The sequence below is a fragment of the Strigops habroptila genome, chromosome 10 (assembly GCF_004027225.2).
Source record: "Strigops habroptila isolate Jane chromosome 10, bStrHab1.2.pri, whole genome shotgun sequence".
Taxonomy (NCBI): domain Eukaryota; kingdom Metazoa; phylum Chordata; class Aves; order Psittaciformes; family Psittacidae; genus Strigops; species Strigops habroptila.
The window spans coordinates 34,139,705-34,418,772 of NC_046359.1; the positions used below are offsets into that span (position 1 = coordinate 34,139,705).

At 43.1% G+C, this 279,068-nt stretch overlaps 2 protein-coding genes and 1 long non-coding RNA gene across 10 annotated transcripts; 2 read left to right on the forward strand and 1 right to left on the reverse strand.

Moving 5' to 3' along the window:
* Positions 1–14,593: 14,593 nt before the first annotated feature.
* Positions 14,594–15,455, forward strand: LOC115613759. The gene is made up of 2 exons (XR_003993505.1): positions 14,594–14,961; positions 15,317–15,455. It is a non-coding gene; the product is annotated as an uncharacterized LOC115613759 (long non-coding RNA).
* A 45,895-nt stretch (positions 15,456–61,350) lies between these two features.
* Positions 61,351–182,554, forward strand: LCLAT1 (lysocardiolipin acyltransferase 1). Of its 8 annotated transcripts, XM_030499059.1 has the most exons (8): positions 61,389–61,570; positions 61,702–61,813; positions 92,452–92,841; positions 102,387–102,558; positions 105,928–106,126; positions 118,330–118,476; positions 127,274–127,390; positions 178,424–182,554. In XM_030499059.1, exons 4-8 carry the CDS (start codon positions 102,394–102,396, stop codon positions 178,933–178,935), a joined length of 1,140 nt encoding a protein of 379 aa, XP_030354919.1. In that variant the 5' UTR covers positions 61,389–61,570; positions 61,702–61,813; positions 92,452–92,841; positions 102,387–102,393; the 3' UTR covers positions 178,936–182,554. The 8 variants fall into 8 exon arrangements, with proteins under 8 accessions (XP_030354918.1, XP_030354919.1, XP_030354923.1 ...); XM_030499058.1 differs by lacking the exon at positions 92,452–92,841 and having other exon boundaries at positions 61,351–61,570; positions 102,390–102,558; XM_030499063.1 differs by lacking the exon at positions 105,928–106,126.
* A 33,317-nt stretch (positions 182,555–215,871) lies between these two features.
* LOC115613717 (calpain-13-like) lies at positions 215,872–261,691 on the reverse strand. Its single transcript, XM_030499571.1, has 22 exons — positions 261,635–261,691; positions 259,230–259,478; positions 251,136–251,205; positions 250,287–250,405; positions 246,550–246,683; positions 244,563–244,737; positions 243,604–243,672; positions 241,793–241,878; positions 240,305–240,379; positions 239,413–239,579; positions 237,952–238,097; positions 234,535–234,695; positions 232,856–232,892; positions 231,392–231,454; positions 230,188–230,245; positions 229,104–229,171; positions 226,782–226,850; positions 225,947–226,025; positions 222,440–222,556; positions 219,417–219,472; positions 218,343–218,395; positions 215,872–216,369 (listed from the first exon to the last, which is right to left on the reverse strand). The coding sequence occupies exons 2-21, from the start codon at positions 259,464–259,466 to the stop codon at positions 218,369–218,371; spliced, it is 2,013 nt and encodes a 670-aa protein (XP_030355431.1). The 5' UTR covers positions 259,467–259,478; positions 261,635–261,691; the 3' UTR covers positions 215,872–216,369; positions 218,343–218,368.
* Positions 261,692–279,068: the final 17,377 nt, after the last annotated feature.

A 279,068-nucleotide genomic window follows, 5' to 3' on the forward strand; every position in this document is an offset into this window, starting at 1 on the left:
ATCTTCCTCCTGCTTGGAGGTACTCTGTCTCTCTTGAATTTCCTCTCCATGTTGTAGTAATTCTGCTTGGGTGAGACAGAACCTGTTTTACTTTTAACAGCAGAGGAAATACACCAAACACTGTTAATATTGGGATGCTGTAGGCTTGTTCTGTAACAGTGAGCTGGGTGGCTACAAGATGCTTGGGGACTGCCTGGAGATGCTTGTGAAGGGTAAACAGGGATAGGAAATACCAACCCAAACAGAACTAAGAGTAGAGACCTAAACTGTGATTGTCAGATGAGTGAGGGTGGAAAAGCCTTTGTGATATTGCAGAAAGTTAAAGCTTTGGCTTACATTGCTGTGGAAGCCCCCAGTGGGGTTTGTAGGAAGAGAGAGCTGTAGGAAAGGGGATTGAATGTCTTGAATGAAAATGACCAACGGGATGGAGAACGCTCATGAAACACAGGCCAGCTCCTAAACCTGGTGGAAGTGATCTCCAGGGCCCTGGGAGAGGTTTTTATTTTGCTTATTTCTCCTTTTTAAATCAGCAAAGTTGTTCCCCCCCTCCTCAAACCGCAAGACTGAAGTTCCAATCTACCTTGCACCCACAAAACCACACTGATTTCAGTGTATGAGCTGAATTTAGCCTTTGGCCCTGAACCCCATGGTAGTGCAGACACCTCAGTTCTGGGTTTGGCCAGCCTGTAAGAATGTACACTCACAATGCAGCTGTGGAAAGTGGGGAGGAGAAGCTGCTGCAACCTTGTGTTTTGGCCTTTCAAGTTCTGCTGATTTACACAGAGTTCAGTTTGGCTTAACTATTCTAGCAAAGGCATCTGTACACCAGCATGGGTAAATGGTGGTGTGAGTTTTGGCTAAGCCCCATTATGCAATGGAAAACAAGACACTGTAGCTGAAAGCAAGACTTCAGGGCTTCAGAGAACCTACTATAGACTCTTGCTCTGGCTGGAAGCAGCTCTGGGTTTCCTGCATGGCGTGGTGAAGGAGCCCAGCCAAAAGCAGTGTACTGGAAGCTGTGGGGTAGAGACAGTGCTGGCATAAGACCTTCAACTGTTGTTGATCTTTGGATAACTTGTTGAAGGCAATAGACTTCTTGCACTGCAAGAAGGATGAGCTTACAGGTTTTGATGGAGAGCTAGGTTTGACTGGGAGACTGGGTTGGACTTTCAGTATGACCACAGCCAAATCACTTAATTCCTGGCCCTGCTGAATTCAGTGACAAAACTGTGACTTCAACAGAATGGGAGTTCAGCTAAATAGTGAAGAAGAAAACCCCAAACAAGCAAAAAATAAAAAAAACACCCCCCCAAAAAAAAAAAAAAAAAAACAAACCCAAAACAAATAAAAAAAAAAAAAACAAAACCACAACACAAAAAGTATTTATTTAATTCCTCATAGGAAATGACATCTGTTGTTGGACCCAATGTCTGTACAAGCCTGTGCCTCTGACGCCAGACAGCAGTGAGAGGTTGGTGATAAGGACATAAACAACAAGGCACATGTAGGACAATTGCTTCTAAATTTCTTTTTCATAATGTGCTTGCTATTGTCTTAGCAAATCCAGCTTTTGAGTCATTCTGTTCTCTCTGTCCCTTCTTGGTTATCTTTTTGCTCCTGCTGAAAACCATTTGACAAACAGCAAGGCCAATGTGGTGCTTCAAGCCTCCTCATGACCTCTGCCTGCCTTCCAGTGTGGTAAGCAGCGTTATCAAAAGCTCCCTGGGCTTTGAATAGGATGCTTTCAGAACAAGCCCTGGGAATATTTAAAGCAGCACACAGGAGGGTTTTTTCCCTCTGCATTGACATTCCTGTGTTATCAACCTCCAGAGCTTGTTGCTTGCGTAAGGAGAGCCGTGAACAGTCCAGGCATGTGATGTTCCTCTCCCTTAACTCTGTCTCTTATCAGCATACATGAGTCTGCTGTGTCTTGTGGAGAGCTTTTCCATTACCGTTAGCAGCTTGTTTCTGCTCCTAGAGCTGCTTTTTGGTTTACATAAATCCTGCATGTTCTCTTCCCCAAGGTACTCATCCATCTGTAACTGCAGCTACCTCATTTTCTTTTAAATCCCTTTTGCCCTGCCTGCTTCTGCAAGCCCAGGGCAGGCTATTCCAGCTTGTTCCAGGGACACTTGGGCAGTGTCCTTCCCCACCTAATAGTTTTGGAAAGAGTCTTCTCTGAGGCAGTGACAGCAGTAGGTGCACACTTCAGAGGATGGTGGTGCAGGGAGCAGTTCCCTGCAGCCAAAACCCAACCCCGTGAGTACAGCAACAGCATGGTGGTGAGTGAAATTACAGTATATGCAATAAGCAGGTATAAAACTACAGGTAAATACCTCTAGGGAATTATGTCTTTACAGGACACAGGATCAAGCAATGACTCCAAGGGTCAGACTTTGTCTCGCACATCAGTTGCAGCTTGCTTACCACCATGGGGACCACTGGGACATGTGGTAGTGCTTGGAGAACCTGACCCCCTGAAGGAGTCCTTTGGAGAGACTGATGAAGACAACCAGGCCATAAAACCTCCACAAAACCCTCTGGTATTTGTTTGAGAGATTAGATAAGCTGTCAGAAATGCAGAAGATAATTGTTTACACACACACAGAGACACATTCCACCAGGAAAAAAATTGTTTTCCAAAAATAGCTGCTTACTTTTTATTTATAGCTTTTTTTCCCCTTTCGTTTCTTCTGAGATGAAGCCGGAACATTTACATAAAGGGCAAGGAGATCCTGATGATGAATAACCACTTCTTGTGCAGACCAAAGCCATCATTAGACCTGCCAGCAGGATAGATGTCTGGGTCTTAGTGGAGCACCAGAATTAGCAAGTATCATTTAACTGTCTGAAATCTTTAACTAACAGAGGACAATCTCCTAGAAGTTCACTGTTTTCGTTTTTTCTCCAAAGCATGCCAATGATAATGGGCCTGACTTATTCAGTCTAAAAAGTTTCACAGGACAGAATCAAAGGCTTTGCTTATGTCTGAGCTACAACCTACTCATTTAGGCTCCTGCTCCCATCCCCTTCATCACCTCCCAGCCAACAAGAAATGTCTAATGCTGACACTGGGGGAGGTAGGGCTATGAGGCCACCTGAATTTGACAGAGGGAGGAACCAAGATATGCTGACTTTTGCTGTTTGGCCATCTCACAAAGGCTTTTCTGCAGACCTCTGTGGACCTATGCCTAAGGTGCTGACTCAAGATCACTTAAAATTTTGGGCTGAGAAGTGACCATGCCGCATTGCGAGGTCATCTCTATGTGCTGCTCTGAGACCTGTGGAAGACTTGCTTCCTGGCAGGACATCTTTCTTCCTCCTCATCTGGGGTCACAAGGCCAATTACTTTGCATAAAGGACTGCCAGCTGGCAGGTAAGGGCTGCCCCAGATGTTGAACATGGTCTGGTTTCAGAGCTGCCAGCACTTGTCTGGTTGCCTTAAGGTAATCCTATTTTCTGCTCCAGTGTTGTTACCCACATTTCTTGTGGTGGAAGTGCTTGTGTGTGTTGAGTGCTGGACTGTGGTATCAGAGGATGATGGAAGGCAGAGGAGGAGGAGGCTGAGTGCAAAGGAGAAGCCTTGCTCTCTGCAGGGCAGTGTAAAACCTTTGGCAGATCCACCACTAGAAGAGGATCATGGGAGGAAGGGCACGGCTGTTTTAATGAGCCTTAGAAACGTGTTCTTTAGCTTTGTGTGCATGTATTTTTAGTCTAGTAGAGTGCAGAACTAAACTTTGAACAAAAATAGCTATCTACTTACATAACATCCTTGCTTGCAAAACTCCACTGCTGAAGCTATCCGGAGGCTCCTGGAGCAGAGGGCTGTCAATCACATCAAAGCCATGACTCAGGCGTGTACGCACATCTCAGCAATGCAGAGTCAAGATTTGCAGTGTTTACATAGGATACTCCGCACAAGGCATGCAATGGTGAATGCAAAGCAGCATCTGAGCTCCACTGCCTCGAAGATGAGGCAGGGTGTTGACAACAGTGGAGAGATGCACATGGGACAGTGCTCCCCATGGCTGGGCAGGGGGAAGAAAGGATGAGGGAAGGCTTTTCATGGGTTGCTGGTTTTCATTTTGTTTAGGTCTTCCTGAACAGTATGCAGTCCAGATGCAGAGCCCTTGCTCTCTGTTGCCTTGTGGTGGGAGTTGCTGGTCATATGACACAGCCCAGTTTTAGTGTTCCTGCATCCCTGCCACTGCTGTGATTAACTGTCGTAGCCAAGCACCTTCAGAGTTGAAGAGGTTTGGAGTCACAGCTCTCTCCTTGACCCTCTGCTTAGGACAGAGGCATACTCATGCTATGGGGAAAGTTACCCGGTCACAGCCAGGGCTTCAATTATTCCAGTGATAAAACAGGGCAGTCTTAGTGTCAAGGGTGTTCATTCTTTCCATTTGCACTTTAAACATGCGTGGTTAGAGATTACTAATGTGTCATCCTTTCTTCATCCTGTTTTCCCTTGGCAGCCATGCTGTATGTGGATGAGCCTGGGCAAGTAGATGATACCAGTTTGTTTGCCAAAAGCAAACATTGTGTTGTGATAGCACATGTTGACTCCAAAGGACCGATTCTGCTGAACAATGCTTGTTTTCCTCAGACACCAAGGTGGAATGGGTTTCGGTTTAAAAATAACTGACCTCCCCATGCTGAGCACAAGAGGTTTCTTCCTGGGAAGCCATTTTTTAACCCACAGATGGTCACCAGATGCAGTGGTTATCAAGGAGATGAAAGCTGGAAACCTACCATAGGGATGAGCCAAATACTTTCCTTTTGCTATCAGACCTTCTGGAGTGGAAACACTTTCTTGGTCATCCTCTGGTGTGAGGGGAAATGTCTGTTTGGGGGATTATGTGGGAACCGTTGTGGTCAGTGAGAGATGTGTGGTGGTGGGTGCGTGTGTGCGTGCCTAGGAACAAACATTTACTGAGACTCTGATGGATTCTGAGAAAGCCAGGGGCTGTCCGCTGTGTCTGAAATAGCTTCATGAAACAGGCAGTCTTACACTGCTTCCGTGCTCTGCAATGGAGATGTAAGCCCTGAAGCATATGTTGTTATGCAAATTTATCAAAATAGCTATCCTCCAGGGGCTTTAGAGCCTTAGTGAGAAAGAGACGAGATAAACGAGGGACTTGCTTTTCTTTAGTGAAGATAAATAGTAAATGTTTTCTGAATGCCTTGGGGTGATTTTATTGGGAGTCTTATTTGACCTCAGAATACAGTGGTGCATTTATAGAAGCTATTTTTATCTCAGCTATGTGGAGCGGTGGTGCTAAAATATCCATATTGTTAGTGACCGTGAAGAGAGTATCTTCCAGTTCCCTACTTTCCACCAACATTAGTTTTGGATGCTGTTGTAGATCAGGTTCTCTTGTCTTTCTCAGCGGCATGCACACACATCACATGTAAGGATGAATATATATGGTCCATGGCCATATATGTCAGGGAGAAAGCACAGCCTAGCAGATTGGGCAGTAGACAGATTTGCTTTCTACACTAGTTTTTCTTTAGTACCTTGGACGAGGTGTTACTGCTTGCCCACAGACCTCAATGCTCTGACACCAACATGTGGAAGCCCCTTCCCTTTGTCCCAGGTGTGCTGTGATGGCAGGATCCATAGCTGCTTTGGAGGTGCTATCAGGCAGTCCTTATCCCTCATACAGCAAGGCTGAGCTATGTTGCATGAGGGTACCAATAATTTGTTTCGCACTTGCTTTGGACTTGTCCACCAGTCTGTCATATCTCACGCTGGCAGTTTCTACTTCCAGCTACTTGTTTCTTAATTTAGAGAATTTCAGACAATTCTGAAAATGAAGGTAGTGAAAATTCAGTGTTTTCCCCAGTTAAAATTCTGGCCAGCTTCTAGAGTAGCTCTAATAGTCATAGCACTGGGAACTACCAAATGTGCTGGGGCCTGGTCTGTTTACCAGGTTATGCTATGTCAAACCTCTGAGTGGGGGGGAAGTATTTTGCATATGCTCATGTGGGTTTTACAGAGAAATTCCCAGAAGATTTTATATGCTTTAAGCAAGTCCAAGCCAGGATCTGAGTAAGACTTTGGCAGCTGGCAGGTCCGTGTCCAAATACTTTAGTTGGAGGCAAGAAGACTTTCTTCCTGTGCTGTTAAGTGTTCACCCTGTTAATACACAAAGATCAAACAAAAAATTCCTGAGAATATTAATAGATTTGTCTTGAGAGCAGAGTCTGAGTATGGTACAATAAAAAGGCGAGTGGAGGGGAGTAAAATCCTGAGTTCTCGTTCAGTGAGTGATCATGATCCAGAATAGGAACTAAAGGTGGGAGGGGGAAACAGTCTGCAGTCATGTAGTTAATGATTATGTGGTACTACCTACACAGGAAGTTAAGGAGCGCGCTTCTGAGTGCTTCACTTCATAGCCTAGGCAAAAGGAGTTGTCTTTCAGTGTGGGCTGCTATGAATAACAAGGCATGTGCATCCCCCAGACATGTGTATGATACATACAGAAGCCACCCTAAAGAGGATGTTAGTGGATATGGCAATTTGTCTGCATATACAAGCACAGGTACATGTATTTGTAAAAGCTGGCCCTACCTGCGTGTGTGCAAGAGGAGGGTGTCTTAGTAGGTTTATAACCCCACAGAGCTCAATACATGTGTACTGTACCCCCCCCAGTCTGTGTTGGATCTTCATGAAGACCTCTGTTTTGTCCAAGGCCTGCTAAAGTTGCTTAAATCCGTTCTGCAAGCTCCCTTGATACCTCATTGCCAGAGAAAACAAACCCCAAAGGCCTTTGGAAGCACTTACTGAGCACTGACTCCTGTACTCCTTCTCTAATGCTGGTGTGTTCTGCACAATTTGCTGTTTCCAGGATCCAAGGAGGTTTTGCTATTGATTTTTACAGGACCAAGATGTTGCTGCAGGTGTTTAACACCATTGCTGTAACTGTGCAACCTAACATCTCTGCCTAGACAGGCTGTAGGAATAAAGTGAAGCCATTTACCCCCAAGGCTTTCCCCCACCCTTTCACCACCCATTGTGTGTGAGAGGACTCTCTGTCCATGCACAATGGTCTTTTCCTAAGATGTACGAAGTATTAAAAGAGAGCAGATTTTCATCCAAACGCAGGTCACAGCCAGATCTGATCCCTAGCACTTCATTCCAAACACAACTCAACTAGCATGGAAATATAATTCCCTTACCCTCCCTTAAGTGCTTGCAAGAGGGGGGGCTAGCCAAGGGCCAGGTACTATCACAAGTGGCACGTGATGCACAACCAGCAGCATCTTTATTTAAAGCTCCACATAACCAAATGAGCTTTTCTCAGCAGAGGAAAGGCAGATACGTGCTGAGTCTTGTTTATACCCACAATGCCATGCACATGTTCCTAACTTTTTATAGAAACACTCTTGATTCTCTGGGTGTGGGTTCATTTTGTTGTTGGGTTTTTTTTATCTGTGGGGACTTATCCCACCAGTTGGTCTAATCAGCTCCCAAAATTGAGTGATCATGGGAAGCTGTGCAGTGAAAATAACTCGTGAGAACCAGAAAGAAAAATGCTCAGAACATCCAAGCTATTAATAAAAGTGAATGTTGCAGAGCCCTGTACAAGCCTGCTGCAACAAGAAGGCAGAAGTAGCTACCCAAACTGTTTTGTCTTTTCCAGAATCATTGTTGAAGTTGTGATGTTTTGGCATCCATTTCTGGCATAAGAGGAGATGGGTACAAACTGCCCCAGGGGCATGGCTACAGCACAGCCTCCCTGAAACACCATGGAGCATCCCGTGGGCACCTTCCTATGGGAAGCAGCAGGCTTCGTGGGGTGATTGTGGCTGGCTACACCTGGCAGTTGGCTTTGGGACAATCTCAGCCTACCACATGTCTGGGTTTCTTCTCATTCTTACCCATGACACCATCCATGCTTGTTTAATCCAGTGCCAAGCTTCCTCCTTCTTCATAAAGCACTTGCAGCATCTATTTCCAGTCTTTGCACTATGGGAGCAATAGCTAACCCCTCTGTAATGTTTTCCATTGCATATTTAACTTTGTATGCATGGCGTGTCCGATTGCCAGAGCTTTTTATTTTCCATTCTGCAAGCCTGGAGAAATGCGTGCACGGAGGTACATCTTTAGTGAAGGAACCCCTTCACAATGATGCCTTCTCCACCACAGTTTTAAAGATCAGCACATGAACAAACTGCTGTGCTTCCGACAGAGTGCTGCTATAAATATAGGAAGAGCCTGTTTTGCTGTGATCCACGTCTTCCAGTCAGATCCCAGCCCCCTCGGTATTGTGCTGATGCCAAATCAGCAAATGTTCAGGGAAACAGGATAGGCCACAGCTGTAAACCAGCGATGGCATCTTGTGCGTTGGCTTGTTTGGGGTTCTTTTTTAGTGTAAAAGACTGGAGTGGTGCAACACTGAAATTGCATTGTCTAAGATGATAAATGGAGCAGACAAATATAGCTGGGCATATGCTGACTGTGGGTATAGGTTTTTAATTTCCCTTCTTCAAACCAAGATCTATAATAAGATGTTTCCTGACTTGCGTGTGAGTGTTTTTAATAGCTTCTTTTTTTCCTTGCTGGATGCTTCTGAATGTGGCTGTACTAGCCAAGCCCTGCACAGTCGCTGCAATGAATATTGTTTTACAGCTCTGAGTTGGGACTACAGTAGGGTGCCATTACCAACTAGCCTTCCATGTCCGCTCTTCCAACGGGTGAGCACAGTAGCAGCCATCAGAGATGGCAGAGGCAGAGAGTTTTTTGTTTAGCAGGAGAAAGCACCGCTTCTCCTCAGATGGATGGCAGCTAATCCAGAGCAGGTGGAGAGGTTGTGCTTTTATTTTGGCTGTTAATTTTTGTCTGTCCTCTGCAGTTATATACAAGGTAGTGGGGTTGGTCCTTGATCTTCTCCCTCCTGGTCTCCAAACTTCTGGCTTCCTGTAATGGGCACCAGCAGATCCCATGGCCATGCAGCAAAACAGGAGCCGCTACAGGATGAAATGACAGGAGGAGCTGGCTAACAGAAAACTTCACAGTGTCATGCGCACATACACCAGCAGCAGTTTACTCCATGGACTTGCCTGAAACTGCTCTTCACATAAGCTTTGCTGTGTCTGTGTTGCATCCTTCCATTTCTTAAGATGAACTAATTCACATTTACATTCACCAATCTCTCTCCCATGATACAAAGGCAGGATGCCCAGAGTCATGCTGTGCAGCAGCACAGAGCCCTGCTGCTGCTGGCCAGTTTCTCCATTGTTGTAAGAGCCAGTAAGTCACCTATGGATAAGTAGGGCCTCAGGGCTGGAGCCAGTCATATGTGGGTGGCCTGCTCCTTGCACTGGACTTTAAAGTACCTGCCAGTGGAGGCAGATTATTTGAAAGCCCTATGAAATGTGTGTACTCACTTAAAACCCATTTCAGATGTCATTTGAATGATGAATCTCAAGCTTTCACTTTAAAGCTTTAGCAGCTTTGACCTGGGTGGCTCAGAAATCTTGAAGGTGTATCCAAGGTACATCTTGTTTTAACCCACAAGATTTATTTGTAAAGCAATGTCATGCTGGGAGAGGCCTGATTGTAGCTTCTTCAGACTGGGAGCCAGTTCCCATGTCTCAGGTAGGACATTTTGAAGCTTTCCTGCATAATACTTTTACTTGGACATAAGTCAGATTGTACTGATGTGAGAAAGGCAACATCTACTACGAATGTGGTCCACAGAAAAGATCACCTATGGCGATACCTACTTGAGGTCTTGAAAGAAAGAGAGTGGCTGAAGGAAAGACATGTCTCCAGGGCACAACAGGCCATCTGAGAGAGGAAGGCATGTTTCTGTTGTTGTGCTAAGACTTGCTAAGACCTCTGTGGATCAAGTACAGGGACATCCCTGATTGAAAAGGACAATGAAGCAGCAGTGAAGTATTAGCCCCCTGCTCTGACAAAGATTTTAGTGGGGGAAATATATTTACTACTTCTCTATCTCTGCTCCTTATCTCAGGAATGGACATCACCATCATTCTGCCTTGTGCATGTTAACAGACCAAGTATCAGATGTTATAATTCAGGGGCCATGCCAGTCCTTCTGATATGCAAGTTGATAGCTCCAAGTGGATGCAGATCAGAGTCAGCGGTGGCTTTAGAAATCTGAGCATTGAGTCTGGCTCTGCTATGGGTGAAGGACACCACCCTCATCAGCATCTTCTTCAGGCAGTAACGCATGTTCCCCCTGGACCTCTGAAGCTGTTAACAGGGGGCAGGGGAGGAAAACAGGACCCAATACCTAAGCATTTCTATATCGTTACAGTTCACTTTTGTGTCTTAATACCAGCTCCCATTATGCTTTTGCCACTTCATCCCCAGTGTGATACCAGCTCTGATGAGCTGAGCCCTAATGGGCCCTGTTTGCAGGGTGTGTGTGCAGGGCAGTATGTCTGGAACAAAGGGGTTTTGTCTCCCCCTTCCCTCTGTATCCAGCTGCACTGTACTCAGCTGCTGGGACAAGGAGAGCTGGGAACAACTGCAGGGACAGCTGCGCTGATGAGGAGCAAACCCTTCTGCTTGGCTTGGGCTGGGGCTGCCCTGCTGCCAGTCCCATGGCCGTGCTGCATCCCCCGGGCTCTCAGCTTAGCTGCTTGTTCTTTAGGACTGGCTGCAAACAGCCATAGGTGCCTACACTGCTGCTAGAGAGGTGGCTCAGCAGGGGACACTGAACAGGTTGTCCCTTAGAGAAAGGGACTTTCATAGAATCATAGACTGGTTAGAGTTAGAAAAGACCTTAAAGCCCATCCAGTTCCAACCCCCTGCCATGGGCAGGGACACCACACACCACACCAGGTTGCTCCAAGCCCTGTCCAACCTGGCCTTGAACACTGGTAGGGATGGGGCAGCCACAGCTTCTCATTATAGTCATGGTGTTTGTGTTCCCTTCCTCCAACAGCGATTGCTTCCCAGGCGTTTCCACGCATCCATGTGCATGTCTCCCAGGTCACGCAGTGACTCAAGGGTGTCTCTTTGTCCCCACTGCCTGCATTAGGCCCCTCTCTTTTCCTACAGATGTGGTGCAAACCAGGAGTTGAGATTGTGTGACACTTGCTAAGTAATGCAGAGATACCTCTGTTTTGGGAGGATGCTTAGGAAATTCTTCCTGTTCAAACCAGCCCACAGCTGGCTGCTTTTCTCCTGTGCTGGCTTGTGCCGAGCAATTGCTTCCCACTTTTCTTGATTCCAGCTTTGCAGATGTGCATGGACACCTCACACTGGCCTGAGACCAAGCCGATGCAATGAGACCATTGGACTGGTGAAAGTCTGCACACAAGATGTCTTATTTAGACCATAATTACCTTTGTGGTTACTTCCATTGCTGCCACAGCATTGTCCCTTCTCAGTATGTCAATCATCACCTTCCCCCAGGGGACATTTTGGTTTTCCAGGAGGGTTTTTGCTCACAGGCCATGGAAGTGCAACATAGGACATAAGCATCCATAAACCCTTCTGATGCTGACGCCAAGCAAGATCAAAGCTTGCTGGTGACAGTTCAGCGTGGCACAAGGCAGGGTACGCTGCACGGTGCCTCACATGCCTGAAGGGAGATGCGAGATGTTTTCCCTGTCCTTGAGGTGGGATTGGTAGCAACATCCTTCTTCCCAAGCCATGATGAGAGAAGGGGTTAATTCACCACTGACACCAAGTGTTTTATCTGGAATGCCAGGCAGCAATACACTTTCATCAGAGAGATACTATATAAAATGGAGTGGTGACCCAAGTAGATGCAATTAGCTCTGCTGTCATAAAAGAATGAGCATGTTTGTACAGATTATGTCTAATTTCTAGCAACACCTGTTCATTTGCTTTAACCAGATTTCTGAAAGAGGGACTAATTAGCACTTGCTTGGAAGCCCAGCAATGGCCTTACCTCTCAATCGTATTCCTTCTGCTGGAAGGCACATTAATTACTATATCAGGAAAAGCTAATGGAAGCAGGAAAACCATTTTTGTGCTAAAACTAATTAAAGGAGAAGGCAGAGCTCACTAGACCTGGACTTCCTCACTTATGCAAGGGGCGAGGGCTGTGGGCTGAGTTTCCTTCTCTGCATCCTTGAATGAAAATGGTGTTTTGCATCTGTGTGATTTCTGAGGGTGAGGGCCATGTGGTGCGCTCCTCCAGGGTTTGAGCCTGGCAGCTCAGGGCAGCGCTTGTGCCACTCCAGCAGTGGTATATGGTGGCTGGGAACGAAGAGACCCCCCCTTTAGCATCGATGATGGAGTCGTCTTTCAAGTGAGCCTGTGCCAATGGGGTGGACAAGGCTCCCTTTTTCTTCAGCAAAAGTAACTACATTCAAGGCTGTGGCCATATTAGCACTAACTACAATTCAGGAGCTAATGGTGTTAATTGATGCTACTGTTTGTAGAGCACCAGACTAGCCAACCCCTTCCTAAAGCAGAGGAAGGATTGTGATGAAGTTCCTGAAGGCTCCCAGTATCCTGGGAGGCAGGCGAATGGTATTCAGATGCTGCGAGTGAGCGTGCCAAGCCACAGGGCACATGTAACTGACCAGGACAGTTCTCCCAGCCCTTCATCCTGCTACTAACCACCAACTCTGACTGGTGAGACCTATGTTCTCTCCCTGTCGGCATGGGCAGCGGGTGCCTTATCCTCCTGCTGTGCCACAACCGCCAACCTTGCCTACGAGAAGCCTTTTGGGGTCTGGTGAACACGGAGTTATAAGCAGCTCTCAATAGCTTTATGGAAAGAAACCCCTTTTGAAAACCTGCTTTTCCTCTCCTGCATGAAGGAGAGGAACTTGGCTGTCCCACACCCTTGCCTCATTGTGAGAGGTGTGGATGACCCTTCTTGTTCCATGACACATTCCTGGGGGTGTTTCTGTTTCCTTTCAACACCCTTATCCGTGAAATCAGTCTTTTCTTGACAGCTGCTGTTAGGTGGCTTCTGCAGCACTGCAGTCTTTATGAACAGATAGACACATTTCTGGGAAGTGATTCGTACTAAACCAACTCCTTTGTGTCTGCCACACACAGAGCACAAGGTGAGAAGGCACGCCAGTCCCACCTTCCCCTTGTTTGAGGCCATGCAACCACATTTCATCCCTTACACGCTGTGTGTTAGCTTGTTTTTTGGCTAAAAACATATCTTCCAGGCAGCTATCCAACCTGGCTTTGGCCATCTCAAAAGACGGAGACTCTGCTATTTCCTTTGGCGTTTGACTCTCCAGCCTGTGCTGCTGATGTATTTCTTACTTAGTTTGTCCAGCCTCAGCCTACACATTTTACTTTTTGCTCTCCCTTTTTCTGATGACAGAGCCTTTTAGTGCCTGGAGTTATGCGTTCATGCACTGTAATTGAATCCACTGTCTCAACAAGATAGATGGCTCTTGGGATGCCTCCCTATAGGTGTCTTCTCCAGCTCTGAAGCTGCTTTTGTGGCCTAGTTCTGTCCTCTTCTCAATTTTACTGTGCCTTTTTGCAACCATATGCACCAGGACACAGAAGATATTTTCTAGTTCCAGGGTAGAAACTCTTCTGAATGCATATGTAAGGATCTTCCCTATATCTCCCTCCTACCTGTATTACACTGAACTCTTGAATACTAAAAGGAGCAGAAAAGTGCATAATGTCAAAACGTGTTTAAAGAAACTGTTTGGGTGGAGGGGTTGTGCAGTGAAACATCTGGCAGTGCTGATTGCCAGGTCAAGGTAGAGAAGGAAAAGGACCAACAGCCTGAGCCAGCCTGGCAGCTCCTACATATCTGTGCTTGTTGTCATGTCCCTCAGAGGGAGAGGTGTGTGACCTTCCGGAGAACAGAAATCCCTATTCCCCAACTGACCTAGTTTATTTTCAAGCATCATTTAACATGCCTTATAATTTTTTACAGACTCACTTCTGTAACTCAGCATTGAGCTAGTATTTAATGAAATGATCCCCAACAGGGGCCTTAGGAGATCTAATTGTACATAATTGTACATGCTCTGGAGGTGGGGTGGTGGGAAGCATCCACAAATGCTTTAAATGCTGAATTTTGCTTCTCAATATTTATTTCTTTTTAGCTTTGATTCTGGTTGCAATTCTGCAGATACACATCAGTAGTGATACTGATGAAATGTCTTGTGCTGATGCAAGCCAGTGTCAGAATCAGGCCCATAGAAGTATTTTAGTTTTTCTATGACCATTTTGCCAACTGGGACCCTATTTTAATGGCATCGGTAGATATATGAAAAACAGTTGCAGGAGATTTATAAGGGAGGAGTGGGGGAAAATTCAAGAATGTCCATTTATCAGTGGATCTGAGAGTTTGGATGTATTTCCAGGCTTGAGGTTTCTCTATGGATCTCTGTCCACATCCACAGCAGCAGGAGGCTGAGCCTATGGGTCAGGCAGCACTGGAGGGAACCCCCTTTCAAAGGGTTCCTTATTTACTATTTTTTTCCTGCTTTTTTTCTCAGCACAAAGCTTGGAAATTAAATATGACTCATTCGTTTTTGGTGACCACTTGAATGATTTGCAAAAATGTGATGAAGCATCATTATTATATTATTATATTATAATTATTTATATTTATTATTTTATATGTCAAATATCTCAGCAGACCTGTGTTAAAGCAGACCCCAGGAAGACTCACAAAAAATCACATCAAGTTGCCTGTCATGATTTTGTATTGGGGAGCTGAGAATGAAATGGAGCAGGACCTGGAGGACAAAGAAACTTAAGGAACACCTGAATGCCGTTGATGGTATGAAGTGCAAGAGGACATACAAGCTCTGTTTCTTGTCCCACAGAGGCTTTTTAGCATGCCAGTCACCATGAAATGAGGACAACCTCCAGTACAGGCTGATGAGTAGTTACTTTTCCTGCTGCTGCTGAAGCCACTGGAAAAATCTGATTGATCCAGGATGTCACGTCAGAGCCTAATTCCCCTTTCTGCAAGCACCCATATGCTCATGTTCAGTGCTTACTAAAAGGTAAGCTCCAGTCAATGGGAAAATGTGCTTAAGAGCTTTATTCGCTTTCTTAAGTGCTTTGCTGGGTCTGGCCCCATGCAATGTGTCAAGCACCTATTAGTCTCATCTTTTATTGCTGTAATACAGATAGCTCCTCAGAAATAACCCTTTCAACACAAAGGTGGGGTGTTTTTGTTTGAGGGGAAGCCACCCTGTGCATATGCACTTACTAATAATGACAAGTGTTTGGGTATGTTCTGGCTTTCTGTTCTGAGGAAATAAAGGGAGGGAAACATGATGGTTTTGGAGCAGGTACAAAGCCTTCAGTTGCCTGGCTCGGATGAAGTTGCAGAAAGCATTTCTCTTTGTGTTGCAGGGCCTGGCAGCCCAGCAAGATAATAAAAGATAAAGCAAACTGTACGACAATGGAAAATGCTGAGCTCCCCGAGTAATTAAAGTTGTGTAAGACGGTGGCATGTCTTGCAAGGCTTATTAATACAGTCACGTTTGCATTATATAAGGGGTAATTACAACGCAGCCTGCTTACCATTGATTACACCCTTTGCCTGGCATTCATAGCAATGGGTACACGGCCAGGCAGAAAAGGTGGCTCGAGAGGCAGCGAGTGCCAGCGGAAGGAGAGGCAGGATGCCCAAGACTGTGGGACCACCACCATGCTGTGGCTTTGGACAAATCCTGGACAAATCACGCTGCAGACCATGCCTCTCCCTATCAGTATGGGCAGGGGGGTGCCTCATCCTCCTGCTGTGCCACAGCCACCAAACCTTGCCTATGAGAGCCTTCTGGGGTCTGGTGAATGTGGAGTTATAAGCAGCTCTCAATAGAAAGCTATGCCTAACATGGAGGGAGATCACTGCCTATGGACACTTTGCAGCTGGAGCCACTCTTAGCCCTAGGCAGACTGCACTGGTTGTGCCAGTCAACGCAGACAAGCGTCTGAGCCCCATGGGTACCACATGATGCTCTCAGGAGCATGGGGTCAGTGAAGAGCAGCTTCCTCAGGCAGTGCGGAGCAGACCCAGGCTGCTGGCCCCATTACGATTCCCAAAGCCTGGTTTTGTTAACAATGAGGCATAAAAGATGAGAGTGAGCCTGGCTGTGGGTTTCTGGAAGCCCCACCTCGAAAATGAAGGGCAGCTTCACTCGTTTGATGCTGGACATGAAAGTGCCCACAGAAGGGGGTCTGAAGTGATGTGTTACTATGTGGAGGTTGCAGTGAGCATTTTCCATTAGTTCCTACAGCAGGGAGAGGTAAGGTGCCTGGACCAAGGAGAAAGGAGCGTAAACTCCCTGATGTCAGCTTCTGTGAGTCCTTGAACCCCTGCTTTGCATTTTCTATTGCATAAGGTACTTTTGGTGCTGAAGAGGGGCTCAAGTGCCACCGCAGAAGCTTGGTCTCCATAGGATGCTCCACTTTTTGGAGCTCTGTGCTGTCTGCTTCTGGCAGGGCTTGCAAAGGAAACACCTCAAACCCATGTACAAGGCTGTAATGGATGCAGTAAGCACACTGTGTCCCTGTGTTCCTGGTTATTTCTCTGTATTCTTGCTTATTTCCCTGGGACTCCTGTCCTTTTTGTGAGGGTACTTCTTGGGCAGCAGCAAAGGCAGTGCATCCGAGGGAGCTGGAGATAAGAGTACACATGAAAATAAGCTGGACCTACTGTTTTCTCCATGGAAACACAATTGGCACTCAGCTGTTAGGCCCAGCAAATCCAATTACAGCTGTAGACAGAAATGTGTTTAAAAAAAAACCCAAACAAGCCAAGTTGATGTAAATGAAAATATAGCCATGTGCTTTGACATTGTTGGGGCTATTTCTTTGCTTTTTACAGTCCCAGCTACATACCATACCCCTTGAGCGGTGTGCATGTTGAGTGATGCTTCCCTGTGGTGCTGCTGCCCTCCGAAGCCATAGTACACTGTCTCTGCCCTGCGGTGGCAAGCACTGGCTGATCCTGGTATTGATCTTTCCTAGGGCAGACAAATTACAGGGCTGGACAGGCAGCCAATGCTGAACATCCAAAGAGTGAAGTATTTCTAGAAAGTCACTTTCCATGGGCGTGAATAACCAAAACCTGAGCTCCTGGAGATGATACCTGGGAGCTTGTAGCCTTCCTCCCAGCCACTCCTGCCCCAACAGCCATCAAGAGGCTGGAGAAATCCCTTCCAAATACACATTAGTGTTGCAATTCAGGGGACCCTTTGTAAAGACACTTTAAAGACTTAGTCTAGGTCATGCTTTGCCTGGAAAGGTTGGACCAAATGATCCTTGAGGTCCCTCTCAAGCTGGGATTCTATGACTCTCTATGTGGAGAAATGCTATGAGGTGGGGAAGCCGTAACCTGAGTTTTAAAACCCTGGTAAGAGATGGCTGTCTGTTTCAAATAGCCACCATGATTTTCTGCCTGGGTTTTCGTAATTCCCCATCCCACAGGTGGTGTGTTTGCTCTCCATTGCAAGAAAATAATTTCTTGCAGCTAAAAAGCTGCAACTGGCTTCCAAACACAGCACTTCAACATAAAACAAACCAGGCAAATTAAGATCCCCCAACCTCAGCCCTACACTTGACACAGCATTTTAGCCCACCCAGCCTCCTCCATGCAGCCCTGGGTAGCATTGCCAGCACCTCCTGCTCCCCAGAGCACCACATCAGGCAGGGGAAAAGCCCTTCATGCCACCTTTTATCATGTGCAGGTCATGGGAGGAACCTGCCAGCAAAACCACAGCCTTCAAACCAGTTATTTCTGCCATTTAATTGCTTTAACTGCATGTTGCGGTAGGTACAATTTAGCATCTTTTTAATTGGCATCTCATCTGCACTTTCTGCATTCCCTCATGACTGGTTTGAGGTCTATTTTCCTCATTTAGTCCCAGGGTGGCAAACCTGTGGAGAAGTCAGGAGATGCGGATGGCTTTTCCAATGCTGCTACTGATTTTTCTTGACTGGCTTTCACATGCTGATCCAAAATACGATTCGGTTCCCCCATCTGTAAAACGGAGGTTGTTGCTTAATCCCCTTTACACCTGCTCTGAGAACTTGGGGTAGAAACCAGCCAGTGGGCTCTAAGATGAGGGAGTTTCTATCTTTCAAATTTGTGAGTTTTCTCTTAATTGTGCTTTAAAATATAAAGATGTATGGAAACATTAAGCTTTTTTGGGGGGAAGGTGGTTTTTAAAGCTGTATAATTTTGGTATGGTGGAAAATGTAAAATAACTTCTTCCCACAACATTTTAGCCTTGCACTGGACCCAATCTTGAAGGAAGCAATATTGCTGTTGGTTATAATTGTCAGGCTTCAGCATTTCTCTGTTGTGGAAACCAAGTATCAGGGTTAGGCGTAGGGTCTCATCACAGCTGTACCGTGCTTTCTCATTTCGGTTATTCCTGAGGCAACAGCATGCCTCTCATCCAAAAGGGCACATTTCAGGCTCTTGAGGGAGGAAATGCCACTCTGTGGTGAGAGGCAGCTTCCAATGCAGAGGAGCACAATGGCACAGACAGCCAGGCATGCTCCTGCATGTTGAAGCATGGAAAGGAATTACCTGGCTTTTCCAGGTGGACTCCATTCCCAAAAATCAAGCCTAACCAATCGCTCCGGGAAGTCATCCCATCCATCTTCTAGCAGCAAGCAGGTTCAGGTGTCATTCCATGGATATAGGGAGAGGTGCATCACCCCCTGCATCGCCAATGCCACCTGCAGACCCTGGCCAGATGGGCTCCGTTTGGCTTCACCAGCACCTGGAGCAACCCACATCCTGGAGCAGCAGCATGTTCATTCCCATCTCGCTCTGGTGGTGGGTCCAGGCTGGAAGCAGACACACTGGTGTGTGGCCACAGGAGGTTCTCCCCTTACACAGGTGGCCCCATGCAGGTAGTTCTGCTTAATGATATTAAACAGAGGGTGATAATGTTACCTTGGGGATCAAGTGGTGAGCTTTGTATGGCATGACCTGCAGCAGCAGCCTCTTTTGTCGCAGAGAGGCCCAGGATGTCACACGGACCCAAGAGGTAGGGATGGATTTACTGGGGAAGGTGGCTAATGCCCTGGAATGGGTGGGCTGCTTGGATTAAAATCTACCTATCCCCAGCTGCAGCTCCTCTGTTTCAGCCCAAGGGCTCAAGTTCATTTTGCAATATTTTAGCTATTCTTTTGTGTCCATGTCTGAAAGTGCCAAAGCCATTCATACCCCAGCCCCCTCCATCTCCTCTTGCCCAGACTATTATCAGCCCAGAGCCACCTCCAAACATGCCAAAGCCATTCATGCCCCTCCATCCAGCTAGAGAAAGAAGATGCTATAAAGGGGAAGTTATATGTGCAAGTGCATATATATATATAAAAGCTATATATGAAGTGCTGCTCATCTCCATTGTCAGTGCAGCAAGCGTCTCAGCTGCATTAAACCAAACTGCTCCCTTAACTTCTGGGAAGGCAGCACGGATTTCGGGCGGGTTTCTATCGGAAGGGAGGGCTAATGAACTTTTGATGAACTGGGGCTGGAAGCAGACAGTCGCTCCTATTGAATCAGCATCGTGTAAGGATGGGCTGGTTAATGAATGTCAGAAAGCCCGCCTGAATCAGAGGTTTCAGGCCTCTGCTTTTTCTCTTTTAATTGCATTTTCCAGAGTTCACAGGCCAGAGTGAGCGGGGAAATCTGTGATGGGTCAGAAATGGCTGTGGTTTGGAAAGAATTTCAGGCATCCTTCATGTGACCTCCTCCTCCTTGAGCACAATTGTTGCTTTTAAAAGAAGCAGCGATAATGGGAGACCAGGGGATCTGCCTTGCAGAAACCTTGTCCTCAGCCCTGCCGTTTTCAGATCCCTCCGTTGATGCGTGGTCAGTGCTGTGGGGAGATGCTCAAGGCAGACAGGGACCCCTCACCCCCTTTTCTCACCACAGAAGCCAGAGCCTCCAGCAGCATTTTACAGTAGCAGCTTCAGATTAGTCAGCCACAGCTCCTGTGCCATCGTCTGGGTTTGGAGTTAGGCTGGAGCCAAGTCAAAGCTTGCAAGGCCCTGGGAGCGGATGGGACTCACTCCCTTAACAACCTGTTTGAAGAGGATGGGGGAATGCCCCCTATGTTCCCTTGCTGGCTCAGCTGGCCTTGTTAATCTTAAATAACCCAATTAAGCCTGCAGGATAGGAATGCCTCTCAGCTGAAGGTTTGCTTGAATAAAGGCTGCAAGATTTAGCTAAAGTGCCCCAAATGCCAGTGGGCTGCTCCTTACCTAGAGCATCAGTTGTGCCCTCTCAGCTCTCCCTATGCTGTAGGCAGGATGTGATTTAATTGAATCAAACCCAGCAGGGAACAAGCAGCAGCCTCAAGTTGCCCGAAAGCTAGTAGATGGGGAGCAGCTCAGGTCTGTTTGCCACTAGGTAAGTTGTGATGCAGCTCCTGCGCCTCAGTTTTTCCAGCTGCAAAACCAGTGCTTCTCCTGAAGGGTGTGGGACATTCCACAATGTGGAATACAATGACTGTGTGGTAGTTGTAGCACTGAGATAAATCAAGTGTGTGTCTTTGGGGAGGACCACATGTTACCACCATGCATGGGTGGGCAAAGAGTTTGGCTTTTGAGTATCCCCTGACAGCCTGGGGGTGATATCTCCATGTAGCGTGCTTAGGTTTCTTGATGAAAAGGTGAAGCAAGGCATCCTCAGCTCCAGCTGGCTGCCCTGCGCTTCCTGACACGAGCGCCGTAGGAAGCTTGACCCAGCATGAACAAGCAGTCGTTATCCCTGCAAAACTCCAAAACAAATTGCTTTCCTTGGGCCTGAGACCCAACACAGGGCTGGCTGCAGCTCCTCACTACCTGCAGTACTCTAATTAAACCTGAGAGACAAGATGATACGTAGCGACCCAGATCCTTACCTAGATGTTGTGCTGCAAAATAGGAGGGTGGTTGCAAGAGAGGGAGGGGTGGGGATTCTCACCCCTCTCCCCTTTTCTTTTAATTATTTTAATTTTAAGAGGAAAAGCTCCCTTCAAAAAATACCTCCTTGTGAATTTATAGTCCTCCAACCTAGTATTTTATGATCTCAACAAGAAGCTCATAAAAACAAATGTTTGGAGAGGGGGAGAAAGAGGGGGAGGAAAAAGGAGGGGGTATAAAAGAGGCACCAGCAAGTCTCAATTGAAAACATGGAGTGAGGTTTCCTAAGGCAAGAGTTACTGTAGAAGGAGCTGGGCTGGCTTGGAAGGGAGGATGCTTTTATGTGATATCTCGTTCTCAGGCTCTTCTCCACGCTGGTGGGTCAGGAATGGCAGGGCAGTACACACTAAAAGCCATGGAAATGCTTAAAAGCTGGTATCCTGCAGTCTCAACTTCTGTGTGTGTGTGTGTGATCTTTATTTTTATCCTTTTTTAATTATTATTATTCTCATTATTTTTATTTTATATTATTTTTATTTTTTTATTATTCTTTTTGCCCTTGCCCTCCCCAAAGACTACGCTGTATTTAAGGAGAGGTTTTTACATGTTCTGGTTCAGCTGCCTCTGAGCACCTTCCCCTCCCATGCTGATGGAAAGGAGCAGTCTTTGCTTTGCAAAGGACCTCTCTATTGGTCTGGTCTCTTGAGTCCGCCCTGGCCTCAGGGCTCTGCTGTCTGTGCTCCAGGGAACTTGAGTGCCAAAGCTGTGTTCCTACTGTGAAAGCAGGACTCCTTCCAGGGAGGACCATCCATCTGATACTCTGCCCATTAGCCTAACGTGGCCAGTTTTCATGTGTTTACTCTGCCATATTTCTGTACTGGAGTCCTGTTTGTGCCTCCATGAAAGCAAACAAGCTGTGACCAAAACACCTCACAAATTTACTTGTGCCCTTTGGAGTTCTTCCTCCCTTTACAGCTTCTGAGCTGATCCCACCTTTTCAGTGTCCTTTTCGAATCACAAACCTCAGTGCAATTGGTATGGGCTGGGTAAAATCAAGCCCTGCTTTTCTTCCTTACCCCTCATCGCCAACATGTTATGAGCTCTGTTACTCCTTTTGCTACATGGTTTTACTGGGAGCTTGGAGTTGCTTGTCTGATCAGCTAAGGGAGGTCTAGTGCATGCCCAGGACTGCTGGGTGCACAGGCAACTGTCTGCCCCAGAGCCAGCAGCAGGGAGAGGTGGCCTGCAAGCCATGGTAGTGGCACTCATCACTGTCCAGAGCTGCTCTTTTAAGGCCATGCTTGGATATTGCTCCTAAAGGGACATTAAGGGTTCTCTCCTGACATAACAGCATGTCCTGCTTTTGCTTTTTCTTTCTTTCCTTTTTACTTTTCTTAAACTCATAATCGGTTTAAGGATGTGTAAGAATGGCTCTTTCACAATTTGTGCTTTGGAAAGTGTAATACTTCCCCTACGCTTGCTGAAAGTTGCTCAGTGTTTTCCAAAACAAGAAATTTACCTCCTGGCCAAGGTCCAGAATGGAAGATTTAAGAAAAGTAAACACTTCTGAGCATGTGTGTGGGGTTGGTTTTGATTTTGTGTTTTGTTCTGTGTTTTGAAGCTGTGAGGGTGGCTGCCCCTTCCCCCTGACTCCTTGCAGTTGCTGCAATGGGATGTCCTCATTTTCACTATGAGGGTGCTGACGCGCTGGCACAGGGTGCCCCGAGAAGCTGTGGCTGCCCCGAGAAGCTGTGGCTGCCCCATCCCTGGCAGTGTTCAAGGCCAGGTTGGACACAGGGGCTTGGAGCAACCTGGTCTAGTGGAAGGTGTCCCTGCCCGTGGCAGGGGGTTGGAACTGGATGAGCTTTAAGGTCCCTTCCAACCCAAACCAGTCTGGGATTTTGGGAGGCACAAGCTGATGTGATTCTCTTTGGTTTCCCCCCTCCTGTTTCAGAGAGGCTGTGGCAGAAACCCTGGGGAATGATAGTCTGTGCACACTCAGATAGGTGAGCTTGAGAGCAGCAGGGAGGCTAGGCAGGACTATAGCAGATACTATCTGTGCATTTGCATGCATGTATGCAGATGTGCACAGGTACGGAGCCACAAAGGTGAGTGCTCTTCCCAGCACCACTCCTATATGCATGTAGGAAGAAAGAAACACACTTTTATAGTTGCTATCTGCTCTCTCATCCATGCATTCCTCAGAAATATTAATTACTGAGTGTAAGGTGATGGGAAACAGCTGTGTGAATCCATCCCTTTGCTGGTAGGCTCATTTCCCCCACATCCTTCCACCCCTGCATTTTAGAAAGGAAAGGGATTTATTATAAGGCAGCACTATGGAAAAAACTTCCTTAGAGAAAAACACACTAGATGATCTGGGAAAGGCTTGTGTAATGGAGTTTTTTGTGGGCTGATAGAATAAAACTGCTCCACAAAAAAATGTTATCATTGGGAACATGAGCTGAAAAGGGAATGATTCATGTGAAACACGGGATATGCCTGTTTTTCATATGAATCGGTGCTATGCAAAGTGGGAGAGGGCTGGGGCAAGATGAGCACCTGAGACCTGCCCCTGAGCATGGAAAAGATAAAATACCTTTATTAAAGACCTCGGCAGGAGGCAGTAAGGAGGGTGAGAGAGACTTGGGAAAACCGCAGGATGCAGATTCCCCAGGGGTAACGAGAAAGCCATGTTAGAAACCTGGGTGATAGAACTATGATTAAGAACAAGCAGGCAGAATTTCCTGTGATACTCCACGCAAGCCAGAACAAATCTCTTCCTCTCTCTGCACCTACACTACCTCACCTAGGAACATAAGAAAAGAAACTGCTGCTGAAAAAGAGCTTTATGTCCTAAATCTGCAGTTTACTGGGAGTTACTGCTCCAGAGAACACTTAGTGGAAGGGACTGGGGAGGGGGGGAATCTGTGACCTAGGAATCTTCTCTCTTTTTGTAAGAGGAAGACTTATGCTTCTAACTTACTAGAAGGGCTTCTGAAACCCACCCCTAATTTCTTCCCTGATGTTGCCACTGGCTGAAATGATGGAGGAGAAGTAGGAGGTTTGGCTTTTGTGACATCTTTGCTTTCTTCCTCCCTTGCTGAAGACCTCATGGTAGCACTGAGGTTACTCAGTGGTGCATGCAAGCTGCGGGCCCCGGGGACTGACAGGGCCAAAAAGCTGCTCTCATCATGGCTTTGCACACATGCTTGTATATTGTAGCTGGGCTGCTCCTGCTTCTGACAGTCCCCTGAGGTACCAGATTGCTGTGTTTGGAGCGGGACTTTCTGTCGTGTTATATTTAGGCTGTGGATTTGCATTGTTAACTTGCAGGTCTTCATGAGCAAGCAGCTTGCTTGTCACACCAAGCACTCACCTCTCGGGCTGTGGCAGCCTTTGAGTGTGTCTGTTGTGTGGTTAAGGATGCTGCAATAGGGAAGAGAAAATAAACATCTGGGTAAAAACCTATCTGAAACCTTCTGTATCACAGGCAGGGCTTGGGCACCCACATGTCCAAACCCTTTGGCAGGTTACAGGTAACTTCTATGGCTATATACCCGTAGCCATATATAACCCACTTGGAGGTCCCTGTGGCGCCTCTCTTCTTGGAGGTAGCACAAACGCAATGGCATGAGGCAGAACTGGAGTTGTCTGGTTCTCAGGGGGATCCCTGAGTGCCAGGATTACCCCTTCCCTGCACGCTCATGGCTTGGACAGCTTTGCAGGGTCTCTTGCTAAAGTGGAATGGTTTGGGTGACAAAATGGAAAAACCGGTCACCAGTGATTCACAGATAGATCCTAAAAATATATGGCTATTGTTCCTTTCCTGATGGCCCAGCTGGGATGAGTTGTTTTATAGAGGAAGCAAGAAGATAAACAAACAATTCCAGCATGCAATGGTGAAGGCTGCGGTCCAATTTTTTTCAGCTGCCTGAATTCAACTCCTAGATCCTCTTTTGCCACCAGGCTTCCCTCTCCAGCTTCTTCTCCGAGCAGGAAAGCCAGAAAAGGTGGCTGAGGATGTCCTTGTTGAATGCTGTGCCGGGATACTGCATGCAGGCACATGCTGGGGCGCTCAGGCCATGATGCTTCTCCTCATCAGGTCACTGATTCAGCCATTGGTCATCAGGGCTGGGGAAATGATGCATTGCAACAGTGGCACAGCCTCGGGAAGCTGCTGCAGATGGGAAGTTCCATTGGTGGGTGTCATGGATCTGGATGTGGTCCTTCTGCAACACCTGGAAGTCCACCAGTGCCTCTGGTGATGTCTCATGAGACATTGTGTGAAATGATCTTGCTGAACCCTGGCTCTATGGCTCCCACTTTCTGTGCCAATGGGAACACTTCTGCCTTGCTTAAGCTGAGCCTCCCCTTTCCTCCCACCTCTCAGAGTGGCTGTCACCCTGCTTAGCAGTTTAACCCTAGCTTGGCCTTTTTGAGGACAGGGAGGAAGCACAGCACTCATTAAGCTAAAAAGCCAACTCAAAGCAGAGCATATTGCAGGTGGCATGAACTTATGGGCACCAGGATTCAAATAATTGCTGTGAGGAAGCTCCTTTTAGCAGCAGGTTGATCTGTAACAGCTCATTTCAGGTGTGGTGGTAGGGTTTTTTGGTACCATCTTTGACCTACTGGTTCTGTTCAGAGGATGCTGGTCCCTCATTTAATCACACATTCTTGCAGTGGTACATCTTTCCTAAATCACAGTGAGTGATTTAGTGCAGAGCCTCACATGGCCTTGATTTGCCCCCCTGACATTATACAAAACAAGAACAATATGGAGTGAGGCAGCACTGCTGCACTAATGGGCTCTGCAGCTGGTGTGAATCAGCCTGTTTTGTGGGTGTCTGAGTTACACCCTTATGCACCAGAGATGGTGTGACCCCTCACATGCAAGGAGTTCCTCTAAAACCTGCCTTGGTGTCAGACCTTGCACAAGGACCTGGCCAGCAATATGTAGTTTTGCAAGCACTGTGCCTGGCTGCTCTTAGCAGAGCAGGAACAGGACAAGCAGGAACAGCACATCTGTCTCCAGGCTGCCCAAGTGCCACTTTGTGCCCTATTTTGGCTGGGTGATGGCTGGGAGGCACTGGAAGGAATTGGGCTGCCCCAGCAGCTCTGGTCTTCGTGTTTTCTCTCCAATAGTCACTTGCCAGATGAGGAGATGAAACCAGTGTGATAATCTTTTGGAGGGTGGTGGGGAGACAAATCTGTGCAATATCCTCAGATCCAAGCACCCACTTCTGCTCTGGACACACTTGAGCCTGGAGATGGTTTCCTGATGCATTACACCAGGCATCTCAATGAGAGTACTTCAAGCACCGTGCGTTTGCCAGTCCAGAGCGCAGCTTTGCTGCTAAAGAAGCTGCTCTTGAGCTTGGTGTAAAGCAGTGAATTTAGGATGCAGGCTGTCTGGGGGGTGCCCACATACCCCACTGCGTTTGGACAGGAGCACCCAGGATTTGGCAGATTTGCCCTTACCCCAAGCATGTCCTTGTAAACTATGGACGTTTGTGAGTATGTAACGCTGTTTTCTTTTTGTCATGTGAAAAAGAACCTGATATTCTGAATTACTTTTAATAACAAGGTTTCCTTCTTCAGTAGGTTCGCAGTTTGCATAGCAGGTTGGGCTGGGCTGCTGGGCAGGAGGTGTCCGACCCTTCCAGCACAGCCTAGGACTTCACCACATGGCGCTGCTGCTGATTTGGTGTTCTACAGTGCATATCAGCTCTCCCTAAGGACTGATGTGTGACACCTTTCTAATGGCGTTTCGGGCACTATCACCTTCCCCGCAGCTTTGGACATCTATAGGGGTTTCTGCTGTCACCCGATTGCTGGTTGGATCAGTGTGATGTGCCCCGGGCATGCTGCTAGCTTGTGGCTAGCATAGGGATGGAAACGTCCCTCATGGTCCCTGTCCGAGGATCTAAATTACTCCTCAGGACCTCCTGTGTTGGTCCACCCTTGACAAGGTGGCATAAAATGGGCGTGAGGAGCAGGTCATGGAATGAGGGAAGGTAGGGGAGAAACCAACCTCCTGACATGGTGCCTGGGTGTCTTGGGCAGCGCGGGCACCTCAGGGAAGGAGGCTGATGGGTCCATGTCCCTCCAGCTTGCAGGGGACAAAGGTCCCTTTCTATCAAGCCCCATTATGGTGGATTTGAGGTGAAACTGAGATAGTTCTTCACCAAAAGGCACAGGAAGCAGCTGCCCTCACTCAGTGTTTGATCCCAGCCTTTCTCCTGTCTCTGGCTTGTCTGTTCCTTTTGCTGAGCACCTGGAAATGGCTGACTAATGAAGACATGCAGATGGTCATCAACTTCTGCATTATGCAGCATGTGGCTAAAAATAGCCAAGGTTGCAGGTCCAGGCATGGCTCTGCTGGGAGAGATCTGCAGGGCAGAGGCAAGAAGTGATTTGTCCCTTGGTGCCATGGCAACACATCTCAAAATGCGAGCAGCAGGACTGTGGTGGTGTGGTAACGCTCCACTGGTGTACGGGACGACCTTGGAGAAGCGGGCAGCAGCAAGGTGGACCATCGTTCCCATGAGATGCTTGCAGGAGCCCCCTTCCCCAGCCTGCAGCTATCAGCTCCTAGCTGGCAGAAAGGAAGAGGTTTGTGAAGAAGGCTGGGCTGAAATAAAGACAATGATGTGCCTTGCTGCGTTTGCATTTACGTGGCAAAGATAATGTAGGAACTATCAGTGAAAGTGATAGGGGAAAGAATACAGCAGAGGCTGAGCCGCTTCTGCTTTGTGGCTGTGTCTTCAGAAGTGCCTGTACTTCTCTTTTTTGGGAGCATTTTCTGTTCTGCTCATCTTTAGGTTAGTGTTACGCTGCTTGTTAGGCATGGTGCTCCAGGTGCTTGCTGGAGGACAGTTCAAGTGAGCTGAAGTTTCACTAAGAAAAGGAGCTCACTGAAAGTGTTATAAATGCTGTCCAAACCCAAGAGAGCAAAGGTCCATCCTCAGCTCCTCCGTGATAGCTGTCTTAGCACATCATTGTTCTGCTGTTTGTTGTCATGTTGTCCCTGTGGACTGATAGATAAAACTTCTGTTTAATGGGATGGAAAAGGCAGTGGGAACTGAACTGAGATAAACAATTCAGGTAATTCTGTAAATACCTTTTCCTGCACAGGGTCGAGGTGTAGGCACTTAATATTGCTCACTGTTCCAAGTGAACTTAAAATAATCAATTTTTGCTTGCAAAAAGTTATTGGGTACATCTTGTTTTCCACTCTGTTCTCACCTGAAGGGAGAGACTGAGTATCCTGGGCCTCATTTTCATGTGCGACATGACCTATCTCAATTTTTCAGAGGACATGTGTGATTTTTTTTTTTTCCAGAAGCTTGAGGTTTTTCATAATCTCAGCCCCAAATGTATTAGATGGCCTGGTTTGAAATGGGCCCAGCATCAGGGTATCTCGGGCCTCTTTCAGACCTCAATGTGGGTACCCAAAACTATACAACCCAAATAGTTAGCTCTGCAAAAGCGCCTTCACCCTGGCTCCAGGGTGACTTACGCATACGGGCTCTCACTGAGATGGCTGTGGGTATTTGATGTGCTCGTTTGAGTTAGGGAAGTGGTGTAGGAAGTTGAAATGGAAAGGGGTACAGGCCCAAATGTTCGGGTACAGGAGAGGAACTGAAGTGTAGCCACATTTTGCAGAAGTCTCTGTCTCCACATGTGCTGTGCTCAGTGCTGTGACTCCTCCTTGCTCTGCTCCACGGAGTTGGGTCCAAAGAGTAGATAGGAAACTGACTTTTGATGCTGGCGAGCTTGGTTCAGTTGAGTGAAAAGATAGAAACTGTTCAGGAGAAATAGAACCCAGATTTGGGTTTAAATTTTATGTGCAAATTCTCAGATTTTATGAGTTTGGGTAGGTTGAAGTTTCTTTTAGGCAGCGCCGTTTGTCAGTAAGGCTGATGGAAAGTCCCTGCTTTATTCTGTCAACCTCTTTTACGGGAAAGTTAAACAGATGTGCTGCAGAGAGACAGCTCTGTCTCCAAGGGAGGGACATCCCCTTTCTCAGAGTGCATTCTTGGGTAAGTGTCCCACTTCCCTCTTTGGGACTGAGCAGGTAGGATGGAAGGAGAAGTGAAATAAAAGCCATCAAATCAAGTACAGTCATGAAGTACAGTCACCAGCATTGCCCCTGGGATTGGGCACCCCCAAACTCCCATTCTGATGCCAGAGCAGATTTAAGAAGGTGTGTTAAATGATGAGTTGCTCAAAATGAAAAGCCTGTGTCTGGAGTGTAATAAGCACTGCAAGAAAAAACATGCTGCAAGGATCAGACATGCAGGTTTCAGACAGGTCTTCAGTAGATCTGTCTCTTGAGCTGCTGTGTGTGTTTCTGCATACAGTCCTGGACCAAAAATGCTCGCGGAGGTGCAATCTGCCTCAGCTAGAGTAGATCATACTTGCTTTGTCCTGGGAAATCCTGGTATCCTTCAGCCCATGACCAGAGGCAGCAGCTTGGCCCAGCTTTGCATCTTTGCCTGTGTATTTGGGTGACTGAAGCATCAGCGCTGGCGTTACCCTGGGGCAGCAATACAGCACCTCCTTGTGCTTTCTTACTCATGTTTTCCACTGCTGGATGACCTCTTACAAAGCAGAGCTCAATTCCCAAAAAAATCCAGTCTTTTTTCCAGCCTCTTCCCTTTGATAACAAGGGCCTATTGAGATAGGAACTGTGTGTGAAATCATGCTCAGGGCCCCCAGCAGAGGAGTTGAGGAGCTGTGTCACCCTAACAGGCACCTGCAGGAAGAGTGGTGGAGCTGGTGGAGTGCCTGTGGAAGTCTCCAGGCACCAGCAGCTTCACAGGGATCATCCATCACAGCAGCCTCAATGTGCAAGTACTTACCACGCATGGCTTTGGCTGCTCATTGAGCTAGTGGTGGCTGCACAAATGGCCTTGTGGCACTCCCGCTGCAGAGGCTTTGTGACCACCCATGCTTCACCCATGGGTGCTCCTCAACCGTGGCAAAGCATCGGAGGACGACCTGCATGCTCTCCTCCTTGCGCCAAGCTCTTCACTCCCCCTGGCTGAATAGCCATGGGGCTGATTTCCAGCTCTAAGGCGAGCAAAAGGGCTGGGGTGCTCTTCACCCATCCCATGGAGACATGTCCTGCAGGAGGTGCTGCTCCAAAAACTGCTGTTCTGTGCAAAGCATTGCTGTAGCCTTTCCTCCACCACTCTAACAGTACTAGGCCATTGCTGTGGTGAAGTGTCCTCTGTTCAGTTCTCAGTATCAGGTGTTATTTCCAGTTGGGTTTCGAGCCATGGCCACTCTACGGAGGAGCAGGCAGAGCCCCAGCACCAGTGACTTGGTGCTGTGCCCAGCGATGGCAGGAGCAGGGCAGCTGCAGCAGCTATTAGAAGCGATCATCAGTCTTCAGCCAGGGTGGCTCCGAGACAAGGAAGTGATTAGGGACTGGGAACATGAGTGATAAGTCATCTATCAAATGGACTTATTAACCTAAATGTGCCAAAGAAGTTTCCACTGAAAGGAGAAAATACATTTATTTGTTTTAATGTGGGCTGATTTAAACATAGCGAAAGAGACTAAGTTGTAATTTTTTTATGTAAGCAACATTGCTTATCAAAGTTTCAGATATCATGTGCTTATTTGTTCACCTGCCTCCAGCTTGAATACAGCTAGCAGCAAAGAAGGGCAGATTGGGATGCAGGGATCACTAGGTGCTTTCGAAGAGACTAATACTACACCACTCTCCATCTGCCTCTTGCTTTCTTTGCCTACACAGTCTCTTATAGGCAGATGTATTTACACTCCTGCACCCCAAACTGGGAGGATGTGAGCCAGCTCAGACTGGAAGCCACGTAGCCGTGGTTAGCTTGGTTCCCCGCCACCTGCCTTGGTGTACTAAAAGAGCACGCATATGTCTGTCCGCAAGGACTGCAGATAAAGCCTTGTTGCCTTTTGATGGCACAGAGATATGACATGGGACCTATGGTTCTGCTAGGGAAATGCATCCAGCCCTGGGAGTAGCTCTGATTGATAGACAAGCACTGGTTAATCTTGCAGTCTTGCTAAGGTAAGATGTTGCTGCCCACCCTGCTTGAGATGGCCACATCTACAGCAGATGATGCAGCTGAGTGCAGCGTGTGCGGACGATGCTGTTGCAGCAGTGACTCAGTCAGCTGATGTTAGCTTAAAGCAGCAGGAGGTTGCCCCTATGAGGAGGACAAGATGGAGAGCAGTGGCTCAGGGAATGGTTCCAGGTCTGTGTGCACATGTATTCTTTCAGCAGCACCTCTGCTTGATGAAGAAATTACTGCATCTGGTTGCCCATCACTGATCTCCCCCAGATACTTCGATTCCTTTAGATCTGCTCATGGTGTGGCTATCTGCAAACAATCCCAAGGAATTTGAACCACGTTTGCGTAAATAGCCAAATTCTTGGGATTTTTTGAGCAACGATGTCTTTTGAGAAAAGTTGTTTAGGCAGCATTCCATTGCTTAGCTCAGTGAGCAGACCTGAGACAGTGAGAACCTTCAGTCGGGAGGTTGTGCTGAGCAGTCAGAGTTGGACTAGCTGCTGTTTGACTGCACGTACGCAGCCCATAGCTTGGACCAAGCTGACCCCCATCATCTCAGCGCTGCAGTACAGATGGCACCTCTGGCCCCAGGACCTCAAGGAAAGACTTTGGAGAACAGTAGGTTGCTTTCCTCCTGTGCCCACACTGCTGGTGACTGCACCTCACTGTGATCTGATGAGTGTGGTTGCCCTCATGCTACCAGGTACAACTGCCTGTGCGATCTCTTCTGAAAGGGCTGTTGGTCCATTTATCAAGGCAAATCAATTGCTGTCCTAAAGACAATGATAGGACCTTTAAAACAACAATACAGAATGAGCAGAAGAGATGGCAGTGAACTACCTACCTCCAGGAGGCATAACCAGAGGTGTGACGAAGTTAATGGCAGAGGTGTGCTGCTTTTCACACACACAGCGTCTGCTGTATAAAACCAAACAAGATGACAGCCCCATGTTTGATTTTATTTCCTCTCGCTTCTAAATACCCTGGGTGAGAGTCTTTGTATATATTGAGGTGTCTCAGTGCATGTGATCTTGAAGAAAACCAGTGAGTTTTGTGGTCTGGTGTGCCAGATCAGCAATTTCCCACAGCCAAAACCTGCTAAATTAAGATCTGCGTCTGGATCTAATGTTCTCAAATATTCATTTCTGCTTGGAATCTAGGACTTTAGTTTGGCCATTATAGAGAGGTTTTTAAGATGGTCCATCTTAGGAGAGGCGATTCTCTCCTAAGCTTCAGAGATGTTCACAGCTGGGGTCTTCATTTCAGCACAGCCTGTTTGTTTCAGGTCTCTCTGGACAGGACAATGGAATCATTTTTTGTCTTTTAGGAGAACAGAAAGCAGAAGCTTCCAGATTGGTGTGGTTTTTTTCCCCCTCCATCAGACTTTATTCTGTGTAACACTGAAGTCAATCAGCTTTCTGCTTTCAGTGGCAATCAGGACCTGCTCTTGGGAGCAAGTGGCTGGTGGTGCCCATCTATCATGTAGGATGCCTCTGCATAGCCACTGCTCTTCCTCCCATGGCAGTCATGCACCCTACGAGGTGCATGTGGGAGAGCGCTTGTGCTCCTTCTGTGGAGGTCAGGACTCTGCAGAGGCGACCACTGCCAAGGCATGAGGCTACCAGGGCTGAACACTTGCTTCACCAGGCCGTGAGAAATCAAGGAGCAGTGGATCATCACAGTGCAGTTTACAAGTTACTATGCAACAATTTACTATGGAACAAGAAAGAGAATGAACCTCGAAGTTGGAAGGCTGGAGTGCCGGTTCCTGTTGTACCCTTTGCAGATTCCTTCCCCAAGCAGCAAAAAATAACCCAGCTCTTCCACTCCCTCTGACAAACTCCGATCATTTTTATAAGCAAATACCAAAAGCAAATCAAAATATTTTGGATGTTGATTCACTTCATGTTCCAGCCGTAAAGGAAATAAAGGGCTGGAGATCAACATTGTTTTCATGGTCTTGTCTAAAAAGGGAAAAGAAATCATGGCAACTCAAATGTGTTTAGATAAACTTTGCTTCTAGGTTTAGGTTTATGCCTGGCTACCATGTTACTTTCTGGGTGTTCATTTCTGCCAGCATTAGAAGCACAGTTGCTGTTGGTCTTCTGCTGGATAAGGCCTGTTTATCCAACCTTGACAAGACCCAACCTGTTTACCAGACCAAGGAAGCCTCTGAGGCTTTTCAGAGCTGAGGTCTGCAAGGTGCTGCCATGGATTTGGGTGCTCGTTGGAGCTGGGTTTGACATTTGAACTCTCTCAGTGGCTATATCTGTTCTTGAAGGCAGATACCCTTCAGGGTGTCCCCAGACTACAGGGGTATGTTGTAGTGGCTGGTGTCCATACTACTCTCTGGAGCAGTCTTGCTGCACCCACACTGCATAGCTCTTGGCTTAGGTCTTTCCTGGGCCACAAGTTATGGTCTTGACACATCGTTAGTATATTTCAGTGGGTTTCTTTTTTCTTTCTCCTCCCCCACCTCCCAAAAAAAAAGCTTGAAGAAATGTGTGTGGGGTGTTGTAACCAGACAGGATGGTGCTTCCATAACGTGATGCTAATGGTATGTGCTACATGCTCTGGGTTATTGTGTGCAAATATTCAGAAAAGGCTAGTGTGGAGGGTCCCAGAGGAGCACTAATGCACCATGTTAGGACAAGGGACCAAAACTGGTGATGCCCCATCCCTGGAAACACTCAAGGTCAGGTTGGACAGGGCTCTGGGCAACCTGATCTAGTTGAAGATATCCCTGGTCATTGCAGGGGCTTGGACTACATGAGCTTTGAAGTTCCCTTCCAACTCAAACTATTCTACAATCCTATGAATATGTGGTACGGATGATCACAGAGAGAGGTAGGAAACGAGGCTATCTATCAGTGTAGACACACTTATTTACATTTTAGGCCAGAATTGTACTGGTGGGTTTCCAACAGGGGGGAAAATTGGATCAGTCTTCTGGATTCAGTGGTCGCACTGGAAGAATTCAGCAAGAGGAAGGGAGGAGGAAGTGATTTATTCCTCCTGAAGAGGTAGTGTGGTAAAATAGTGTGAAGTTCAGCAGTGGTAAATATAGCTAAATCAACTGAGTTTAGTTCATATCCTGAGAGCCATAAACATACACAGGTGAAATTTTATGAGCTTTTAGAAAGAACTTTATGAGCTTAGAGGGAGAAGCAGTATAATTTGAAACTTGCAATGGAAAAATAATGTAATATGGATTGTGGCATACCTAGAAAAACCTGTCAGCTTAACGTACAGAAGGACCATAAGGCATAAGCAACAAGAAGAGACCTAGAGATGTCTTTTATTCTTCCCCAGGACCTTGATCCAATCCTCTTTCAAAGCCGTAGTACCCACTGAAATTACTTACTGGGTAGTCATGGATTCTAAAGCACTCATGTGCCAATGTCTCAAAGGGAGAAAGTGGGAAAGGTGCAAATATTTGCTAGGGTCTGCTAGTTCTCGATTAGGCACCCTCTGGCTTTCCTCCTGGGGACTAAAGGTTGCCCCTCTGTACACTTGATAAGAAGTAATGTTCTAAGACATTTAAAGATGCCTGGTCTTGTCTACTTGGTATCAGAAGGGTAGCCAGTAGCTTCACCTGAGACATTTGAATACCGAAAGATGCTGTCTCTAGAAGCTCTTCTTGAATGAGTAAATTAAGTGCCCTTAAGAGCAGAGGACCGATAGCAGCAGGGAAGGCTGAGTTGTGCAGCCTCTCTCATGTAACTCTGGCATTTAAGAGACGAGGACAGATGTTCCCTTAATCACCGACCCCTCCTGGGTTCCTACTGAGCTCTGCTAATGCCTGGAGCTGTCAGGGATATCTCCTGTTCTGTGCCCTGTTTTAGCAGAGGTTATCGATTCTTCTGGGTCACAAGTCAGGCTGAGGAAGTTTTTGGGGAGGGCAGCTCACCTGTGGCTTAGCTCAGTGACAGGCTGGTGAGCTGTGCCATCAGCTTCCCTTCAGCCAGAGGCCGTGATGAGATAGCGCTGGGAGCCATTCCTGATAGTTGTCAACCTGCCTGATTGGTTTTAAGTAGCTGCATTTCCACAAGTTTAAATAACCCAGCATCATGGGTGAGTGGGATGCTGTGTGAGTTACTTTGATTTGGTGAGGTTCTGCTTGCTCCTGACAGCACATCCTGAGACCTCTTACCCTTTTGAGTGTGGTAAGGCAGGCTGCGGCCTAGAGACTTGCACATCAAAGGAGAAGTCTTTGTGGCTAACCAGGTAGGTCTGGTTCAAATTCAGACATTTAGGAGTGAATTTTCAGCAGACAACTAAACCTAGAGCAGTAATTAGGGCAAAAGCCTATTGTTGACCTTTTCTCACAGGCAAGAATTTATGCTAGAACAGGAGTAGCCACTCAGCACTGCATTTGAGACATGGTTTTCTGAAGCAAAGGCTTTATTCCAAATAAAACATTTCCCCCATGTCACTAATCAGATCTGGCTTTGACAGAAAACTCATCACCAGAACCCTCGTATGGTGCTAATATCTAAGCTTTGCCTTCCTCAATTGTGTTTCGTTATATATATATTTAAAGCTCCTCTTGTTAATGCACCAAGTATGTGTAAGCAATTAACACAAGATTGTGTTTGATTAAAGCTTACAAGAAAGTGTGCAGAGAAGTTAGTGTTCATTACTCAGTGAGCAGCCCTTTCAGCCCTGAATGGTGACCCTGGCAGAAGGTCTTGGAGACCACAGAATTAATTGAGGAAGTTTTAATAAAGGCTAGTGCATGGAAAAATATCCATATGACTAGTGCATTGTTTGCTGGTGAGGATAGATTTGGCAGATACCTATCCCGTTACAAATTCAGATACTGAGTTCATTGCCGAGCTGTGCTTTCAGGGTAGATTTGATGACACACTAGAGAAAGGCAGCTTTGGAAAATGTTCTTTGATATATTCTGAAGGATGTTTTGCAGTTTGACAGAAGTGTAGGATCGCTTAATGGGAGTTTGTTGTATTTAGCCAGATGCTTTCTTGGAATAGCATTTTTCGATGGCATCATAGTTACAGAAGTGGTTGTGAGCACATTCACTAACTCATGTGGCCTGAACAACTTTTCTTAATGGAAAAATAGCCTTATGTGTTGATTCTCTTTGCTGCTCTTCCTTCAAGTCGTAGTTTGCTGTTTGCGAATGCTCTGATAACTCTCCATATCTTTGAATTCATTGAGCCTGAAAAAGGAGGCAGAGAGGAGATTTTTAGTGTGGTCCTAACTTCCTACACAGGCATGGCTAAGCTTCAGAATGGGCTTAAAGCTCCTTAGGTAACACTATGGAAGTAGAAAGGGCTAGCATACACAAAGAGTGTTCGTGTAGTGTCTTTCTGCAGTGATCACATCATGTACCAGCAGATGAAGTGATGTGTATTATCAGGTGCTAATTTTCCCCAGAGTGACAGTACACTCACTGAAAATAAAGACTGAAAGGAGCCTTCATGCCATAACTCTTCTTTCTCTGTGTCAGAGTATATTGAAGGGACTGCAGTATTGTCTCCCCTTGTGAAGCCTTAATTAGGCTGTTACATCAGTATCTGTCCAGAGATCCTGGCCTCTGTAATTATAGGACTATGTTGTCTTGAAACATGTGGACCATGACTGTGGGGAACCCTGAGCAGCCCTAGAGGACCTGAGGTTTTAATCAAAGCCCGCTGAAGTCTTCAGGATTCTTTTTACTGACTTGGATGGGTTTTAGATTGAGCTCTTGAAACCAGGCAGGTTTAGGTAAATAGGCATGAGTAACAAGTTGTTTCTCAAAAGCTCTTTTTGTCATCAACAAGGAAAATGCACTGCAGATGCTCAAGATGCACAATTCAAGCAATTCAAGAAGTTGGGTTTTTCCTTTTGAGCAGAGAAAAACTTTTTCTCAAAAATACTAAAACTTTGAGGGTTCTATCAACTTCAAGCAAAGCTGTCCCCACTTCCCCATCTCTCTTCTGACTGAAAGCTACTTTTTACTTACTATTTAAGGTAAAATGAGATGTACTGTTAGCACAGTGCAGGAAGATTTGCTCTGAAGGGGGTAAAAACCTGTAAATATGGGCTAGACTGGAGGTCAGCATGTAATTGACAAGTAATCAGCCTGCTCCTTAGTCTGGGTTCAAAGTTATCTTCCGCTTGGGCTCTTACGCTTGTTTTTGTTAATGTTCTCATCCAACAACACCGATGGGCTAAAGAGGAGCCAAAATATCCTGCCTGAACACCTGCAAACCTTGGACCTGGAAGCAAATGGGGCTTTGGCACCGGCTCCGTGTTGGTGTGATGGGTGAAACCGCAGCCAGGTCTGTGTGGTTTTCAGGGGCTCAGGTCTCAGCCTGGCACTGAACTTTGCCTTTTGGGAAAGGCCAGCTCTTCCCTGCTGTCCCACCACATGCCAGGTGGTGGGATGAGCCAGGCGACGGGGACAAAGCGTCACAGAGCACAATGAAGAGTGTTAATATGAGTAATTGTTGCAGTATGTCACTGTGCTATTTTAAGGCTGCTCGCTGCATGCCAAAGAGTGCTCTGGGCAGGGTTTTCATTACAAAATCCTGCCAAAGCACTTCCTGAGGGGATCATGATAAATATAGATAGCAGAGAGCCAGTCTGAATCCATTGCAGCGAATAGCAGTGGTGCACATGCCTTAGGGTCCTCAAGGCTCATAAAGCAGAAGATACTTGAGTTGGCCGATGTCCCTGAATAATTTGGCTGACTCCAGTGAGGGATTTTCAGGTAGCCTTTTGATATGGTATATAAGAAACACTGGGGAATCATCTCCCAGCTCTCCCTACCAGTGCTGTGGGGGTCACTTTTATTTCTGGCCCTTGATTAATCGTGATGGAGCCCTGTCAGATATTTTAGTCCAACCGCTTTTTGCTTTTGTTCCACAGCTTCATTGCTGACCATCTGTATGACATTGCTCTTTGCATCATGTCATGGCAGAAAAATAGAGAACAAAGGGAAAATGTCTGGCTGTTTTTAAACTCTCCCTTTATAGCAGGATGATTCCCAGTTACACATGTACATGAGCAGCACTGCCCCTCATTTTGCAAGCAGCTTTATGTTCTCCTCGCTGTCCCTGGGGCTGCCAGAGGTGCCTAACCCAGCTGTTGCATCTGCAGTGTTGTCTAGGGATTACTGAGAGATTGTTCATCTCCCAGGGCTGTCAGACCTGAATGTTCTATTCAAACAGTGCAGAGTAATGACCATTGAAGCATCTGTATGGGGGGGTCTGAGCAGGGTCACCTCACCTAGACCAGTTGGTCTAGAAGTCCTGATGCTGCTGCAGTGGGGACTGACCCTGTGTGTACAGTGAAGGCTGTGATGGCTTTGGCATCTCTGAGAACACTGGTAGCACTTCTGAAGCACAATGGTATGCCTCATGGGATGGCCATGCATTTCATAAAGGCTGATTTTCACCACCAGTCCTGCTGGGCAACACTCAAATGTGCCAAGGGATGTTTTGTGGGGTAGTGGAGTGGAGGGGCAGAAGTGTCCCCCACGGTGATGTGGGAGTGGAGACAAGACTGTACTACTTCTGCTTGGAAACCTGTAGTCCCTCCTTCGGGGTCTGTCTCTAGGGGCTGGTGTAACTTGTTTCCCCATGTTGTTGTTGGTTGTGTGCTGTTGCCAATGTGTGAGATTGGCATTCTATGTGCTTGTCCTGGGTTTCTGCTCCTGTTTGGCACCAGCGTACCCGCTGCTGAGCTCTCTCTTGCTCCAGACCCAGTGACCAAAGCTGTTGTGGAGTCTAACTTTAGGAGGTCTTACACATTTCTTAAATTAAATGTTGATTTAGTTGAAACTTTCTCGTCTCTGTGTCTGTTGGAGTCTTCTGTGGAATGTTCCTCCAAGAGATGCTTTCGAGTCCTCCTCCCGTCCCAGCCTCATAAGTGACTTCATCTCCTCTCCCAACAGAAACCAAGAAGCTTACTCAACAGATGAAGTCATGAGGAGCAGTGGGGAAAGCTAACAAAGCAGGCCCATTCCTCCTGCAAGCCAAAAGCCATTCCATTCAGGGACAGCAAAATCCCCCTTCTGTAATAATTCTCTGCTGTATTTTCCCTTCTCACCTCATTTCCCTTAATGTCCTGGCTCCTGAAGCCACCTGAGAGAGCTCCAGGACAGGTCCTGTGGGCTCCTTTCTGCCTTCTCCCATTCCCCAATTCTGACCAGGCACATGTTTCATCACCTCTGCACTGTGTAGGGCTCTCCTTGGAGTCTGCACAGGGAACAGAAGCATAGCAGCAAGTTAAAACTTCCCGTAGCTTCCAATGAGCGTGTTGTGTGTGTCATATGCTTCTCCAGAAAATACCTGTGTGCTTTGAAAATAATGCTGTCGTGATGGCTTTGAATGCTTGAGGTCAGCTCACTCAGAGGGGCATTGTACATCAGCAGGATATGAGCTTTGGTGTCTACATCTAACGGACCTCATAGCTTCGTGGGCTGTGGGAGGGAAGAGGTGAACTTCATAGTTATTTTCAGTTCTTTTCCTTTAAAGGGTAAGGTTATCATCAATTCAAAACTGCCCATACTGCATAAGGGAGGGTTTGTATGTGTGTGTATATGGTTATTGATGTTCATTATTTATTTTCTTATTCATGACAAGAAACCTTGATGAAAGTCAAAGCCCATTCTCTTATCTCCTGTATAATTACTTGGGTAAAACAAACCTCAACCGTCCTGTTAAAGTATGAGAGATGCTAATTTGCTCATAAGTTTGTTACAGAGCAATGCAGACAAGGTATCTAGTAATCACTCTGAACAAAAATGCAGGAAAGGGTGTTCTAGTTCTCTTTGCAGCATCTGCGTAGCTTTCCTTGTAAAAGAATAACAAGCGACTTTGTACTAGGGAAAATGTCTACTCCAGCAGTTTTGTTCCTCTGCAGAGAACTCCCTGTACCTGCTGGGAGAGCTGGATCAGTTGCCTGCTACCTACTCTGTTTAATCATCTGTTTTTGTGAGTGCCGGGAGCTGGAAAACAGGAATAACAACATGTTTAGAGGTCTGATCCTTTCTCATGACCCACAAGGACTGTTTCCACCGTTCATTCCAAAGGGAGAGTTGCAGGTAGCGGAAGTGGAAAAAGTTATGAGGTAAGATAGCTGTGAAGGTTTGATTTGGACATGTTCATCCAAGCTAAAAACAACGACTATTTCCACTTCCCACCCTCATTGTCCCAAACAGCAATCTGACCTGCGGTTGCATGTGAAGACATGCTTTTGACATACTTCTCTGTAATGCACAGAAGACAAGTCAGGTGTGAAGGGAAGATTTGGGGTTCCCACCCCCTTTCCACCCTAACCCTCTCCTGTTCCCTCAGCATCCTTCTCTTCTCCAGTGTGTGCCTTGACTCCTCTGCATGGTGCTTCAAAGGAGCAATGAGTTATTCCAAGCCCCAGAGGTTACCACCTCTTAGCCACAACTATAACAAATAAGACCAACTGTGGCAGAGAACATGCACCACATAAAGCGCTGCCAGAATAGCTCCTGGGAACTAGTGTCATTGCTATTTCCCTTTCATTTTATCCCTTGGTTTCACCCAACCAGACTGATGCAGGGGTGGACCAGGTCTCAGGCATAGAGAACTGGTTTTGGTGAGAAACCCTGACTGTCTCCACAAGACGCTGGTGACCTTCAGATTTGCGTAGTTGCTCGGCCTATGGCCGTCTATGACTGAGGAAACAAGGCTTCTTGAACAAAAAATTCCAATCATTGACCTCATCAGGACAAAATTCATATTTTGTGGGGGGAAAAAACCATAGCAGTAAAGAGCTGCAGTTGGGAAGCACAATCTTGAACCGTGACCAAATGGGAATTGGAAAAACCTGGAAATTATGAATGAATGTCACATTTTTCCCTTATACAAAATGTAGTATTGCCCCTAGAGGCTGGTGATCTGTCTTTACTTCACAAAGCTTACAGCAGCAGACCTCAGAGCTGCATTTTGATTTGTAGAGCCTACATATTTCCCAGCAGCACTGCTCTCAGTGAATCCAAGCCTCTTGGGAGCACACACACTTCTATTAGTGTCCTATGCTAGACCCCCTGCAGCTCCCCCAAGACCCTTGGTGACCTGCAAACAATAGGCTGAACACCTCTATCCTCCAGTTCTCAAGCAGCATCCCAGTTAGAGGTTTCTTTTGTAACCTGAATGGACTGCATGGAGCTTTGGGTTGTATTGGAGAAGGTGGTGCTCTGCCTCCATCTTCACCTGTCTAGGAGAGCAATATATTGCTTAAAAGCAGTGAGTAGGGAAGTACCAGCTGCTGTCACAGCTCAGCAACCTGAAAACTCCCTGGAGGCAGAGAGCTCCTCCCCAAGTTGAGTACAAACTATGTTTGAAATGCCCTTTTTTTTTTTTAATTAAAAAATACCGTTCTGATCCGCCTTTGCCGCGGCACAGATTCCCTACAGGCTGAGCAGTTCCCATCCAACTGAAGCACATGTTCAACAACAAGAACATCCCCCACTGCTTATTTAAGCAAAGCACCTAGTAAATCTGTGGGTGTTGAAGCTGACTTGGTGCAGATGAGCCTGGAGCTTGTCTCAGCGATCAGGGTCTATTTGCCAAATCACTGTCACCTCCAGACAGTGACATTGGCTTGTCACAGCCACTCGTTTCTTTCCACCATACTGACACAGAGCCAAGCACAGCACAGGCAGTTTTCTCTAAAGCCATGTAGCTCATGCTGCTGGAGACAACTAGTTTGGAATCCCATGCATGTCCAGTTTAACCAAGATCCTTCTGCTCTGAGAGTGCTGGTGACTGAAAGCAAGGCTCGAGCTCCTATGGAAATCACGCCATTGACTTGCTGTGGATCCTTGGCTGAGTGATGTAACTTCTCAGTGCTTTGGTTTCCCCAGTTGTATAACTAAAGTAAAAACTTTGAGGTGTTGTCTGACAAAAAGCTGTAATAGTCTAGGGAACTTTGACTCCTGCTCCAACAACACAGAATAACTCACTTCAATTAACTGTCCTGCATTTTAAGGGTTAGTCAACATTTGTATACCTACAGGACCATATTAAACACTGTATACATGCTAAGGAGTGTTACCACTGTTTTTTTCTCACTTGCAATTCTTCTCTCTTTTCTCTTTCTCTCCACTTTTGTCTAGTATATAGGGAATATATAGGAAGAGCAGAAAAGTAGCAGCAGAACTACTACAGCTGTAGTTCTGCTGTGTAGCAGAACTACACGCTAAAACGTGACTAATTCTAGGTCTTCATGTACGGGGGTGATCCATGAGAAGTTCGCATCAAGCGCTGGTTCCCTAAACCTTGAAGAAATTTAGAGTTCAGGTTGCTGCTTGGCTCTTAGGACTGCAGAATCGCCTAATAAGGAGACTGATTCAGGAACTGCTGCTCTTAGAAACATCCTCTTTGCAATTAACTTTCAGACCAAAGCCTAAAAGCGGTAGGTAACTTCTATGCCTTCCTCATCTCCCTTCAGAAAATAGTTGTCAAAAGTCATACCAATAACCAAACCCCAGATGAACCTGCAGCTTCTGCCTTGTTCTGTTCGAAGGCTTCTTCACATCTTTTGATCTCTCTGGGGCAACAGCCTGGTGACAGTCTGTGTGTGTTTTTTCTACAGCAACAGAAAGTGGTGAGTGCTTTGTTCAGCACAGTGGTGGTAAAGGTCAAAGCAAATCTGTCTTTGCCTGTTGTGGAAGCTCCAGCCAGGGGTGAGGTTCCTCACAGTGGTGGGAGGGAACGGCTGCACAAATCAGTGTTAGATCCTGGATGGCGCTGGCAGCGTGGCCAGTGCAGTGTTCAGCTCTGTGGATACCAGTGCCGTCTGCAAACTCCAAAAGCCATGTTTCCAGGCAGATGGGTATCTTCCCAGCCATTAGGTAACTAAACTTGCTAGCCCACTTTAGAGACTGGGAGAAGGATATGGCCCCAGACACACCACAATGTATGCAATATTCAACAGAGGAGAGATTCTGCCAGAAAACTGCTCAATTATGCCAACTTGCATGCCTGAAGTGCCTGCACCTGTATTGAAGGACTTTGTAGTCAACCAGCAGCCTGTTTATCAGAAGCCCTGAGCACCCGTTATTATTGTTGTCTTCAGTAAGAGCTAAATGTTCCTAAAATGAATCAAAGAAAGTCAGACTAGGGGAATGATGAGCCATGCATATTCAGTGGCCAGCATGCAGGGGTGCCACACACCCTGTTCATCCTATCAGCCAGTGCACAAGTCTTGAGTGACTCTGCAGCTTGCTGCCTGCAGATGCAAACAGTTGGGATCTCTGTTCAGCATGCTCTCACTGTGCCCTGGCAGCATGCTTCAGCTGCAGACATGCATCAATTGTGGTGAACAAAGGCTTTTGCCTTTCCTTAAGGGGTTTTGGTAGAGAAGTCTGTGATGTTTTTCGCAGTCACAATAGGTTTTCCTGGTATAGTCAACCTGCTTTGTCACCTTCTTGCATAGTCACGTGCATTGGGTGAGCTTGACATTAAGTGCATTTTCAGAGGTATTTTTCTACAGCTGCGCTTTTCACTTCCACTAGTAGGGTATCATAGCCCTTCACCCCTCTGCCATGAGCTCTGCCTTCTGCTGTCTAGTCCTTGCCTAATCAAGGCAGACAGCTTTCCTGTTGTTACTGTTGAAGCTGCAATAAATACCATATCCATTTCTCCATTTATCTGCTTTTTGAAATCCAGCCTGTAATGCCAGCAATAATTACTCTATTTCTATATTTAGAGATCATCAGCACCTCATGAATATCAAATTGTACTGTTATTATCTCTGTACAATATGGGCCAGTCTCCTATCAGTGTAAACATTTATAACAGTGATTATCGGTAGGACTGAAAGAGATCCCAAAATAGACAAGGCTGAACAGGAGTCTGCCATTATTTGTTTAATGGGAAGGCAGGGACAGAGGCAGAAGAGTCGGCTGAAGGTCTGACAGCACAGAGCCCATCTACCACTGGTGTGGGAAGACTAGTGCACAGGGATCTCTACCTAGTGGGACCATTAGGAGCAAGTGTGGAGAGCCCGGTGAGCCCAAGCAGCATCTTAAATCCTTGGCATAGACATCCTGCCCCACAAGCAAATTCCTCTGTATGCTTCCTTAGGGTTTGGTTTTAGTCTCTTCCCTTGTCTGTGAGAAGCTGATGTTTAAAGCTCCTGCCTGACTGGTTTGGCAAATCACAGAAACTTAATTTCCAAATTATGGATTCAACTAATTTTACTGTCAGCATTAGGTGGCCGAGGGGAAATGGTTGATGTCTCTTCTGTGCCAGAGAATGGTGGCATTTGAAGGCGTTTGGCTGCCCCCCTGGCAGTGCCTGCTGTTGGCTTGAAATGAAACTGTGCTCTGCACTCAGGCAAATGGCAGGATGCACAGACAGGAGGGCAGTGAAAGACTGCTGGTAAATACTAAGGGCATGAGTGAATGCCAATGGGTTTCTGCACTCACTTGTTTGAGTGTCTTTTTTGCCTTGATAGATGTGCTGCGTTGCATTGAGAAGGGCTGATCTAAACCTCCATCAAACAGCTGAAGCTCAGTAATCTGGCTGCTTCCTAAGAGACCTTTTCCCCCTTCTGGACCTCCAGCTGAGGAGGCTCCCAGGGGATGATCACTCCCCATCATCATCTTTCAGAGCTGTCAGGATGCTTCAGCAGCTCAGCTCTTGGCATGGCTTTCCAACCTGCCCCGATGTGGCCCCCATCACGTATACTGTTTTCCATCAAGACTGATACCTCCCAACCACAAAGGATTACTGTCATTAATAATGGCAATGCTTAATCAAATTACCTGTTTCTTTTGCTTACTCTTCCCTAAAATTATTGCTCTGGAGTGTTTACTTGGCAGCTCTGTTCCCACCTGGGCATGGCTAGGCAGAGCCACCTCCTGGCAGGATGCTAAGCACCCAGTACTTGCCTTTGTCCACTATCAACAATGTCCGCTCAGTCTGCAGGCTGGGAGGGCAGGGTTACATCTCGGTACCTACCTTTTTGCACCCAAAAGGGTATATCTATGCTTCATTATAACTGATTTGTATATAAAGTGGGGGTGCCAAAGTGTGGGTAAATGGAAATAGTGTCTGGTTCATTACTAGACCATACAACTCAGGGGTGGGGAGGTGAGCTCATTGGAGACAGAGCTCGTGGTTCTGAGGGACACTAGGAAAATGGTAAAGCCTTGTGAGCACAGTTGATGCCGTGACATTGCAGGTCCTGTTATCCCAGTGTTTTACTCCAAGACATTGGCACATACACACCCAAGCACATCCTTTAGTTTCTAGCTCGAAACACTGTAGTATCACCAAAACCAGGTCCCAGCATCATATTTTCTGCTCCAGATAGAAAAAAGCTGGTAAACAAAGCTGGCTTCTTATCAATTCCTCATCCATGAAAGTGCTGTAATACACCCACCCAAGAGTTTCTGTTGTAGCTAATTTCTAGAATCAGCTCTCTTTTCAGAGAAACTTCTGCCAGAAGAGGACATGACTAAGCAAGAGAGGAAGCTCAACTGCAGAAAAATGTGAGTGAAACAGAAAATAATCACTGAGTAAACTAGTGCTTGTCTGTTCAATGGGAAACAGATTCTAGATCATTCCATGCAGCTTTGAGGAGACCTCACTGCCTCTAGCACAGCTGGGGTGGAGAGGCAAACAACATTCAAACCAGGAGTTAAGAGCTCCAGGGCTGTGCATGGCACCTAGATCTCATCTCTTGCAGAAGGGGATGTGTCCTTCCGACAAGAGAACTCTTGTACACGTGTTTATGCAGTGAGAAAGCTGCCTATGTTTGGTTTGGAAAAGCTACGCTTGCTTAACAAAACCTGAATTTATCCCTGTAATCCTTCCCTGCATCTCTGTGGCCAGATTGGAGCAGCCTGTGGAAAAAATTCCTGTCTATTTTGAGAAATAGATAAAAGCATTCAGATTACAGAGTGCAAATCTCAGCTCGAAATGGCTGGAAAAATCCATTCAGCGCCTCTGTCGCTAACCCCCGCGACCTCTCCAAGTAATGAATTTCAGTCGCCTCTGCTTCTCCCCTGCTCTGCCTCCTCCTCCTCCTGCCGCCGCTGCCGGAACTGCCCGCATCTGCAGAATGTCAGCCTGTGTCCGGCTGTTTATCCCATGGGGAGCTGGGAGGGAGGCGTTATGTAAAAGAGTGGAGTTTGTGGAAATCATTATTGATCTCGCTGCTCAAGACCGTTAGTGGGATCTTTTTAGGCTGGTGTTCATCTTGGCAGAACGCTGGTGCACCAAGGACGAAGGGCTCTTTGCCACAAAAATGAAATGCCAGGAATCTGCCTCATTGCCTGCAGCCACCTCGGGGCTCTGCTCACTGTTACACCTGGAGATGGTACAGTGTTGTCCCCTCCACCGCTGGGAGATCCCAAAGCAAATGAGCCTTGAGCATCATTTATTAGTTCATGAGAGTGAAGATTCGACGGAGATTACTGCTCATTTAGAGGGATTGTGTGCTTTAGGTAGCCCCCGAGGCTTGATGAATTCCTGCTCATGGCGGATTAGATGCCCTGTTAGCAAGCAAAATATTAAACACGACTGCAGCGAGCTTACATCTCACTCATATTTCGCTTATGGATTACAGGGTGAGTCTTTGTAATTAATCCCAAGGAAGAAGGCATCCAGATGGATTGCAGCTTTTGAAAGCTTAACCTTAATGGGATTTCTTTTTTTCATTTAAAACTCTGTTTTTCTTTCTATGATGTTCAGAGCAGATCTGAGATGCTGATAACTTTGTGCCCAGCTCATCAAAGTGTCTAACAGCGATCCTGTGGTCCTCCCTTGGGATTCACCCATCTGATGATCACTGCGCTTGTGTCTCCTTTAACAAAACGAGGCTGAATCCTGGGATGTTCTGAGTAACCTGTTTTAGACCAGAAGGTGCTTTAGACATCTTTCAGGATGATGAGCAGGATATGAAAATCTAAAGGAGCAGTGTGTGAGAAAATGAGATGTTGGAGAGATGACGATTACATAGTTCAGGATGATAATACTTCTGGGTGTTGCTCTCAGGCCTGCTAACCAGCAAGAACCTGCAGGAATGAGCTTACTTCACTAGGAAACTTATAAATATATCTACTTTGCAATGGTGATGAGAGGTTTAATTTTCATGTATCTAGTGTGGCTAGAGAGAGGCATAGAACTGAGCACACGGCTAGTGAAATATGTGAACAGGGACAAGGTATACCAGCAGCTCATGACTACACCAGTGGGATATTTGGTTCTTAAACTACTTGAAAATAACTTGAGATTTTTTATTTAAAGACTTCAGCAAGGCATCAAGCATGATATAAACGCAAATTATGCATCTATTGTTTGTAGATATTCAGAGCCGGGTTTATACCTGTGTACATACATGCACGTGTGCTCTTACATGTGAGTGCTTTGACACCCAAACACAGCTCAGCTGAACACAGAAGTGAAGGAAAGGGGGGTGTGTGTGTACACATATGTATATATACGCACACATATATACATCTTGTATGTTGAGTGCAAGTGCCAAAATACACTGGAAAGCACAACACACGTATTATACTCTGCCTACAAGTCTAACGCTAAGATCAGAATTTTTCATCCCACTGCCTCATTTTTAAAGCCTAGAGAAATATTCACAGTAGCCAAAATAATCTGAGTCTTGAGTTTACTTCAGTATTTTCCACATTTTTCAGATGAAAAATGTCAGATGAAACCTTCAGTAAATGGCTGTTGAAACTTTTAAAAATGCTAGAATCTCACCATTTAAAAACATGCAAAATTGCTCTTCTTTTAAGATATTAGAAGCATTTTTCATCATCTCTAACAAAACCTACATTGTTATTGAAAATAGTATACCTGAAGCAAAGGGTATAACTTCATTATTTCAGATAATTGTACACCAACAGGGGTACCACAGGAAAGGCCATTATTGCCTATAAAGGTTAATTAATTTAATTCCCCTTAAAGTAGTCATGAAGGGATACATATTGATTCAAGGTTGCTAGATCTGCATATGTGGCATACAGGCTGAATACGTAAGCCTAAACTATATCTATATATATAAAAATTAAGTCATTCATTAGAAAGTGGAACCAAATTGCAGGTTGTAACAAATTTATTTTAAATATCAAAAGATTTGGAGGTGTTTCCATTGCAGTTGTGAACCTGAGAGCTATAACAATGCATTCCCCAAGTGAAAACCTAACCTGTTAAGAGAAAATGTGGAAATCCAGAAAAAGATTCAACTCTGACCCATTTGGAAGGTAAAATAAGCCTGTGATATCCTGTTTGTTCACCAGGGAGCCATACTTATTGAATTGCTACAGCTAGCCAGAATACAGGTAGTTATATATTCTGTATGATCCAAGTCCTTAAAATTGTTCTCGTCTGTTGACTTCAGCAGAGATGAATGAAAGAAATTAATAGGACTGCTGTGATCCAGGCTTTTCCCGCAATGTGTAATGACCCCAGGAATATCTCCTGTGTACATCATTCCTGTCCATTCCAGGAGTTCCCAGGGCATTGTGCAAACCCTACGGCAGAGACGTCACCATAGCCCCAGCTGCCAAGTTCCCCCACTGTCTGGTGCCAACTGATGGCTGCTTAATAGGAAATAGCTAGATGGCACAGGTAGCTTGTAGGGCCATTTGGTGGGGGACCTTTTGGTAAAAGGGGGGAAAATAGGAACAAAAAGAGAAAAGAACAGAGCTAAGGTTAAATGTTTCAGTATGGGTGGGAAAGATGAGTCCTGTTCCTCGCTGAAACTGTCCAGTCAGACTCTCTTACCTATGTCCACATCACGCAATGTGTTAGGACAGCTAGGCGGATGGCTGGATGTGTTATCCAAATACTGAGTAATGCTTGTCACCGCTCTGCTGTGACACTGACCAGTCAACGCAGCTTACCCTGGGCATCAGCCACATGTGATGGAAGCAGAGAAGAGCAAATCTGCCTGGATAATGCCCATGGACAATTTGTATTGCCTCTTTGCTGCTGTTTGGACTATCTCCGTCTTTTCCATGTAGTCTCCTCCTTCAGTCCTGACTCCTGCCTGTTGCTTCTTGCTCTGGAGTCAAGGCCATGTATTGTTTTAATGGGGCATTTCACAAAAGGAGAAAGCACCTGGGTTTTCTTCTGGAGAAGGTAGGTTTAAAGGGTCTCTCTCAAAAGGATTCTCTTAGTTTTTCTGATTACGTTTCTAGGTTCAGGATGGGCACAAAGTATAAATTAGGCAAAAGGCTGTAATATGTAAAACCTGGAAAACATCCAAACCTCCCACACTTAGTATTTTCTGCATACACCTTCCCAAAACTCCACAGCTTCATCTCTTAAGACTAATGCTTATTTTCGAACTTACTTGCATGTGTCAAAGAATCCAGCCTAAAGCTAACTGAATTAGTACCCAGCCCTTGGGGATTTCAGTAATCTCCAAACAGGCCCATTAAGGCAGAATGGAGGGGGAGAGCAATAGGTCTTGTAATCAAAAGGCTGCCAGTCTCCTAAGGTTGACTAAATGAGTTAAATTATCTAGGCCTTTCAGATTGAAGATCAACATTTACATCTTCAGCCCCAAATGATTTATAAGCAGTTGCAAATGATGGAGCACATGTAGAAATACCTCTCACGGTAAATACTGCCTTGGGCACAACCTATTCAGGATGAAGCAGCAGCCTCCATATAGTTTGGAATTACAGTACTGGGCAGAGCAGGTTACAGCAACCCAACAGACAGGAGAGGTGAGGTTCTCACCTCCAAACCGGGATGATGCAACCTTCCAGTCAAGCACAACTGATCAGATAGAACAGTTTGGATACCACAGTTATTCCTTTCTAGCCACTTGAGACCCAGAAGCCTTAAGGACCCCTGTGCTAAGGACATACTGATGTGGACGCTGACTTGTATGATAGTGTCTTGAAGAAAGCAGCATCACAGTTACACAGCAAAGTGTTCTGTCCTTCACATGCCTGGGCTGCTTTAACAACATGCCATAAAGCGGGCTGGAATAGTGCTTCTTCCTCAACCTCTGTCTGTAAGCTCTGCAAGAAGGTAAGAGTGCGGTAAGAGTAACTGCAATGCAAGAGGGTAGACCACACTCCAACACCACTTTGTTGATAGCTGGACACAGGTTGATGGCACTCTGTTACCTAAAGTCCTGACTTGCAGCTCCATGCTACATGGCCTGATTCATCCCAAGGGTGGCGTGGAGCATCACCAGGTCTTTGGGTGGTTGTGCAGGAAGCTGAGAGCTCTTCTATCCATAGTACCAGTAACAAAGTTGGGGTCCTCCATCACTGGCTTGGTTAGAACTGGTCACTGATCCTGACCCCAGGTGGAGTGCTGGAGCCATGGGGCTCTCCCTGGGGGACCTTTTCACTAGAGAGAGGGGAAGGAGGGAGGTGGACCCCTGCCAGCAGATCTGAAAAAGAGGGGTCTTCCGCTCATTATCTGGATGTATATTGCCATTGCTGGTTTTGCCTGGCTTTATGACTGCGCTCCCTCTTGCCTAATAAAGATCCAGGAATGCAAGTGAGTGGTGGAAATCCATCTCTTTAAGAGCTCTCAGGGAGGGTATTTTAGTTTTCTCAGGTTTCTAAGTGGAGATTGGAATTTAGTCCTTTATCAAGAGGGGCCATGGGTATATTAAATCCAGACGTTCTCCTCTGCTGTTAACCACCTGGCAGAAAGGTTACACTAATTACATCAGATGTATTTTCTCAGATTTTCCTGCTTCTATTATGAGCATGAGGCTTATGTCAGAGGAACCATTCTGACAGTTGAGAAATGCAACCTTTCTTATCCATGTCTCAGTTCCCAGCTTAACCAGGTGACAGAGAGACCCTTGTGGAAGGCAAGGTGTGGAGATAGAAATGGGCTGATCATGAGAGATGAGCATGGCAGAGCCCCAGGTCTGTACACATGGGGCAGTGGGTTGACAAGCACTGTGTCTGCAGGCAGTGTGCAAGACTATGTGGCTTGGGCCTTGGCTTAGTAGTAGGAGCAATGAATGTAATTTTTATGCTGTGCAAATGGCTCTCCACCTTCCTCCTAATGCCCAACAGACATTTTTAGGGGTTGCCATTGTGAGAATGATGGGAGTGGTGAAGCAAATGTTGGCTTGCTCCACAGAGGCAGAAAGAGAAAGGAACAAGAGGTGGGAGAGAGGCCATATTTATGATACTGAAGATGAGCCTTCATATGCTCCAACAAATCTGTGCCCCTCTAGCAAATGCCACACTGTGGCTAGCCATCAACTCAAGCCCTGCAGTATCACTCATGGAAACTGGAGTATTTGGCCTTTTATTGTGTAGTATTTTGTATTTTTTTGCTAAGGGTGCTGCAAATCTTGGACATGTTAAGCTGTGGGCCAGGCTTTGGTGGAAACTTACAGTGCTCGGATTTTCCTGGAAAGCAGCATTAATTTTTATCTCCATCCAAAACCAAATTGCCCAGAAGTGAGAGTAGCAAAACCAGGTTTTGGTAGAAAAGAAAATCACTGTCATGCTTGAAAGAGAAAAGCACAGTAAAAACTCACTATTAAAAAGGGAGAAAAGTAAAATATGATTTGACCTTGTTCTTTCAAGACGACTCAGGCATAAAACTGCATTGTGGGTTAAACTCTTACACTTAAAGAAAGATCTTCTGACATGCTCTCACCAGATGCTTCTGTAGGTTGGAAATGAGCACCAGGGAAGAAATATGGTATTTTCTTTACATGATGCAACAAGATGTTGTATTTCCTGGCCACATGTAAAATGAATTTACAACGGAAACATGCCAGAAATGCCTGAGGGCATTTCATAGCCATAGCAGAACACTGAGTCTTTCTTTTTTTTCTCCAGCTTTTAATAACGGGACTGAATGTCATTTTTTAAAACAACCCCAGGATGGGTGGCTGGAGAGGGAGATCAAGGGTCCATATTTCATAAGGCACATCGGGAAAAGGTTATTGTGTAATCAGATCTCATATGCACATATGTCCTCAGTCACACACACTAAGATAACTCTCGAGGTTATTTGTTGCAACAGACCCCTACAGTGATGACATTATGAAATTAATATTATTGCTATGAATAATTGCATCGTTTTCTCTGATCCTAGTTATTCTTGTTTTCTGCTAATACATGCATGTTGATGCTATTAATTGCTGGAGTGACTGTAAACATTTCACATGGTTTGCAGTGGGTAGGTTTAACATTCTGCAAGCAAAGAGGAAAAATACACTTTGACTCTTTTTGGCCTTGAAACTATGCAACCGATTTGCAAAATATTTAAGCACAGGGCTATCTGATCTCTGTTAAGGTCATCGTAACCTATAAAAACACTCCCACTGATTTCATTAGGCTCAATGTTATACTGAAACGACCAGAACAGTCAGAGCTGCCTGTTAGTACAAAGAATGGAGTAGAGGGATAGCCAATTTTGTAATGCACATTCAACAGTAAATTGACCTGCACGAGACTTGCATGTCTCAGAGGGCTGAATGGCAGTGCTGAGCAATAGGTGATGAAAATCCATGCAGCGAGAAGGGTGGATTCAGGTGCTGGTTACAACAGTGCAAATCTCCCTTTCGGCATAAGCAATGCTTTACACTTTATGCAGGGAACAGAAGAAAACACCACTGGGGAGCAAGTTGAGATACCTGGAAGATCTTAATGCCATAGTTAGGGCTTTTTGCCTTAGCGTCAGCTCCTCCACACTGATGCACATATGCTTTCCTAACCACAATGCTATCCGAAGCCTCCATCTTGGTTAACATTTCATCATTCACACTCCGGGAATTATCATTTCCTCTAGACATGCTGACAAAGCTCATTGTTTATTGCTCACAGCATGTCAGAACTGCTGGTTTTGCTTTGGACAGCAAGATGTTTGGAAAGCCACATGCTTTTTCTGAAGCTGGCTCCATCTCCTCTGTGCCAGCTTCAGCTGCTGCATTTGCTTTCGCTCAGAATGCAGGATCCTGTCCATGATGAGCCAGAGCAGAGGAGAGTGTCAGCTCAGGACTGACCAAACAGCACTGGATTTCATGTAATCGTGGCCAAATTCTTCCTGGCAGCCACTTGTGCAGCCTTTCCAGCAGAGATGGCTGGTGCTTTCCTACTTTGCTCCCCTACGAACCCATGGAAAAGCTTCCCATGTCTGAGTGAGTGAGGGAGGGTGTTCTGGAGATGTGCCATTCCCCTCGACCCAAGGGAGATTACAGCTCTTCCTGGCAGCAGTATTGCCCATGGAGGGATTATAACGGGGAGGAGACCATGCACCACCCCTTCTGGAAAAGGAAGCTATCTTCAGCAGTGCTTCTGTGCTCCAGGTCTCCCTGTCCAGAAATGGGGGCAACACCTGGCTGCTCACTGACCTGTTACAACACTGCAGTCATGAACAGTTGCTAAGTGTTGCAGCTGGAGAAATGCAGATCATTATTTATTAGTTACTGCATGTCATACGGCATGACAAGTATTTTTTCCATAAGTCCCTGAAATCTAAACCAAGACAGAAAACACAGGACTGGTCCTACAGGTCATTACCTCTGGCTGCACAGTTGAGCCCTCATTTCAGGCTGTGAGGAGTGAGAGCTGAGTTTTTGATGAAGGCTCAATTTCTGTCGTACAGGGAAAGTCCTGAACCACATAATCTGACCTCCCCTGCTAAAACTTCTCCTGTATGACCTGTCCTGCTCAAGGGAGTTATGCAGGCAGGAGAGAGGACACATGGCACGGGAGCTGCCCAGTGTTCCTGAACATGAGCTGAAGCAAAGGCAGGCAGGGAGGCCTTCTGCCTGCCCGGGGACAAGTGTGCAGATGTATGTGATGACCAGAGGCAGAGCAGCTGGAATGGACCAAGAGCTATAAGTCCAGCAGAGCATCAGTCAGAGGCTGACCTCAGCACATAACAGTTCATGGCCAGAGATGGCGAGGCGATGGCAGCTCTTCTTGTTATGTGGGGCACACATGCTCAAAGGCACAGGGCACATTCTTCCGCAGGATGTAGGTCCCTCTGCATCCAGTGATTGCTCCCAAGGTTGGATTGCTTCTCCCATGGTAACCCCAAAGGGACTATTCCAGCCCAGGAGGTAGGAAGGAGAGGTGGTGGGTTTGTTATCACTGGCAAATCAACATGTGTTTCAAACAGTTTTTTGGGAGGGCAGAAAACTACTGAGGGTCACTGGCACTGATGACAGCTTTACCACAAGCCCATAGGTAGGTATGTGCTACTGGGAGTGCTGTCTTTCCTTGCTCCCCATCAGCACCTCACTGTCTCACTTTGCTGCCTCAGCCTGACAAGCCCCTGCAGATGTGACTTGTCTCTTGGAGCTTGTTATCCCACATTTTATTTGCATCACACTGGGTCTGTCCAGGTGATTAAACAAAAGACATCTTTTTATTATTGTTGTTGTTTTTACTATGCAATTGCTATGTCCTTTATTAGGGCTTTGCTTCTCCTGTGAGGAATAATCTCTGGAAACTTGGACAGGATCCTTTGGCTCACACTAGAAAAGGTAATAAAATCCTGGGAACCCAAAATGCTTCTCTGTTGTTTTCACCAAGCATCTCTTCCCCTCTTGAAAAATGTGCTTCTCGGTTCTTATTTGTTTCCTCATTTAAGGAAAATTTCTTCATAAGCTGCCAGCTTTCCTCCTGTCCAGCAAACGCGGGCATTTGAGAGGCTGTGACCAAGTGCTCAGAGGGCTTCACAGACCTTCCTTCTGCTCCCCACCACACTTCTGCCTCTCCCTACAATTACAAGGAGCCCACTTATTTTCTCATTATTCTGGGTTCTTCGTCTGCCACCTTATAATATAATATAATATTTACTTACCTTTTCAAAGCATTTTAAATCTCCATAGGAATGCATTATAAAAGTGCATTAGTGTTATTACTATTCTCCATTGTGTAACTTTGAGAAATGGCTTATGTAAGTCTGGCTCTTCTATCCCGTCTCTCCAACCCCCACCCATTGTCCCAGTGCTGCTGCCTCCTCCCATGACAGCAACAATTAAGCTCTGGTTTCCCAGTATCCCCCTAAGGCTCCGACCCAGACCTTGGGGAATAATCATCCAGTCCTCTCTAAATTGGTCCGGAGACTGGCAGCTTTGGATTCAAAGATCCTGCTGTTTCTCTCTCTGCACCTCTGTTGAACATGCCTGCATTAAAGCCCTACTGTATGTTTTCAGAGGCTCCAGAGTTACTTGTATGATCTCAAAGCCCCTTTTTCTGACATCTCTAAAGTACCCCATCAACAACAAACTTAGGTATTTCCTTATAACTATGACATGAGTTGTACTGGGAGGATATTTGTAACCTTTTACCCCCACACTCTCTCAGGCTTTCACAAACCAAGTATAGTAGGATCAGAAGAGCAGTCAGGCAGTAACCTAAAGTAGAATGTATTGCGATAGTACAGTGGGAAGACTGAAGTTTCCAACGAGAATGACATAGCTGAATGCTGATGTGCTACTGACTGTGACCAGCTTTCTCTGCCACAGCATTTTTCTTTTTAGTAGGCAATTTCTTTTGTTCCTTTTATTTTCTGTCATGCCAAAACACCTATTTTCAGTGAGATAAAAGGCTGTCAAAACAGCAGGTACTTGAACTAACAACACCGTGTAGGAGCTTTCACTAAACGGGATGGTGACAAGAATCCAAAGGGTGCAAACTAGTGACACTCCTCCATGCTCTTTCTCCTCTTTCTCTTCCTCCTTTCCTGAAGGATGTTGGTCCACATCCTTACCATTTTATGTGAAACAGCTGCCAGGTTTCATGCCAGAGATGACTGCATTTCAGAGACAAGCAAATGTACTGCTGTATTGCTGCCAGATACTGATCTCATGTACATTAGCTTTGACTTTCCAAATGGCTCCGTTGGACTTCACTGGTGCAGCTCCAGCCTGACCCCAGTGGAAAAGAGATCTGAGCCCATTCCACTATTTTTTGGCATTCAAAAAATGTAAAGTATGTATTTTATAACAATGTACCCATACATTCTGCCATCCTGTTAACTCCTGCCTCATACAGGCGCTCTCTCTCGCGCAGCCAATTATTTAGACAAGAACTGGTGACTAATAGAAGCAATTTGTAGGAAACATGCTGTTCCCAAGTGACCAACAGCAAATTGCTAATGACTGACATTAGAATGACCGTTCTCCAAAGAGGAATAGTTGAAAACCCACTGTGCACAGCACTGATCACATTTAACAGCAAAACACCCCCCCCGACACTGGCACCTGCCATTTTTCCTGGCTACTCTTTTCGCTGGTACATCTGCAAGAGCAATTACACTGAAATGCAACAACCGTGTATTTGTTTACACAAACATGAGATGTGATTTAAAACACTTTGGTAATGTGACCTTCTAAACTTGATGGACAAAATATTAAAACCCCAAATGCACTATAGGGAGCAATTCTGCACTGCTCAGGAGGTGGATCATGAGGCTTAATAGATCGTTTCCATCTCTGAAATTTCTGAGTTGTGATGAATGGAATTTCTTAGTATTTGAAACAGGAGAGGGGCACGTTTAAAAAGACTGGAGAGGACGGCAGTGTAAAATCTTTGCACTATAAAAAAGGCAGCCTTGGCTTTTATTACCCCTGTGGGGAGTCTCCTGTGAACCAAACAGCAACTAAATCAAATAAACATTTCTGAATTAAATCCATCTTCTCTTTAGCTTTGGGAAGTTTAAAAAACCCAGTAATTTATTGAATTGCCTTTCACAGTTATACCTGCAGATGCCTTTTGAATTTGATAGCAAAAACGTTTAAACTCATAGCGTTTCCCAAATCAGCTAAATCCATTATATCACCTGTGCCAGTTACTATATTTGTAGGGCAGTAAACAGTGGCCTTTATTGTTTGCTGTTCATGGGGCTGTGCATAAGAATGAGCTTAGTCTGTCTCCAGAGATATACACCTACCTTAGTGGCACCAGAAATATTATACCAGCTTAAATCAGTGCAAGCTTTCCATGCTGTCACTGCCTCCCCTGTTTTGATTTAATCTCTTCTCACTGCTGTGCTTATACTCTTTGAGTAGAGGCCCCTTCTCTACTTCTGTTGTTTCAGAAAAAAATTTAACAAGTGCAGCTTAGGCGTGTAATGAACAATTAGCAAATTTCCACACCTAGGAAGGTATGTGGGCTCGGCTATCTGCTTTCCTTTGCAAGCAGATGGAGAGGTGAAAATCCTTATGTGGGCTTGTCATATCCTTATCTCAAACCCTCCAGAAAAGTACGAAAGTGAAGGTGAGAAGGTGAATGATCCAGACATCAAGTAACTCAGCTCTTCTCACAGTCAGTGAAATTTGCTTAGAAAACCCAAGAGAGAAGAAACATCTGGGTAGATACAGAGCACTGCAGTTTCGGCAAATGAGATATATGAGGTGTGTTAGGGCAGAGCATGGGATTAGGGCAGAGCCAGCCTAAAGGGTTTTACGAGAAAACACCATAAAGGCTCTGACGAAGGTATCTGCACTGCTCTCTGGGGTGGAGGTCTATGGGGAGAGCACCTCATGACCTCCCATCTCTTGCATTTATTATGATCCCTTCTTATCTTTCCCTTTCTGTCACACAATCCTTTCCTCTTCTTCCCTTCTTTCAGTAACATCTCTGGGGTTAATTCTGCAATTGTTTACATGTCATAGGACCATTAGGAAATCATTTAATATGTTCTGATGTGATTTAGGAGGTGGAAATGTGAACAGCAGGCTCTTGGCAGACCCATAGTAGCTTACGGGTCACAATTTGAAAACCTTTTGATGCAAGCAGAGCCCAGGCCATTTAGCAACAAGAGCTCCTAGAGAGTCTCCTCATTCAAGTGATAGAGGCTTTTGCAAGGAACAGGAGAACATGAGTTTTCTTTCTGCTGGTTTTTGGCAGCTGTAGGGAGGCGTGACTGGCAGCTTAAGGATATTTTCCATATTGCTTATCTTTTCTCTCCTTCTGAGTGTCACATGGTCTATCATTTCCCTCAGCCCAGATATAGGCCCCAGGGGGACTTACTCTATGAGTAAAACACATAACTAAGCAATTGTGATTAAAAACTAAAAAGTTTTAGGCATACTGCTGTAGTTAGTGGCACACTGGTTTCAAGTACTTTCCCCTATGTCTCCCTTCTCTTAGCAGCTTGTTATGAGCTCCATGATGCCACTTGTCATCCAGGTGAGCTATGCCAACACAGGATGGATGGAAGGGTCCCATTGCAAATCATATCACTAAAAACATTTCGTAAAGCCTACCCCAGCTATAGCCAAAAATTTCCCTTTTCCTGTTCCTACAAGATCTGTTAGTAGAGACAGCACACCAGAGCAGTGAGAACTAAATTCATGCCCCTACTGAGCAAACATTATTGTTTCTCTTGGCAGCTGGTACTCACTGGCCAACCCGCACCTACTGCTTCTTGCTTTGTGGGGCTGTCATCTGTGGTATGGGGAGGAGACAAAATTAATGCAGCAGGAATGGAGATGAGGGATACAAGGAGCAAGTTTATTGGAAATCAGGCCATGCTGCTTTCAGGTCTTCCCACAGGAATTGTTTTGTGGCTAAGTTAAATCTATATTATTTTAAACATGTCCAAAGCTTGACTTCAGCTTGAAATGGCATTATTGGTGTGGAGGTAAAGCCAGTACCTTGATATTATTTTAACAAAGCCTTCTGAAATGCGCATACATTTCCAGTCAGCCAGATTCTTCCTTTTTGCTGAATAGTGAACATTCTTTTCTTCCCCTCACTGTTGTCTTTGGCTGTAGAAATTGTACTTTCCACTTTCACAAAAACCATAGGGGCATTATGAATGCCTGTATTTTTCTTGAGCAGACTTTTTGCTTTCTAACAAGATGGTTACACTAACTCACCTCAAGCAAGTTCAGTATTAAGTATTGTAAAGCACAAGGTGCTTATCTACTTTGCCTGCGTAGTTGCAACTGAAAATTAAATCCTCCTTTGTATTTTCTAATAGAGTGCCATGGAGAATGGTTGAAAAGATGTCATGTTCTTCTTCAGTTGGCTGCATGTTGACATGATAGACAAAACGATTCCTCTACAAACAGTACAAAATTGCTTTGGGCTCCTCAAGGAAAACAGGAACACAATTACTCGTTGTTATCTGTCTTAGCAAATTGTTTTCTCCACAGTTACAAGTAAAATATCTTAACTGGAAGTTTGTATAGCCAGATGTTGGCATTGTAAGAAGGAGAGCTGGATAGCGTTCCACATTTTCTAATCAAATTACAAACTTTGATTACTATCTCCTGTCAGCACTCTCAGCAAGAAGAAAGTGTCATTATTCCTACTACACCGATAGGGAGAGGGAAGTGATTTTTCCAGGGTCACCCTGGAAATGGTATAGAGTGTACTGCAGTAAGATTCAGGCCTGTGTTTTGGTGCTCAGTGATACAGAATGCCCAAGCTCCTTACTTAGCTACAAAATCTTCCAGATGATTAATAAATAATGCATTTTAATCAAGGATTTCTTCCATACAGAGAGCTTCAACCTGAGACAATTAGCCATATGCACTTTTTGCCCATTATCAGTTTATCAAACTAATGAAAAGAACTGTGACTTCTCTGCATGACAAATACCAGAAGCCACACGTAGATGACTGCAGCTTCACCTCTCTCACCTTCCTATACAACAGCAGTATAATAATGTGAGGACAGCTTTCCATTTAGCATTCCAGGGTTGTACCAGAAGGCCTATTGCAGATGCCATCACTGCAGATGCCCTGTTTCTGTTCAAACTTTTGAGGCTGCCCAGGAGCTTGGCCACAAGTCAATGGCTGACAGCCCAAGACATGTGTTCCCCTCAGAGGCAGTCTGTTTATGTTATTTCTTCCATCCTAAGATCTTGTGCTTAGCTACTTAAAATTCTGAGGTTTGCCTACCTCTTCTCCTTATTTTCAGGAGATTCGTTTTCAGTGAGGATTCATTTCACCTAGCTTTAACTATCTGACCAGTAAAAGCACTACCAAAGCCAGCCATTTCAGCTCCCCATGTGCTGAGCTGTCTTCTTAGACATCCATTTAGGACAGAGTGGGTCACTTCTTGGAGCTGCCTAGACAGGGGAGCCTTGATGACTGAGTCTGACTAAAGGCATGTTTTATAGCTAGCACAAGTCAGGTGAGCTGAATCACTGAGCAAACAGCCTCCTGACACAAGAGACAGTAGTTGACTTCATTGCTTCAGCTAAGTGATTTTGAAGGACTTAGGATGCTGTTATTACTTTTACTTAAGACCTTGTCCATACCAATCTTGAGGTTGCGCAAGGTCTTTGGGCTTTGCACAAGTCTCTTCCACTGCTTGAATTCATCCTTAACATCTAATTGGGATTTCTCTTGCTGCAGCAGGGAACCAGCGTCTCTCATCTGTTTGCTGTGCACCTCTGAGAAGAAACTGGCTCCACTTCCTCAATAACCTCCCACCACTAGCAGACAACAGCTTAGTCCCCCCTTAGCCCCTACTTCTCCAGTCTGAATGAACAAATTAGATCCCTCAAAAGGGATAGCAATGGAATTTCAAACATTTTATGACTTTTAGGATGAGATTCCCTGGGAGATCATTCCCGATTTTATTTATTTATTTATTTGTTTACAATGTCAAGTATTGACCAAAATGAATGATTCTCAGCTCTGCAAAGGTACTCGTCAAGGCAATGAATTCTCCCTGGATGATGGTAGGCGCTTCAGAAGAGCAGATGTTGTCCTCAAAACTAACTGCAGTAGAAAAGAAGGATCCCACCAAGGCAAATATATCCCTAAACGAGTGTGGGATCAGGCTCTGCCCTGGTGTTTGTATTTCACACGAGTTTTGCAGAGAGGCATGTTCGTCTCTGCATGTTAAACGCTTGTGGGGTCAGAGAGAGCCTGGGTCGCTTTGGTCCCAATCCAGCAGCTCTGTGCAGCAGGGCATGGGCTCCCTTTGCTTTTACACAGGCATAAAACTTTACTTAAAACCTCCTGGAGTTTTCCTTCTTGGATTGGGGGTTTCAGATTTGTTTACCTTATAAAAACATACATGTAAAAAGAGTATAAAAAGGTTAACTGTGGTTAAGAGTAAGCAGCGGTAAAGCACGATGCGATAATAGCTGAAAACATAGCCAGTTTCAGAGAAAGTTAGGAGAAACCATCTCCACACGGCAGTGGAAATCATCCCACGTTTTCCACATTCGAAGGGTTATTTTAGGACAAAATCCACAGCTAACAGTGTGGATCTTCCCCTTCCTACAGAGCTGTTGGGATGATGAGTGTTGGCCCCATGGCCCCAGCTTCTGGTGGAGAGGAGGCGGGGGGCAGCGGGGCTGAACCCCAGGGCGGCGGCATGTCCTTGTGTGGGGCAGGACCTGCCTCTGCCGCCCCCATGGCTCCTCGGAGCACCGAGGGCTGTCACCCATCGCGGGTGCGGGCACGTAAGGAGGAGGTGTAGCGGGTGTGTGGGGTGGCTGCTGGCCCTTTAAGAGAGGCCGGGGCCAGGAGCGGTGCCATGGCAACGGCTTGACAGCCGTGACCGGAAGCGATTGAGGGTTAGAGGTCGCCGGTGGCAGCGGGAACATGGCGGCTGCCTTGGCGGCGCTGGGCGCTGGCGGCGGCGCGGCCGCGCTCCCCCAGGCGGCGGCCTCCTGAGCGGGGCGGGGGCCGGGCCGGGCCGGGCCGGGCCGGGCCGGGCCGGGCCGAGCCGAGCCGAGCCGAGCCGAGCCGAGCCTCCTCCCGCCGCGGTGCTGCCCTGTCTGAGGTGAGGGCGGGCGAGCGCGGGCGCTCCCGTGGCGGGCGGCAGGCCGGAGCCTCGGCGCTGGGTCTCCGCCGCTGTCCCGGCCTTGCCGGGTTCTTCTCGCCCTTCTGACTCGCCTCCCGTCTCTTCCGCAGGCATGGTCGGCGTGCTGTAGCAGAGCTGGGAGCCGCGGCGATGCCAGAGGAGGAGCCGCGGGAGGAGAGTGCTTGAGCCGGCCTGAGGATACGGGCAGTGTGTGTGAAACGTGTACGTTACCGACGGCGGGGGTTCGGTACTGCTGCTTTTATTGCACCTAGAGCAACGAACGGAGGCTTGTTCTGGTCTCATCCTGAGCATCACTCCATGTGGGAAAAGTAGAGCCTTTTATTCTGGCTTGCATATACACCAAAGTCAGTTTTTGCCAGCTGTAGCCATGTAGTTTTCCCTGTTTGCTGTGTGTGTTGTCCCTTCTCCCACCCGTTTTGTCGTGTAGGCTGCTGTCTCGGCTGTCTCGGCTGTCTCGGCTTTGCCCTCTGGCAAAACTGAACTTTGACCCGAATGCTGTCTTGTGCAAGAAGCACAGGGTGAATGTCAGAACAAGGCATGTACCTTGGCACAACCAGGCTGTGCAGAGCATAGCTCTTGCTGCAGAAAGCTGCAGACTGAAAAAAGAGTACTAGAATTAAACGATGTGTGCAAAAGTTTCACGTTTGTGCTTATGTGTATCCATTGTGCTACAGGACTTGCTTGTCACTAGTCTCCTTTTTTAATCTCTACTTGTGCCAGTGGATGGAGTGGACTATGCTTGCATGATGGATATTTTGCTTATTGATCGCTACAACTTGCCATATCTCACTCCATAGTAGCTTGTTTTGAAGACACCACCAACTCTCTGCTTTTGGACCCTTGGACTTTTCAGTAGCAATATTTTAATGTTTCTCAAGCACAAACTTATTCCACTGTAACACAGATTAACAGATGGTCACCACCATCACCCCCCCTCCTCTTGCTTTACAAATGAGGAAACTAGGATTGAAAAAAAAGAAGGAAAGCCCAAAGTATGTCTTAAATTGAACACAGAAATCTGAAACAAGTTGTTGGGCTTTGTAATCAGATTTTATAGTATCATCTAATACTCTGAACGTGAAACTTTTGTGGCAGCTGTAGTATCTGGCTCCTCAGCAAATCAAGGTACAGTTTAACTCTGTGAATACATAGTCTGGTCAGTGTGTGGGCTGCAGCTGAAGAGTGTGGTCTCACTCCTTCACCATCACTGGCCATGGGTTGCTGCTACTCTCTTTGTAGTGGTATTTAGTGGTTGGATGATTTCAGGGACAGTTGATCTAACAGTTTTATGGGGATGGCTTTCTGTCAGATGGAAGTTATTCCAGTGAGTGTTTGCTCTGATATGAATGAGAGCTGTTTCTCCTCCTGCACTAATGTAAACCAGCTGTGGATTAAGTGTAATGCGAAACTGTACCTTGAGAAACCAAATCTCATATTGGCCATTCAGAAAATCAGGGCTACATATAAAACTGAAAAGTTTGGATTTTAAAAGGAAAAAAAAAGTCAGCCATGTGTAGGGAATATGTGGTAAGAGAGAAGGGAGCATAAGCCTGTGAAGGAACTTTCCCATCTTTCCAGAGTCTTTTCTCCATTCATTTCATGCCAAAGAGCTTCCGTGCTGAAAAAGAGAAGTCTCCCAAAGCCTTATTTGGACCTCAGAGGCTGGTCCACCATGTGTACTTAGTGAGACAGGAATCTTGAAAGGAAAGTAATACTGTATCCTACTGTAAAAGCCCAGCTGAAGTTGTGTGGTGAAACCTTGTCTCTGGTATGTTCCTCAGTCTTGATGGGTTTTGCTTTCATGGAGTGTCCTGCCCTCCTCACAAAAACAATCTGAAAAGAAAATTGGAAGTGTAAGGAGATGTCATCTTTACATTCACCTGCGGTTTTAGCAGTGTTAGGGCTACTTGATCCAGCAAATCCTTTCTGCAGTTGCTCAGGTGGCAGCCCGTCATGGTGCATCTGTTCCTGCAGAGTCTCTGCTTCTTCAGCAGCTATTTTTAATAATGCCAGGCTAGATTCTTAATCACCTGAACTGCCTCAGGCACAAATGCTCTTGTCCTTCTGCTGGCTCTCTATTTAATTCTATCCAAGACTTCTCCCTGTAGAGTTTCTATCTCTTATTTTTTGTTTAGACAATCTCATTTATGTCCTTTCTTACCTGTCACTTGTCTTGTCCTTCCATGCCTTCACATGCCTTCGCACCTCTGCTTTGCCAAAACACACCTTTTCCTTTTCCTATCTGCTTCTTCCAGCTTCTTGGGACATTCAGAGTCTTTGTGTCAGTTTGTGCTTTCTTCCTACCTGGTCATTGCTTATGAACTATCTTTGTTTTCCTTTGTCCTCCTTTCCTTATTTCATTCTCCTGTTCTCCACTTACTCTTGTTCAAGGCTGTCCTTTCCTTGTTCCATCAGGTTGTGGTGCTGAGAACACACAAACAAGATTCCTCATGTTCTGTATGTGGTGTTGAGTTCCATAATCTGGTTTAACATTTTATTAGTTATGGACTGAGGAGAGCTGGCTTGTTTGTGTTGCATGTGTATTGTTTGGTCAGATAAGAGCTGGGAGGGGGAACCTAAGAAAGGAGAAAAATGGAACTATTAGAGTTGACTTTTTGTCATTGGTCCCTGCAGAGTATGGGTAAAGGCTTGCAGTCTGGTTTTATGTGACATTTGTTGCTCTGGCTGAAAAGTAAATTGCTCCTGAAAGACAATTTTGCAGCATTATAGAATCACACAGAATGGTTTGGGTTGGAAGGGACCTTAAAGCTCATCCAGTTCCAACCCCCTGCAACGGGCAGGGACACCTTCCACTAGAGCAGGTTGCTCCAAGCCCCTGTGTCCAACTTGGCCTTGAACACTGCCAGGGATGGGGCAGCCACAGCTTCTCTGGGCACCCTGTGCCAGCACCTCAGCACCCTCACAGGGAAGGATTTCTTCCTAATATCTAATCTAAATCTCCCCTCTGTCAGTTTAAAACCATCTCCCCTTGTCCTGTCCGTACAGGCCCTTGTCAAAAGCCCCTCTCCAGATTTCTTGTCGGCCTCTTTAGGCACTGGATGCTGCTCTAAGGTCTCCTCAGAGCTTTCTCTTCTCCAGGCTGAACAACCCAAACTCTCTCAGCCTCTTCACAGGAGAGGTGCTCCAGCCCTTGGAGCATCTTTGTGGCCCCTTCTCTGGGCTTGTTCCAACAAGTCCACGTCCCTCTTGTGTTGGGGGCCCCGTAGCGGGGTGCAGTTATAAAGTCCATTGCTGCTGCAGGGCACAGTGAGATGTGAGAGCGCAATGTTAACAGACTTCTTGAAACGTAGACAAAATGTCTCTTGTTTTTCTTACTCTTTTTCTCTTAGCTGAACTAGTTTGCTTGTGAACTTGTTTTGCTGTAATAATTTACTCGATTTGCTTGTATTAGTGTTTCTTACATGCTTGGGTGCTCAAAACTGAGGGAGTCTTTATTTGTCAATACAAAATGAATTGCACCACTATGTTCACACTCTGTCCTTTCATGAGTTTGAGAAAATTAATTTGCTTTTAATCTGACAGCAGGTTTAGTTTGGGTTTGGTTGTTTCGGTTTTTTTATTTTGCTGAAACAAAACTGATTGTGGGGTTTGTTTTTTTTTTTTTGGTGCTTTTAAACATGCCTTTCCAAGACATTTCATCTGTGATATTAAAACTCCCATGACTCTTGAGGGGTTTTTCTTTGGGCATCCTTTGGTATGATACATGCTATTTATGTAATTTTAGGTATCAAGGGAGCAGGTATTGCTTTCCTTCCAGTGGTTCTGAAACGTATTGCTTAATCTCAAGTGCCTTCTCATTGAGTTTATGGTGTTTTTGTTGTTTTTAAGGCATCCAGCATATCTTATGTTTGAAAGAAATCGATATCTATTTACTCTGTTCTTTTGATGGCAGCTTCAGAAGTGCCATGAATGCTAAATGAAGAGACTGTCTGATAAGTCTATACAAAGCAGTTATGTGGATCACCACACATTGCTTGTAGAAAGAGGTTAAAAATGCTGTAGTCATTTATGAGATTGCTGTTTGAATCACGGAAGTGTTCCTCTAAACTGCTGTGTCCCCAGACATGCTCACAGTTCCTGGGTGCTTTAATATATGAATGATAGGTTGTTTTGTACTCCTTTGGCAAATCAGTGAAAGGACGAACTGGTTGTAGTCAGAAGAGTGAAAAGATAACCAAACACCCAGGCTTTTATAGGAGAACAAGAAATAAAACACAACTAAGCCATTCATTTCTCTTGGTAAATCAAAGACAAGCGATAGCAGGCAATGCAGGTACTGGCAAGTACGCTAGTCCTGATTTTTAAACAGAATTGAGTTACTTTGATTTCCTGGAATCCCGTTAGTTGCATCAAAATGGTATTGGTTGTCACAGTTCAAGATTTAACTTACTGTTCAGAGTAACTGGAATTTATTATGGTTATATATGGAATGAACATACAGATCTAGGGTTATTGCATGATTATATATATAAAAAAGATATATATATAAAATTTTTTTTTTTCTTTTAACTTTTGCATGGTCAGTATGATAATGATTCCACCCAAATGTAAATGTTAATTGTGAAGTAACAGAAAATATGCTGTATGCCCCTTCAAATCTATTGACGAGACCCTCTCTGGTGTTGGAAGGTACAAATGTCACTGTTTTGCTACATGTGAGATGTGTGGAATGCCTCATGTGGCCGCTGCTGCAGTTTTACAAGTGCTGAGAATCCTCTGTTGAGCTTGATCAGCTCTTGGAGAGACAGAGGTAGTAGATTGAAGTTTCAAACTCTTTTTCTTTCCTCAAAGAAAACTCTTTATGTCTAAGTAATTAATTCCACATCACTTGGTAATTTTGCTCTTAGGTTTCATCATGGTTACTCTTATCTAGTGCTGATATTGATTCTTTAACATTGATTTCCCAAATTTTCACGCAAGCAACAATCTCCAGCCTGCATTTGTTCAGATCAAGTATTAGCATTATGTGTTTGAATTCAGAAGATAATTGCATATCTTGCAAATTACCCAATGTCTGTTTCATCGTGAAACATTTAGAAACCCATTTTAGTTTCTCGTAATTACAATGTTTTAGTCAGACAGCCATCTAAACTTAGGACAGCACTTTGGCAGTGATCTGCTTGTTTTTCTAAAATGAGCACAGTTTCTGTGGTTAAATTTTCCTTTCATTTAAATATAGATTTTAATCGGTGTAGGCCAAACTTTTCCAACCATGTTTAAAATTAGCTCAAGCCATATTTTAGAAAATATGTTCTCCTAATGTGATTTAACTTATGTAGAAAAATGTATGCAGAAATGAATGTTTTTAAGCTGATTAATGCTTTTGAATTAATTTTTGTTTGCAAAAAAAGGTTTATAGACTAGCTCAAATATGACTTGGTACTACTAGTCTCTTTATAATAAATACCACTGAGAGCACTTCATGCTGTGCTTCTGAAATCTGGAAGGTAGCTGTTAAGAAAGGAACTGTAAATTCCATTCATCAAGCGGCTAAGTTACAACATCAAAACAAAGTAAAATGTTTGCTGTTCTTCCAGGCTTCATGCAAGTGTTGTTTTGGAGATTACTGAAGATTTCACTGGTTGTCTTATACTTCTTTAGGCAGGGTATAGTTGCCATTTTCAGTTGGTAAGTTGAAGTTGTAAATAGATGCATAGCAAGTGTTGAGCTTTGTGCAGAGGATATTCAACCTTGTATGTATTCCGAAATAGAAGTGGCAACAGGTTTGAATTGAATCTCTCAGGTGGCTATTGCAGCTCCCTGATTTAGTGCTAAACGTCTGGTAGTTTAAGTTTCTAGAAAAGTATTAAAAAACCCAAAACAAATAAAAATCAAACAAAAAGTCCCCCCTGAACTGTTACCAATCTTATCCCTCCATTTTTATCCAAACATAGGAAAAAAAGATCTTTGCTATACCCAGGAAGTTTGGCAGTTGGCAGAGAGTTCAGAGATGGAGAGAGTCAACCTGTCAGCAGATTTCTGTTCAGGTAGACTGTTTCTACTGATCATGGGTCAGGTGAGATGCTTTCACAAAGAATTGGGAGGACACATGTCGTAAGAGGGAGATGAGTTGTGTGGATTTCCACTATGTGGAATGCAGGGTGATGTGCTGGTTAGCTTTGGCACACTGTTTCTGGAGATGTAGAGAATGATCTAGAAAAGAAGTGCTGTCCAGGTTTGGACATGAAACTGTGAGAAATCTGACTTAGTTTTTCAGATGCTTTATTTTATTATTCAGATGCTAGAAAGACTAGGATCCTTCTAGGTTTTAATACTTAATCTTACAGTAATCGTGCCTGTTCAGCTGATCAATTCCATTTGCTACCAAGATCATGTTTGTTACTGTGATTCTATTGATCTGCTAAAATGTAAAGAACGTTGGTTTTGAAAAAGCTGATACTACGGCAATAGTAAGCAATAGCAAATTTATCAGTGACTGGTAAACCTTACCTTTTTCCCAATTGTTGCAGCTTGTGGTATTTCAAGAAACTTAAATAGAACAAACACTTTTTCATTTCACTCGATTTTTCTCAACCACGACTAACTCTTAACCCAGAATTCATGTGGTACAGTGGGAATTTCTCAAGCATTCATCTGACTGATTAGCAGTTACATGTTTTGTGCTCACTGAAAAACAACTTTTAACTCTTCTGGTATGATAAAGCCAGTGGACTGTGATGACTGCATGCTGATCCATGGAAGTTAACTTTGTTCAAAGTGAACCAAACTGCCAACTGGCTTCCAGCTTTCAGGCTATGATCAGAGCTTGGAGCTTGTCCCTGGTTCTGCTGGGTAAAGATTGTGTATCAGCTGGAGTTGGGGGCCACGTGCTCCAGGGAGTCATCACAAGGTCCTTTAACAAAGCCAAGGAAAATGACAAAAAACTTCTCAAAGAGCAAAACAAGTAGAAGGAATACTTACCTGTTAAGTCTCTGTTGGGTTTGGAGCCTGTCTTTTTTTTGTTTTGTTTTAATGCTCCACTCATGGAGAACCTCTTTCTCTTGAGTACATTTCAGAAAGTGTGAGGTAGTATGCTCCTGCCAAGGTTATTGAGCCAGAGTCTGGTAAGGAGAGGCTAATCATATCCTTTCGGCCTCCTGCACAGACAGTAGCTTTCTTCTGGTCTTCCCTCTTTGGTGTGAAAACACCACTAAATCTGTCAGCAGAACTAGTGAATTCCCTTAAAAAGAAAACAGTTTTAGCAATTTCTTTCAGGGCCTCTTGCCCAGGTCAGTAGATTTGTCCTTAGGACAAGTAAAAATGATGCACTGCCAGTGCACTAATTTTGTGTAATTCATCATCAGATAGTGGAAGCAGTGTTGTGGGAATTGGCATGCATTTCACATTTGGAAAGGGGGTATTTGGTTTGGTTTAATCTCTCTTAAATAATTGCAGACTGTTTAGGAAGATGGAATTTAATGTTCGGGGTATGTTTGATCTCTTTAAACTTTGAGGATAAACTGTTTTAGAAAAGGATTGGTCTTACTGTGTTTTGTGCTGTCTCCATGAGATAGATAGATTTTGCACTAGAGTTTCCTTACAAAAATACTTGTGTGTCAATCTGATTTATACAAGTGTTTTGCAAACTCATCTATTTCTAACCACTGAATGTGACGAAGGGTGTGTCTCCCAAAATCATGGCTTTGCTCAGAGAAGCGTGTTCTTCTATGAGGAACATCAGGTTTAAGTTTTCACTTGAATACCAGGCTTTAAATAAAATCCTGACAGTTACCCACTGTTTCCAGCGCTTGCATGGTTCAACTGTTCCTTACAAATTGAATACTTCATTATTTTGTCATTAATGGTTGTATCTTTAGATCCAAATTTCCAAAATTTACTTAAAATAATTGTTTTTATAAAAGCTTTGTTTGCAGAATGTTTTGGGTTTTTTTACTGATGTAGTAAAGGTAGGCATTGTACTTATTCTATTTCAGTCCTACTCTGAAGAAAGAATCTTAATCTCTTTCCTAAATATTGAGAAGCATTTAGTTTTGCATCTCTGTTGGATACAGGGTTAGGTGTTGAACAGTGTCAGGTCCACTAAGCAATAAAAAAAATCCCACTGTAAGACAATGCTTTAGCTGAATAACACATCTTATTTAGGTTTTGACAGTGAGTAAAAGAGCTGTGTGTTTATCTTGTCTGCCACCTGAATAGTTTTTGAATGACAAATGCCTGCAAAGATGTCCCAGGTTAGACAGCTATATTTTTGTGTGTTGCTATTGCAGTAGGTCATTGAAGGACCTTGAGAGATGACTGATCTGCAAAATTGAGACAAAGGCTCTGTAGTTATGGTAGTATGGAAATTAATTCTAGGCAGAAGCAAATAGGGCTTGAGTGGTCACAATAGGGATATTGCTGAAGTGATTGTTGATAACATGGGAGTACGTATTATCTTCTGTCCAGAGGGAAAATAGCTAAAATTATCTTTTTGTTGTTAAAGTAATTGCAGTAGGCTAGTGTATTGAAGAATATGATGTGATATGCAGAACACTTGTGCAGTAGAGTATCTTTGAAAATATACAAATAGCAGTTATTTTTAATTAGAGAAAGAACCTTATGAAAAGTTTAGAGGATTCAGTAAGCTTTGATTGGGTCAGTGACATGTTGGCAAGATTCATTTTACATGTAGGCAGTGGCAAATAGAGGTGGTAAATATGGCTTTTTAGTTCCTTTTTAACTTAATGTAAGGCATCCATAAAAATCTGTTAAGACTGGTATTGCACATATTGTCCATAGCTTTATCATGAGCACTGGGCATGCAGAATTAAGCTTGCTTTCAGAACAAAAGGTATCATCATTGTGAGCAGAATGTTAGAATGAGTTTGCATATTAGAAAGAAAGATTCCATTTCCTGTCTCTGTCACCTCGCATTGTGTCTTGAAATGCAGAATTAGCTGAAAACGGCGTATTTAGGATAGGCTTTTACTGAAGTTTAGAAACTTGTCATTTATTCATAAACCTAAAACAAGCAAACCTTAAAATTTAGGGAAACTGTCTGGTAGCTTTGGATTTCAGTGCAAGATATTCTCTATGTACAGTATTAACACAGATGATAATGTTTACTAGCAGTATCACAAAATGACATATTGGCTAGGAGATACCCCCAAAAATGGAAAATAGTAGTGGCACAATGTTGTTGTACATAGAGTTCCACAGGCTGCTGAATATTTTAGAATGGAAGTTTTCAGCAGTACTTAAAATGATCAGATCTGCAGAAGAGTAATATTTTAATGAATACTTACAGCGTGACAAGAGGAAAGAGAAATTATCAGCAGGTATTTCTTCATCACTTAAAGACTGCTGTTACTGCTGTAGCTCTCCAGCCATTTAGCTAAGTGGTTTACAGGTAGTATATATTACAGACTGTAGAGCAAATGCCTTTGGCTTCAATATGCTATAAAGATGCCATTTCCCTGGGTTTTTGCATGTGGGACCTTAGCTCTTCTGCATGCAAATGGGGCAAGTCTCCCAGCTTTTAGGAACTTGGGATTTGGTGTTCGTATGGAGGAGTGTTCTCCCCTGCCAAGGAGTTGCATCTTCTTCTGAGAGACCTCAATGTCTGTCCTTCTCTTGAGAAAGGCTATGGTGTGCTTTTCTGCCCATATCAATGTCTTGAATGATTTTAATATTTAGAGTGAAGTTATCAAGAACTTTGATTTCTGGTTTGGAAGCTATTTGATATAGAACCATCAGTCTCTTGTTCTTAATTAGATGATTGTTTTGTTCTTAACATCTCTCCCCTAAGCTGGACCTTACTAAGAGCTTTCAGGTTTCCACCAGGCATGAGCTAGAACATAAAAGTGAAGTTCATGTTGGAATGAGGTCTGGAGAGAAGCAAAGTTGTGGGCAAGTATTTTTCTTTTTTCCAAATGTTAAGCTACGGCCACATTAATAATATTTCTACAAAAACATTACTGGGCTAATTTAAAGCAAAACTCTAGAACTGTTATATCCCACATGGCATGAAGCATTCCTGCATTTTTTTTTCCCTGGTGTATTAACTTCTGACACAGAAAGGAAATGAATTTTAGAAAGAACGTTATACATAAACCATTTGAGACATTCTCTGTTAAGGAAATACCAGCTGTCAGGAAAGATGCAGCCAATGTTGAGTTATATTAAAAACATTGTAAAGGAAATATTTCTCGAGGAAAAGTGGATTAATTAAAACATTTTAACTATTTTTGCTTTGGAAGAAGGTTAGAGAAGTTCTGTATAAGCCCCTTTTAAATGCAGCCATTATTAAAAGCCATGAATTTATTTTTCCAGAAGGACGTTGACTTAGGTAAGTTGTTCCTTAATGTAGAGTAAAGAAATTTTCTGACTAAAATGTAACTAGTAGGAGGGCAGGGGGAAAAGAGAGAGAGAGAAGAAAGTCTTGGAGTCATTCTACTTTATTACCTTCAAATTCTATAAGCTGGCTTACATTGATTCTTCTTGATGGAGAGAATTTATATCAAAAGGAAATAGGTTATATTTTAGGATTTTCATATTAACATCTTTATTTGAAAATTGGTTCTTTTATGAGCAATTAATAGCACTAGGAGGCATTATTTGGCTTCTGTAGAGGAGAATAGTGGAGTGCACATAAAAAGGTACCTGGATCGGGCATGTGAAACATTAAATATGATAGGATTTACACTTTCTGTATTTCAGTCTAGCCTGCTGCCTTTAAGGACTTGTACACTGAATATGCAGATTTACTGTAATGGTTTAAAACAGCAGCTTTTGGTTTAATTACCAGTTTGTTCTTTTTCCCATTAATTTCTTGATGCTATCAGAGCTCCCCTGAAATGTAGCAAATACAGACACACATCTGTTACCTTATAGATATGCTCCAACCTTTGTTTAATTTTTTATTTATTTAAGTAAACAGGTTGCAGGGGATGTTTAGATGTGATGTGACCTATTTAAATGTTGAGTTTTTTATTTTAGCATGAGTAGTATATATGGGAGTGTTAGGTCTTCCTCTGTTTTAAGACTCTACTTTTTCATTGTAATGATTTTCTGGAAATTCATGAAGATCAGAGTGTTTTGGTTTGTTCCTTGAAAACATTAAAATTGCATTTCTCAAGTTACATGACTGCTCTTAGAGACAAGCAGCTGTTGTTCCCCCAAATTCTCTTCCCACTAGGCTTGTGATCTTTGACTTTGTTAAAATGCCACCAGAAACCCAAGTACCAAATGATATATGGGCTAAATTTTATAATGTCACCCACATCTCCACATTTGAACTGTCAGTCTGTAATTCCAGTAACACATTCCCTTTTTTCTCATTAAAAAACTTGCTGTTCAGGATGGCTTGTATTTTAGGAATGCCTTAAAGATTTAAGGAATGGGGTCTGTAGAACCTGTTTTATTTTGCATATGCTTGATTTTGTACACTGAGCTGAGTAAAGGGTTGAAGAAGATGATCATCTGAAGGTTTCAAGTGCCACTGAAGAACTGGATTTTGCTTTTTACTTGGTAAGCAAGACATAATGTTGTAATTAACAATAACTAATTTTGATCTTTGTATTGAATAGTAAGGTTTCGAGTTGGATACTTACAAAGAATGCAGAGCTTTCACAGCTGCAACTGAAGCTAATAGCAACTGTGAATTATGCTTGTGATGTACTGCACAGTGACAGATACTCTGAAAAAAAAAAGAGTCTGGAAACATTCCAGATTAGGCAGGCATAATTCATATACTCTGATATAATGACTTTGATAAATGACTGACATATACTTTCAGGTGGTAATATAATGTGCATAATATGGAGGAAAAAGTTAAAAATAAAGGATTTTTTTTTTTTTTTGTCCTGGTATTTTAGTAGCTTAGGCTAATTTTAGCACTGTGCTATGAGAAGGAGAAAAAGAAATACAAAGTAATTTCTCCCTGTTAACTCTGCTGTCACAGCGTGTGTGTTGGGTGAGGCAGGGTTCCTCTTTGAAAAAACAAATAACCCAGCCAGGAAGGAACAGCCTTAATTCTGGTGTTTCATAACTTCTATATGTTTGATTGTGCAGTTTCAGCATCCCAAATGTTTTTTGAATGTACTATGAAGGTAAGAATTCACTGTCAGGGTGCTGGGTGGTGCTGAATGTCCCTGATCTTTTAGCTGTGAACCTAGCAAACTGTAATTACGCTGTGGATAACCCCTTACTAAAGGTGATGTTCTCCCTCATGTAAACTCCCGTGGTGCAGTATCAGACCTCAGCTTTTCAGGCTGAAACTAGTTGTTGTATGTTGGACTTATAGAATGGTTTGGGTTGGAAAGGACCTTAAGGTCATCTAGTTCCAGCCCCTGCCATGGGCAGAATCTACAGAATCTCTTGATTAATAGTCTGAGACTATGCTTTACTGGCAATCTGTTTAATCAAATGCAAAATGATAGATACCCTAGATCAATGCAGACTCCAAACAGAAGTAACTAGACTGAGTTCCTGAATATAGCATCAAGACCACTCATCATGTCAGGTCAAGAAAAAAAGTAATCCGAGTATTCCAGGTTATTTCTGCAAAGCAGATTCTGCAGTTTGCCTGAATTGTATAAATCCTGCTTTATGCCTCTCACATAAATCTTTCTTTTGTCTAGAATGAAGTAGTTCTTTGTGTTTCACGTATGCACGATTGAGATTGAGCATGTGATTATTGTTCCAAGGAGAAGAAAGAGAAAAAGAGTCTCTTTCTAATTTGTCAAGTCACATTTTGAAATTTTCTTTATAGTGAAAATTGTATTAGCCATCTAGGACCAGTCTGATGACTCTGCAATCAAGATGAAGGATGTTGATTGGAATGCCTTTCTTCTGGGAAATTAATACTGAACCACTATGCACTGATTGACCTGTACTGTCTAATTAGTGATAGGTTTACCCAATCTTTGTTGGCTTTCACAGTGAAATTAAGCCTAAAAATGGATTCAAAGTTATCTGATCTAAATATATCTTAATCTTTTATGATACTTAGAATGAGACAAAGCCTATTTGATGAACTGGGAGACATCTTTACAGGTGGATAACTTGGTGGGATGCATTTTGAATGAGGTATGAAGCTTGGAGTTTTAGTTTTATCCCAGTTTACCTTATTCGATGGTCAGTTAAATCTTTTCTTCAGCTGTTGATTGAGGGGGAAAAAAAAATATTGCTACAAAGTATATTTCTGCCCTGAATAATAGGAAGTAACTAAATTATATTATAAAAATATATAGCAGCTTTCCCAAAATTGCAGGTTGTAGGTGTTCTTTAGTAGGGCATCTTGCAGCTGAATTAAGCTGGTTCTTAACGTATAGAAAAACCTACTTTTGGTGTAAAAGGGTCAGTTATGATTTATGTTGACGTAATTTTCCATCTATATGCTTGATATCATTATCTGACAGTATAGAAGCTAGAGATGGAAAGTTATAAAGAGGAATGATTTGACTACATTATTTGACAACATCTATCATTGATAGATGAGTCCCATTAGCCGTTGTGTTGTGTTGAACTGCAGCCAGCCATTTTGAAATATTTTAAATCCTTAGCATTCCTGAACAACTGGAGGAGAATCCTCTACTGATACTCCTTCTAAAGGTGTTTATTACTTATTTTGGTTGTAGTTTGGTATAAGAATTTCTGTTAAGTATCAGGAAATGATTAAATTTTTCCATAGTGACTGATGCAGTTAAACCTGGTTTGAAGCTTCGAATCTGTTACCAGTAAAAAAGGTTTATGATTATGCTGTTAGAGGTTTTAGATCACTTTTAAATTTCTTATTTCCCATAAAATACCTAAAATCCCACCAGTATAAGACATCAGCTATTTATCTATAAACCTTAATTTTATTGGTCGAATAGAGAATCCTGTAAGAGCAATCTTGTGCAAAGCTAGTTTTGCAAGTTTTCCTTTGTTCTGTTCGTTACACTTGTGTCGATGCATTTCCATTTCCAAACCTCATCAAAGTTTCCAGTTTATCAGCATTCTGAGATGCAGAAAATGATTGGTCTGAGTGTCTGTGCTGTATGCTTTGAAGATAAGATTTGTCTGTAGCAGCTGCCAAACTGAAGCCTGAAAAAATGCCAGGACTTTCATGCCAGGAGTTTTATGCTGAGTTTTCTAGAATGGCTTTCGCTATTTCTTGCTCTGTCACCATTAATCTCTTTCTTCGTTGCCACAATGTTGCTTACTAAAAAATCTGAGAAATGCTTATCAAATAACTTCTCATTCTGTTTGTCTATTATATACTTTTTGCATACTGCAAATTGCTGTAGATTGCTCTGGAAAGAACTATGAAAGAGTCATGGCTTAATATAACTTAAGTGAAAAGGATCTTTCAGTTGTTCTTTATGTCTTCTAGTCTATCTAGGTGTTTGGTATTGCGTCCTCTTACTGAAATGTGTGAGTCAGGGAGGAGAGAAAGAGAAATGTTGGAAGATCAGTGAACCTTTTTGTTTTGGAATATATTTACCTTTTCCTAAATTAGTTTGAACTGTTTTGTTAGGCCATATTATGACACAGAACTACTGAGACCTTATACACATTATAAAAAGCTTTAAAATTGGAAAGAGTTTTACCTGTTTCCTTCTTCTTGTTTATTTTTGGCAAGGATTGGTATGAAATTGTCATCTTTATCTCGATTTTCATGTTCATACAGTCCTCATTGGTTTGAGATCACCCATAGGTGATTCACAAGGGAAGATAATTCTCCTTAAAATAAGAGAGATCTTATTTATTCCTTTAAAGATCTCATCAGCTTCAGAGGAGGTAACTACTTAGCTTAAAGTAAGTTGCAGAATGAGGGGTGTTATTTGGGAAAGAAGGTTCCTTTCCTCTTTTAAGTCTTAGGAGGTGTGTGAATTGTGAACTGAAGTAGTTTTAGTGGCCGTTAAAGCTATTTAAATGTATGTTGTAACTAAGCCACTATAGGAAAATAATTTTCTTTCCTGAGGAAGGAAGGACAGAGGCACTTGCTATGCAGTCTGCTTTGCTATAGGCTGTTTCTACTCTTGTGTAATGGTCTTGTGCTAGAAGAAGGGAGAGGAGCACTTTAAACACAGGAAAATGTGGTTGTTAAGCCACAAAAAAATAAGAGGTTTCAAGAGCATGCCTAGTATCACAAACAATTTCTTTCATTCTTGATTTTGCTTTCAGCTTGAGAGTGACAGTTTAAAGAAAATGATAAAAAAAGTGACTTTCCTTTAGGTGACGGAAATCTCTTTGTCATTTCTGTAATGAAAATGCTCCCACTTTGAAATGCTTGTTTATTTCCACAAGTTTGGAGTGGCTCTAAATTCAGCGACTTCAAAATGTGCCTGTAGGTTTGAATTGGCCTTCTTGACATGCACTTTGTTGTTAAATGAAACATTTTTATTGGCACAAACATATTTGCCTCACCTATTTTCATTTGCTAGTGGTGGGAACGGTAACATTAAAGGCTGTTTAAAACATATGAAGCGAGTTCTGGGGTCATTCCCCACCTGTTGTTGATTTTGGTTAATGCAAGAACAGTGAAAAGTAATGATGTTGGTGAAGTTCTGTCATCTAAGTTGTGGTTGTGTATCCTGCAAGGTGTAGATTTAGGCAATTTACACATCAACAGGTTTGGCTGGCTGCTTCAGGCAAAACTTGGGACTTCTGGGATAACAAATAGTGAGTGTTAGCAAGAAAGGTCACTTCTTAGCTTTAAAGTAACCTAGAGTACACTGTACTGCATTATGGAACAAAAGTCTGTAAATACAGAAAATCTTTGATTAACTTCTCCCTTTCAAAGTGTCTTGACCTTTATTGAGTTCCCCTAGCTGACATTTTTAGAAGACTTTTAGTATTATTTCCTTTCATTATAAAGGGTTTATTTGCGTATTTGCTCCCACATATTTCGTTGTCATCTTCTCTGCCATGTGATTTTCTTCAGCTACAACAGCATCTACATTTCATATCAGCGTGGTTACTGTAGTAGTGTAGTGATGTAGGCCTTTTTTATATAAAATTCTACAAATGCATTTCTGTAAGTAGATGTTATCTTGGTAAGCAAAAGAAAAATAAAACAAACGAGTGAAAAGGGGAAAAAAAATAGCAAAGCTGATAAGTACCTACAAAAACATTTGAAAGTCAGCATAATATATTCAAATCAGAAGTAAATCACATAGGATTCACATCATATATCTTTCTATTTTTAGTTTTGAAATTACTAGCTGCATTTTCTATTTAAAGGTAATGATATAGTTAGACTTCATGCAAGTGAATCATAGTATTGCAATGTTATTGTATAAAATAGTGATTGTTGGTTGTGCTTCTTACACTCTTCATCTTGTAGAGAGGGGGGAAAAAAGGCCCTCTGTGCTTTGGAAGTTGCTCAGACATTTCATAGTCTGGGGTGGTGGTAAATAAATTATACTAAATAATGCAGGCAACAGGAATACTTATTTTTGTTTTGTTGGACTAGACTTCTCCAGCTGGCATCTTATCTTTCCTTTTCCTCTGCTGTTAGCAACGTAGGTTGTGTAAGATTACAAATAATTCTTTTACAAGGAGTCATTACAGACTTGATCTTTTTACATGACTGTTCATACTGGTTCTACTGTCTCAGCTGGTAGCTCCCAGCTGTTCTTTAAAGGTCATGCCAGCAGTTCCTATTAATATGGCTTTGTCCTTCCTTTCCCCAGTTCTTATCCTGCTGTTGCTGCAGCAGAATGGGAACTTTCTCCAACAGTTGAAGGGTGATTAAATCTTAGTGGTTGGTGCCTTGGACAGCTGGCTAGCTCAACAAGATCTTCCCGACTTGGAGAAACAGCATCTCAAGAGCATCCCTTGCTCTATAATGACTGTCTGAACAAATCTCAGATGCAAGAGCTACTTTTCTCTTGACTACTTTCTTCCTCTGTAATTCTGTGTTCCCTGAAGCCTTTAAGTTGTTTTACACAAGGTGCTGTTTACAGCTATCAGTGCTTTCTAGTAAGATAGTGCATAAAATCAAACTTTTCCTTAGAACAAGATAGGGAGTTTATAATTTCAGATTTTATTTTCAAGATTCCAGAAGAGGGTGGAGGGTGCTGATGAGAATCACTGGTCATTTGCCATTAAGAAGGTTACAGGATCCAGGGATCCTATCCCTACCCATGGCAGGGGAGGGGTGGAACTAGGTGATCTTTAAGGTCCCGTCCCTTCCAACCCAAATCATTCTGTGATTTTAATTAACTTGCTTCTGATTGACTACCTGCTACTGGTAGTTGAGTGAAACTGAGGGTGGGATTTGTACCTTTGTTACTTGAATGGACAAGTTGTCTGGCTGCTGTCAATCCATTTCCTTTGTGGGTTTGGATACTCAGCAACAGTGAAGAAGGCTTTAAAGATTGCTGATAGAACAAAGGGATTAGGTCTGTTTATATAGAAGACAAGATCAGACTGCTAATGAATGAGTAATGTTGAGAAGGATATAAGGCCATGTCTTTTATGGCTTAAGATAAATGTTAACAGAGACTAAGAATAAACTTGCCATCACTGCCTACTGCGGGCTTGCTTCCTGCACCTTCTTATGAAAGACATGGTTCAAGACACTGTTAGACAAGATGACTGGATGGACTACTGCTGGTTCAGTTTGGCAATTTCTATGGGTTTTCCACTGGTCATTTCATTCTTCAACATCATACAAGATAACAGAATCTCTTAGGTCAAGACACTGCAAATATTCATTCTGCAAAATGTTGTTCTGTTAAACACAAGTAGATCCGAGTTTATAGAATCATTTCTTTCTTCAGCCTGGGCAATTTTCCAGTTTTCTGAGGGCAGGCAGCCCAGCAAGCACTCCTTCAGACAATTCCTCATCTTTCTCCTTTTTCCAGAATGAAAATCCAAAAATATCAGCAATGGGGACCAAAATAACAAAGGAAAAGTGGGTGTTGCCACTTCTTGCCAGGTTTTTTGTAAATATTCCTCTCCTTCCCTGTCCCAGAATAATAACAAAACTTCCCAAAGAATCCACAAAATAAACCAGACTCTTTTTCAGCCTCTGATCTAATCCAGAATAGGTGCCATAACAAAAATGCTAGAGAACAAGTACTGTAGAGGGTATACTTTTATCTGAGTATTAAGGTTTTATTCCTCCTCTGTTAAGGTTGTGAGAAATTCTAGGATATCTGCTTATCCTTGATGATGCTCAGCTGTTAGTCTTGTTTCTAGGATGTTGATTGAGTTGTTGCAAGTTGCTTGTATTTTAGTTGATAGTGAGGAATCTTAACTGGGGCGTGACTGTATAGATTCTATAGTTGAGGACAGACTGGGGTGAAATACTGTTATGGAGAACTGGGAAACCAGGGGATACAAGTTCCAGACAGAGTGATCCTAGGCTACAGGTTCTGTGATCCATGCCTGCTTGTTCCTCCTCCAGCTTCAGACACATGGTCAGAAATAATAAGTAGGGTGAGGCAGTACGGTAGGAAGTGAGACCCAGGAATCAGTGTTAAGCAGACCAGAGGTGGGATTCAAAACCAAGGCTGCGCTGGCAGAATGAGTTAATACAACCGAAGGGCCAAAGACCACTGCTGAGAAGCAGGATCAGGAACCAAGACCAAACAAGAGGGACAGGAAGCAGGTTTTTAGAGCAATAATCAAGATGTTACCTGCAGCTACAGAATAGCTGTTTGGGTTTCTTCTATACCAGATGTGTGTGACAAACATTGTGAGGTGACAAGGTCAGTTCATAGAATCACAGAATGGTTTGGGTTGGAAAGGACCTTAAGATCATCCAGTTCCAATCCCCTGCCATGGGCAGGGACACCTCACACTAGACCATGTCGCCCAAGGCCCCGTCCAGCCTGGCCTTGAACACTGCCAGGGGTGGAGCATTTACCACTTCTCTGGGCAACCTGTTCCAGTGCCTCACCACCCTCACAGTGAAAAATGTCTTCCTTAGATCTAACCTGAACTTCCCATGTTTAAGTTTAAACCCATTCCCCCTTGTTCTATCACTACAGTCCCTGATGAAGAGTCCCTCTCGAGCATCCTTGTAGGCCCCCTTCAGATACTGGAAGGATGCTCACTGAGAACCTCAGCCTTCTCCAAATTGACTGTAGTCAGTTCTTCTGTTTCCTTCCAGAGAGGGTCCACATTATCCCTAGTCTGTCTTTTGTTACCTATAGGAGCCCTTCCTGTTACTTTTGACATCCCTGGCCAGTCTTAATTCTAACTGGGCCTTAGCTTTCTTGACCTGATCCCTAGCTTCCTGGAAAATGTCTCTGTATTCTTCCCAGGCTGCCTGTCCTCACTTCCACCTTCTTTAAGCTGCTTTTTTCCCCTCTAAGTTTTCCTGGCAGCTCCTTATCCATCCATGGAGGTCTCCTGGCCCTCCTACCCCATTTCCTTCTAGTCGGGACACAGCGTTCCTGAGCTTGGAGCAGGTGATCCTTGAATATCAACCAGCAGTCTTGGGCCCCCCTGCCCTCTAGGGGTTTATCGCATGGAACCTTACTAAGCAGGTTCCTGAAGAGGCTGAAGTCTGCTTTCTTGAAGTCCAGGGCAGTGAGCTTGCTGCACGCTCTTCTCACTGTCCTGAGGATCTCGAACTCGACCATCTCGTGATCGCTGCAGCCAAGGCTGCCCTGGAGCGTCACATTTCCAACCAGTCCCTCCGTGTTGGTGAGCACGAGGTCAAGCATGGCACCTCTCCTTGTCGGCTCCTCTATTGCTTGAAAGAGGAAGTTGTCTTCCACACAATCGAGGAACCTCCTGGATTGCTTGTGCCGGGCTGTACCATCCCTCCAACAGATCTGAGGATGGTTGAAGTCCCCCATGAGGACAAGGGCCTGTGAGTGTGAAGCTGCTCCTATCTGTCTATAGAGAGCTTCATGCACACAGTCCTCCTGGTCGGGTGGCCTGTAGCAAACCCCGACAGTAATGTCTTTCATTGCAGTTCTCCCTTTGACCCTGACCCACAAACTACCAGTTGGCCCATCAGTTCTTTGAATGTTGGTGGCTGACTGCAGCTTGTCTGTCTTGAGTCATATGTGCTGCTGTTTTCTAAAGGTTGTTCTTATCTTAGTTGAAATACTTGGGGTTACAATGAATTCACTATTATGAGAGTTTAAAGGTAATGTTTTCTTCCCCCCCCAGGTGTTTTTTATGAACAAGTCATTGAACTTAATCATGTTCATACATGTGATTGATAGGAAAGAACAATTTCTTCGTCAGTGGATTTACCAGAGGAAGTTCTGCTGCCTTGGTTGATGCATTCAAACTCCATGAGATTGCTGCCTTTTAATGTGTCAGATGTACGCGATTGATCTGTGTAATGCAATGACTGTATGAACTGTGCCATGTCACATTCAGAAAGCTAACAAATGATTCCTTGAAACCATTTCTACCTGTGTGAGTCGTGGTGGGACTTGTGACCTCCTTACAATGTTTTTGAGGATCCTAATTGTGACCATTCTCCAAAGGGCAAGTATCTGTGAAGTATTTCCTGGGCAGTGACTGTCAGACTTTGTCCCCAAACCAGAGGGAACAGCCACCCAAACTCAGACATAGTCTGGAATCTGAGGACCATGTCTGTGTAAGAAAAGAGCTTCTCAGTTCCTGTGCTTCTGCTTCTATTTTGATTGCTAATAAAGTTTCTGTTGCGGCTTTTTTTTTCTTTCTTTTCTCTTTCTTTTTCTTCTTCTTTTTTTTTTTTTTTTTTTTAATAAATTTATTTATTTTGGAGAGTGCAAAAGATAGAAAACTTGATTCATAGGCTCCAGGCAATGTCTCATTGGAAGACTCTTGGAAAACCACACTTGTTCTAGACACAAACACGATGTCATTTCAGTAGCAGAATCCCTTTGTGAGCCTCCTGGAAACAAATGTTTTGCATGAGGCTCAATTTTTCTTGTTTTCAATTCATTCAAACAAATTATCCTGCTGACTCTGTTTGTGGTAAACTTTTCTTGAGAAAGCCTTTTCTTGAGCCCTGTTCAGAATCAGGACTGCATCTGAATGCTCTTTAGCATGTGAACAGGTAAACGTATCAAGCAGAGCACTGTGCCTCCATCTTCTGAGAAGCTCAGAAGATCAGTGTCCTTCAGTGCTTCCAGCTGGTGTCTCCTTCTGTTCCCTAAACTATTGTGCTCTCCATAAAAAAGTATGTTGACCTGAAACAGCAAAGCAGCTTGCTTTTCTTTCTTTAATTAGGTGTTGACTTAAGATATTCACAGAGGAAAGAGGATAATTTGCTTAAGTAAAGCCAACTGATAGTAGGACCTCTCTTCGTCTGTAGGGATCTTTTCCCCCTTCTGTCTGAACAATCCCAAGTGTTTGGTTTCTCTAGTGCAGAAGCAAAGATAGAAGGCTGGCTCAAAGTGTCAGGGAGGGAACTTACTTAGACATAAATCCAAATGACCTTGCTGAGTCTTTGAAACATTTGCTTTCCAACTGATTGAGAACATAGTCATGAGAAGAACGTGCTTGGGAATTTTCCACCTGCCCGTTTGACGTAGCGCAAGAAAGAAACCATTCATTTCCTGACAGCATGTCTGAAAACTGGAAGTGGAATGGTTAGTGAATGTGCAATTGGTTTTTTGGCAATCTGATTCATAGTTTTTGAATGCTTATAGTTGCCAGTTCTTGATGCAATACATTTTTTCTTTTTATTCTGTGAATAAAAAGATGCAACAGACAAATCTTGAGGGTGTCAGAGCATACTGTGCTCTATTCTCTGTTTTGTTCTGCCTCGAATAGCAGGATAAATTAAAGTATTTTGAGGCCTGTCCTCTTCCATCAAGCCTCCGGGAAAGAAAAAGAAGGGGGGGGGGGGGCAGACCGAGTGTGGAAAATTTTTATGACATTGCTCATGGGTTTCCTTTTCATGTGAAATTTCCCTGAAATTTTCCCCATGACTCATTTCCTTCTTGATTCCTTTTTAAGTCCATAGTTGGGTCTTTTCTTCTTTTTTCTTTTTTTCTTTAAGACAAGCAGGTAGCTTTTTCCTGACCAGTGTGAAGTGGACTTTGCAAAGGTATATATTCAGTGTTGAAGTTATTCTTCTATTTTCCATAAGGACAGATGCTCTCTTTTCTCTAAGTTCTCTTTATAGCCCAAGGGCAAAGACAGGAAGCAAGGAATACACTTCCAAAGAAAACGGATGTTAGTCAGAGCTGTATTGTGTGAGGGAAAAGGTGGTGGGAAGTAGGGTGTTTTATTTTAGCAGGTGTCTATTGATGATTGCAAAGGTCTTCAATTGATAGAAGGTCAATGAGGGAATTAGTTATGGTTTCATAGTTTCTGACTTGCAGTTTTCGTTTCATGCTGATGTATACTCTTTCTGCTGGATACAGACTTTCCTAGTACTCGTTTTCTGAAATGCCACCCGCCATCTTCTGCAGTGGTAAAAGCAGCTCTTTTCTGGATCAAAAACTTAACGACTAATTCATTTTTATTGGAGAAACTGTCCAGTGTGAGAGATGTAAAAGGCTGATGGAACACCAGAGTCCTTCACCAACCTGGAGTCATTGCCACTCATAAAATAAGTTCTATGGAATCCATAAATACTTTATTTACTGTGAATACATCTAGTCTGACCAAACACTTGGATGTGCTTAAAGCTCTGCAATGTAGCTTTTCTTACAAGGAAAAGAAAATCAAGACTCTCTGGGTTCTTCTAGTACCAGTAAGGTACAGCTTACTTCTGTTGTAGAAATAGCCACAAAGAGTATGTTCTTCTAGTGGAATTAAAGTTTAGCATAACAATTCAATGCATCTGAAGCATTGCAAACCCTTGAAGATCTTGGCAGCACTTCTTGGAATATCTTATTCTATAAAGGTTTTTGTGATCTGATCGCCAAACTATCTAAATGCTCCTTGCAGTGAATTAAGGCCTGTCCTCTTTTCCCCTTCATTCCCTACCCCCTTCCAGGATTCACATAAACCATATTATTAAACAAGGACCTGAATCTTTTGAAAAAGCATGTGATCTCACTAGTGAAACAAATGAAATTACGTAAATTCTAACATGATTAATTTGTTTGGAAAATCTTAAATACTAGAAATAAAATTGCCTACAGAGGTTATTCAGTTTGATTTACACATGGTAGTATCTTAATTTATGTGAATGTATACTCCTTTTTCTGTAACTGTCTCCTTTCTCCAAACTTACTTATAAAACAACCAAATGGAGAGCCTTGAATGAAGAATGTCACTTGCTCTTAATTAGAAGCATGCGTACCTGTCCTCCTCATAAGCAGAGCAGTCCTCCTAATGTTGAAAATTTCATGGTTAAACTCCTGTATCCTTTATGAAAAAGGAGCTTGTTTGTAGAGAAATTGAAGCTGACTTATTAGCTATGCTCTTCCATATCACTAATAGCATCATTTTTAGTTGGAAAAATTATTACATCTGAAACAAGTTTGGGATACTTGAAGTCTGAAGAATGGGCTGAAAACTGAAATCCAAAATAAGATTGAAGTAAAATAATAAAAAACTCCATAAAAACTACCCCACTCACCCTCCTACCTCAATATAACTAGAGAAATTTCCTTGCCTTAACGTATGTTATGTCAAAGGAACTTGCAATACTGAGAGAAAGTGGCAATTTCCTTGACTGTGGCAATGCTGGCTTAGTTCCTCTTTCTAAAATGGAGGGGGTTTTGATCCAGGAATAGGTAGATGTATTGCACCTCACTTTTGATTTAGATGTATTTATGCATTTCCAGTGTAAACTGTATATTCTTAGCTTGTTTTGAAGTATCAGTACATCTAAATACTGATATTTGCTCTTCAACTGTTTGTTCAACCAGATAGGAACTCTGAGCAAAACCTTGCTGCTGTGTTTGATTTTTACAATCCTGTTTCTGTGTTCTTGTCTCTGAATGTACAAATAGCTGTAAGTATTTGTTGGAAGGCCACGTTCTTGTAAACTAGGTGCACACTCGAAAGTCCCTGGATAATCTAGGCAAAGTAAATTTCCTAGCTTGGTCACTGTTTATTCTTTTGAATTGGGAATAATTTGACTGGAGACAAATGTGGCTGTTCCTCAGTCAGGAGGGAAATTATCCATTGAATATAGTTGACTTGACAAAAGGAAGAAAATTGTTGGAATCAAAGTGGCATTTAAAATGTTAACTACTTTAATGACTGTACTAAATAGTCCGTTATTAAGGACTGGTAGCCTATTGCTAATGCATTGCATATGTTAAGAGTGTGTCTGTGGAGGGAGGTTGGGGTACTCATGGCATTAGTAATAGTTTATATCCTTGGAACTATTAGAGGGTAATAGATTAACCTCACAGCATACTGCGTAGGGAATCATTCTGTCTGATGTGTTAATCATCTGTAGATTACTTCTTTTAATTCATAATGTCTTTCGAAAATCAGACCGTCTAAGGGAAGATTCTAGTGGTCATGGTGATGCTTGTCCAGTGTGCTTCTGGCCTGGGATGGTCTTTGAATACGTGTGATTATATGGAAAATAAGTTTGGGTAATCAAAGTCAGTAATGTTTGTGATGTGTTTTACTTAGCTGTTCGTGATACATGGTTATCTTTGCCGGTTTATCTAAATGAAGACTGAAGTTTCATGGTTAGCTTGCAATTATCTTTATAGAAGCAAAATTATTAAATCAAAGTATGGGTCAATAGCAGAATAGTGGGAGATGTTAGATATCTGCATGCTGGTATTTTCAAACAGGGCAACCTTTTGGAAGGTTGTTCTAGGCAAACTACTGTTGGCTAAGTGAACTGAATTGAATAGCCTTCCATAAACATGATCTAACGGTATCTTCTGAATTTAAGTTTTGAGGAGGATAAGCCTATGACAACTAAAATACAGTCTGAATCTAACACAGCTTTTCCAAGTATCTTCTGGTGGCATTGGTGAAGAATATTCTTTTGTATGTGTAAGTGAGCAGGAACAAACTGAAAGAAAACTGAAGAGGGAGCTGTGCTGCAGAAGCACTTCATTTTGCAAACTTTCTCATTGCTGAAGTCTGTTGTGGCTCTGCGCATGTTTAGTCACTTCCTGCATGTAAAAAGAAAAATGGCAATTTCCATCATCACTTCTTGTCCTTTTAATACATAAATGTTAGTGAGCCTGATAACCTGGGTCTTGAACAGATCTCTAAAACAGCTTGAAGGGGCTAAACTTCATTATTTGATGAAACTCTGTTCAAAACTCTAAGCTGTGTGGGTGTACAGCAATGATTGTTATGTTGTTGGAGGAAAACCTTTATTCATAACAGGAAACTCTTCCATCTACCTTGTTCCTTCGCTTCCTTTTCTCAGAAGAAAAGCTTGAAAAAAATACTGCCTTTATAGTAGTTTTTGGTGGGTTCTAAAGTCACAAAGATGTGAGGAGATTGAGGCATCCCGGAGATTAAGTGTCTCTTTAGCTTTTCCTACTGTGATTGCAAATTTTACCCAGGAGTTCTAAAGCATTAACCACCTGTAGATCAAGCCTCCATGAAAATAAGCTGTGTGTATATTTGCTGCTTCTGAGGAAGAGAAAGTAGAGTTTTCTTTTGTGTAGTTAGATTATAGGATTAGCCTCCTGAATGGAGTGAAATGAGTTGGGAAATGAGGGGGAGTAATTCCGATGACCCAACTTAAGTTACTTATGTAAATGCCCAAAATGAAATGAAGGAAATCCTTCTTTGATGGATTGGTATTAGGCTTGGCAAACTCCAAATTGCATAAGGTAGTTTTGATCCGGGATTTAAAAAAGTCTGTACTACTTTGCTGGTATGAAGCAGAAGGCAGCTAATTTCTTTTCAATTTAATCTTTTCTCTCAAAGATTTGGGGAAAAAAAAACCAACCCCAAACAACAAAAACCTTACTCCAGAGACACAGTAATGTTATTGTAATATCCATGCAAAAGAGGTGAAAGCTGACTTAAAGGCAATTCTTAAAATTACTTCGGTTCTTTTGTCTTCAGTCTGTGTTTAAGCTAAAACACTGGAAGAAACGTGCTCCTTTACATAAGCACGTCTCGCTCTGGAAGCTGCTTGTGGTTTAATGTTTCATCACATAATGGCAGCTTATATGTGCTGCCAAGAGACCATTACTACTTCTTCTTGTGCTCAGGCTGTTCCAGTGAGATACCTTTAAGGTGAGAAAATGCATATTTAACAAATCCTGTCATCACTGCCTATGCAGTGAGCGAGCTTTGTGTGAACTCTTACCCCATTCCACCAAGCGCAACTGCTGATGTTTCTGTGGAGCAAGTTTCATTTAAAAAAGTTAAAGTGAAAAGATGAAATAAAAGGAAATACTAGAACCAGTTGTGATTTACAAGGAGAGGCTTTAAAAATGGCTTATGTGAATAATGAAGATTGAATGTAAATACTGTACACTCTACAATTCTACTGTCTAGAAAAAGTTTTGCTTTCTGCGATGAAATGAATGGGCAGGTTCATCTGATATTGTTAGAAACTTAGAAAATGGGTTGTTCCATAATAAAAACATGATACTTTGAATTTTTTGGGTTTAGCCCCTAGTGATAGTCTTTCAAAGCACCAACTGCAGCTTTACCTCCACATCGTTTGCCTAATGGGAATATATGAAAGAGCAGCACATGCTGGGACTAGCGCAGGGCTATGCATGTGCTGTTTGAGCAGCCAGTGCTTCCAAATAGAATTTCTGGGGCTGTGTTATCTCAGCATACTCTCTGAAAAGACTGTTAATTTGTCATAGGATTAAACTGGTGAAGGTGGGTGAGTTTGTTTTCTGAACAAACAAATTAAAAGAGAACTTTGATTAAACAGTAAGTACGGGTAGTAATATCTTTATTAAAAATGAGTTACTCTATGCATTGCCCATAAAACTTCTAACTATTGATGTAGTTTACATTTCTTGATATATTCAAATCCAGGGCAGAGGAAAAATGAAGGCTTAAAGAAATAGTTTCATGAACATTTGTCTTCAGTGTATTTTTCTGAATCTATTTTTTGACATGCTCATCAATACAGTAAAATTAGTAGCCAAATTTAATTGCTCAGCAATCCTTGACATCACGTAGTCCAATGATTGATTCTTCTCACCCGCAACCAGCATTACTTAAATATCTGTTTGATCCCAAAAGAAGAGATCTTTTTAAAAAATGGTTGTGGAAAGCTTCTTTCTTACAGTAGTGGTTCAATAAAATGTTCAGTTGTGGCTGAATTGGGAAGGAAACACACGTTGTAGCTTGTATCTATATTGGAAAGAAAATGTCAATATAATAAATCTTAGCTGTTGTTGAAAACTCTGGGCTCAGCAGGAATCCATGTTCCCTCAAATTTTCTCCTTATTGTGCTTTTGAAAACTTTTTAACAACCAGCTTTACCCCTCCTTCAGTGAATGAGATGAGGGTTCTTGGGAAAGATGGGCAATGGAAAACTCTGGCTCATATACGCCTGAGTCAGGACATTCGTCTTCTGGGTGTAATTGGCTTCAAATTGTCTTTGTTAGAAGGCATGTTGTTTTGCCTTGCTTAGCTGTAATCCGGGGCTTTCCAGTTTGACACAGTAAGTTCCTTTATTACCACTGCTGCATTGTTTTGGTTCTTTCTGTCCCCTTTCTCTGGCTGTTAACCTGCAACAACAGCAGGAGCAGGTGAAAATCACTGGTGTGAGAAGAAGGTTCTGAGTGTTGGTGAACTTTATGTAAGATTAAAAATGAGATGGTTTAGCCTTGAGAAATTATGGGCTTAATCTGGATTCTTTGTGTTAATCCGAGTATATAACTGATACTATGTAACAGTATTTTTCTCACAACACATTTGTAGGTAGTTGCAAACATTTATATTCTATGCAGAAGAATATAAGTTGCAAACAGTAGAAGTTGCAAACATATTCATTGAAAACTGTATTATTAATCTTTAAATAAAACAATATAGTTCTCTGTGCCTTTCTGTAGAGAGCTTGTAGGTCCATCTACATATTAAGAGCTACCCTCATGAGAAGACAGTGCTCTTGCATAAATTCAGATCAAAGTACATACAAGAAATTGTATTTGTGTTAAGAGTGGAAGCACTCCAGAGAAGTGTCTGCATATGTCACCCTGTCAGAATTAGGAGTTTTAAACTTAAAACCTTGCTTTTAACTTAACAATCACAGTTTAACTTTTCCAGAGATGTCGCTGTCTCAGTCGTTGCTCAGGGTGGATATGGCGAGATACCAGAACTCTGAAGGGCAGGACCGTTGCCTTGCTTGCCACTGGGGCTCTTATTTTAGTGCCATTGTGGAGAATTCGGTTTAAGAGTCTGCTCAGGATGAGTTGAGATATACAAGAGTGAGTGTTTTTCAATTAGGTGCCTCCACTAGAGGAGAAATTAATATACTATTCATTCTGCCCTTGAGCTTGGAAAGCAGCATCCCTGCATGCCTTCTTGATTTTATTCCCCTAGGAAAAATGGCAAGTTGACCCAACTGCCAGTTAATTAATTCATAAGGTTTTAGTAAAAAGAACAATTTTACTGTCCCCTGTTTTGATGAAGGCCTTCTAACTATAATTTCTCTAAATAGTTTCCATGCTTTTGTTAGTATTTGCTTATGGTCACATGAGTACCCTTAATAGACTTCAAGTGATACTCTGTAAGATCAGGTCCTTGATCCTTGTGTTGCATCATTTGCCATCACTACTCTTACTCTTGTTTATCAAGGTGTTTGCTTGATGGTCATGCTGGCAACAAAAATATTTCGGAGCTGACCATCTCAGTATAGGGTAAGATAGCTGTTTGTTCCATGCTCAGATGAAAAATGTCACTTAGTCCTGGGGCATAAGAATATTTCATAGTCAATGTTGTTATTTTTAATGCTAGTGCTTCTGTATTCAACTTTGTAGCTGTGCTTGTGGTGTTTTGTCTTAACTTCAGCATGCCATGCAGCCATGCCAGAAGTGGACTAATTTTCTTGAGGCTGTATGGTTTGAATGGAACAGTATGTAAAGATGTATTGTCCTTTGGTTATTTGGTAGTACTGAGAGTTTCAGCAGTGTGTTTATTTGCATAAGACCCAAGGAGAAGCCTCAAACTGATGATGAGGGGAGGGAAGCAGAATGTCATCAGCATCTGTTTTTGACACGTCCATGATTTAAAATTTCCCCAATAAAAATACTGCCTCCACAGTGCCCATTGCAATGAACTCATTGAAGGCAGTTAGGAGCTGTGATTGCATTTGGGAATTCTTCTGTAAACTCAACTATAAAGATGGATGTGCTTTCTCATATATCCTTAGCCAGTTGTCCAGGTACTTCACTTATTAATGAGCGTATTTTACAGCTTGAAGATGAGCTCTTCTAGCTTTTCCATCTGTGATATATTAGTATGCTCATCAGAAATAGCACATGCTTTCCAGGGGTTTTGGTTTTCTACAATCTTTTCCTGAAAGGTCAGGGCACTTGCTAAAAGGGGAGCTATATGCCAAGGTATGTTTTTACATTGAAATAACTGAGAGAATGCTGGATCTTCTTGGAAGAGGAATTCTTGTAGCAAGAGGTGAAGAAAAAAAAAAGTCCTTATAATGAATTGCTGATGAATTGCTTGATCATTAAATCTGTCTGGCCTTAAAGAAAATTCTAGATACAGCTGATATAAAACATGTTCCATGACTACAGAAACGGCTATTAGAAGATTCCTGGTTTAGGTATTTCTGGTAGCATGACCTGCACAGCCAAATCTGGATAATACCTTCCTTTTTTGGATATGATTTATCTAGTGCAAAGATTGAGTCATTGCATTTCCTGTTAGATTACTTGTTTTATTATTACTACTTTTAAGGGGCAGAAGGGATACCAAGAAATAACCTTCTCTAGACTTCGTCTATCTTGTCAGCTTCTCTTTTATCTTCCACATGATAATTTTGGTGTAGGTCAGGGTATTCTTCTGGCTTCTCATCCCTGAGGTATGAGCAGTGTCGTTTCCTTATCTATCCAGACCATTTTTGCTTCAATGATCATAGTCTTTTAAAAGTTGATCTGTATTTTTGTTCCTTTCTCCTATCACTTTGCATCATTTAAGACACTTTTGTAGCAACATCAGTTCAACTGAGTTGGAGACTGGAAGTGGTCATCTGCCCCAAATATGCCTCTTTATCTATAGCTCTTGTGAGGCTTTCCTTCTTTCCCTCCTGTTTTTTTTGCTTAACAGCTCTTGTTAAGGTAGAGCGTTGCTCGCATATGTAAAATCTAGTAGTCCCTGAATAGCCATAATGGCTTATTTCCCTGACTAGGTCACTTGTTGTCCAGTAATTATTTCATGGATACTTTATTCTTGGATTGCCTAGCATTCATGTGTCTTCTACAACATGTTTATCTAATGAATCGGCCACTGAGAAATGTTTTGCAGCTGACTTGAAACTCATTCTTACTGTAACATTGGCTTGGCCTCTGTGATGGGAAATCCAACACCTGTTAAACCACTTCTAATTCTTTTTTCATAAGCTCCTTGAAGTTCTGGCAAACTTTAATAGAAACTGAGGTTCTGTTTCAAATGTGCTACCGTTTTACATAATGCAAAGCTAAAAACCCCAAATCTTAGTCTTAGATGTTGCTTTTTTCCATTTTTCTTCTGGCAGCTTAGTAAAGTATTGCGTAAGCCCTGGCAGATAACTTCCCCAGTTGCTTCAGCATTGAATTACTTTATTTAGCTTCTTACACTGTTAATTTGTTATAGGCTAAAGTGACCTCGCTAAATGTTCATGTGAAACATTTTGTTATTCGTTTGTCAGTAGCACTGGGTCCTTTGCATCTAAATGCAAAACACTCTACAAGTAAGAATCAAGTGTTTGTTCATGTCTTCCTTGAGGGACCAAAGCCATTCAACTTTAACAAGAAACATGAGTTGCTTTATTATACTATATTGGTAAAACATTTTCTGGCTTTGAGAACACTGAAGTTTGAAGAAAAATGTTGTTTGTTTTATAGAATCAGATTCAGTAGCCCTGGAATCAGAAGCAACATATCTGCATCAGCCTGCTGTTGTGCATGGGCTGAGAATCCCTGCTGAGACACGGAGCTTTATTAGCTCAAGTACAGATTGTCTAACTCAGCTGCGTGTCTTCCAAGCGAAGCTTGCTTCTGTGCACAGCACCACACAGATGTGTGAAGGAGGGTTTTACACGGTGAAATGCAGTGCTTTGTTAGAAATGGCTTTGAAGACCTGGATTGACTTGAAGCCCCGAGGACACCCCTTTGGAGTTCTATCAGAAGATAAGCTTCCCTTTATAGCTGATGGAAAGAATGAAATGCAGAGCTGAAGACGGGGTTGAAGCTACAATTCTTAACGCTGGTTTGTAATGTAATCTTAGAAATATCCGGATACGCTGTTGACTGATGCTGCTGGTGAGCTGTGCAGTTGAGATTTGAAGACTGTTCTCTAGAGGGCTCTGAAAAGCACTGTAAGGTCTTGAAGCAGAAATATTACTAGTTAGTAATAGGACAGTAGTTTAGCAATGTGTAGGTTTTGGCTATATTACTTTGGGTGTTCCATCTTTACCAAAACATAGCAGATTGAGAGCAGGATTTCTTGTCCAGAAACGGAACAAATGCAAGTAAACTGTTTCTGCTGCTTCTGGTGGGAGTGAAATGTTTGTGAATTTCCTGCAGGACTACTGCATTTTTGCTCCTTTTCATCGAAGCCAGCCAGGTAACACACCTATTCTTGCTACTATACTTACCTTGGAAAGCAGCCAGCCTGTAAGTGTAACTCTAGAAAACGACAATTTATGTGGCTTTTAAAGTTGTTATAACCATGTGATATTTGCTGATGTGTAAGTATGCTTCAAAGTGCCCTGTATTCCTGAGACAAAGGCAGCCCTGCAGAATTCAAGTTCTCTAAAGAATGGAATTTTCCAATTAAGCGGGTAGAACATTTTAAATGTTATTTGCAAAAGTTTTTTTTTTCCTTTGGTATTTATCTTGGAAGAATATTGAAATAAGCCTGAGGCAGTTGCACAGACACAAAGCCTTGGCAGAGTTATCTGCAATTGATAATAGCAATTTATCATTATTTAAAAAAATACCATAGTGACATAAATTTGTCTGTAGGCACTGTTCTCCTTCTCTCGTATAAGTACTGTTTAGCCAGAATAGCTTACATGGTAGGGAAATAAAGGTAAGTCTCTCTAGTTTTTCTTTTCAGCCCTTTTTAGAGTAGATAAAATCCATAATCTGATCCCACAACTGGTTCTAGGTGGAGACTCACTGGCTTCAGTAAGTTTGCTGGTAGGGTTTTTAGCATGAGGCCTGCTGAAGTTTTACAGCATGTAAAGTGCTACTAAGAAGAGGAATAAAATAGTCTAGCAATTCTGTTGTTTTACAGGTGATGGCTGTCATAGTATAAAAGATATAAAAAAATTAAATAAAGCAACTTTGCTAAAAAAAACCCAACACACAACCAACCACGCTGTAATATTACCCATCCAGCATCACATTCATTTGCAGCATACACTATAACTAGAAAAGGAGGAATTGTTTTGGATTAATATATTTTGTTCTGAAACCGAGAGTTGTTTTGTAAAGGATGGTCACAAATACAAAGCTTTCACTGAAACTTTGCAAGTTGGGTCCCTTGCTTTAAGGCCTCTCAAAATCTGCTTTTACATCCCTCCTTTTTGTTTTCATAGTTAGACTCTTCAGGATCATAGAATCATAGAATAGTTAGGGTTGGAAAGGACCTTAAGATCATCCAGTTCCAACCCCTGTGCCATGGGCAGGGACATCTCGCACTAAACCATGTCACAAGTTAGTGTAAGTGTTCTATCGTGCTGTTACTATGCTAGTGATGGTCGGTGGTTTTGTAGCTTGTTGGACAGGCTGTTTGAATTTTGTTCATGTACATCTCCTGTGTTTCTTTTGAGTTGTTAACCTGATGGAAAAATTCTGTCTTGATGGGGGTAGAAAAGCCATTAGAAGTTTCATGGATGTATCCTTACACAGAAGGGAGTTGTGAGTTACTGTAAGTAGGTTGAGAAAAGAGTTTATCTTGGATGTCGTGAACACAGCAAAGCTTTTAGAACCTTGGAAATTCAACATCTTTTAAAATTGTGCATACAGGATCTGTTTGCAGTGCATATCAATAACTTGAAGAGCTTTCACTGTTCTCAGCTAGTGATTTTGGTTCAATGCCAGAGGCAGAGATTTTCAGATACTCCACTAAACACTCTACTAGTTTTGTCTTTGTGTAACTGTTCTTCAGCACAGAGACCTTGATTTCTGTTCCTCAGCTGAGGGATTTTCTTGTGAAATAGGTACTTCTGACATTATAAATGCCACCCTTCCCTGCCAAGAATAGCTGTGAACTGAAGTGTTGGGGTGCTCTTATGCAGGGGGAAAGAATGATTTGTTGGTTTGCTTGAAACCTCTCCAATTACAAAGTGGAACATTTTATTCGTTTTTCATATCTTTTCACTTGGACTTGCCCTCTGTCGAAGTTGATCAGCTATTTGGTCTCTTGTAGACTTTTAAAACCAGAGGACTTAGATTTGCCAGCTATCGACCACAAGTAGCTTTTTTTGGTAAGTTAAACTGGGCCTAGAGCTGACCTGCAGGTTTTACATAATATGCCTAATAAAACTCCAGAACTGACCACTGCTCCATGTTTGTGCAAAGTTATGGGGTTTTTTGGTTTTATTTAAAGACAGGGGAATGGGGGGAATACAATAGCTGTTCTTCCTCTGCCAAACCTATGTTTGATGACTTTTTGTATTGGTTACTATTTAATACAGGCTTGTGAGGCCACAGTAACTTGAAGGGTAGTACAGAGCACAACTATGTGCATGGAAAGCCATGAAGAAGTAATTGGAAATTATTTGTGTCTCTACTATGCATAATAAAAAATCAGTTAGCTTTTGGTAGAAAAGCTCCTGTGTTCTTCCTACAGCAGCCCAAATTTGTCAATTAATCTAGGTTTTCTGAATATAGTAAGCAATAAAAGTGAGCTACTTTTCCATAAGTCATTGTTACTTTTTTTTCTCAGGAAACAGCTGTAGCTGTTGCTTGATACCCTCTTACAAATGATTTCAAATACCTTAGCTCATGCTCTTATTCAAGCTTTATTGGTCTAATGGTTGTCTGGAGCAACAGTGGAAAGAGCACAGGTAAACAAGAGTGAAAGCATCAGACTGATTTAATGTCTGTAACCTGACTGAATTATCTGCTTACACTATCAAAGGGCTGTACTGTAAAGAATCTTAGCCAGGTCTTTTCGCATTTGGAAAGACACAATTACTTGGAAGAACAAATTAAATATTCTATTACATTTTTTATTGAATTATAATAGTCAGATTAAGTCTTGGCAAATAAAAGACATAATAAATTGTAAGATGCAGCAATAATCATATTACTGGTAATATTTACGGAAATTACACATTAAGTATGGTACTGTTTATTTTGTGCATGTGTAAGCTAATACCTGCTAGACTGTTAGAGAGGGTGAAGGATGTGCTTTGTAATGGTAATTATCTTTTATTGCCCTATCCTATATTGTTTTACAATACATGTGTTAAATCTCTTAACGATTTTTAAATGCAAGAACTAAATAAAAGGGAAGTAGTTTTAAGGGTCAGGTGTGTTTCTTTATGTTTTTTCTGTGGTGGTGATCTGTGCCACATCTGTATGTTCCTTAAAATAGTGAAGTGCCCAAGAGAAGGATCAGAAATAAAATACACTTCATAGATAAGCCTGTGGAGGCTGATGGAGCTTCTTGCCTGTATCGTGTGGGCTACTGATTAGAGTGGATATTTCTGCAATTAATAATTCAGCTTCTTCCTGACATTGCTTCCCATATAACCTCTGCTATTTGTGCCGTTTTTTAACTGAGGCACAAGTGAGAAGTTATGTGGTCAAAGAGGTGGGGTAAGTTGTAGATCTGGCAATACAATGGAGTCGCTCTACAAAAGCATGCTGTAAGCATTTTTCTTTTTACAGTGCAGTACTACATCGAAACCAGTTTCTTGCTCTGAGTGTAAGAATTGGTAAAAATTTCCTTTGAAATGTTGTTATGAAAAAAACCCCATAAAATGCTCAAACAGAAAAGCCCAGTGCTTTGCTGGATTTGAAACGTTCTGCTGGGAACTTTGCCTGGCTGATGTATTGTCACTTGGCTGCCTGCTTGGTGGTTGCTGAGACCCCTGCGTTGTTTCCCTGGGAAGCTGGAAAGGATTGTCCAGATGCCCGCACTCCTGTCTCGATGATTCTCTTTAGTAACCTTAGAAAACAGTGAACAAGTATAAGTTTGGTTCATTCATCTAGTGGCTTGTTTAACGGACACCTCTGGGGTTGGCAGTCTTTGTTCCCCACTTGCCCACCTCCTTGAAGTACAATTCACTTCACCCTGATGAAAGTTTTTAGAAGTTGTTGTGGAAATTTTATCTTCGGACTTGGAAATTATGTTTCAGAATGCAAAATTGAACACGGGAGCTGGAATTTCCTCTTTCATTTGCCATCCTTCGAGGAAATGCGGAACTAGATTAAGTCAGTTTGCAGTTGACTGCTGGCTTTCTTTGAAGAGCTGTTAGAGAAGAGGCATCATTGGCTGTCTGTGTGAGTTTCTGCTTGATTTTAATTGAAGGTAACGTTTACCTTTTCCACTGGTAATTGACTGAAAGAAGAATTAAACCCAGTGCCTAGTATTCCCAATTCACTTCTTGAAGTCTAATGAACAGTTTTATGGCCTGTGCTGATTGAATGGAAACATACTGACCGGTAATAATACAATGTTGTTTTATTGGCAGTAAAGAGCATTTCTTTATTTTTTCAGTAGTGTAATAAAACCTGATTTGCTGACTGCAGATCAGTGCTTAAAAAACTCTCCAGTTATCAGGCAGCTGGCTCTGTTTGTCCAGGTAGTATTGCTTAATTCCACACTGGGCATTAAATCTTGTTTTATGTTGAACCTGGAAGGTGAATTAACCTGTTTGTACAAGAAGTCTGAATTAGCCAGGAACTGTTAAGGGAATGTGAAGCGTGTGGTGAGTCTTGACTACTGTGAAACTTCTACACCTTTAATTTTAGAACTTGTTTTGTTTCTTACCAAGTAAACTTATTTTGCGTCCTTTGCCTGTTTATAAGCCATAGAAACAGTTATGAAGAAAACCTAGTTTTGTTGTAGAGAACAGGCTGTTTAAAACCTTTTGAAATCATCGTCAGTATAACAAACTGTGGTTTGTCTGTCATTCCAGCTGTACCTTGAATAAAAGCATGTAGACGATAAGCAAAACAAGCCAAAATCCGATCACATGGTGGTGCCTCTGCTTTATGTTACTATGCAAACAAAATGTTTGCATTAGAATATTGAGATAATTTCAAGTAAATATTCTAATAAAGATTAAGTTTACAGAAATGCAACCATTTTGGAAAGCCATTTGTCCTGTTGTAGCCAAGAATTTTTGAAATGAACTGAAATGTAAAACAAAAATTGTATTTTAAGAATTACTGTTTCCCGTTACCTGGAGACGGAGCATGTTTTCCTTCTGCTATGGCAACGAGGACATGTGAAGTACAGTACCCCAATAACTTGGAGTTCTGCCACTAAATAGATGAAGAACGACAAGCCTGGTATGAGGGTGCTGTCTTTCTCACAGTTCACAGCTTTCAGCCTGAATCTTAAAAGAATTACACTGTCTCTGACCCACACAGCAAATGGAAAGTAGCTTTAAGATGCATAAAGGCCATAATACATGCTAAATCCAGTGTCAAGAGTGATTACTGCATTAGGAAGAGATAGCTGTCAGCAGCAGGAAAGGAATGCTTCTGTACTTCGAAAATGCTTGGGCTCTTTTATTCAGACTTCCTGTCGAATCCTTTAGTTAATTTCTTGGGTGTCTCATCTCCGACATGAATCATCTCCCAATTTCTTTGTTTTGAGATTTTTCACATTTGTTTTAGATCATTTTACAAGTCCTTATTAAGTACTCTTTTCCCTTTGAAATTATTTGGTTGTTTTTTTAATCATGTTTTGAAGCTGCAGGCATGTATTTTGCATTGATTCGTAGCTGTTACTTTTCTTGCTGAACTCATATGTTATATTTGGGATGGGTGACAGATCTATAAAGTTACTTTGATTCTAAGCTAGGCGTTTTAAGGGGCCGATAGATGCAAAAGGACACTAATAGAGTCCATTCCCTGTTGTCTTTGGTAATAAGCATCTGGGAATTCCTCAGGTGGCTGGCACAATGGTAAACAGGGTAGAACAGCCCTTGTAGTGCCAACACAAGTTGACACCAGTGTGCAGAGCCTGGCCTGGTCTGGAAGGATTTGCCTGCTGAGCCTGCATGCCAACTGTGCAGTCCTCAGCATTGCAGCTTTCCTTCTCAGCAGGGTGTGTGGCTACTTGGAGCCTTCTGCTCCTTGCCAGCCCAAACAAGCTGGTTGGATGGGGCTTTGAGCAACCTGGTCTAGTGGAAGGTGTCCCTGCCTGTGGCAGGGGAGTGGAACTGGATGAGCTTTAAAGTCCCTTCCAACCCAAACCATTCTAGGTTTCTGTGACTTTTGCTGACTAGTCCAGGGCATGTGCTGTTGGTGGCCAACACCCATTTTGTGTGATGAATACCCATCCTTGACTGTTGACTAAAATGAGAGTGTATATATAAATGTTTCTAAACTGACATGCATAGGTAGATGCATTTTAAATCATCTAACCTATTGCCTGGGCTGTAACACCACCACGTGAACCCACAAATGAAAACAAATGTGTTGAGCGTGTTAACAATTTCACCTTGTTACTAAAACGAGCTTGCTGAGCACTGATTCCAGAAGGTCAGCTGGATGGTGGCTTTCTGCTGTAAGTTCTTCACATTATCGCAGGCTTCTCATTTTGCAGGTTTTGCTCAAATTCATGAAGAGGGAGTTGTTTTTCTGTTCTCATACCTGTTTGCATGTTGCGTGCTTTATTGTGGTGGAGGTAATTCAGAGAGTCTATCCATTATTATTTATACATGCATGCATGTGTAAAGCTGTATAATGTATTATATATAAGCAATAAGCAAAATGTGGTATGTATCACACTTTAAAATGTGGCTGCAAGAAAGATAAATAACATTGATTTAACGCACGTGGTATCTTTTTGTGTCTAGAAATTTAACCCAGTGGAATGCAGCATGACTCATATATGCATATACTGTAATGTTAAAGAAAATAGTGCTGGGGTGCTGTTTGAAGAAGAGAAACCTCAGAACTTCCCCAGGTTTTTTTCATAGCTCAGATACCTTCATGAAAAGATGGGTTTTTTCCTTAAATTTTTGGCTCTGTGCTGTGACTTGAGGGAAGGACAAGTGTAAACTGTGAAGAGCTGAGTCTGTAACTAAGTGACCTACGCTGCTTTCCTAGGAGTCTAAGAGGATGAAAGAATGATGTCTTCTCTCATTAACTCCGTGGTTACCTGTGTCCAGTAGTCAAGTATTTGGAGCTGGAATGTGCACCCCTGTGTTGTCCAGCAGCTGCTTGGAGCCAGGGTGTCCATCCTGCGAATGTCACTGCATCTGATTCAATGACCAGTGACTTTGAGCAGCCCCACAGAGGACCAGGGTGGCCTACTGAAGCTAAACAAACTCATGTTTCTATGCCTGCTAGGGGGTTTTACCTGTCTGAAAGCTGTCCCTCGGTGTTTCCAGTTGTTTTGCTGTGTGTTTTCCTCAAAAAAACCTTGATTAGATCAAGCACATTGAATTTTAATCCTCTCTGCTGCCTTTTGCAGTAGGTCTCACATCTTGACTTTTCAGGAGAAGGCCTTTTCTTCTAGGCCTGCTGCAACTAATGCTTTTATTTGCCCTTTCTATAGTTTCTATCCTCTGTTTTATTTTCTTTTGTCCTCTGCTGCTTTTATTTTGACTTCCCCCACACAGGTTTGCAGTAACAAACGCAAGAAGGCAGTTGGATCATTGTTTCTTCAGTGCAGTGCTCTTCAAGGATCCCTTGATATGTCAAAATTGATTAGTGTGTGCGTAGGTAGACAGCTGGTTATTTAGTTCCTGCTTTTTGGCAGGAAAGAGAGGGCTCTGTGCTCCAGGATGTGAATAATGTGTATTTGTTTGAATTCAGATTTCATTGTGGTAAAATATTTCTGATATAGCTATCAGCAAACATTTGTGTTTAGTGCTACTTTATTTGTTGCTATGCTGTAGGAGTTGGGCTAAATACAGCTCACTGTGTTGTTCTTCCATTAATAAATTTACATGGCCTCTTCTCTTGGCCTTCCTCCAAACATGTACAGTTTAGGAAATTGTTTAAACCTAAAAGTATCCCAAAATAGAGCTACTTTCTTGTTAACATGAAATAGCAGAAGCAAATTGGTGTGCTAGCAACAGTATTGCCATTTCTCGACTTCTGAATACTTTGCTGTGCAAACATTATTGCTATGGACATTGCACAAAACATGCTTGAGATAAATCATGTATGTTACATTACACAAGGCTTAATGGATTACTTTTCCGTTGCTCATTTTAAAATTAAACCTACCAGCTTCCTGTTTTTCTTGTCTTGAAGTCCTGTCCATCTGAGCTCTTAACAATTTCTAAAATAGCCTGTCAAAAAAGGAATTCAGTAAAGTGACTGAAAAGTGACTTCTACTTAACCTTTGGTCTTCTAAACAATTGGTTGAGTCCTAAATAGATGAAACCAGACTATTTTTAGGCCCTAATCTAGAGAATTGATATTTCCACATTTGCTTTGTCATAGCTGGTAGTAGTTGCTAAATTGTGAAAGCTTGTAGCTATTGCAAATGCTTGGAGGATTGCTGAGTGTTCTGCCGTAATGCATTAAGAAGCTCTGTGCACTGTACGTTTCCATTTATAATAAGGGAGTCTAGCTGATAGCACTGAAATATTCCAAGTCTAGACTACTGTCTTAAAAACCAGAGGCTATTGGCTTTTTGGTGGAGTAGGTTGGAAAATAACTGATAAGGGCAGTTAAAGTACAACAGACTTCAAAAAGTCTCAAATTCTCTAAACCAGGGTGGGTCGGGAGGTATCAGCCGCTGCTTGCCTGCCCTGCTGAGATGAAAAGGAACTGGTGTTTAAATGGCTGATCGGTCTCTCAAGCTTTGAGTGGTTTCTGAAGGAGGTGACATGTAGACCCTTGTTAGATGGGGGAGTTTCTGCAACACTGTTTAGCAAGAACAAACAAAATGGAGAAACAGAAAAAGCAAAGTTCCCAGTCTTTAGAAAATGCTAATGTTGGTACGTTGCCAGTTATAAAGATAATGGCTGAAAAGTTTAATATGACAAGTGTTCTTAGGTGTTTTTAGCAGGGCCTGTTGTGATAGGATGAGGGGTGATAGTTTTAAACTAAAAGAGGGGAGATTGAGGCTGGATGTGAGGGAGAAGTGTTTTACAATGAGGGTGGTAAAACACTGGCACAGGTTGCCCAGAGAGGTGGTGAATGCACCATCCCTGGAGACACTCAAGGCCAGGCTGGATGTGGTTCTGGGCAACCTGGTCTAGTTGAAGATGTCCCTGCTCATTGCAGGGGGGTTGGACTAGATGAGCTTTGAAGGTCCCTTCTAACCCAAACTATTCTGTGATTCTCTTATACAGCTGTTTCATACCTTTGGCTGAAAAAAAAAAAATAGCTTGCTGAAGATTTTAGAGTGGAACTACATTGTGTAGTAAGTGGAGGAAATTATGATGTAGCTGATACTTTTATGATCCCTTTAATACCGTACTGCTCCTTACAGATCACTGTGTTTATATAGTCATTCTCTTACTGCTGCTGGTGAAGTAGAACATTTTGGTTGTGTTTACTGTCATCATGTGTTGTTAGCCATGGGAAAAAAAAGAGGAATATTCCCTCAATCTAGACTTTTGGACTTGAGGAGTTATGTATTTGCTTTCAGTTTATCTAATACAGTGCCAACTTTCTTTTTTCAGAGCCATGGTGTCATGGAAAGGGGTATACTTTGTACTTACACTGTTCTTGGGAAGTTTTTTTGGAAGTATCTTCATGCTGGGTCCTTTTCTACCTTTGATGTTTATCTCACCGGCCTGGTATCGCTGGATCACCAATTCCATTGTGGCCACTTGGCTCACGCTCCCAGTGGTAAGTGTCAATTTGAGTCAAGTTCTGGGCAACCGTTTGTAATCCCACAATTTAGTTTGCTCACTAATACTTTTGATTTTTGTTTTCTTTCCATGCTTTTGTTAAAACAAGCCTTAACACTTACTATCTGTGGAGACTTAGGTTTTAGCTCAGTAGTGCAGATTGTCCCCCTCTTCTTCCACAGTTTAATTTAAGTGTAAGCTAATGCCATGTCTTAATAGTACTCTTGAAAACGCCTTGTCGTGCCATCTCTATCCAATGTCAGTTGGATGCAGATCAGAGGAGAGTAGGTGAAACACTAGGAAGCAGGAGGATTTTTTAAAATTACAAACTGCCTAAATGAATCCACTTACAAACGCTTCCTTTCGAGTGTGCTCCAACTATCTAATTAGGAAAATTACTCACTGCCTGGTGCACTGTTGCTGATCTTCACTGTTCTCTTACTTAATCCCTCTTAGAATTTAGTCCTTGTAGTTGAATTAGAGAAAATGATTTCAGGTGAAAAAGAACTGCCCCTAGAAAGGGTGTCTTCCTCACTTATAATGCATCAACTTTATAGGTATAGGAGTCTGGAAACCAATAACAAAGCTCTTCCCTGAATTGTTCCTGAGGAAAGGCAGTATGAATGGGATCCGTCCTCTTCATCCGTCCTCTAAAAACAAAGGAACTTTGTTCCTCTAGGTCTTTAAAGATTTATTTAACATTTTATGAAGTAAAATGCTATATTGGTGTGCAGAAATATGTATCATGTGGCATAAAGAAAGTTTTATCTTTATTATGTATCAAATAGTTTCTGCTTTCTCTGTTTCTGTCTGATGTGTTTTAAAAGGGGTGTGAGCTGCTTCCTGTTCTAAAACTTTTGTCCTTTTCATCATTACTAAATGCAGTGAAATTAGGAGGGAAGAAATAATTACCCATAAAGGGAATAGAGGCATTGTTAGTTCCTGTCATCATGAAATTTAGCTGAGTACTGATAATGTCACAAAATTGACCCTTTCTCTGTTTGTGTCCCAGTTCTTCTAAAATTGCAAACTCCCAAAATCAGATACTGGTCTTTTATCTGATTAGCTGCCTGGCCTTTATAATTCTGGATTATTACAACTAGTCTGTGGTAACATTTGTAGTCCAGAAGTTTGATTTCAGCTCACACTGAGCCTAAACCAAAATAATCTGAATATTTTTGTGAAAAAGATTGTCTTGTAAGGATCTTGAGGATTTAGATTCAGAAAAGGGGTCTCAAAAAGATTTTGCACCCAACCTTTTTGAGGCTCAAACCTTGTCTGCGTTAGTTTTCTGTCCTTACACTTACTCCACTCTTAGTTAGGAGAAGCAGGTACTTGGGTTTGTGTCTCCAAACAATAAACTAATGTTGGACCAGTTGAACTCCAACAGGGAAACTCTGACCCTGATCTCTGTGGTGTAAGAAAGAAACTTACACCTTCCTCACTCCTCTGCCACATACTATTTCCTTTCTAGCAGAGTCTGTAGGATGGGACAGTGAGGTGGGTCTTAAGTGTTTCTATTTAGTTTGGCTTATACTAGCACTAGGGTATGTAGAACGGGATATCTGTTCATTATTATGGTTAACTAGATGTTAAATATGTAACGTGATTCTTACTAAACTATCAAAAGACCCCTGTTTTCTTTTTAGAGAAAAAGATAACTGTTTACCATTTTGAGCTATACAACCTGTTCTGCTTTTGCAGTGGTCCACAGTTACTCTTGACAGCAACACCTTTGCCAGAATTGTAGTGAGCTGTGAATAGTATTAATATTTGGCACATATAATGCTTTTCATTCTGAGATCTGAAGCCATTTGCAATTGCGAGAATGTCATTCCCAGTTTACAGGTGATTTAAACTGAGAAATTTGTGTTCTTTGAGGTTCTGTGGCACAGAAGTGGCAGAAATATGAACAGAGTAGAAAGTTGTTTTACTTCCTAGAGCTCTGTTTAAATCCCCAGACTTTGTTCTCTTTTCTGTATTTTTCTGGAGAAAGAATGGGGAAGAGAAGGTAAGGAGGTAATTTGAGATGCTTCCATTTTTGTATGTTCAGGCCAAATGTTTATTCTTCTACATGTCCAATCATGTTTTGGTGGTTTCTTTTTCTGCACTAACTAGGTTGGACAGCGTCCTGCCAGTGGCCTCAAGTCTTACCTCTAGGTAGTAGCTGTTGTCTGCATCTGTTTCTCAGGATGTTGTACCTTTCCACTGTTTTTCCACTAGGCATTAAAAGGTTGCAAGGCACTAGCATTTAGTCATCCATATTTTTGAATTATTTGCCTCATCCTGGTCTTTTGCTCCAGCATTCCTCCATACACTTCCCTGCGTGATTTGGACATGACCACGGGTCAGAAACCATCTTCATTAGGCTATTTGGATGTTGTGTGAACATGGCCAGAGCATGCTGTTGGGCCCTGATGTTATATACAACTAGTTGAGTTATAAATTTATGGTCCAACTGTGCAGGTTATGAAACCAGATCCTTTTAAGCTCACTGTGTAACTCGTGCCTGCTTTATCCTTCTGATAAACCACCCACCTATGATATATAACTTGACCCTTCAGAGCTGCATATAGCAGGTAAAGCAAGAACCATGTTTTATATGTGAACTTCTGGCATCACTGGCTGTTTAGGCAAAATGGAGAAAGCTGTTTGCCTGACCTCTTGTTTGTGTCCTTTGAAGTTTGATGCTTATTCCATGCTATGGGATGGCTCTTCACAGATGACTGTGACCACTCACCACCAGTGTTTGGTGGTTGATGCTTTTTGCCAGTTGTGGGGTGGAGGCAGGTTTCTAGGTAGCAGTGTAGAGCTGTACAGACCTAGGTCTGCACCACTGTACTGTGTCCAAGCTTGTTTGGGATTTCTTTCTCTCTGCTGCTCTTTCTGCCATTAGGTTCTAGCTATTTTTGCGGGCAGAAGTCAAGCACAAACATGCTGACCATTTGGATCCAAGCAGAAAGCAAGGCAGCTTCTGATGCCTTCCCAGCCCTGACAGCATTGAGCAATAGATTATTTGTGCAACCAGTCTCTCCCTAGATTACCTACCAATCAGTTATAACTGATTCCCTTACCTTTATTCTTACATGATAGTATTCCAGGAAAACCAGAGAAAGGTAATCATGTTGGACATTGATTGTAAAAGAGTGCTTTTTAAGAAGCCCTATTTAATTATTGTTTCCTCTTTCATTAAACAGCCGACTGTTACTGTGGGAAAGCTGGCTGCTTTATTAGAAAACAGTCAGAAATTTGTTTACGAGTGATTATGTGAGTGAATAAGTGAAATAATTCAAATGAATTTTTGTCACTAATGGGCTGATGCTTTTCTTCTGGGAGTACAGCCATAATATTGAGATATTATTTCTAGGCCTTGCTGGAAATGGTGTTTGGTGCCAAGGTGGTTGTCACTGGTGATGGATTTGTTCCTGGAGAAAGGAGTGTCATTATCATGAACCATCGCACACGAATGGACTGGATGTTCCTGTGGAACTGCCTGCTGCGATACAGCTACCTCAGACTTGAAAAAATCTGTCTCAAATCCAGTCTCAAAAGCATTCCGGGATTTGGTAGGTCGTTAAACCCTTTCATTTGAAGGGAAAATGTGTTTAAATTTTACCCAGCACTGTTCATACCCTGTTAAATAACCTAGGTTTAAATTCTGTTTCAGTACTTTAAAAACAAATTGTGCACAATATGTGGCATATTGAATGTTTAAACCATAGATCTCCCAGAGGACACCTGGACTTCATGCTTAAGCATTTCTTTTTAAAGATACTACATTTGCTGCTGTTGCTTATAGGTAAAAATATTTCTGCTTTATGTACTGAAAGCATTTGTCAAAAGTTTGAAGAAAGATTTTGAGTCTCTTTTCAAAGTCTCTTTCAACGCTTTGTTTTGATGCTGTTTCACCCCTTGTTGCAAATGTTCTCATCAAGCTTCTTTCTTCATTATCCAATTTATACTATTGAGAAGATTTATAAAAAACAAAAAGCCCTGTAGGCAATTGCAAAGTTGATGGTTCATTTTAATAACTGTAGTTTGAAATTGAACTTGGTTACGCAAAATATGCTGTACAGGATATGAAATAATCAGTATTTGTAGTGATGTAGGCTGGAAATGGATCCGAGTTGCACATACTCAGAGAAATTGTTTCAGGCCAAAAATTGACATTCAAATGGTTTCTGAATAAATAGGCAGACTTAGCTGAAATAAAAGCATCTCTCTGCCTTCTATTTATCTCTTAGATTTATTTGCTGTTTTATAGAAAACTAGCTTGGGTAGGATATGCGTCAACTTTATGATGTCAAAAGAGTAACCTTATTTATGGTTCCCTTTTGTCGGGCCATTTATCAGAACAGATCATTTTGGCAGGATTCCATACTGAGGAGCTCTCATACTGTTGTGCTGTTACTGCATTCACTTGCTGGGCCTTTAGTCCTCTGAAGTAAGAGCTGCAACTAGGTAACATACATACTTTCTTTTCCCTAACAGTCAAACATCAGGGTCAGTTTTACTTGACAAAAGACATCTCTTTTAACATTACAGGAAATGAGAAAATTTAGATAAATGTTTTATCTTTATAACACAACAGAGATGTTTTGAAATCATTTTTGGAATCAGCTGCATGTGCAGCTTTTAAAGCAGTGATGGAAGATGGAATCAAGAGTATAGGCTGGAAGGTTCATAGGTTTATCTCTTCAAGAGTAGCATATATTTTGTTTGTAAGAAAACATTTGTATGTATGCTTGTTAATACCTTTAATGAAACTTTAAGGTCAGCTCCAGGAGTTAGGAGTTGCTGAGAGGTTGATTTTATTATACTTTTTTTTCCCTCTAAGTCTCATTTCTTTGCATAAGCTGGGCACATCTGCTAGATTTGATGAGTAGGCTCAGGCAGATGGAGCTGTGGCAGACAAGTGTTAGCAGACCACAATGCCATCTTTGTTCAGTCTGACAGAGTAGCTTAAGGTGCTAATGAAATTCTGGGCTCATACTCCACTTTGTGGGCTTTGATGGTAGACATTTACTCCTGTTGTCTGTGCTACAGGATGACAATTTCTGGCAGTAGAGTGGGTGCCTGGATCTGTAGTGTTATAATCCACTATTATTATGCCAGATCCCTAAGTACCCTCCGCAATATATAGGCTTTGAGTACTTTGGTTGCAATGTTGTGAATTACAGCTTATTTTTTAGTAAACTGTTAATGTTGTGTTATTAATCACAGGAGGGGAATTAAACTAAACAACATCCTTCACTCAAGCCATAATTTGATGCCTAAAATTGCGAATGATCAGCTTCTCTTCTATCATAGTGTATCTAAAAAGAGGCCTTAGAAATATGTGTCTGTTAAGTCAGGCTGTGTTTTGGGTGGCAGATTCTTGCAAAATAAAGTATTCCCTATAACCACATAATTAGGGGACAATTGGAGACTCTTAGATTAAATGAAGATTGTTGGAAGAAGATGACTTTTGCATGTATGCAGTTTGGTAGGGCAGTGGTATAGTAGAGAATGGTGTCTAAAGAGGACAACTCTGAATCTCATAGGTAAGAGTAGAATTTCTCCTGCTTATCTCTAATGGCCCTGCTGTGCGATGTGACAGACCTTTCATAGGGGTTTGTCAGATTTAGTTCTTGTTTTTAAATTGTTTTGTGGTTTTTACATAAAAGTTTTGTTTTATGAGCTTGTAAAAGTCAGAAGATAACTTGGAAATCAACTAGATACTTATTATAACTGATCTTGAGATGTTGCCCATTTAAGGTGTAATATTTGTGGAAATTAAACCAGCTACTTTCATCATGTCTTTCAGTGGCATCTTTTCACATATTCGCATGAATTAGTTGTACATAGTCAAAAGTACAGGATTATGGACATATTCATATATTGGCTAGATGTAACTTCTAATAAATCCTTAATGGTAATTTTGCTTTAAGTTTGAGAAATATTTTAAAGAATATAGCGTACTGCTCTCAGTGCCTTTTTTTTTTCCTGATCTTTCAAAGGCTTTTTGTTTTTAACAAGCATTTAATTTCAAATTATGTGTGAGATAAGGTTTATCATGCAACCCTTTCACTTCTCTGAGTCTGAAAAACTTGCTAGTATTAAGCATAGCACCTTTGTTGTCGTAAGTACTTTCCCATTTGGGGTGTAAGAATAGGTCTATGAGAGATTAGACTCATCCAAGTGGTATAAGTTGAGTGAAGAGCAAAGCTTGAAATGGAAATAGATCCAGAGTCCTTGTTGCCCCTTTGTAGGTTAGAAGTATAAGGGTATCAGATTTAATGAGTCTGTGTTACAAGCAGGCAGTTATTTTCTAGTTAATTATAATTGGAATTGGAGGAGTCAGTATTTCAAGCAGTTGCATTGAGTCATTGATCTACTTCTTAAGTTATTAATTCTTTGCATTCCAGTGTATGAAAAAACTTTAAATTGGTTAAAGGTGAGCCTTAAAAAAAGAAGCCCAAAGAAAAACAGATGGTTCTTTCTTCCTGGAACTGTGGCTTTGGCTTGATAAATCGTGTGCAGTAAAGTTTTCAAAAAGAGGTATTACATTTCAGTAATCTCAATTTCAGAAACATTCTTGCAGTGTTTCAGTACAACTTGCCAAAGTTGGCGTCTCGAGGGAGCACTGCTCTGCTCATAGCTGTTGCTGCAGTTTCTCATCTGACATCATCAGAAACTACTGACACATTCTGCAGTGTCAGTTTTCAAGGAGAATTTCTAATGGCGTTGACAAGTTTCCTGCACAGTCTGACAAGACAGGACTTCTCTACCGTACTTGTAATAGACATCTACAACTTGTATTCTCACCTATTCTCAATTAAGAAGGAGTAGCACTGGAAGTGATGCAGATGATGATGCGGTTGTGTTCAGCATGTGCTATGGAATGCATACTGTTTGAGTTGGTACCAAGGGACATACACAGTAATGTCAGATGACTGGATAATGACTAGAAGACAGTTGCATCCTTACTTATTTTTCCCTTAATAGTTTCATTTGTAAAAGTCTTGTGATATGAACCAGTAAGATTTCACTGGAAATAGAGATCATAGAATCATAAATGGTTTGGGTTGGAAGGAACCTTAAAGCTCCTCTAGTTCCAACCCCTGCCACGGGCAGGGATACCTTCCACTAGAGCAGGTTGCTCCAAGCCCCTGTGTCCAACTTGGCCTTGAACACTGCCAGGGATGGGGCAGCCACAGCTTCTCTGGGCAACCTGTGCCAGTGTCTCACCGCCCTCACAGGGAGGAAATTTCTTCCTAATATCTGATCTGAATCTCCCCTCTGTCAGGTTAAAGCCATTCCCCTTGTCCTGTCACTACAGGCCCTTGTAACAAGTCTCTCTTGAGATTTCTTGTAGGCCCTGTTTAGGTGCTGGAAGACTTAAATGATGGACAATTCACATGTTTTGGGTAGGCTTGCACTGATTTGTATTTTAGTGGTTGAAAGTACCTTGACATCTACATGAAAAATAAATTAAAATTTGGGTTTAATTTGAACACTCGAAGGTAAATTGATGGAAAAATGAGAGAGAGTCACCAAACAGGTTAATGTCAGTGATATTAACCCTGGATTTGCTTAAGGCAGATGGAAACGATAAATAACACAATAACTGAGTGTACAAATATAAAGTATGCAGGTGCTGCAGGCACTGTCTTGAAGATTTACCATTTTGAAAAGGCTTACAGAGACTGCTGAAGCAGGGAATTATAGCTGGAGCAGATTAGGGCAGGAACAGGTAAGGAAAAGGACAAGGTGGTGAAGGAATAAAAGAATAATAAACAAAGCTGGCAAACCTGGAGTATCACAGAATCCCAGACTGGTTTGGGTTGGAAGGGACCTTAAAGCTCATCTAGTTCCAACCCCCTGCCATGGGCAGGGACAACTTCCGCTAGAGCAGGTTGCTGGTCTAGTTGCTGAGTAGTTAGAAGCAAAGATAACTGAGTAACTCTGTCCAGATCTTCATCTCCGAATTCAAGTTATTCTGTGGCTATCATTGCTCTTGAAGAGACTGCAAGGTGTAGGAATGGTTTAGTTGCTGTTTTTCGCTTGTCTGGTTATAGTAGCTCTCAAAGGCTCAAGTTAGGTTTGTTCCTTGTGTTAAGTGCCAGAGAAGGAAAAAAAGAAAAGGACTTGTGCTCTTTTTCAGCACTGGCCTCAACCCCACCAATCTTTTACTGCATGTCAGTTGATCCATTATAGCTGTCCATGTGTGCGAGCTTTGCCTGAAGCAAATTCAAAGTAATTTGAGTCACCTTAGTTTTCAATGAAGCAAAGCAAAACAACTCAAATGATCTTGCCTTGGCCACAGGCTAAGAGCATGCACACCGACAGCTATGATGGATCAGCTACCCTGAAGTGAAATATTGGTGTTGCTAAGCCTAGAAAATTTTAGCATTTAACTCAATTGGAGTATAGTTAAAGCAGCATGCTGCAGGGAATCTGTGTGCCTTTATATTGGCATGGAAGTGTTTGTGCTGCCACAGCTACTTCCATAGGCAGGGGTATAAATACTTAAGCATAAAGCGTCTTTGTTCAGGTTATAGCTGGATTTGCATTCAGATCCTTATCAATAGAGCAGATAGATTGGTTTAAAAAATCAACATTGTAACCCACTGAACTTTCTAGTAGAGCTCATGTCTTGAGTGCCTTTGTTATGTTAAAATATGCTGAAATGAGAGTTCTGAGGAGCTGTGACATTTTGTCTTCTAGCAATTCAATTATGAGCTGCCAGACTTTAATTACCTTAGAGTTGTTATCCTATGTGATTTTAAAGTGGAAGTTGAAAAGTATGCTCTTTAATGGAAAAGACAATTGTTATTCTACCAGTTGTTCACAGTGAAGACTCTCTTGAAGAAGGTTTAAGTGTGAGGAAAGGATTATTACTTGGAAGCAAAAATGCAGTTTAATTTGGCTGTAACTCTACATGCATTTTTTTATGGGGAAGAAGAAGCTTAAGTGCCCTTTTCCCAGGTTGGCTCTTCCAGGAAAGGCATAATAGGAATATTTTCAGAAGTACACCACAGAAATTCTCCCAACTCTGTCTGGGAGGAGGGAAAAAAAACCCAAACAACCAAACCCTATCCCAACTTTCATTATAACTTTCCTTATGCTTTCTATATGATAAGGACTCCATTTTCTCTCCACCCCCTTTGCCTCTCCAAAATGCACATCGGAAGAGTGATATTGGATGCTAACCTTTCTCATTCTGCTCATATTATAACTGACAAGTGATGAAGAGAGTGGGTATTTTGTCCAAACTCACGGAACAAATAACAGCAGAATTAGGGGGGTATGTTTTCCCAACTTACATTCCTTTGCATTGCACTGGTACATTTGGTATTGGTGGGTTATGCAGCATCTGTACTAACTCATCAGGCTGAGTTAATTTTGTGGTCCCTTCATAAGGAGAGAGAGCATCTCAAAAGGATGCAGGCCTATGGAAGAAATAATGCATAGTGAACATCCATGGCAGAGACTTGCTCTGTTTCATAGGGCCTGTTCTTCCCTGTGATTTAATAGCCAGAGATTGTTTCCTTTCTGTCTTTGGAGACTCTGGAATAATGTGGGGCTTTTCTCTAGATATGTGTTGGGCAAGACAAATCTTTTTGATGCTTTTTGATTCTTCATGTGCTGTTTCACTGTATTGATGAATTTTAAAAATGCATTAGAAACAGCAATTTTCTAGCCATTCAGAGGTTCAAGCCTCTGCTTTAGTTTGCTTTAGGTTTTACTGATGTTCTGTTATTCTGATTGTCCATATCAGGGTACACCTTCCACTAGAGCAGGTTGCTCCAAGCCCCATCCAACCTGGCCTTGAACACTGCCAGGGATGGGGCAGCCACAGCTTCACTGTGCCAGTGCCTCACCACCGTCATAGTGATGAATTTCTTCCTAAAGGGAAGAAATAGACTGAATCAGAAGTTTCACTGTAAAATTGGGAGTGCTACTGTGAATCTATGTTCGTGAATTTTTATCTCTTAGCTAGGTTTGTAATTTGCTCAAAGAATTCATTAAATCAGATGGTAGATGTTCAATTCATTATACTCCTATTAACTACATTATTGGAAATGAGCATGGTATGAAAAAAAACAGCTTGCCAGGAGCAGAGATGGTGCTTTACAGGAGTGTTTCAAGAAGCATTTTTTTTTTGTTTGTTTTCCTCGTTTTTGCACTCAAACCATTATATTGAATGTAAGAAAATCTTTTAATTTTCATTATTAGACCTAAAGCTATCTAAGGGAAAAAAAAAACCCCAAACTCACAGTAAAATGGCTGATCCTAAGAGAATTTGCAGAAACCTGTTCAGCAGACTATACTGATAAAAAATTAACTGTAAGCCCTGGCTTCCTGTGTGGTTTTCTGTATGCTAACGTCTTTCCAATACCTGTGGATCTTTGAAATAAGGAACATTCAGAATTGTGTGGTTATTGTCTTGTGGGTATTTTATGCAGCAAAACACTTGGAATAACAAACTGTTAATGGACCCAATTATTTGTCTACAGTGGGATCCTGCATTTCCGAGTGATTTGCCGTATTAAGCCTTAGTGTCTGGTTCCCTGTTGGCTCAAAAGCCCTGATCAGGACCAGACCCCTGTTGAATACAGGCACACTGAATAATGCTTGAAATTTTGACCAAAATAATGCTATGAAAAAACAGTGAATAATGCAGTGGAAGAAAAGAGGGAGGATGAATGAATATGAGAGTGAAATCTCATAGTTAGGCCTTCTACTTTCCTACTTGTTTCTATTTCTTTGTGTGTGGGGGGTTAGTATTGTTAGCTGTTTTCTTACATTGCTATGGGAAATACATAGATACCATTTTCTTGATGTGTCTTTGCTTTCAATACATAATATTCCTCTTACAGAGGCATGACTTTTTTTGGGATATCTTACTTCTGAGCTACTTATGGAAATATATGTAAAATTGTGATACAAAACCAAACACTTTCTTTGCACAACTCACCTCTTTCTCTCTTTTGTTCATTGCCACTTCCATCCCTGGTATATACTTACTCCCAAATCACCTTTGCAATGAAAACACACTTAAGAAATTTCAGCTTCAAGTGTTATTGTCTTTTAAAGGGTTTTGGGGTGAGGAGAACAGAAGTGCAGGGTCTTAGACTTTAAAAAGCTGTATGCTTGCAGCTAGCACGTTAAATACAATGCTGTAAATTCTCAACCCGCATGAGCTATAATTTGCTTTATCCCCAAGGCTAGGAAGGAAATTCTCCTGTACAGCACATTTCTCTAGTTCAATAGCAGGCTTTCCTTTTTGTATAAGTGTATTTTTTTTTCTGTGTACAATTATGTCCTGACAGAATATGTATCATTAACATGTTACTGAAGATTTGAAGCTGCTTTCTTCAGCTCTGAAAAGTTGATTTAAAGATCAGGGTGACTAGTTACTCTACTAGTAGGTTTTTGTGGGTCCCTTCCAGTGCAAAAAACTGGTAGGTTTTTGCACTGCTGTTTTGCAGTTTTGAACAAGAGCTTTGCGGTGTGATGCTTTCTGTATACTCTTCCAAGCGATGTTAGTTATCCAAAATGTTGGCTCCTACAGGAAGATTGTTTTAGCAAAGAAATTGATTTGCATTGTTATGATTTCTTTAGCTTTGCTGTTTCTCTGCCGTGTTTTTGTAACCAATGATTTCTCAAGAACCTGCAAATCAAAAGGCAACCGTTTTCCTCATCCAGTAAATGTTGCCCTTGCTAGGAAAATTCCTGTTGCCCAGGAGCTTTTAGATGACCAAAAATGCTGTGCAAAAATAGCAAAATATAATTACTTCTGTTGAACAATATGTTGACCTAAACTTAATGATGACCTGAACAGAATGTCTCACTGCAGGCTGCATGTGAGAAGGTGCTTCCTTCTGCTGCTTGTTCAGAAATCTTGCTGATTAGCAAAACCTTTCATTTTGCCCATTGCTTTACTGAATTCTTCCCATTTCTCTGTGAATTCCTGTTTAGATCCCACATCATGCCTCAGACTTGTTACGTGTTGTTTTTCCAGCAGCACAATGCAGGCACGCTGTGGAATGAAAATCAAAAGAAGAGCTGCTTTTGCTTTGTTCAAAGGCATGCGTCTGCAAGCCTGTGCTGGGTTTCCTCTCCTGCTTGAATCTGGTGGGGTGGTGAGGCATGTAAACAGCAGGCATTTTTCCCCATCAGTGCATGGATCAGGGTTTTGGTTGAAGGCAGTAATTCATCATTTTTGTTGCCTTTCATTGGAGGCCTCAAAGCTTGAGGAAACGTGGAAGATCCTTCCACTGTCATAGATGGTAAAATAGTTTGGTCCAGTGTCCTGTGGGGAAGAAAACCTGAGCCCTCTACTATTAGTCATCTGGGTGTTAGATAATCTGTTCTTATTTGCGCAGTCAGGACTGTTGTGTCTAATTAGATATACACTTAAAGATAGAATAGTTCTTCCAGAACACTGGATGTTATGTATTGGAAAGGTGAGAAAATCAAACCTGTTGTTTATTTTAAAAACTGGATGCCTCCCGGCTCCATTCCCTTCTTTCTTTCTTCCTCTTCTCTGACACACTAATGTAATGTCATTACATTACTGTCTCTGTTTAATTTTTCATAGCCTGTGTAGAACTCCAACACTTAGGACAGGAATGGGAAACTGCTGCGCTATATCCTCTGCTTTAAAGTTCAGTTCAGTAAAATACGAGTCACCCAAACAGCAGCTTTCTTGGTAGCTAAAGATGTTTATAATTTGATGTTCATAGTGCTATTAAAGAATGATTCCTAGAAAGAGTTTATATGCAAGTTTCCATGTAATTTAAAGCCTTGTGCTGCATGAAGAAAGGTAGAGGAGAGGATGGGAACTGGCAGTGATGTTTTTTCCGTGCTCCCTCTGTTACAGACTGAAATCAACTCTTCCTAAGGAGCTGCTGACCAGGGAAAGTATCAGCAGGCTTTTATTTTGCTTCTTGTTTCCCTTCTTTCTACGTATGGACTCTGTTGCAATGAGAACACAAGGACTGAATAATTTAGGCATGATGTGTGATACTACACAATAAAATGGTTTAACACAGTACAGGTTTTGCATAAACTAATTTAGGTATAGTGCCTAGGATACACGCAGAAGGTCTGGAGTGAGGGGTAAGAACGATTGGAAAACACGAAAACCACAGCACAACTTTCCTAATCTTTATATATTTTTCTTTTCTGTCCCATTTCAGAGTTGTCCATGGTATAGTACACGGCATCTCTATTTAGAAGAAGGCTTAGAAGGCTTTCTTCCTTTCCTGTGTCTATTTTTATGAGTCTGGTTTCAGATGAGGTACCATAGAATGGTTTGGGCTGGAAGGCACCCTAAAGCTCATCTAGTTCCAGCTCCCTGCCACGGGCAGGGACACCTTCCACTAGAGCAGGTTGCTCCAAGCCCCTGTGTCCAACCTGGCCTTGAACACTTGCAGGGATGGGGCATCCACAGCTTCCTTGGGCAGCCTGTTCCAATGTCTCACCACCCTCACAGTGAATTGCGGAGTATCTCAAGTTATAAGGATCATCAAGTCCAACACCCTGCTCCTCGCAGGACTACCTAAAATTAAACCATATTACTTAAAGCATTGTCCAGATGCTTCTTAAACTCTGACAAGCTTGGTGCCACCATCACTTCTCTGGGGACCCTTTTCCGGGGACCAGCCACCCTGTCAGTGAAGAACCTTTTCCTAATGTCCAATCTGAACTTCCCCGATGCAGCTTCATATAATCTCCATGTATCTTCTAGAGAAAACAAATATTTTGGTACCATTCGGTATTTGGCACCAGAGTAGTGAAATGTATTGTACCAGTAGGAGATGACTAAATGCCAGAAGAAAGCATAGTTAAATTATGCAAGATTTTTTTTTTCTGTTACTTTGAAATTGACTGTTATTTTTTTGCATATGCTTTGTTTAAATATGGATAGCCTCTATTAATAAAGCTGTACTGATACTTCTTGACACTGCAGATGTGGGAATGTGATATATGCATAAGTGCACATCAAACTTTGTGGTCAAAGTTTAGTTCTGTTTATAGAGGGTTTTTAGCAAGTACAGCTTGCAAGATTTGCTGAGACTGCATTCTGGCCATTTCTCTTCTTAATTCGTATAACCACTTCCAGTATGCAGTTATCTGGATATCATTAATTATCTGAATATCTGAGACTCATTAGGTCCAGATTGCAGAAGGCGTGTTAGTTATGCATACTCCATCTGTTCTTTTGATGTAAAAATAAAAAGTATCTACCCCATGTTACACATTACACATCTTTAATAGTACAATTGAAGTTTCTAAACAATACAGAAGAGATTCTGCAGCTTCATTAATGCATTATCCAGGCTGACTTAGGAAGTTGTTTTAAAAATTGGGGAGTTTATAAGTAATGTTCTAGCATATTCTCCTTTTAAGATACTGACACAAACAGAATAGAAAGGAATCCCTGTAAAGAGGAGCTGAAATAAAGTGCAAGAATAACATGCTGTAAGTCACCAGCAAAGGAAAAACAGGCTTTGAGGGCTGTGGTGAGCAAAGAGGAGGATGGAAGCTGTGATGTTTTCTCTTTGATGTGGAACATCCATCTGCAGGTTTTCTGATGAGATACACAAGCTAGCCAAATACAGTGGTAAGGCAATGTCATGCTCCTCTGAGCCCTGTTGAAGAAGGGAGCATCACGGGCATGCGGTAGAGCTGGAGCCCTGATTTTTCATCCTGCTGTCTGAACTATTGGACAGAACTTCTAATATTAGGTGATATACTGTATACTAAATTGTGCCCAAAAAGCCAACAACGTTTATTAAAGACAATGGCCTATGACCCCACAGCTGCAGGCTCAGCAGCAGTTTCGTTTATTTAACTGCCTTACAGTGCCAGTTTGTCAGGCTGTAAATCAACACAGTTGTCTTGTGTTTTAATACAAACGAATAGATATACATCAAACTTTTCCATACACAAGTGTAAAGAACAACTTTATATTTTCTTCTGTTAGTAATGCAAATGGAAAGAAAATATATGTAATAAAGCCCTCGAAGCAACAGATGTTTTCTGCACAATGCACATGGTTAATATGCACTACTAAGGGCAACTATCTCCATATAATGCAGCTTTCTGTTGTCTTGCAGTGCATTTCTGAGATGTTTGTCCATAGGACAAATCTATGTTGCAGTGATTAAGGATATTATAGTGAGGGACATGGTTTTAAATACTTCACCTCATAGAATCATGGAATTGTTTTGGGTGGAAAAGACCTTAAAGATCACCAAGTCCAACCTTTAACCCAGCACTGACAAGTCCCCCCCTAAACAGGGTCTTTTAAATACTTCCAGGGACAGTGATTCCAGCACTTCCTTCGGAAGCCTGTTCCAATGCTTGACAACCCTTTCAGTGAGGAGATTTTTCCTCATAATCCAGTCTAAATCCTTGAGGTCATTTCCTCTTGTCCTATTGCTTGTTACTTGGACAAGAGACTGACACCCACCTTGCTACAACCTTCTTTCCTGGCAGCATTGACTCTGCTCTTGCTCCCTGGTAACTTGAGTTTTGCAAAGCTGTAGTCATTCCAAATTTATTTAGATTTATTTATTTAGATGATGCAGTCTTTTGCTTCCTATCCAAAACTCCTTTTACAAGGTAACTAAGTGCTCTTGATCAGAGGGTGAGGACAGGTCAGCAAATAAAATGTTCTGTGTAAGACAATTTATAGAATATTTTGGAATAACAGACACCATGGAAGTATCAGTGTGAAATGTTACTAAAGGTGTGTATTTTTAAACCTTAGGCTGGGCGATGCAAGTTGCTGCCTTTATTTTCATTCAGAGAAAGTGGGAAGATGACAAGAGTCACTTTGAAAAAATGCTGGATTATTTCTGTGACATTCGTGAGCCACTACAACTCCTCATCTTTCCAGAAGGAACTGATCTCACAGGTAGGCTGCATTTGTCATCTCCTTGTGAAATGTTCGACATGGAATTTCTTGGTTGTTTATGGAAACAGTTAAAAGGAGTCCAAGGCAGGAGCAAGACTGGGTTCTCATGGACAGTACAAATCATAGTAAATAGTCGTATGTGCTGATTTCTTTAAGAGGCACAAACATAGTTCCACTGAGAGGCTTTGCCAGTCTTCCTGACATAACTTAAGTTTCAAAGCATCGATGATTTAAATGATTTTTGATTGGTCAGTGCTGTATGTACATTACATTAGCAAAAGTAGGTCTCCAGACCAGGAATAAATCATAGGCATGTTTCCCTTTCCATATTACTGTGGCAAACAGTGCAAAATCATTTCAGACCCACAGAAGAGGAGCACTAATCAATGAGACTTTTTGCCTAATGTTTTGAGAAGAGAAATTGGAGATACTTGTTCCTTGGGCCATGTAAGCAGTCTGTATCTGCCTGTGTAAGAAAAATCTCTCCCTTAAACAAATGTTGACATTATCATCAGAGTAAATCTAATGAGTTCAATACCGTAGTATTAATTCTTAATAAAATAGTATCTACCTTAATATAAGTATCTTATGGCATCAATAGCAAGCTGCTAACCAGTGTTGAAGACAACTCAATTGCCAATAAAAGATAGAACATTGTATGAATATTCTGTGGTCGTTCATGCCTGCAGCATGATTTGATAAGCATCATCTTTAAATAGAAAATCAATTACAATTTAACTCCTACCTTTTATTGTATTTAAAAGATTTTTACTATGCTTTCCATTGCAGATATTCTCAAATCATATTTTATTGCAATGCCAGATCAGTAAGTACTAGACACAGTATGAAAAATAACTAACATATGCTGCTTTTTTTCTTCCATGTTTCTGATACCCATAAAAATAATACGTATAGTATTCAGATGCTGTCACACTGTAGGGAATTGTCATCACTTCATCAGCCTTCCTAAAAGAAGATAAATTCATTGTACATTCTTGGACTGCTTCACATGATATCTCTTGTTGAATTAGTTAGTTTGTATCTAAAATTAGGAAGGAAGATTGAAATTATCTCACTTATTTTCTTTTTCCTTTGAATTCATGAACACCTATCCCCTCCTGGCCCTGAATTATGAAGTGAAATCTTTATCTTATTCATGGAGTCAGGAGACCTTTCCTTGGGTCACTCACACCCTCTTTCTGAACTGGTGTTTCCATCTCAAGATGATTGAAAGAATTGGATTGTTTGTAGTTTATTCCATAAATGATGTAATCCCTCCTGGTATTCCTCAGAGACAACAGATTTTAAGGAACTGAGGAAGTTTCATACTGCAGCTTTAAAAAAGAAGAACTAGCTGTGGACTGAGGCAGCCACTTGTGCTGCAGAGTTCCAAAGGCAATGGTGGGGATGCCCCCACCTGAATGTGGAATTGCTTAAGGAAACACAGGGTTTTCTCTCCGCTGTTGTAACTGATATAGTATTTCTGTTCTGATTTCCTTCCTCATACATGTATAACATATCCTCTTTAACTTTGCATTGACAAATGCGTACCTGCACTAACTGCGCTGTTGTGAAGCCACCACAGGGAATGAAATGAGTGGTGATCACTTCCCCCTGGGTTGTTCAGCAGCCCAGGGAGGAAGCAGTGCAGTGGGAAGGAAGGAGTGATGGGCAGGGAAGAAGGGAAGATGATAAAGCACTGCTTCCTTGGGCAGCGGTGCTGGCTTCTGACATCTCAAACTGGTGTTTAGTGCTCTAACTCACCATCAGTAATGAATGCCACCTTGAGATTGTATCTGTGCATAAGATGTATAGACACAGGTAAAACCCTGGGGCTTTTTCTGGGAAAGTAAATAGTTCTCCCTATCTAATTGTCTTCACAGGAAACATTAGCTCATATATTATAGCATATTATAGGAGACAGGGCAAAATCCCTTGACAAGCTAATAAGTTTATGCCATATGAGAATGATAGAACAATGTATTTTATGTAATGTTTTGAAAAAATGACTTTCAGCAAACTGTTATGTTATTGACACATTAAAACCTATTGCAACCTCATGTTCCATCTTTTACAAGAAGAAATAAACCACGGTTTTGTTCTGAATGGTCACTCAATATCCTAGGGGACATTCTGCAAACATACAGGTAATGGCTCTTGTTTTCTGCCCACATTCCAAACCTGCTAATTACTTCTGAAGACAAAATTCTTCTGGTGCTTAAAGTGAAAAACAACATTCTACATGTACTTCACTGAAAAGCAGAATTGCTGTGCAGCTCTGTGCTGCTGTCTTTGCTTTTATCCTCTCAGTGGCCACATGACAATGATAGATTGACTTGTCTTGCTAAGAAATTGTAGAATGTTTTCAGGTATTCGAGAAGAAAAGATGTCAAAGAAGCATGACTATTTATATATGGGCCACTGCCTCACTTCAGGTTGGCAAAGTACTTTGCAGTGGGAGATGCTATGTAAATCAATCCTAGAAATGGTAATGTCATGAACCCTGAGCGATGTATTTGCAGCTTGGATGTATAGGGTCTGAGGTAATAATTATATACTTATTTCTGATAGGTTGGTCATCTTTTCACTCTGGAGTACTTCAAGGTTAAAGCTAAGTGCGTCAAAGGTATTTTATTGTAATTGCTTAAAAAGAAGCCCTCAGCAGATAAATGTGTAGCCAGACTTTCTGAAGGCCTGAAGCAAACAGAGCAACCATAAGTCTAATGCTTCTGAAAAGCTGGAATACAACCCACCATTTTGCTTGTTCTTTTGTTTTTCTTGGTGTTCCTGACAAGACTGTAGTAATTCTTCAGAAAGCAATAACAAAAAATAGTTGCTGTATTGCTCTGTGCCTGTTAAAGCCTCATTTCCTATGGATTCCTGTCTACATCCCTGTACATGGTCTCTTCTTCCGCACAGTTTCTCCTTTCTCCTTGTGTTTCCTTCCATGTGACATTTCCTCCACAAACCTCTTGCTGCTGTCTGTGCAAGAGGCATCATGTGCTCTGGCTCAGCCTCACCAACACTTGTGTTAACCGATGGCCTGCTGCATGCTGTGCTGAAAGCCCTGGTGGAGCCTCTCCTGGCTCTTCCTGTTGTTAAGATCTCTACTCTCAGAGGCTGCCTTTACTCAGTCATTGGTTTTTCTAAAACTCCTGGAGACTTAATCATCTTTGAATCTCTTGTCTCTGTCAAACTTTGTTTGCAGATGGCAATAGCTTCAAAAGTTAAGGGGAACAAACAGGTGGACAGAGTGTGATTGCACAGACCTTTTTTTCCTTGAGGAACAGCTAAAAAGTACGTAGGAAAGCTTCCTAGAGCCCAGATTTTGGCAGGATTTTTTGGTGTCGATCACAGAAAGTAACAATGTTGGATTTTTCTCTTTTCTAGTAAATGTGATGCACTTTAGTAATGCAAAAAAATATTGTTCAAAAGAGGTTGATTTAACATGCCGTATTTTGAAAGTAGCACAAATAAGAACAATTGCTTAACTTTTCCTTAAAATATTAATTGTGAACCAATACCTTTTATGCTTTTCTGTGCAAACTTCCAATAGATAAATGAGGATTTTAAATTTCTTTAAGAGATTTTTTTGAGTACTTGCCTATTCTTTCACTATCTGACACCAATATGATTTGAGAGTATTTGAAGTCATGGAAGTACATGTATGCTTTTATCACAAGTTAGATTAAAGGAAAAGGTAGTACTTAATATTCCAGTATCAGTGCACTAGTACTGATATTTGAATATTAAATACTACCAAACAAAAATAAAAGTAGTGGATAATTGTTCAGAAATAGTTGTATTAAATTTGTCAGAATCAGCTTTCCAGTAGGGTGATGAGGGAAATATAGGAGGATGAGGGAAGTTTACAGTTCTTTTGGGTGACGTCTGGCAAAACACATCAGCCTGGACAATATTGAATCTGTAAAAGCATGTGAGCATGTTTGTTTGAGAGGAGCTAACTTTGCATACGTATTTCATGGAGAGTACAGACTTAGTTTTGTTTGGTACAGGTCTTGGAGTTTCTGTACTCTTTGTACTCACATGAAGTACTCGTACTCTTCAGACTCACATGAATGCAGCTTATTACTGCGTTATGGCTTTCATCAAAGTCAAATTCTAGAGATTTCTGTTTTAATTCAAAACTAGCTCACAAATTAAAAATATAATTTAACTTTAAAAAAAGGCATTTGTTCACTTTATCCTCTGGTCTTCAGGAGCAAAAGCAATTTAACTTCTTAACAATCTGTAACTCAAAATGAAGAAAATGTGTTAGCGTAATTTCTTCTCCAGTTCCTTGAAATGAAATTTTGAAGTGTAGTGCTTCCAGAAAGTGCTGACTGTCTGAGCTTTTCCAGCTCACATAATTTTGAGATAAATGGGGAAAAATGTAATCAAATGATGTACCAAAGGCAGCGCAGGAGCAAAATAATTGTAAGAGGTTATGGCCAGACCCCTTAAATTCTTGTTTGTTTGTATAGTTTTACAATTGCTCTGCAGTAATGTCTAAAGACTCAAATAAATTGGACTTCTTGGACTTGTCACCACCCCAAAGAACATACCCTCTGTGAGGCAGCATGTATTCATTGAAGGAAGCAGAGGAGGACAGGCAAGTCAGTGCAAGACCAGAGAAGACAGAGTATGAAGCAGTTCTGGATCAGGAAAGGTCCCACATCACCCTCTGTTAATAAACTGGTTTCTTTGCATGAAAATTGATTATTCTACTTACTCTTTTCTATCATAGGAGCAAATAGAACCAAGCAGTCAAGAAATACACATAAAAGGAACGATGAGCAAAAACTCTGGGGGTAGATTTATTTTTGCTTAAATACAGTGTAAGGAAGAGAATACTTGTTTCTAGAAAGCAATGCTTACTCATATTTGTCAGAGAGGGTGAGCAACTGGGGGCATTACACTTAGCCAAATGATGTGAGATACATTTTGGGATTGAGGAGACCCAAACTGAGTTCATTTCCAGTCCCTGTTTCAAGAGCTGCTTTATGCAATTTGTGTGTGTTGGTTGGAAGTAAAGAAGAGAACGTACGTTTCCTCTTTTTAAGGAAGTGTTTTCACTATCAGGCTTACAAAGGCATCTTTCACTTTTTCTATTGTTTCACCTAAGGATGTTACAATCTGGACTGATTATGTAGCTGACAGTGTAGCCTGATCTGTTGATTAAGGGATTTTAAAGAGGGTTTGTTGCGTGAATTCCCTTAGGTTGGAGAGGATATAAAAATGGGTTTCTAATTTCCTGGATCGGTTTTCTAACCTCTAGGTTTCACATAATGGGGAATATCCCATTTTCTGCCTTACGTTGAATACAATTCTAAGCAGGAGACTTGCTCTAACCGTTCTCCAGAAGGTTTAGGCACAAGTGTCTCACACAGGGATCCCAAACAGCAGTAGGTACCAAGGGGCTTATATTGGATAAGATGGCAGTCAGTGTGTTTGTGTATAAGCAATAGCAGAGTAAAAAACTGTTTTCTTTAGATGCTGACAGTAGCAGGAGGGGGAGGAAGGGCATTATTCTTACTTTTTGGAAGGGCGAAGGCACATCCTCGCTTTGCTTTCAGGATAGCATCAAAATCCTTTGGCCTTCCTGACTTGCTGTAATAAATATTGTTTAGTGCACAAAGACCTGTGGCTTGATAGTTGTTAGGAAGGGAAAAAGGAGATGATGTTTCCAGATGACAGTTATCATTGTATTAGCTGAGAGCATTACTCTAGTTCTAAAATCGCATTACACTAGGGTCATGCAAAAGGGAAAGAGAACAATCTCTGTTGTAAAAAACTTAAAGTCCAGAGGCAAGACAGAGATACACATATCAGGAAATAGCTGAACAGTGTTGGCTGGTGTGCCAATGTGCAGCTGTTCACACATTTGTAGAAAGGCATTGTAGTAAAGGGAAATTTGGAAGATGTTTTGCAGATGTTTACACTGAATTCTTTCCAAGTGCAAGGAGGTGCATTAAGAGGAGGTTTGAAGATGATTACATCAAGGCAATTGGCAGTGGAGGTCCCAAACCTTTTCTGCAGCATCAGTTAGGTCTTGCTCAGAAAGCAAAACTGTGCATTTACTCTTCGGTTTTCCTGCAGTGCAAGTAGGAGTGTTTTGCAAACACCAAGGAATTAATTTTCATGCTCCCTCTGAAACAAAGTGCTACTGAGAGAGTTTTTCTGAGTGCTCATTAAATGTGTGCAGTTCAAGATGCTTAAGACTTATTTAAGATTTAAATTTTTTTAGACTGCTTAACTTTATGTAGATTTACATGGCACTTGTGTCTCAAAGCTTCGATTGACTTGATTTGCAGATTGCAAATGTGCCAAAGTGAAACCCAAACTTGGATATGCAGAAAATGAAGATACTTCTGTCCTTTGGAAGAAACAATACATTAGCTTATAAACTTTGTGATTAATTAATTTAGAACACGTACTTGAATCACCACAGAATCTGGAAAAGAACTCTTGACTTGTATAGTTTTTATGGGAATGCTCTTGGTGATCAGCGTCATTTCTTAGAAAATGAAGAGTCTTTGTTGAGCTAATAGTGCAATACAATTATGTCTGAGAGGTAGAATCTGCCTTTTCAGAGGAGCATTTAATAATTACAAGATTACTCTTGCCTTTTCTGCCATTCCAAGTGTTGCTCAGGACTCACTTAGCAAATTTTGTTGTCACAGAGGTAGGAATCCTAAAGGCAAGTTCCCTTCACTCATTCAGAATAGTCCATTTTCAGTATTGAATGGAGTAGTAGTCGAGCAGACAAAAATAGATACTCTGATCATGTGGTTAAAGACATAATGCTTATGTCCAAGGAAAGATAAATTTATGTAGCCAAGTGTAATTTTAGTATTTCACACATTCTGTAATTTTAGCAATGCTTCTTGAAGATGTAATATTTTCAAGTATTTGTACATTCTGGCAATCTGGCAAGAATTAAGTCTTTGGATTCTCTTTGCTGAATCACTTGCTTGGCTACCATGCAACAGTTTTCCTTTCCTCCAGATCAGGAAATGTGTGCACTGAATCTCAAGGGTTGCATATACGAAAAGCAGTGCTCTTATGCATGGAAACAGTAGATCACAGGGAAAAAATACTCAATATACTGATATGCTATAGCATTTATTAATAAGTAGATAGTCCTTTAGGAGGGACACCCACATTTTTTGATAAACAAAGGGCTCATGTAGGTTTAGGGAAAAAAAAGACAGATACAGGAAAGTTGTATTACTGCAAAAAGGATATCTCACACTACTGTTGGTTTGTCCACTTGAGCTATTCTTCCTTTACAGGAAGAAATATGATGATTATAAGGGAAAGGACTTACCTATAAATATCAATTCTTTTAAATTATTAAGCAGCAATATGTTTTCATTACTTTATTTCTCATCTCTGTTAAGGTTAACTATGGACACTTAAAGAGCTGTTTCTGCTTGAAAAAGAATAGATACTGCTTAAGCAATGATCTTGTTCCATAGATCTGTTGCTGGGATTTTGTCTTTTAAAACATCTGTGAAGCTATATGAGTTATGTAATAAGTTAGTTGATCAAATTAAAGCTAAAAGAGGGGAGATTTAGATTACATATTAGGAAGAAGTTCTTTACTGTGAGGTGGTGAGGCACTGGCACAGGGTTGCCCAGAGAAGCTGTGGCTGCCCCATCCCTGGCAGTGTTCAAGGCCAGGTTGGACACAGGGGCTTGGAGCAACCTGGTCTAGTGGAAGGTGTCCCTGCCCATGGCAGGGGGTTGGAACTGGATGAGCTTTAAGGTCCCTTCCAACCCAAACCGTTCTATGGTTCTACGATTCTAGGAGATTGATGATCTCCACGTTGCCGAGGGAACACTGCATGTTCCATTGCCTTTGGCTCCAGAGGAAGCACAGCAGTACACACAACGATGGAGGAAGTGTAGCCAGCAAAGTCCATTTGGCTGCTAACCGAGGCTGCTTGAAGAGCTTCCTGCACATCTCTGGAGAAGAAATTGCTTCCTCTCCACCTGTCTTCAGAAGTTTTTGCTGTAGTGTCTGTCTTTATTGTTTAGTGAGCTCTGTTAGCAACTGCCTCTGAAAAGCCTTTGTTCGGTTTCCTCATGAGGGACTTCTTTGTGCCAGAGGTTCAAAACACATTTGTCACGGGGTTTAGCCATGGTGCTTTCCAGATGCATTGCATGTACTCTGTGTCCAGCAGCAAGCATGTGTGGTGACACTGAGGCAGTTGGTCAAAACACTAAACCAGGGTATGTATGTGCAGCACAGGTTGATGAATAAAGCATGTCAAGTTCAGAATGAAGATGGAGAATACTATTCTAATGTATTACATTAACCATTTTCTTCCATTTAATGTTTTATTTCTGAAATAAGTTTAGTGTGGTTAAACATTGACCTCAAGGTATTTCTGTACATCATAGCAAATCTGCATTGTGCCTTTTGAGTTAAAATAATTGAGCCAGTTAACACATTTTACTGTAAAATGGGTATTGAAGTGTACAGAGAACTAGTAACAGAGTTTAATTTATAGGTTTCAGTCTGCATTTGATAATTGTGAAAGCGTTGCTGATTAATTTCTAAAATGAAAGGAGAGGATAAAAAAGCTTTTCTTGCAATCCACGTGGCTCTTCCTCATACCATACTAGAGCCAATGAAAGTGTGCTCACTGTCTGCCTCCACCTGAAAAGCTGTTGCATATTCGTACTGTGTGAACTGCTGTCATACTGTTCCTGTAGTATAATAATTATATTTAATTCTTGGTCTCCATGCACACTAATTGACAATGGTGCTTCTTCTTCTCTCCTTCAGCCAATACCAAAGCTCGCAGTAATGAATTTGCTGAGAAGAACGGACTTCAAAAATACGAGTATGTCTTACATCCACGGACTACTGGCTTCACTTTTGTGGTTGAGCGTCTAAGGGAAGGTAATCCTGCTCTGTATTCCTATGTTCTTTTTGCCTTTAAGATGACACATCTCACACAAGCTGTAGAAGCTGATGCTCACAAAAATGCTTGAAGATCCCTGCAAGTTCAACCTTATTGTCTGTACCAGACCTTACTGAACACACAGACATGTATAACACTGCTTGCTCTGGAAAGCTTCTGGTTTTAAGTCTGAGAGTGGAGATGAGTTGTAATGTCAAATGGACAAAAGGAATGCACAGCAGCATGTGGATGTAGCAAGTGAGCTGCCCAGTGCTGACAGCTTTCTCCAGTGACGGTGACTTGGAGAAGCTGCGTAAAATAGTTGTGCTGCTTGGTAGAGTGGTGGGGAAGAGAACGCGTGATACTTGCTTTCTACCTGGAAATGGTCTTCCATCCCTGTATGAATCTGGGAGTAGAGATCAATCCCCTGTTATCAGGTGATCAGAGTATAAAGATGTGATTGTTTGTTAGATCGCTATGTGGGTCTTTTTGGGAATGGGCATTTCGATGACATTTGAGTCCATAATGGTGTAACCATTAAATAATACTGATGTGGCAGTGATTCAAATACAGATGAGTTGGAATGTGTGCAGGATATATGAATGTGTGGTTGCAGAAAATAAACATGTACAGTAGATATGAAGTAACTTATTTATAGGTTAGTTCTTCAGGTAAAAGCGTTTCTAGATCTTTAACACATGCTGGTTATTCTTGCTGCCAAAGGAAGAAGTTTGAGATTATTAAAAGGAATAAGGGCCTGTGGGTAGGTTTTCTCCCTTGCTGGAATCCTTGCTTGGATTTTAGGAGCAGAGCTGGCTTGCATTTTGCCTGATTCCTGCTTAGCAGATATCCTAAAAATCGCTGTAAATGCTTTGATATTTTGTCCAGCTGGACAGTCCTAGCTGGACCATATATCTATTTGACCCTATTTATTTTGGACATTAAGTTGGTGGATATCTTAGATTTTCATCTATCTTGAATGTTTATTACTCAATTTGCTGTAGTAAAAAATTGCCACATATGCAATTTCAAAAGCTTGTTTTACTTAAAACTTTATAGCACCAGGTTAACCTAGTGCGTAATAATATTTCTAGCCTGGAATACATTTTCAGTTGAAGGAATGTTTTCCACTCAAAATATTATCAACTTAAAAATAAAAAACCAAATCCTGTATTTGCTGCAGAAATGAGCTTTGTGCTTGTACAGTCGTTTTCTAATTTGGTCAAAATGCTTTTCTCTTCCATTTCTTTGTGAGAGATCTAAGCAAATTAGCCTATTGGGTTGTAGAAAGGAAAATATTTGAGGCTGATTCCAAAAACATTCCTAGATTTTTTGGGGTTTTGTTTTTCTTGTCTAGTCTTTCAAATGCGTTTAAGCGCTACTTTTATTTAAGGCAGACAAATCTTGTGTAAAATATTCATGTCCCTTTAGCATTGAATTTACTACGTTGGGAACCTTGATAGGCATTGTAAGCTATATATATTATGACTCTATGCTGTTACATGCTAAATTATGGGTGAGAAGGTAGTATCACTAGCATTTTAAATGCTTAGCTATTACTTATTAATTTAAGAATTTGTTTTCAATTGTTTGCAAGTGTGCCAAACCCAGACCATTTGTGTTGAAATGTTTTATTTTTATGGACAACCTAGCTGTAGTTGCTTGACTTTAAAACACTTCAGTACATTATATACCTGCATATATATAGATATATAATTACAATATAGATGTCCAGGTAGGTTTTCAGCTACAGATGGGACAGTTGGGACCTAGGGTTATCGCGCAGCTCTGATTTAACTTGTCATTTATGCTGTTTATACTTTATTCCTAATACTAGCAGTAATAAGAAAACCAGGTTTGGTAAGGATATGGTGTTAACATGAGTCCCTGTTTATGGACCGTCCTGATGCTGCAATAGCATTGGCAGTAGCAATAATCATAAAAATAGTCTTGTTTCCTTTTTCCTGCTCATTACTGCAAACACAAAACTGTGTGTGTGACTTTAACATGCAGGAGGGAGTGGTGGAGATTTTAACATCATGTTTACGTCTTTGAAAGTATTTTTGTGCATAGATGACAACCTTATTGCCCTATAGCTCTCCTGTGAATACATTTTGGCTTGTGGCTGTTTTTCATTTCTGAGGCTCAAGTGTCTTCAGGCCTGAGTACATTATTTTACTCCAAAAATAGGCTGATGGAGAGAGGGGGAAAATGTCAGTAGAAGTTTAACTGCTTTTTGAATGCTGAAAAAACTAATTTAATTTGGCAAGAACCCTGATTAGTATGCATCACAAGCTGTAGCATGAAAAAATTACCTGTTAATACATAAAAATAGCGATTAACGACCCTTCTGAGTAGGATATGAAAAATCAGGAAAAAATAACCTTCGGTAAAATGCTGTTTTTATCTCTATAGGAGAGTTCCTTCCTCTAGGAAGTACAGTCTGCACTCTGACAGCATAATCTGTCAGTTGTCAGTCCTTTGCTTTCCATAGGTGGCAGAAATTTCTGAATGTGATGCCAGTGATGACCAACACTCAAATTTCTCTGGCTGCCTTCTCGCTCTTATATAGTCATTATTTCAACTATTTAATCTGTTTTACCTGTAGATGCTGCTATGATGGTTTGTAAGTCATTGCTGAGATGATGAGAGCTAAGAAAAAAAAGTACTATATAACCTCCACCAAAAAAAAAGCAAGAAAAATTGTTTATGCAATACATCTTCTTGGCCTTTGAGTCTCATAGCTTTTTTCCCCACATTCTAGCTCTTCATGAGTGATAGCTCTTACTCTCAGAGCTGACTGTGCTAAACAGTAACCCAGGTAAAAGCTGACTGGTTTTGACTTTCATTATGCTCAGGTGCCAAGGCAGTGAAAATATTGTTTTACTTGTAAATGATCACATTACTGTTTTCTTATTCATATAAACCTTAGAATCACCCAAGAGTAAACACAGACTATGAACATGCTTCAGATGTATAATTAATAATACACTCAGGAGAAGAGGGGCTGCAGTTGTTGCTGGTTTTTAAGCAAGAGATTCAGGATTGATTTTTGGAGAAGTGTGCTCCTTTGGCCAAATAGTAATATTAAGTAGGATGGTTTAGTATAATGTCATTGTGTATGGTAAGAGAAAATACAGTATAGACATGAGAACACAAAGAGGGAAAGACCACATGGTAGCTGGATAAGGTCAGCTTGCTACCTGATACGCAGTATAGAGTGTTACCTCAGGATGTGGAAGTGAGAGAGAAAGGAACAAAAATTTCAGTAAGGACTAATGAAGATGGAAAAGTATTAAATATACTTAGGTTAAATATAGACTAATGAAATATATGCATTTTTCACCCCTACAAGAAGATGATACTTCTTGGGTACTATTATTGAATTTCTAGTGAATTATACAGTCTCTGCAACAGATAAATCGGGTTTCTGAGATTCTTCATTAATCTTTACTGATGCATCTTACTCAAAACACCACTAGCCTTTTCGCCTGGCATGCTTTAAACTTTGCTTCTACAAGCACTTTGGCCTTAGTCTATCAAAGTACTTAAAGTATATGAGCTCAATTAATTTCACATTTTCTTAGTGCTGAAGCACATTTGATCGCTTGTGGGGGCAGCCAGAGGAATTGCGCTATGAAAGAGCAAACCTTTGTTGACCAAAGTGACCACCGCAATCCCAAGGACTATCACATCTGGCTGGTTGGCTATCAATGGAAAGCAAAGGGAAAAAAAATAGAGTCGTGTGACATGTTCTAGTGTGAGGTGTCCCTGCCCATGGCAGGGGGTTGGAACTGGATGATCTTAAGGTCCTTTCCAACCCAAACCATTCTATGATTTGTTTCTTTCTAATTCTGTTTGCTTGATCAAGTATATCATTTGTCTTGCCTCAGCTGTTACAAGTCCTTGTTTCAATCAGTGCCTGGTGAAGAATTGCTAGAACTTTATGCTGTATTTCTTTGGGGGACAAGGGTGAGCATTTTTGGAAAGACACAGTCAGAACATGTGAATGAGCTACAGAAAATGAACTCTAGACACCAAAATGAAGATTGCTCATGACTCCTTTTATTTTTTTAACTCATCCTCTCTTGAACCATCTCCTAAAATCATATTTAATCCTTTTTTAAAGCTTGAAGCTTTGACCAGATGTTATATATGGAGTAATTTTTGGCAGAACTTGGGTTAAGGCAAATCATCTCCTTTTACAAAATAGGGGCCTTTGATAATGACAAAAATGTGCAGGAATTTAAATAAGACTTTTATAGAAGCATGCCTTTAACAATGTTAATTAAAAACATTGATGGCTCACACAATGCTCCTGAAGATCTAGTTAGTGAGATCCTGCTTTGACAGGTCAGGAGGTTACTCATACATTAAGTATAGATTTTCAGGCCTGGTTGTATTTTAGCAAGTTTTTTCTGAAGGGCCAAATGACATTGAAAGTTCAGATGGCTTGAATGTTCAGTTTCAAAGAGACGGAAAATAATACTAGTTGATTTGATTCAATATTGTCTGGATTCATTGAATTACATATATTATCTTGGCATAATATCTGTAACTGTAGCCAAATAGTCTGTCAAGAGAAAATAGCTGTTTACAAATGTTTTCTTAAAAATTGCTTCATGGCTTTTAAGTGTTTTCTCTGGACTAAATGAACAGTAAGTGTTGAGACAGAGCAAAGGGTTTTAAAGCATCATTAGAAGATTATTCATACTTTTGTAGACAGTTATTTCTGCCAATATTGAACTGTAACTGACCTCTTTTTGACACTTCCTTTATATCCATCAACAGTCTTGAATATTCTGGATACACTGGATTGGATGTTCCTTTTATGGGTTTTTTATTTTACTGGTTTTAAGGCATGATGAAGAGTCAGATTTGCCTTATTATAGTATTTCAGCTTCAAATTTATTTCTGGCTCATAATTAGCCAACTGAAAAAAAATATAGCAGATAACAGCTGCCAACTACAGCATTCTAAAATAAAGATACAAATTTAACATGCTTACCTTCATTGAATGTGCTTACCAATGGAAGGAAACTGTGATTCTCATCCTGCTTCCAAGATTGCTTCAAAATTGATCCTTTTGCCCCCTAAAAAACGTTTATATATGCACCATCAGAAACCAGTCTGTATCTTCTATTGTTTATATCTGAGCTTTACAGTTGTACAGCATTTCAGTATGTGAATATCTCAATCTGGTTTGTTGCTAGGGGAGGAAAATTGTAGTTAGGTGTTCAATCCAGGATATCTCTATATAACGATGTAAATATTTTAATCCTGTGATACTTATTGACTATTACACTTTTGCAGGAGTTCTGGTATCCATGTATATTTGTGTACTTAACTCTTAATGCCATTGATTTGGGTTATGGTACAATATGTTTATATGGCACTTTTGAGCTAATAATCTAGGGAGACTGTGATTTGCAGCTTAATGTATACCTAAGACAGTTAATAGGAGATGACAATCAGCAGGTCTTGAAAGCTGACACATATGATTTGGTTCACCTTCACTGGGATGAGAAGTAGCCTAAGAGTTATGCAGCAGGTCCTCGTAAGTGGTATCTGAATGTCCTCGCTCTGCATGGAGAATGTAGTAAGCTCCAATATAAAGCCGTAAATAGCTTATGGATTGTCCTAAACAAATGATTCTGACTTGAGCCCTGCAACCATCACATGAGTCCCAGTGCTCAATTTTGACATATTTGTGTAAATGGTGTTTAAAGTTGAGACTCTCAATTTAGTAATTCATTAATGAGGCCCTCCGACTTGAAGTATCTCACAGAGCTTTCGTTTTCTTCTGACTTGGAAACAGAGAGAGGCAGGAGGCTGCTTTTACGAGTGGCTGGAATATCAATGAAGAATGTTACCAAGATACTGCCAGAGACTTGTCTTCTGGTGTAAATGATGCTTCTACTCTCTGCACAGTTATGTCCAAAGCACCTGCATCTTACAAGACAGATGCCATTCATGCTTCCAAATGTAAATCAAAGCAATACCAATTTCTAAGTGTGTTATATTTTGGTTTTCTTAAGGGAAAATTGATGCAGGTGTAAAATTCAGGTCTGAAATAGCTCTGTTCATTGACTGAAATGCTCAGGCTATGGTGGGTGTATGAATGAATGGATGTATGTATTACACACACTGCTTTCTAATTTGATACACAGAGTTCCTTTCCTCTTCAGATTAATCCGGGGTGAGGCATGTGGGATCACAGGAGTGTCTGCTGAATTACCTTCAGAGGTTTTATCTGCTCAAACTGAGCCGTGTAAGCAGGACTTCAGCAGTTTTCAGGTTCACACATAATTTGTCTTCCGCATAACAGGGGTACAGGACATAGGAAGGCCCCACATCAGATGACAGTAAGGGTAAGATCTATTGTTTTAACGCAAGCTAGCCTCCTCCCTCTTGGTGACAGAACAGATTTCTCACTCCCAGGATGATATGCTGGGCTGCTGCCCAAATTTCTGTGGGTTCTGGCGAGGCTGGAGCTTGTGCACTGACCGGCACTGCCATCTCTCAGAGCCGCTCTCGCCTGTTTGTGCTGGTTGCTCGGTGCACGTGTAAACCAAAACCGGCCTGTTTTGGAAATAGGAAAATATAAGTGGCCACATGAGCATTAACTTTAGGTCCCCAATCAACTCATTTCACCTTCAGATTTGCAGAGATTAAGCAGCAGCTCTAAACTATCACTCCTCAATGCGAGGAAATTCTTTCTTCCCTTTTTTTTTCCCCCGCTGTGCATGTCTGCCTCCCAGAGTCACGTTACTAAGTAGACTGATACTCAGAAATTACAGAGCTGTTGTGAAAGAGCTTTGAGCAGGTTTTTCAACTGAAAGTGCAGTATTAGAGCTTCACTGGCTGCTGTTATAATTGAACTTGTGCTTTTATGAGAATTGGATTCTGTGCATCAAATAGCATAGCCTTTGATATAGAAGTATTGGTATGTAAATTGAGGCTTGTGTGCCTTTTATGCCTTTTGTGTGTTGGTAGAAAATTCGTAACAAATTAGTAAATTTAAAATAACAACAAAAACCTTGTTCAAAACCACACTTTTATCGCTTGGCATGTCTGTGAAACTCAGCAATGCAGAAAATCCAGTGCAGGCTGTTGTGCTTTATTGTGAATGCTGACAGTTGTCTCTGTAATCTGGAACATGGAAAAGGGCAGCTTGACTTTTTCCAGAATCACGTTAACCGTTGATGATTACCATATCTTGTAAGCATCTGCCTCTGTTGGCTTTGACGTACTTCTCAGAATGAGCACCAGCTTTCTGTTAGATATTTTCTGGCCTTTGGTACTCATTGAAGGTTTTGTTACTGTCTTCTTTCATGTCTTTACTGGAGCAGTATTCTGCACCACTTGCCCCACCATAGTGGCAAACAGGCCAATGTTCTGGTCCTCCAGGGAAGGATTTGGTTTTTCAAAGCCACTCTTTTCTCTCAGCCCCCATCCTTTCCTCATTCCATCTTCCACTGCTTTTGAGACATGAGCACAGCCTCTCACTGAAGGGTTTATGGTGGATCCATGTAATGTTTGCAGGCTGACATGTTGTTGTTTGTGGCACCCACATATCTATGGTGCTCATCAGAAATATTTCAGGTTTTACGTTCTTGAGCCTATCAAGATCCATCTACTGAAATAATCTCCTTACACTCTCTTACGTGTGAGTCACGGCTTGTGACAGGCAGATATACCATGCGGTGGATCATTTTCCACTTACCTCCTCACAGGTTATTAATAGTCACTGTGGTAACCATATTAAAGAGTTATTATTTGCCAGCAGTTACCCCACAGTGGTATTAGAGGTTTCCACTGTTTTCCCTTAACTCAGAATACACAGTATCTGTGGTAACGATGTGGTAATGTTTGGCAACTGTGGACTTTTTTTACTTGCTTCAACTGGAGCCTGGAACAATGTTAGCTCATCAGTTCGAATACGTAGAAACGAAGCTTGGCCACAGATGAGTTCAGGAAAAAAACGATTGCTCAGTAAAAACTAGAATTATTTTCTTCAAAATGGAAAATATGCCCCTGCCTTTGTTTTTTTAAGCTAACATCTCTGTTTTTCAAGGTACTATTGAAAAAGTTTTTCTGGTTGTGTACGCACTTTGGCTAGATGGTGGACCAAGAGTGTGTGTAAGAAGGTGTATCTGCTGGGCTAGGCTTGGTCAGCATCTCTCTGGGTGTGCATTTTGAAAGGTTATTAATCTGATTGGAATATTTATTTGGTTTGTTTCTTCCTATTGTGCCACTCATGGCAGCACAGAAAGCTTAGCACAGGATCTTGCAATGCCCTTAGTGCTCACCTGAGCCTGCACAAAACACCAAACACTCCATTTAGTGGGCTGGTTCACTACATTCTTGTGTCTGGCTTGGTACTATTGAAGTATACTGAATACTGCAAGAAGAGAAGCTGTGTGGACACCTCATAGCAGCCTTCAATATCTGAAAGGGGGGCCTACGAGAATGCCAGAGGGGGACTCTTCATCAGGGACTGTAGTGATAGGACAAGGGATAATGGCTTCAAACTTAAACAGGGGAGATTTAGGTTAGATATGAGGAAGAAATTCTTCCCTGTGAGAGTGGTAAGGCCCTGGAACAGGCTGCCCAAGGAAGTTCTGAATGCTCCATCCCTGGCAGTGTTCAAGGCCAGACTGGACAGAGCCTTGGGCGACATGGTTTAGTTGAAGGAGTCCCTGCCTGTGGCAGGGGTTGGAACTGCATGATCTTAAGGTCCTTTCCAACCCAAACCATTCTATGAATTGTCAAGGGGATTTGGGTTTTTGTGTCAGAGTACTGAGCGTTGTGGTTGTTTTAAAAGACTTATGACTGTAGGACAGACAATAGGTGAGCCTCAGGTAAAGTTCAAGTTTACCAATTACTTGTCAGACAAGGATCCATGATTTTGCAGGTGATGTTAGTTGGATTGGTAACATATTTAATTATTGTTGAAGTTGAAAAACCCTAATTAATAACTCTAAAAAACCCTAATTAATTCCTATAAACAGAGGAATAGTATTGATACCTATTTATTTCACATGGCATTACCAGATGCTCTACACAGCATACCCGCTTCTTGGCTCTGTTTATTAGTAAGGCAGATAATTGCTTCATGCAGTCTTGAGCAGAGAGGAGCCTAAACATACTTTTTCCAGGACAAAATACTGCTTTAGTTTCAGTTAGGAGATTATGTTTCCTGATGTGTTTCATTAGAAAAATAACAGCATCTCCAGGCTGAACAGACTAATCCCAAATCAGAGCCCCATTGTAGAGGAGATTCTCAGCCCTATTTGATGGATTCCCCACTCTTCCACTTTTTGCAAATGCTAGCTGTTTTCCAGCTGCATTAAAGTTGCTGCAAATGTATTTTGTGTTTTCCTGATACCACTTTTCTTATGAGTAATTGCTGGCAGGGGAGAAGATCCGTGGAGTATCATTTCAGTTACTGGAAATGTTGGAATCCTGAAGCTGTTCAGATACAGCCCCCAAATCTGTAAGATAGTAATAAAGCTTTCAATCTTCTCTACTTGCGAAATTCATGGTTATGTATCATTAAACCTTGAGTAGACTCTTTCTTTCATTCCTTTGTGCTGTTGCAGCTTCAGTTCTTCTTCCCTTTGCCCTCCTCCCAATCCCCTGCCATTATTTTCAGGGTGTACAAAAATCAGTCCAGCATCATGCTTCTCCAAGCTGACTTAGATCCCTGACTTTGGCAATTATTTGCAAGGCTCTGCTCCAGAGATGTTGAGAGCAGTGCCACATTCATGAGTCCTGGATGTTGCTATGGGACTGATACTGGAAAACGAAAAACATAAGAGGGCAGAGGAGCTTGGGAAAAGTTGTAGTAGAGTATGAATGCTTTTTAAAATAGATTTTTATCAAAACATAAACTTCGACATAAATTCAACCCTTCACCTCATTCATCACCTTATATGTAATCTGAAATATTGCTGTCTTTGGGACCTATTTTGTCAACCTTTTGCTGAACTGGAGGGCAGGAAATAAGGTCTTGGCTCTCAGTGTTCTCACTAAACACTTGTAGGTATAGGAAGGGTTTCCCTTTACTGCCTATGTACCATGCCAGTTATTTGAAGTGCAGTATGATGTGAATTTACTGTTATGATGAAGTATATTACATATATGAAGTTTGAATATATTTTCCCATAAATTCATTTTTCTTTGGAATTGGAGAACTGTTTTTAATACGCATTCAATATGGTAGTGTCTCTCCCTAATCGTATTTCCTACTGGTGAAAGCTAATAATATCTTAAAATAAGCATCTCTGAAGTGCATGTCATCTATATTTAGACTTATGCAAAACCCTGGTTTTGTTTGCATTGATATTGTTGACCTTGCAGTATAACAATAAAAGTGAGTGCTCTTGGTGATTATAAAACACTTCCAGAAGCAGGGACCTGAGCAATCTTCTGGCTGGCTTGTTCCAATCACCGGTCCTTCACTGTGCTGCTCTGAAAGAGGCCAGCCTGTCCTGATGGTTTCTGACATTGCACAGACAGTAAGGACGTCTATTAGGAGAAAAGCATAACATGCATGATAAATAAAAAGAAGAGAGGCATTTTTAAAAAAGCTTCCGAGACTTTGGAATTTGTGAGCAATGGCACATTTGTGTTGCCTGGAAGTTGCTATGGGTACTGATGTTGAAAAGCCAAACATGCAGAGGGCAGACCTCAGGGAACACAAGTCCCATTCAAAATCCTTTAAGAATCGGTGTTTTTTAAATCTGCTTGGATGCTTTTGAAGAATCATCCCCCAGAAGGATTCTTTGCCTAAGTACTCTCAAGGTTCATCCTGTCAGCAGCAGCACTGTGATTTAACCAGTTCTGTTCTGCCTTCACTTCGCCAAAGAAGCATTCCTTCCAAAAGACCTGAAAGCTCCCTGGCTTTCTCTATCAGTCCTTTGCTTTGCTGCTCTTGTAGCATGGATCAGAGAATGAAATGAAACATATGCTCAGCAGCTATGGCTCCTTCTTTCCTTCCCATTATTCACATACGATCTGCTAGTACTGTGTCTTTTTGAGGCAGGTATTTTATTTTTGTACATCTGAAACCATCTCACTGGTATATTAGTACTGTTGAAGCAGGTAGCAGCTAAGCTGTGGCTGTCTCAAATAGCACATCCTGCATGTCCACAGCAAATATTTAATAAACCTGTTAATAATACATTCCAAACCATACTGAGAGGCTGTGGAGATTCATCAGGATTTATGCTACCTGTGGTGCTGACAAATTCAGTCGACATTGCACACAGAGACACGCACGTAAGCAGGCATTCAATGTGAAAATATATGCATAATTTCTGATTTATAACAGCAGTGTTGTACATTAGGAGAGAACATTTTCACAGGATTATTCTCCTCCTTGAAGGGATAAATTCCCTTGACTTCCAGTCTTGTGCCTTTCTGTATTCTGGCACATGTGGTAATCAACCAGCAGCATATTCTTTTTCACGCCTTCTTGTTTGGACAGCAGTGGACAGCACAGAATTCATTAAAACCCAACAGCCAAATGTTGGTAGAATATAATGAGCCTATGACTCAGATGGTGGCGTTTTTCCTGTAAGGTATGATATATTGTGTACGTACAGAGCTGTGTATATGTAGAGGAGTTTTGGTGGCAGATTTCTGTCTTTCTTGGCAAACTGTCTAGGATGAGGATTGTATTCTAAAACCTAAATACAGCTAAGGAAAACAAATCTTATTTAGCATTTGTGAATTTATTACAAGCAAAATTACTTTACTTTGCCACTCTCTCTGAGCCGACCAAAAGCACCATAGCCAGGCATGGGCTGCTTTACACTCAAACTGAAGAGATCGTGGTAATGAAGCCAGTGCGGGCTTCAGGTAGCCTGTGAGCAAAGTGAGCTCACTCAGTCTGCAAAATGTTCCGAGGCATCCCTAAGCCAGTGTAATGGTGGTGTTCAGAATGAGTGTCACTGGCTTCTTGCTAAAGGTCCATTGCCACCTCCTAACTGGTCGAGAGGAGGAACTCGAGTGAGTAGCTACATGTCACTTTGAAAACGTTCCATGATCCACTGTTGGGATGCTCTGTCTTGATCTACAAGTCAAACGGTTTCATAAGGCACTGCATCTTTTCAAAGTAGAACAGAAAAGAGTTGAACATTCAGACTGCATAACTAAATGCTGCGAAATAGGAATTTCAAGAAGCGAGATTAAATGCAGCCCTCTTGTGGCGCATGCTTTTGAGCAAGGGAACAAATGTGTTTTGCTGGTCTGGTATTTCCTTTGCTTAGAATGATAAACTTTTAACAATGTATTTTGTGCTTTTTCATTTCAAACAAAAGAACGGTACATTTAAAAAGAAAAAAGCCAGAATGGAGAGCTTTTGCTTTAACTGGCAGGGCTTTGAGGCTGAACAAGAAGCTACGAAGGAATAAAGCAAGTTCCATAACCTGTAACGTACTCTGGAAAAGCCCGAGAGGGGTGAATCTGAGGAAACCTGAGGAGTTTCTTCCTAGGAAAAAGGGAGAATTTGAGAGTCTCTGTTTATAACTCCAGAAATGTTGCCTTCATTTTCAAAAATTCTATAGAAACTCTTTTGCAGCTGTTATCTCAACATTGTTTTCTTAAAATATTTTGCTATCCAGAAACACATTCCTGAAATATTTCTATTATTTTAGTAGAAAAGTATTGGAGATGAGATAGCTGAAAGAAATGATAGGCTTGAAAATGTATACTCTGACAGCCGGTTCTCCAATCCAAATCTTACAAATATAATAATGTGGTTTATGTCAATGAGTAATCCAGAGTAAACTTCAGGAAATGGTGGCCTATACTTTGACAGCAGATTCTCAAATCCAAATCTTAAAAATACAACAATGTGGTTTACGCGTATGAGTAATCCAGAGTACACTTTAGGAAACGGTGGTGCATCAAATGTGATATTTGGACATGCTGACATAATTAGCATCTTCTAGCTCTCAGATTTTGTTCTTTTAACAAAAAAATAAAAAAGACCAAACAAAAAACCCACCCACAAATGTTTTTCTAATTTTCAAGTGATGTGTTTCTTCACCAACTTTTGTTACTAAGTTGTACTTCTACTTCATAGAGCAGAAATATCATGTTGCTATTTCTTCCCTGGAATTCACTGTGTATAATCTGGTGTGGACAAAAATCCAGAGTTGTCTTGAAAAGCAGCACCAGCAATCCCAGAAGTATGACACTTCGCAAAAGTCTTTCTCTGAATAAAATGAAACACACTAAGAAATCAATTATAAACAAATAAGAACACAAGCAAAATGCAGGTCAGGCTTTTCTCACAGAATAAACAAAGCCTATTGAGAACTGCATGTAAAATATATTTTGTCTGCTGCTTAGCACGCAGTGTAGCTAAAATGGAAAATTCTGTAGAGCCAGTATACTCTAAGCGATAGCACTAAGTGAATTGGCATTTGCAATTAGTTTTCCAGTGGTTTGGCGGCATTAATAATGCAGCAGAAGGACAGGATATCCTTCAGCTAAGTTGGTATGAAAAAAGCTTTTCATTAGCATTACAATGAACTCTGAGAACTAGGTATTCTTACTCCTTGGAAAAAAGGTTTGGGGAAGCAAATTTTGTGTTTGAAAATGTTTGGTGAGTATGATTATTGTCAGAAACTGTAGTACAGTGTAGGGATAAAGTATCTGTCTCAGGCTGTTATTGTAATTCATAAGATGTTATTTTCAGCAGTGTTTATTATACAGAAGAATGTTCAGAACCAGATAAATACACTTGGGAGCCTTGTTAAATAAGAATAAACCGAAGGAGTTACTTAAAGTTACAAGAGAAACAAAACGCTGACATAGATGAGATAAATTATTCTTTCTGTTGGTTTTCCACAATAGTAGTCTTTGGTCAAAAACAAAGAGCAGTCACTAATATATTTGCCTATATGTGGGCAAATTTAGAGGAAGATGACAAATGTTCTGATTTATCAACCAAGGTAAAAAGAGATTGAAGAGGAGCTGATATTTATCAGCAGAACCTTGGAGCTAAGAGAGATTAGTTAGAAGCCATCAGATGCAAGTTGATGCTGATGAGTGGACAGACGAGGAAGTACTATGCCTTTTGATAACTGTCACCACAGACCACAGGGCACTTGTGTTTGTCAGAATGGTCAAATTAGTCCAGCCTTCAAAACACAATATGCAGCTCTGCTCAAATGGAGATAACCGTCTCACAGCCTACAGCAACTTTGGAATTTGCTGCCTTTGCCAGTGAACCCCATTCTGAATTCATAGAATCATAGAATGTTTGCGTAGGAAGGGACCTTAAAGATCATCCAGTTCCAACCCCCCTGCCATGTGCCCAGCTACATTTTTATCAGCCAGTAATCTCTTTTAGGTGAATTAGCATGCATACTGTTACACAATAGCTCAAGAACATCAAAATTCTTAGTGTTTTCCACATACTTGGTTAGAACACTTTTTTTGAAGGATCTCTTCTTATACCTCCCTGCAGTAAGCACTCCAAATACGCTTTCACGTAGTCCTTCTTCGCTCAGTTATTGTGGTTCCGTCCTCTGCATGTCCTGATGCCTGTGCTTCAGGCCTGAAGGAGTATTGGAAGTGGTCTCACCAGTTCTCCAGAAAAGCTAATACTTTAATGTTCCTTCTCATTTATGTCACTATGACCTTCTGTCTTCATCTGAGAGCAAAGGGAGGAAACTGTCAACTCTGAAGTTCAAGACAATTGAGAAAACTCAAGCCTTCCCAATCTTGTCATTTGGATGTTTCTTCTTTCTACTCTCTGTGTGCTCACCACCACATTCTTGCTCCAGCATTGACTATGGTGCAAGTGAATTACTAGGCATTTCTGTATGTAACACTCAGCTTGTTCTCCTCTTGAAAGGGGCCATAATTTGGATAGGTCCCTCCTCTCTGAAGCGTAGAAAAACAATGCTTTGCTAACTTCTGTCAATAAAGCCACTCCACATCAGGTACTTGTCAGAAGGACCCTTGTGCAACCTCTGTGAGGCTTCTGCTCTACCTCCTCCTAAGGCAGCCCTGATTTGCTGATGCCTGGCAGTTGCCCAGTGCAATAGCATTTGAATCCAGTGATGGATCAGATTGATGAATCAGATTTCTTGCCACATGTACACTTGTAATAGTAACATTTCCTACTCACCATTACTGAGATATGCTTGGTGCCTTTTTTTTTTTTGTTCAGTATACATAATGTACCCCATATATGACATTTTTAGTGAAATTCAATTAGCAGGAATACGAGTAAGGTTGGTTGAGTTCAGAAGGTTCCCTTTGTTTACCAACAGAGGTTGGAGGTTATGTAGTGGAGGCAGCTTTGGGTTCCTGCTCTCTATTTTATAACAGTTGCAAATAATCAGGTCCTGGCTGCCAAACTTGCGTTCTGGATGACAGCCGGCCAGCTGGTCGCTCTCAAAGGAATTGGCTTTGAGTGGGTTATATGCTTGAATGATCATATCTATCAGATTTGAAGGCAGATCCATGTTGAGCAAAGCTCCCAGAGGATGTGAGCACAACTCAGTGAAGGACAGGAAGGTCAGTGCCAGAACCTTGAATGGTGTGATGGGCAGAGTGCAGACACCTGGGGTAAGGTGTCCAGCTGCAGCTTTTCCATGAATTTTTGTTTGGCCTTGAAAATAAATGACTGTAACACCAAGTGTGGAAAGGAAGAATGATTAAGCCTCCACTAGCAAACAAACAGCAGGTAGTCGTCTTGTTAACCAAAGGTGAAATCTGGTCCAGAGTGTCTAGCACAAGAGAGCAGATGTGCGTGGAACTAATCCCAGAACTGCACACTGCTTTAAGTATCTTAACAGGGAGGGAAATGGCAAAATTGTTGTTATCAAACCTGTGCCCCAGCTATTGCAGTACCTCAGTATTGCTCAGTCTTAGTGTACTGTGAGAATAGAATCATCTTACAGGTGGCTTTGAAAATAAAACGGTTCTGTCTTATTTCATCACAAGGCAGAAGTTGCTTTGCAGGAATTTCAGTGGCCTGTGGTGCAAGGTTAGGTTAAGATAACTTTAAGTGTCAATTTTGGCCTTCAGATCTCTGGCGGAATCCCTCACTTGTTGAAGTTGGCAGAAAATCTCATACTGACTGTACTGGAAAGGTGGTTGGATGTGTTGTTGCACAAGACAAGAAATCGTATAATGTTGGTGCACAAGAATGTTTAAAATCCCCAGTGTTTCCAATAGATATTGATGTGTTTACTCTAAATCTCAGTGAAGCTTCCTCTGCATAACTGTCTTGCATGTCAGTATGTTGGGATAGGTAGTGTGACTTTGAGAAAAGGTAAATTAAAGGAGGTGAGAGAAAGTTGGCATTTATCTGCCTGAATGCTCATTTAACTTGGTTAGGCTGGATGCTTGTGAGGTTTCACTTCAGTAGCTGAAATGTGCATCTCCTTTAAGTGTAAAACATCAGAAAAAAAGTATCAAAACACAGAAGAGGTGAAGATGAGTGGGAAATTGCTACTCATCTGTTGAATGGAAACTTGATGTTAAATAAGATCTTCTTATGTTTCACCGTTTGAAACACAGTAAGAGTTCCAGGAACTAATTATCTAGCAATGGATGATGACATGGAAATATATTAAATATACATAGATAGCTAACCATGAATACTTGATGCATGCAAAAGAAGAGTCTAGTTAATTTTTATGTAAATGAAGCAACATTGAAAGTGGCAATATAATAAGCAAAAACACTGGTTTGCATTTGAATAGAACAAAGCAGCAAATTCATGCCTGAAACAGAGCCTTTCTTCTTAAATTATCTTTTCCTGGGTAGCTATTTAAATGTATGCTTTAGTCACACTAAAAACGTGGTCTTCATAGGTATCATCTTGTCTAGAAACAATCAGACAAGTTAGCCTTTTAAAAGCTAATTTAATTTGTTGCTCCGTGTCACGTCTACATTATCGCTTTTAATGATTAAAGGGACTAGTGTTGAATCAGTGTGATAAGCAGGCACAGTTAATGCCAAGATTGCGTAAGGACTAGCTTGTTACCAAAACTTCATGGAAGTAATGAAAAGGGGTGCTCCCTATCAGGAAAATAGGAATGTTTGGTGTGGACTGGCCTGGCAAAGGTGGGGATGCTCCAAGTGCAGGCTTAGCTATACCATGCTGCTTCCTTTGGGAAATGGCTCCAGCATGAATTCAGTTGAGAGGTAGCCTGTTATCTGGAAGCCAGGAAACTCACCTGTGGTGACTGGGTGTAGGAGAATAGCTGAGGAGGCTTGAGGAGAAGGAAAAAGTTCAAAAAGAAGGTGCATTTATCTTTAGCCTTCTGCTGTATATAGCTTGATAGATGGCAGCGCTCATCCTAACTCTTTATGCATTATCTATTTATGTTGCTTCTATTACTGCATTTCGGAATTGTCCTGGATATTAAGTTCAAACTTAGAGGGTGAGGGAGGAGGGTATTAAAGCAATTATTAAATGTATTTTAATATGCACTGGTAAACAAAACTCAGAAACTGTTGAAGAACAGATGCCTTTGGTACGTTTCAGTGGTAAGCATATGGCTACTCAATTTTGAAATACAAATCCCAAAGCATTTAGATCAGTGCCTGTCAAATAGTTTGTCATGACAGAGGGTTCAGCTCCGAGCTGCAAATTCAGTCCTATTCCTTCTTTCTAATCTACTGTTGAATTTGATTAGTTGAGCCACCACTCAGCTCCCTGTAAGACAGGAGTCCTTAATCTGTGGTAAATGTACTGCCAGAGGCACATGGGGCACAGTCTTTTACCTCTATGTTATACAGTGCTGTGCATTACAACGGTTTGAATACCTTTGGAATAGCTGAGAATGTTGGGGATAATTAAAAAATTAAATCAGAAGCATCAACTGAGCTCATATTATAATGCCCCAAATAAGAACATACTGTTATTGCAAACAGTTTGTATGTACAAAGGTTGTAGATGAGACTTTAACACTTGAGCTGCAAGTCAAAATGACAAAATCCTAATTCTTTGCCTTGGCTTGTTTCCAAATATACAACTTTAACACGGAGTTCAAGTCTAAAATGAATTATTTCATTTTATAAATGTCTGAGAAACAAAATCAGAAAAATCCTAGTGAATTAGCTTTATAGTTGCTGATGAGCACTGCTTTTATAAACTGAAAGCTCTAAGACTTGGTCATTGGCATTACAGAATTTGAGTCTTCCTTCACAGATCAGGTTTGGGATTTGAATTTAAAAGTTGATGCAAATCTGACTATTTGAAGGCCTGATGTATTTTCTAAGGCTGAAGCCAGATTTCTTTATCACGTTTCAGCATCCAGTATCATTAAATCTTAAAGGGCTATTTTAATCCATTTGTCAGGAGACTGTTAATTTTATTTGGATGAAACCGACAAAGCAAAATTGAAAGAGAGAAAAAACCATTATAATGCTTGGAAAATTTGACGCTCGGAAGTCAGCAAACATCACAAAGCTGTTTGTGGAATCTTAATTTGGCTTTCTTTCATGTATATATGAGATGATCTGGTCTTTAGCTAAATGATTGCATGCCATACTCCCCACACACACATCCTCTGCCTCACTGAGCACTCACTGAAGGAGCAACTTTCAAATATTTTGGTTTCTCTTTATCTTCAGTGTGTGGCCCTAGGGCTGATATGCTGCACTATTCAAGCTCTTCTAAGCATTCCTGCTCCTTGCTGCCTCAGTGCTAGAGTGCTTCTTGATCTTGAAGGAATGTATTGTCACTATGTCTGTATTTCTCTCATGCATGTGGGAAACTGAAGCGCACGAAGACTAAGGTCAGGTCTACTGCCTGGTTTTAGACACCTACGGGCTTATTTTTCAGTCTTTGCGTGCAGCTTACAGCTGGGGATGCTCAGCAGCACTGTAAAACTGACCCTAGAAACTTCCAGCCAGCCAAACCAGAAGATGAGAAATTAAAGTCTGTTTATGAAATAGGCAGAAATAGCACACAGTTCTCTTGGGTTTTATTGAGCAGGAAGATTGGTTTGAGACTCAGCTGCCTAAAGTTGAACTTGTCCTCTTTCCTTCCCCCTCACTCTGTTTGTTGCAGACCTTTCTGGTCCTGCAGCAAATGAAGCAAAGCTCCTGCATTCTCTTGTTACACAACCCTGATTCACTGCAAATTCAGGTCCTGGGGCAAAGTAATATATCATCACAGAACTAAAGATAATATCCATTATATAGGCAGAGGCAACTTTAGATCTGGCATTTTCCTACATCTGAGTATTGAACTTTGTAACCTAATGTTCTTTACTACTGATGCATTTTATGTTGTTCTAAATGTTTTTAAACACTAAATCAACAGCTGATCACGCAACAGATACTGCTGCCATCCCTCCCCAGGCTGGGTTGCTACTTTGGTTGCCAAATTCCCTCCCAGAGCTGTTAAATAGTTGTCCCCTTTGCATTTGAATCAGATGGCTTCCTTCCCTATGCTGCATGGGTGGTCACAGGCAGGAGCAGTGAGAGTATAGCACGGTCTTTTACTCCCATGAACTGAAGGCCAGAAGTTGGGAATGCTCAATAAGGGCAGATTCTTCTTACATTTCAGCTGTAAACTCTATAAAATGTTTGCTGAGCGTGTGCAAAATTAAGATTCTTCAAAGGCTCAAAGTTGTTGGCCAAATTTGGGATGTTTTCTTGGAAGTTGGCAAAAGGCATGTTACTGACACAAATACCATCTCCTGCCAAACTTCAAGTCCCAGTTCCAAGGCTTGGGGATGTTAGTCCTTTCCAAAGAAGAAACCATCTGAGACTTTTTTTGGTGACTTTTGAAGTAACAAAAACATTTGTTTTTCCATAGCCTCAGCCTTTGATAGAGCTGAATTGCTTCAGCTGAGATTGTGGTACCCCTTCGTCCCTTCAAAAAATATAAGAATCTGAGGCTGAAAGAGCCTGGAAATTTAAACCACTTCAGTCCAAGTGGTTTAAACTTGACGTTGTACATAGCAATTACAGTAGAGACTTGTAATGAAAGGGCTAGGAAATTGTAATATGGAGGTACTGAGCCTTGCTTTATAGTAAAAGAAATCAGCTGTTGTCATCTGAGTTGTTTCATACAAGCATAAAACTGATGCTCAGGAATTTTATTTTTAGACCAAATAACCCAACCTGGACTAGAGAACTTGTCCTACTTTGATTTTTCACTTGATCAGGAGAATGTGTGATATGTTGACATTGCATTGTGCAGACTCCATCCAACCATCTAAGGCTAGTTTGTTAGGATATCATCTTGCAATATAAAACGTCTTTTCGTGACAAGAATGCAAAGAATTTTTGTTACTAATAACATCTTACCCTTTATGGGTGAAGTTATTTTACTCCCTTTCAAGATGAATGCAGCTCTCACCGACTTCAGTGAGGATCTGCTGCTTTTCTGCCTGCCTGCCTGCTCTTGCAGGACTGGATCCTTAGCTGGGCTGAATTAGTTTAGCTCTATTGAAATATGTACAGCTTTGCTGCTGTACATCCAGTCAAGTATTTGCACTTCTTTTAACTAGAATGTTTAGGTTTGTATTTGGAAGTTCAGGTTTTTATATCTCAGATGAACTTTAGTACAAATAAACCAGGAAGTGGTTCTTAAGTTGCTTTTCTTCTCAACAAGTTGCACAACTGGGATGGAGGGGATGGGGGAATTATTAGTCCACCCAAAAGCTTTGTAACCAACCATGTAGTTTTATGTACATGTAAACCAGCAACTGCCACTGGGGAAAAATACAGGAAAAGGGTTGTTATTCAATGGGAGCATTTTTCTGATATGATTCACCATCTGGCCTGCAAATCGTTGTGTCATAGCAGTGGTCGTGGGGAGAAGGAGCAAGCCTGCGATGCCAAAGCCAGAGAGCAAGGGACGTGGATGAAGCTGTTTGATTTTGACGCTAATGGACAATGCCAGCCTAAGTGCTGCAGCTTAACCTCATGCAGCAGCGCAATCAAACCAGTTGGCAAAAGAAAAGAATTGATTCTCACAGATATAAATAGGCATTTGACTCAGTTTGATACATCTGAAAAGACCATGGGGTGTTGAACTTCTGCACTTTTGTGAGAGGTGGGCATCTGATGAGTCCTTGCACCCGTGCATTCATTGGGCTGCAAAATAAATTGGTAAATCTGGCACATTGGCCATTTTCTGCGATACTGTTTTTTCTTTCTCCAGTTGATCAGTATCTTCGGAAATTTGGTATTTGCTGTCTCTGGTATCTGTGCAGAGGTTGCTGAGAATGTAATGGTTAATTGGTATTGATCAAGGAAAATCTCTGAATTTATTAGAAGTCAGCTTGAATATTAGGTATCAGACATTGCTATTTTTAAATTGCTTGCATCTTGTTGATACAATTCATTATAAATATGTAACAAGAACAGTTAAACATTTTTCTCTTGTAAAGTATCTTTAAGGGTTTGGAGGGGCTTTTGGTTTGGTTTTAAAGCTTAACAAAAGCAATATACTTGGTATAAAATAAATCTAGTAAAATACTGGTGACCTCCATTTCCAGATTAGTCTCTCTTTGAAAATGAATATGTTAGTAATACTAAAAAAGAAAATATATTTACCAGCATTCATAGAGCTTTATCACTTGTTTTTTGTGTTGTTTGCTCTCTCATACACAAATATTAGGGCTATTGCGTGATATAATTCCTGTTTTGCTTTTTAAACAAAAGGAGTCAGAACAAAAGAAACTAAATGCTCCACTAAATGTGGCTGTTATCCAGTATTTAAAACTACTTAACATGAAATTAATAAGCCGGCAGTGGCTTGTGTGTTGTAATGACCATAGTAAAGAAGTGGTTCTGATAAAATCATGACATGGTTTATGGCCTGCTGTACTTCATGCGAGACAGGATCATTCTAAAATGAACAAATATCCTCCTCAGACAAACAAACAAAAACCCTTAGACAGAAACAAAATAACTTCTTGTACTTTAATGAGATTGTTTGGTAGCTTTACCAGCAGTTGCAGTTTTAGTGATGTTTATGCAAGAGATTGCATAATGGCAATTTAACACAGGAACACTCTCAAATGAGCTATAAAAGCTGAACCTCTGGGTGCAGCCAGCTTCAGAGACACAATGGAAGCCCACCTATCTCTACTATAGGAGCAAGCACCTTTCTTCTTGACCATCCCAAGAGTTCAAGTAAGCAGAAGTATTTTCAGAGGATTGTTAATATCTTTAAGATCGAGCAACCTGCTCTAGTGGAAGGTGTCCCTGCCCATGGCAGGGGATTGGAACTGGATGAGCTTTAAGGTCTCTTCCAGCCCAAACCATTCTGTGATTTGAAGAGTAATTATTTGTATCTGTAACACAAAATCTTTCACCTGTGGTGACTGTTCTGGAAATTTAAGAGATCAGTTCATTTTGTGCTGACCACTGTAGCTTCTTTGAGAACATCTGATGAATTGAAACTCCTGAGGAAATATGCAGTCAGTTATAATAAGTGAACATAAAAACAAACGTGGGTTTTGGAAGAAAACAAAAGACAGGCTAACTCATTCTTGTAAAACAGTGATAACCTTTCTTGTCCTCTCAATTTCCAGAAAAACCACCACTTTTTTGTTTTTCTTTCGTGGCCAGGGCTTGAAATTGAAAGCCTCAGCCAGGGAAAGGTTTCCTTTCTAACAGTGTCTTTAAAGTGTCTTTAAAGTGCCTTTAATCCATCAGAGGTTTTGATACAGTTTCTTACATGAAGATTTGTTTGGGAACCTGACTTTTTGCCAGTTTCAGTTCTGGTTAGCCTCCCATCCTTTTTTCTCTCTCTTGTTTTCCTGCAAAGGGAACATATAAGTGGTTGGTTGAGTTAAAGCTTCTATTTGGTGGTTTCTTGAGTTAGGTCTTGCTTCCCCTGCTCTCCCACTCCACCCAACTTTTCTTCATGACTCACACTAATTTGTAGGTAGTAAAAGTATTGGGACCTACAGATTCTCCCTTTGCCACTACTGACTTTCTTCCAGGAGTGATTTAAAACAGTAATGGAGCATATCTGTGAGGCCCTTTGCAGATTGTGGCTGGGTCTCCACCTCTTAATAACTCATGTAGTCTGGCTCATTTAGGGGGGATTGTTCTGTGACAGTAGTTCTTTCTTGGTTCCATTGTAATTTTAAATGCTGAACCAAATTGCTTACAGTCAGAATGGAAAGACAAGGGCCATCATAAGGAATAATGTGGAGGGATGTGGTAGCAGCAAGTCTCCCTTCCCTCTGAAGGCTTCAGGAAACAGCACTGTCTACTGAAACTGTGGTCAAGAGTTTATCCAGAGATCCGAGCAAAGGATGGGATTTGTGAAGGCATTGCAGAGTAGTGGCAAGGGTCTTTTAAAGGAAAATAACTAGTATCTGAACTCCTTCAGGAGCTACTTCAGGGAGGGATGCAAGAAACAATGAACTGTGGAATAACCAGGCCAACCAGGCAGCTTGGAGTCTGCTGCCTAGTTCATTACTATTTTGCTACAGGGAGAGACATAGATTTGTACATGTTACAAGCCTCTGGCTAGCAAAGTTTGCTTTTGTGAATAGTGTCAGTGAGCTTGTGGACAGCCAGACTGGAGGGACACATTCTGCAGCCCTATGGCATCATGTCCCGAGTATCTGGGGCAATGGCTCAGTTTAACAGTTGAGATTTTCAGTAAAATAGCTCTGAAATGTCTATCAGAGCCTGGCAAAACTATTCACAATATTCTGATCCTATAACTATGAAATGGTGGTTTTCTCATCACTACTTACAGCCCTGTAGCAAACCCAACATAATCTGCTTTTTTTGTATGTGTCTGGAGTTTTTACCCTATTCTTTTGTTACCTTAATGGGACTTCAGTATTCATGTATTGTCTGTTCTTATTCAGTCTTAATTCCTTTGAGTTTAGCTTTTTTGGAGAGTTCCCATTATTGATGCATTGAAGAATATCATGGACAGAGGTTACCAAAAAAGGGTGTGACTTGGGAGTGGAGTAAATTTAGCACATCCACATTTGATTAAATTTATGACTTACAAAATGCTCAATATTTCACAGACTCGCCAACTGACCCTCATTTTGCTTGTGCTGATGGATGTCTTGAAGTTTTGCCAAATAGTTTTGGAATTATATATCCTCCAGAAAATGTTATTGCCTGTTAAAAGCTTGAATGTGACCTTTTCTCCTTTCTCTTCTCTCTGACCTCTGCCTCTGGACGCATCCCATATTGAAATTCTTTTTCTTCTCTGTCCATTTGGCAGAAGGATTCCACCTCCTGCACATCCTCTGTTGTGTTTTAATAAAGACAAAAATGGACATTTTTGCACGCAGCACCATCTTCAGAGTGACATCTGTCTTTCTGCATTATCTTTCTTTCAGCATCTGGACAAGCGGATGCTTTTAGATATGGATATTTGTAACAAGCTTCAGCTCTTTGACCAAAACCTGTTTAATTGTTAAAGGGTTTTTTTTTAAATCTTGTTATGAAATGTTCCCTTTTTTTATGGTTTGGACTTTTTTTCCATACAGCTGTTGATCTTGTGCGCTGCACATTTGCAGGGATGCATATGTCTGCAGCATATGATGCTGTCAGCTTTTTAGTAGCTTTTCCTGTTCATGGACTGGAGAACATTTCAGATGGAGAAGACCAGCTGGAGAGAAAGCAGTGTCAGCATTCCCTGTGGGGGTTTTGATCACGCTAAATTCTGTTAATAAAATTCAGGGTCTGTATATCAACATATTGAAAATGTTATATAAACATTTTCTAGGGAGGACTAAGGGTCTGTGAGATGTAACTTAAAAAGTCTTTTCTATTTCTTTAAATCTTTTCATTTCAGAACTCTTAAAAAGCCAAGGTTTTTTTCTAGCATCACCAGCAGATTTTTCAAAACAAAGATTTTGGTAAATGTTAGAGGTAATACTTTTAATCATGAGCTAAGCCAGAGCTATCAAAATAACCTTTAGTGCTGGTTTTAAAAATGATAGTACTAAAGATAGGTGGGCTTAAAGCAAACTCTGTAGGTCGGTGTATGCAGATGTAGTTTCCAAAATAGCTTTATATCGATGCACTCACCTAACCTGTGTCCTATTACAGGAGCCACATGTGCAAATAAAAAGGGACATTGGATCTGTATTCCTTGTTTATTAACCATGTGTTCAGGAAAACCAAATAATATATGTGAGGAGAGAATAACATGTTATATATTGTTCTGCTGTATAACACAGTGCTTCTCTCATTCACTTAACTGTCTCAGCGACCACATTTGGCCACTTCATGGCTTCCTCTGCTTGCACAGAATACAGTTTGTGGATTGCAGGAAATAAGGAGAAATGAAAGATATAGCTGGCACAGGGAACATTCATAAACATACACAGAGGGGTTGTAAACTGTTCAAGGCACTGGTGACTGTGCATATGAATAAACAGGTACAAGGGGTTAAAGGAGGTTCTTTAAGTTTTAAATCCTAATTTAGAAATTTCATTTGTGGTCAAGGGACTGCACAATACACAGGGCAAGCTGTGCACATCTGATTCCAGGACTGTTAGTACATTAGGTTTCTGAAAATAAAGCAATTTATAGGAAACACAAACAGCATTCTTTATGTAATTCATCTTCAGCAGGCATCTTCTTTCTTTCAAACATGTCGAGACACAATATATTCTTATTAGTTACCCTGTCAACTAAAAAAAAGCATGCTTGATTTTTGTTTTATTGTATGTTTCCTCCAAATTTATATTGTATATTTAATAGAATGCTCTCAGTGGTCACTTTCTGTCCAATACAAATATTTTTTTACTCTAAAACTACAGCAATAAAAAGCATCAACTTGCTTTTTTAAGACATGTAGATAAACAGATACAGCTACATATATATATACATATATATACACATATACATATATATACACACACAGAGACATATATATGTAGTTGTCCAGATCAGGAGTTGGTATTTTTTTATACTAAATTTAAAAAACTCAAATTGCATTCATTTTTAGGCTAATTTAGTAGGTTTTGGTATATGGAAAAGAGATTTCCAGAGTGCCAGAGTAGGTTATGTTTGTTATTGCTTTTCTCTCTAAAGCAAAATCGCCCATCTATTTTGGTGGTAGCTGTGTTTGGGTCTTTTTCAAACACAGGACATTCAGTGCTATAAGGTGGCAAAGGAATTCAGGCTTTGATGTAGCCAAATACAACTCAAGCATCTTCATTTCAGAATGGCTGCATTTGTATATATGTTTTTTTTTTTCCAAATAGCCCCTTTCCTTTCTCTTTTTGAGTGGAATATCAAAATAACTTTTGTGAAACCTTGGTTGATTTCCTCTCTAAATGTATGAGATTAACATTTAATTGCAATTCTGTGCATGAAACAAGGAGTGAACGTATCATTTAGTTGTGTGATTGTGTTTCCACTTAAGAAATAGAAAAGTACAAACTCAAGTTCTATTTGAACAAGGCATCCTTAAACTGTTGATTACTTTAGTGAAGCAACAGAGAAAAAAGTGGATCTACCACACTTAGAAGCTGATTTTCAGAAGCAGGCAGTGAATCACCACAGAAACTGTTGAAAAACCCCAACCAAGCTTTTCAGTCACCAGCCTTTATCATTTTTAAAGATAAAACATGTCCTCTATCTTAGTAAGAGCCTTCCTGGAACCCACTGGATTGTTTTGAGATTCATCCATAGAACTGAAAGTTGTTGTAAGGAATTGCATTACGATAACCTTCTGCAGGTCCCAACCAGGACCAAAGTGTTTGATTCATATCTGCCAAACATAGCAAATACATGATAAACACACAGAAAGATACAAATCCTTCCTAAAAAATTGGGTTTGTGCAGAATTTTGCTCATTTTGGATGTGGTGGGAGTATCCCCAAAATGCAGCATGAAACATCTTTGAGCTTTAACACTTTGGAGATTAGGGTGGTGGGTGGGAGAGGAGGGATTGAGGTAATTCACGTGCAATGCTGCCAGTAATGTGCCTGGCATGCAGTTGACTATAGTAAGCAGTTCTTGGCACATCACATTTACATGGGTGAGTCACATCATTTCTAATAAAGAATCCTACGTGTAATTTAGGATGGAAATTCTAGATGTGTTTCATAAAGGCAAGAAAGATAATTAGACAAGCTTAAGCATGCATGGGTTTTGTACACACTGTGTATGGAGCAAATAGTCCTCGTCCCCTAAAAAAGAAGTAAATTCCAAATATTAAGCTCACAAACTACAACCTTGTTTTGAGAAAATGTGTTCTCCATTATTTATAAATACTTTTTCATAGCTGTAACAAAAGTAATAGAAGAGAATGCCTGTGTCCGATTCAGGGTTGTCATTTTCATGCCCCTTTGACGGCGAACCTCTCTTTTTCTTCAGCTGAACCAGGTTCTTTGCAGGGCTGAGTACTCAGAGTTTTATTAGTGAGTAGGTACATGCCTCCTGTGACCCCTTGGTGGGATTCAGAGCTACTGTTTCTGTCTCTGCAATTAATTCTTTGATCGAGCACTTGCCATTTGTAAAGCAGTATACTGCCAGGGAAGCAAGACTGAGGGACCAGGCAAAGCAGGAGCTTTGTCTTAGGTGCAGTATCTGATGTACACTGGGTTATTTTTAATTGTTTTGAAAAATGTGTTTACTCATTTTCAACGGTGTTTTCTGTAGCAGAAGTAATTACATTCCATTAAGCGTCAGCACTGTTTGATCTGTCAGTTTACAAATGTATGTATTAAGTGTTCAGTAGAAATTCTGATTTTCAAACTGAAAGGCACTGAAAGCCTAAAATATGCTGTTTACTAAAGACAAGATCAGCTTAATACGTCATAGAAGTAGCTTCAAGCATCTTGCACTGTAGTAAGGAAGACACATGTTTTGTCAATTCCCCATCAGTTACAATCATCATGAAAGAACTGAGTGACTGTTGGGAGGCAGGAAGCATCTTGTAGAAACTGCTGTACTGAAACACAGCCCCTCAGTTTGGAAAAATAGAAACAAGGAAGCCCCCAAACCCAAAACAATAAATTGAAGTCAGTTCTGTCTTTGTTCTGCTAATTGAGGAGGATGAAAAACCTAAGGAACTATTCCACTTGGTTTTATTTTTCTTAAAGATAGGCTCTGCAAAATTCAGATACCCAGGAGTTTAGGGCTAAGCATATCTTGCAGTGGTGGCATAGCCCAGTCTTCGTTCTGCTCTTCCCTTGAGGCACTGCACCCTTCCTTGAGTATCTCCTGTTGACAATAGAAGTGTATTGTGTGTGTGAAGGCGTCAGAGCTGAGCACTGGGTGATGTCAGAGGGTGACATTTAGTATGGATTTCTTCCTTCCCAGAAGTTTTTAATTTCAGGAATCCACTGAAGCTGTTGCTGCTTTAGATAAATGCATAAGGATACTGGAGAAGAGATTAAAAAGTGCTAAACCTCACAGTTCTATCACATCTTGGGTACAACATTGCTATTTTCTTCCCACCTAGCTTGGAGATGTTGGTGCTAAAGCACATGAGGAATATGCCTATTGTGTAATCAAAACACTGTTGTGTTTTGTCAGTGGTGAAGAAGTTTGGGTCTGAATGGTGGTGAGGTGTCCAGCTGATGGGCAGAGCACATTGCCTGCAGGAGTGTGTGCTGCTCACTTCTGTTGGAGTTTGTAGCTTGAAGGTCCTCTTGGGTCCTTCACCATTTCAGAAAAGGAACAGCTGTGGTTCCATGCCTTTGTTTTTTCCATCTGTTGCTAGCCAGGAATTTGTGAACATCCTTCTCGGATGTGGATCTTGCTGAGGTTATTCATGTCTTTGTCACCTCCCAGGCTGAAATACTGCAATCCATACTTGGAGCAAATGTTCATAAGCCTCCAGAGCATTTAGCTGGTGTGTAGAAAGCAGTGGCATACTTCCTGAGTGAGTTTAATCAGCATGGGCTTGATTTTTCCAGATAGCTTTGAGGCCTTTAACGCTGTAATGAATTTGCTGAAAGCTGCAGGTGTGTTGTATCTCTGAAAATTAGGTCTTGGGAACACACTGAGCTCATGTCTGTTACTCTCCTTTAGCTACCTAACTTGTTCCAGATGCTGTTCTAGGCAATAGCAGCTAATAGAGGAAAATGCTACTCTAGGCAACAGTAGAATAATGAAGAAAAAATGTTCCAACTCTTGGCCCAGAATTCGTATGAATTATAGGAGGACGCTGTGTTCTGTGTAATCTTGTTTTTGCATCTTCCCAACACAACAGATGTGAGCTGCTGGTTGGGTTTTCTACCGTGAAAAGACAAGCCTGCACCCACATCTTGGATGGGTGGGGGAAGCAGAGAGTGCTTATCCTCTTTGATGGATGAAGGAAGAGGTTGCTAATAAGAAAATACACTGTCGCTATAGCATCCAGTCCAGCCTGATAAGCTCTCCTGACTCCACGCAGTGGGAATACATCTCCCACGGGTATCAATAGGCAGGGGTACAGATTCCCAGCAGTACCAGCATGGCTCCCTGTCAGGGTTAGCTTTCTGCTGGCTCCATGTGCTGAAGGGGCTCACTACAGGATCAGGGGGAGCAAAGGGAGCATCCAGTGTGAGGCAGGAGACAAGAAGATTGCTCCTTTCTGAGGTGCCTTATTACTGGATTGGTTTAGCTGTATCACCTGCATCCTAAGAATGAAAGTGTCTTAAAATCTCCTTTAGAAGAGAAAGATGCTATCACACCGTACAGGCTACATTCCTGTTTTGGTAGAATACTGAACAATCACATTCATATCTAGTTCTCTGTCCAGGACAGTTGTCTCAACAATTAAAGCAGTGCAAGCACTGGATCAGAAGGCTCCACATTCAAGGTAGTCCCAAGGGCCAGAGAGCAGTCCTGAGCTCAGATGTGTCTATTTGCCTATGAGAACACAGGTCATTCTCCTGATGATACAAGAGCATCTCAAATACGTGTCTGCCAGCTGTTCTTCCTGCTTTGAGCAGTCACTTTCCCAGCATTCGAGTTCCCATGGGCAGGCCACGGTGCGCATTTCATAAAGTCCTTCCAAGCAGTCTAGCTGTGTCTCATACCTAGTAAGATCTCAAACAGAAAGAGTATGCTGGGCTGCATCAAAAGGAGTCCAGGGAGGGGATTCTCCCTTTCTACTTCTCCCTGCAGTCCTGCATCCAGCTGTGGGGGCAACAGCACAAGAGGGATGTGAAGCTGTTGGAATGAGTCTAGAGGAGGCCACAGAGATGATCAGAGGACTGGAGCACCTCTGCTATGGAGACAGGCTGAGAGAGCTGGGCTGGTTCAGCCTGGAGGATGCTCCAGGGACACCTTTTAACAGTCTTCCAATACCTAAAGGGGCCCTACAGGAAGTCTGGAGAGGGTCTTTTTACAAGGGCCTGGTAGGGACAGGACAAGGGGAATGGCTTTAAACTGACAGAGGGGAGATTTAGATTAGACATTAGGAAGAAATTCTTCCCTGTGAGGGTGCTGAGGCGCTGGCACAGATTGCCCAGAGAAGCTGTGGCTGCCCCATCCCTGGCAGTGTTCAAGGCCAGGTTGGACACAGGGGCTTGGAGCAACCTGGTCTAGTGGAAGGTGTCCCTGCCCATGGCAGGGGGTTGGAACTGGATGAGCTTTAAGGTCCCTTCTAACCCAAACCAGTCTGGGATTCTATGATTCTATAAATTTCCACTTCAACTTTACTGAATGCTCAAATGTAATCCATGTGCAACAGTCCTTGTTCCAAGGGGACAGGAAAAAAAAAGGAATGCAAATATAGATCTTGTATACAGAGATGCATCTTGCCTGGAAAGCTGATGTCTATAAAATGCTTACAGCAGTCTGCTAAAAGTAGTAAACATTAGTAGCTCCATCTTGCAGAGAAACAAGGGGTTTTCCATAGCAGTGGTTTCCTGTGAGGTTTCCAGATTTTAAAAAGAGCAAAGAGCTGTTGATGGGCTACCTTTTTTCTTGTTACAAACCTAAAACTACCTATGTTATAATGGACAAAATAGAGAAGATCTAAAACCAAATCCTCTCACTGCTGTTCTTAAGCTGTAGAATAGACTCAGGAGAAGAGCTGAGTGGGAGGGTCAGCCAATTTATTTTCTCTATTTCTCCAGCCCTGTTCCAGTCTCTCATGCTGATCAATTATAACAGCAGCAGCAGATTGCATGTCAGGACACTTTATGAAGTGAGAAATTAGGACTGTTGAAGACTACTTCACAGATGTGTGAACCCAGCAGTGAAGTGAGAATTAGACATAAATAATATGTATAGTGTTATGAACTGAGCCTGACTTTGGGTTTGGTTTTTATTTATTTTTGGATATTGTAACAAGGGATAGAAAGGGAAACAGTGCTAAACTTATTCACAGGATTTCACAGAATGTCCCCAGCATGATGGTTGTCTTGTTCTCTAGGTAGAAATACAATGTTTAAAGCAAAACCAATGTTGATTCATTCCTCTATTAAGAGATAATGAAGAATATTTATACATGTCTATTCACTGTGTATTGTGAAGACAGGCAATGAAATACAGCTCTCTCAGTAGCATTTAGGAACATGGAAATTATGATGTGCTGCAGTTGTGTGTTTACTGTGTTTATTGTGTACTGTGTTTCATAATGTATGGTGGTCTCACATTTCCATCACTTTACCTTAATGTATGACATGCTTCTGGTGCCAAAACATCACACTGGGGGTTATCTAGAGGCTACATTGGATTTACGATTTCCTACTTCACCTTTATAAGCCAGAATGTTTTGTGTGTCTTGACAGATAAATGAGCACATCTTGCAGTAAAAATTTATATAGGAATTCCTGGAGCAACCAGTACAAAAGCTGTGGCATAGTAAACATTTAATGATAAGACTTTGGCTTTGCATTTATGTTGCATTGTGAAAGGAAGACTGAAATCTCTTTTCTTAACATAAAATATTTAAAATCAAGCATTAATTATGCCTAGATTTGATAAGGCTACTTATCAGCCTAGACATGTTTGCACACAGCAGTATCTTCTCATTTAAATTCAATCACAGTCACAAAACAAGCCTGGCTTAGACTAGCTGAAGATATAAACTTCATTTTCATCTCATTAGGCCACCTGGAAGCAACAATCAGTGAGTAGTCCTGACGTCAATGGTCTTTCTACTTCATTAAAATGTTAATTTCATGGCTTTAATTCCCTTTGTAAAACGTGCTGCTGCAGGACACTATATGCAGATTTATTCTGAAGCAGACAAATCTGCATGCCGTATTCCTTTTTTAGTGCCTTAGGTTCTTTTGGGTTTTTATTTTTAGCCATTCCTATTTTTATGAACTGCTGTGAAACTATGATCACCATAACAACCAAAAAGTAAATATTTTCTTAAAACAGCCCTTTGAGAATGTATACTTAAGAATCAGGAATTCAGGGCATCATGCATTTAGTGGTATTTTGCTCGGCTGTTCCCTTTTTCAGTATTCAGAAATGAGGCAGGTATTGTTACTGGCTAACATTTTCAGGCAGTAGATCATGAGGGGAAAGCATCCTGTAGTAAATCAGAAGCAGCTACATAGATCAGCTGTAGCATCAACATTTTTAGTTGAGGGCCTACTGACATTAAGATGAAATGGTGGACTTTTCATCAATTTTAGAATCCTTCCTCGATAATATATACATCCTCAGCATTTATTCATCTTCATCTTGCTTTAGAAGATACATTTCTGGTTTTATAGCATACTTCAACATTGTATTGTATGTCATAGATAAAGTTCAACCATTGGTAGTAGAAGTGTGTCTTCAGTACAGGAAAATGAGAAGGTTCATTAAGTCTTTTCCCCTTTTACTGTATACAATTGGTTTTTAAGAGAGTGAGTACCACTGTATATTTTTTAAAGTGCTATATAAACTCTAATTGTGTTTTAGTATGCCTGTGCTATCTATAGATAGATGTTACCTATACTTCTATTGCAGATGGTAAAACCAACATGCAGGGTCTGGACTTCTCAGAACCTATTGCTGATTCCGCTGCCTGGTGTGCTCAGTTGGGTGACTCTGATGGCACTCTTGGGTCTGGGCTGGTGGCAAGACTCAGCAATAGTTGAGTTAATAGACTTGCTCTATGCTGGCAGATACTATCGCTTTAGGCTCTGTACAAATCTCACTGAGCCCCCACTGGCAGGTGGTACCAAGGCCTTTTTGTGAAGGACCCTGAATAATGTATGTACTTTGCCTGTTGTTAACCTGGCTGGAGGTGACAGAGACTGCTAAGTCCCAATCCAGCAGATAAAGGAGTTATTTTGCGAAGCACTGGACACATCTGAAGTTTTACCTCTGGGAATCCCAGCAAGATGCCCCTGGTAAGCAACTAGGAACAGGTAGCTAATTTGGCCTCATGCCTGTCCAGGGACTGCCAGGAGAGCTGTGTAGATGCAGCTGTATCAGTCTACTACCATGTACATCTCTGCTAGTTCTCTGGAAGGCATGTAGCTCAGGGAGTGAAATAGAAATGCGTCCTATAATTGTAACTGAGAAGTAGCCAAAATAGCTTTAAAGACATGAATACAGTAGACAGCCTTCCAGACCTCCATCAGTTTCCTATTTCAGATTAGCTTAGATAACTTACCAATGAGTCTAAAACCACGTTGGGACCTATTTTGTCACTCTTAGTGTTAAGGGAGAAGTTTTTGAAAGTCAGTGAAGACAGATGGACAGTAGCCAATTCATTTCCATCTTGGGGCTCCTGCCTACAACATTATTTCATCACAGGCAGTGCCATAACTCAATGTACCAGTCAGTCTAAAATGCCAAAGTGTGCCAGGGGTTTACACTATGGATAGAATTATTCATTCATGTCTGCTGTTGGTGAGAGTAGAGGGATACTATGGCAACTTCTCAGATCACAGATTGATCTAGAAAAATATTCCATTTTGTAACTTGAGATTTAGCTGTTATTGCAGCAGCATATTCACTCTTTTAACACTGTGTTTTGATTCGACATACAATATATCTTACAAACTCATCAAAGAATTTGTCACTTTTGTGTGCAGTCCACTTAAACATGAGTTACTACAGGTGTTTGAACAGTTGTCTTCAGTTTGCCAAATTAATTATGTTGTCAGCTTTGACATTTGCAAGGCCATTTCTAGGGTAGAGCAGCATAGTTAAAGCTGCTGTCGTCACTTAATGAACTTTGGACTGTAGGTTGACGTGGCTTTGGGAGAATGAAAAGACATCTTTGTGTTTTGCATTTCTTTTGCCTCAGTCTCTAATTATGTGTAGTTCCAAAGATACTCATGTTATAATTGCTTATTGTTTGGTTTGTTTACTTGTTTTTAATGCTTTCAGAAGCAGGGCAGACGGAAGAGTCAGTCGGCGTTAGTTTGTGTCACCACTGCTTAGGCAGAAAATATACTGAGATGAGTGGTGGACTTTGGGTTTCAGCATTCGTCATGCCTTCCATGTTCCAAAAAGTAGAGCAAAGCTGCTGAAGTCCTGCTTTGCTTGTGCTTGTCTACAGAAAGGTTTTTACCTTAGAGCTAAACTGGCTTTGAACTCAGCCAGGCTAGACTCGATTTTTCATCACCCCATCATTTATTTGTGAAAGACCATCTGGCAGTTCATCACTCTGCAGCTCTTGAAAAGCCTAACTTTAACTGCTCCTCACATGAGAGATCATGCTCTTCAGGTAAACGTGAACTCTCTCGCTGCCTTTGTTGACCTGCCATGTGAACCAGTGGCAATGTCTTTGTTCCCATTTGTAAGGACAGCTTTTTTCCTTCCCACTGGGATGGAAAATAGGAGACATCCAGTTGCTCCATTGTGCCGTACCATGGCAAAGCCTTCTTGGGGGCAGTTCAGTGTTTTCCACCAGCTCTGGGCCAGGTCTCTTCCCTGACTCTCATTCCTCCAGAACAGAGGTGCTAATGCCTTTACTGGTGGTCAGGAGGGCTCTTGTCCTTTCCCTCCTGGGTGAAGCTCTCTACAGTTGTTTGTGTCCATAGACCAAATGTGAGTGAGAATAGCAGTCTTCACCTAAAGTCTGTGCAGATGGTGTCTAGCTTGTACATGGCCATGGAGACTAAATATTTAGACTAGTGAGACTGAATGTTGACTGGAGTGAACCATATTACTTGAGGGAATATATCAAGGTACTACTGAGGAACACGGAGTTTTATGGGATGTGCTACTGATGTGCATGTTTCCAATGTCTGTTTGCTGTTCTGTACACCTCGGGATCTCCCAGTGGAGGAAGCTGTGGAGCGAGGATTACATGATGACTTTTGTGCTTTCAGTGGTTAGCCTGGGGGGAGCAATGCACAGAGACATTGTTTAAGTGGTCTTGAGGGAAAGGTTTCCGAGGTTTCTGAACTCAAATATGTTAGATATATCAAAGTGTATTTATGGAAGACATAGCTCAAAAGGATCCTCTGCTATGAGAAGTAGTTTCTCCCCTTAATTAAGCATTGTCATCTCAATGCACTGTGTGAAACTTAAGGGGCTTCATTTTTCCCAAGTCCAAATATTTAAGGATAACAATTGTGTGCTGACAACAATGGGCTTTTTAACTTGCAGGCCATTTGTTTGTGTAATTCCTCTGAAATACTGTGAACTGCTTTGGCTGATTTTATTCATTGTGGTTTACTTATGTACATATTCATATTTGTGTCAAAAAGCAATGTTAAAAACATTCGTAATGACTGCTCTCAGAGCTTTCTAGCACGCAGTGCCAACAGAGTTAAATGTTTTGCTGGAGTTCAGAGATGGAAGTTTATAGCAGGTATTTTCAGGAAACCAATTTTGGGCTTCTGTTCAAAGAGGCCTGTACAACAAGGGTTTACAACATTTTCTCATCTGTGACTTCAGCTGCCATCATGGGGTTGCTTTCTGATCTGTATAAAAAGATATCAGTCCACTGCAGCCCATGTCTTTAACATGAAGGTACAATGCATGGATCATGAGCCTAAACCTGATCGTCCTTGCCTTGAGCAGAGGGACACATTTGGCTCACTGTTGGGCCATTTTGTACTGGGATGAGTGGTCTCTCTCAGCCTTGTTCTTGCAATACTGAGACCAGATCTGAAGATGAACCACTGGCCTGTAGCTGACACTTTTGTTGTCCTTGAGGTAGGAATTCAGTTTTTACTTCTCAGGCTGACAGGCTGACAGCATCGCACATGTGGAAGTACAAGATGGATGCCTAGAATTCAGCTTCCATCTGGGCACGGGAATGGGTGTTCAGGCACTCTCAGCAGTCTTTGCTCATTTCATTCAAAGGATTGACTTTAGTATAGTTTTTTCTAAGCATCCATGTGAAGAGCAGTTGTTGGAACAAAACCATAAGCAAATCGTCTAATTTGTGGAGACAGATCTTTTTGCTGATGTGCATTTAAAATTACTGCAATCCCTCATTTGTCTACAAGGCCATGATGTTGTGTTTTCACAGATCCTATGGTATGTAGCATCCCTTCTTATTTTCAATGGGACTGTCAAAACAGCTTCTGTTGATACAGCCATTCTCACATCGCCAACTAAAAATAACTGAGCTGGGAGCTAAGGGCATTGATCGGTGGTTCCAGCAGCCACCATCAGAGGAAGCTCATCTGCTCCTGGACCTCCCCATGTCTGCTGCAGGGCACTGCAGGGTAGAGGAGCAGCTCCTTTCCATGCTTCATTTTTGCTAGTGCTTTATCAGTGAAGGGAAGAAATGCTGTTTGAATTGACACTTTAGAAGAGCAATGCAGGATAAACAGTGCATGTCCTTCACCTTGGCTTGAGTGAATGAGGCGAGTAGTAGGTAGCCCATTTGGTCTGTAGAACAGGTCTCCAGTCTCTGCTCTGGAGAACAGTCTTACGAAGAATGGCTGTGGGAACTTGGAAGTGTTTAGTCTGGAGAAGAGAAGGCTCGGGGGGACCTTATTGCTGTCTACAACTACCTCAAAGGAGGTTGTACTGAGGTGAGGGTCAGTCTCTTCTCCCAAGTAACAAGTGATAGGCCAGGAGCAAACAGCCGCAAGCTGCACCAGAGGAGGTTTAGACTGGAGATTAGGAACAATTTCTTCCACAAAGAGCAGTCAGGCCCAGGGCAGTGGTGGAGTCACCATCCCTGGAAGTGTTCACAAACTGTGTAGATGAGGCCCTTAGTGACATGGTTTAGTGGTGGCCTTGGACTTGGGGAATGATTGGACTTGATATTAAAGGTCTTTTCTGATCTAGCTGATTCTATGATTCTATGATTTCACTTGGGGGACCAGTGCCATCAGGATGCAATCAGGAAGATGTTCGGTTTTACAGTAAGAAAGGCTTGAGCAGCTTCTTGGAGTTTATTTACGAGGAAAAATAGGGAACAGTTATGTGCCATGGATACCTGTAGGGTCATACCTTCTTAAAGAAGTGCATCCTGATCAAGAGTGGTCAGTTGTTCCTGCATGCTGCAGGTAGGAAGAGCTGGAGGGGGTTTGTACTGGTTGCTCTCCCTGTCTGCTCTCCTTCCATAGTGACTGGGAGGGTGCATGTATTACATGAAGTTTCTCTGTGTGAGGAGGATCCAAAGGCAGTCAGACCCTTCAACTTTATGGCTCCTTTCCACCAGAGGAGCTCCACCAAGTAGCTGCAGTAGGGTTTGGGTCTGATCCCATGTCATTAGGGAGGAAAGGAACTATATAATCATTATCCTTTTTAGAAATCTTAACCACAGCCTGTGGAGGGATGGCAGTGCTTTATCTGACAAATATGTCACTGTCTTTCATCAGCTGATTATAATCTTCTTGGAAGTTCCAGTGTGGCTGTTTTTCCCTTCTTCTTTTTTACTATTGTGTTTTGTTTAACTTTCCCTAATGAGCCCAGTGAAAAGCAATTGTTCTAAATAAATCATGTGCGCTACAAAGCAGTATATCACAATTAGGTTTCCATTATACTTTAATTGGGCACTGCATTATTAAATTGATGTCTTTGGCTTCTTCCAGGTCTCAGACTAATCCTGAAACAAATTCCTCTTTGTGGATAAATATTAGTCAGTCGTAATTAAAGAGTATTCATTGGAGTTGCAGCTTTTCATTAAATCCCTTTCTGATTAAGACGGCTCCCCCAAGTACTGGGCTGATTAAATTTAATAAGATTTGTCCACTTGTGTGTATCATGGTCTGGCGGAAACTGTTTTAACACCAGGGGATTGGGAACAGTAAGTTCGTATCTCAGTGCAGGCAGTCACAGGTCTAAATGCCTGTTATGTGCAATGCTGTATGCTCTTCTATCAAGGGGCTCAATGGGTTGTGTGGTTGGTCAGCAGGGGAAGAAAAAAAAACCCTGGGAATTGAATTAGTAGTATTAGAGTTGATTATCAAAGAGTTACATTACATCTAGAGGGTTACAGTAAAGAGTGGAAGATTAAAGTATGTTAGGGGCTCTGTTTTGTTGACTATTTGGTCCTGAAGGAGCTGGCGAATGAAGTTGCTAAGCCACTGTCAATCATATTCGAAAAATCCTGGCAGTCAGGTGAAGTTCCCAATGACTGGAAGAAGGGTAATATAACCCCCATTTTCAAGAAGGGGAAGGTGGAAGACCCGGGGAACTACAGACCAGTCAGTCTCACCTCTGTGCCTGGCAAAATCTTGGAACAGTTTCTCCTGGAAAACATGCTAAGGCACATGAAAAACAACGAGGTGGTTGGTGACAGCCAACATGGCTTCACTAAGGGGAAATCCTGCCTGACCAATTTGGTGGCCTTCTATGATGGAGCCACGGAACTGATGGACAGCAGCAGAGCAGTCGATGTCATCTACCTGGACTTGTGCAAAGCATTCGACACTGTCCCACATGACATCCTTGTCTCTAAATTGGAGAGACATCAATTTGATAGATGGACCACTCGGTGGATAAAAAACTGGCTCGATGGCCGCACGCAAAGAGTTGTGGTAAATGGCTCGATGTCCAGTTGGAAACCTGTAACGAGTGGTGTCCCTCAGGGATCGGTGTTGGGACCGGTCCTGTTCAACATCTTTGTCGGTGACATGGACAGTGGGATTGAGTGCGCCCTCAGCAATTTTGCTGATGACACCAAGCTGTGTGGTTCGGTTGATACGCTGGAGGGAAGGGATGCCATCCAGAGGGACCTTGACACGCTTGTGAGGTGGACCGATGCCAACCTTATGAAGTTTAACCAAGCCAAGTGCAAGGTCCTACACCTGGGTCGGGGCAACCCCAGGCACTGCTACAGGCTGGGCAGAGAAGAGATTCAGAGCAGCCCTGCAGAAAAGGACTTGGGGGTGTTGGTTGACGAAAAGCTTAACATGAGCCGGCAGTGTGCACTTGCAGCCCAGAAAGCCAACCGTATCCTGGGCTGCATCAAAAGAAGCGTGACCAGCAGGTCGAAGGAGGTGATCCTGCCCCTCTACTCTGCTCTTGTGAGACCCCACTTGGAGTACTGCGTACAGTTCTGGTGTCCTCAACATAAAAAGGACATGGAGCTGTTGGAGCAAGTCCAGAGGAGGGCCATGAGGATGATAAGAGGGCTGGAGCACCTCCCATATGAAGACAGGCTGAGAGAGTTGGGGCTGTTCAGCCTGGAGAAGAGAAGGCTGCGTGGTGACCTCATAGCAGCCTTCCAGTATCTGAAGGGGGTCTACAAGGATGCTGGGGAGGGACTCTTCCTTAGGGACTGTAGTGGTAGGACAAGGGGTAATGGGTTCAAACTTAAACAGAGGAAGTTTAGATTAGATATAAGGAAGAAGTTCTTTACAGTGAGGGTGGTGAAGCACTGGAATGGGTTGCCCAGGGAGGTTGTGGATGCTCCATCCCTGGCGGTGTTCAAGGCCAGGTTGGACAGAGCCTTGAGCCACATGGTTTAGGGCAAGGTGTCCCTGCCCATGGCAGGGGGGTTGGAACTAGATGATCTTAAGGTCCTTTCCAACCCTTACGATTCTATGATTCTATGATTCTATGATTCTATTTCATGACTAGGGCTTTGCTATGTAATTGAAACCCAAGTGCTTTTCTGCCCCAAACTGATTTCACTCTGTGAGATGCATAGATGAGCTAGTTTCTAGAGCTGCTTCAGGAACCAGACGTTCCTGACAGAAGCTCTTCTAACAGCAGAGTATTAAATGCTTTCAGAGCAAAATCCTTGTCTGGGGTTTAAAACAAGGTGGAGCAAAAGCACGATGTGGTTTTTTAGTATATATATGCATCAGAAAGAAGTTATAAGCCTTGTAATTTTCTGTGGGCTGAAATTATCCCTTCTTGTCAGGCTGCTGGTGCTGTTCTGCATTCCTCTTGCTTTGTACACAGAAATGAAAACAAACCACTGTGACCAAGAATGGCAATAGCACAAACCAGTGAGACATGAAACGCGAGAGACTGGCTCGAGATGTCTGTGGAAGCACTCCATCCAAATATTTGAGGTGGCTGCTAGCAGGTGTTTTTTCAACATCTAGTTCATGCTCTATTTTTGGTGCAGGGTACATTTTCATCTAGTGTTTTGTTTTGGTATAGGCCGTGTTTGTAATAGCACATCTCTCAGAAGTCTGAATGTGTTTTCAGTTTCTTCTCATGTATTCCAGTTACAATGGGTATATCATCTAGGCCATCTTTTATATTGGGAGGAATCCAAGTTGACCCCTAATTCCAGATGCCTATTCCCTGCACTGCTGAAGGCTGCACTGAGTATGAGTGATGCCTGGGACAGTTTGAAGAGGGCAGGGTTATAAAACAGTGTCAGGTCACTAAGCAGCTAAAGAGTACTCTCTAGCGGTTGACTTTGGGTAGTGGTAAGAATAGTGAAGTGCACTGAATTAACGTAAGGTTACTTGTCTGTAGCCATTAAAAAAAGGAAGAAAAATAGAGTAAGGTGAGGAAAGGAACCTGAACTTTATATCTGAATTATAGAAAAGATGTAATGCACTAGAAGCAAAGTATAAATTGAGAACGGCCCTGAGGAGAAAGACTTGGGGGTGTTTGCAGCCCAGAAACCAACCATGTTGTGGGCAGCATCAAAAGGAGCATGACCAGCAGGTCGAGGGAGGGAATTCTCCCCCTCTACTCTACTCTATACCCTACAGTCAAGTGTCCAGCTCAGAGGACACCTCCACAAGAGGGACGTGGACCTGTTGGAGCAAGTCCAGAGAAAATTCATCCCCTACATCCTGGCAAATTCTAAAACTATTTAGATATATATATATTTGTAAAGAGTATAAACAATGTTTGTGGATGAATTGGGGCAAATAAATAGCATCTAATAGAATGGACAGGGAGATTGAGAAGGGTAACCCCTTAATGCTTGTTTTAATTGGGACACTGAAAGCTAACATATGCTTTTGTGCCACAGCATGGCAGCTAATACATACTGATACTCCAGAAATTCCAGGTTTTAAGCCAGCTGTGTTGTTTACCTAGCAGTAACATCCTGCAATGTCGGGCATCATTGGTATGGCAGTTGTGTATGTAAACTGTGCCAGAGTATTTTGCTTTGCTATTAACTCAGTCAGGCCAGTCAGAAATGACAGTGGAAAATGCCAAGGTAACGGCTGAATTCTGGCAGAAGGGATTACCTCAAATAGGGAAGTGTTTTCTTTTGTAGAGATTGATGCTTAATTCCATCTGTGTTGGAGAGAGATTGTTCATCCAGGCAGAGAGCAAAGAAATGTACAGAGGTGGATTACTTCTTTCTCAGATACCCAGTGATTTCAAATGCCCAACAAGTAGCAGAGGAATTAGGTGGGTAGTCTGTTAAAGATAAGAATAAGCTCTGCATGTTTGTGTGTTTATGATTTATTTTAAGGGTATTTGATGTCTTATTTTTGCATAATTGTCATGATACTTAGCCTTTCCAGAATACTTGCATGAAATAAATAAGCTGTTTCCTAAATTTATGTACATTTGACTGTCTAGCAAGACATCTTGTCATGACAAGGTAGAGTACATGTGATGCTTTTTAGAAGGATTTCTGTATTGTGGAAGGATTACTATACTGCAGTATAGTAAATTATCTTCATTTCAAGCATAATTGTGATTCTTGTCTGAGTTTGTTGGTTGTTTGCCAGGAAATTCACATTAGAGCTTCATGAAGTTGGAGAGTCGCATACCAGTGCCTCTCATGTTATATGAAATAACATTTTTCTGTATGAAAAAGTAGTGGTGTACTATAAGCCTGGAAACAGCATGTTTTCTCTTTCCTAACATGTAACATACCCATGAAAATCAAATCCCATACATGTATGTAGAGCAGACTTGTACAGGAGGCAGGGAGAGAGCAGATACGCAGGTGAGGGAATAAACATGGCATTTTTGTTATCTGGATTTGATAAATATAGTTTGGGAATGATAGAGTGAAGAGTGGTGAGTCAGTTATGCCTGGTCATCCCTAGTGACTGAAAATAACTTGTTATTCCAAGCCTTTTATCCCTGTGCTCCCTCCTTCCACATATTTTTGTATTTTATTTATAGCTCCACCAGCTTTTGCTTTGCAGTCTGTAAAATAACCCTTCAGAGCTGGGGAGGGAGGAAGACAAAAGGGCAGCAGCCCCTGGGCAGTCTTGTGGATGGAGCCACTGTGTTGACCTGTTTCCCGTTGGGATGGCTGGGTCCTCCCTCTCTCCTGCACGCCCTTCCCTTATCTGCTCAGAGATGCCTCTTAAATGAGCAAACTCATTTCCTGCAGTCATTGGTTTGTGCTGACAGCAGTACTCAGGAGCCATGTGCAGTGCTTCAATTGAGCTGTGGCTTTGGTAGCATCTGGGGTGGAGGGCCCATGCCTGGGGAGGTGGAAAGATAGAATAAAACCTTAATGGAGGTTGTAAGCTGTTCTGAAACGCATGAAATCCAGCCCCACAGCCCATGCTTGTATTTATCCCATAAAGCATAGCTGTGCAAACAATGCTGGCAGTAATTATGAGCTAAACCTTCTGTATTTCGCTTCAGCTGAACATGTGCCGAAGTATTTTTGTACAGTTTAATCCATGAACTAAGAAGCAGTTTAACACCGGATATATCTTAACTTATAATATACGTCTTGATCTGCTCTTGGCTTTCCCAGCTTTCCCACAGTACTTCTGTTACCATAACTCAACTACACTGTGTCTCCCTTCTTGTATTAGCTCAGATTTGGTTTGGAGAGGAGGAAGGGAGCTGGCAGCCGTGTCTGCTGAAGAAAAGGGCATCCCTTGCATTCAAATAGAAGAGGGTAGATCTACTTCTGCCACCATAGTAGCATTGGTTCATAGTCCTGCAAAGAGTCACTCAATCTTTAAGAGGCATTTAAGTCGACTAGATTTTATTGGCATGACAAGTTCAGTGTAGTGATGCTAATTAAAAAAAAAAAAACAAAAACAAAAAATAGAAATTTGGGTGAATTATTGTTTGCTTAGCTGCAGTCCTCCTTATATTTTTTTACTTGTGGAGAGCAGAGAGACATGTTAAAGCAACAAACGTGAACCCGACTAGCAGACACCAGCCTGGGGTGGGAGGATCTCGAGCTCTATCACAAGTAGAGTGGAAAAACTGTCCCATAGCTTGTTTATTTGCCATGACTCAACTGGGGATCAGCAGCCTCTCATGGATGGTTTGCCAGGCTGTAGGTATGCTTGCCTGGAAGACATTCCCTGGAAACCAGGGAGTGGTACCTAACAGCTCCCGCTTACCATTTCAGCAGTGTCTTGTCTCACTGAGAGGTGGCTGCCCAGTTCAGCTGTGGTGGATCAGCATTGACTTTTGCATTGGAGAATGGTGGGTTTTGCATCTCAACCCTGTTGCATATCACTTTGAATCCTACCCAAGTGCCATCCTGGCACACTCACTGTAGCTTGCTGGCTCTATTGCCTTCTAGGATATGGCAAATGGCTTTGTAATGCTTAATAAACAGGCTAAATATCAGCTCTCATAGAGGTGCTGTAGTTACAAGAAAGGATGTAGTCTTTGGAGGCATAAAAACGAAAACCCAAGTAGGAATGTTAGTACTAGATGTCTGTGTCTGGACTTAATGAGGCCATTTTGGAATACTCTACCTAGTTCCAGCGCCCACACTTTGAAAAGTATGGTGAAATATTAGAAGAGATTCAGAGAGCTCAGAAGGGATTTGAGCTTTTAAAAACACGCTTCATTTTGACATTTCAGAAGCTTGGTAGGTTGAGTTTGTTCAGGAGCAAGTTCTGAGGCTAGCAGATCAAACAGACACTTACCCATGTGAGCATAGACAGCTCTTTAATTTAGCCAAGTTATATAGTCAGGAAGTAAACGTATAAAAATAATGTACACACACACATATCCCCCTCCCATTAATTAAAGGAATTGCCAATCTTATGTTAAAAGCTTTAAGGCAATGTGGGATGTTTGTCTTACAACATCCCATGGCAAAACTGAAAGCATTCTACCTAAGCTCCTGTGGCCTGTGTTATTCAGGAGATCAGATTAGATGATGATAACATTCCTGTCTGGTCTTAAAATAATTAAAGGAGATGTTTGCAGAGATTTCAAAGTCAAGCAGATCCCCTCCCTAACAACTTCAGTTAGTGGTATTGTTTTACACATTAATGAGACGTGGCATCAGGCTGCAAAACTATGTGATTTAAATGTATTTAACAAAAGAATTAAGTGCATGTAATGACTGCCCATAGCTATGAAGGTGACCTTGTATCTCTTGATCTTTGTACCAGCCGGGCTGGAGGTACCTTGTAGATCCCAGTAGACCTCTACTCCTATATGAGGTACCCAGAGCACATTTCCTGCCTGCTGGGAAGCAGGAAGCAGGCAGGGCTGGCTTTCCCCAGGCTCCCACCCTTAAGGACAAGAGGTGCAGCTTCCTTAACTCCTCTGTGTTGGCAGGTGGAAGGTCTTCCTCTCTCCTTGTATCACAACACTGGTGAAAAGTCAGAGAGCTAGAGAAAGAATTGGTATGCAGGATCGCTCTTCCCTCTTAATCAAGGCCAGCATTATCATTCTGTCTTTTTTTGTTTGCTTATTTGATTGCTACACTTACCCAAAAAAGATTTCCAATAACTACTGAGTTGAAAGTGATTTAGATTAACCCTGGCTGACACTGCTGCTTTAAAGAGGGCTGCCTGAAGTTCTAAATCTTCACAAGGATGATACTTCCCAGGAGGGGCTGTAAATCCTTGAGGCCACTCCCTCCTGATACAGTATTCTCAAAGAAAAGTGACTCAAATCTCAGGAGCCAAGACAGTAATATTTGCCAGTGAGCAGTTTTAGATGGCTTTTGTTTTAATGCCCAAAAATGTATCTTTGTTTCAAAGGTAATGTACAATACTCAGATATGGTGAAACTAACTAGTTTTCTTTTACTTGTTTCCATCTCTGCCTTGATTATGTTGCTGATAAGTTTATTTACAGCAATGCCAAGCCTCCTCCTGTTGGGTTTCCTAAGGAACTGTTTATAACGATGAGGATATTAAAGGGTGGGTCGGGGAGTTACAGCCAGTGTTCTATGGAAGCCTGGAAAGATATGAAGCATCTGGAGCTGTGTGATGAAGGGACAGGTATGCTGCTTTGCAGGAGGACCCAGTTATATTATGGTGGGAGGTGGAATAAATGGGCTTTGCACATTGGTCCCACTTTCCACAGAATAGCTTATTTAAAGGTGGTCGTGAATATTTTGCTGTGAGAGCATCTCAGTCTATCTCTCCCCATTCTGGCTCAACAGCTCGTCACGTGTGCTGTTCTGGGATGTACTGTGGTTAAGAATAGCATCTTCTCTGCTGGATCAATGCGGGGGAAGAGGCTATAATCCTTGTAAGATTTAAAGTAATGTCAATGATAACTAAAGTAGGACAAATTACAGCTGCTGAGCTCCTTGCTAGGGATGAAAATGGGTAATGGCACTGTTAATGCCAAGGAGACTCAGCTGCCTCTTCACCTTCCAGACTGCTGAGAGTCTGAGCAGTTCATTCCATGGATTTGCCTAGGGCCTGTCCTCATTTTTGGCCCACTGATGGCCATTTTGGCTTTAAAAGCTTCTGTTCTGAATCATCATTTTGGCCCATAGTCACTGCTTATATAGATCCCTTTGTTTCTCAGTGAGCTTGCTTAGCATTGTGCAGTCCAGAGTATGAGCAAGAAAGTGTCCTTGTCATTGTCGTGAACCAGAACTGAGGGACAAGCAGTGCTCAAGCACCTGAACCATGCTCATAGCAGAGGGGATAGGTCCATCCAACCAGTCCGCTTATGACTGTGCTGTGGGGCTGAGCATCACTTCTAGCAGTTTTCACCTATTGCAGCTCCCTTGCAATATTCTCTCTGTAAGTGTGTTTAGAAGAAGCCAAAAATAGTTTAATCCTGCCTTTTACATTCAGGCTGGGGCTTTTCCCCCTAGAATTAAAATACTGTGCTGACATGGTACTATTGAACACACACAATTAAAAGTAATTTTCGATTTACCTTGATTTTAAACCTAATAAGAGGCTCTTGGTTGTAAGGTTTTTATAGTAGTTGGAGAGATAACAGGTTTGTCTGAACACACGCAAAGGAGCACAGAGGCACAAGGGCAGCAGGGCAAGCCCCAAAATCCAGATGGAGAAAGAGAACTCCTTGAGGGCTGCCACGGGGGAGCTGCCAGCCTGTGAGTCAATGGGAGGGGCTCCTGTCCATCACCTTACAGACTGAGGGGCCTTGCTGCTTGTGGGACTCGTTACAGGATGCCCAAGAGGAGTGTTTATGGACTGTACAAGATTTATTTATGGGATATTTAGGAAAGGAACCAGAAGTGGGAAAATGAGTGGTTCAGTGCAGTTTGGGAGGAACAAGTTTGGGAAAATAGAGAAATAAGGAGCAAAAGGGGCTGGTCCCATGTAACTGGGGGTGGTCAATAGACTTGCCTTGATGTGCCTTGCACCTGATCAGCCCAGCCTGCCTCATCTCTCATTAAACCCTATTTCTAAGTATTTTCTGGGGTAAGAGAACTCTGTGGGTGTGTGTACGAGGGCTACCAGATGCTGCATCTTCTACCATAGAACAAAAATTCTGATGCAACAGCTGGTGTAGTGAAAGAAAATGTCCTCATCTTTCCTTGTGAATGTTTTTTGAAAGAAGGTGTCTTTCCCTGATGCTGTTATTTTGGTCATGAGCCTGGTAAGTTCTTCCTCTGCCACCTCTGAGTGCAGTGCCCAAAGCAACCAGCTGTGCATTGGAATTGCTTGAAGTAATGTCATGTATCAACAGAACCCAAAATAGAAGTAACTTTGATTGGAGCACAGAAAGAAAAGGAAAAAGTGTTTAAAAAGAAAAGGAACAGTGCTTTTGAAGCATTTTATCATCCCAAAATGGAGACCGCCTCCTGGATTAATCATCATCTACATGTTATGCAGTTTATAGCTGCTTAACAACAATTACACATAAACTTGATATTCACTCCTGAGCACCGTAGCAAGGTTTCCTTTCCTGACGTGCTTTTATAAAGAATAAGACAGAATAGTGTTCATGGGTATGAAGGATATATGAAGGAACTACTGCAGGAAGAAGGTTGTGAGACTGTGAAGCTACTGAAACTGGTGTCTCTCCTGTCCTGAAGAGCTGGGCTGCCTCCCTGACATCTTAGCCTTAATGGCAGTTTCTTAGCTTAATTTCAGATGCAAAACTGTGAGCATTACTCAATTTCTTCTGTCCTTCATTCCTTCCCCAATGGGCTGTGGGTACACGCAGGATAAAGATCCCTTAGCTTTCACTAAAAACATTGCAAAAACTAGTTTGTCCCCCAATGGCTTCTCTGAATTATGAACAAATACACTTGCTTACTTCATTTTTGACCCACTAGAGTAGAATGATGTGTCTTCCTTTAGGGCAATATCTTCTTAAAATGTGCAGAGCAGGTTTTTTTAAGCAGATCTTTAAATTCAGGTGGAAAAAAGATCTTCAAAATCAATGACTGCCCTACATCTTCACTGAGGATCACTTTGCTGGTTGACTCGCACCTTGCTATTGATCTGCTGTTAGGTATCTTCAGACTGCAGAGGCAAGAAGTTTAAGTTCAGAGGGAAATGGAGACAGTAAAGATGCTCTAGGCAAGGATGCAGGTTCAAAACTGCCAGATTAAATTTAGCCTAAGGGAATTTTGTCCCTGCTCACAAATAGTCAACCCTCATCTGCTGTGGTAACTTTTCTTCTTTTCTTGCAGATTTCCTTGTAGCACGTTTGGCAGTGATGTACTGACCCTGTCCATATTGAAAGATGCCATTGATAAATCAGTAGAGACTCATAGAATCATAGAAACATAGAATGGTTTGGGTTGGAAGGGACTTTGAAGATCATCTAGTTCCAAGAACATGCAGAACCTTTTTGTTCAAGTGTGCAGTGTGGATCCCACAGCTTCACTGCACGTTAACACTAGCAGGACATGCTTCTTTCAGCAGCTGTAGAAAACTGATTGAAGCTGGTCTTCTCCACATGCCTGCCTTGCCAGGGAATTAAAGCTTCAGGCTGCCATTTCTGTGGAGTTTTTAAATATGTATGACCCAAACAAGGGGCCTGTTGAGAAAGGCTCTAATCGTCTTGCGTATGAAACCTGGTATTCTGGTCTTCTCTCTTTGTGATGTTTCTGTGCTTTCAGATATGCTAAATCTACCTTTGAAGTTTCATTTCTTCTTGTGTAAAATACACTTTAATAGGTGAACCTTGCAGCTGGGGATTGGGAGATACTGGTTCAAGTTGGACACACTGAGTGGTTCATGTAATCATCCTTTGCCTTGGTTTCTGCATTTGTAATGCAGAAAGGGTATTGTCCACCTTCCTGTGCGTGGCTCTTTGAGCTTTGTTCTGGGCTTCTAAGAGAAGCCACAATGTAGTGTGGGCTTTCTGCAGTCTGGTGTGAAGCCCTGCTGGAAGATATTTGTCTGGGGATGCTACAGATCCATAGGTAAGGAGTAGAGGCTTCCCTATTTCTGATCAGGAATTCACGGGTAGAAATATATCTGCACGGTGAAGAGATCAGACCAGCTGTGTGCGTGCAGGGAGTCCTGCCCAGTCCTCCCAGTGCCACTTGCACAGTCAGAAAATCTGTGTCTTGAGCGAATGTGATGATTTATTGCCTGTGGTCTGCATGCCAGTGGTCCTTATGAGTAATGCCTTGGTTTTTCCAAGAACATTTGCAATGCCAGACTGACTGTTGAGCTGCAAAGACACAAATGACTGCATGGAGGGTCAGAAACTCATGTGGCCAAAACCTCTTTTCATAAAAGACCTTTTTCATACAAGGATCTCAGGAAGGCTGAACCTTTCTGGCCTCCCTCTGGAGATGAAGTGTGTAGGTTTTATATGCCACTAGGATCTGAGGAGTTACAGAGGAAGACAGATGATGAGAGATGGATATCTCTTAGAGGTATGTGTAGTGGCCCTTCTCCTGTCTGGGCCAGGAACTAGGGGATGTCTGTCCTGTAGGATGACTGTAATTCCTTCTGAAGTATTTGGAGTAGGGGGAGGAAAAATACAAACTGTTCTCAAAATGAAAATGCTTTGTGCTAAGGTGCAGCAGGCTGGCTATCGTTTCCTTCTGTAAGGGCTGGGTTTCTAAGACACATTCAGTTCTGGAAGGAGATCTGAAAGCTTTTACCTGTGCAGAATACAGTGATTCTCTGCTTTGATAGAATGTGATCCCGTAGCTAGACAAAAGCTGGAGTGTTGAGTTTGCTCTGATAGACCTCCTAGGAGCCATACATAGCTCTTTAAAAACCCAAGCAAGCTGCCACAAACCTGCCCAAGAGAGATTGCTATAAGACAGCAGAGTTATAAAATACTCTGAAAGGCTGAATAGGGTTTTTCCCCCTCTTGTGATATTTGCAGTTGAACTTTAGATACATCATTTTGAACATGGCCTTTTAAAGTAACTTTCTGTTCTGTCCCTGTCATTTTCAGAGCTGTAAAGGAAAGCCAAAATGCCAAGGAAGGGGAGCAAATGAAAAGAGGGAGCAGGGCAAAAGAGTAGGTGTTGATCATCTTTGCAAAAAGTGACATCATCTATGAGAACAGAAGTCTTCAATCGCTGCAACTGGAGACAGCTTTTAGTCTCCAATTCTATTTTGCTCTGAGCCAGCCAGGCAAATAAAAACAGCAGCATAAATCACTGCTGGCAGAACTTCACAGTTATGCAACATCCAGTGCACCAGGCACCTATTTTTAGATCAGTTTTACACTAGCAGAATTTACTTTATGAAATCTAAAAAGAATGTCTGATCAGAGGCCGGGGGATAAAGAGGGTATTTAGAAAATGCAAAATGTAAAAACACCTCGTACAGAGATGCTCAAAGTGTAAAAATACTTAGTACAAAGGTAGCAAACCCCACTTTGGCATTAGTGATATCCTTTCAAGAGTGTTGGCTTGATCCGGTGTGGTAATGAAGGTTTGCTTTTTAATAAAGAGGGGGTTTTTATCAGTATTCCCTTGAATTTCTAATCAAGAATTGCTGTTTAAATGGTTAATTATACTCACTTAAAACTGGTCTTCTCTACTGTTTATGCTGTACTTTGTCTTTACCAGATCTGGGATGCAGTAAGCAGCAGCTCACCTCCTTACAATACTGGTTGGTGATACTTAAAGGAACCGTGTTAATTGGAGTTCTCTGCAAAGCTGGCTGAGCCACAGAGATATTCCTTATCCTTTATGAGATACCCTAGATTTAATGAGCCCCTGATACTTAGCTGGTATATGTTTTATCGATGTTTTCTCAGTCTTCAGTGGATTTGGATTGTGTATGCTGCTTGCTCCAGATCAAACTGAACCTTTTTCAGTGTTCACAGTAGCGTACACTAAATTGTATTTCATTAGTTAAAAGCAATTTCAGCTTGCAGCACAGGTATGAGTAACTGAAGATCAGTCTCACATACTATGCTCTTTATCCAAGAACACATACGCATCTTCTCTCCTTTAAATTTGATTTTAAGCTCTTACTCACTGTTGTAATTCCATGATAGTTTGTACTGTGTATAATTTTGCTCCCAAAGTTTTTTGCTCAGATTTGGAACAGGTAATGATTGGGAAAAGTTTGACCTTTCAGCCTTCAGAGGTTCTAGCAGATAAAGCCTGCTCTGCATACCTAATGTACCTTTGGGATTTCTGCCACAATTTGGACAGTTTTCAATCATGCCTTGAAGTGAATTAGTGTTCTGACCATTGCATGATCTGTACTGATTATTTTTTTTCCCCTCCAAACCTTTCTCTAGGTGACAATCTCGATGCTATCCATGACATAACTGTGGCATACCCCCAAAACATTCCTCAGACAGAGAAGCACCTTTTGAATGGAAACTTCCCAAAGGAGATTCACTTCCACGTCCAGAGATATCCCATAGAGACAGTCCCCACTTCTAAGGAGGAGCTGCAGCTTTGGTGCCGGAAACGTTGGGAAGAGAAAGAGGAGAGACTCCGACGCTTCTATGAAGGTGGAAAAAAATGCTTCAGTGCAACAGGGCAAAGCATTATTCCACCGTGTAAATCTGAGCTCAGGGTCCTCGTAGTCAAGTGCATCTCGCTCCTGTATTGGACGGTGTTCCCACTGGGTATGCTAGCACTGCTGTACCTCTACAGCTTTGCACAATGGTATTTTGCAGCCATGATCATCGTTTTTGTTGTGCAGCAAAAGATATTTGGTGGGCTGGAACTAATTGAACTCGCTTGTCATCGATATTTTAAAAAGCAACAGAAAATTCATGACATGAAAATAAAAAACAATTAGTTCTGAGGTAGTGAAAGACATAAAAATGGGTGGTTTTGAGATGTCCTGCAAATTTTATGCACAGGGAAGAATTTTTGCATGAGAATTGTCTTTTCCTATTGCCATTGTTAGACATTTGCACTTGATTCTGTGAAGAGAAAGAAAAATGTTAGTTACTGCTACACGTGAAAATGGTAGTTTTTATCTCTGAATGTAATTTCAACACTGCTCTTGCAAGCAGCTAGCAACTGCTTCTGCTGTAATTAGCAAACAAATTGCTGGATTATTGAACAATCATAAGGACATTAATAAATGTGACATGCACTGAACTTTCATGTAGAAACCCAAGCTGTCCAGCTAAGAGAGACAGATGTATGATTTCTGTATGATCACATTGTCATAAAGTAAGCACTGGGTTTGAAAATGATGTTTTGATTCTAGGTGGAAGGAGGAGTGGTGGTTTCTTTTTTCTACTTCAAATAGTCAAACTTCTTATTTTAAAATAATATTTTTGCATAAGCTTTTCCAAACACTACTGAACCTACCACTATTCAACCACACTGGCTTGGTCACTAGAAGGATTTTTAAGCCTTGCAGTCTTGTGTTGTAGTACAGAAAACAGTGCTGGCTTTGCCTCCACTTAAGTCTCAACTTATTATTTCATAGACCTGTGCAGCTAAGTTTTGATTTCTCACTGTTTCATACTGTATTCATCTCCCTGTTAGCTGTGCGAGTCTTGTTCCTACTGTAGTACACAGAGCTGTGGGATAGGAGAGCTGGTTTTTTGTTGGTTTATTAGGGGTTTTTTCTTGTAGAGGCAAAAATAAGCATCTGTCTCTGGGTAGCTAGCAAGTGTTTTTCCAAAAGTTCTCCTTGTAGACATTGTTTGATTGAAAACATTTTATTTATTTTTCAGGCTAGGCAAGATACCTTTTTTTGAAGCATGTATTTTGGTTTTTACATTGATTCCTTAGGCATTTCAAGTGTCCATATAGATGAGTAGGAAAACTGCTTGTTCCATGTGTGTCAGCCAGATCGGTTGAAATGCATCTGATGCAATGGTTGTCTCCTTACAGGTACAAGGGATGGGTTTCAGACTTAGCACAGCACAGGGAAATTGAGCTACACCTTCCTTTGCAGTATGGTTTTTGATTGCCTGATGCCATCATTGCTTTTCCAACCTCCTTCACAATTGCTGGGGGCTTCTTTTGGAGCTCCCACTATAACACTTTCCCCTATTTTCATGACATTCAGAAAATCCAAAGGCTTAAACTCAGACAAGGCACTGTCAAGCATGTTCCTTGTCATATATAGTAAGAGTAATATTCATGCTCACATAGTAAAAGATCTAAACATTGCCAGCCCTTCGGAGGCACTTCAGATTAGATTTGGTTTTCAACCTCAAAATTATTAGACCACATGATCAACTGTATTGCTGCAAAACCTTCCTGACTTACTCAATATTTGTTGTTTATTGCATGAAGGCTTGGTTGAGCTAAACCAAGATGGCCTGGCTCCATCTGTTGGGTGACATTGCCATGAATGTGAATGTGCAGAGACTGATGACTATCTCAAGCATTGGGTCAGCATGGGAGACACATCCGTTTTCTTCTAAATTACAACACTAAACTTGTTGTCTAATGTGTTTGTATCAAGGGCCATTTCTTGAACCAATCACCAGCCTCTATTCAACCGTCCCTTGCAAGGTGACAAGTATTTTTTAATCTATGCTTCTAATAACATTGTTTATTATGGGGGAAGTACTTGAAGCCATCTGGGTTACTCTGGATTTTTTAATCCCTTTTTTCAATAAATAAACCTAGGTTTATATTTAGGGTTATGTTTCTTAATGATTTTTTTCATATTTATATTTGATGACTGACAACTGGTGTTTCATTGTCATGAGTGGAAGGAGGTCGTTTCTGCACTACAAGGACTTTTTAAAACAGAATTCTGTGATATCAAAGGCATGGTTGCAGCTTCAATCTTCGTAGCCTGGTTTTGCTTTGCCTAATACTCTGCTTTGGTGCAGTTCCTTGCACATCCTGATAACTCGCTGCAAGAGAAAACCTAAAAACCTCATCTATGGTTAATGCAGAGGAGACCTAAAAGGCTTCTTCTAGTGTCTTGGGCCAAGCTGTGCTTTCATACCAGGAGTAACCATGGCCAGCCTACTCCAACAGCCTTAACGTAGTCTTCAGGAATGGCTTCGGAGAACAGGTTATCTATGTTGGTGACATAAATACTAGCTACACTTTTCTTAGTCATTCAAAGAACTTTGTGGTACCATCAAATGTATCAGAAAAATCAGTGTGAGTCTTGGTCATGGAGCGGTGAAAGATTAGATGCAATCCATTGTTGGCTCTTACAGGGGGTTTTCTCCCAGCTGGAGCCAAACATATAACGTGGTGAACATCCTGCAAATCTGTAATCCATCCTCCTCTCTCATGTATTTGGATTGAAGAGGAATGATCTTCTTGTCTGCTGCTAATGTCACATCTGCAGTTCCCGACTCCATGATGTGGGGCAGCACATGGTAAGTGAAGAATCCTCCTCTCACAGGCAAGGGTGTTGGCTTTGTGACTGACGTAGTTTTTCAGATTATATGTGCATCGTTTTCCAGCTCAATCAGAAATTCAAGATGGGAGAAGAATGACTAAAAATGAAAAAGCTTTGTGGATATAAAAACTTCGTTGTTTAAAAAGTGGTTAAGGAACTGGGGGGAGATCTTTCCATGAATGTTTTTTTCACTCTGATCAAAATGTAGCTCTTTACTCAGAAGGTTCTTAATATACACATTTTTTCTAGACTGTTTTGTTCTTACACTTTTTCCCTCTTTGAAGTGTACTAAGATGGCACTTAGGGACATGGTTTAGTGGTGGACTTGGCAGTGTTAGGTTTACAGTTAGACTCAATGATCTTAAAGGTCTTTTCCAGCCTAAATGATTCTATGATTCTATGCCAGGTAAATCACTTTGAAATGTTTTCAGTGCTGTTGGGTTAAAGGTGCTAGTACTCCAGGAATCACACACACCCCTCTTCCGTGGAATGCAGTTGGCACTAAGACTCGTCTCACTCATTAGCACGTTTATCATAGCTCACCTTCTCTCATAGTCCCAGCAGCTGCAGTGCTCAGCAGCGACTGCCCTGTCTATGGGACCTACAGGTCTTGCTAGGTCTTGCTTACATCATTTGAGGTCAGTGACATGCTTTAAGGGCACTGCTCTCATTTGCTCAATCCAATGTTTCCCCATCAGCATCAGGGGTTTCTTTCTCTCTGCTCAGAAGGTTGAAATCCTGCCATCTGTGTGTGTCATCAAGCTCATCTGGGTAGCGGCATGTCAGACCAAGACATTTCTCTCTTGGCTTCAAAGCTGAAAGGCCCAAAGCTGATCTGAGAGGTGTTGTCTTGATCATACAAAATATAGTGTCTGATTTTATGCATTGCATCAATCTGTGTTGTTTAAAAAAAGATCTCTGTTTTTATAACTTGATTTTATATGTACACTCAGTGAAAGGAAACACCAGGATACTACAAACCTACAGAAAGCCTTAGTTTTCAGAGTTCACTGATTATATTAGAATGGTTTAACCATGTACCAGTTACTCTACAGCAACAATAAAGACCTGAAGCATCACATGTGTTTAATTTTGCCATTTTCCTTGTGCTGCGTGACATATTCTGTATCGACCCATAAAGAACAAACCTTGTCTTCAATCATATGCTGTCTGTCTTAGGCATATGGGTGTTTGTTCGGGTGCTCAGCCCATGGTTTGTGGCTGTTAGGGCACAACTCCCTTCTCTCGTGGCTGTCTCCCTTCTCTTCGTGGGAGGTTGGAAAGGGGCAGCTGGCTGTACTCTCCCTTCTAGTCTCTTCATGTAAAGGGATGCGGAAACCTGTGAGTGTGCAAGAGATACAGCTCAATTTTAACCTGCTTTGCTGCTTAACCACTATTGTTAATAAGTTAAATAAGTTTCTCTTTTCTGGCTCGAAAGAGAGTGTTGGGTAAGAGAAAGAGTGTTAGCTAAGTCCTCCATTTTGACTGTACCATGTTAAGACCCATGTAATTACTGACACAAGAAATGAGCTATGGCAAGTTTCACGTTCTTAGAGGACCTGTCTTTCATGTAACTTCATATCACAGGCTCCTTGATTTCTCTCTCCATTGTCCAAATGCTAATCTGGTGCAGAAGGGCAAGGGCTGTGTTTCTAAAGAGCTTGTGCTCCCCATTACCTAACAGGGAATAGCCTTGCTGTGACTGCCACAGCCCTATAAAACACCCGCGTCTCTAGCAGGCAGCATGTGGCAGAAAGACCGCAAGAAATGGAGACCCTGCTAGCAGTTTTTACAGCTGGAGATGGTAATCTGCAATGTCTACATATGCTCTGAGCCTTCAGATCAGTCCCCACAAGCCCAAATGAGCCATGCTCTGTATTGAGCAGCTTGTCTCTCTGAAAAGATGGCTGTCACTTCCTCTTTGTTTCCTCAGAGCACAAATGTGCAATGAGAGAATCGATTTCTCTGTCTTACCTGCCATTACAGAGAATAATGGTAATAGAGGCCAAAGCTTTCACCCTCCAGCTGCCCCAAACGCCTCCTTTGCAGTTCAAAACAATGGGGAAAAGGTTGTCTTACTTCCTGAGGACTTTGAATCAGGCTGCAAGCTGTCTCAACCAGAAATTATTCCCGGGAGCGGGGAGCATGGACTGTGCTTATAACATGCTTGAGTGGCTTTCATCCTAGAGAGGGTTTGTGCTGAGGCACACGGGAGGCAGAGTTCACCTCTGTCCTTGATGGACCTCTCAGAAGTCCCAGCACCTTTAGTGGGAATGGAGACAGTTCCTGAATTTTTAAGCAGATGCCTTTGGTTTATTCCAGTCTGGCCTCTGTGTGGTTCATAATTCCTTTTTCTGGAGTTATTTGTGTTGGGTCACTGTTTTCTTTGATGGTGGGATATGCAGGAAGCTGACAGGAGTTGGAGCAATGCACTGCCTGTGTTTTCTCCAATAGGCATTGCTGCTCTCAGGAGAAGAATAGTGTTTGCTCCTTCTGTGATCCTTCACGCTGGGCTGCATGAGAGAGGCAGGCACACAGGGGCTGGTGTGAGTGTAATGGTTTTAGTGGTCAACACCCTCCTCCCTCAGTTTCTCTCTCTAGCTTGCTTGTCAGAGAGAGGAGGCAAGAGCCCCTTCACCCTCATCTGCAGGGAGCAGAGAAGCACCTTCAGCCTTCCCAAAGGGGCCTAGGCCTTAGCCTTGCTTCTGCGTCCACAGGACAACACCTAGCAGGGGAGGATAAGCTGCTGCAGGGTGCAAGAGCATGAGAAGATGCTGCAGGAGGAGCGGGAGGCAGTGCTGGACATCGCTTTCTGCAGAGCCATAAGCTGGCATGAACATCATCAATGTTTTGCCCTCTACCCCCCTGCACTATTTCGTTGCCTGTCTTCAAGCTTGCCCTGCTGCTTGAGCTGCTGGGTGCCTAGTGGGAGAGCAATGGATGTTGATTGTCGTTGAACCCAAAGGGAAGGGAATTGTTACGGCTAATGGGATAGAGGCGCTGGGGAATGTGTTGGCTACTGCCAGTGCTGGGTACTGCTGCTTGGGAGCATGTCATCTTGGTTTGGAGGCTGAAGGAAAACGTCTACAGGAAGAGACTTTTTACTTAGACATCTTCAGGGAAAATGGAGATGGTAAGAGCATCTTCCATGGGATAGTTCACAGCGGGACTCACAGGCTGCCTCTTTATGTGTTCAAGGCCAGGTTGGAGGGGGCTTGGAGCAACCTGGTCTAGTGGAAGGTGTCCCTGCCTGTGGCAGGGTTTGGAACTGGATGAGCTCCAAGGTCCTTTCCAACCCAAACCACTCTGTGGTTCTGTGATTCTCCCCAGCAAGGAGCTGCCTCACTGTCCTCCCCACCACTGCAGTTAAGTTTCCTTCAACGATAATCCACTGCAGTGATTGAAGTGGAGATGTTGTTCACACTGGTGAATCCACAGGTTTTCTTCCTACAGCTTTGCACTCCCTGCCCAGTGCTGTTCAAAGAGCCCCTTGAAGCTCAGCTCTGAACTCATTTCACTTGAGAAATGCCCTTTTTATAGCTACGTTAAGGGAAGGTCCATACTTATCTGGGGCTTTCCTCAGTGCTTTGTGATGGGCACAAACCATCAGAACCAGTGGATCAGCCTTAGGGTCATGGCAAGGAAACCTTTCCTCTGCTGCAAGGGCAGGAGGGAGTCCCCTCCCAGTACACAGGTCTGGTTAGGTTGGACTACCATACCTGGCCATGGGGAGGTGAGGAGGTGAACTCGTGCTGCTTCTAACAGGCCTTAACACCAATCCGTGGAGGAACAGAGCCAGCCATTTAAAAGAAATGCTCAAAACAACCTCTTTTGGCAGAAAAGGTTCCTTTTTTGCTTTATGCCTTTACTTTATGCCTTCCTTCTCCTTCCCTCCCTCCCAGGACAATAGAGGAGAAGGTTTGGGGGCACCGTCTATGCTTCAGTTGCTCAAAGCAGGAGAACGTGATCCTGGAGCCGCTGTCCTACATGGATCAAGCTGTGCTGGCCAGGCTCACAAGGCGGGAGTTGAGGACTGCTTCACACCACAGGCTCCTTGTATTTGTCTGCCCCTGCAGAGACCCACAAGGAGAAGGGGCCAGATCCAGCTTCTCACCTGCTGTGGGCACTTGCCAGCTTGTTCATCTTGCTGGGCTGCTGCATGAACAGTGTGAGACCCTCATGGCCAGCACAAGGACAACGGGACACAGAGCATCGCCCTGCAGGACCCCAATGCTTCATCCACCAGCTGAAAGGTCAGGAGGAGCACTTGGGAAAGGTGGAACTGTGCATGGACCTGCTGACCAACAGCCCTTGGTGAAGATGCTGTGAGTAATGCGGGCTGGGGGAAGGGGCAGTGCACAGACACGACTTACTGATAGCCACAGATGTGTCCGGCACCAGGCACTAACACTCACATACACCTTTGAGGCTGCACATCCGGCTTGGGACAGGTGTTATTCCTGGTCCCTGAGGCGTTGGCTGGGAGCGAGTCCCACCATTGTGGGCGGGACAGCACAGAATGTAGCTGACCCTTAGCTGCCAGGACAACGGGCACCAATGTCACGTTGCCCCAGCAGCAAGGACTGGGTATTTCCTTCCAGACACAATAACTCGGCTGCCTGCCCATTCCCATCCATGGGAGTTCATCCTTGTAATTCGGTGGGGTTTTGTCTGACACAAGCTGGAGGGGGCTGATGTTCAGCTATGATCTCTGCTCTCCTCTCTCTGCTCCTGTCTCACACTGCCTGTGTGGTCTCAGAGCACGGGAAGCCTCAGCCTACATGCCCAGCCTGGCTTTAAATTAAGATGAAGGAGTAGTCTGGCTGCACAGAGCTCAGTGTGGGCTACTCTGCCCCACTCTTGACAGGTAGATGAGCTTGCTCCAAGTCCTCTACTGCCATGGCTAGACCGCTCTCCCATACAGCAACTGAAAAGTGCGCTAGGACACCTTGGCAAACATCTTCGGCAGCAGGAGGGCTGATGGGGCTTCCCTTTCCTTCCCAGCCAGTGGTGAAGAGCAGTGATGGAGGATGGAGTCCAGCTGGACACATACGACCTCTGCTACCTTCTCTATTTCCATACCAAGATGAGCTGCCAGGAGCAGGGTAGTTTGCTCAGGTCTCTGTGGTCCATCACTAGGGCCCTTGCACCTGTGCGCAAGGGCAAACCTGACCTTGTGGCCATTCAGTGGTCAAGTGGTCACTGGACATCTCCAGCCTCCTCGCTGCAGATGCTGTGCTCCTCTAGAGGTTCTGTGTTTCTGTCCTTGCTGGGGAAAGGGAGGGGGCTTCTCCAGGAGCCCCTGAGAGTGAGCACAAGGAGATGCTTTATGCAAGATCACAGCAAGGTGTTTGGGTCTGCCTCCTCACAACATGTGAAGGGTAAAGGCAGGCTCTCAGCTTTCCACCGCTAATGACAGAAAGTGCCATGTAAGTGAGAGAGAGCCTAATTAGGGATTAATGAGAAAGGAGCCTGTGGCTTTATTATCCGTTGGACATGAGTACAGTGAACGAGCAAGAGAGGTTGCATTAGCTGCTTCCTGCTGCGTCCTTCCAGCAGGAAAGTCCTTAGCAGGCTTTCTGCGTCATTTAAGGCTGGGAGGTAGAGGAGGGCACTGAGGACAAGGAGCAGTGGGACTTGGTGTCCTCCGCTGCAGGCTGCGTCAGACCCCAGACCTGTGGCCTCAAAGACTGCAGACTTTGGGGAAAGGCCTTAGGGTCTGATGTTGGGTCTGCCACCAACCAGGGCATGTGTCATGCACCTCCTGCTTCCCAGACTGGGCACACCTCCTGGGGATGCGCTGCTCCTGGAGACACACACCACACTGTGCCACAGACCCCAATTGTGGGTGAAAATGGACTCCAGCCCCATGAGAGCCTGTTTGGTCACACTTGTCCCTTTTCCTCAGCCTGGTGCCTGGTGGAAGGCCACAGCAGATCGGAAAGGGGTCTTTTGCTCTGGGAGTGTAAACCAAGCTATTTCCTTCTGTGGAGGCCAGAGCAGAGCCCATCCTGCTTTGGGCTTTCTGCCCAGCTCCAGCCTGAATGTGATAGTGAGGGATGTGCTGGAAGAGATCAGATTGTTGCCTGTTAGCTAAAGACAGAAATAAACCCAGGGAGGTTAAATACTTAATCTTGAATCAGCTTCATCATTCCCAGCCATTGCATAAAAGCTATTCAAGTTATTACAGGACATGCTGGATGCTTGCACAGCAGGAACAACAAATATAGGTAGAACAGTCCTTGTCATAAATATCACTCAAGCTGTCTCAACAGCCCTCTTTCCCATCATGATGCTGCTCGCAGCCAGCCTGGCTGAGCTGTGCCAAACCAATGGTGGGTGCATTTGATGTAAAGTGCTGCTTCTCTTTGTAAATAATACAGGCTTGCATTGGTTTATGATTAGCAGATCCCTGAACATTTCTTAAGGTGAGAAACCTGACATGGGGCAGACTTGGTTTCTCTGAGTTCTCTGAATGGGGATCTAGCTGCAAGTGCCACAAGGAACTAGAGACCAGGGTTTAAAAATCACTGTGCAAGACCCCCACTTATGCCTGCATTTGTCAAGTGTATTAATAATGTGCTTCATAGTGTACTTTGAATGCTTTATTTAATGATTACTCTCCATTTTGCCACTCAGCCATTGCAGTCACATCTTGGTCCTAAAGTTATCAGACATTCATTTTGTAAGATCACAGTCCGACTTTACTGATGTCTTGGTATTTGATACCAAGATGTCTTTACTACAAAGCACATGGACTTTTAAAGCCTTCTGTATTGACACTGCATGCAGTTAGGTGCTTTTGTTGCTCTATTAACCAAACCAGATGCCTTTTCCACTGACAGACCATTGCACCCTACGCATAAAGTCCTTCAGTTACCCTTAGTCTGCCAAATGCTCTGAATGGATAAAGTCCTTTAGTTACACCTAGTCTGCCAAATGCTCTGACACATCCATTTAGGAAATTAACCCAGCTTTTAGCTAGGTCTCTCCAAATCCTAGTCGTTCCGTCCCATCCCACTTTTTTCATCATTCCCAGCAGAGAGGAGGATGAGAATGGAGAACCTTACGCTGCACACTGGCAGTGATGGCAGAACAGAGAGGTTGTGCTGAACCTGGAGTACTTCCAGGGCCACCGAACCTCACTGAGTCATTTATTAAGTCAATATAGCAGGAAGTCATCACAAATAGAAGACACTGGCAATGAAACAGCAAGGCATCCATTCACACCCTTGGCAGGGGTATCTCATTCTCGGTGCCCTGCGTGCCCACAGAGAGGACAAGCCGCTGCTTATTAGATGGGTTATGTGATTGAAGTGGTCTATATTTATCAGGAGTGCACGGTGTACACACCTCAAGGGTCAGATGCCCCACAGTTTGCAGAACATTAGCTCCCCTAATGAATCAGCAGGGAGAAGGACCTAGAAATACGTCTCAGCTGCAGAAGGGCACCATAGAGTTGCTCAAGGAGCCAAGGTCAGGATGCCCCAGTGTGCGTTTCCAGTGCTGGCTGGAGTTGTGATGCTATGCTCCAATGCTCATCGCCTCTGAAAAGGAAGGACCCATGCCCTAAGCCTCCTTTCAAACTTCTGATGTGGTGCTGGGTGTTGAACTGGTGCCTAAAGGAGGAGAAAGACCCCCATCCCATGCCATAACCACCGTATTGTAAAGTCAGGAGGAGACTTCGTCACTCTCCTCCAAACTGCAACACCTGAGGAGGGCTCCAGCCAGGCATTGCCCATCCACAGGTGAACAAATTATCCCCTAGAATGGGGGGAAGGCTTGTCTCTGTCCTGCTCAGTGACCAGCCTGCAGCTCCCACGACCTGCAGGTGCAAAATGTGGAGGGGCTTTCCTTTTGGGAGACACTGTTTAAATAAAACTTATGTTTACTTATGTTTAATCTCTATAATCCAGATGTCTTCAGAGCAAGAAGGTGTCCATGGAGAGATGTGTGAGATGTCCATAGGCAATTGATTTGGGTGGCAGCCTGACACCCAGAGCAGGGCTGCTTCTAAAGAAGATTTGGGAAGGGGGATAGACCATGCAGGGATATTTGTGCAGCCCCCTTTCTGGAGGAAAACCACTCCAATTTGGCTGTAAATGGCCAGGCATTCAAGTGTGTTTGGACTTGATGTGTTGTGTTTGTGTTTTGGTCAGGACTAGCTCCCAGCTGGTTTCTCCAGCCACCAAACTTGCTATAGAGTCTCCCAATGGCAAGGCATGTTATATTTAGGAAGAGAGTGTGCAGAACCCAGTAAAAGCAAAGGGGGAAACACTATGTCAATCCTAGTAATGGGAGCATGCTTGTAGGCAGGAATCACACCAGCGCTGCAGTGATGGGAGAAAGCATGATCACTGGTGGTTGTTTTGGAGCTTTCTGGAATACACTAGAGCTGCAGCAACATTACAGCTTGACAAGGATGCTCAGGAGTCCCTGCTGGGGCACACTTCCCCCTGAGACAGGCACCAGCTGATACATAAATCAACATTTCCCCCCCCAGCTTCCAGAAAAGGCTTACACTGGGCACTGTAATTCACAAGTTTTAGCACAGCGCCTGTCTGGACTCAGTTTCTTCAGGCATCACTAATTAAATTGAATTTACTGGATGAGAAATGTCTTTCTCATCTCACCCATAGCTGTTGCAGTGGCTGCTTGGCCTTAGCCTTGTGCATGGACCTGCTGTGGGACCCCCTGGCTCAGGGGCACTGCCTGGGTATCTCTCCCAGTGTGAGAACTGAAGGGCAGAACAGGGATCAGCCCAGCTTGGTTCTTATCTCTGCAAATAACTCAGGTGGCCACAGACTGGTCTGTAGGTCCCTCATCATCCTCCTGTCTGTGCCCAGTGGGGAGAGTTAATAATAGATGTTGGATGCTGAAAGAAGACGCAGAATTTAAATGAATTCCCCTTCCTTCTTAGTAATAAAAATGTTTCTCCCCTAAAAGCCCCTTGATTAATTGATCTGGCAACTGACAAATTAAGGATGGGAATGCATAAAATCCAATAGGAACAGATGAAAATAGCATTATGTACCACCTGATGCAGTCAGCGATGTCACGCAACGAAGTGACTGCAGAAAAATAGGGCCTTGAGCTGGAGATCCTTCATTAAGATGTGGCAAAGGTATTATTAAGTAAAAGAACATTGATTTTATTTGAAAGATTTGGCCATCCATATTAAATATAATCTCAGTAATGTAATCTCAGTAGTTGCTCTAAATGTCAGCCTCACTTGGCTACATCTGCTTTGCTGGGGTTGCTGCTCTGAAATGAAAATGAAAACTTCATTCTCCATCACCCATTGTGCTCCGTTAGCAGCTTTATAGTCTGTGCCCATACCAGGAAAAATTAGCATATGGCTTTCCTATAGGGAAAAAACACATGCTAGAAAGGCCCGTGTATATAAAACATATGTGATGGCAACAAAACAAGTAACTTACAAGGACAGAAATAGCCAATGCATGGGATATTTCAAAGCCAAAACTCACTTTAAACTCTGGGCTTTCATGTAAGGCTTGAATACCTCACTGGCCAAATTCTCCACTGCTATGAAGGCATGTAGCTCTGCTGGCTTCAGCTCCATGTCCTTGGAAACTGGAGCCCCTCTCCCAAGTCCAGTCTGACATATTGTGCTAAAGATCTTTTTTTCTGGGTCCCACATGTCCAAATGCAGCAACAGCAATGCCTGCACAGGGCTGCTCTGTGTGTGTGTCAGTTGGAGAGAGGTGGCATTCAGGGGTGCTCCCAATAGCTCATCAGAGAGGTGAATGTTTCAAAATTGGGGAAAAGCATCACTGAATTCGCGACCTTACAGCACCATCGATGAGACAGTCCTCACTCAGGTGGATGTTCCCACAGCAAAATGCTGAATGACACCACTGGTCCCAACTAGAAGCATAGGCACAGTCCGAAAGAGGCATCCCCCAAACCTCAGAGGAGTTGAGGATAGCATCCCCTGGGGAAGGAGAAGAGGAGGATAATCTTTGCTGGAGACAAAAAGCCAAAGCCCAGCAACAGGGTGCTCTTTGCTGCCTGCCATGGAGATGTGCAGTCAGAAATCCAGCACTGCAAGTGCAAGCAGTGCTCTCATCCTCTGAGGCAGATCCTTGACTGTGTCCGCCTGAGCCTGAGGCACCTACTCTACTCCAGCCCTGTGCTCTCCCCTCAAGGCCCTGGGATGAGAACAGCAGCCTGTGGACAGTGATGGAAACAAGAAGTGCCACCAGACAAGAGGGACCATGGGCTCAAAAGTAGCTGGGAAAACATCGTCAGGAGCAAGGGAAGATTGGAGAGTTTTGATGTGGTTATTCCAGTGGGCACTGGGAAGGCAGCGGTGCAGACAGCAGGTAGCTGAGCACACCGGTTGCATAGCTCTGCTAAAGGAGCACAACAAAAGGCATCAAAACAATTTCTTTGCTAATCAGAAGTGTCCAGACACAGCTGAGGGCACCGAGCCACTTGGCTGTAATGGAGTCAATTTTCTCCTTCAAAGTGCAGCATATAAACCGTTTTATAGCCACACACCACCAAAGCTATTTTTTTCTCCCCATCAGCTGTTAAATGGCAGTTCCATGTCTCCCTCTCCAAGCCTTCACCCACTATCCTACAGCTACCATTTCATTGCCTGCTTGAGCACTTGGGAGCTGATCAGCAGAGGAATAGGAATAGTCCCATACAGGTGGGGCTCGCCAGGAGACGTGGAGAGGGAGCACCGTGAGCAGCCTTGTGTGGCAAGGCTCACCCCGTGTCCCTCCAATGTCAGGTCTGCTCCATGCATCACTTGTGGTGATGGTGCCACAGCAAGAAGGAGCAGGATCTTTGCATGGTATAGAGAAAAGCAGGGGAGTGCCTTGCCCCAGCATGCTGAGGACACCAAAAGCCTCATATGGGTCTAAGAACAGGTACATTGGCAGGAGAAAGCTCTTTGGAGAGCTTGTTAATGCACAGAAAACATCTCTGTATCTGAGCTCCTCAGTGACACGTTGCTGGCGACGTGTAGGGTTTCTGAGCAAGAACCCTCGTGGGTTTGCCCTAATTTTATTCTCCTCCTAATAGCCCCTTTTCAGGGCTGCACAGAACTTTGCTCTGACCAGCTTCTCCCTGGCCTGATGTGGAAACCTAACGATTCTTCCTTAGGTCCACTATTTTTCCTTCTCTATTGCCACTGTGAAACAAACCAGATAAAATTGCCATAAAGATCATCCTACAGGACATGGGCAGAGCTCACATTGCCTTAATGTAACAGGATCTAAGTTCTAGGCTTGAAACAAGAGGGGCTTTTCCCCACATCTTTCCTTACAGTAACTGCAGAGTGGGAGCAGCATCACCTTTCCATATGGAGAAGGGCAGGGGTATCACAACCATTTACACCATGGAGTAAATGCCCCTGGATCAAACATAGGCACAAACACCTGCCTCCCCTCGCAATCAGTCCCAGGGGGTGTCCTATGGAAATACAAACACAACCTCCCTCTGGAAAAAAAGGAAGAAGAAAATGGAAAGAAAATAGATTTGGGCAAGTCAGGTAGTTGTGAAAAGCCGCGGAGCACAAAGGGGAAAATACACGTGGAAAGGAAAATACTGAAGCTTTTGTGTGATGCCAGCAATTTTCCTTCCCTTCGCCGAGAAAGGAGCTGCATGAATGTGCAGTGTTACGGTTTGCTCTTTCAAACGGCTGAGTCAAATACCAGCTAAATTACAAAGAGCCGTACGGAGACATGAGGGACACGTAATGACAATGTTTTGTCACTCCTCCCTCAGACTAGATGGATGTGGAAAGTGGGAAGAAGGGGGGAAAAAATGCATTAGGATTCAGATAGGATTTTGATAGCAGTTATTAGATGGAATGTAACGGTTATTTTTAAACCCGAACCCTGGGTGCTGTTCCAAGCATGAACAGACTGGCAAATGATCTGAATTTTTCCATTTTCTTAATACTGTTCCTAGGGATGTGTTTACCACAGAGGCAGGCAATGTAAACTTGAAGTGTAAGAAAAGGGAAGGGCAAAAGAAGAACAAGCATTTTGTTGGGTATACAGGGAAAATACATACCAACAGAACAACAGCTGGAACTGAGATTTCATTGCCACTACACCTTTCTCTGGCATAAGAGCAGCAATAAGCAGGACCAGGGTTCAGAGTGTCCCATGCACTCAGCACTTCATCTCTTTAAGGCTGTAGCGGATAATGAGTACTGGGAGAAGGAAACGTGCATGGTGTTGTCCAAACTTGGCCCCAAAGCCTCTGTAACGCATCCTGTTGACTTCGATGAGCTGTCCCCAGGTACAGGCAGCAGGAGTGGGCAGGCAGGAGGCTGGCGAGGGGTCTGGAGAGACCTAGGCAGGCTTCACAGCGGAGTTCATAGGAAGCTCCTGCACGTCCATTTTCTGGGTGGTGGTCTTGCAGAGTGTAGCTGGGATTCAGGACTGCCTAGACCTTCCCCTAGACCTTTTTTTCTCACTTAGGAGCCGTGGTTTTCATCCACAAAGAGAAGAGGAAAGAAAAAGGCTTGTTACTCAAACCAGAGCAACCCACCAACCCTAGTGGGGTGGTGGACACTGCAGAGAAAGGAACCATCAGACTGTCCTAGCCCCACAACATAGCCACAGGATTGACTTTCTCGCTCGCATCCCAGCGTACCCGCATCCTTCCCATAGTGCTCAGCACTCACTGCCCCTTCCTTTGTCACACTGGGCTCCTCAGAGTGACTTGTTTCAGATCCTCCTCTCCAGCTGTGTTTTGTTTAGGACTTTTTCCTCTCCCTCATTAGTTTTTGGGCCTGTCCAATGTCAGCTGTGAATAACTCACCTGATGACTTGTGATCATCTGCCATGTCATCTGCATCGTGGTCACAAACCAGTTGTGGTCCCTCCATCCCTGGCATATTTAGGGCCAAGAACTAGCTATCACACCTTCCTGGCAAGATTTTCCTCTCCAAAACCTTTCTATAATGTGCAGTGCTTGAAGCACTGGCAGCTGATACTGGTTTTTGCAAATGAGCAAAAGGTGAGTGTGGAGGAGGGAAGGAAACATGGTTGTTGGCCACCATGGTTATTTTCCATAGGGAGGCATAGGTTGTATTCACTAGTAACCCTGTCCAAGTGCTGCAATATGGTTGTTGGGTTTGGGTTTTGCTGAACATTGTGCTTGATATTAAGGCCTGGTTAACAACATATCCCCCTTCCCAGGCAAGGCCTTTTCTTCTCTTCCCATATCTAGAGTTCAGCACTGCAGGGATGCCAAGCTAAGGTTACCTACACAAGCTCCAGCTTGCTCATCCTTCCTGGGTTCATGTGGCATTCCAGTTGGCTCAGTTGTTGGTCTTTAATATTGTCACCTTGTTATTCTTGGTGCTGCTCATCATGAGCATCATGCATAGTAGCAGTCATACTACTGCTGTAAGAGTATGCTGCTGTAAGCAGTGTGTGTGTTGCCAGCAACACACAAGCATCTCCTTCTCTTCCCAGCCCAAGTATTTACTCCCTCTTGCAAGCTTCCCCTAGCTGCTGCCATCCCCTGGGAGCAGTGAGGGGAGGAGGATGCTGCCACCTTACACAGAATGCCCATCTGTGTGCTGTCCATGGCTGTGGTCATAGATATCAGACAAAGTGTTAAGAGGAAAAGGTTAAAAGCCTCCCAGCAGCCCTGCGTGCTTTGCCCAGGGAGAGGCTGTGATAGTAATACACCCCTGTCCATGGCGCTGTGATGCTCTTGCTCAATCCCACATTTTTCCATCCTGGCATGTGCGTACCGACGACTTGCTGCACTCATTTGAGCTGTGCACTGAATGAAGATGAAGTGACATCGTCATGGCAACACTTGTGGATTTTCTGGTTGCATAGCAACCCGATGCAGGCTGATGTAAGATGTGTGCTTGTTTCCTCCTCTGGCTGCGCTCCTTTGATGTGTCTGCGAGATGTGGGGTTGTTTTAGTTGGGTTTTTTTCATCAGTTGGACATGCCATGACATCAGAATGATGAGAATGTTGTTTTGTGTGCACAGAGGGGAAGAGACAGAGATCATCTCTGAGAGCCCTCATCCCAGGTGCTGTCTTGCTCAGGGGCACAAATAAGCACAGCTTGTTTTTAGAGGCTTGATAGTACTTAATCTTGTATTTATTGAAACTACTTCATGTAACATAGACTGGAGGAGGCAAGAAGACGCATTTCAGTGATTTTGTCTCAAGCTATCCTCTTGATTTTTGCATTAGTCTTGTCAAAGGTACAATGTTTTTGTGCCTGGGGCAGCTGTAAACAGGTCTGATTTTTTTCACAGCATCTATAGAGAAAGCTGCAGGTCTGGTTTTTGTGCAGACCAGGTGTCTGCAGAGCTGACTGACCCATTAGCAGTTTCATGGGTCATCTGCAGTATAGCAAGATTAGAAGGTGAAATAGCAAAAGTCTGCAATGTCCTTCTTGCTTAAGGGTGTGTTTCTTTATGTTGAAGCTGAAGAAGGTCTTTACAGTGATGGTTGTGGCTTCAATCTCTGCTGACGGCCAGATGTCCAGGATCGACAGATCTCAGAGCATATGTCTGCTAAATATGTCTCAGTTCACTGGCAATGAAGACCCAGGTAAGATGCTAGAGGTAGCTCATAAGAAGCTCACGTTGAATCAGTCTTCTCGTTGGTATATTGCTTTGGGAGATCTGGCCCTCAGGCTCAGGAAGACAATTAGCACTTTAATGGATAGTGCCCTTAATGGAAGACATTAATTCAATCAGTGCAAAAACCTCAGCCTTTCAGAGAGCTCCATGTATGGAGACAGCTCCTGTAAGCTGCAGAGCGTGAAGCAGCCACATCATCACATGTGGTTGGAGGAGAGTGTCCTGGGGCCATGCTCCAACCAGAAAATTAGGCAGAAGAGGTCTCCCATAGGAAAAGCAAAGCTCTTCAGATTCCTTCATTACCTTGCCCCAGTAAGGGTGAGAAGGACAGATTGACATGGGGAGCTCTGTCTCTGATGGGTCTTCAGTCACTTGGATGCCTGTGGGGTACATCAGCTAGCATATCGTTTGGGAATAAAGAACAACAATTCAAAGCAGGGGATGATGAATTAGAATTGGGGAATTCAAATCATTCAGCAAGTCCTTCCAAATCCACTGAACTGTGCACTTCCACCTGCTTGGCCCTCTGCGTGTCCCATGTAGATCAATGGAAGATGGTGAAACACTTCTGGTAATGGTATGTATGGCCCGAGGAGAGAAGCAACAGGCTATGTGACAGCCTGAAGAGAGAAGGTGCAGCAAGCCCTTAATAGACCAGAATCTGCATTGCCAGAGTAGCACAGAGGGATAGAGCATCCTGGGGGGAGACGAGGACCACCTCAGTCAGTCAGTTGCCCTTGCAACTTGGTTCTGGAGATAAGGGCCTCCTGCATATAGACTCGTGCTTGTATCTTTTTGTGCTATATGGGATAGGAAGACTGGGCCCTTGGTGAATTAGGCATCCATCCATGCCATCATTCATGAGCAGACATTGCCCTAAGTGATTTGGGAGGGGGGGAAACACCTGTGCAGTATAAAGGGTAATACGGGTAAAAAGTCCGCTGGCTCAGCCAGGAAATCCATGCGTGTCCCAATGACTCCAAAATCTAAGAAGTAAATAAACATAGTAATAAACAGTAACAAAAAAATATGACAGTCAGGTTTTAGCAATATGGCACTGCCAACTTTGCAACAAAGAGTTTTGGAAGAGCCAGAAGATATTTGTATCCCAGTTTTTGCATCATTGGGTCCAGGATATGCAGATGAAGAAATCTGTAAGGATCTGAAGGCTTTTATCATCCCAAAGACAGACTGGATGGTTGTACACATCACTTCTCAAACATTCAGGGTGTTATTTAAAGACAGCAGTCTCCAAGCAGCTCTTCCACATGATCGATGATAGCAAAAACGGATTTGTCACTGTTTGGCTTCAGGCTTCTCACACAAAGCCATGTTTTATTCTGTGTTTGCTCAAAGAAAAAATAATACTTCAAAAAGTCTTTATTTATTTGCCAATAAATGGTACAGAACCTGGAAAACGAGCACACCAACCTGGTGGTGCTTTTTCCCAAGCCACTTGGATGCCAGCTCCCGAGATCCGATGCCAGAGAGGCAGTCAGCCCCAGTAGACAACAGGTAATTCCTGCCCTGAAGCAGACGCTTCTGGCATATCCTTTTTTGATATCTTTCAGGGATTATCATCACATAGAAATTTCCTCATGTGGAGCCTGTGTTCATTGGTTACAGAGCAGAACTCCAAAAAGCCTTTCTAGATGCCTGCTTGTTAGGTGCTCTTTCCTAAGACATGTGCCTAGAAGAGGCCATGACAGGCTTTTAAGAAGCCTCTTCCACGTTATACAGGTGACCACCTGGACAGCACAGCTCCTCCTCCTCTTGTCCTGTGCCCATTTCTCTCCTCCCAATAGCTCATGAGTGGACATTCTCTCCTGTTCTCTTTTTTCTTTAACTGTGTTCTCCCTCCTTTTGGACATTAATAAACTGCATTTGTTATTTCCTTCCCATCCTGTCCTGTCACATTTGGCCAAGTCATTTCTTTGAGGGGATACCTCTGCAGCGGTACCTCCAGTCTGCTCACACGTTTGCGCCAGGCCCAAGGCTATATGGCTTAAGTAAGGCTAGTTGGACTGCTCAGCATTTTCCCCCTCATGCAATATTTTTGGCTGAAAACTGACTCCTCAAAACACATCCATTTTTTGCCAAAAAGGTGGCATTTCTTTGAAAAATTAAGTTTTCCATCAAAAACCTCAAATGACTGGAAACAACAGGGTAGAGAACAGATTTGCTATCCCTTGGGAAGTTATTCCAATGCGTATGAATCCTTTGGAGGTGCAGCTGTGGCGCCTGCTCTGGCCAAACCTCTGACAGGTCTCTCCCTCCTCCTATTGAGCAGCAGAAGGAAGGAAGGATGCAGACCTGGCTGCCAGTGCTTTGGCAGGTCCACTACACAAGGCCAGCAGGAAGGGTTTGGCTCCTTGGATTCTCTTCTGCTTCCCACCATGGCCCTGCTGCAACCAGGGTGTTTGGGGAACACCTGTGGTAAGAGCCAGGGTGAAGGTGGATGTACCAACCTCAAGGTCATTGTGAGGAAGAGCTTAGCCTCTGTCTTAACAGTGCTAAGGTAGTGTAGGCATTGCACCAGCAAGGACTGGAAACCTAAGGTGGTGTACACACTGGCTTGACCCCAGCCACTAGTATTAGACCAGCTCTTCTTGTAGGCTGCAAGTATAGAAAATCTGTATGAAGCTTGAATTTTAGTCTTTTTATTCTAATTTTTAATGCTTTGCAAGCATAAATGACTCAGGTGGGCAAATACCACCTCATCCTCATGCTTCTTAACAGGCACAAAAACTGGAGCTGAGTCCATAGTACACATCCCCCTGCTCACTGCTTTGCAACCTCTCATATAACCACTGAGCACCCGAAAGGCGAGGGGGTAAGAAAGCTTGTCTTGTTTATAACCGCTCTTCTGCTGGCTGTTGTGTTTGAATGAATGGTTTATTCTTTTCTGCCCAATTGCTTTGCTTCCCAGACCATCCACAGAAAATGTGGGAGCAGCACCAGCCTGCCTCCCCGCTGCGAGTGGAAATGACAGTGCTGGCAGGTGACATTTGCTGTCATTTTTTAGGGAAGGTAATTGTTGCTTTTGTTTTTCTCGCTTATGGAAGACTGAGCAAAGTCTCTTTGTTTACAGATTGATCTGTTTGCTTTGGTTTTGTCCTGTTTGATTGATTTCCTGGAAATCAGCCACAGCTACCTCTGTGGAGGAGACACCTCTTCCATGCTCTTGGCACCACGCTCGTCCCAGAGAAGAGGGAAACACAAGCCTGGGGTAATGGCAGGCAGCGACTTCGGCTATGGGAGATGGGGCTGTTCCTACCTCTGCACTGCCCAGACCATTAGCATTCACACAGGCATTGCCTACGGGGGTGACTGCAGCTCCTTTGACTCTGCTTCTTCCCACTTTCCTCTTGGGGGGTGGCAACACACCCTGGAGACGGCACTGCAGATGTTGTCTGACTTCTTTACATAGTGGCTGTGCTGAGGGATAGAAATGAAGATATCTGTGCCAGCTTCCAGCTATCTCATGGTTTGGGTTTGAGGAATACTCTCGATTTCTTAAGTTTTAGGTTTTTTTCTCATAAATATGACATGAGGATTATTCTGGTGTTTGGAAGGGAAGCATCACTATTGCTGTTATTATTGATATTGCTATTGCTGCTATTACTTATTACTTGTTAAGAGGACAGGCCAGATGATGCCCCTGCTACCACAGGTGTTGGGTATCTGTGCATCCCACAGACAGGCCCTGCCCCAATGCTCACAGCCTGTGAGAGCCAAATTGCCCTGGGAGGTGCAGTGAGTGCCAGAAGAGAGCTGCCAGAAGTAGGCACAGGCAGGACCTGCAGCCTCCTGTCTAAGGGAGGTGATACAGAAACGTAAAGCATGGATGCAGCCACCGCAGGGGAAGAAGATTGGCCTAATGGTTTCCCCTGCAGGTAGCTTATTTCTGGATCTTCCCAACCCTTTCATTTATCTTGGGCCACCCTGGGCTGCAACTGTGGGTTACAGGGCCCCTCTGGGCCGGCTCCTGCAGAGGAGCAAAGGACAAATGGCTGTGAAGCTACTGAAGCAAAGCATGTCCACGGGAGCTGCATCCTCCGGGAAAACACAGCTGGAGCTGAGGAAACAGCTACAGGCACATGGCAGACTGCTGGCTCCAAGCAGAAACGTTCTGAAACGTTTATAGTGAAAGAGATTTCGCAGAAATAGGTCAGTGAGAAAGTCATCTGGTCTGCTGCTGAGCAGTGAGTCTGTCAGGGGAATGATTGCATGTGCTTGTGCCTTTCCAGACAGATCATAGAGTCATGAAATGGTTTGGATTGGAAGGGACTTTAAAGCTCATCCAGTTCCAACCCCCTGCTACAGGCAGGGACACCTTCCACTAGAGTAGGTTGCTCCAAGCCCCTGTGTCCAACCTGACCTTGAACACTGCCAGGGATGGGGCAGCCGCAGCTTTTCTGGACACCCTGTGCCAGCGCCTCAGCACCCTCACAGGGAAGAATTTCTTCCTAATATCTAATCTAAATCTCCACTCTGTCAGTGTAAAGCCATTCCCCCTTGTCCTGTCCCTACAGGCCCTTGTAAAAGCCCCTCTCCAGATTTCTTGATATTGCTAAGCTGGTTCCTAAAGATGTGCTGGGATAGGTGTCGGTGAGATCTCCAGGCAGCCCAGCCCACTATTTCCTTACTGCTGGAAGGACCTTTCTAACATTCAACCCAAACATTTCTCCCTGCTTTAACCTGTGCAACCCTGGTTCAATCCATCTTTCCTCTCAGATAATTTAGTGAATACCATGGTTGCTCTCTCTGCTGTTGCTAGCACTGCCCCCCAGGAATCCCCCATTCCCTCACTCTGAGGTGCCTTGGTGGCACCCGTCAGTGAGAGGCCATGCTGGAGGGAAGAAGACAAAGGGAAAAGAGGAAAGAAAAGCCAAGAAACAAGGGTGAGGACAAGTGGTAGCAGTTTGCCTCCCAAGTTGCTCATTCCAAGCATGCTTGAACACTGCCTTTGCATAATGTGTACGGCTATATTTGTCCATGAGACAGAAAGAGAGAGAAAAATATTTTTCCATTGAGGTCATTCTTGCTCACTTTTTCCTCTAAGGAAATCAATGTCCTCTCCAGTCCAGTCCTTTCCGTTCCTTCACCCTCCATGGTGCAGACTCATAGCCCTGCCTCTGCCAAGCAGTGGTATGATGGATTCCTCTCACTAACTATGGTCGGGGTCTTTGGGCCTCTAAATCTCACAACTCCTTGTAGTTTCTTCCTCCAGCAAGCACTTTCTCTCCATTCCCTGCTTCAACCCCCTCATTCCTCTCTGCTCACTTCCCTTTAAATGGAGATGGGGAATGGAAATCCCTTTCCTGGGGCTGGTTCCTGAGGGCTCCAGACCAGCTGCAAAGGAGAAGCCATGGTGGGAATGATGGGCAATGGTGCCTCTGGAGGGTGCTGCCCTGTGCTGGGCCACTGCCTGTGAGAGTTGGGGGTGGCTCAGAGGTGAGTTCAGAAGGCGCATGTCCCAAGGGTGGTTGTTAGCTCATCTGAAGGCCGCAAGAAAGCCAGAGCTGTTTCTTGTTTGCCTCACACCAGAGTGAAAGGATGCACTGAAATGGAAACGGGTCTAAAGTATAGGCTTAAAATTGACATATTTCAAGTAGATCCTGGGTCCTGAGCCTAGGATACTCCCTTCTCCCTAGCTCAGGGGGATGTTCAGATCAAGGAATATAAGGTTTTTTTTAACAAATTAATGTCCTTGGAATATCTAACATCTTTTAAGCTTAGCCATAGGATCTTTTACTGTGAGAGGCAAAAAAAGATCACAAAAGTGAGGTAAAACTTGATTTCCTTTTTGGCTTTAAATTAACCTGTCAGCTGGGAGGATTTTGATATTACCCAAGGAAAATTATATGGTAATATTGACATTTCTCATTCCTTGGGTACTAAATCCTCAAAAATGCAGAGCTGCAGCTGTGCAATTTGAAAAGAGATGCAGCATCTTTTCCTCCTGCTGTTGGCTCAGGCTGTGGCTGTTGGGAATGAAAAGCATCAGAAGAGAAATGGCAAAGCCTCCAAAAAACAAAGAGCCTTTAAGCTGTGCTTGAAACCAAGCAAGTAGTGCTAACAGCCTCCAAATCCTGCTGTTTGCTTCCTGCCTTTTGAAAGGGGCAGCACGAAGGTGGTAGGATAATGGGTTCCCTGTGGTCTTCTGCAGATTTGCTCCATCAGCTGGTTTTTGCAGGTTTGCTGAGTGGAGTCAAACAAGCAGCCAAAATCCTGCATTCTTACCCAAATCACTCATATAGCTTCACGTAGCCATGCATTAGGAATCTCATTGCAGGTGCTCATGATGTTTCAGAGATGCTGGAGGCCAGAAGAGCACAATATGCGTAATGAAAGGCCTGGCTTGATGATAGGGACAGCTCTGAGTCAATACCCATTTGATTCAAACCAAGTGTTTTTGTAGATCCTTCTGGCTTTTCTGGAGCAAAGAGATGCCAACCCTTCCCTCATCAAAGCCTTAGTGATCCAAAGGCAGAAGACAAACAGCAGCAGAAAAGCTTATGGGCTGGGGTCTGTCCTTGCCTGCTTGCCCTGGGCAGTGGCACACATCTCCAGCATAGCACTGGCACGGTTTGGTGTCTTGACAGAGCATGATGATTAATTTTCTTAAGAATGTTAAGGTTTTGATTTGGAAACAGCTGCCAAATAGGAAACTAGCCCTGGTCCAGCATAAACCAAAGTTCATGTGAAGACGTGATGCTAACTGGTCTGCCTTGCCAAAGGACCAAACAGCTGCCCAGAGCTCAAGTCCAGCCCTGACTGCACTCTCTGGCACCCACATGCACCTCCTAAATCCCACCTTAATTGCTGCCTGATGTGCCCCTTCCCACAGAGACAAGCAGGAGCTGGACTTCGACCTCCCCCTGATTCAATGCCAGAAAGAGTGGGTTTGCTGTGTGGTAACTAATGCCTGATGGTGAACCCGCTGGGAAACCCTGGGGAGTTCAGCACCATGCTTCTATTGAAATGTCTTCCCTAAAACTGCAACCTCAGTTTTCAGGTGTTAAAAGTCTCTTGTGTTGATTATCCGTTTCCCTTAACCTCTCTGCTATAGTGCTTTGTTTCCAGGGAAGACCAATAAATGTTAAGCTAACTGCCTCTCAGGGCATTTGTAATATTGGCTCTTCCACTGCCTCGATCTTCGGAGAGTTTTCATTACACTGTTCAAAAACACTCTAACATTTGAGGCAAAGGTTGTTACAGCCTCTTCATCGAGTGAAAGCTGCTTAAAATATTATTTACTGTTTAGACAGCATTAACAACCAGATCACGAGAGGGGAAGGATAAGAGGTTTTTGCAATGGATGTGTGTGTAGTTCAGCTTCCTTTGCTGAAGAAGGGGTAACGTAGCCATAGTATGTAGTGAGTATGAAGCCACTCAATACATCTCATGGCAGCCATGTGGGGTGGAGAGCACACCTACTGAGAACCTTATCCATCCTTTTTTGTTTCCCTACTAGCAGGCCAGGAGGGAGTTTAAGCTGAAAGGGCTGCAGTGATGCAGGAGAGCCAGGCTGTGCAGGTCAGCTGCTCCCTTCTGACAGCCGGAAAGGACATCTCCACAAAGCAGGACCATGGGATCTTTCCCCACCTTCCCATCAGAGCCTTCAGCCTCTCACAGCCATGCTTTGCACTATTATGATAATAATTTCACATTTTGTATGCCTGTGAGCTAGAAAACATCACCAACACCCCAAACCCCTTTAAAACAGGGCCCTTACTTAACCACCAGTTCCTTACAGCAGCCACTCCCTCTCCACTGTGTCTCTCATCCTTCAAGAACAGTTGAGAGAAGTATGGGAAGACAAGCCCCCAGAGAACTGCAGGCATCTAAAATGTGTCTGTTCCTGAGTTAGAATATGAAAATGTCCAAATTCCCCACCTAGAGACACTCTGAAAACTTTACAGCATCATCCGGCTTAACTTTGCTTTGATTCTGACTGTGTTTTCGAATGCAGTTAAAAATGCAATTTAAGGAAGCAGTACAAATTCACTAGAGGAAACATTTATTTCCGAAAATGATGGATTTTTTTTCTGTTTTTTCTATTTTTTTTCCCCTAAATGAAGTTTGTGATCCAATTTCTTGGTGGTGGCAGGCTGCTTATTGTAATGCTCCTATCAACATTTCTGATTTCTGCCGAGATCCATTCCTCTCCTGTCATCTAGTTCCTATCAAACAAACAAACAAGCGAACAAGCAAACAAAAAATAACTGTGAAGCCAAATATTTTATACTAACACCTAGCCACAGCCCCATCCCTGCAGGATATTTTTCTTGCAAGTGCACTGGTATCAAGCTTTCTGGTGTGTTTGCTCTTAGGCTGATGGGGCTGCAGATAGAGAGGAAGAGCAGGGGCAGAACTCTTCAGCGTGGAAGAAACAGTCACTGCAGGAGGCACAGAGTGCAGGACTAGCAGAGCTCTGCAGTGATCTTTGCCTAACATCATTGTAATCCAAAGGAAACAGCACGGTCAAGGGCCATTGTGCAAAATATAGAATCATAGAATGGTTTGAGTTAGAAGCAACCTTAAAGCTCAACTGGTTCCAATCCACTGCCATGGGCAGGGACACCTGTCAGTGGACTGGAACAGGACACGACAGCCCAGGTCACAACCATTGCCTGGCCTTGCTTTACTCCTTACCCTGTTGGTTAACTTCACTCTGGGGGGTAGGTATGAACAAACAGCAGAGAAAGCTGTTTGCTCAGCCTCTTTTGAAGCAGAGCAGACAACACTGGCACATGGCAGCTCCACATAAATGCTTGGGTTTGGAGCCATGGGCAGGTGGAGGCAGCTAAGGGCTAAGGGCTCTGCTCTAACCCATGGGTATGTGTACATGCACACACATAAATGCACACACATACATGCACATTATGTGTGCTCGGCTGTCTCCTCGGGCCCCATCCCTACAGATGTGGCCATAAATGGATTCCAGCATGATTGTGAGAGATCTGGGGAAAGGCAGATTAGAGAGCTAACCACAGGCAAATGCAATTATGGAAAAGTAGTTCAATAAATAGAATTATGCTCCTCCACCCCAACAAAGGATTACACCCAGGATTTGAGCAAATTTGGGATAAGCAGAAATCAGGCGCTGGATATGGAGATTACCAAGGATCTGGAGACAGGCCAGTGCATGCTGCTGAAGGAAAGACCCAGCATTGATCAGCCTTTGCATGGATACTGCATTGGGCAGGGCTGTCCCTCTTCCAGTGTGGAAAGCCAAGGCCAGTGTTGAGATGGGTCCTTTCTCCCCTGTCGTCTGCCACAACAGCAACCCAGGGCATGGTGTAAACAAAGATCAGACTCTCTGGCTGGTCAGTAACCAGGTGACTTATCTTCATTTAGCTACAAAACATGAGGAACAGCTTATTCAGGCACAAGTGATCAGATACGTGTATGGCTGTTCATTTTCCAGTAGTTATTAACTAGCAAACAGTAGCTGTTTCCGACCTGATAGTCCCTTTCATTGGCCAGTCAAAAAAGAAAAGCTCCAAATAACCTTTCAAATGATCTCACATCAGCAAATGCTCCACTTCCCTTGTAATGGCACTCTTGCCACTTGACATCACAGCATTCTTACTGCATCTCAGTTACCTCCTGGGGTGGTATGGACACACTAATAAAGGATGCAGAGGCTGGGCCCACTGTCCCATCTCTCTGATCTTCAAACTCTTCCTTAGCTCAAGTTGATGCATTTGAGTTAATTTCCAATGAGTGGATACCCATGCAGACACATGATGAACAGATATGATCTCTACATGTGTTTTAGCTGAAACATTAAACAGTTCTTCACTTGCATTTGTGCCTGGCCAGTATTAAGGGATATCAGACCTGGTAACTCTATAACACTGGGAATTTGTCTGCAGGCAGCAACACTGAGCCCTCTTGTCAAACCAGATCAGCCAACAAGCTAAAAAGCACAAATAGCAAGTCCACAGAAACAGCATAAAAGGTTGTTTGACTGACGCCAAGAAGCCAATGGACCTGAGAAACTGCTGATCACCATTTCATACTATCCAGTTGTTAACACCAGGACATTAGCATTCCCAGCCAGAGTGTAGTACCGAGATCCTGTTATTCCTCCTCTACTGGCTTAACAGCTGCTGCTGCCATCACCCTGCCATGCTGGCAGCAGAGTGGTGGCTGCTATTTAAGCAGCACTAAATCTAGCTCTGCCAGGAAATGGCTACGAATTGGGGCTGTTGCCATATCACCAATTAAGCCTAATTAAAATGGGAAAAGAATTGGTTTTGCTCAAAGGAAAAAGAGGTTTTGAGAAAGGCTCCAACTTGTACGTTGTAACTCCAGAGGCACCTGTGTGGTGGTGCGGGTCACCAGGTTGGTCTGATTCCTCTTTTCCTCCTGCACCCCCTCATCATCACACAGGTCCAGATCCATTAACTGGAGCTCTCTGTAGGAAAGCCATGCTCAGCCCAGGGCGTGCTTGCTGCAGCATTGCTCTGCACTCAGAGGGATGAAGGCAGCCTGGGCTCCTTGGCTGCTGGGGCTGTGCTCTGCAGTACAGGCACACACAGCATCCTCCCATCAAAACTACCTTGCTCGCAGCAGAAAGCAGAGCAGACTGCTCCCCCACAGACTGTGGAAGAGAGGCAGCACCCAAAATAGCAAGGGCTTGGTCTAGGCATGAGTTGTAGGTGAGAAACAGGCCCAAACTCTGCCTACCAAAAAGTGATGCTGTAAAGCATGGCAGTCCGGACACCAGCTCACCCTGCCTTTCCCCATTGGCTCTAGTTGAATGCAGAAAGGGTCAAGGAGACAGTGCAATGCTGCCTTGGGAAATCCAGACCCAGGAATCAGTCCCACCTTCTCCCCTTTAAATCCCACTTAAAGATCAAGAGATTATTATTATTTATTTAATTTAAAAGATTTTTTTTATCTTTTAACCTCAGAGCTTGTGCAATGCAGCTGGATCACAGGCTCAAGGTTTCTCCTGGAAAAGGTCTTCTAGAAGTGAAAGCTGAGCACCTCACAGCATCCCCTGACGTGGGTCCCTGGGCCAAGGCCACAGAAAGTGCTGGATCAGGCCAGCTGAAAGGGCCTGACAGCTTGGGAAGGGTATAATGACAGGGACTGGATTCCTCATGAACCAGAGGGGATGCCTTAGAGCGTGGTGTGCACTGATTGACTCCTTTCCTATGAAGTTGTGTGATGGCTTTCCAAAGCAGCCCCAGTGTCCCACAGAGATAAGCCCTACCATTTCCTGATCTATTTAATGATTCCTCAACCAGAAGCTGCCCAGAAAACTTCTATTATCTTCAGTGCTTTGTACATTTTTCAAGAGTGGCATGAGGTGGGTGCAGCATCCTCAGAGCCACCCCAGCACTACCGGTATCGACCATGACCCTCTGTGTTTGTGGAAGAAAAGCATCTACTTTGCAAGAGAGGTTTAACATCTCTAAAGCAAGCTATGTCCTGGCGTTGTCTCACCTATAACATGCTGCTTTTGTCTCTCGGCTGAAAGTATTTGGTTTGCTGGTTCGCAAAGAGTGCTGGTCTGCAGTTCAATTCCGCCATCTGCAGCTCACTTCTGAAACTGCGGAAGGTTCTTCTGCCCAGGCAAGCTCCTATTTGGAGATGGGCAAACAACCCCCTTATTCAAATAATCTCCTCAGGTGAAGTTTATGTGTTTAAAATCTCCGGAGGTGAGAACAGTAGAAACAGGGCTTTGAGAAGAATGACTATACTGTAAATGAGGCGAAGTCTTTTCCCTAATGATTAAGTAGTTAAAACACCTTAAATGACAAATGAGATTCACCTCAGGGGAGTGTCTCCATACCAGCAGTACAGGGGGCTTGTAGCCGTGTTGGTTCCCAGAAGTTCTTATCCAATCTGTGCATTTTACAGGGGAAAAGAAGTTTGTTTAAATGCGTTGGCCCAGGAAACTCCAACTTGCCAAAGCTTTGCATGCTTTCATTGCTTTTTTCAGGGAAAGAGTTTGGAACTTGCCCATTTCTCCAAAGAACGGGTGCAGGTGGACCACCAAAAGGGGTTGGTAAACATCTGTTTGGATTCATACAACCAGCCATTGAGCAGCTCTTGAGCAGTTTGGTATGAGGACACTGTGATGACTTCGACCCCACGTGCCACCAAACCAGTTCTTTTGCCCTCTGAATCACCCCAGGATGGATCGCACCGTAACACCAATAGCTATCATCACCCCCATCCGGACCTCACCACTTCAGATCCTTGTGCTGAAGAAGAACATTGTGCTCCAGCCATCCACACTCCTGTATTATACATGACATGGCACGTCCCTGGATTAATGAAGTCTTCATCTAATCAGAGCATATCTTGTCAAAAAAGTGAAACAATCTGTTCCTGACCTAAAAATTTCTACCGCTGACTTTGTACTGCTGGGTACAGTTGATCCTCAGGCCTTTCATCAAAAGTAAATGGGAGTTTTGGGAATCCTGCTCCCTTTTTTTATCTTGCTTGCTCTGTGATTGACTTCCCATGGGACTAGAGAAGGAAATAATACCTCTATGCCTCAGTTTTCTCACCTGCACAACAGACTCAATTCATACATGAAGTACCTTGAAAGCCATGAATATTTGTATAAAAGCCTAATGACAGTTATTCTTTTGTTAATGCTACCTTAGAAGTACATTATTGCATTGAAATAACAAAGGCTCTTGCTTAGCATCTCACACAAAACATCATCTCAGTAACAGCAGCCTGTTCATCAGAGAAATTATTTGTTTTTTAAGGTGTGACTCATGAATCCCTCTAACATAGGTCAGTGAGAACGTGTGCCAACCAACCACCGGCCCAGCAGCACCAGGACCACATCCCAGGACATAGCTGTCATGGCTCAGCATGGACATCATGTAGTTTCCTCAACCTTTCAGCAGCTTTGCAAGCAGCTTTTGATCATTGCTTTCCGCAGTTTGGCACTTCCAGCTGAGCTGTTTGCTCAGCCTGTTGCCTCTTGGACATGACTAGTGCCCGACAGCGTGATACTCTCCCAGCCTTGGGGAGGAGGTGAGTAATAAGACCTCAAAGTGTAATTGCACCAGGCAAAATCCCAGCAATACTTTCTATAAATGTGGTTTAATGGAAACAGGATTCCTCTATCCCATATGCTGAATTTGGCTTTAAAACAGCCTGCTGTCTATGAAGAAGGCCCTGCAATGTCATGCCTTCACGTCTCAGCAGCAGAGATGAGTGATTGCAGATGTCTGCCTTTTTTAGGACTTGCTCGTATTAGAAGAACATTAAATAGGAAGGCTGGATCCATTGTCTGCTTAAGGAGCTGAGCCAAAAATGCTGTTTCCCAGCACTGTTAGCATAAAGTTGTCAGGTAAGTTGTTTGTTAGTGCCTGGGGGAGATGGGGTTTCTAAGAAGTCCACCATAAGGTCAGCCTGGCCAGCACCGGCAGCAGAGACAGAGCCTGCAGGAAACACTTTCCCATTGCTGCTGGCTTAAGCTGGTGTTACTAACGCTCAGTGTTTCTGACAGCCCAGGATCCCAGCATGGTTTTCACACACCCCATATCTGGCAGGCAGAGACCAGAAGAGCACATCCAAGTCCACCACAGCGCATTGCTCTCTCTTTGACTTCCTAACATCTTCAGCCTGGTATGGAGGGCTTTGGCCAAGGGACTTCAGTGGAAAACAGTGCCATCTGTGGCCTTTGGGTCAGGTGTCCTATTAGTCTTCTAACTTTGATTTCTGAGAAGCACAGCAGTGTAACACTGTGCTGGCCATTACTGATGATTTTTTGACCTCAAAGCTTAAAACTGTTTATTTTTTCCAATGGGGAAAAAAAACCTCAACCCCTTATTTTCATCTGATACAAAAATGAAAAGGGAAGCTTTTCTTCCAGTGCCTAAGAGAAAAAGAAAGTATCTGAAAAAGAAGTATCTGGCATTCACAGCCACTCTTTTCTTTTCATCATTCTTCTTGCCAGCCAGTAAAATGAAGACAACCTGACAACCTCCATTTCATTTCACATCTCCTGTCACCTCTGAGCACTAGAGAATATCAGATGTTAGTTTGGGGAAAAAAACAAAACAAACCCAGACAAAACCCAAGACACATTAGCACCTTCACAGGTTAATGACTGTGTTTAGGTCTTGCAGATCACACACACACTATTAGTAAACAAAGCACCTTCTCGCTCCATGAATGGAGGTGTAACTTGTGTTCCTCAGAGATAAAAAGAAAAGGGTTTAGGCCATGGAATCTGATGCTGATGGAAAAGGCTCGCCCCATGGCTGTGCCTCACACCTTGTCTTAGCCTTTCTCCCAGTGCTAAGTTGGGAGCTGTCATTACAGCCCAGCTCCTCTGCATCAGGCAGACAAGTAAGCAGAGGTGAGAGGGATGTATATAAGACACAGCAGGAGTAGGGAGGAGGTTGTGCTAGCCCCACGCTCCTGGGCTTGTGGGCAGGGATGGCTCTTCTTCTCCTGCATCTCCCCTGGAGACCCTCTGCTCTGCTTGGACTTCAGTGACTGGAGAAGATGCCATCCACCACCACTCACTCAAGGGCAGGCTGCCAGTGCTGCTGGCATGGTCATAAGGCAGCAGGCAGAGGCTGTGGGGTAGGCAGGGGGCTTGCTCCTCTCACCACACCTGCAGCATCTGCTTCAATCCAGATGTGGATTTAGCATCGGTGAAAGGAGGCATTGCACAGCCCTGAAGAAAGTAACAAATACCTGCACAGAAAGCGCAGAGCACTGAAGCTGGTGTGCAGGACGGTCAAGCTTTCTGTGTCACATTGCCCTCAACTCCTCCAAAGCCACTTCCATGAGGGCTTGCCCTCCTCCTCACCCATGAGAGTGCTGCTAAATAGAGGAAGCTATTAACATCCACTTGGGTATGTTCAGTATCTCCCAGGCACCACAAGCAATCATGCTGCTCCTGCTTCATCTTGCTGGCTGGCTGTCTACTCTCATCCTCTGAAGACTTCCCATTTTGTCATCCAGAGATTTTTGACCTCAGGAATGGCATGAGCTAACTTTTCTCGTGAATGTTTCCAAGTGTAAAGCAGCTCACGGGATGGGCAAGAGCCATTCCTCCTGCTTTTCACTGCAATCTTCCCACAGATTTTGTATTGTGGGAGAGCTCTACTCGACCAGCCTACTCATTCCCTGATTTCAGGCTAGAAGATCATTTGCAATCTGCTTTGCAGACTCGCCATGCCTATGCAATATCACCCTAATGAATACCTACTCTACTGAATATCAAGTATCCTTCAGATGGGCAATAATATTCCCTGTCTCACTCCATAGTAGGCATATCAGCTCATATCAGCTCAAATTTGGGGAATGCTTCAGGAGATGCATTCATCAACTGCTTGAATAATTCACCCTATGGAGATCATCTGTTTATCCCCTTTTCTTGAATGCATTGCTTTTCAATATATAATGCTGTTTGCACAATAATCTTTCACCTTGCATAGCCAGCCTTGATACAGAGGTGCTCCTGTGGCACTTTGCATTTGATGCAGGATGATATTGAATCTAATATACAATATATAAAGCAAGGAAACAATATTTCCCTGAGTGAAAGCTGTATGTATTAATCAGCACCAGCCCCATGTGGACCAATTTATCTCAGGGAAGGGACACGGGTTGGCTCCTTCAAACCTTTGGGATTCCAGAAGCAACATCAAATTTCCTTGAGGTGCTGCAACAAAGATCCTTCTCATGGTGGTTTAGGGACAGAGGGCAAGGAAAGGACTTGGATTTAAGTCTTGCAGAACTTGACCCATAAGATGTCAATGAGTTTCCCAGGGGATTCATCTGGAGCAGGTTTCTGCCTGCCAAGTGCTGTCAGAAGCATGTGAGCAGTGAGAGAGAGGAGCTCAGGCCAGGGAGCCTCTAGATGTCACTGCCATGCAGCAGAAATGGACCCCAGTGCCACAGAAACCTGCTCTGCAAAGGCTGGTGCACTCAGTCTGCCTGGGCATCCCACTCCCCAGGGCTGAAAAGGTGCAGCTATCGCAGGACTGGGAGCAAGGAGTGTAGGCAGGGATTGCAGGATAAGGTGTTTCAGGTAAGGAATTACCAGGTAATAGTAAAGCATTTCAGTTCCAGCCCTGAAGCAAAGAGATCCTAGAGACAAGTGCTAAGGCTAAGCACAATAATGCCAAATACAGCTGGTACCAATCCTCTACCCCCCCCCCCAGCCAAGGAATGGTCCCAGCATTTGCCTGCTGAGCTACTAAACACAGGGGGTTCACCCCTGATGGATTTCCATCTGCCTCCCTGAGTTTGCAGTACTGGGAGAAGGACAGGTATCTCATTTGAGAAAGGGTCACCATCTCACTGAAGGCAGCAGCAAGAGCTGAGTGCTTCCAAGCTTGCAGGCATCCCTCCACATGGGAATACAGGTCCCTTACTCTTGCACCCTTACCTGAGAGATGCCTGTGGCTCTGCAGCCCATGGCCAGAGCATTTGTGGTGGCATGGCATGGATGGTCCCTGCTTTGAGAGCTGCACTGCGTTACAAAACAAACATGAAAATCATTACTGCACACCTTATGGTGCATGGGCCAGTGGGCTGCTCACAGACAGGACGGGCTCGCTGCAACATGAACATCAAAACCACAGCCTCTGAGGCTTCTGGGTATGCCTTAATCCAGGTTGCATGCTCTGGGAACATCTGCAGGATCAGACCCTGTAGGCAAGACATGTGAGAGCTTCCTCCTCCATCCATCCTGACATGACTTGGGGACCACCTCTGCCAGGCACATGCCAGATGTGTGGCCTGTGGGTCTCAGGGGAAGGGCAGTAGCAGCAGTGCTTCAACATCTACATCCAGAGGCTGTGCTTGTGGGGTCAGTTGTCACCACTTCTGCACCGAAATCCTTCTAATGCTAATGGTTGTCTCAGACCCTACCTAATTTCATCAGCTCTTCACCCCATCTTCAGTTCTAAGAAGTTCTGAATCAGTAATCTCATCTGCTTCAGCTTCTGCCTCTTCACATTGCCAGCTTCTTACCCTCCTGAGGGTTCTAGCATCATCAAGATTCAAAAATAAAGCATTTGTTCAAGGTCCTTCTCTTCAATTTCTAATAGCAGATCCTCTGCGGGCTCTTCAGACTTGTGTCCCTGAGGACTAGAAACTGATTTTAATCAAAAAACATTAGAGGTGATATTATCATAATTGCATGAATCCCAGAGCTTTCACAAATGTGAGAAACCTCATGGGGACTGCACTAACATTTCAGAGCTGGCAAACACAGAGGAAGGTGCACAGAAAATTTTAACAGGGGCACCATCCCCGTGAAGTTTGCCTTCACAACTTAATCACTCAAAAGAGACGTAGAAGTTTTCCCTCTTTATCTAACACCCCACTGATCTGAGCTGCCTTTGTTTTTAATGTTGGGCCCTGTGTTTGTCAAATGCATTCAGCTTCTTGTTGGTTTTGGAAATAACAGTCACTGCTGTAGATTGGCCAAATCATTGTTTTTCTCCCTATTGACCCAACATTTTTTTTCCAGGCTACCAAACACCCTTAACTTTTCTTGTGGGATGGTTAATCAACAAGTTTGTCACAATGATGGATTCCTCCTGAATTGTTGCTTAATTAGCTTGGTTGGAAGAATAAATCAAGTGGGATACCAATTCTTTCAATGCTACAGACAGGCAGACACGCTCAGCTTGACAGCAGTGAGTTATTACTTTCTGCCCCGGTGCAGGATCATAATACAGGCACCAGCCTGCAAGCCCGAAGGCACCATAGGTTCGTCCCTGAGAGTGCTGGCACGCACAGACCACACACACCAGAGCGAAGGGTTGGAGTGGTGGAGGTTGGTGACCAGCTGCAGGGGCTCTGTCCATGGGCATACGCGCACCCCTTGTGTGGTAAGAGCTGGCATCCCCATCGTCTGTCCATGGGGATACAACTTTTCTATTGCCTGGGATGCCTGGTGTCTGCTGCTAGTTTCTTAATGAAGAAGAAATGGTTTAGTCTGTGGCCAGACTAAGTTTAGAGAGAAGGGCTGAAGCACATCTCCTATGAAGAAAGGCTGAGAGAGTTGGGTTTGTTCAGCCTGCAGAAGAGAAGGCTCCAGGGAGACCTCAGAGCAGCTTCCAATACCTAAAAGGGGCTACAAGAAATCTGGAGAGGGGCTTTTGACAAGAGCCTGTAGGGACAGGACAAAGAGGAATGGCTTTAAGCTGAAAGACGGGAGATTTAGATTGGGTATTAGGAACAAATTCATTACTGTGAGGGTGGTGAGGCGCTGGCACAGGGTGCCCAGAGAAGCTGTGGCTGCCCCATCCCTGGCAGTGTTCAAGGCCAGGTTGGACACAGGGGCTTGGAGCAACCTGCTCTAGTGGAAGGTGTCCCTGCCCGTGGCAGGGGGTTGGAACTGGATGAGCTTTAAGGTCCCTTCTAACCTAAACCATTCTATGATTCTATGATCTTTGTCTCACGATAAGCAGCATTGCCTTCCACAGAAAGGCAATTACACATGGTAACAAAAGGAATACATTGTTTGCAAATTAAGATTTTTAAGACTGATCTTAATGCACTGATCTTAACAGCTTGCTGTTTTTAGAGATGGGACTTTCACACAACAAGAATGGATTTAAACCTGTTGACCTAAACTGAATTTCACAATTTTACCACAGGTAACTTCTGTGTAGCTACATAGAGCTTGTCCTCAGCAGGTCTGAGCTAGCTCGAGCATCCCTGAACTGTGTGGTAGACATCATGCAGAAGTACTTCCAGATTTCTACTTACCCTTTTTGACTTCCCAGGCTAAATTAAACAAGCATACTTCTCTAAAATGGATCTACTAATAAACCTTTTTAGCAAAGCATATTTATTTGTCCATGGCCACCTTTTTAATTTATCCTCTCTCTTTGCCAGCATTTTCAGAGAGCATAACTAATGATTAATGATTTCAGGTGGGACGTGTAAGTCACATGCTGGAGAAGGAATCTGTTTGTTTAAAACTGACTGAAAAAAATAGTAGAATAATCTAATTTTACTCATTTCCTTTCCCCTCATTTTCAGTGAAAGTGTGGGGAAAGTGCAGGCTCTTCAAGCTGCACAACAAGACACTGCCATGGACTGACTTCATGACAACAAATACTCAGGTCCCTTCTTTACCTTGTGGCGTAGCTGTTGCTGCATCGTGGAAACTCTCATTGCCAAATAAGTAAATCTCTTGCTAGTGTGTGGTTGCCTCAATGGAAACTTGTGTAGAAGGTCTGGGTGAGGCATGGTGTGAATTATATTGCTATGGCAACCCTGAATTGCTTTCGCCCATTGACATTTGCATCCTTTTTGGCATTTTCACCAGCAGAGTTTTCAGAGATCTTTTTCCAATAGTTGAGTGGAATAGATCAGCAGATTTAATGTTATCTCCATGATAAAAAAGTATGAAGGTGGAGTTTGTGTGGGGGCTACAGCGAGGTTACAGTTATCTAGCAGATTTAAGTTCAACTTTTGAGCAGGAATTATATCTGAAGAATATAATTTATTTTTATATATATTTTTATATATGCCCTATATTTTTAAAGACATCAGGGCAGAGAAAGAAAAACTTGACTCTTCCCAGACAGTCCTGACATCGATGCTGGGAATCAGAAACAAACCACTGAACAATCTGTTCTACATCTCTAATCTGCCTCTTCATTGCCCTAGCAAATCAAATGGAATCCTTATAGCCGATGAAGTGAAATATGCATGAGACTTGATTTTCTTTTTCCTTTTTTTTTTATTAATAAAAAGTGTAATTAAAAAAAAATCACAAAGCTTCTGGCATTATTTGTGAATGATGACTAATTTTTTCAACCTTTTTCTGGCATTTAGAAATAGCACTGAAATAATTCAAATTCAAATAGGAAATAACTCAAATACAACTGTGACTTAATTGTTTTTGTTACCTATGTGCTACACTACTTCTACACGAAAGGCCTGTTTCTATTCTTATTTGCAATGGAGTTAATGGAGCTGTTCCTGACTAATGTGCATTAACCAGGAGAACCAGCCATACCATTTACAGGAAGATGAAAGGAGATTATAGCCAGCACTTGGAGCTTGCCCAGACCATTAAGTACTACCAGCTTGCCCATGGAGCGCTCTCATTATCTCCTCTTCTCTGTCCAAAGCAGCTTCCCTTTGCCTGCAAAGGGCTCTTCATCCTGACATCTGAGTACCATCAAGCATAAGCAAGTGTCCATAGGAAGCCTGGCTTCACTCCTTCACAGTGGCTTTTCAAGAACCCTACGGATGACTCTTGTATGGGATGGCCTTGGGCTGTGTCTTACTGAGGAGCAGAAAAGCCACCTAGAACACAGGTAAAGAGACTCACTCAAAACACAAGTAGCTGGAGGTCAGTCTTTAGAAGTCACTAATGAGAGTATTTCTTCCAACAGAAGTCTTTTCAGCAACACCAAGTGTATTTTCCCACATCTCTAATAGCTTGTCAGGCTCTAGTTTAAAGTGTTTCAGGCCTGTGAAGGGAACGTACTATGAGTGCCCAGTCTCTGGCAGCAAGTGGCTGCTAAACTGCTCAAGTGATTTTAATTCAAAACCAATAAGTGAAAATTATGATTAATTATATATTCGCAGAAGTTATGATCAGTCTATGAATGATTCATGAAAGGAAAAAGGAAGACTAAATAGACTATGAATATCATTTGCAAGCAATAATTCAGGCAACTTCATTCCCCAAAGTGAGGTCCTCCTAGTCTCATGTTTACCTAATGACAGTCTGCAGTGCAAGGGGTGGGTGCTGTGCTGTCAATAATCTGTTTCTGCACATCAACACAGCAAAATACAGCTTTGCTGTGACAAAGGAAAGGTGCATTCTTCAAAGCTCTCCAAAAACAAAGGCCAGACTTTCAAACAAATAACTGTGCAAACTGTGCTCAGATGGGTGAAGGCATATTAGCAACAAAGCTCCTGCTGCGGATGGACACACTGGATGCAATTAGGAACCAAGATAGAGGAGCAGCTGGGCACAAATCCTGTCCGGAAGTCAAGGGTAAAAGATATGGAGCCGTCCCTGCCTTGCTTTCTCCCTTGGGAGGTATCGTTTACACCCTGATTATACATTTCCCCTTCCAACTTCCCACCAAAACTGGCATCCAATGTCAGCTGCCTTCAGAAACAGGATGTGAGATACCAGAGATGCTGCTCATGTATTAAGACTAGGTTGGATAGGGTTTTGAGCAACCTGGTCTGTGGAAGTTGTCCCTGCCCATGGCAGGGGGTTGGAACTGGATGAGCTTTAAGGGCCCTTCCAATCCAAACCATTCTACGATTCTGTGATTTCTTATTGTAATTCCTACCTATAGGAAGGCTCATGGCTCATCTGGATGCAGTCCCTGGGTTCAATGGAAGTCCTGTGTTTTGGGATTTTTTTCACTCCATTTTTGAACTGGGTTGATAAGGAAAGTGTGTGACTTTGCCTTATGGGTGCTCCATGAGTTCCTGGGGTCAGCCACAATACAGTGGCTGGAGGCTGCTGGCTCTCCAGTGCATGTTTTCTCTACGGATTGGATTTTCACCTTGTTTTCTCCTCAGTGCCAAATGTCTGGGACCAGTACTAACACTTTACCATTGCAACTGGAACAGCTGCATCCCAGTGAGCTAATAGAAGCACAATGGCCAACATGGTTTATGGATGTATAAACAGAATGAGTTTCGTAGGAAAAAGCAGAGTCCTTCACAAGACCCAAATAGCAAAATTGGAAAGTCCGGGTAAGCTTCAGGGTGAAAAAACCCCTCTCCAGGCCTGACATAGAGGGAGCAAACATCAAATGAATCACAAGGGAGGGACTGTTGTTCAAAGGTAAATTAATCACCTAATTCAATTAAAAATGTGAAATCAGGCTGGCCGTGAAATCAGGCTGGCCAAGAAATCTGAGTGACCTCATATTCACATCCTGTTCTTGGCTCTGCATTTGCTGCAGCTATGTAAAATATGCAGGAGTAATTACGTCCCTCAGAGGAAGACAAAAAAGACAAGTACTGCTAGTTGATCTATTGAAAATGTATTATCTCAGGTGGGACAAGTGGCTAACTGAGCCATTGGTGGACTGAGCAATCAGACCATCAGCAATTCCCCAGAAAAATTATCCCAAAGCCCCCTTCCCTTTGCAGCCCCGCTCCTGCTGTCACTCTTCTCTTTCTCTCAAAACCCACCATAACCCCAGGGTGAGCTTTCTGTAAGGTCCCCTATTCATGTTCACTGTGGCTGCTGTAAGGGAACCCACCACTTTCCTCTCAGTATGTATAGTACTAAAGAGATTTACCAGCCACGTTGAGCTCTGACATCTCTTTAGGTGTACATGACAAGAGTCAGCCACTGAAAAAAGAAGAAGAAAAGGTGCATTTAAATAGTGATGTTACACTAAGTATTCAAACATATGTCTTGGTACCTTCAGGCTCTGACTCAATGACTATGGTTCTTTTGTCCTGCACAGGATAGATAAGGGGTTTTAGAACTTCCTTTTCCCCTTATTACAATTCAGACCCAGAAACACTTTCCATACGTTGCTTTCCATGATAAATTAATGCAGCATCTGCAGCAGGAACAATTGCTGGGAGAGGTTGGCACCTGTGTGATTGCAAGTAGAAGGGATAGCAGGGTTTAGGAATGTGGTTATCCTACAGATCATAACACGGGTTCAAGGCTTCTGCTTGGGAAATACTCAGCTTTTGGTGCAAAACAGATTTAATGAATGCTGAGCCACTGAACTAAACATAGAATGTAAACAGAAGCCAGCAAGATCGCAGAAGGATTTTGTAAAAAGTCTTTTTAAACACTGTGTTGTCAAATAACAGTCCCCAGACTGATAAAATGCAGCACTCAGGCATATCGCTATGGAGCACAGCAGGATTTTTGCTTCAGACTAGCTGATAAAAAGCTTGATGGATCCCCATTCAGCTAGCTATCCTTCAGGCTGTGCTTTCAAGACAAACAGCAGCAGCAAGCATTAATCTGCTGTTTCCTTCTTAAAACCAAGATGTTTTGCAGTTCAGAATTAACAGATAGGGTAGTGAGAAATGAGGGCATGGATTCTTTTTTTGTCACTTCCTCAAAGTCACTTTGAGCAACGTTTTCAGCAATGACAGAGTGGGATCGGTAAGGGACATGCTTTGGACATGGATGGCCACCACTGAGCTGTGCTTACCCTAGCGAGGCTGCATGACAGGGAAATACCTCCCACCCATTAAGCACATCCAGCCAGGCAAAACCCTCACCACTGCTGGTGTCAGAGGCAAAACCCCCAGCAACATGCATCACACATCACCTTTAACTAACATACTCAGTGGGCCCACTTCAGACCTGGAAAGAAGGGAAGAGAATGAAGGAGCGCTCTTACCTCCATTGCTGTCATCAAAATTTGTGATCCCCCCTCTGCTAAGTTTTGAAATGCATCTAGAGATAGAACAAAGAAAATCTCATTTCATGAGGAGAAAACAAGAATGCAATGCAGATGTAAGGCTGGGGCATCTGAGGAGCAGAGCTGCGATCTCTGTGCTGGGATCCTCTGCCTGGCTCAGGGGTCCACCCGCACTGCCCTGCCTCTGCACTCCTCTGTGCTGGGTACCCCCTCTTTCTTGGCCCTGGGATCACAGCCTGGAGAGGCATCCCAATTGCAGGGCCACAATTTGGGAGAAGTGTAGGGATAGGGAGAGCTCAATGCGACTGCTTTCATCTCCTCCTGTAATTGGTTCCAATTGTACCTCCTGCCTGAAGACTAACAGGAGAACGGTGAACTAATGAAACACATCTTCCCACAGGGAAGCTTTCTGTTGATCCTTTTCCATCCTCCCTGGCAGTGAGCGATCACAGTGTGCTCTAAAGAAACTGATTTTCTTCAAGTCATTAGTATGCCTTGCAAGCTTTTTCCAGGGAATATAAATGCAGATGCTGCTGTTATTCAGCTCAAGTTGGAAATTAACATTGCTGAAAGTTTTCTGACAGAACACTTTGCCATCAGAAAATTTAAATCCATTCAAATATTGATATTCTATGTGCACATTTATATTGCAGTTGGTCTAGGAGAAACGTTCAAACCCAAGTGTTTGGATAAAGTCAAAACATAGAATTTTGAGTTCTGTTTATTTATTTTGAAATTACTTTTCTCCTAGAAATGTGCTGTTATAAACAGTAATAAAAGCTTGGAACAAATTTAAGCCTGCCTATCCTTGAATTACACATTCCTCCAGGAGCCTTTTTCCTACCCTGAATGGAAAAGACATTGTAAGACCATGAATGTTTTGAAACCTGCCTGGCTTTAGACAAAAGTGCAAGGCTGCTGGGTGAGTGTAGGAAGAGGGCACAGGGGTGCACTGCCCATCTGCCCCTTTGGAGGCAACCAGAGCTACCTATATGATCCAGAGCAGAGAGAAAGCTTAGGGGAAAACTAACACGATGAAGCACATCCAGCCTTACTGCTCTGAAGAAAGGCACAGAACAAGGAAACCCCACATTGCACCCAGCTCCTTGACAAGGTTGTACTTGCAGGGCTAGGCTTGCACCTAGCAGTTCTTTCTAGGAACAAATGACAGCGCTGAAGTTACCTCCTCTGGGTAGAGGTAAGTGCCCCTTTACTGCTTCATTAACTCCTGTTAAATACAGTTTGCAAAGAAGCGGCTGCTTTTGCTTTGGGTCTCATCTCAAGGCTGTCTTGAAAGGATGAGCAATGAGCTAATGGGACAGATTTTATCTTTCCTGCTGCTTTCGTATCATCATAAAGGTGGACTGCCTTTTATTTCCATGTGGCACTCTTATCCTCTCCTGTAGAGATCTTATTCACAATGATTTGAAAAGTTTGAGAAATGTATTCCACATTAAACCCTCTATCAAGTGATAACTGAAAGAGTTGAGAGCATTTTATGATCCTCATTGCAGACAGCAATGAAACTTTCAGAGAGTCCTTTCCACATGGATGTAGAAGAATTGTCTTTACACTGCCACATTAGTAAATTGTAAGGACCTATTTGAAGATCAATGTAAAATGTAAGAGGACCTTTTTGAAGATAAAAAAGATGGCACGGGACTAATTTAGGCACAAAAATTTTCATCTACAGCAAATGACATGTAAAATCACAAAGAAATTGTTGTTTACAAGTTATTTTTCTTTTAATGAAAGCATTAAAATCAGGACAAGCTCTAGCTTTATGAGCTGCTTCTGCTGTACTCCCTTGAAATGGGTTTTAGGCAGTGTCATCTGGGCAGATCCACTGACCACTATTTGCCCATCAAACATCAGTGGTAAAAACACATGGGAAATAATGAACACTCATTTCCATGTGCTGTTGAAACCCAGCTCGTTCCAAAGATGAACTAAATTGCTGTAGCAGTGTTCTAGCACATGGGTCACAATTGCTGGGTTTGTTTAACTACCAGTATTTCCAGTCAAAATGCTTATTATTAGAGTAGTAAAAATTATGCTTTTGTAAAACAGAATTCCATTTACTTTCAGGTAAAGGCTTATTTACAGACATTCCCTCCTTGCAACTCCCAGACAATAACTGCACAGAACACAGGGCATATGCGTTTTTATCCACTGAGAAGGATCTCGGACCCTTCTCCTTAGCATAATCTGGGAGAACTTTACATAAGTTGGTGGGGAAAACATCTCTCGAATTAAGGGGGAAAAAAACTGTATAAAAGCATCTCCCTTGCTGTGATTCAGACTTCTTTGATTATTAAACACAAAAGAAAGCCTTCCACTTGAGATGTGCTACCTTGTTGCTCGTCACTGAGCATGAATGCATGCAGTCTCACCTCAGTGGTGCCAGCAATGCTCCACACCATCCTGCAGGAAGCTCTGCTATGGACCTGAATGCTCAAGCTTGCGTGGAAGGGCACCAGCACAAGGACATATCTTGGTTTTAAAAAATGAGTCTTAGTGCACAGGGGCTCTAAGGACAAGCCTGCAGAGGCCTGGTTAATTCATGCAGCAGAAATGGATTGGCAGCTGAAGAAGCTCTGGATATCCATTAACATAACAGGGCAGCATGGTGCTGCTGCAGCCCACAGGCATGCTGATGAGCTCTGATGGGAATCTGGGGGGCAACTTTCCTTCTGGAAGTTTTCAGCAAGGACATCACTGAATTCCCAGCTGCTTTCTCTCAGCACTAAACCACTCTCTAAACCAGCCAGTTGCTCCTGTGGGAAGGAGACAAATCTGGCTTCTGACAAATAGTCTGCTCAAAGGGCTGCCTGGCCTGTGGCTGGACTTTGGGGTCAGGTTTGTTATTTCCAAGCTATGTCTTGGACATGTATTATCACGTCTAGCATTATGTCCCTTGCCTCCTGCCACTCAGTGTGGCTTTGCAAGCTCCCCTTTGCCATGGCCCCTGCCTGTCCCCAGGCCCCAGCACCGAGACTCACGGGTCATGGTTTCAAGGCGCAGCATGCAGCACACAAAGTCAGAGAAGCCGATTTTCCTGGCAGCATCGCCATACCGCACGGTCATCAGGCGCAGGAGCTGATCGTTAGCGGCCAGACCTGCGGAGGGAAGAGGAATGACAGCACTGGGGACACACTGTGGGATGATGGACCAGCTCTGATAGCATTGTCCACCCTGTAAAGAAGCTGTGCCCTCCGTCAGCCCCCCACCCTATCATGTCAGGTCTCTGCATTTTGCCTTTCCTCAGGTTTGTGCATAAGAGTCGGGGTAGAGTGGTGGAAAATCAAAGTTGTTCTAGTCACTAGAACTGTGGCTTCAGTCAGCAAGCAGGAAACACTGAGCTAACTAATCTAGTGTTATCTTGTTTTGCCTATTTAGCTTTTATTTTCTATAAGAAAGGGTGATTTTCTTTGGCTTATAATTGTTAAAGTCTGAGCGTAGCATTTACACCACCACTGCTGCTTTCTGCTAAACAGGGAGATGCCACATGCTCATGCTATTATGCAGTACAGCATGCCTGGGATTCTTAATTTTTACATTTTCTCTTCTATTAGGAAATGGTGAAGGGTGCATTTCTTTTTTATTAGCTGATTATTCAGAATTTGTGTCACAGTCTGTTTGGATGGAAATTGGTATTCAATTGAATGAACAAAAATTGCCTTTTAGAATGATTCTTTTATTAGTTAAATAAAACTACCCTAAATGTGCTGGCTATATAAAAGGAATGATTTAAATATATTCTGTGCTAAAAGCTGATTTGCTAAACAAAAGAGAAATTTTCTGCAGAGAGCTGGACTGATAGCTTTGGTTTAATGCATTCTCTGAGACTTCAGAGAAGTCTCATTTGCTCACCCCTGGTTTTTAGTGGCTCAGTTGGAAGAGACGTAGCTTTCCTGATTTTTCAACCAGCTCTAAACTTTTCAATTTTAAATGCATTCACCATGGAGTTAAATCAGTTAAACAAGCAGAAAAGATAAATATGGTTTCTCTACATCTACGTAGGAGGAGATACACCCATGGAGGTGGGTTAGTACATCAACAAACTCTGGTTGCATGAGCCTAGTTGGAGAAGGTCTCCAGAAGGAAGCAGACACACAATGTTGAATGTTTAAATAATTACAATACATTTGGGCTTAAGATACATTCCTAATAAGAGAAACATGATTTTAGATTTTTTTTCCTATGAGAAAAAGTCAGTAATTATAAAATGTAATTAATGACATTTCTTTTTTGAGCCTCATTTTAAACCGCTGCCAAGAACCACTGTAGTAGTGAGCAATGAATTTTATCTCAGTTTTAACCTTCGGGAGGCAGTGGGAATTCAATCAAGCTCTCTCTGGAGAGCAGATCCCAGCAAGCATTTCAGTGCTGCTTACAAGATGCTGTAATAATGTCTTACACTGGTAAAACACCAACAATTTGGCATGGTCAGTCTGCGATATGCTCTGAAATCTGCTCACCTGGCAATGTCTCTCAGTTAACCTCATCAGCAAGACCGAAGTGTCAGTCTTTTCTGTTCCCAAGATGTTTCAGTTATGTGCTGTTGTTTATTTGAAAGGTTACTCCCGTACCTCTTGTCTGCTGTATTCCTCACTCTGGTTTTAGTCAAGCTTTAAAATACAGACTTTATGCTTCCCTTTTTTTATTATTATTATTTTGATGCATTTAATATTGCCAATGAGGGGTTTCTAAATACATTTCCGGGCAGCACTGCTGTTAATGCAGCTAGCCTACTTTATTCTGACAGAAAATTTGACCCTTCATTATTAAGCTTTGAAGCATTAGGACAACAGTGACAATTAAGCACACACCTCAGTGTTCTGCTGGGGAAAGCACCAAGCACTTCAGGGAGCAGCTGGCTAGAAGCTATATTTAAATACACTAGTGCCATTCCCAGAGGTAGCACCAACCTCCCAAATGCTTTCTGGGGCTGTCCACCCCTTCCTGCTTACAAGCCAGGACTGAGTTCCTCCTAAAGCTGTCTGGCTCAGAGGAGAGCAAGAACAAGCTTATAATTTTCTTTTTTCCCCTGCTCGGAACTGCTTATAGCCTAACATGTATTCAGTTTGTCATTTAACAGTGCCTTTTTACCCTTTCAAATAGCTGCACTGTTTTGGTTGCCAGGACTCCTCAATGTACAATTTTCTTCCCAGTTTTACACTTTAGCACCTTTCTCACAGAATGGACCTGGCAGCTTCTCCTCTGACATTTGGCACATTAGAGCTGTGCTCCTCAGGCAGATGCTAATGCTCTTCAAACTCTCAGCAACAAAAAAAATTACACATACATCCCCTGAGCTGATGGCTTCTACCAATAGCAATTCTGCATTGGGTTCCTCCTGGGGACAACACCCCTCCCCAAGCTCCAGGTAGCCAAATCGGAGTTTCTCCACTGTATAGTTGTTAGAGGATTGCTTGCTCAGAGCTGTATTTCATGCACAAAGTCTCTGGAGAGATGACCCAGCTAAAATGCTTTACTCACATACTTCACTCAAACCCTGTGTTCAGTTCTGGGCTCCTCACTACAAGAGAGACATTGAGGTGCTGGAGCATGTCCAGAGAAGGGCAACGGAGCTGGTGAAGGGCCTGGAGCACAAGTGTGATGAGGAACCGCTGAGGGACCTGAGGGGATTTAGTCTGGAGAAGAGAAGGCTCAGGGGGGACCTTATCGCTCTCTACAACTACCTGAAAGGAGGATGGAGCCAGGAGGGGGCTGGTCTCTGCTCCCAAGGAACAAGTGACAGGACAAGAGGAAACAGCCTCAAGCTGCACCAGGGGAGGTTTAGGCTTGGTATTAGGAACAATTCCTTTCCCAAAATGGCAGTCAGGCATTGGAACAGGCTGCTCAGGGCAGTGGTGGAGTCACCATCCCTGGAAGTGTTCACACACTGTGTAGATGAGGTCCTCAGTGCCATGGGTTAGTGGTGGACTTGGCAGTGCTGGGGAATGGTTGGACCTGATGATCTTAAAGGTCTTTTCCAACCTGGCTGAATCTATGATTCTATTTGGAGGGCTCCCATGCACTCACTGCAAGTTTCAGCATTCATGTAGCCAACAGAGGTCAGTGCAAACTAAATAAATGTCTGTCACTGTGGCTTTCCCTTACAGGCTTAGTCACTGCCCCGGAGAGGAACGGCAGGAACTGGGGCAAGTGCAAGCATCGACTATTCCTTGCTCCTTTCTTCTGCTGGATGTTCTGTTTGTGACCTAGAGAGACTATGGATAAGCTGTCTGCAGTCTCTGGTCAGTGCTGTGCTTCTCTGCATCTCTGCTGGCTCCTCAGTGCACTGCAAAGGGTTTCTCCCTGAAATAAGCTTGGTCTCACTACAACAATGCAACCTTTGAGCAGAGCTGTGATTTAACTGGCACCTCTGTGCAATCCAAACTAATTTCTTCCTGAAGCTCTTTTTTCTTTCCTCTCTCTTTTTCACCCTTTCCCCCACTGCAACAGGGACAAGAAACGGAGCTGCTCAGCACCTATGGACATACCTGCTGCCTGTATTGCACTCTTCAGTTCAGACACATCAAGAAATCCAGAATGATTTCTGTCTTCCTTGCTGAAGAGATCCTAAAAAAATCCAGAAAAAGGCAGATTTCACACTTTGACTAAAAAAAAAGACATTGTCTGTAACACATCAAGTAAGCCAGGAGTCTCTGGGTCCCAGAATGGTATGGGGTCATCTTTCCCAACACACCACTGAAACCCCACAAGCCGCACTTGAGGTGCTGTCAGGGGGAGAGACAACATTGCTAGATGGGGAATTGGCACCCCATGTCCTAGGTGGCCTCAGACCACCTCAGGAGGGATGAAAGAAAGTAGAGCCCACCCAACCCTGACCGATCCTAAACATCAAGCTACTGTCTGCACTGCTTCCAGACCTAATGCCTATCCTGGAGTAGAGACATTTCTCCTAAACTTTCATTGGATCCTACACATTTCTACTACAAACTGCAGCAATGAGGAAGTGACATTTTTCAGATTACTCCATTCAAGAACTCATTTCAGCTTAGAAAGCTTTTAAAAACATTGGCACTGGTGGCACACAGACAGAGATTTCCATCAAACTCTGAGTCTAATTGGCCTTCCTACCTTTCCCCACTTTTCTCTCAACATTCCCTGCACTAGAAAAGCTTTGGCTGCTCATACGGAGCACTTTACACACACCACTTCTTCCTGAGCCCTCAGCCTTTGCATGAGAACAAATCTGACCCCCTAAGCAAGCAACATTTTTCCCCCCGGTGCTTTGATCTCACAGAGCATCTGTGCCCTCCTGATGAAAAGCCCAAGAGTGCTGTACAAGCAAAGAGAGCAGCCCCCACCTACCATGTACTTAGTGACACTTCGCCAGAGGCTCCCGAACTCCTGCAGCGTGAGTCGGCCATTCGAGTTGAGCTGTGCATTTAGTTAAGAACTGAGCAGTTAATGAGAGCTAGACCTGCCTGTCTTTGTTCCCAAGGATGCTGCCTTCACATAAAGGCAGACATAAGGTGCAGTCTCTTCTGTCTGTTACTTTATGTTGAGAAAGCCAAGAGCTTTTCTGCTCTCGGTTATGCTCAGAGTTAAATTCACCCTCTTTGGCACATTGTACAGCTGCTCATACCTGTGCTCACAAACAATGAAAGGTTTCTATTTATATGGCACCTTTAACCACAAGGGAACCTGCAGTGATCACTTCAGTTGACATTTAGCCATCGATCAGAGAGGTCCATGTGGATGAACACGACCCCATGCTCCAGGCCTTGTGTATACATTGCCTTGCCTCTGTGCATGAGGCAGCATAGTATTAGCTCCAGCTGGATCCTCCTGGAGAAATAGGGACTGAAGGAGCAAAGAGTGCAAGGAGACAGTTCCCATTACTGCTGTCAAAGGCACCAGCAGCCTTTGAGCCATGTATATACCACACATGAGAAAACACTTCCACACCATGAGCTGCAGGAGCCCAGGGATGCTTGCAGGACTATGCCAATGGACCTGCTCCCCTCCACACACCATCTGGGAGTCCTGGGCATATGTGCACTTCACCTAACACAGCTGGGATGGTGAAAACTCCCTGAAAGCAAAACTCATCACCAGTGAAATAGAAGCAGATAAGTGCCAATGCTATGAAACCTGAGTGAAAAAAGCTCATCCTGTCTTTGCAGGTCAGGATAGGTCACACTGTACACAGGTAATATACTGCCCAGAGAAAGAAAATCCGTCTTGAATTAAAGCAGAGCAGTGGCTTTGTCAGTTCTTTGCCTGTGTCATGCACTCACAGCATCCATTTAGCCCAGGAGGGGCTCTGGAAAAGAGGGAAAAGTCTCTTTCACTGGCTAGATGCAGAAAGCTGGAAAGAGAGAGGGACCTCTAGTCATTTTTATTCATTCCATGTCAGTTGGCAAAGGTTTGAATATGTCTCAAAGTTATTTCAAGAGACAATGAGCAAACAAGGGGGAGAATATATGTTTTCACCAAGGAGCTCTCTTGTTCTACAATGGCCAGCAGTGTATTTCCAGTTGCTGTGGTTTTGGCTGGGATAGAGTTAATTTTCTTCCTAGTAGCTGGTACAGTGCTGTGTTTCAGACTTAGTGTGAGAATATTGATAACACACTAATCTTTTAGCTGTTGCTAAGTAGTGCTTACTCTAAATCTAGGGCTTTTCAGTCGCATGCTCTGCCAGTGAGGAGGGACGCAGGAAGCCGGGAGGGAGCATAGCCAGTACAGCTGACTTGAACTAGCCAAAGGGTTATTCCATACCATATTCCATACCATAGAATGTCATGCTCAGTATAGAAACTGGGGGCATTGGCTAGGAGCCACTTATCAGTGCTCGGGAATGGGCTGAGCATTGCTCAGCATGTGGTGAGCAATTGTATTGTGGATCACATGCATTTCCTGAATTTTATTCCTCCTCCTTTCTTTTTTTCCTAGTATTATTATTAGTAGTACTATTATATTTCACTTCATTTCAATTATTAAACTAAATAATAAAACTGAACTGTGGGTTCTTAACTCAACCCACAGGTTTTACCTTCTTCCAATTCTCCTCCCCATCCCACCTAGGAGGAAGGTGGGGGCACGGAGTGAGAGAGTGGCTGCATGGTATTTAGTTGCCAGCTGGGGTTAAACCACGGCACCAGTCTTGTCTTGTTAATGGTAACAAGACTGTGTGATCCATTTAAATAGGGAGGTACATTTGAAAGAATGAATGGCCTGCCAGACAAGTGCCTGTGATCTGGCAGTGACAGTGTTTCTCCTCCTAACTCCGGCCCTGCTGACAGTGCTAGCAGCCTGCTCAAGCTGCCATCCCAGGCCACTGTGGTTGCAACCGTGATGGAAGAGCTGAGCTATGCCTGAGCTCTGTGCTGTCTCCTCACCTTGGGCTCTGTACCCAAGGGTGAAGCTCAGCAAAGCCCTGGGCCCTGCAGAGGTGAAAATGAGAGCAAAGTTAGCCAGCAGCAGAAGGTTGACGCTCACCTTTTAGGAGACACACCAGAGCCAGCGCATGCAAGGCAAAGTCCTGCATAGACTCTGGGACAGTTATTTATTGAGGACTGTGCCTAATATTTACCTGCAGGTTCTCACACTGGGGTGCTCAGCTCAGCCATAACTCAAGGCAAGGATGAGCAGCACTGGGGAAGTTTATTGGTTCTGCTGAAAGGATACATCCATCAGAGCTAAAATGCCTCTGCATGAATCAAAGCTGAATCTTCCTCCCAGGCTGGTCGTTTCATCTGTAAGGATTGACAAAACAGAGGAATTAGCGAGAGCAAGGGGGGTGGCAGAGGCATCAGGTCACCAACTGGAGGGAAAGAGGACACCAGTCTGAAGGCTCATGCACCTAAAAAGCCCCAGATCTGGCTCAAATAGCAACAAGGGCTATGTGCCAGGCTGAGGTCCACTGAGAGAGTCCAACATGCCTCAGACATCTCTACTGCTCCCTTCTCCAAGGACAAGTGCCCTCTTTGGGCAACCCCTCCCTCTGAAGATAAGGATAAGGAAAATGACAGTGACAAGAAAGGCTGTTTATGCAGAATTAGTGAGTACTAAGAGCACTTTGAACCTTGCGCATGACTGAGTTGGTTTGAGCCCTCCGGCTGTGCCTGTCTCATGCTATTTTCCTGGTGGGCATGTTAGGAAGGCTGGCAAATGCTGGAAGCCAGCTTGAGGCCGCTACAGAGGAACGATGCAGGCCAGGGCTGAACTGGGAGAAACTGGGTGGCAGTGAGGAGAGTGGGAGGCGCAGCTCCCCAGGGCCCTCACTAGTGCAGCCCAGCCAGGGATTGAGTTCCTGCTGCAATTGGTGGGGCATGAAGCAGGAAGGGGTGCTCATGGGGACTTCCAGGAGAAGGACAGCATGGGGTAGGATAGGTCTGCAAAGCAGAAGGAACCTTGGTGGAGGCACTTCTAGAATTGTAGAATCATGGAATGGTTTGGGTTGGAAAGGACCTTAAGATCACCTAGTTGCAACCCCCCTGCCATGGGCAGGGTCACCTCACACTAGACCATGTCACCCAAAGCTCTGTCCAGCCTGGCCTTGAACGCTGCCAGGGATGGAGCATTTGCCACTCCTTTGGGCAACCTGTTGCAGTGCCTCACCATCACTTCTCATTCTTCAAGATCCAACAATGCAGTAAGCCACACTGAGGATTTTTTGAGGGCCATCAGGACACCACTAAATCCTCTGTCTAATTTACACTAGACTAAGGATAGGGAAGCACCAAAGACAGCTGGGGTTTAAAAGCCTTACCTTGCAGGATCACTTCATTAAGGAGTTCTTGCAGCTGCGAGGCATCGATATCTGAGCCCTAATGCAGAATAAAATGCAAAGAGAGGTCTGTGAGCATAAAGTTTTCTCCTGTGTCACTTTAGCCAGGAACTTCTTTACTCATGCACTGTGGCTGCCAAGGATCTCTGCTTATATCAGAGGAGCAGCAGCACCCCCCTCGGGAGCATAACAGCTCCCCACACTGCTGGGCCACTCTTTGTCCTTCCCAACATGAGTCACCAGGGTAGTTACAGGCATTCCCATCACCACAGGGTATTTTCTGCAGTGAAGGAAAGCAAACGCTGACTTCACCAGCCCCTATCTGAGGAGTCATCATAGAACCATAGAACGGTTTGGGTTGGAAGGGACCTTAAAGCTCATCCAGTTCCAACCCCCTGCCATGGGCAGGGACACGTTCCACTAAACCAGGTTGCTGATGGGCACGCTCAGCAGGTAGCTGGGTGACGAGACTGGGATGGGCAAGCAAACTGTGAGCGCAGGCACTGCTGCTGCTTCCCTCTGAGCTACCCATTGGGGAACATTTCTGCCTCCCACCTGATACACCCCTGGGGCATTCAGCAAGGTGTTCATTTTCATGTTCATGCATTGATACAACTATTAACGGCAAGAGGTCCACTCTGCAAAGACTTTTAGCAGTGGTATTTTCTCCTGTTGACTAAGTTGAGGAGTTATTTATAACTGTTTATTAAACCATTAAAAGCATCTCCTGTGAACACACAGAGTTTGGCTCTGAAAGAGCAGGAATCAATTACTCAAGCACTGACCGATGTCTGGTTTCCAAATGCCATGAAGGCAAACAGAAAACGATGCTAATGAGAGGGGAAGAATACCCAACGCTTTCTAACTGCTTTCGGTAAATAAACAAACCAAAGCCAAAAAAGAAGTACACATGCAAGCCCATCACCAGCACAACCTCAAATCTCCGATCTCCTGCTGATATATGGGGCTAGCCAACCTATCCCAGCTGAATGTCTCATTTTTCTGGGGGTTTTGGCAGGCCAATCAATACTGTTTTCAAGGCATCTACATGAGGATAGAGCTGTATTTCCTCCAAAAAACATTTTTCTAAATGGATTTGTATCAGCATCATAGATCAGTTTTTCTTTTTGCAAGTCCACATCCTTATTTATTTTTATTTTTCAGCAAGATGTTATAGATAGGATACCTGCTTAGCATATCTGAGGAAGATAGCCTTATAGGAGCTGTCCTGGTTCTGTCTTGGTAGATCCTGCATCAAAGACAAAGTACACACATAAATAATTCAATTCCAAAACATCTGGAGGCAGAAGTCTGCAGATCCAATCAGCACTTCAGAGAGGGCAGGGAATGTAAAGTACAGGCTGCAGTTTTAACACCCCAGAAGTAAAAAGTGGACTGGGAGTGAGGAACAGCTACTGCAATGAAAGATGCATAGTTTGGATGTTATCACTTAGTATAACCAGAAAGGAGCAGCTCAGGGCCTGAAGAAGACGACAGAATACATCCAGGGTAGAGTTCAGCAAGTCAAAACATGAGAGTAGATGTACAAAGCCTAATCCTTATTGATGGCCAGTTGAAACCACTGGCTTAGGGCATGCGAAGATTCATGTGAACCAAGAAAACAGAGCAGGAGTTGACTTCTCTTTTCTTTTGTACCTTCTCAACCCCAAGCAGGCTTGACTGTACCTGAGCAATTGCAATTCAATGGTTAAGTGATTTCTTTCAGCCCTCTGGTGAGAAGCCAGAACTATCCTTAACATTATAAAGTTTTCCCAAAAGATTTTAAGCCAAAGTCCCAATGCCTTCATCTCTGTGCAAGATAATTCACACCAGCAAAGCCCAAATACCTGAACAAGAGCAGAAAATGCAGGTACCATAATTCATCAAAGTCAAAACACTCGCTAGCGACAACAGCTGAGTAAACTGACAGCTTGTCAGTGAAAAGAGATAATAAGCCACCATTTAGACTACACCTTTAATGGGGCTTAATTGCAGGCTGGAAAATGAATCAGAAGGAAAGGTCTCTGTTTTCTGTTCTCCTGAAGCAGTTTTACACCTTTGGCTTCAAAGACCCTGCACTGAGTTTGCACTGCTATAAATAACAACCTCTCAGCAGCAGGGTTTTGTAAGCAACTGATGAAACAGCAGCATCTGGACCAGCTCTGGCAGTCTGCACAGTTCACTGTGAGGAGGTCCAGATGGTAGCTGGGCTAGAGAGGCTGAAATGTGAGTTGAACTAGATACAGACATCGCAAGAGTTTACTATCTCTGAAATGCTCTCCCCTCTTCTATATTTGGTTGGTCACAGTGTTCAAGGAGGCAAGGTGGAAAGGATGGATGGACAGGCTGACAGAGGGACTGTATAAGATTTGTTTCCTTAAAAAAAATCAAGCTCTGTAAGAGACATGTGAAGAGGAGAGGCTTCCTTGTCACTCCTGTCCTTCAGAGAGGTACCCCAGGCTCATCACCCCTGGTTGTAGCATGCCAGAGCTCTTGGACAGGTACTGGCTGGTTAAAGGAGAAAAGAGCAGTGGTATCTGGTATGTGGGGAAGGAAGAGGAAGAGTCAGCAGAGGTGGCTATCAAATGGTCAGCTCTCCGGGAACCATTCACCACCACCGGTATCTACATCAGTTTTCACATATTCTTACCATTGGCGGCACCAGGCTGGGTGGGGAGTTTGAGTTCCTGGAAGAGAGTTACAAGAATCAAACTGGGAGAGAATGGGCCTTTTCAAAGCATTGATTTGCAGATATGGCAAAAGTCAGGCACCAACAGTGCTTGCAGCCCTCCAGGATGCTCAGCACCTACACCACCCAACTGGTCCCAGTTCAGTCAAGCCTGCTGCACCAGTCCTGGGTCTCTTTGTGCAAGCAGACATGAGTCTCTAGCTGCTGGGGGGCACTGCACCAGCAGCAGAGAAAGTGTAAATTGTCTCACTCTGAGCATGCCAGGACTAACCTCATCACACAGAAGACGGGGCTGCCCTGCCTTGAGCCACACAAAATATTCACCTGCTTTCTCTCTCCCTAACTTAACAGTCAGGAATAAAAATAGCATCTGGGATATTAAAAGACAACATCTTTTTAAAAGGCAGCATCTTTCAAATGCCTGCAGGCTGCCTGAAATTCAGCTGAGGTCACCATTCCTTCTGAGACTCAGCAGCAACATTCAGTACCTGAGTTTTGCGTTTGGTAGAGAAACCAGGCAAGCCAGATGTTATTTAAATAGCATCTGTGCTATCATATAGGTAAGTGCTGCAGAGACACACAAAAATGGGATCCCAGTGCTTGGCCTAGCTCAGGAAGGTCTGTGAGGGTCAGAGGCTCTCCTGGAAAGTACCACCTCCTGAGGATGAGACATCTTGTGCATGACTTGTCATGCTGAAGGCAGTCCAGCTCAGAGCACAGTCTTCTTATGTTTGTTTTCCATAACCAACGGATTGCCTTAGTTTGTTCTGGGCCAGGGGCCAAAGCCTAGAAAGCAATCTCATTATTATCATATGATAAGAACTGCAATCACCTCCATTATAAAGCTTGCTAAAGGAAAGCCACTGTACATCCGATGCTTGAAGGTCATTTGGTAAGCCTGAATGCCAGGGCTTGCTCTTTACATAAAGCACACCCTCCTGTTTACTTGAAAACATGATAACAGCTGCCTTTGCATGAATTAAGACTTTCCCACTAAACTTTTCTTATGTGAAAACATGATAACAGCTGCCTTTGCATGAATTAAGACTTTCCCACTAAACTTATCGTATGTGAAAACATGATAACAGCTGCCTTTGCATGAATTAAGAATTTCCCACTAAACTTATCTTCAAGGTCCCCTGTACACCCACAAGGAGCCCTGCCAGCCTGACTATGAGATGGCTGGGTGAAAAGATCAAGGCCTTTCACTTCTCTTTGCTTCTCTAGGTCCCACTCTGAGCAGGATGGAACCTGATCCATCAAACAGCATAACATAAGAAACTACATAACACTTGTTAAGAAAAGCAAGCGCACATTCCTTCTTTCAGTAAGGATAGATTTCCTCACAACTGGAGGGGGTTATCTCACAACCATTGTTTGCTTGTGTGGCTCTTTGTACTAAAGCTGAGACCCTTTGTGGCTGCCGATGAGCTATTGCCCTGTTCTGCAGTGGCCACCCCTAAGCATCTGACTATATGTCTGATCCCCCTCAACATGGTGCTTAACACTCAGCTGTGTCCTCCCAACACACTTCTAGAGTATATTAAAAGCAAATTGCCACATTAGTTATCTTGACATTAAATTGTTAAATCCTGGCACACTGTAAGTCTGGAGCCTTAAAGGAGTACTTATTGTCTTACTCATTGAAGTCTTGATTCTTCATGAAAATTCTTAAGAGGAATTCAAATTCTTGGTCCTCTGTTGCAGCAGGAAAAACAGCATATGTTCCTGGGCTCAGGATAAAGTAGGCGGTCACGTCTCGAGTCAAGGCAAAAGTTTGTTTCAGAACTTTGGAGTTCTCCTGAAAGAAAAATGTAACTGGCTACCTCCCCTCCATGTCAGCAACCAAAGTAAACCAGCAAGTTGCACCCACAGCAGCCTTATATTCCCACAGCTCTCTAAATATACACTCCATCTAACATGCCTTAACCTCCCCAGTGGCATGAAAAGCCCGTCCAAGTGACACACTTTGTTCAAGGGCACATCAAAAATGCACAAGGGTGGAAGAACTGAAAGAAACAGAAGGCAAAATGAATGTAAGTGGATTTGAAGAGAACTTCAATTAACATTAACCAGACTGGAGTTCATGAAGGAATCAAGGATGAATACTCTTACTAAAACTTCCCTGAGTTCTAGTGTGACTCAGAGAGCTCACTAAGCATCTCACTCAGATGACAACGCTTCAAGAATCACAACTCAAACCTTCCACCAAGTGTCACAAGAAAACAGAATATTCTGATCTTTCTCCTGTTATTCCAGTATTTTTGCTGAGATGAAACAAATATAATGCAGCAGCTATTACTACAATGACACATTAAGATAGCATAATAAAAAACCCTTCCTAAACATATTCCCCAAAATACATCAGCGTGTATAAATTCCATTTAGAATGGTTATACAGCGTGGCAGAGTTATTTATGAGCCATGCCTTTGGGAGACAATAACATAAAACTGCTATTTTGGAAGAAAAAAAAAAACCACATAAAAAGATGACTGTTAGAGACGGCTGGGAGGTATGTAGACTGCCAAGTATTACGGGTCAGATCTGGAGCAGATAGGAACGGGCACTGCTGCAAAGAAATAAATGGTGTAATCCATTTTTTACTTTGGGGTGTCATTCCACATTCCTTCTGGTAAAAGGCAGCAGCAGATTAATATCTCAACAGAGTCAAAACCGGTGTGAGATAAGAATCAGGTTCTATACATTGCTCAGATCTATCACACAACATTAAACTTCCCTCACAGCCACGTATTAGTGTTCCACGTCCATATTTAATCAAAGGCTTCCTAGAGCTATCAGATACGTCCATTCTGGTTCACATCCTTGCCTGCACTGCATTCCCCTCTCATGCTGCCCAGGGATAATATTCTTTTTACATCACAGCAACAATTTGGTGCCTTTCGAAAGGTACTGAACGATGAATGATGCTGCTAATGAATAATGGCAGTGAAAGCGGTTCAGGGAGGAAGAGTGAAGCCACATGAATCTTAGCAATTGCACTCTCCACATACAAAGAAAACCCCTTGTAAACTTTTATGCAAAGATGACATCTCTGACCGGTCTCAGGCACCAAGGCTAGGTATTGGGAAATAAACTGAGAGAATAGCACTGTAAACCCACCCTGGTTTTAGCTCCTGGGCTTGGGTATTGTTGCTATCAGGGCAGGATACTGGCTGTGAGGAGCTGGTAGACTGTTAAAATGCTGTGTCTATAGGGGAATATTTTCTGTAACATCTGTTGTGTGGATTTGTAACAATACAGTATCATTACATTACTAAAAGCTATAGCATGACAGAACAGCATAACTGTCCCCTTTCCCTCACTGACCAGGTGCTCCACAGTAATCCTGGTGCCTCTAGTAATGTTCTGTTTTGGCCTTGCCCTTCAGGACCTGTGTAGGAGACCACCTAGGATCAGAAATCCAAACTGAGCCTGAGGTGAGCTATGTGCTGACACCCCACAGAGGCCATGTGATCCAGATGTGACATCAAATTTCATCTGTCCCTGGGAACGTACCAAGAGAGAGAAAAACTAAATGACCACACCTGAGCATCAACTGGAGGGGAAGAAAGATGTTTTAAATATGAAGCAAGAATAGACAAGATCTGTCCCTTAGGCTGCTAATTAAACAACTGCTTTTCACAGGACCCAAGACCTATGCCATCACCTCCCAGTGAGGGTCATGTCTGTTAAAATCAGTAACTAGTCAAGGTGGACACACATCATGCAAAAGCATGCAGGGACCTCCTTGTCTGGTGACTGCTGGGGAAGAGCTGATGAGGATGCTGGAAGAAGAGTGTTCCCCATTTACCAGAGCAGCAGATCTTTCCAAGTGGCACAGTGTGCTCCAGAGAGCCCTGCAGGCCTGATATCTGCACCAGGCAGAGGATCTCCCTGCACAGGCATAGTGAGTTCCACTTGCTGGAGGGATGTTCTTTTTGTTATATTTTGTATTTCTCAGAGACAGTTTTTGATGAGCTACAAAGCCATGCTCTTCCTTTAAGCTGCGAGACTTATGGCATCAATTATTCAAAGTCTGGGACTAGGGAAAACCTCTCCAGTGATCAGGAGAACATGAAGTTAGGGTCATAGCAATCCCTGCTTCCTCTCATTCTCCAGGCGAAGAACAACTCCCTCCCACGCTCCTCAGCCACCAACAAAAACACTTGGAAAAGGCTGGCACCAATTTGCACTAGCAGTTGCATTTTCTGTAAGGCTGGTAATGATCTGACAACTGCCCTTGGAGTGGCACTTCCCTGGATAGTCACCAGGAAAAAAACCCAGAGAAATTGTGGTGGAGGTCCCAGGTATTGAGTGGATTATCTCCACACTGGTCTTGAGCAAAGCCTATTTTGTAAATGGCTTTTGCATGGCTTTTCTGTGATAGGAAAGGCAGGGGTTGAATAAAACAGGACCATTTTGGGGAACAAGAAGGCGTTTGCTTCCCTACTAGACCTCACATTCTGTGGTTAGTGCTGGCTGCCATGCTTTGTGCTGGGCCAGCAAGGCATGCCACCAGTACTGCTGGGCACAGAGAATATTGCCCTGGCATGTCTTGTAATCTAGGGACTCCCTGATTTTCCCAGAGCTATTTTGGGATGCTACAGAACTAAATGTTCAACCTTTCCTCTCTTAATACATGAATAAAGAAAACTAAGCCTTCCCTACTCTACTTTTCCTGTGATGTTCTATGATAGGAGGCATCCAGAAATTTATTGCAAATACTGTCTGCTCTCTTTTTGCAGCCTGAACGGCAATTCAGTCTTTTATTTCCATGTACAGGTATAATAAACCACAGAAAACAAGGACACGTAGTGATAGGAGAAGGGGGAATGGCTTTAAACTGAAAAAGTGTAGATTTAGGTTAAATATTAGGAAGAAGTTCTTCCTTGTGAGGGTGGTGAGGCGCTGTTCAAGGCCAGGTTGGACAGGGCTTGGAGCAACCTGGTCTAGTGGAAGGTGTCCCTGCCCATGGCAGGGGGTTGAAACTGGATGAGCTTTAAGGTCCTTTCAACCCAAACCATTCTGTGATTCTATGATACCTGATTGTGCTTACCTTGGTGATCAAAAAGCCAATCGTCAGGTTTTTTGCATTCTGCGTATCCTCAGCATGTTTTTGCATGAGTGAAATTACTACATTGTATGTTTTTGGTTCATAATCCATCACTTTGAAAAAATACTGAGGGTTCATTGAATCTGCACCTGCTGAGAAAGTGTTAATAGATTAATAGTAGCCACATAGATGTCCCAGTAGCAGCCTATTGTGTAAGAACTTACTATGGACCCAGAGGAACAGGTTGTTACTGCTCCAAGATCCTTTCAGAGCACTATAGTCTCTCCATTACCAGGAGCTGAGGCATCTGGAGTTAAACTAATTGCGCATTAATCATTCTAGAAATCTCTGGCAAAGTCATAAAAGTCATGCAGATTGCTCAACCCCCCTACATCTGCTTCACCTACATGGCACAGTTTCCCTGAGGCAGAAACACAGTGATTCTTAATCAGCTACCTATCCCGGTGGCTGAACTGAAAAGGACTGCGGCTTGGAGATCATAAACAGTAAAAGAAAAGGACAAAATGGTCCAAAGCTATCTTTTCCTTCCTTCCTGTTAGTGATGGATAGAACAGGATGTTAAGCACCAGAAAGAATAGGCTGCTTCTTGGCCCTGGTTTTGGTTAACAGGAAACATCCCTGAGAAGAAAGCAGCAAAATGCCCAAAAAGGGAAAAAAGAAATTATATGGCAGCAACTGCTTAAACCAGTCTAGACTTTAAGCCATGTAGCTGTGTTGGGTGGCCTCGAAAGCTGAAATTTAGCCCACATGTGCTTGGACAGGAACTTTACTAGAGGGCTGGTGGAAAACACTGCTTCAAGGAAAATGGTTCTGCCCACATCCTCTCAGGTTCAGCGCCTGCACCTCCTCGCTCAGTCCCAGTGCCTGCAGTGTGCAGCAGCAAAAACATTGCTTTGTTACTGCGCCTTGAGACATAGTGATCAAGGTTACAAGGAGGAGCCTGGAACCCGTAAGCCAAAACTTTACAGCCAAATCAGAGCTTGCATTCCCAGAAGAGTCCTTGCCCAGGCAGTAAAACCAGAGGTCTTATCTGCTCAAAGGCCTTTCTACCTTTGAAAACAGAGCGCTGTAGCACAATTCTTTCCTTTCATATCCATTTAATTTCAGCGTATTCCTTGCTCTGTAAAATCAGCTTTCCCAGACCAGACTTTCTGATGAGGCCCTCAGTAACACCTATTGCAACTGACTGAAAGAAGACAGGCAAGCACATTTTGATTTAAAGAGTTCAGGGTTTCTAAATCACAAGTCTCCTGTTTTAACTCAGCAGCCAGTGCCGCTGCTTTGTTTCTACCTCTTTAGCTGATAGGTGCTGTAATGGGAAAGGGCAGGCATTAGCAACTAGCAATCAATATTTCTGCAATTCAGTGTTCAGAGTGCCTGTTTCACTGTAAGCACCAGTGGAGAGGAGGAAAGGACTGGGTAACTGCAGCAAACGTTCATTACCTGGGGAATAGTTTTTCCTGCCAGTGGCCAGGACTGGTCTCCACAGGCTGATGTGCTTCTCCATGGACCACGTTGTGCAGTGTTGATCTCCAAAGTCCAGAAATGTTGGAGTGCTGTTACATATATAGAGCAAGGAAAACTGCTCCTGGAAGTTTTCACAGGATATCCTGCAGAGAAGGATTAAAATTTCACCTTTCAGTTTGAGACACTGGTCAGGTATTCATGTTCATCCCCAATGTCTTTAGAAGAGGATTACAGAGAGCACTACAGGCTATAGCTGAGCTGGCTGATACTTTGCAGAAGTCAGTTCTCAATGCATTTGGGCTGCCCTAACTGCACCTAAAGCCCCCGGGAATGTTCAGTAGTACCCTCTTTCAGTTTAAAGCCATTCCCCCTTGTCCTGTCACTACAGGCCCTTGTAAAAAAACCCTCTCTAAATTGTAGGCCCCCTTTAGGTATTGGAAGATTGTTATAAGGTCTCCCCTGACTCTTTTCTTCTGCAGCCTGAACAGCCTTAGCACTCTCAGCCTGTCTTCACAGGAGAGGTGCTCTGGTCCTCTGGTCATCTTTGTGGCCTCCTCTGGACTCACTCAAGCAGTTCCATGTCCCTCTTGTGCTGTTGCCCCCAGAGCTGAGCACAGTTCAAGCTAGGTGTTTTATGAGGAAGGACAGTGTGACAAAATGACTATGTCTCAGCAAGCTGGATTTTTACTTCTCTCACTTTTCCTTTTTATTTTCTCCACCAGCTTGGCACTTAATCTTGGCCAGCTCTATTTCTCTGGGTCTTCTTTCCTCTGAAACCATCAGGTCAGGGTAACTGCCTAAATGACTCTTCTTTCATAATGAATGCAAACAGAAAACCTGGTAGACAGAAGGAGCAATAGGGAAATACCAGAATTCTCCATCCTCCTTTTTTCTGAGGAGGGTTTCTCTGTATTTAGGCTCAACATGGTCCCACTGAGGAGAGCTGCGAACAGGAAAATATCGACAAGAAGATGTGAGGCACAATTTTCCATCTCTCTGGCCTGCCCATTCCTCTAATCAGCCCATCAAGTCCTGAGGGATCAGGAGGCATGAGCAAACTGCAGATCAGGAATGGGATTGTGCGTGATACCTTCATACCCAAAGCCAGCAGACAGAGCTCTGCACCTTTGCTGTGTCTGCGTTGCCCACCCTAGGATGGGGAACCCTGCCTCTGCCCTCCAAGCCCCAGTCACCTGTCCATATGCTGGAGAGCTTAGTAGGTACCAAGGTGTAGCACTCTGAAGTGCTGATATTACATTGATGTGTAGAGGGCACATTAGCCAGTCAAATGGGTTGTTTCCAAGCAGCATGTTTATAATTAAGAGATAATTGTACTTTCTGCAGAGTTTAAGATAAATAAACAGAGCATGAATCAATAATTTATTGATTTATGCAGTTTACCTATGAACGCGCTCTACTGACATTTCAATTACTGTTAAGATTATAGCTCACCCTTCCAAAGAATGGGAGGATTCTGTCTGAGCATATAGCTATTATCCCAGCCCTAAACATGTCTGCACCACCCGCCAACCCACCCAGACACAACACGCTAGCCTGACTTTACTCAGCAGAGAAAAGTGATCCTAGCAACAGGGAGAGGCAGGATGCTATTAAATCACATCAAAGTGACACATGAACATCTCTCTAGGCAGGAAACCACTGATGCAATTCCACCAGGAAAACGAATATCTATTTATTCATAAAACACTGTTGCAGTCTTCCTCTGTATCATTCTCTTCCTCAGGCAACAGTAGTGAGGTTATACACAAAGCAGCAAAGTGGTCTTTGCATCTCCAAAGCTGCGTGCAGGATCCAAAAGATCAGTTCAAGTCATCCAGCAGCACTTTGTCTTTGCTATAACCAAGGACAATTTTTGTCTGTCTGTGCTCAATACTGCATAAAAATACTGCCCTAGTCTCATAGGCTCTGCTAACCACCCTCTTCCCACATTGACTCGTGGGAGGGGAAGAAGGAGGCGGAAGGAAGATGCATGATTGCTACAGGAGAATTCAATAGAAGCAGCCAGCCAGTGTCTAGAGAAGTGGCCAGAGCTTAGTCCAGGTAATAACAACTCTTTCATCCATGACTTATCTGGATTTACCCACTGGGAAAAATGTACACATAGACAAAAAGGGATACCTGAGCTAGGCCTAGTGATGAGCACATAAAATCAATGCTGCATTAGTTTTCCCCAGATTGGATTTCTGTGGGCAGTTGCTTTGCAGATGGAAAGAACACTTATAATGAACTGATTTAGAAATGTCCTTTTCATCACAATGGGTGCAATGCAGAGGTCGTCTACAATAAGCCTATAAAAAGTGGTTCTTCTTATGAGGTTAAAGCTTGAAGACCATACTTATCACTCCAAGCCCCCTTCCACTCCCAATGGCCCCATGGATTCCAGATCCTGATGATATGTATCCAGCTATTCTTGTAGCGTATCTGTAAAGAAGAAAGAAAAATAAACTCAGTCACAGCTTTTCACAATTGTGATATTCAGGGATGAAATGGGTAATAAAAAGGATCTTCTTCTATACCTTCAAGACCTAGTTTAACTTCTGATCTCATTTGACTGCAGGTAAAAATCAGTGCCTTTTGCTACAGTGTAAAGGAATGACATGTGGGAGAAAACTGTGCCCAATTTGCATTCCTGAAGACAGTGAATAGCTGACACAGAGGGAAGCAGCAGCATTCCTGCCACGCCACATGACTTCAGCAGCCTTGGGAAATTCTAGTGCCTAATTCTGCACATCTAATGCTGTGAGTCAGCAAAGGCAGAAACTTCGAGGAATGAGGTCATCAGACTGCCTGGAGTGAATGTCAACAGTCAGCACGAAGAGATGATGATAAACAGAATCTGTGGCTCTATATCTACAGCACTGTAGTTTCCAACAGCTGCAGTTTCCAGTGTTTCTCTCCTCTTGCTGTTACTGGTTTAAGCCAGAAGCAACTCACTTTCACCAGTGAAAGTGGAAAGGAGAAGCAAACCTTTTGTTTCCAGCTCTCCTTATGCACATAGGCAGTATTGGAAACAAATGCCATGGCAGTCTCTTCCTAAACAAAGGTCTAGCCCCTGGCCAGCCTCAAATCATTCCCCACAGGACACCCCCATGCGTGTCCATGTGTTCGCCCTCCTGTAAGGTGGGGCAAAGACTGTTTCTCCTCTCTGCACACATCATGAGCAGTAGGATGCTGAAACAGCCTGCTTCCTCTCCAATATTCAGGATCCTTCCACTCCTGCCTTGGGGAGAACCATCTGGGGCCTTATCTGTAGCCCAGCAACCCTCATCCTTCTATTTTGGAGCCTCTTGGCTACAAGCAAGTGTCCTCCAACAAGAAGCACTCTGACATGACACCTCGCATGCCACGGCATGAGGGGCTGTAAACCAAAACCAAGCTCATACAGAAAACCATGAAAGAGAGGGGAAGAAGGGAGAAAATAGCTTAGGGAAAACAATGTCTCCTTTCCAAAGTACTTTAAGTTCTGAGATTAAAATGTGTTTCAGCTATCTTGCTTGACAGCATAGCCACTGTTTGGTTTCCTTCTTGGCCTTGCTCACTGTTAACTCTCCTTGTGTGCACTACAGGTTACTGGAGTAAGCCATGTTCTGATTTCTGGCTGTAAAAAAAATCCCTTATTTCTTTTGATCTGTGTGATAAATGGGTCCTGTTTTCAGATCAGCAATATTAATACCTAGCCAGGAGAAGTTCTGCATGAGTAGAACAGCTTTAAAAGATGGGGAAATGCTGTTCCTGAACCAGCAAGTTATTTACTTTTCACATAGTGATTTTTGGCAGCTTGTGATTGAGCTGAATAAATGTAGATTTGCATTATATGACAAATCCCACAATTTCAGCCAGTGCTTCTATTCCCATTTGATAAATAAAAGTGATTTTTTCAAGAGTCAGCATGGAATGCAAATCCCCAGAAATGCTGCATTTGCTGTTGAAGTGTCCCAAACCAAAAATCTTGCATTTTTCCATTAGAAAAAATAGGATTTAGATTTTCTCCCCGTTCCCATCATGCCAGAATCCTTCCATCTCCTGGAATCTGAATTATTTGCTTCAACAATCCCTCCTAAGTGTGAAGCTAATTAAAATTACTCTGAACAGAGCAGCAATGTGACTGCCCTGTAGTGGATCACCAGTACAAGTCCTCGATCTTACCTTCTCAGCTCCAGTGACAGTGTAGGCATGACCCTGTACAATCCCATTCTTCAGCACTGTGTTCGTCAGCTGCAGAAGGGAGAAAGCACAGCTTTTAGCTCTCTGCCACACTGCAAATGTATGGCCACCAACTCCCACAGCTGTCATTTGGCATGGCAGAAAAAAACAAGACTTGCTTTTGACTACAGCAATATCTCAGATACTCTGGCTACAGAGGAACATGACTGTTGTTCCCACTGCAGCCATAAGCAGGCCAGTAAATTTAACAACACTACAGGTCCTCACATATTTCCAAGTTCTTCAGTGGACCAGAGCTGCTGCAACAGCAGAATAACCTGGACTGGGTCATTGGCAGGATTTCCCTGCCACCCACAGCCCAGCATCAGCCACCTGACCTGAGGAGCTAGCTCTTGGCTTGTTTGGAACAGGCAACCTTCATGTCCTGATGAAGCAGGCACTACAAGATACATGTCACACACTTTGCAGCCTTCCCTTACATGTTGTTCAGGGAAGCCTTAGCAATCTTTTAGCAAGACACTTGCTGAGCATCACAAAGCCTTTTGCAACTTCCAAGCATTAACATCTGTAGCCTGCAAATCACGAGGCCATAATAGCAACCTCTCACAGAAGAGAAGTGCATTTTGGCCTTGCTAGAACCAATCACAAAGCTATGAGGTCAAAATCAGTCCTGCTGCAAGAAGATACCACTCTATCGCAGTGGAATTAGTCAGGAGAGAAGCCACAGACCCCTCTCTGACAGAGCAATCCATCAATCTACCAAAAGCCTTTATATTCCTTACTGCATAACTTCATCTACTTTCTACTGCCAAGATCTCTTCAGGCATCCATAGACTGTAACTATTGCACAGAGTGATTCTGGACTTCCTTTTTCATTGAAAAGAGCAACCTTTATGCAAATGCTGTAAACCAGGATGCTACTGACTCTGTGTGTGACTCACCTGGCCTGAGGTGCTACACCCCATCAGACAATGAGATTTGTCAGCTGCCTTCAGTATCTCACCCAGATCTGGAGGAGGATCCTTCAAGGAAAACTGTACTTGGACCCCACCTGTGAAGTCTACTAAAGCATCAGAAGGATAGCCTCCATTCAAGTTCTGGTAGGAACCCTGCAACCTGAAACAAACCCACAACAAACCCCAAGAAGTCAGTTACCCTTCACACTCTGTTTTAATAAACAATTCACAGTGATGGCTTCCACATTGAGGCAGTGAGCATGGGGTATGTAGGCACTGGGGCCAGTTAATGAAAGGAAACATGACTGAAACACATGGGCAGGCACAACACACCCTGTGGAATGAATAAGGCAGAGAGGGACTTTTTCCTATGTATTCACCCACATGTGAGGCAGCTGTCTAGAGCCATTTACAGACTGTGGAAAATAAGAAGGTACATCTCATGCCAATGCAGATGTTTTAGGGACATGAGCTGCATCTCATCATGAAGCACCCAGTTTCCTTCTTCTGAACGGGAAGGGACCCACGGGCAAATAGTTCAAATGGATGTTTCAGATCAAATGGAGCTGAACTGTTGGTTTCTACACCATATTTTGTCATGATTCTTCACAAAAACAGCCAGTATCCGTTTTGCAAATGTGGAATAGGTAGGAGAGGTGAAGGTATTTGCCCATGCTCCCAAGGCAAGGCAGAAACGAAGCTTCAGCACTGTTCTGAATTCACTCTGCTAGAGTGCAATAATAGGATAATAATTTAATATTGCCACCACAGTCCTTGTTGTTTTTATCGTGCGCTTTTTATTGAGACAGCAAATAAGCTGGAACATGTCGTACTTAGAGCAGGTAGAGCATGCTGTTAAACCCCACCATACACACTGTATTTAATGAATGTAATCAAATGAAGTCTGCAGCTAATTGTATTTTGAAGGGTTGTCCTTGTCCTACACTGATGAAAAGAATTTGTCATGGGCACCAGGGAATAACTTCTCAAATGGGAATCTCATAAACAGCATCGCTTGCAACTTTAATTTAATAGAGGTTTTGTTTGCTTTGTAATTAAAATCTTATGCACCAAATTGATACTGAATCCTGAGTCAACTTTTCTGAGATATCTCAGGGCAAAATGTATCCTATTCCTGAGACACCCAAATGCTGCTTTAAGATTTGCTTTTTCCTGACCAAGTCTGCCAAAACAATTAGCTGTCTTCTTCAGCTCCTCTTTACTGCATTGCCAATGTTACACCAGCTTGAATTAGGGCAGGTGTACCAAGTTCCAGCCCTTCGTACTACGCCTAGTACAGGAATGTCTCTTCAGCATGCTTAATAATGGGCAATGTTACAGATGCTAAGGGACCACACTCTGATCTCTTTATTCCTCAGAGGATTTAAACAGGTGATTATCTCTTTATTAATCATCATTAACCCTGCAGCACTTTGGGGACCTCAGCCAAGAGTCAGAGTGCTCTGTGTGACATGAGAGCTGACCAGAGACTCACAGGAGTGCATGTGTTGTGCCAGGACATGTTCTTCGTCCTTCCTCTCATTGCCTGCTCCAAATATCTCTATGATCTCTGATTAGTCACTGTAAACAGAGGCAATTCCAGCTTAGAGTTCACAGTTTTAAACAGAAGAAAATATGGAAAGGAAAACAGAGGCAAAGAAGTTTGCCTGAAGTAAGGAGGAAATGCTCAGCCCCTTTTGTGTCACCAGCCATTGCCTAGTTCATTTTACTTCCCAGGCATTAACATCCCAGAGTTGGACCGGTTGCATTTAGGTCTTCGGCCTGAGACCAGCAACTCCAGGTTATGTTGGGCCTGTGCTTGCCCACAGCCATAGTTCCTTGCATAAGCACAGCACAACAATCACAGCAGCTAGCCTGAACTCCTCCCTGTATGCTTTGCATAAAGCAAAGGGTGAAACCACACGTAAAGAGCATTCAGCTCTGGGCAGAACAATAGACCAGGTATATTTACTTGGCATATGCTTTTTCCAACAAGGATGGCCAGAATTCATTTGATGTTCGAGGGTGTACAGACAGGTATTTTCCATTTAGGAACGGCAGCCGGTCATCTATTACTACATCCACCCAGACTCCATATTGCCAGAACTGGAAATTAAGAAAACAAAAAAAGAAGAGAGAGTAAGAATGAGCCCCTTTCAAGAGCTAATACTCATGCCAAGCAGCAGCCTCCTGAAATAGCACAGGAATTAATCTAAAACATGGATATGTGCAATCTAAAACATTCTCTCCTGAAATGCTTCAGGCTAATTGTTAAACAAGCTCCCAAGTGGCTGGATTTCCCAGTGGCAAGAGAAGTCATCTGGGAATATAAATAGTCCTGTAAACAGTGGGAGGAAATATTAAACAGGGGAAATATGCTAATATTCTTGGGCAATATGAAGCATTCAAGCTCATAAAGAACAATCATGCAGATGGTTCAGTGAGCCTCACTCCTCAGCTGCACTTGGATTTTCCCCTGCAGCACATCTTTTGGCCAAAGAGCCTCCGTCAAGATCCAGTCTCTAGATTTTCTTTCCTCTGTGTTTCAACTAAGACTCTGAGGCACTGTCATGGACAGGGACTCTATAGTGACTAAGGACTGTTTTGAGGTGTTATCCATCTCCTTGATAGATGAGGAGGACGCAGGCAGTCTCTCCAACATGTGGACAGAGCAGGTGTTTCTCCAGATGATGAAACATTTCAAGGGAGAAGATAGACAAAGAGATGTGTTGGGATGAACTAAAGGAGCCATTTCCAGAGTCATTAGCAGATTAATGTAGCTTAGCGTGATTCACAATCATAAGAGGCCAAGCTCTTATTTGCAGTAATGCTAAGAACTCCAGTGGAAGTATGCCAGCAATAGATCTAGTCTACCATGATTTTATTTCAACAGCTTTGGTCAATGAAAAACCTCAAAATGAGCTGTTCTGTTAGAAAAGCACAAGACCAGATGTGCCCAGCAGCAAAGCAGCTTATAGTCTGATAAGCAAAAAGCAGGTTTGATACTACTTATGTCCTGCCTCACCCCAGCCTCTCATTTCCTACATTAGTAGTGGCAGGAGGTGGCACAGTTGGACTCTCCGAACTTGAGCTCCAGGAGTAATTTGAGGGTTCTGCTTGATTTTGGCAGGATAGGGTTTGAGGAAAAGGCTGCCATCGGCTGTCCTCAGCCCAAAAGAGAGACAGACAAAGGGATAGTCCAAAAGGAGCTGCCCTTTCATCATCTAACATGCCATCTGTCACCAGACAACAGCTGGCAGCAGGTCTGTATGGAGAAAAGGTGTGACATCCAGCCGCACTTCCCCATGGTGCTTCATGTGCAAATGCAACATGTAAAAACAGAGAACAATATGGAACTGTCCATGGGAATTGATGCAGTCCAAACCCACTGAGTGACATTTTTCCAAAATCCACATTCTTTGGCCATCTTTGGTAGGGAGATCAGGCTTGGAGACCTTCTGAACACAGCACTGTATGTTTCTTCACTGGTTGAAGAGAGCTGCTTTGTCCTGACTGCTCAGACTTTCAGATCTTGGTCTCATCTGAGCTCACAAGGACAGGAAAAGACACAATGTGAATGAGAAACCTCATGGAAAGTCCTAGGATGCTCTGGGACTGCAAGAGTGGTACAGGAGAAGTCACTGTCCCCCATATGCCTTCAGAGAGGGCCAATGCCTTCACTTTCTGGCTTGAGAGTCTGGCTTCATGAAATGTCTTTATATCCTCAAGACTTAAAGCATTGCAGCTAGGAACTTGACAGTAAATGAAACAATCCCTATGTAGGGAGGCTGCAAAGAGGGAAGTTCTTCGCTTCCACATTTGTGGGGAGCCTTTTAAATCAGGACTTTATTTTTCTGGGCTTAGCAGAGGAGGAAAAAGAAATGGAGAGTTGCAAGACGACAGCAATACTTGTGTTGTTATTTTGCCTCATTTTTTTCTTCCCTTGACAGTCATTTTGGATAAATCCAGTTTTGGAATCAAGCAAGGTGAAAACCCCCAAGCCTTCAACCACTCTTTTTCATGGTGTTAGAAGGCACCTTTTGGATGTGCCCTGAAACTGAGGTCTTGACCAGCCTTTAAAGATTATATCAGGGACATTAAACTCAGGGCAGATCCCTCTGTTCTGAGTTAATGCACTGTGCCATAGCAGCACATAGTGCCTACAGAATACTTCTGGTTTTTAACCAGGCTGAGCTGCTGCTGCTCACTGTCACAACATATGGCACACCTTGCCTCACAGGCATCAGAGCTTCTGTAGCAGAGAAAATGATTCCTATACAAACACAAGATTATCTTTATTCCTGGACAAACAACCTCAGTGTAATTATTCCTTAGATAAAAACATCACCCATCTCTACTACAGCTGATGAAGTGCTTAACACATTTAACTCTTACAGCTGAACAGCCAGTGTTGTGTACGAAGACTGAAGCAGCCCAAGAGGCAACATGCCCCAGATCCAAAAAGGTGAAAAAAAAGTTATAAGCTAAAATTATTATATTAGCATATGATATGGCTTGTTTGTGATTCTTCACTGAGCTGAGGACTGGTGGCTTAGCCTGTGGATGGCAGTAAAATATCTTTGGTGGAATAATTGAAAGCATTGCCAAGAAGCATTTCTATTCAGAGTAGCTTTCTCAGGGGTTTATTGCTCAAGGAAAGCCAGAAAGAGTTGCATTGATTTGCAGATGAGATGACAGTGAAAACATTTTCAAATAGTGTAAGGTATTTATACTGCTTAAGATGTAAGGATTGCTCCTAACTAATCTTTTCAAAGCTCTCATGAAAGACAATCTAGCTTGCATCCTTTTAATGTGTTTGAAGCAGACTGGTGTCCCTTTAGCTGGTTTATCTCATACAGTGCACCTCTGCATGCTGGAAATAGGCCAAGAAAGAAACATCTGGTATTCCAAGGAGCAAAGGAACAGAGCAAAATTTAGACCGCCTGCAAGATAATCCTCCTGGTGTTGCTCCATGAGAGGTCCCAGGAGTCAAAGAAGCCTCAATACCAGGGAACTGAACTACATAAAACAATTTGTGAAAGAAGGGGGGTGATGAATGGTCGAGTATATACTGGTTCTCTACATCCAGTTTAGCCTCTGGAGCTTAATGGTACTGCAAGTGCTTCTAATCCCACAGATGTTTGATCCACTCAGATACAAGAAAGCAAAACCTGCCAGTTACTACCCCTTCCTGGGAGATTCAGAGAGTTTCAAGAGTGCTTCTCTCTGAAACAAATCTCCTTTCAAAATATCAAAAGCCTGCTCCTCCAAGTTGTCTCCAAGGATTTGTAATTTCAAGCCATTTTTGTGAGCTAAAAGGGCAAGGTGAAATATATGGGGATACAGAAATGAAACTAAATAGATAAAGAGCACAGGTGTGTTGACAGCCATAACAAATGTCCAAATCACAGCAGATACCAGAAGCCATGTAAAACGTACATATACACAAATCTATCTGAACGGCTGGTATCAGTACTTCTGGAGTTGTCACTTTCAGAAAGGTTTTCCAATTCTCTGCAATGTGATTGCACCACCTGGAGCACAAGGAATCATTAGAAAATCTGGGATTGTCTGCAAAGTTCTGGACTGGGAGCCAGCACTGAAGAACCAAAGCATTCAAAGCTATTGAGATCTGGGACTACAGTTTGGATTGCTCTATAATCCAACCAGTCAAGCCCAAGCAGTACCAGTACAGCAGAGAATACATACCCGGAAATGAAAAATCCCAGCATAATCATTCTGGAATCCTTGATCCCTTGGTAAAACATTTCCCAAAAATTGTTTCTGCAGTGTCAGAGAGCCCAGGGCAGCCAGCATCCAGCAGTCACCTCAAGGGAGAGAAGAATTCAGTGTATTCAGTCAATTACTCTTGTGGACCATAACTAACTCTTTAGGAGAGTGGACTTCAGCATCTGAGACATCCAAAAACTGGTTTGTTAAAAGAAACTAATGTTCTTGTGTCTCTTTTTCCTCCCCCAAAACACTGAATGAAGTATTCAACAGCAATGTCCACTGAGAACCCTGATGCCACCCAGCTATGCTCTTCCACTTTCATTCTTCTCCTATCTTTTGTGGTCATATTGAGACCTACAATCTAAAATACGGATTAGGAAACCTACAAACCTCTCAGTGGGGTGAGAAATAGGAAGACATTTCTATATGGGAGCAGAGCTGCTCTCAAAGGCAAACATGGTTATGGGCCAGGAGAAAAGGATGGAACTGATACAGGGTGCAGACACATGTTAGAGCTGTGCCTACTTGTCGCAGAACTGTGACCTTTGTACTTGAAACACCTGCCCTGTCTCAGTTGGACCTTGTCCTTATATACATAGAGGGCAGGTGTCCTACATAAGCAACATGGATTAGAGCTGTTGCATTTGGGAATCCTGTTAAATATCCGCAATAAATTGTGTGTGGACTTGTGAGAGTCTGGATTGACCTGCAATCGTGGTTTACTGCAGCTACCATGGTCTTCCCACCGAGCAATCAGAACATAGCAAAGCAATCACAGGTTATTGCTTTGTGCCAAACTTTTCCAAAACAGGACTATGACCTTACCTATTTCTCCTTGCATGAGATCAAATCTGCTAATGCCATCTATGATCAAATGAGGATTTTTCTGCAGTTCCTGGAGGAAGAAAAATGCAAAGAGCAGCATGAGTACCCTGCTTTGCCAGTAGTGTGCTCCTGCCCCTTGAAGCCCCTTGCTTGCCTACCTTTTCCACATCTGAAAACTATTCCTCTTAAGCCCTGATGTTTTGTTGCCTGTCACCAACGAAAACAGAAGAGATAGTCAGGCATCTCTTCTTTAGTCTGCTCAGCTATTCCTAGTGATGGGGGCTTGCAGCTAGGCGTGCACTGAGTTTTCATTTGGGTTTCTCTAATGCTACCAACACCTTTAAAAGAGGGCTCTGAGCCTGACGGCAAAATCATGCACTTTCCTGGGGGAGAGAGAGGCAGAGACACAGAGACACAACCAGTTTGGAGCAGGATCTGTACTTCAGCTCAGCAATGGGTCTAGGAATGTTTTATTCTCTGAACCTTTTGTGTTTCCATGCAGGACTAACATAGATCAGCCTGGGCTGCTTTTCATCACTCTGGTGAGGAAGCTATAGAAAGAGAGCTTAATCTCTGGCTGCAAAATCCCATAGGCCTGGCTGACATTTTTGGTTCAGGGGGAATTTTCCTTGCATTCTTTGAAAGTCTGGCTTGGGCAGTGAAGGGGGAAAAACTCCAAAGCCTGGTTTGCACACAGAAATGTGAACCATTCTCCCTCCTGAACCTGCTATTGGTCTGGGATATCTGACTGCTCAGGTAGAAATGGCCCAAGCATCCCCTGTGAGCCACCCTTGGCACACCCCAACTGGGTAAAGCTCTGCTTTGAAAGAGCAGCCTTAAACAGGGAAGTCACCACGCACCTAAGAAAATGAAGAGATAAAAGGGAGAAAAAAAACCATCTGAGTAAGAAAAATAATACAGCAGCTCATCCTTAAGTAGGCCCTGGCATTTCTTCTCCCAAATCGATTTGACATGCTGCACAAAAACGAGACCAGCACACAACGCGATTCGCACAGTTGCATGAGCTCAGCATTAGCAAACACTGTCAGGTTTCTGAAATGGCTTCACGGTGATCAAACCCCTCCAAGAAGTTTCCCTGTCAGGAGAAGATACAACACAACATCGCTGCTCCAGGCTGGTGGACACATCATGCTCCCACAGCATGCTCTTCTGCTGACACCAGGGGAAGCAGCCTGGGCAGATATTTTCCTTGACAGATGCTGGATGTAGCTACCTGCACCTATCCCAGGTCTTCCAGGATTTGTGATAAGAGGTTTATCAACAGCATAAAGGAATGGGTATTTTTGTTCCCCCATCATTTCTGAGACTGTTGAAGTCTTAGTTGCCCCAGGCAGGGTGGCTGGCCTCCGATGGATGCGCTACAGTGCAGAGCTGCCATAGCGGTAGCCACCACATAGAAACATCAGTCTGAAACTGACGGGAAGACAGCTGCTTCTCTTATGCAGATTCCCAAGGAAAGGGCTGATGGTCTGCTCTCTGCTGGGACAATAAAGCTCTTAAGTGCACTGTTACAGAGACGAGCTGAAAAGTCAGCCCATTAGATGTCTCAGCAGATATCCTATTGCCCATCAAGACATTCAACTCCCCAGTAAACAAACAGGGATGAGTTGAGTCACTAAGCAGGTTCCTTGCCAAGAATAACCAGTGATTTTGTCTAAAAAATGAAGACATGATCTGAAGTCAGCCCCATCCAACATGCCTTGTCTGTGCATACAGATTGTGGCTATCATAGGGGACAAAAGCTGAAGGCAAACACTCTTGCTATAATCCTCACCCACAATACACTAAGCTTTGCTTCCAGGCGGGGTGTATTCCTACAGATTTAGAAGCAGAAGCTGAAGCAAACGCAGGAGGGGGCAGTGGTGGGGAATTACAAGACCAGATACTCAGAAGAGCTCTGGAAGAGCACGACCCCTGCAGTCAGTAGTGGAATGGCTGTTTCCTTGAAGGATGCTGTGTGGAGGGAGCCTTAGCTAAATGCAGAGGGTTTCTGAAAGAGCATAGAGTCGACATAATTGTGATGGGTGCAGTGCTTTGGAAATCTCGGCCTTCTCAATCAGAAGGAAAGGAAGCCTCCAATTAGCTCCTCTTCTTTCAAAGTCATAAACCACCAGAAACTATTATCTACTAGTGCAAAACACAGCTAAGCACGTAGTTGCCATTACACAAAACATGCCTCACTACTTGCTAGTGCTCAAATTGCACAACAAATAGAGAAACCACAGATTTAGCTATAAGTCTGTCCAGAAGCAGGGCCTTGTTTCACTGCAAAATTATGATGAGGCTTTGTGGCATCTTCCCTGAGACTTCTCAGTTTTAGCCAGAGGGGGAAAAGAAGAGGGAGCTCAAGGTGACACGTGGTTTCCCCTCAGAGTACCCATGAGTCCAGCAGTAAAGGCAACCATATGGTCTGGAAGTCAAGCGCTCTGCCTAAACTCATCCCCCCAGGACAAAGCTATCATTGCTCGCTTTCCCTGGCCCATTGAAGACTTCATTATGCATTCAGAATAAAAGAGAAGTTCAAATCAGTTCATCCTCCTGGGAATAGTCTTACCACAGAAGTACTGTTTATCCAAAGGGCAAGACGGAGAATTAATTTGAGAGGTGGAAGGACAGTGCCCTGTACATGCATTTCTTTGTAAAGTTCTTTTTGTAACTGCTTGAAATTCTTAAGGAAGAACAAGTCCCCAGAAGTTAGTGGTGAGTAGTGTAGATGCAGGCCACATGCAGAGGACACAGTCAAACATTTCTGAGGAAAACTGGAAGCCCAAGGTGGGATTTCATAGGCAGCATAAGCCAGTCTGACTGCAGGCTGCTGCTCAGTATGGTGGTCTGACCACGGCCACTTTCCCACAGATCTCCCCATTGGCATAGTATGATCCCGAGTGCAGGCTCAAGAAATTAAGAAGCAGGAGATGACTCTTAGCACAGCTGTCTCCTTATCAGTTCACTTTAACCCTACAGTAAAATCCCAGCCTGGCTTCTGTTTCTGCCACAGCACTGCATCTTTCCCTTCAGCTGCACTTGCATTACTCCCTCCTGCTCCAGGTCAACCTTCTCGACACATCCTGCCATGGTGACCCACAGTGTTCCCTGTTCAACACACACCAATTACAAGAAATAAAAAGGCTGCTATTGATTGAAAGCCAAACTCTGTTCTCAGCTGGACAAATCTTAACTCAGCACCACTGCTGCGCCCGGAATAGTGTTGCTCTGGATTAAGAAGCAAACATGGTACTGCAGTTCCCCAGGCTGAAGGCACTGCCTAGCAGTGCACTAAGGAGGGGTCAGGCACACCACTGCATATGTTCCATAACCACAGGAAACCTCCATAGGGTAACTAACACAGAAATAAGCCAGTTGGAATAACAAGGGAGAGAAGAACAAAGGATAAACTGTGCTGCACCACAACAAAGGTCTGCCTGTTGCAATGACTTGTCTCCAGCAGCTTGGAGAGGGAAAGGATAACCAAGCAAGCTGAAACTAATGCTCCTGCCGCATACATGCTCCCACTCTCCACCACTTGGAGGCTAAAGAACTTCCAAGGCTGGAGGTTCTATCCATAGTTTTGTGTTTATTAGGCCTTGAGGGAATTGGGAATCTGCCTAATCTATTTATTTTTTTAAACTCATATTGTGCTTTTCTTTGACATTCTCTTAGGCAGGAAGAACCAGGCTAATCTCAAGGGGTTTTCTTGCACTACCAGAACTTGGCTCTCTGCTCTGAGCAGAATAGCTCAATTCCTGTTACCTGTGTTCAATACAAATGCCTTAGTTGCTTAAAAAGCCCTGCTCTGCTCCAGCTTGCTTTCACAATGAAAGAATGAGGTTGTCAGACTCTTCACAGGTGGGGAGCCCACATATATAAGAGCAAAGTCCTGTTGGCAGGCAGACTGGTGTCCAACAACCAGCAGGAACAGAACCCAGATCAGATTTTACTTGCAACCCGTTTGCTTTGTGTGGCTCAGTGCTAAAAAACAATGACAATTGCAAACACAGGAGGTAAATACAACCGAGGTAAACAAGGGAGATAGACCTGTCTACCCCAAGCCTTTGAGAGGCAGTTTCCTTACAGGTCTTGAAACCTCCCACTTAGACCATACAGTACAAGCTGGGTGACACCAGCTATTCCCCTGTGGTCACCACAACCATACAATCCTGCTAGCTGAGTCCTCAGCCTGAGAAAGAGGGAGGCAGGTGAGACAGACCATCATCAGAGCACTGCTTTTCCCTTAACATAGAATCCATGCATTCCCCCTATGCCCGACACATACAACCAGCCCTCTCCAAAAATCAATAGAGCCAGGAGATACTATGCAAATAAACCTTCCTCATTTAAAGCCTGCGCAGAAAGTTAGATGTAATAAATGGTGATGCACTGCTGCTTCCCCAGCCCAAAGATACAAACTCTGAAGCTGAGGTCAGATGCAATCAGCCGAGTAGGCGAGGGCTGACACAATGGCAGCCTGGGAACGCTGTTCAATTACACTGATTGCACACACACCCTCAAAATAAGGTGAATTGATTTTGATTTTCATCAAGGAGATATACTGAGCAGGATCCAAGGGCCTTGTGGCCCCTGGGAAGTACTGGAGCTGTGAACTCCATCAGGAACAGCTGGCGAGCAGCTTTGGCTCAAGTCAGAGAATGGCCCCAAGGTGACAGACCTGCAGGCAACAGAACAGTACCATCTCTCATCACCACTCATTTCCCGTAACTTGCTTTATTAAAGCAGCTCATTTGACAATCCATATTTCTCCCTCCCACCCCTTTTCCTTTAATATAAGAGCTATGTTTTTAGGTTAACTACAAACCGTTGTCTGATTTTTTGCCTGAACAAAATCTTTTTCTCCCCTCCAGCTATACAGGCCAAGGCTGATGCAGTAGGAACTCCAGCTCAGCTTATCTGTCTGGAAAGATTCTGACTTCAAAATGATTTTTTTTAAAGGATCCATTTTGGTTTAGTTGGTTCCTGGGTTCAAAATTCCTTAATGCTGATGGTATTTTCTGGGAATTAAATACAAGGCCAATAAACAAATAACCACCAAAAGCAGTGCAGGTTACATTTGCTTTGGGAAGGGACAGAGGAAGGGAGGAAAAAATGTGAGGAAGCCCTTTTGCAAAATTACTGAATCAAATGACAAATCACTTTTCCCAGCAAAAAAGCACTGGCTCAAAGTGTGCCATTTTCCAAAATGCTTTTTAGATGCTAAGTGCAGTAGCACAGTTCTAAGCCTCTGCTAAGAGAACAGAATATATCCCTTGCTCAAGCTCAAACTAAAGCAACCTCTTTCTGTGGCTTCTATCCAAGGCCTCAGACTGGTGGACTTCTTTTAGACCCTATTCTTCCCTTCCCCTGACACCAGGTACAAGATAAATACCCAAAAAGTCCATGCCCTGATGCTATGAACAGACTGTGATGATGCAGAGGAAACCCATGTTGGCTACTTCAGTCCTTTCTCCCCACACACTCCTACAAGTTATATCAGAGGCACCCAGTGATTTCTCTCATGTTGATCCTGGCCTGGCTACCTTGTAGCTTTTCCCTCTCTGCTGGTTGCCCCCCAGACATCACAATCTGTATTAAGCAGGGGATGGACTGTCCTACACCAGCTCCTGCTCAGCAATCCCTCCCTCCATAAGGGAGCTCCAGGGTCCTGAAGGGACAAAGGGCGAGCACTGTGGGAACAGTGGCCTGTGACCTTAATCTTCAGCAACTTCACCCTCTGCCCATTTTAGTCTTTTTTTAAAGCATAAGCACTGAAGATCAGAGACTATCCTTAACATTTATAATAGGAAGCATATCGAGCACAGTGTTGGGCTATCCCAGATGCAGGGCCTTGCTGCGTACATGGTAATCTCCTCTCACACATAGAATCACAAAATGGCTTGGGTTGGAAAGACCTTAAGACCGTTTACTTCCAACCCCCTGCCACAGGCAGGGACACCTTCCACTAGAGCAGGTTGCTCCAAGCCCCATCCAACCTGGCCTTGAACATTGCCAGGGATGGGGCAGCCACAGCTTCTCGGGGCACCCTGTGCCAGCGCCTCACCACCCTCACAGTAAAGAACTTTTTCCTTATAGCCAACCTAAATCTCCCCCGTTTAAGTTTAAACCCATCACCCCTTGTCCTATCACTACAGCCCCTGATGAAGAGCCCCTCTCCAGCATCCCTGTAGGTGCCCTTCAGATACTGGAAGACACCACATTCAAAAATACAACCAATGTTAGCAAAGGTAAAGCATTCCACATTCAGTACCACTACAATTCACATTGTCTGGATCATCCTAACTCAGTTTCTTTTTGCATCTGTATAGTACTATGCACTATGGTCAGATCAGAGTGAAATCTTTAGCCTAAACCTTAATTGATTAAAAACGTGTATTCAGCAACACCAGATCATTCCACGACTTCCTCTCTTCCACTCAACTGCTTGTGTGAAGGAAAAGAACAAAAGTTCATCTGTTCCGAACATTTTTAAAGGAGCATCTCAGTTTTTTAAATCTGACATAACTCTTCAAGGAGAATTTCCCTTTGGTCTTTATAAAAGTCCAGCTATAGAAAATAATTTGTTCAGTCTAAAATAGAACTTCTCTTCCATTTCTCAGAACTGTGGGTGAACCAAAAGAACAGTTAATTGCAGAGCTCCTACTGTATCTGGTACCTCCAGCCCCACGTCTAGTAATGTTTGAAGTGCCCCATGCAAATCTCTGTTAGAAATTGAACACATTTCAGTTGATGTAGACTAAGGGCCTGGGGATGAAAATACAGTCTGGAGCAGTCCCCATCTGATGGGAAACTGCAACTACTGCGGAGTGAGAAGTGGCATTTCAAATGCTGTCCTGGTACTCCTGGCTTACCTTCACCCTCAGGGACTCCCATATTCAATCAGCTCATTTTACGAGCCACATGATAAAGCACCGACACAGATTGAAAGTGCCTTTACCTTTGCACACACAACTTCTCTGATGCTTTCAGGCCCTGCTGCAGCAGCAGTTAGTGAGAAGTTCAAGCTTCAGGTCTCATCCCTATCACCACAACACTGCTGCCACAGCCCTGTTGGTGTCCAAGCTGCTGCTTCTGCTCCATCTAACACTTCAGTATATCATGTTCCATTTACACTGAGGCTGGGGCTTCCCACCTTTCCATTCAGGCATCCACATTTAAGAGCTCTGCAGGCTCCCTGCACTAGCCTGCTTCCATTCTGGGACCCATGGCTTTCAATGTTCATGCTAGCAGCAGCCTCTGATACTGCTATGCCACAGTCACCACAATGCCAAGCTCCAGTGTACTCTCATTGCCCTACTTGCATCTGCCATCTAAATAAATCTTCTCCAGTTGTCTTGTCCTGTCTCTCACAGTTACTTTCTCTACCCTGGGGGTTTCCTTCAGGAAGAAGGACTGGTTTGCTCCAGCCCAGGGAAGCCAAAAGCCTCAGGCACCATTGCTGTGCTCAGCAAAACCCAGCAAAGGGACAGCACATGGCAAATCCAGTAGCTGCATTAGCAGCAAATGGTACATAGCAGTGCTATATAGCACAGTCTGACCACAGAAAGATTCCCTAAAGCAGGTCCTAGGATAAAAGAGCTGAGTGTGTGATTCCACCTTCCAGTTTAAACATCCATATGCCAGATGATGACAGCTGCCTATTAAACTGCAACTACGAATCAGCAGATAAACACACTTCATTTCATTCCTTGTCCCAATTACTTTAAATAGGTATTACTGAGTCAGTGGCTTGGATTTCAAAAATCAGAGATCTTTAATAGAATTAGACAGCTTTTCCGGTTTGCACAAAGTCCTCTAGAAGCTGATCAAAGTGGGAGCGCTAGTTCTAGACAGGTTCATGGGTGGAAACAAGCTTCCTACAAAAACATACCCAATGAAATCATTACTGTTACAGAAGTTATCTTTCCTCCACACATCCCACAGCAAGAATCCCTCAGTGTCATGCTCCCGGTGTTCCCCTTGGGGTCTACTTCCCTGGTTAGCACAGATCTTCCTCAAGACGAACTCCTTTAGCCCCTGGCCATCAGTGCTCCCATGGACTATGAAACACCCGGTGTAACTCACCGTTGGCCTCTTCCATTGTATTTGGTGCAGCTTATCCTCTGAGACCAGGTCAGGACCGATGGAGCTGACATGAGCAGGGAAGGTGGCATCCTCAAAAAGCAGTCCTTGGCTCAAACATGAGGCTCGCAGGTGATTGAAGTCCTGGTTATTAAATTTCTTCAGGTTCTGGAGGCTTCCCATTGTCCCTGTTGCTTGCCTGCCCTGCTCTGATGTCAGACCAGAGCCAGAGGCAAACATTGTGCCCTTTTCCTGTGAAGGAGAGACATGGACTGCTATTAGCTTCCTGATCAAAAATGGTGCCTTAGGAGTGTATCGGGAAGCAAACACCTCCCCATGCCCCCAAGAGTTTTGTGCTTGTGAAGCTGAGGGCAGTCACAGTGACAAAATCCTTATTAGCTGGAAATGCATGAGGAAAGAGTAGTTGTCAAATCCCAACTGGTTTATCTTAAACCAGGGCTGTCACTGCTACAAATTCAATTTTGAGTCTACCCTGAAGACAGAGAGCAAAGCTATTAGCAAGCTGCTGTGTTAGCATTGAGGCACATGTGCAACGCAAGTGAGTGTAAGGGATGGAGCAGGAGCTGCAGACACAGGAGAGGATGGAGGTGGTGCGAGCAGGAAGGCTGCTGTGAGGTACACAGGGCATTTTTGAGTTACTTCATTGCACTTCCACTAGTGAGTGCTTGATGGTCACTCTCTGTGAGATGTAAAGGCAGCAGAGACTTACCTTTCCTTGGGATCTGATCCAAAGACCCCAGGCAGATTGGGGGTGACTGCCAACCAGCTTCAGACAACCCACTAGACTCCCTACAGCTACAACGCTGAGACAGGGCCAGCAATTCCTGCCCCTGGCTTCCACTTAAGATGTACTTTCTCATAAATTAGCACTAGAAGATTCACCACATGCCCTGGGCAAGCCACTCCTGCATTTAATTAACCAACTTCGCAGTGCTAATTTCTAGCTTGGAGTCACTTAATTTCACTTTCAAGCCAGAGGATGTCACAGCTTCTTCCCCCTCCCCACTCTCCCATCCCGCCTTTTTTTTCCTCTACTTATTTATTTATATTTATTTTTAGTAGATTAAAGGCTCTTTCCTACCAAACTTTTCTGTAGATCTGAGATGTTCCTGGTGCGGCACAAAGCAAGCAGATGGCTCCAGTAAGAGCAAAGCCTCAGATTTGTATTGTGAATCGTCCACACATGTGAAAAACACACTGAAGGTGTGATACAGCCCCCCACATACACGTTTTTTCTTGGTGTAATCCCCTTTCTCTATGCTTCAAGTCACTTGGCCTCCTGGCATTGTAACAACAGCATAGAAAAAATAAGGAGTTTTGCATCTCATTGTTTTAATTAAAAGCCCCACAAAAATCAGATGGAATTCAGAAACCTCCCTCGGCCAACAAGAAGAGAGAACATTCCCCTTGGGCTTGCATTTTTTAATACAATGGAAATAAATCTCATGTAATGTACCATAACACGACAAGGGAATGGCTTCTTCTTAACAAATACTCATTTGAAACTGTGCCCAGGCCCCATGCATGCTAAGATCTATTTCTTGCAACAGTGTTCCAGCAAAACTGATTACTAATTCCAAAACTCAAATTAAAACTAACAGAGCTTGAAGGCTGGGTCTGACACAAGTTCCCTCTCTTCTGACAGAGAACAAGAGTTTTTAGCATGTGTGTGTGTGTGTTTAATTACGTTGTTTAACATATCCGGAATAAATTAGCATCCAGACTGAAGAAAAGAATACACTTAACTACTTCTCCCTGGCAGGGATAACTTTATCAGCATTGTGTCTGGGGGCACACATGCACGGATACGCAAGCTCTATATACATCCCTGCCACTGTGCAGGCAGCCCGTATCTGGCTGGCATTGTCCTGCCTGCACCAGTGCACTCCGCTTGCCACCTTGTCTGGACGGAGCAGCATCCTGAACCCTGGCCACAGCTCTCTCCTGGTTAGCTCTCACAGGTGCATAAGTAACAGCTTTTATAGCAGAATATTGCCTACTGGCAGGGGGAGCTTCTTACCGTTACTGAACTCTGAGGCAGGAAGACTTTAAAGGGACAAAGTTGTAACGCAATGGGTCTCAGAGGCATGGCCCTTGGACTGCTCCTTGCCACAAGATGTTGGGGGAAAGAGGGAGGGATTTCAAACACTTGCAAAAGCTGGTTCAGACATAGAATCATAGAATGGTGTGGGTTGGAAGGGACCTTAAAGATCACCTAGTTCCAGACCCCTGCATATACATATTCTGTGTACAAATGTCACATTTTAAGAACACTGAAACTCTAGAGAAAATCAAGAGACTGCTTCTCAATGAAGGAAGCAAATTATTATTCACAAGGGATTAAACATTTACTTAGTCTAGGCATCTCCTCCAAAACATTTACTTACCTGAAATGGGGAAAGGAATCACACCCCAGTTTGTATCTACTGCTCTTTTTTGATTCCTCTTCCTTCTCAGCAAGGAGAGATCCGTCTTCTTGCTGGCTGTCTCAGAGGGTCAAATGACAAGGGTGAGGAAGGGAAGAACAGTGGAAAAGCTACGGAGAGGATAAAAAGAGATCAGGTGTGACAGTTGGAAGAGATGGGAAAGAAAGGGGAGTCCCTGAGGATATCAGAACAAAAAGGTTGGTGAACCCTGCAGAAACTAAACCTGGGAACCACAAGCACCCACCATTTTCTGCATTAAACAGCTTAAAAGCCAGCAGCAAAGAGTGTCTCTTGTTTCCCTCCAGCATTCATTCATGAAAGATGTCAAGCCACTACTATAATCAGGTACTCAATGGTGGCAAATGCTACTGACAGCTAATTACACTTTGCATAAAGACTTATGTCAGAGTACAGACATAATTTCCTTCAATGGCTCCTGATATTTTTCACTGAGTAAAAAGTAAAAATAGGCAATTAGAAAACATGTGTCTACTTCATAGCTCAACCTTCTCCTCTCCACTGATTTTCTCAAAACATTTCCATTCCATGATGGCTCAGCTGGGTTTCTGTACCTTAGCAAAAGCAGCTGAATTTTCTCAAACAATACAAAGAATACCAGAAAAGCCGAAAAGCCAAAAAGCCAGCAGCCCTTCTTTTCCTGTTTCCCACCAAACAGTCCAAACCAGCAATGTACATTTCATCTCACCCATAATATTCAATATATACTACAGTAACGCAAGCACTCTTTCCCTCTAAGACCCTGCCATTCATATATTTGGAGCACTGTAAAAGCTTCAGGGAGTCAGTTCCAGAATTGTCTTACAATGAAGGGAAGCGTGAGTTTATGAGTTCTCCTTACATTCAGATTAAAAACACTGTGACAGCAAACTGAGCAGGCAGAGCAGGGACCTGAACTTGGGCATCCCAGACCCCAGATGGACAACAGTTCCTTGTACATACGATGTGTGAAAGCCTTGAGCACCCAGAAAATCAAAACCAAAGCCAGGCACTTTGGCAACCCTCCAGGAGATTACTTCCCCAGTGGCATCTTGCATGACCTTCTGCTACAAAAAGCCTGTGAAATACTCCCTTCTGGCTATTTATTAAGTCAATTCTGTCCTCATTTTGCATACATAGCATAGGACAGTTCCAGATACCTTTTTTCTACCTCATTTAACAGCAGCCTACAGTAACTATAGAGACTTCCTCATCTTAGGATCTCCACTCCCACTTGATTCAATTACTTCTGACAACTTACTGTTTTACTATGAGGCTCTTTCTAGGACAGCAAATTCATCTTTTCTTTCCCTCCAGGTAACATTAAGGACAAGGACTTTAATTTATTCTGTCTCTCCAAGAGAAATCCCTCTCAGTGTGTCCATGGTGCTTTCCCAGCATTATTACTTGTATTTCACCTGCTTCATCTTGTACTAAGTAAAACAGCAAAGGGATGTTTTACCTGCAATGCCTCCAGTGTAACTCTCCAGTCAACGCCAACGAGTGACAGACAGGCTGGCACTACCCCGGTTCTCCTTTATAGGGCAGCTTTTGCCACGCCTTCAGTAAACATAACCGAGTTGAAATCAAGTTCAAGGCCAAAAGCAAGCAATCTGATTCTGGTGTAATAGTTTCACGCAGACATCACACCATGGACAGATATATATATACACACACATCTATTAGCCATCCACGACGAATTGCCTATCGACTCATGTCAGCTGGCAGTTTCCTGTTACAGTTATTCTTATACAAAAACAGGATTCGTTTGCACCTCCCACATTTTTACGTTATCTGTTTTCCTCCTCAAACCATCAGGAAATGCAGCAATCTCTCTGGATCCAGGCACAGCCTGGCAGGACTCATCAGGAGACAAGTTATCAGAGCTGTGTGTCATTCTTTCTGCAGCAGTAAAACCAGTGGGTACTTTCGGGCCGATTCCTGTTAGCATTTACACTGGGCTCTTACTTAAATTCACATCAGTTCTCCCACTTGGTATTTCGTTTCCTCCAGGACTGCCTGAGGAAGTAAGAGTTATCCATGTTTAGGAGACCTAGGGGACTGGCCTTCATTATCCTGAAGCCCAAAGCCAAAGAACTAAAGAGTATCTAGCAAAAGTATGGGAAGGAGAAGGTTATTTCATTTCTGGAAGGCCAAACTGAGATAGCCTAAAGAGACACAAAATTCAAGGGAATGGGTGTAGCACGTTCTCAGAGACACATTCCCTGGCAGCAATTCTAAGTGTATTCCTATAGCCCGTAAATGTGTTTTTGAAGAAAAGGCACTTGGTGTCCTGGTGGATAGAAAGCCAACCAAGAGCCAACAACGTGCCCTTGCAGTAAAGCAAACCAACAGCATCCTGGGCTGCATGAGTTGCAGTATAGCCGGTGGGTCAAGGCAGTGCTTTTGAGACTCTATCTGCAGTCTTATGTCCGGTTTGGGGCTGTCCAGTGTAGGAGGGGCACTGAGAGTGCAGCAAGCCCAGCAGGATGTTCAGGGAGCTGGAGTACACAGTGTGAGAGAAGAGGCTGAAAGAGCTTGTCTGCTCACATATGAGAAAGAGACCGAATTGTAGTCTCCCACTATCCAAAGGCAGTTACAGAGACGGTGGAGACGGACTTTTCTTGAATCGGCACAGCAAATGGGCAGAGGCAATAGGCACAAGCAGCAGCAAGGAAAATTAACACATGGATGGCGAGAAAAAAATCTTCAGGGTGGTTTAGCTCAGGAACAGGTGCCTGGAGAGACTGGAGCATATCCACCCCTGGAGACATTCAGTTGATTGAGGCCATAAACAATATCACCCAACTTGGAAGTCAACCCTGCTGTGAGCTGGAGTAGGAGTCAAAGGCCTCCCTAGATCCCTTCTCAGAGAGCTATCTCTATGCTTCCCTGTTTCTGGAGCTGCAGCATCCATACTGGCTGGGCCACATGCAAGTGGGACACAGCAGTGGCAGCACAGAAGCTCACCTGAAAATCACTTATGGTTAGTGCCCTTAAGAACTGCGCTAAGAACTCACTGCTTTCAATACCTGAGCCAGCAAATGGAAAACCAGCTGTCCTGTGTTCAGTTTATATACTGGGCATGACGTGCTGTAGTATGGAATACCCCTTTGGCTAGTTTGGGTCAGGTGTCTTGTCTCTGCTTCCTCCCAGCTTCCCTTGCCCCTCTTCACTGGCAGAGCATGAGACTGAATGAGTCTCATGACTGAATGAGACTCAAGCATGAGTCCTTGATCGGAGTAAACATTACTTAGCAACAACTGAAAACATCGGTGTGTTACCAGCACTGTTCCCAGACTACAGTCAAAACCACAGCATTGCACCAGCTACTAAGAAGGAGAAAAATGACAGCTACTGCTGAACCTAGGACACCGGCTCAGGTTCTGGCTGCATGCACATAGCAGGGTGGGTACTTAGCCCAAGAAATTACCCTCTCTTCTTCAAGCTACCACAGCTTATTCATCAAAAGAACAGTTACTTTTCAGTGAAAGTTCATTAAGTTTAGCATGTGGATTAACAGAAAAACCTACCAATGCATAGTCTTTTTCCTTACCCAAAGTAACAGAATCACCCGATTTCTTCAGAACAAGACTTCCTAGTTGGACTGCAGTCTCTTTGAGGTGGGATGCTAGCAGTTCCCATAGCAGCTGGTCGCTAGGAGCTAGGGGAGATGAGAACATAAAAGTGCTCATAAGAAAGACAGTTCAGCTTCCTCATCAATATTTAGTTTTGTTCTGTGGGTCTACAAGCTGTGTACTGCATCCTGTCAACTCACATTTTAGGGCTTTCATTTCCTCTTGAGATGCCACCATTTAGCAAACTCTAATAGGAAACGCATCCGTGTAAATTAGAGCAAAACCTGCCCCAGAGAGCAAAACAGGTGCAGTTTTCCTTTAAGAGCTGTTTTCCACAACCACTACATAAATAAAAGCTGATTGCTCCCCCAGAAGCAGGGAGCAGAGATTTTCTTCATTGCAGGAAAAGAGCTCTGGGGTGATAAATGCCAGCTCTGCTAGCTCATCTGACAGCACGCATGCTGTTAATAACCTCCTCTCTGGGGAAACGGCAGGTATATTCCCCTCCAGGTATGGTGATTCATTGTCTGGAACTGATCTCTCTGCTTAAATGGTGGATTAACATGATTTAAGAAATATTCATTGCAAAGTTGATTAGAAAGCACCATCACCAACCTGGCAGGAGATTTCAGTTATTGCAGCATGACACCATTTCGAGATTGTCAGCTTTTCTGCAGAAGGCTGTATTGATGTGTCCATTTTCACAGTGGCTCCAGAGAAGGAAACTCATGAGGCTGAGGGATTTATGCACAGTAATGAGTCTTTGGATTATTTGCTCTCCTAAAGTGTTTGTGGAATCCTGCAAGGAAAAAGACGCATTTGAGTGAAAAGCAGAGGGCTGTGTACTGGCAGAACAGGGGTATTTTCTGCTAGTGGTACCCTGTGAGGTTGTGGCAGATATAACATTGACCTGACTTGAGGTTTGATTTTTGCAGAGCAGGAACATTAATCCACCTCAGGGTAGCTGTGCAGTTTAATCCACTCAGGAGCAAAAGATGCTGAGGGATCACAGGAAACTCAGAACTGCTTCTACACTGTCTGCTACCACCTCAGGGCTGTTAAAAGCACAAACAAAGGAGGGGCCCCTGTGGTTCAGACCAACTGCCACGTGTTCCTTCCTCTGGTCCAGTGGGCACCAGCACCAAAGGGTAAATACCAAGAAGAGGCACTGAACCCCTGTTTTCTGTGAAGTTAGCATGGGTGGTGAGGTCTCAGCTGCACCACAGAGTTTCACGTATTTGGAGATTTAACAAACCTTTATTCCTCTCTGCCCTGGAATAAAACTACACAAAAAATGCACAAACCACAGGCTTCTTTTGAAAGGGATTTTAAACTAAGTATATTTATCTGCTGCCCGCTTTACCCAGAGTTCCTGAAGCCAGGCTGCTGTTCTCTGTAGCCAGCAGCAAGTTTTCTATCATCTTTTGGGGAGGGAGGACAGCATAATGTTTTCCAAGTACTGGTGGAAGCTTTGGCATTAAGAAAGGCAACTCTCCCCACTCCACCCACAGAGCGTATGTGCCAAAGTATTAGAGATTGCTGTCTTCTGCAACATTTCAGACATATGTCTTCATTTCTTACTTCTATGGCCTTTACTCCTGTGAAGATCACACTCATTTTAGCAGAAATACTGCTAATTTACACCATGGTAAATAAAACAAAAAGGCAAGGGATTTTTCTAGGGTAGTAAACACAACAATGTGTTGTGTGAGGGAGGAATCTTCCTTTAATCGCCTTCACCTTTGCAGCAGTGATTGGGTGTCCCATTGCTTTTGCATTATGGGACTAACAGGAGAACACTATCAATCCATTTCATTTCCTCATTCATAATTCTGTATATAGGTCAAGTGTTACCATCTATTTGCTTCTCTCAGTCAAGATGCAGGGAGGCTATGAATAATACTGCTCATAGACAATTTTCTTTGCTCTGTGTTTATGCACTCATAATTCTGGCAGGACCTGCCCTTCTAAAACACAAACTTTTACGACTGTAGAAACTATCAGGCAAATAGCAAAGTCCTACTTCAGCATCTGTTTTTACCCAGCCCTCGCCCACGAGCTGCCCCTCGGTGCAAATTCAGCATGAGCTGCAGAACTTTGCCATCCTCACATATGAATCATTTTGCTCGTAAATGAAGTACAACTGCTGCTGGAGTGAAATGTGGCAGCTGCTTAACAGTACATAATGAATCCGCATAGCTAGATCCTGCTGCCACTTGAGGGAGGGGGGATTTGGTGTGAAAAATATATCCCTCTGGAGTCTTCCTTTTCTTTCCAGAAGGAATATCGACTGACTTCAGAACTACAGTGGGGATTCTTCAAGAATAAAAATAAAAAGAATGAAAAAAAGATAAAAAACAGGCAGCCTGCTACTGACACCCATATTAGCACTAGAATTTCCCAGTGGAATATTTTTCCTTCAGAAAAGTGCCAATCTGACAAACATAAAAGCCACTAGCAATGAATTTTCACCATGAGAAAGGCACAATGTATTTCAATAATGCCACTAGGCTCCATTTTGAGTTTGGAATAGTTTCATTTTTTGCTAATGAAAAACCCATCGCTTCAGGATCCTCTCTCTCTATTATCTAAAAGGTTTAACATTGCAATGTGGAAAAGATTCCAAGTGTTACTGCAATAGTTCACTACATTCAGTCTACATTCGTTCACTAAATTCAGTTATTTTTCAGAACATAGTTTCCCAGGAAATTTTGGACTTGGTTTTCCATTTGAATGAGGAACAGAATATGAATGCACTTTGAAGGTACTGAACCTCTACAAAACTGAAAGCCCAGTTTGGCCCCACAGCAGCTAGCACTGAATCGTTCTGGGGTAAGAAAGAGTCCATCTCATCATCATGAGTAGCAGAAAACCATCAGAGCTGTCATGACATTATCCTTGCAAGTGACATGGATACCCTATCACCCGGTCATAGTATAGCTGGTTTGCTTTACCAAACTTAGATTCCTGAGCAGTTACTAGCAAACTAAGTGCACTAAGTAAGTGAAAGAGCACTTTTGCCCTTCTTACCATGGTGTCCCTCATCTACCTCTTCATAAGTGGCTATTGGGTTCCTTGAAGCAAGCAAGGACTCTGTTAGACTCTGTGGAGGGTGCATCAAAAATGAAGTTCCTGTTTTCATCAGCATATTATCCCTTGTTTGGTACTGCTGCATCCAGCCCTTGTTAAAGCCCTGTAGACATAATTTATTTCACGCCTTTTTGTTTTGTTTTTGTCTTAGTGTGAACAGATTGCAACAGTCTCACATTTGTTTGTTTTTTTGGAAGCATCCCTGCCATCCTCTAATGAAGAATCCTTGGCCTGCAGATTGTTCACAGACAGTTTACTAGAAACATTTGCAGTTCACAGTCCTTGCCTCAGTCTTTGCTGACTAGTGGCATATATTGCACAGCACAGCTTCTTCTTCCTTGACATCTTGTCTTTTGGAAAGTGTCAACAAAGATGCACAGCCTGTATTCCAGTCATAGGCAACTTGCTGTTCACCTTCCACAAGACACCCAGCACATGGAAACAGTAAGGACTGCAATCTGAAACAAGCCAGACAGCTGCTCCAGTATTCTACATTCTTCAGCCTATACGCAAAGATTGAAAACAGGGTTACCATCTATACCAGGGCAGAGGCAGAAGAGGAATCTGAAGTTAATTATGGCAAACCCTAATACTGTCACAGTGGAAAGAAGACCATGAGATGGCTGGAAGTCACAAGCTTAACATCCTAGCCTTATCCTGTAAGCAGCCCTTGTGGAGCTTCTCCACCACACAGTAAGCATGTTGTATGCTGACAGTGTTGGCCACTATTCAAATATATTGGTTCCATGAAATACAAATAATAAAGGCGAAACTGAATTAATTTCTCAAACTAACACTTCCATCAGCAAATTCCTGGAAATTTAAAACATTAAAAACCCAGCAAGCAGATGTTTCTGATGACTCTGGCTTCATCTTCTCTTGATTCAACAGAAGTGATATTGTCTGGAGCAATAATAGCCAAAAATACATACCTGCAAGGTACCTAGCAGTTTAAAAAACAAGACTGTCTTGAAAGAGGATGAAGAGCATGCCAAGAGACAGAAACCTCCCGATAATATCTGAAAGAAGCATGTTCATCTCAGTTACTATGTTAGGCAAGACAGGCACAGGACTTCTGCCTCCAGACAGGGCAGCAGGCTCCCAGTAACACGCCTCGTTTCCTTGGAATACACAGGGTGTTCGTAGCATTTGAACAAATTCTGTATGTCCCCCACTGCAACCAGGAGTTTCCATCCATTGCTCTTGATAACTGACACTGTACAATCCCTCTTATGTACATTGATCCCAAACTCACTCCCATCACACAGTATTTCCTACCCAGCAGAAGATGAACCATAGCACAAGGTGGAGTGTGGTTTCTGTCATTGCCCTGCTTTCAGCTGCTGCTAGAGCTTTCTGTGAAAAAAACAATCCATGCTCCATACCTCCTTTCACTAGAGGCCCCTTTGGTCTCTCTCTAAGAGAGAATTTTGGCCAAGAAAAGAGTCATGTCACAGCATTTGTAACAGCATCAGCACTTGCCAACATCACAGGGTTGGGCAGTTAAAAAAACACACCACCACCACATAAAACCAACCGAACAAGCCAGACCTAAACATTACCAGCCTGAGTATAGTTATGTTTTCTCATCCTGATGACTTTGTAGCCAAATGCCTCTGAGCTCACTTATCTGACAGCAAGTAAGCAGAAAACTGCCCATAATAAAGGCAGCTCAGCTTATTCTTGAGGCTATACCTGTGCAACACTTCAGTGGTGTTGCTTCAGCTCAAATCAAAGGAGAAAATGAGCCCTTATTTGGAAGGCACAGGAAAGGTGGCAAAGCCATGGTGAAAAGCTCTAACCAGAAGCAGGTTCCTCCAGTAATTGAGAGCTTTGTTGCTGAGGGCTGCAGTCAAGGGAGGAGGAAAAAAGGCAACAAGAAGATATTGCATGGAAAGTTTAGGTATTTACTTGGATGAACTTTTAATACAAGCATGGAAGGAAAGACTATTTGTTCTTTTGCAGTGTGGCTCTAGTGGGTGCTCTAGTGCATAGGACACATGAAAGACCCAGGCCTATTTGAGCCAAAAGCAATGACCATGTGGTGAAGGTCTAGAGAGCAAGTGTAGAATTTAAGGCACAGAGCCCAGTGGCGCCCTCCCTGGGACAGTCATCCTCAGCAGCACAGCATCAGGACTCAGCCTGGATTCGGACATACAAATGGTGTAAGTGCCTGTTGGAGGAAAGCATCCTCCTCAAATTCTGCTTTCCAAGAACTGTGAGGGGCCGTCTGTGACCTGCATGAACAAATACACCAGCACATGCCACATGCCTTAAAGAGTTTATGTGTTTGCTCTCATTTTCCAGCTTCTTGCCACAAGCCTGCAGTGCACCAGGCACTCTGGCTGGCATGCCATTCCTCACTCTGGCCCTTTACTGTAACTTCTTTCCCTGCACTGTGCTGGCAGCAGACTCCTATTATGTGCATGAGCAGCTCCAGCCCTGAGCTCTTTTGTCAGGATGAAAGTCTCTTCTCTGAGCTGCACAACATGCTTCGATAATGCAGGTCTGCTCTCTCGGCTCTGCTCTATCAGTACGCAGAACAATGAGGATTGGTGTTATATCTGAGGTATTAATTAAATACCTTAGATAGATAAGGCATTTAGCTAGGGCTCAGTGCATGCAGGGAGAGCAAGGCACCAGTACAGAGAACAGCATATGGTCCCTGGAATGTTTCCGACACTTCTCATAGATATTTCAACTAATGTTCTTCCCTGATTATCTATATTCTACAATGTATTAAGGAAGCACATCACAGACTGCATTTAACTTTTCCATCCAAACTGCACTATATTGCTGAACACCTCCTTCTTCTTGGGGGAAGAGGAAGGCGACTAAACCTTAGAAAACTTATGTGGTCAAGCATAGGAGGCTATGGGTCACAAACCACTATAGAAACAGGGCCAAATTATGGAACAAGAATGCAAATAAAAGGGCAAAGTCTCAAGTCACATCTATGAAAATTATTCCACTCAGTAAAAAAGTGTCAAATGCAAGGCAATTCCTGACAGGGAAGAAGGACACTGTAGGAGTGGACAAAGCTCAGTAAGACAGCGAGACAGGCTTGGAAATGGCTGCTCCCCATTGAGGTGAGCAAAACTGGTATAATACCATACTGGGAAGCATCCAGAAGAGTCTGCAAATAGACTGAAAAACAATATGATAGTGCCTCAATTCCTGGTGCATTTTTAGCTTTAACTTCTTCTGGAAAAAAACATGTTAATTTTAAATTTGGTGAGTTTATTATAAAATCCCACAGCAAATCAGTAATCTCGCTATACCAGCACTAATATAAGAAAGGTTTTAAGATGGAGCAAGAGCTGGATGAGAAGCTGCCACATCCCCCACAGCCCACCTGATGAGAAAGGTCTTGTCTTTCCCCAATCATCAGCTGCTCTGATGCTGGTGAGCCATGCGAGAAGGTTGTGAGTATGGAGCAGAGCTCAGCGAAGCAGCTCTTCTGTCTCATTAACGGGAAAGAAAAGACAACAGCATCCTAGCAGCTCCCAAGAACAATCAGGGACCTTGACTCTGCCACAGTGAACCATCAAAAGTTTGTTCTCCAGAGCAAGATGAAGAGACGCTTTGAACTTAAAACCAGTCAATGCTGGGATGTCTCTGTACTGTCACATTTTGTTTGCTCATGTGGAATAAGGCTTTGAGGCAATACTGAATCAAGCCCCTTGTTTACTGCATCCAAGAGAAAACTCTGTATAAGCATGTGTGTGATGTGCTGAAATGAAGACTAAGCTATTTCTCTCCTGCAGTCTGAATTTCAATTACTGTGCTTGTTGCAGTGTACTGAGACCAGGCCTCAGTAGCCATTAGCTAGAGAGTCAAACTATAACGTGTTTGACTCAATATATGTCCCAGTGAGTGACAGAGAATGGTATTGAGGAGTAAATACTGCAGGCTGTGATGGATTGGATTCCTAGAACAAAGAATTACCTTCCTCTTCTCCACTCCCTTTATATCCTCTTGCCAAAGCACCAGCGATGGTCCTATTAACTATGGGCTACAGAGAGCATTGCAGCATCTTACAAGGAAGTCACAAAGATGGGTATCATACTAAATAACTGGATTGTCAGAGAGAGACAGAAGAGGTCACTGCATTGCTGGAAGACAAAACCTGAAAATGACATATATAGATACCCCATCCTGCAGCTTCTTTGGGGCCGCAGGCTGCTATTTATTATGTGCCTCATACAGTAAGACTTTGATCCCTGACTGGAGCTTCCAGGACTTCTGTAATCCAAACAGTAATAACAAGCAATTACTCCATGTCAGAATGATAGATGATTAAAAACATTTTATTGTGTTTTAACAATTTGATATATAAAAAACACAGGGAAGTTTCTGAACAGTTAATCTTTAATTTTTTTTTAATTAACCAAACTGACTAGTAAATCTCTGGGCATTTTGTTAATGAGCACAGTTATGTGCTGTGGAAAATACAAGTGACTGCCATAAAAATTATGTTTTATGAAGGTTCCTATGCCTTTGATTTACTTGCTGTGTAACCAGGCCTGCAACAGTGTGGATATACAGTCATTTTTTTTAACTCCCCCTCCTTCCAAGTACGCACCCTTTGCCCTTTTTGCCATTACCACCAGCGGTAGATTAGAGGCAGGTTAGACCCCATTATCTCATTCAACACTGAGCAACAAGTGAAGAGCAGAGTTCAACAACTCCTCATCATTACTCACAGTAGACCAGGCTGAAGCTGGTGACTGAGACTGTCAGGGCTGTGCCCCAACATGTGCTACATGAGCACTGTGAGGAGCTTGACCTGTGTGCTTGAAACTCCTTGGTGTTTGTCAGAACTCCAGAGAGAAAATATTACTGGTGAAGCATTCACAGAGAGACAGTCTAAAGTGAAAGCAGAAAGCACTTATTTGGAAAATGAATTCCCATTTACAATTCAAGAGTCCATCTCTGAAATACACCTGAAATTCTTGTTTCCTTAACCAGGGGTTAGCTCAATGCCTGGGCTTCCCAATAAAACTATTGCACAACTGCCTGGTAGCTTCAGGATCTAAAACAAAGGACACTGACTTTGCTAGAATGATTCAACAACTTCAGTGCACCTGGGAGCACATCTTTTGGGACAAGGCAGCAGAACCTTAGCCCTGCCTGGGGTCAGTGGCCACATCATGCACAAGCCACGGACTAGGCTTCATCCCTACTGTTAAATATAAAAGGAGATGGCAATGGCCTGAGTCTGGCACTAAGGTCAAGTGGCATGTGCTCATACCACAAACTTTCTCCCTAAAGGAAAGCAGTCTGATCCAGGTTGGCAAGGAATTTGTATCTGGAAACTGCCATATGGTAAATAATAGTGCTTCTTTGCTAGCCAGCAAAACCAATCTTTTTAGGGTTAGTTTCAGACCTGAAGAAAAGCCCATCTGCCCGAGTGCTTCCCTGTTTCTTTTCATCTGCATCTATATTAATAGATCTAACACAAAATGCTACATCTCCCGCCCATGCTGACTTTGCTCTTCATTTTCTCCATTCCTCCCCAGCACTTTCTTAATGCCTGCCCTCACACCTGCATCTGTGCAAAGCCATTTGTTAAAGCTTGTATCAAAAGTGCTTGAAAAATAAGTATTTGCAAAGACCAGATCCACTGACTCTACCCGTTGACCACTACCTGGTGGTGTGTTCCTCACAGACAGCAAGTCGGGTGTCACCAGAGCACAGGAAAGTTGACTTGTGTTGCTTTCATCATCTGCAGTAGGTATTAATGCCTGAATTGTAGTGCCCAAAGAAGAATAACAGCTAATGCAACACCCAGAAATCCTCATTAGCACCAATCCTTCATTCTGAGCTTGGCTTTGATTCATATATGGATGTGTTTACTCTTGATTGAGTACATCATTTACAAACATCTCCAGCCAGCCCTGTGGCTCTTAGAGCAGGGCTGGGTCACAGAGTGTTCTGCCCCAAAGTCACACCAGCATCGTTGGTTTCACACAAAGTTATACCAGGTCTGAAATCCACCCTTGCACAAAACCGAGTTACTCCCATTGATTTCTCTGTCTCTTCTCCCAGTGACCAAGCAGACATATAGCCAGGAGATGACTGGGTAGTGGCAGTCTGAGAGTGCCTTTCACAAAGGCAGTGGCAGGGTAGTTCGTTCAGCAAGGCTGTGGACACCCCTGTTTGAAAGACAGGTCAATGGGCTGGCATTCAATGGAAGTGTAATCTCTCTGTTGTTTCTCTGAGGAATTCTCTTTCCTCTGTTTCAAAGGCTTTGGGTTTTTTTTTTTTTCAGGTTCCTGCTACTTTCATGTTACTTTTCTACAAACTTGCTTCTAAATAAGTTTACTGGCAAGGATATATTCAAAAATAGTATTCTGAGCAAAGCTTTCAGTCACAGGAAATGGAATGAGTGTTGAGTAGACAAGTCACTGAAAGTAAACTGAGTTTCTGTCATTTGGGTGAAATCACACAGCATTTCCACATCAACAGACTAGTGAAGTGTCTAGTCTGTAGCCAGCGACATGCAGAAAGCTTTGCTAGGAACACCGTTCAATAGAGAAGACACCCATACCAAAACAAATCATCCTCCTCCACCTGGGTCTTTTTCTGGTAAAAGGGAAGAAACAATATGTGACAGATGCTGATAACTTCGCTCAGGGTGCTTCTGCGAGATACTCAGACGTGGCAATGCATGGGTTAAAAATCTGTGCCTGTCGAAAGGAGCTGGAGGGAAGTCCACTGCTATCATTTATCAGTTAAGCAGCCCACAGCTGTTTCTTCCTAACTCTGGATCATATTCTTAAGGCATAGGCCCAACTACTAAGGGTTTTAATGACTTATTTTTAGTAATACGAAACACTGTTAAGGTCACACTGATTTTCAGTCAGAAAATAGAAACACATCAGGTACCTTAATGCATTCAGACCAGCTAATCAACACATCAGCACAGCCAGGATTTTGAATCTCAAATACCTTATTTTAGCTGCTCACAGACTGAAAAATTCATAAATCAGAAATGACTAATGATCGTATTCAGCAAATAACTTCAGACAGCGAATGCACTTGAGAGGCCCTCAATCTGTCCATAGGAAGATCAGAAATGATAAGAAGAGGTGACTTTGGCTGCCCTTCTCTGGGAAATGATTTTCTTGTAGGAAAACCCAGTTGTTTGGCTCACAAGAGCAGCTGGGCAAACCTAGGTGCAGTTGAGGGCATGCTTTTGTCAGTAATAGTACCTGCCTTACAGAAACTCTTAGGAAAAAGTTTGCAGAAGCTATAATGTTTATTAAATAAATATCTATCATTCCATGTCCTGTGTTGGCTCAATCCACCAGGAAAAGGAACATCTGCTCCTGCAGTGGCTGGCTGATCCCTCTGCTGAACCACACACGTGGCAATAACAAAGTGTTGTGAGGTTTTAAAATTGCATTTGCTATGAGATTGAAATCAAGCAGACCTGCAGCAATTGCTCTAAAGCTATATACACCCAGGCATCAGCCAGCTACCAGAGCACCGCAGCACAGTCATCCCAAGGTGACTCCAAACCCTCAGGCATGGTCCCTGCCTGCAGAGGAGCTCCCTTTTGGGTGTCCACCCCACTCCTCACTTAAACCCAGGGGACTGAGTTCAGGGCAGTTGCCAGCCCAAGGCACCCAGGCTCAGGGGATCAGATAGATTTCACCTTTGGGATGACAGCATGGCTCTGATGGACACCAGCCACACACAGACTGAATAACACTGCTCCAAACATGCCAGTTCATCTTCCTGCTTCCCTGGGAGGCCTGTGAGCAGCCGAGACAGAGGAGATACAGCTCTCAGTTCCCTCTAACTCTGGGGAGATCACTCTTTTCCTCCAGGAAAAATGTGCTTAAGGAAGGGTGAAACGGCACAGAGAAGTGCAAGGAAAAAAAGCAAAAGAAACAGCCCTGCAGAAAACAATCAACAGAGGAGGAGGGGAGGAAGATGTCCCTTCCTCTCCCTGGATCCCCTGCTCCCTCTCCTGCTGCTCACCTAAATCACACAACACGGAGAAAGCCTTTTATCAGCCAAAATAAAAATCTCACCCACTCTTTCCCTAGCTTTCCAGAAGGAACTGCCTGAGAGGAAGGGACATCCCTGCCACAGCAGGGGTGTCAGCTCAACAAGCAGGAATCCTCCTTACGGCTTCCCCTCCACACAGTGCAGTGCTCCCAACAGCCCCTATTAAACTGCCACCACCGTATCCCTTTCTAGTGACAGAAAGTGGCTTTTTGCTTATCCACCCATGTCCATCTCACGTGTGAGTGACCACACATGGGCCAGAGCACAGGTGACAGTGCACATTTAAATCCCACACATGCACAGAGCAACGTCTGCGTATGCCAGCCCCAGGAAACCTGCCTCTTCACACAAGGGAGATTGTATGTGCAAGAACAGGGGAGAGTAAGTACACAGGACCACGGCACAGCCACCAGTGCCACATCTGAACACTTTATTCCATATCAAAGCACACACCAGATCCACTTGCTTTTCCCCCCTCCTGCACAGATCTAATTACATTGAGAAGAATTTGTCTCTCTCACAGCCAGCAGATCAGCCCCAGCCAGCTGTGCGGTTCGATGTTGGGTATAGACTTTACTGTCAGATACTCTCTAATGAGCCAAGCTGTTTGCAGGCCCTTTTCTTTCTTTCCTTTTCTTTTTGGGGTTGTTTTGTTCACTGCGCTGACAAAGTTCTGCCAGACTCCTGGGCAAATCACTTACACTGCAGTCAGTGCATGCCACAGGCAGAGGGTTTTCACTGGAGTTCAATGTAATTGCTAGCATTTATCACTTTAATAGCCTAGTGAAGGTGAGATGTAATTAGAAAGGGTGTCAACTGGAATATGGAGTTTGTTTTACAATTACCTATACAGTGGGTAAGCACTGGCACAGAACAATGCCTTTTAAAATGCTGGTAATATATGGCATAAATGTTCATCACTGGGTGACTTCAAGTGACCCAAAGCCACATTCTGTAATTGCTGCCTTTCCTCCTAAGCACTTGAAAGTGAAGACTGAGGCACTCCCAAGGCAACTTTCCAACCATTGAAGATGGTTTATATCCACACAACTCAGCCTGTGTAACTGTCACCTTAACATCATTCCCACTTGCAGAGTGATCAGCAGTGATTTTGCTTGAGTGATTTTTGTCTGTGTAAGCAAACTCAAATGAACGCAACAATAATAAGAACTCCCAGCAGAAACATCGCCATTGCAAGAAAAAAAAGCCTCCAGAAGCTCACACAGAGCTTTCTCATCATATGCATTTGTAAAAAGGGAAAAGATAAAAAAAAAAAAAAGTATCACTGAGAATTAAAAGCAGGAATTTGCATTTCTTTCCGTTTTACTCAAAGTGTTCATACTCAGGGTGAAGGAAATTTATGCAGTTGACAGGGTGGCTGACCCTTATTTAAGGCAGAATGTCTTAATGGCAGAAAAAACTCTTTTCCTGCTGCTAAATAAATACCAGGGTTTGTTGCTTGATGGATATTGTGCAGTAAAGTAATGATGGCTGATGGTGCCATTAGCAGATAACGCTGAGTGGGAGATTGACACATGCAGAAGCTTCCCAAGTCCAACAATCATGTACAAAGTATGACTCTCCTTAAAGAGCTAATATTTTTTCTGAGTAACAGAGTATAGCTTTAATTTGTATAATCTCTTAAGGGCTGGTCAAATTACTGGAAGAGTGATTAATTCAGAGAAACCTGCTCTTTCCTCTACAGAATGGAAGCATGGACTTTGGTACTTGGTTAGTATCACAAGGATGCTCTAGTCCAGGTAGTTTTCTCCAGATGTTACAGCTGTAGGATTAATACCCTGTTGTACTGGCATCTTTCTGACATTATCTAAAATGGATTTTAATTGTGCAGAAGACAGGCAAGAGGTAAAGTTGACAATTTTACCTCAAAAAGTCAGAGACAGTGAAGGTGCAGCCTGCAGCTCTAAGAGTTTGGGCTTCCCTCAGCCTGGCTGTAAGATTAAAGCAGAGGGTCTTGTGCCTGACTATGAGGTGTTTCCATTCAGTTAATCATGACAGGGCTCCCACAGGTCTTACAAACCAATAACTGGCTCTGCACAGAGCTCCCCCACTGCAGGTGCAGCAGTAGATTCTTAAAGCACTCACAAGATGATACCAAAAGTCTTGCTAGCTACTTATCGGATGACACTCCTGTCACTAGTCTACTATTTAACATTTTCACCAGACAGTAGGAAGCATTTGGGTCTTCCAGAAGCATCATCCTAATAGCTGCGAACTGAACCCCTTTCTGCATTATGTGACCTGCTATAAAGGGTCTGGAGTCTCCCTCTCTGGAGACATTCAAAACCCGTCTGGACACATCCCTGTGTAATCTGCACAGGGTGTTTCTGCCTGGACGGGGGGTTGGACTAGATGATCTCCAGAGGTCTCTTCCACCCCTAATGATTCTGTATAGTACTTTTGAAGAGTGTGGTCACACTTCACTAAGCATCAGTCTGCCTCCTGATACACACTCCCAGCCTGGTCTTCATTTCCTAGCCTAAACAACATGCATATCACTTCCAGGTGGCACTTCCTATCATGGTGACATACAAATTGAGTTTATGAAGCTCCCTAAAATTCAGGTTGAGGCCTGATTCCAGCTTCCCTTTACTTTGTGCAACCATCTGAAGCTACACAAAGAGGATATGAAAATGACCATTTCAGAGAAGCACCATTTTACGCTCACCTTGCAGGGTTCTAGGTGC

Bases quoted from the DNA above. Each gene is read 5' to 3' on its own strand.
- LCLAT1 (XM_030499058.1), top strand. From the start codon at position 102,394: ATGGTGTCATGGAAAGGGGTATACTTTGTACTTACACTGTTCTTGGGA. The intron at 102,559-105,927 runs GTAAGTGTCAAT...TATTATTTCTAG, and splicing joins CTTGGCTCACGCTCCCAGTG to GCCTTGCTGGAAATGGTGTT. The intron at 127,391-178,423 runs GTAATCCTGCTC...ACCTTTCTCTAG, and splicing joins GGTTGAGCGTCTAAGGGAAG to GTGACAATCTCGATGCTATC.
- LOC115613717 (XM_030499571.1), bottom strand. From the start codon at position 259,466: ATGTTTGCCTCTGGCTCTGGTCTGACATCAGAGCAGGGCAGGCAAGCA. The intron at 250,406-251,135 runs GTAAGGTCATAG...CTCTCCCTTGAG, and splicing joins TCTCATGCAAGGAGAAATAG to GTGACTGCTGGATGCTGGCT. The intron at 231,455-232,855 runs GTAAGAATATGT...TCTTTGATGCAG, and splicing joins CCAGCCTGGTGCCGCCAATG to GATCTACCAAGACAGAACCA.